The following is a 232,092-nucleotide window of genomic DNA, read 5'->3' on the forward strand; positions in this document are numbered from 1 at the left end:
TACTGTTGGGAAAAGGCATAAAATGAAACAAACAATCAAATCAAGAAAGATATGATGCTGACATGTTTTATTTTTCACACAGTCATAAAGAAAACAGAGTTTCATTAGCTTCAAAAACCTATACTTTAGAGATACTCCTATCTAAAAGAAACTGCCTCTATACAATACCAATAGAGAGAAATAAATATATAGATAACTAAAGATTCGCATTCTAAACTTTCATATTTGTATTTATTCAGGTAGCTTGTTATTATATTAAGATAAATCCACTAGAATCTGAACTAGAACACCTGATGTTACTATTAGCATTTTATTTACATGTATATTGTGGCGTCATTTTTCATCGTGTAAAGTTGTCCAGGTTTATTATCTACATAAATGTTCTTTTAACTTTACCAGTATTAGATTTATTTATATTATATTAGTATTATAAAAGTAGTTTAAATCAACTTTTTATGTTTAATTTTGAGTAATATTTGTAGTAATTTGTTGTTCTTTTTATGTTGTAATACTTGTTGTTTTTATTTCCCATTAATAAGATATAGCTGTTTTGTTCAATATATTTCATCGGAGCTCAAATATGATGAAAACTTGTCAAACAATTTTCACATCATTTTTAAGTCTTATTTTGTTGACTACATGTCGACAACCTGTATGCATTAAAACAATGCCCCAACCCCAGTACATGCTCAAACCCTTAAAATTACAGAGTAAAACGTAATCGCTAAAGAACACCCAAAATTACAAAATTGGAAGTGTTGATTGAGGCTGTTCATTGATGGTACTGGAATTTGCAAGTTACTGCTAATGCCCCCTAGCACCGGCTTAAGCCGAAATCATCATGGTGAACTTTTGGATTTAGAAACATATGCAGATGTGTTCATACAGGGTTAATCAATGTGACACGAAAGTACCATGAAAGTGGTGTATGGTCCACAAATAAAAAATTACTGGGTAAAGGAGTGAGTACTAAAAAACCTTAAAGCCCTTATCCTTGCATTACTTTATCGTACTTAGGTGTTGTTTTTGAACTAGAACTGGTATCGTATATTTCTACACCCAATTAGGGGCAAGCCATTGTAAGTTTTTATTAATCTCTACAAAAAATAAAAATGTTCAATACTTTTTACGAGCTATTTTATGTCTTTAAGGCTAATGTTTTGGACTTTTGTAAAATTATCAATACAATTCAATATGATATATTTTTGAACTAAAAATAACTTTCTTACCATGTAATTTGTGGGGTTTAACAGTCTTGATTGCAGGTTTTTTTCTGAGTGAAGATTAAGTTAATTAAAATCCTGTTCATTTAGCTTTCATTATGGTTCATTTATATGAAAAATCTTATTATATAAGATTAGTTGACATTTATATTTTTAGACCTGTTTAGGTAAATGTTCTGAACATTGACTATTATTATTATTATATTGTGCCGTTTACAGTGATATCCTATAGTTTATTTGTTGTTAATTGCACTATTTGTTGTGAAACATAAATATTTTGTCCAGATATGTTTCAGTGAGAAATAAAAATCTAGACCCAGATTTCTTATGTTATAATGTTTTCCATGAAAATTGTCGGCCCACTTAATAGGGAGAAATGGATGAATAATTCAGGGGCCCGCAAGGCAAGTTGTAATTTCTCCGTGACAGTTGTTCACGGGTATAGAGTCAAATGGAGATGTGAGATTAGTAATCAGTCACTTGTAGAGTTATTGGTAATTACTGGTTATCAAGGAAAGCTATGAGGATATAGACTGCCGAGATAGGGCCGATAATGTGTTCAAATCGGCATGAAACCAAAACAAGACAGTCTATGACAAGTATGAAAATTCATCTTGTCGAACTTGCTCTGATAAATACACCAATTGTCCAGCTGGAGATTATAAATCAAATATATGGTCAATTTTTCTTGTCTGATCAATAACTTTTATTCTTCAACAGATTCAGAAATTAATTTTCAGAAATATGACCTACTATGAAACAATATGTCATTCTTAACAATTTCCATGCAGACACGTTCATATTGAACATTGCTAGTCTAAGACATTATTATCCTGTTCCAGCTTCTGTACAAAGAGATTTTTTAATTAAGTTTTTTAAGCTTTCTACTCGTTGAGTAAAATTTATTTTTATGTATTTTATTATGTGAATGAAAATATTGTTTAAACTAAGTAAAGCTGGAGAGTTTGCATATGACCTTTTAGTGACGACCAGACTAAACAAATATTGTAGTGTATATTTTTAAGTTAAAGAAATAACATCTATTTTGGATAGGGTTTTATTTTCAGTTCAATGTAAAAATTGTCTTAAGTGTACATTTAAAATGCATATTTTCCAGATAACTTGCCTGATAATACCCTATATAACACTATGTTCATGTAAGTACCATGTTGTAAGGTTGGATGTAATATAATTCTAAAAATCCATCTGAGGATCATGTGGCAAAATTCCTTTTTCTCTTTCGAAGTCTTGTTTTCTTGTGTTATGTGAAATTTTGTTACTTAACCCTTTACCTTATATAGACGCGTCCCCCTCGCGCCCTTTTTAAGGCCTCAATTAGTGAAATATGTCCTATTAAGGTCCCAAATGTTTCCATTTTCATTTGAGAAATGTTGTAAAACCAGTGATCATATTTTTCCGCCCCCTGTCAAAAAGATACATCGGGTTGGGGGTTGCCAGAGGTGAATATGCCCTCTTCTGCTTGAGGGTTTGAAAATTGCAGCACTTTGAAATAAAATTTTGATGGAAAAGATCAACACAAAATAGTAACTTTTGCCAATTTTGAGATGTCTCCTCATTGCCATGGCAACAGGAAATTTAAGACTGAGCATGCTGTTACAAAGGCTATGGTCTGGTAAACATTTGTGCCAAGTTTGATCAGTATTAAAGTATTTTTTATAGTTTCATGGCAATTTGAACTTGTAACAGGTCTGGAGGCTTTTCAATGAAAACAGCTATTATTTGCAGTAATGGGTTAAGTAAACTTCCAGTTTTGGGCACATTTAAAAGTAGTTACATGTCAGTTTAAATAAAAAAGATACATAACAGTTACTTTTGCTAGTATGTTTTACTGTTCCGCCAGCAAATCTACTTTAAAAAGAACTATTTTGGAGGCTGGGATGTTTGTTGCGGAGAGAAAAGTGTTGACTTCAAACCACTTGCCCCTCGATCCCACTAGCTTATGGAATGTATGTGGTTCTACTTGTGTGACCATTTGTGCTTAAAATTATGCACAGAGTGCCATCTGAGGACTCTATCTCCACCAGTAGAGCTGGAAAGTTGCCATATATGACCTGTACTGTGTTGGAGTGGCAAAAAACAATAAAAAAAAACTATATGTCGGAAGCCCAGTGATATTGACCTATATTATGTATTAATATTTCGAAATGGCATTCATTGTTCATCAGTCATATACTGGTTTATAAGGTTGAGGGTCCATTTTTAACAATAACAATAGAATGAGGGACCATGGTCATCAGTTCAATAAAAAAAGAAATGGCCAAAAATATATACCAGTTGACTGTATATAAATGAACAGTGCAGACCATAATATTCAAATGGCACAGATGTGTCGGCTGATCTTGGTCTGCACTGGTCACATGGGTAGATTCATTAGCTACCAGCTGGCTATATAAATGATGTTATAATGATATCCAAAGCAATCCTATAAACTGATTTTCCAGATAAAATAAACTATTTTATAAATTATGTATACAATATACTACTGCCTTTATACTTTGTTTATAGCCTACAAATTATTTAGTATAAATATTTTATGATTTTTTTTTTACCACACACATAGTGTTTGCCCGGGAATATTTCTAGTTTCCCACAGGGATTTGTATAACTATTGTTAGTATTGGAAATACAATGTATGCAGATCATAAATTGTTTTTTCTGGATATGAGAATGATGTATTATGATCAAGATCATGTTTATTAATAAGTTCCATCCTTGGTATATCAGTACTTGTTATGTATACACTTCATTCATAATAAATGTTTTTCAGTGAATTCATTACCTGTTGGTTCCAACGGTGAAAACAATATTGGTCATTTAGAGGAAATAATAATTTATGAGGTTATTATACATTATTGAGTGCAATACTGAATTTCATTGGACAAGTGAAACTGTATTGGGCGAGGTGCTAGTTGAGTCCAATATAGATTTTGCAGCTATGTACAAGTTGGATAAGAATATTTTACCCAGAAAATGAAAATGACGCTCATAATTAATGGGGTATGATATGCATTTGATATAGATATTTTAAAATTCTTGAATGGAAACAAAGGTTTATGAGGTACAATATGCATTTAATAATTACATGGTATGGTCTGTTACATGGTATATTTTGTGTCCAGTCCGTAACCTTTTCAGATAACTTATAATGGGCAATTTACCAATGACATTTCATTTTGCTTTAAGGCCTGACTTGGCATCATACCCTGTAACAACCCATATTAGGCTTTGTCCTCCAAATGTGACTTTGACCTTTGAGGTAGGGGTCCAAGTGTTGCAAATGACATGTTGTCTTATTGTTATGAACATTTGTGTCAAGTAATTTCAAAATCCCTTGATTGATGAAAAAGTTATGGACTGGACACAAAAAAAAACATTAACAGACCATGTTAATCTTTGACCTCTAAGTGTGACCTTGACCTTGTAGGTAGGCAACTAAGTGTTGTTCTTGAAACATCATCTCATTATTATGAACATTTGTGCCATGTATTTTCAAAATTTCCTTGATGGACAGGACAATAATGTTGACCTTTAATTACTTTAAAGTATGACCTTGACCTAGGAAGTAGGGGTTTGGGTGTTGCACATGATACATTGTCTTATTATAAAAAAAAACATGTGTGCCAAGTTATTTCGAACTCCTTTGATGAATGGCTTTAAGTTGTGAACTAGACATGAAGGTGTGACAGACAGAGCCCATTTCTATATCCCCCTTTTTTCTTCAAAATGGTAGGGGACAAAAAGAGAGCAAAACCAACAGTATAGCAAGTAGTGTTGTCTTGCTTAATTCTGGTAGCAAAGGCTGATTACTATTTCATTTCCAGCAGGTCAAGTGGTTACGATAAATCTGTTATCAGCAGACTGCACTTTAACTGTAGCAGTGAATTAATACTTAAAGTGACATAAAATGAAAACATTTTGACATTATCATTCCATTTTTTTTATTTCAAATTTATCTCCAAAATCTTCAATATGACAAAAGCAAAGAATTGAACAAATAAGAATGCAGAAACTATTTACAAGACCTGTTTTATTCCCTATCATGTTCTATACATTATTTGTACAAATGTTCTAAGAATCACATAAAAACAAACATTTTTGAATTTTAACAAAAACCCCAAAAACATGGCAACAATTTTACAGGTATGAAATAAACGTAATGTCTCTCACATTACAGTGTGTGAAAGTTAATGCTGAATGCTAGTTCTGAAATTTTGCACATAAGTCATCTGGACCTACATCAAATTGAACATTTGAATAAATCGATACGATCTAGAAAAACATAATATTCCATGCAATCATGTCATGTCACAAAAACCTCAGTGGAGTCCCTTTAAAGGCCGTTTGCATAACATAAAATATTTAATTTCATTGGTATTTTCTAAGATACAATATAAATAGACAGTTTAAGTAGAAAAATACATGAAATCATTTTGTAACTGGTAGATACACTTAATAAACCATAACATGTTGGATTGTCTTTGACAATTAAATTTAACAAACATAAGACAAGTCAACCTGTATGTAAGACCTCCTCCAGATACAGACCACCCTATAAATAAAGAAAAACAAACTTCCATTGATTAAATAGAACAGTTACCTCCTAATGATGGCCACTTGCCTATAAAAGCCATGTTCAGCCCCTCCTTTGGATGGCCAGTATTCACAGGTTTGAATGAGTGAACTATATATCAAAATACATTGATTGATTCAAGTTGATCAGGAAGTTGTATTTGAGTAGATTTTGATAGGAGAGTGATCCTTTCTAGTAAAAAGATGTGTGGAAATAGGTAAAAACTTTCGTATGTTATTTCATCATAAAGGACATGTCTATTTTTTGAAGTAAAAGGTAAATGGAATGGTTGACTCCTGAAATTATTAAACCATGTCATATAAATACTTCATAATTACAGAATGTTGCTGTAATAGCCTCACAATTTAAATCACTTACTGTAACAAAATATTTAAATGCACCAAGACACAATTTTTTTCGAGGGTGCATTTCTTCCCAAAAAATTCTATGAATATGATCGAATGCTTATTTAATTTATTTTTTCAATGCTTTTTGTTTGATTTTTTTTTAACTTTTTGAACTTTTTGGAGTTTTTTTAAATTTTTAATCATTTTTTTTTCATGAAGTGTTTTCATTTGTTCATATACAAATTAAACTATTTTTTCTCTGCCGAATCTTTTTGGGTTTTTTCATATTGTCTCCAAATACTATCTGTATATCACTAATTGAAATACTTTGGTTAATCACTAGTAGTTTACCTATGTTAATCTTTTCATGGACTGTGCTTCTATTTTAACACATGACGAAAGTTCTGTTTATCGTGCTCGGACTATAGTAAAAAGATAATGTGTGGAAAAAGGGTAAAACATGGTATCAAAGTGACACATCAGCAATGTACATGCATCTCAATTTTTACTTTGCAGAGAAAAAAAATGTGAATGTTGATTTTTGTTCCACCTAGACTGTTATAGCCTTGAAATTATCAAGTAAATGCCATGTCATATAAATATACTTCAATAATTAAGAGGGATGTTTCTTGATAAATGAGCCTGATATTACAACATAATTTAGTCATCTTTATCCCTGTAACATATAATATCTGTGAAACATGCAACCAATCTGACAAATTACAAATAGAAAACTCTTAATCTGACTGGGCATGCAATATGTTCCCCTAACAAAGTAAAATCTGATAAATACTATGATCAATGCTTATTTGGATTTTTTTTAGATGGCTTAATTGCCTGTTCAGATTTTTTTTAACTGTTTTGAATGCTTTTTTTGGATTTCTTTCCAAATTGGTTTGAATGCTTGTTTGGACTTTTTGTTAATTGCATTGAATGCTTGTTTTCATTTGTTCTTTTCCAATTAACCTGTATGCTTGTTTGGATTTTTTCCTCAATTGACCTGAATGCTTGTTTGGATTTTTTCTCTCTCTCAATTGGCTTAAATGCTTGTTTGGATTTTCCCCCAATTGGCTTGAATGCTTGTTTGGATTTTTTACCAATGGCTAATAGAGCTAAAGTTTTTGCAGCCTCGTTTTTATGATATCAAGTACATCATACATGTTTTCCAAAGAACAATGTAATTGACAACACAATAAAATGACATTCCCTGTTAGTAAAGTCAAATTAATACTGTTTGAAGATGACAAAAATAGATAGGTAATTATGTGACTAATGGTATTCATGAGACCGACATTTTCATCACTTTCAATAGTTTCTAGACACATAGAGAGATCTATAAATAGAATCACCAGATAATTGCATTCCAGTCCAGTAAAACAGCAATAAAATGTCATGGGATTCCTTAGGTAATTATCTCGCTATAAAACCTTACAATTACCTTTCCAATTTAGAAAAAAAATATATATACATAGTATATATAGTTTATCATTAATCTAGATCTAAGTACATGAAGAAAGCATCATATTCCAGAATAAATACTGGATTTGATCTTTGAAAACTAAAACATTTTTTACTCAGATGTTACTTAAAAAATCATATCATACATGTATTTGAAGACAATACGTACATACAATGGGTTTTTAAAAAATGCTGAAAGATTTTTCCATTTTTTTCACCAGCAGGCTAGTGAAATTAGACTTAAAACATTATCTGATACTGTTATTATCTAACAAAATTTAATAAGAATCAAATAAGAATGGCGACCAACCAATTATGACCAATAGAGCACTGGCTAATCTATATTGTTCACCCCAGGTGATATAATAATGAGGAAATACACATAAACCACATGCCGAAGAAGTTTATTAATTCTGAGAGCTCTATACTGAGTTAATCATACAATCACAACTTTTTGTCTCTTTAGATCAATCTCCAGACCTCAAACACAATTGTTGAAATATACAGAATGGATATTGTATATGATGGAACAATAGCAAGTAATTATGCTGGAAGTTATTGACTAAGTTTACTTCATTATAATTTGTGTGAAAATTCTAAAAAAAAAGATCAATTTATAGTTAAAAGAAGAAAGTATGTAATAATTTTTGTAATTTTTATTAATATCTTTGTATAAACAGAAAGTACAAATGTTTATCTGTTGAAGATACTTCAAATTTGGTTGTAAAGGACATTCTTTGACTAAAACTTTACTTTGATTGACTCACACATATTTTTCTAATCATAATTTTACCAAAATTGACTGCTTTCAGTTGAATGTCTAATAAATACATTTGTTATTCATTTTCCAAAGATAACAATATCCTCTGTTATTGTCAACATCTAAAATCACAAAGAAGAACTGTATACATTCAATATGTATAAACACCAAACTCATCAAGATATAACGATTGTTAAGACAAACACCATTGTCAAAATCACATCATGATAAAATATTCATCAAGTTACAGAATGATACTGTCAACCATGTTTAAATCTTTATCCAATTAGGTGTCTCATCACATAATTATTTTCCAATCAATAGTGTCATCACATATGGTGATAATTTTGACCAGTTAAGAGGAGTGTTTTCACATAATAATACACTGGTATTTCTATCCAATTAGGGGTATCACATAGTATTATGCTGACATTTCTATCCAATCAGGAATGTTATTGTATATGCTTAAATTTCTATTCAATCACCACCATGGTCAATTATTATAAATCCAATCATGACTGTTGTTAGCCTGTAACTTATGTGAATATTTATGAAGTCATCAGAATGGTAACTTCTTTTGGCATAATTTTGTTGATAACATAACATATCACAACATACATGTATTTTGGACAATTAGATCTAGATTGAATATTGGAAATATTATCCAAACAGGCAGGCAGAAAATTTCAACAAACACAGTTTGTTGTATTTTTTTACCAAACATTTATTCCTCAAAAAATAAAAGTTCATGGGGGTAAAAATCAACAAAATTTCTGAATTGTCCTCTGTTGAATGCAGCAGATATCACTATGTTTTACAAGAGCCTGGTTGCCCAGTGTGGGCCACATATGACTTTTTCTTCTATCTAAAGGCAAACACATTGGAGAGAGGTACATTATATAGAAGGGTTCTCTAATAAAATAAGAAAACATCATTTGCTTGTACAAATTTCATTTAAATTTCATACTTGACCTTGGCAGTCAAGGTCATTTACAGATAATTATCGTACTTAATTCTTCAACATAACAGCATTGTGATAAGTGTTGTTTTGTCTAAGCAGTAAAAATTATATATAATTATGTCTATTGATAACAAAGTTACCAAAATTGACACACTTGACCATGTCTATCATGGTCCATTTGAGGTCAAAGTCATACTTAATTCAACATGTAAGTTTTGCAATAAGCATTGTTTTGTCCAAGTATGAATCTGCACATTTGCGTAGAATAACTAATCTGAAAAAAATATCATGAACAAATTTTTTTCATATAACAAACTGCATAACTATATTATCGTTTGCTCTACTAATGACATTGTACTTCTGTTCCATTAGGAAAAATGATGTAAAAATAAAGTAATTTAATCAATGCACTGAAGAGATTCAAGCACTATAAGTACAAGAATCAGACAAAAACTGACATCTTGTCAAACATACCATAAGCTAAAACACAAAGATACACCACAGATCAAATCCATATTTGTACACATGTCACAAATAAATAAAATATAGCAACCAATCAAAAATTGTCTTGCATCACACAAAAATTCAAATTGACTAATCAGCATCAGTGTTATTATCACATGTTATGTAACAACCAATCAGCAATTTCAATAGTCAGTAATACAACTACAGCTGACTAGCCAATCATCTATTGCCATAGAATGTCACATGACTATCACATGATGTATGAGGAATATTTTAGCTACTGCTAGGAGCCCTGACTGGATGAGGGATTCTGGGTATTCTGGGAAGGATCTCCACCTTTGCTTCCATCTGTAAAAAATCAGAAAGAGAGAAATATCAGTCATGATAAACTTCACTACGATTTTTTTCAACATGGACAAATTTGACCAATGTTTAGCTCCATTTAAGTCTGTTGAAGGAGCTAAGTTCCACTGAAGTCAAAAAACCTAAAAACATAAAATTTTAAATACTAACATAGACCAAAATTAATGAAGAACTAAAAAAGGAAAAATCTGGAGAGGATAATTAAGAAAATTATACTCATAATTAAATTGAGTATCATATTTTGTGCAACTCTTGTTGTTGTTGTTTTTTGGTCATTTTGCACAATTTAAAGGTATATTTGGCCCATATTTCATATTTCAAAAAATACACAAATGCAGCATAATCGTAAAGTAAATGTCAGATAAACATGTTTTGAGTACATACTGAGTTGATGTAATGTGTTTAAACCTCTACACACGATAGGTATACACAGTATAAATACATAGTGTCATTAAAAAAACTGGCAGTTTTTTTAAAAATTTGCTAATATGAAATGGCCTGTAATTTTGAATGCTGCTTTCAATATAGACCGGATTTGTTTCATTAGTTAAGTTAGACATATTCCAGGAGAATTTTCTATATTTCATTAAATTTCTGAGACAAAAATATTTTATCAAAAAATGGGCATAGTACATCTTTAAATAATTATTAAAAATAGGGTGACCTGAAAATTCACACTCAAATTATTGGAAAAGACCTACATCAAATGATGTAAATCTATGAAAATTACCACAAAATAGGTCAGAATCTGTAAAAATAGCCCTTACTGCATGACAAAAATATGATGATAATAGTGCAAAAATTTGTCCTTAATTGCATAATACATAAATAATTATTTCTTGAATTGTGAATATTTTTTACTTTTCTTGAAATCTTAATACAATGATCTACAGGTTGATTTTCTTGAAATATTTTGGCTCATCTGGAGGCATGCAGCTTTAAATTTGGCTCCTAGCTCCCTTGTTTTCTTTTCAAGTGCCATAAACAATCACTTTTGTGATTCAAATACTGTAATTTACATTACCTGAGCAATTAAGTTTCTCCATTCCTTCAGCTAGACCCCCTGTGCCAACTCCTGCCCTATCTGAGTCGAGAATATCAGGCATGGCATTTCGTCGGCCAGTCCTACCACTGGCAATAAATTCTTCGAGACTTAGTCCCCCTAGATCCATGTCTTCTGGACTGTTATTTGAAGAATTAGAAGCAGTCTGAAAATAGTCAACATATATAAACTTAAAAAACTGTCACACAAATAGCAAAATTACATTTATATGAAACAATCAGACAATGATATAAAAAAAATTAAGATGAATAGTCCTTATCAAGAATAAGAAGTATTCAATATTGACTTAGTAACAACATTCTAAAATTGTCTGGCATATGTGATGCTAGGACTAGCAATATACTGGTAGTAAATAAGACAGTTTAATGCCTGTGGTATATAAAACTGGCAACAAACTGGTTGCATAAAGGACTGCACTGCATGGTAATATGCTGGTGGCATACAGGACTGGCAATATACTGGTGGCATACAGGACTAGCAATAAACTGGTGGCAAACAAGACTGCAATAAACTGGTAGCAAACAAGACTGGCCATGAACTGGTGGCATACAGGACTGGCAAGAAACTGGTGGCATACAAGACTGCAATATACTGGTGGCATAAAGGTGTGGAAATGTACTGGTGGCATAAAGAACTGGAAAACAGGTGACATACAAGACTGGAAATATTCTGGTGGCATGAAGGACTGGAAATATTCTGGTGGCATGAAGGACTGGAAATATACTGGTGGCATGAAGGACTGGAGGAAATATACTGGCGGCATGAAGGAGAGGAGGAAAGATACTGGTGGCATGAAGGACTGGAGGAAATATTCTGGTGGCATGAAGGACTGGAAATATACTGGTGTCATGAAGGGCTGGAAATATACTGGTGGCATGAAGGACTGGAGGAAATATACTGGTGGCATGAAGGACAGGAGGAAAGATACTGGTGGCATGAAGGACTGGAGGAAATATTCTGGTGGCATGAAGGACTGGAAATATACTGGTGTCATGAAGGGCTGGAAATATACTGGTGGCATAAAGAACTGGAAAACAGGTGACATACAAGACTGGAAATATTCTGGTGGCATGAAGGACTTGAAATATTCTGGTGGCATGAAGGACTGGAAATATACTGGTGGCATGAAGGACTGGAGGAAATATACTGGTGGCATGAAGGACAGGAGGAAGATACTGGTGGCATGAAGGACTGGAGGAAATATACTGGTGGCATAAAGGACTGGGGGAAATATACTGGTGGCATAAAGGACTGGAGGAAATATACTGGTGGCATAAAGGACTGAAATATACTGGTGACATAAAGGACTGGAGGAAATATACTGGTGGCATAAAGGACTAGAAATATTCTGGTGGCATGAAGGACTGGAGGAAATATACTGGTGGCATAAAGGACTGAAATATACTGGTGGCATGAAGGACTGGAGGAAATATACTGGTGGCATAAAGGACTGGAAATATACTGGTGACATGAAGGACTGGAGGAAATATACTGGTGGCATAAAGGACTGGAAATGTACTGGTGGCATAAAGGACTGAAATATACTGGTGACAAAAAGGACTGGAAATGTACTGGTGGCATAAAGGACTGGAGGAAATAAACTGGTTGCATAAAGGACTGGAAATATACTGGTGCCCTAAAGGATTTAAAAGGATTAGAGGAAATAAACTGGTGGCATAAAGGACTGGAGGAAATGAACTGGTGGCATAAAGAACTGGAAATATACTGGTGGCATGAAGGACTGGAAATATTCTGGTGGCATGAAGGACTGGAGGAAATATACTGGTGGCATAAAGGACTGAAATATACTGGTGACAAAAAGGACTTGAAATGTACTGGTGGCATAAAGGACTAGCGGAAATAAACTGGTTGCATAAAGGACTGGAAATATACTGGTGCCCTAAAGGATTTAAAAGGATTAGAGGAAATAAACTGGTGGCATAAAGGACTGGAGGAAATGAACTGGTGGCATAAAGAACTGGAAATATACTGGTGGCATGAAGGACTGGAAATATATTGGTGGCATGAAGTACTGGAGGAAATATACTGGTGGCACAAAGGACGGGAAATATACAGGTGGCATGAAGGACTGAAGGAAATATACTGGTGGCATAAAGGACTGGAAATATACTGGTGGCATGAAGGACAGAAAATATATTTGTGACATGAAGGACTGGAGGAAATATACTGTTGGCATAAAGGACTGGAAATATACTGGTGGCATGAAGGACAGGAGGAAATATACTGGTGGCATGAAGGACTGGAGGAAATATACTGGTGGCATGAAGGACAGGAGGAAATATACTGGTGGCATAAAGGACTGAAATATACTGGTGGCATAAAGGACTGGAAATATACTGGTGGCATGAAGGACTGGAAATATACTGGTGGCATAAAGGACTAGAAATATACTGGTGGCATAAAGGACTGGAAATATACTGGTGGCATAAAGGACTGGAGGAAATATACTGGTGGCACAAAGGACTGAAATATACTGGTAGCATAAAGGACTGGAAATATACTGGTGGCATGAAGGACTGGAGGAAATATACTGAAGGCATAAAGGACTGGAAATATATTGGTGGCATGAAGGACTAGAGGAAATATGCTGGTGGCATAAAGGACTGAAATATACTGGTGGCATAAAGGACTGGTAATATACTGGTGGCATAAAGGACTGGAAATATACTGGTGGCATGAAGGACTGGAAATATGTTGGTGGCATGAGGGACTGGAGGAAATATACTGGTGGCATATTGAAGGACTGAAATATACTGGAGGCATAAAGGACTGGAGGAAATATACTGGTGGCATAAAGGACTGAAGTACACTGGTGACATAAAGGACTGGAAATATACTGGTGGCATAAAGGACTGGAAATATACTGGTGGCATAAAGGACTGGAGGAAATATACTGGTGGAATAAAGGACTGGAAATATACTGGTGGTATAAAGGACTGGAAATATACTGAAGGCATAAAAGACAGGAAATATACTGGTGGCATAAAGGACTGGAAATATACTGAAGGCATAAAAGACTGAAAATAAAGGACTGGAAATATACAGGTGGCATGAAGGACTGGAGGAAATATACTGGTGGCATAAAGGACTGAAATATACTGGTGGCATAAAGGACTTGAAATATACTGGTGTCATGAAGGACTGGAGGAAATATACTGGTGGCATAAAGGAATCGAAATATATACTGGTGGCATGAAGGACTGGAGGAAATATACTGGTGGCATAAAGGACTGGAAATATACTGGTGGCATAAAGGACTGGAAATATACTGGTGGCATAAAAGACTTGAAATATACTGGTGGCATAAAGGAATCGAAATATATACTGGTGGCATAAAGGACTGGAGGAAATATACTGGTGGCATAAAGGACTGGAAATATACTGGTGGCATAAAGGACTGGAGGAAATATACTGGTGGCATAAAGGACTAGAAAATATACTGGTGGCATGAAGGACTGGAGGAAATATACTGGTGGCATAAAGGACTGGAAATATACTGGTGGCATAAAGGACTGGAAATATACTGGTGGCATGAAGGACTGGAGGAAATATACTGGTGGCATGAAGGACAGGAGGAAAGATACTGGTGGCATGAAGGACTGGAGGAAATATACTGGTGGCATAAAGGACTGGAAATAATGTATACTGGTGGCATGAAGGACTGGAGGAAATATACTGGTAGCATAAAAGGACTAGAAATATACTGGTGGCATGAAGGACTGGAGAAAATTATCTGGTGGCATAAAGGACTGGAAATATACTGGTGGCATAAAGGACTGGAAATATACTTGTGACAAGAAGGACTGGAGGAAATGAACTGGTGGAATAAAGGACTGAAAATTTTCCTGGTGATGTATATCAAGTGAAAATATTTAGTTTAATGATTTCCCTAGAGTCAAATTATGAACTCAGAACAAATTTTGATGCAATGGTAATACACAGATTTGTTACAATAATGCAATAATCCATCAAAAGAATGCTTTACTTTTGAAAAAAAAAGGTTATTACTTTCAAAACTGCCTTTAAAATTTTGACTACACATCAGCAGGGTTGCAATTATATTTTTTCTGGGATGTTTTGTTTTAATTTTGAGGCGGTCATTTTAGGTTCTATCACAAGGTAGCCAAAAATATATTTAAGACAGTCATTTTGTTCTACAGCTGCCTCCTAATGACAACTCTGATATCATAATTATATGTTGTAGTTTTTTTAACAAAATATTTTTATATATAACAACTTTGAAATTCCGATTTAGTAAAGGAACCTATTTTGTAGTACAAGATCAATAAAGATACTGCAAATTTTATAATAATTGACATGTTGATATGTAATAGGAATCTTAATTTATGATTTATTAATTTCTTGAGCAATGCTAAAATTTCTCTCAGTATTTATTCAAGTTACAGAAAAGTAAAAAAAAAAAAAACTAGTACAGTCTATGAATTTAGCAGTTGCCTTTGGCAGTTGAGTGTAGGTAAAAAATTTCAAGTCACAAGTCAGAAAAATTAACAACTGATCACCTTATTTAAGTAACAGATAATCTCATTTTCTGATAACAGCTAGCAGTAGAACATGCAAGACTATTCTCACTGGAGATATTAACAACTTGCACAAAAAAAGTTAACCAAAGTGTGACACTGATGCAAGAGTGAGTACAATCAAGCACTCCCTGTTCTTTGAATAGTTGAGCTAAAAATAAAATGACTGAATTACAAATGGTACAATAAACTTATTCATTCTCAATCAATGAAATAAAACAACTATATTGACTTTACTAATCCCACTGTGAAAGTTTATAACATTTTGATCAATAAAATATACTAGCTGGCTTGATTGTGAGATAATGACATTTACCACTTGTCCAAATGGCTTCTGGATTTTCTGTTTAGATTTATATGAGACAGCAGCTAGAAGTCTTCCTGTTTTACTTGACTAATTCATGAGATATATGTCTTCATTTATCACAGAATTATCAAACATTTTATCATGTTAACAAATTGTATCAACTGTTAGTAGATGATATATTCCTCTACATAAAATCTCACACCCTTATCTCAGAAGTTTCTAAAGGAATTACACATTTCTTCTGCCATTTTCTATCAAACCATGGTAAAAAACATTCATGTCATTCCCTCTAGAATAGATGACAGATAAATGCAGAATAAAGCAAAATAAAAGTTAGCAGATTTATTAACTCAAGACTAAACTAATGATTAGTACAAATTTACTTGTTTAATTTTGTAAACTCTTTATTAACTTCAACAGATCTGAATGTTATATAAATGTATTTATAATGTTGTTTGCACTTTGTGGTGGGAGTATAAAATCTGACCCTGTACAATCAATCAATCAATCAATCAACCAATCAATCAATTCAACAATCAATCAATCAATCCAATCAATTCAATTCAGTTTAACAATCTTTTGATCAATCAATCAATCCAAACAATTGAATTCAATAATCAATCAATCAATTCAATTCAGTTCAACAATCAATTGATCAATCAATCAATCCAAACAATTCAATTCAATAATCAATCAATCGATTTAATTCAATTAAAAAGTTGCATAGTATTACAATGTATACATATATATTTGAAGATTGTTTAGCAAAACGTTAATGGTAAAAATTTAAGTCCTTTTTCTAATGTTGCAGAGTCTGATTTTCCTACATGAATATAGTAAGAATATATATTTACAATGATGCCTACGCCTAATTGTTCAAGCACGAGTCTATCAAACATAAGTAGTGTGGTCAAGTTTTATTCAATTTATTAATTCTCTGCAATGTACATTAATATAAATATATTATTTTTATTTACATCACAGTCAAGTATCTGTTTCCCAGAATGCTATCTAAAATATATGATGATAATTAACAATTCAATGGAGTCTATACAATGAATAACAATTAGTAGCAGAAAAGCCTTGAGAGTGGCTACATCAAATGTCATAGTAGCAATTTTTTCCCCTGATTTGTGATAACAAAATCAATATAGACTCTAAGTTATATGGCACTTGAGCCTCTTGGCAATAGAAAATGATTAATACCAGACAAAGTATTATAACAATATTGAGACAACTCTAAAATAATACTTCCAAGTTCTATTATAATGTGTTTTGATATCTGAAGTAAAATAGAAACTTCATGAATGTGACACTTACTTAGATTAATGTATTCATTTCACTATTATACTTGTTCCATTTTAACCAGTAGTCCCATTTAAGGTAACAGTGAGTTTGAATCCTGAGTTCAGACCATGATCAGCCAGCACAGAAAGTGCTGTCATTTCATTGTCTGCACTTTCTGCTACTAAGTCAGTTCTAAATCTGAAATTTTCCCTGAAAATGATGATGAAGTTTTGTTTACATTGTAAGTTGGACAAGTAGAATTATTTAAATTATTTAGCATGACAGAAATTAAGACAAAATTTTCAGAGAAAAAACTATTGACACAACAATGGGGGGATCATAAAAAAAGCTCTTATATATTTGCCAACCCTTGTTATAAAATTATGTGTGCCGCAAGTCTGATTCAATGCTGTATCAATTAAAATTCTTCCTCGAAGATCCATTAGTGACAAATATAAAGCTATATCCCACAATAAAGATCCATATCAAATGATACAGCCTTCTGAGAGTCCTGACTTCTGTAACAAATCAATATGGTCACAAGTTAAATGACACTTTGTCTCCTCCAGCAATAGAAAAGATTAATAATAGGAAACAATCCATCAGTATTAAGATCCACTCAAACAAAATTACTGCCACTTGAGGGACAATCACTGCATGAAATTGTCTAGTGCACCAGCATTGAGTTTGACCTTGGTGTTTGTGCACCCGCACAATTTGCACATGTTTAAGTGCACTGGCACAATATAACCTTGTCTAAGTACAACAGCACAGACATTCCAATTAAATGGACTAAGGGATCATTTCTTTTGCTATCTTCTTTTGTTTAATCGAAGACCAATGGCCCCTTATTCTATTGTTACGGAATGATTTTGTTTGGATTTTTACAACATGTCAACACATAACTGGCCATATCGTTATGTGTTGAAGTGCCGTAAAAATCCAAACAAACAAACAAAATCATTACGTAACAATAGAATAAGGGAATGAACTCTATTGTTCTCTTCTGTTCTGTTTACAGTTACTTGGCCCCCTACTTCTATTAAATGGCACAATATAATCATGTCTAAGTGCACCAGACCAATATGACCTAGCTTCTCTAGGTGCAACAGCACAATATGACCTTTTCTAGGTGCACCAGAACAATATGACCTTTAGGTACAACAGAATAATATGACCTTCTCTAGGTGCAACAGAGCAATATGACCTTTAGGTACAACAGAATAATATGACCTTCTCTAGGTTCACCAGAACAATATGACCTTCTCTAGGTGCACCAGAGCAATATGACCTTTAGGTACAACAGAACAATATGACCTTCTCTAGGTGCACCAGAACAATATGACCTTCTCTAGGTGCACCAGAGCAATATGACCTTTAGGTACAACAGAACAATATGACCTTCTCTAGGTGCAACAACACAATATGACCTTCTCTAGGTGCACCAAAACAATATGACCTTTAGGTACAAAAGAACAATATGACCTTCTCTAGGTGCACCAGAACAATATGACCTTCTCTAGGTGCACCAGAACAATATGACCTTCTCTAGGTGCACCAGAGCAATATGACCTTCTCTAGGTGCACCAGAGCAATATGACCTTCTCTAGGTGCACCAGAGCAATATGACCTTCTCTAGGTACAACAGAACAATATGACCTTCTCTAGGTGCACCAGAACAATATGACCTTCTCTAGGTGCACCAGAGCAATATGACCTTTAGGTACAACAGAACAATATGACCTTCTCTAGGTGCAACAACACAATATGACCTCCTCTAGGTGCACCAAAACAATATGACCTTCTCTAGGTGCACCAGAACAATATGACCTTCTCTAGGTGCAATAGCACAATATGACCTTTAGGTACAAAAGAACAATATGACCTTCTCTAGGTGCACCAGAGCAATATGACCTTTAGGTACAACAGAACAATATGACCTTCTCTAGGTGCACCAGAACAATATGACCTTCTCTAGGTGCACCAGAACAATATGACCTTCTCTAGGTGCAATAGCACAATATGACCTTTAGGTACAAAAGAACAATATGACCTTCTCTAGGTGCACCAGAACAATATGACCTTCTCTAGGTGCACCAGAACAATATGACCTTCTCTAGGTGCACCAGAGCAATATGACCTTTAGGTACAACAGAACAATATGACCTTCTCTAGGTTCAACAACACAATATGAACTTCTCTAGGTGCACCAAAACAATATGACCTTCTCTAGGTGCACCAGAACAATATGACCTTCTCTAGGTGCAATAGCACAATATGACCTTTAGGTACAACAGAACAATATGACCTTCTCTAGGTGCACAAAAACAATATGACCTCTAGGTGCAACAGTACAATATGACATTCTCTAAGTGCACCAGAACAATATGACCTTCTCTTAGTGCACCAAAACAATATGACATTTTCTAGGTGCAACAGCACAATATGACCTTCTCTAGGTGCACCAAAACAATATGACCTCTAGGTGCATCAGAACAATATGACCTTCTCTAGGTGCATCAGAATAATATGACCTTCTCTAAGTACACCAAAACAATATGACATTTTCTAGGTGCAACAGCACAATATGACCTTCTCTAGGTGCACCAAAACAATATGACCTCTAGGTGCATCAGAACAATATGACCTTCTCTAGGTGCATCAGAATAATATGACCTTCTCTAAGTACACCAAAACAATATGACCTTCTCTAGGTGCACCAGAACAATATGACCTCTAAGTGCACCAGAACAATATGACCTTCTCTAGGTGCATCAGAATAATATGACCTTCTCTAAGTACACCAAAACAATATGACCTTCTCTATGTGCACCAGAACAATATGACCTCTAAGTGCACCAGAACAATATGACCTTCTCTAGGTGCATCAGAATAATATGACCTTCTCTAAGTACACCAAAACAATATGACCTTTTCTAGGTACACCAGAACAATATGACCTTCTCTAGGTGCATCAGAATAATATGACCTTCTCTAAGTACACCAGAACAATATGACCTTTTTTCTAGGTGTAACAGCACAATATGACCTTCTCTAAGTACACCAGAACAATATGACATTTTCTAGGTGCAACAGCACAATATGACCTTCTCTAGGTGCACCAAAACAATATGACCTCTAGGTGCATCAGCAGAATATGACCTTGTCTAAGCGGTAATTACTGCTAAGATATACAGGAATGCTGGGTTTGTTGATCAAAAGTTAACATGTGATAAAAAATATGTGCACAATATGACCATTTTCAATGCACCAGCACAACAAGGCCTTGACTAATTTTTTTTCTAGTTTAATATTTTATAACTGTTTACAGTAGTTTTATAGCTGCAATTAGTATCTATAACTGTAAGTTTAGCCTTTTATAACTGTATTAGTTAAGTGTTTTATTTTAAACTGTAAGTAACATTGTATTATTATTTGTATAGTTTAGCATTTTATATCTGTAAAGTTAAGTGTTTTATAAAAATTAACCATTGATAACATTTTATAACTGTATAGTTTAGCATTTTATAACTCGATAGATAAAATTTTATAACTGTTTAGTTTAGCATTTAATAACATAAGATAACAATTCATAACAGTATAGTTTAGTGTTTTGTATTTACTGTAGATAACTTTTTATAACTATATATATAGTTTAGCACTTTACATCTTTATAGTTTAGTGTTTTGTAACTGTAGATAACATTTTATAACTGTATATATAGTTTAACACTTTACATCTTTATAGTATAGTGTTTTGTAACTGTAGATAACTTTTTATAACTATATATATAGTTTAGCACTTTACATCTTTATAGTTTAGTGTTTTGTAACTGTAGATAACATTTTATAACTGTATATATAGTTTAGCACTTTACATCTTTATAGTATAGTGTTTTGTTACTGTAGATAACATTTTATAACTGTATATATAGTTTAGCACTTTACATCTTTATAGTTTAGTGTTTTGTAACTGTAGATAACATTTTATAACTGTATATATAGTTTAGCACTTTACATCTTTATAGTTTAGTGTTTTGTAACTGTAGATAACATTTTATAACTGTATATATAGTTTAGCACTTTACATCTTTATAGTTTAGTGTTTTGTAACTGTAGATAACATTTTATAACTGTATATATAGTTTAGCACTTTACATCTTTATAGTATAGTGTTTTGTTACTGTAGATAACATTTTATAACTGTATATATAGTTTAGCACTTTACATCTTTATAGTTTAGTGTTTTGTAATTGTAGATAACATTTGATAACTGTATATATAGTTTAGCACTTTACATCTTTATCATAAGTTTAGTGTTTTGTAACTGTAGATAACATTTTATAACTGTATATATAGTTTAGCACTTTACATTTTTATAGTTTAGTGTTTTGTAACTGTAGATAACATTTTATAACTGTATATATAGTTTAGCACTTTACATCTTTATAGTTTAGTGTTTTGTAACTGTAGATAACATTTTATAACTGTATATATAGTTTAGCACTTTACATCTTTATAGTATAGTGTTTTGTAACTGTAGATAACATTTTATAACTGTATATATACATGTAGTTTAGCACTTTACATCTTTATAGTTTAGTGTTTTGTAACTGTAGATAACATTTTATAACTGTATATATAGTTTAGCACTTTACATCTTTATAGTATAGTGTTTTGTAACTGTAGATAACATTTTATAACTGTATATATAGTTTAGCACTTTACATCTTTATAGTTTAGTGTTTTGTAACTGTAGATAACATTTGATAACTGTATATATAGTTTAGCACTTTACATCTTTATAGTTTAGTGTTTTGTAACTGTAGATAACATTTTATAACTGTATATATAGTTTAGCACTTTACATCTTTATAGTATAGTGTTTTGTAACTGTAGATAACATTTTATAACTGTATTATAAGTTTAGCATTTTACATTGATATAGTCAAGTGTTTTTTAAAAATTAATCGTAGATAACATTTAACAACTGAATAGTTTAGCATTTTATAACCATAGATAACATTTATTACTGTATAGTTAAGCATTTTATATCTGTATCATTGACTTATAGAATAAATACAAGACAACAATTATATTAAACAATCATTTATAATATGTATGCTAAATAATTGAAGTTTCTCTTCTTATGTCAAAACACCATACAAAAAAAAAACATTTGTTCAAGTACAATAATTATTTCCCTTTGAATTTCTATGATCCAACTGAAGATGTATGAATTGTAAAAAAAAAAAAAATTGTAAAAAACAGTTAATTACAACAGACATCAGAACAGGCAAACAGCCATGCTAACATATGCTACAACAGAGGAAACTATGTACTAAACTGTCTGTTAGAGAAAGAATGAAAGCACTTCACATTGTGTATAATTTCATACAGCAATTTACTTTACTTATTTATCTCTAAGATAAATTTATAATGAAGCATCTTTTTGTGTGAAAGTAGACAGACAGACAGGTTAATATATTCTTATATAATGTATGGGAAATGATGCTCATACATGTATATATTAACCAGTATAATATAAAGTATAAAAGTCACCAAAAATGTAATGCATTGATGTCATAACTATATGAATACATCTTAAACCCTATGTAACATGATAGCTTACAAAGTTTATTATATTAAACAGGAAGAAGTGTCCCTATATAACATATATGAAATATTTCAATGACTAAAAACTGATGTATTTTATATGTAAAATTCAATCTTTTATGTCTATCAATTTATGAGTTTCAAAGAAAACAGCCTTTTCTAAATCCCTGTAATTGCAAAAAACTCATTATAAGAATCTTTAAAGTTCAGTATGTTGTCTTTTGAGAATTTCACTTTTATGAAAAACAAATAAAACATAAACTTATACAATTCCGTCAATTAACAGCTTGAGAAATTTAGTACCTTTGGATATTTAATTTAGCCCAAATAACATTTTATATAATTTTCGATTGACATAATCCCAGCATCTTTAAGGTGCCACTGATCACTGTTGCATTATATTTGATCTTGATCACTCTTTCAGTATTTTTGATCTTGATAACTGTTTCAGTATAACTTATTCAGTATAATTAACCGTTATAACTGTTTTGGTATATTTATCTTGATCACTGTTTCAGTATATCTGATTGTCATCACTGTTACAGTATATCTGATCTTGATCACTGTTACACTGTATATCTGATCTTGATCACTGTTACAGTATATCTGATCTTGATCACTGTTACAGTATATCTGATCTTGATCACTGTTACAGTATATCTGATCTTGATCACTGTTACAGTATTTCTGATCTTGATCACTGTTACAGTATATCTGATCTTGATCACTGTTACACTGTATATCTGATCTTGATCACTATTACAGTATATCTGATCTTGCTCACTGTTACAGTATATCTGATCTTGATCACTGCTTCAGTATATTTGATCTTGATCACTGTTTCAGTGTATCTGATCATGATTTAACTGTTACAGTATATCTGATCTTGATCACTGTTTCAGTATATCTGATCTTGATCACTGTTACACTGTTTATCTGATCATGATCACTGTTACAGTATATCTGATCTTGATCACTGTTACAGTATATCTGATCTTGATCACTGTTACAGTATATCTGATCTTGATCACTGTTACAGTATATCTGATCTTGATCACTGTTTCAGTATATCTGATCTTGATCACTGTTTCAGTATATCTGATCTTGATCACTGTTACAGTATATCTGATCTTGATCACTGTTACAGTATATCTGATCTTGATCACTGTTACAGTATATCTGATCTTGATCACTGTTATTTCAGTATATCTGATCTTCTTGATCACTGTTTCAGTATATCTGATCTTGATCACTAATACAGTATATCTGATCATGATCACTGTTTCAGTATATCTGATTTTGATCACTGTTTCAGTATATCTGATCTTGATCACTGTTACACTGTATATCTGATCATGATCACTGTTACAGTATATCTGATCTTGATCACTGTTATACTGTATATCTGATCTTGATCACTATTACAGTATATCTGATCTTGCTCACTGTTACAGTATATCTGATCTTGATCACTGTTTCAGTATATCTGATCTTGATCACTGTTTCAGTATATCTGATCTTGATCACTAATACAGTATATCTGATCATGATCACTGTTTGAGTATATCTGATCTTGATCACTGTTTCAGTATATCTGATCTTGATCACTAATACAGTATATCTGATCATGATCACTGTTTCAGTATATCTGATCTTGATCACTGTTTCAGTATATTTGATCTTGATCACTGTTTCAGTATATTTGATCTTGATTACTGTTACAGTATATCTGATCTTGATCACTGTTTCAGTATATCTGATCTTGATTTAACTGTTACTGTATATCTGATCTTGATTACTGTTTCAGTATATTGGATAATGATTACTAAGTTAAGTAATATTTATCTTGATTATGTTCCTCTGACAGATTTTGGGTACAAAATACAACAATCACTTTTTGAGAATTACTTTTATTCAATTTTCAGATGTAAAATGAGTTAGTTCAACTGACAGTACCTTCCCAAATATTTATGCAACTTATATATATAGATTACTAATATTTACAATAAATCTTTAAGTAATTTAGTATCTCTATGGTGCTTTAGATTCATTTTTGCTAAACCTTGACAATTTCATCTTTTATCAAGGGATAAACGGTGGCTGGAATTCTGACTCCTCGATCAACTCTTAAAGGCAACGCCTCTGGCACAAGGGGGATCATTTAGGATGTTTTATTTTATATAAATGCTCATGACTGTAAAGCTGTTTACTGTACTAACACTAGCTACATATATTAATTAGGCTATCAAGTGCTCAATAGCTGTAATAAAAATCTGCAAAATGTTAATAATATTTCTCGGACTTAATTATCATTTTTGTTATGTTTGTCTGTAAATCAAAATATATTGTCATTTATGAGTTAAGGTCAGTATCCGCAGGGTTATTGTGTCCAAGTATAAAGTCAATCCATTACTAAATTGATAAAAATGATGGCCGATGTTAAAAGTTTCTGGACAGCATGACAACCAGAATGCAGCAAACGCTCACATTTTTTTCCACAAAAAGTCGAGTTATTAAATATCACAAAATGACATCCAAGCTGATATCAAAAAATCTTCATGATTGATTTATTTATCTATCTATTTATTATTCTTCATGATTTATTTATCTATCTATTTATACAGCTTCCCACTCATTTCATTCCTTTCATAGGTTAAATATAATAATTTTATATCAAATATTGAACATTCTGAAATACCATTTCTGACATTTGTAGAGTAATCATAGATCTAATATATTCTATAAACAATGTGTGATAAAACGAATCAATAACTTGAAAGCCTGTTGTCTTACAGGATAGTCAATAACAAAATCATAAAACAGGCCAGCTCAATAAAATCTACCTTTATCAATAGTCAGCCTGCTGTACTGTCATGTAAATCATACATGGGTACATTTCTTGGAAAAATACTCTCTCAGTCCATTTTTAAACAAACAGTCAGTAGCTGGTTAACTGTTTATGTAATAAGTGCACTTCTAGAAAAACTTTTTTGCAAATTATAGTCACAGACAAAAGTATGTCGCAACAAGCAAATCTCTTAATTTGATATCCTCAATGGAACAGAATATAATGCCACCTGATGCAAACTTCTTTTTATAAACCTCTGAATAGAGGTGAAATTTAATTTGAATAGTTTATGTATTATGATACAAAGCCCAACCAGTTTAGCAATGGACAAGCAAATCTAAATGTCCTTTTGAGACAAAATGACATTAAAATATTACTGACATTAAGAAATATCATTTGGTCATCCATTTAAAATATTGTTATTTCGGTGCAGTAATGGGTTAACTCCTTGTATACCTTAATAGGAGTTAACCTGTTACTGCACAAAGGTTAAAATATGTTATTGTAATAAGTACAATTTTAAGAGCCAAGTTTAGTGAAAACTCAAATGTTATTGTAATGTATAAACACAGGTCAAGAAATTATTCTATTAGCTAGAACTTTTTGAATGTTAAGTTTGAACAGAATCCAGCATTTCCTACCCATTGGTTGCTATAGTAACCCTATTTCTTCGAAAATAGAATAATGTGCATAACCTCAATATTGCCATCTACGGTATCTATGTTCAAGTTTAATGAAAATATTCTTTTGTTTCTACAGCATCGACATTTCTTGACACAGGAAGATATTGCCATCTATCAATGTTTCATGTTTCATAAATATATTCTTTAGTTGCTATTGCAACCAGTACATTTCTCAATAAAGGCAAAATCTTCATATTGCCATCTATATGTGTTTCAAATGTCGTAAAAAAATACTTTGTTGCTACAGCTACCACTTTTCTCCACAATGTGCTCAATCTCCATATTGCCATCTATCCATGTTTAAGTTTCATAAAATATTCTTTTGTTCCTATAGCAACCAAATGAAGAAAATAAAATAATGTGCATAATCTACATAATTATACTTGTACAGAAAATTCAATTAGGATAACCACCTGCTACACCACCTGGTTTGATAAAGAGGAAATTCCATCTTAGACACTAAATATTTAACACAAATTAAAATCTGAATAACTGATTCAAAGACTGTGATATGAATTGAATAATACAATAATCACATTACTATCCTCAGAGCTTGGAATTAAGAAAAGGGGCAAAACTCAGTAAAAAGTCAACTTCGAGTTCATGGGACCAGGCCAGGACTTTGTGCAATAACTCAGGTACTTCAACAAGAAACAGGGTAGAACCACTGACATTCTGTAAGATAGCTGGAGCTTCTTCTCACATGAAAGAATCCAAAGTCCCTGGCAGGATTCGAACCTCATTAGTGTGGTGCAAACTGCTTGAAGTCAACAACCTTAACCACTCGGTCCATGGATGCCCCTAGAGTGTTCTTGAAAAACAGCTAAGCTCTTGGCCATAATTATAGTTACAGGCAATTGCACATAGTTACTCAAAAGCTTTTTCTAAAGAATAAAAAGTTTCATCCTTTTATTTATTTTCTTAATAAACAGATACATAAATAGTTTTAAGTTAGTGCATGTTACAAAAGTGATCTTTAAACTAGACTATTTTTAACCCTTAGTATAATAGGGGAAATGAGAGTTATATAACTTTTGAACAGATCCAGTCCAGTCAAAGCTACATGGCAAATATTTTAGCTCTATTATAAGTCCATGTTTCACACAAGAAGATTAAGATAACTCTTAAATTTTTATAAGATTAAGTTAACTAAGTGATAATGGAAGTATTGATATGATACTGATCCATTGGTTTAACAGATGATGTTTAAAGTAAAGTGTGAAGGGAAGAAAGACATAATTGAGTGACCACAATAATCGAGACCTTAAGAGAACATAATTATGTGCTCTGGATATAAAATCTAACACATCAAATTATAAGTTCCAAGAAAGATCATTCATGATTTTTTTATAACCCAGAATAAACAAGCAATTATCATAGTATTGCAAGCAATCCATAAGTCCCCTACCGGTAAGAGCCCAAGCAACATTCTGAAGGGCCATTCACTTAGGTTCCTATTTTAAGTAAATTTGTTGAAAAAGTTCTTTAAAAATGATCACAGGAAACAGTTTTTATGTACAGACAGACAGACTGAAGGACACTCTAAAGTTATTTTTTAAACATCCCTGTTATCAAAATATAACATTTTTAAAATCCTATCATGATTGAAGAAGTTGGAGTAAAAATTACCAATTTCTCAAGTCTGAGTTCAAAAGGGGCATAATTCTTGAAATAGTCTTGCTAGAGTATTGAACACTCACAAATGTTGAATGACAATAAGAAACATTTATATGAAGTTTGAAGTAGATACATTCAGAAAAAGAAGTTATTAAAAAAGACAATGTTTTTTTCATGAAAATTTTAAGTTCAAGGGAGGTAATTCTGATAAATTTTGTACTAGAGTTGTAAACCTTGCCACATATGATGTGGTTGATGACAAGCAACTTATATTTAAAGTTTGAAGAAAATACCTTAAGAAATAAAGAACTTATAGTGAAAAAACTTAAAAACTAGAATAAGAAATCTTGAAATTCAGTCTATTTGTTGCCATAGCAACCAGAATTTTCAACATAGGAAGATAAGAAAAGGATGTGCATAATTTCCATACTGCCATCTACCCATATGTCAAGTTTCATAAACATATTTTCAGTACTTTTTGTGTTATCACTGGATCCAGGTTATGAGTAAAATTTGCCATATTTTCAGTCTATTTGTTGCCATAGCAACCAGAATTTTCAACAAAGGAAGAAAAGAAAAAGACGTGCATAATCTCCATACTGCCATCTATCCATATATCAAGTTTCATAAAAATATTTTCAGTACTTTTTGCGTTATCGCGGGATCCACTCTGTAATATAGGCCCACATTTGCCAGAAATTCCCTAGTAGAAGATAACTGTTCATCTAAATTACTGCTCTGCAGGATATCTTATTATAACCCTGGCGTGAACTATAAACTGTCCATGGTGCATTATCGATACAACTCTTATCAGAAACATTATGGCCATTTACCAGTGGTCAGTGTGGATTGATTTCACCTCAACATTAGACAAGAAAAGCATTGATGCAAAGCATCAAAGGGCGTCCAAGCAGGAAATGCAGAAAGTGAAGATGAACTAGTAGACATATGATGACAAGATATTCTAATAAACTTTTCAATGGTTAATTGGTTTTTACCAGAATTAACGGATGAAAGACATTGTTCATTATGAACTTTGATTGGCATGCTAGAGATTAGAATATTACTTGTTATTTCTTTATGATCGTGATTATTAATAGCAACGGATATACATGTATACAATCATTTATAATCCATATGTGTAACGCATGATCAACACCACACTTGTGGAATTGTCTCTTATTATGTTATCGCTATTAGCGACGACCCCTCTTAAGGTATCTGTTCACACTTAGTAAAAATATGACACTGGTTATATGACTATGTTGATCATGTTAAGCATAATTGTTTATTATACAATAATTGTAATATCTATTTTAATATAAAAAAATACAGATTTTATGAATATTGTTTTCCTCTCTTTTTTGTTTGTATTAGTATTTATGTAAACAGAAGTACCATCATTAGTTTCTGGTTTGGGCTTATCAGATGGAAATGGGATATTAATTGCCCCCCATGCTGTGAATCAGCCACACTGACCACTTAATGTCTTCATGGTAATTCTGTAAATAACAGTACTGGCCAGATCAGTAGTGATCAGATTTTTGGGTCTATGGTCTCGTCTGGGATCCAGTTTATGTGTAAAATTTGTCATATTTTCAGTCTATTTGTTGCCATAGCAACCAGAATTTTCAACATAGGAAGAAAAGAAAAAGACGTTCATAATCTCCATACTGCCATCTATCCATATATCAAGTTTCATTAAAATATTTTCAGTACTTTTTGTGTTATCGCGGGATCCAGTTTTGTGGACGGACGGACTGACGGACGGACAGACGGACGGACTGACAGACGGACGGAGGGTAAACCTAAAGTCCCCTCCGGTAAACCGGTAGGGGACTAAAAACCCTTTAGTCATATGTTGACAGGAATCAGAAATTGAAGGCAGATTCTAAGAAAAACACTGTAATTATAGTTGGACCAGGTATATAAAAGAAACTTCATAAACTTTGTAAGGCTGATAGACAGGAACCACTGATGTGAGATAGATCAAACAACATTAATTAACATTAGACATGAGAAATTAAAAGTTGACAAACCTGTTCCATATACACAATCAAGTTTTTTCCTGCAAGCCACACAAAACTGTTTTCTCTATCCTAGGAAACTGACATCTTGAATGAGGAATCATGGGTAACAAGAATTATAATCAAAAGTCAGCAGGTGTAAACTCTGAAAAATATGAAAAGGATATTTTAACATTTTTACCCTGTTGGACCTAAAAAGTGATTAGCATTTGTCACAAGTATAGAGCCAGACCAGTCTGTCTGACCAACTTCAAACTGATGATGCACATTTCCAAATAATTGGAAGTTGGATAAATTAATGTTAATTTTGTGTAAGATGTTTGTACAAGAAGTTTGTGTAAAGATACTGTGTAAATTAGAGATTTGTGTTGCAAGTTTGTGTAAATCAAAGATTGTTTTGGAAGTTTTTGTAAATTAAGGATTTGTGTAAGATCAGTTTGTGTAAAAAAAAGCAGAATTATGTCTGAAGTTTATGTAAATTAAAAATTTGTCTTAGAAGTGTAACAAAAAAAGATTTGTGTCGAAAGTCTGTATAAATTAAGAATTTGTGTCAGACGTTTGTGTAAATTAAAAATTTGTGTAAGAAGTTTGTGTAAAAAAGACTGACTCATCTGTTTTGGAAGTTTGGGTAAAAAGATCTTTTTGTCAAAGGTTGTGTAAATGAAGGATATGTGTAAGAAATATGTGTTAAAAAATTGTGTGAGAAGTTTGTGTAAATTAAAGATATGTGTTGGAAGTTTGTGTAAATTACTTTTTGTGTCCAAAGTTAGTGTAAATTAAAAGTTTGAGTGAAAAGTTTGTAAGAAGTTTGTGAAAGAAATTTGTGTTAATAGAAGTTAAAATGTGAAAGAAGTTTAAATTGACATTTTATTTGGCTGTTAATTCATGGAAGTCTGTAATAAAATTTAAATTACGTCAAAGGTGTTAATAGGTTAACAGAAACCATGGTGATAATAGAATCCTTATAAAAAAGTGACGATATCCCCCAAAGAATGTTTTATATTTAACAAATAACATGAACAAATAGATCACATAAAATATGAACTTCAACTTGGCCAATTCTATTGTGAAAACTACATTTTCCTAGTTTAGAACAAAATCAATTCAGATTCTTATTAGTGTCATAACAACCTTAATAACCATACTACAAGATATGATCATTTTCATGTAAAATACATGCACAGACATATAATAAACAAGACTCACCGGCTGCCAAAAAAGTTAAGTGACAACATATTATATCTGTCATGCAAGCAACATTATCAAGATTTTCATGAAGAAAGAAAACTAATGCACTTATTACACAGATGAAATATTCCTGCACAGATCTCAATAACAAAATTCACAATCTTTTTATAACATTCTATATTTAATATTTTCCAATACTTGATAAATTCTTTCCTATGTAATGACATCAGACATTGGAAAGTCAATGATATTTAGCACACTTGAGGCTTGTTACAATAAACTAGAACACACCGACTAAAGTGTACATTATTATGATGTATTCCACTGGCTGGAAGTATCAAAGGAGAAATTCTCACTTGCCAAATGATTTTCATTACTACTTCTATTCAACTTGCATAAAATTTCTCATACAGGGAAACAGAATTACACAACAACATAGAAATTTGAAGTTAGCTTGAAACTGGAAAATGATACTCCTGAGGAACTATTTGGAAACTTAAATTCAATGGTTAAAACTTCAATAATAAAACATGTTGATTTGAAAAATTAAAACACTTCAAACTGATTTTATATATAATTGAAAATTGACAAAATGAAAGCTTGTCACTTCTTGCACAATATGAAAGTTTGACACTTCTTGCACAATATGGAAACTTGGCACTGGAAGTTTGACACTTCTTGCACAATATGGAAGTTTGTCACTTCTTGCACAATATGGAAACTTGGCACTGGAAGTTTGACACTTCTTGCACAATATGAAAGTTTGACACTTTTTGCACAATATGGAAACTTGGCACTGGAAGGACAAAATGGAAGTTTGACACTAGTTGGAGAATATAGAAACTTGTACTTGAAGTACAATATGGAAGTTTGACACTGGTTGAACGATATAGAAACTTGGAACTGGAAGGAAAAAATGAAAACTTGACAGTTGTTGGACAATATTGAACTTTGACACTTGTTGGACAGTATGGAAACTTGACACTAGAAGAACAATATGAAAACTTAATAAGATTGGTTGACAATATGAAAGCCCATCATCAACAATGATGATACAATTCTATAGCTGCATGTTATCTTAAAATTTGAAGATGAATGGTGATTTAAAATCTTAATTATCAATCCAAAACATGCATACAGGAACTTGAAAAGAAAGATCAACGTTGTATCAAAATTTTTACATCTTAAATATCAGGAAAGAAATAAAAAATATTCTAGATAACAAAACTTTGCCAGGGCAAATTATCAGGAGCATCTCGGTAATGTAAACAAAAACAACATTGTGTAATTAATTTTTCCTGGAGAATTTCAGCAGAAATCATCCTGTCATGTAATGCATAGGCATACAATCTGTAGCTTGCAATTCCTCAGACTTTACCATTATCCTGATTGACATAATGAAATATTGATGAACAAACTTAATACTGCCAAGTATAGAGTGTTTGTGTGCTGTAAAGCTGATATAACAGTTTACTTGACACAGATTACGTTATAAAATGGCTTTTATAGGGTTTTTTTATTGTTTTTTTTTTTTATTTATTTTTTTTTTTTTGTACTAAAACATTTAATATCTTAAATACATTTGAAATGAATTTAATGTGTGTCCTAAGATAAATTTTATCCCGAACTTAAAGGCAAACAAGGTTTTCCCCATTTAATCCCAGGGTACAAACTGTGACCGATATTATCTTCATGGTGCACTAAAAAGTAATCAGTGTGTTGCAGTAATTGCAGTCAATATATTTACCAACCTCATGAATACTATTAAATTTTTGTAACTTGTAGCTGGCACCCCCCTCCCTACCATGCCCAGGATTAGATGGAGAAAACTCATATTTGCCGAGTTCCCGAATATCTTAAATGTTGTCTTGATGCATTGATTATAACATGTCAGTAAGGTTTATAGTCACACGGTAACATGTTAGAATTAATAAGTTCACAATGTTCTGAAAGCAGACAGGTCTTGTGGTAAGCTGCCAATCTGAAAGGCTCAAAAATGTGACTGGTATTTGAGACACTTGCAAACAACTGTCAAATGATGCTGGATAATTGCCATTTGTCATACACAATGTGCAAGAGGTGTAGGACTTTTCCAACTTTGAAGAACTCGTTCAACGTCAAAAAGCCCATCAACATAAAATTTAAAATTCTTAAATAATTTGAAATTCTTAAATAATTATATCAAATGAAAAACTGCAAAAGATTGTAAAGAAATATACTCAGAATCAAATTGAAAATTGATTTGTTTGCACAATTTTTAGCTCAGTTTGAGTAAAAAGACATAACAGGGCTTGTCTTTTTTGGTTGTTTTGCACAATTTAATAAAATTAATTATTTTGGGAAAATGGAGAGAGGGTCTCAATGATCTGAAATTTTTAACACAAGTTATCAGTCCAGAGTCCTGTATCAAATGGCATGCTCACTTTTTAATCACTTCACACTAAAAAACCCTACATTAAGTGGTTTAACAGAGTAAACCACTACTTAACAATAATTTGAAAATTTTATTTATCATAAAGTCATAAACAATTGAGATGAAAACTGTCAGACATTTTTCCATTTTAAAATGCAACATCATTAACTGTAAACAGTTGTAAAAGACTGTAAAAAATCACATCAGCTCAAGTTATCTTTAGACACACACATGGAATCAACATGAGAGGGGCTAAATTATAGATGTTAAATCAGATAATGTCACTTATTTCTGATAGAATGGCATATCACTGACAACTTTGTAAAGCTGTAAACTTCATAAATTTGTATTTTTGCAAATCAGCATTTCAAATACAAGTGTATTTAAGATTCATATATACATTATATATGGTAGGATCAAATGTCTTTAATCATGATCTGTCTTATGACAGATGGCATAAAAAGAAAGTTACCTTAATCAATATGCCCTGTTTACAACACTATAGAACAGGAATGAAAGTTTTAAATGTCCTGTAAGCAACAAAGTTTAAGGTTATCATAATCTACTAAAATGCTTTCCCCACTAAAATATTTCTAACATATCATAATAAATTGGTCATTTCTGGTACATTATTTTTCACAATCTTTGATAATTTTCAATTGTTTATAAACAGAATTGAGTGCATTATTGCCACTAAGGATGAGTGATTGTAAATAATCGTAAGCCCAAAAATTTGAAAAAATAATGTTCCGGAAATAACTGTTTTGCTATGATATTGGCCAATGTTAGATTTTTTTGGGCATGAAAGCATTACAGTTAGACTACCTATAATGTCCTGTTTACATAACTTAAACATCATACACGTGAACATAAAAAGTCTATGGAAATTAAGACAATTTAATGTTCTATAAGTAAGCATATACCTGAGGAAAGAAAGTTTAATGTCCTGTTTACATTACTCCAGCATACACTTACCTAACTATGGAAAGACAGTTTAATGTTCTATAAGTAAGCATATACCTGTCAGGAAAGAAAGTTTAAAAGTCCTGCCTACATAACTCCAGCACACACTTATCTAACTATGGAAAGACAGTTTATGTTCTATAAGCAAGCATATACCTGGCAGGGGCGTACCTCGGCTTATTATGAGTGTACGCGAGTGCCGGTTTTTGGCCGAAGGATCGCCAGAGACTTATATATCAAATTAAGCTATGTGCTATAACTAAGGATTTAGGGGATATTTAAGCTAATTGTACTACTATTGTTTTTATCTATAGTCATGAAAATAACATCAGGTACATATATTGAATGTAAGAGAAATAGCACGAAGTCTAACGTGTACACTGTTTTAAATAATTCAAAAGTTATTTGCTTTTAGAAAAACAAAGCATAGCCAGGTTTCTCTCTTGTAAAAAAGATGGGTTTTATTTCCTTTTGTAACAAGTTTAGTTTTTTTCTTTGTAATTTGTCTTTTGTTTCACCATAACATAGCGTGAGGTATAATCAAGGAAATATGCTTTCAAAATGATCTGTATGACTCTAATAAAAACACAACAGCTTAAATGTTTAGTGTAACGAAAAGTTATCGTATTCATAGCTAAAATGTACTAGTAGTATCGCACGATCATTTAAGCTTCCTTAAAATATCTGATAATGCGTATTATGTCAATGTTGTAGACAATAAATATTGTCTCTAACATTTTTGTTCTCAACTCTAGTCTTTCAATTTCCATTCGAAATATTTAAGTTATTTCATTAATATGAAGTTAAAAGTTGGTATAAACAGACTCGCCAATTTGTTATCTAAAGTCGGCGAAAATATACAGACATACGCCACTGCGGGCGTCGTTCATTGACGTTACGTCACTTCCATTGTTTTGTTTTGATATACTCGTATTTGTATGTAAAATAAATGCTGCTGAAGAAGGCCGCAAGGCCGAAAGCTACGGCAAATTTAAATTTGCGATTTTGCTTATATATAGTGTAGCGATATATTTTGTAAATACTGGTATTCTTTTTTACGGTCAAATAAACAAAAGTTGAATTTAGTTTGTGACGATGGGTGTTGGCAATAGTTCACTGCAAAGATCTGATTCACAGTGTCAAAACTATTCTACATAATTTGAAATGAATACAAGTTGAATGAATATTACTAACTTAAAAATAATATACTGATTCATAGTTACAAGGTAAAATATAACAAGAGCTGTCGGTAGGACAGCACGCTCGACTATTCTAAGTGCTTGATAGTAAAAGAGCCTTGATAATGTTAAATTTTCTAAGTTCACAAAAGGACTAATTTTTTTTTATAAATTCATGTTCTAGGCCTTAGAAGGAGTCTAATTATACAGTATTGGCTTGACTATTTGGAAGGTAATGTCACAAGGGTGTTTTATTGAGTATAATAATACTAATTACCTATGAATACATAAATTTGACAGAAAAGGTACAAAGGCTTGTTATTAAGATGTTTTATCAAGTAAATCACTGCTTTATTATTATGAATGCATAAAATTGTCCCAAAAAAGGCACAAACCTTTCAGTAGTTATGGAGATAACAGCTTACAAGCAAAACTTTACCATGAATTTCTAAGTTGAAAAAGGGAAGAAAAATCAGCCTAAATGCAAGATAGAATTATGGGTCTTTGTCAGTGACCTACAATTCTGACCCTAAATGCATATGTGAAGTTTTAAATAAATATCTTTAATAGTTATTGAGATATGTAAAACTTGCATGTAAACATTAACCAGGAGACAAAGTAGAAAAGGGGATATGAATCAGCCTTAATACAAGATAGAGTTATGGAACTTGGTCAGTGACATACAGTTATGACCCTCAAATTATGACCCTAAGTACATGTGTAAAGTTTCAAGTAAATATCTTTGAAGACCTTTAACCTTTAACCAAAGTTTCTAAGTTTCAAAGGGGCAAATAATTCTGCAAATATTTTAGACAGAGTTATGCCATTTTGCAAAATGATGTACATTGTTACTATAAAAAAGTATCGAAATTTCAATTGAATATCTCAAGCAATAATTGAGATATTTGACTTTACAAAACAACTTTAACCAAAATTTCTAAGTTAAAAAGGGGCATAATTCTGTCAATATTGTAGACAGAGTTATCCAACTTCTCAATCTGATGTACCTTGTTACTATAAATAAGTACTGTAAGTTTCAATTGGATATCTCAAACTATAATTGAGATATTTGACTATACAAAAAACTTTAACCAAAATTTCTAAGTTAAAAAGGGGCATAATTCTGTCAATATTGTAGGCAGAGTTATCCAACTTGTCAATCTGATGAACCTTGTTACTATAAATAAGTATTGTAAGTTTCAATTGAATATCTCGAGCAATAATTGAGATATTTGACTTTACAAAAAACTTTAACCAACGCAGACGCGGACGCGGACGCTGACGCCGACGCCGACGCCGGGGCGACTACAATAGCTCTCATATTCTTCGAATAGTCGAGCTAAAAAGACATACAGCTAACCCACTCCCTTCCACTGTGCTGCAAATGCCAAGTTGCAAACAAGATCTTTATTTTGCATATAGATCTAGATGTAAAAAATGAAATAAATGTTTACTTTTCATTGATTTGATTCATCTGAAAAAAAAAGATTGTAATAAATTGGACAATTTCTTATCCTTTTGGATTTTGACGAGGTTAATTAACATTATAACGCTAAACTCAAGCTGAAAAAAGAGAAAATTCCAAAGAAATTGTTGATATATCATATTTTTTACTCCCTTTCTTCATAATTGAAGTTTTGATAGTGCATAAAAGGTAACGCATATTCGAATAAGGTAACATCCTAAGCATACCTGTAGAATCTATTAGCAGCTATGAATATGTTGATGATCTACGCCCAAATTAATAATTTCATTTTCGAAACCTTTTCCTTTTATACGCCCGTGCGTATTGGCGTATCGGTAGGTACGCCACTGCCTGAGGAAAGAAAGTTACATTACTCCAGCATACACTTACCTAAATATGGAAAGACAGTTTAATGTTCTATAACTAAAGCATGCATACACCTGAGGAAAGTTCTGAAGAAAGAAAGTTTAATGTCCTGTTTATATAACTAAAGAAACTACAGCATACACATCTGAGGGAGGAAAGTTTATGTCCGGTGCACTTAACTTCATTATACACCTGAGAATGTCCTGTTTACCTTACTTAAGTTACTATGCAAAGAAAGTTTAATGTTTTATAACTAAGCATATGAAAGTTTAATGTCCTGTTTACATAACTTAAAACAGCATACACCCGAGTATCACCAAACATCAACATTTAGTAAAACCCAATCTTTCTTTCTTTCCAGCCACAATCAAATTTTCTTACTGTCAGAATGAAAAAAAATTCAAATATTTTTTGTCAAATAGAACTCTTTTTTGTCAAATAGAATTCAACTAAAATCACAGGCACGAGTATCGGACCTGGGAAGAAAAAATATGACCAGATTGATAACAAAAACCTGTGTTCATCTTAAAAGTGTCAAAAAAAACCCCAAAAAATAAATAATGACCCCCTTTAAAAATATACTATAAGTTAACTTATAGTATATTTTTAAAGGGGGTCATTATTTACATTTTTTGGGGGATTTTTTTTTTTACACTTTTAGTGAACACAGGTTTTTGTATCAATCTGGTCATATTTTTTCTTCCCAGGTCCGATACTCGTGCCTGTGACTAAAATCTCATGAATTCTATGTTTATTTCCTGCAATTGCAACATTTTATGGTATCAATAAAAGCCCCATGCCATTGACCTGGAAATTATTGTATGACATAAACAACTGAGCTTATTGAATACATCACTAGAACACAATAGTACATGGACCATAAACATCAAAGTCAATTACATGCTTCTAGAAATCTCTAGGCAACCAGGAACACTGATGCAGCAAAATAAGCAAACTGTCTGTCACAACAAACAATAGGCAAGCCCAGGTGAAATGCCTGTTTGATACAACATTTGTATGGTTATGTAGTCTTTAATAGATTTACTCAGCAATAGAGAAAATTTTGGGTTTTTCCCAGGTTATCCAGAGGTACAAACAAACTTTTACAGTTACACTGTAACAGCCACGAAAAAAGTGCAACAGATTGACTTATCTATTGTGATCGGTATGCACCTTTCCGGTTTTTCGTAGCGGAACATTTAGCCACACCTTTTCCATTCATTGCTAGGTCAACTGCTCACAAACAGTATCACAAACATAAGCACGTGTTCTTTTGTGCAAACCAGGTCAACCAGTGACTATGTATTATCTCACTGTAGCGATTGGATAACAAGTAAGCCAATTTACATAAAACTGTAAACACCGGAAAGGTCCATCGTGTACCTTGAAGCTATAACGGTAAACATTTATTTGTACTGAGGGATAAGCATTAATTTTGCCGAGTTAAGAATTATGAGTCATAACAAAAAACATTGAAAGGCTTGTACCAAGCGGAAGTCAGATTAAGTTGTTTTGGTTTATATTTAACCCTTGTGCTATCCAAGCATCATAATAAAGGCACCAAACTGTTGCAATACTATTGTTGTTATGAATTTGACCTTTATATGCCCTTTGCATGCTGAGAAATTTTGTTGTCTACTAACATTTTGTCTACTTATATTGTAGAAAATAAATAAACAATTAACTGTGACTGTTAAACAGCTTGGCACATGGAAAGATTCTGACATATGTAGCATTTGGTCTGTTATCATGCTGAGAGACTGCCCTCCACAGACTAAAGGTTAGATTGATCATTCAGTAAACTCCATAGGCTAAGGTTTATTATTGGTCATCCATAAACACAGCAGACCAAAGGTTAGATTGATCATGTATAAACTCAGTAAGCTAAGGGTTAGATCAATCATCCATAAAATCAGCTGGCCAAGGGTTAGATCAATCATCCATACGCTGGAGTAGGCTATGGGTTAAATTGATCGACAATAAACTCAGAAGGTCAATGGTTAGATTGATCATGAACTCAGTAGGCTTAAGGTTAGATCAATCATCCATAAACTCAGCAGGCTTAAGGTTTAGAATCATGACTGGATGTTGATTATTCCTCAAAGTGTATAAAACTAAATATTTTCAAATATTCTTTCTAGTTAATCATTTATAATAATAAATCTTAAGAAAGAACCCCATATTTTCCTGGATGCCAAATTAAATAAAAAAATGTAACGTTCAGTTCATGAGAGCATTTTAAAGATTCTTCAAAAGAATTGTATTTTGTGATGGCTGTCAAAAACAAGCTTTAAGATAGATTTCTGAAATCTAATATAATCCATCAAAAGATTTTGAACATTTAACAGTTTCTTTATCTACCATTTTTAACAAGCACAAAATTTTCTTATTAAAAAAAATACATACATATGTTTAATACTTCAAAGTAAAACAGAAATCTTTTTACAATGAGATCTGTAAATTGAAAAAAAAAAAAATCCACAAAACAAAAAAATTTTAACTGAATAAAAAAAAAATATATAAATAAATAACAATTACAACGTAAATACCTGAAGCAAATAATGTAAATATTTTCACTGCATGATTAAATCATAGCTGCATGTGCCATTATAAAATTTGATACTGAGATATTTGGTAACATTCATGGTAATTAAAAAGACATCCTACCAGGTAAATGAAGGTAATCAAAATGATAACAATCTCACCTGGATTTCATGCAGACTTTAAATGCTTTTTTTATAATGATTGTATGATAACAGATTGTTTATATTATTTATAATTAAGCCAATTCAACAATTCAACAAACCCTATGATCTGTACATAAATATTTTTCTTTAATCCCCTGTATTGTCACCTTAGTGCAGGAACAGGTTAATTCCTATTATTTTATATAAGGAGTTAACCCAATACTGCACTAAGATAGCGCTATATATTTCCACTTACATGTTTCTCAAATAATAACCTAATCTTTTAACAGTTCTGCAATTGAACAAAAACTATCCTGAGGCTTATGGCCTATCCCATCACAGGCATGTCCCAGTGGTTTACATGTCTAAGGACATCTTGCTATACATGGGTTTATTTACAACTGTCAGGGACAAGATGATGTTTCCTTGAGCAAGAAATTTTACTCTCATTGCTCAATACTTAGTGGGTTCCAGAGTGTGTCTATAAGTTCAGAGATTCCTACACAATCAAAATAAAAAACAGTCTGCATAACCTAAAGGTTTAATCTGTGCTCTGTTTCCTCCACTATGCCCCTGAAACACTGTTAAATGTTACAGTGCCTGAGTGGTACAGGTGTTCCCTTCCCCCTTGAAAACTAAGGATAGGTTTTTTTATACCATGGGTAATTAGACATGGTTACCTGTACAATCATGCCCTTAAAAGACATTATCTGGAACTCGGCAAAGTGGGTTTTTCCACAGCTAATCTGTAGGTACAATCTAACTAATACTTCATGTGCTCTATAAACCCATCCAACCTGTTTTGCTTATTTTCGAAGCTGTTACAATGAAAGTTTTTTTGTACATAATATTATTAGCTGGGAAAAAACCCAAATATTCTTAATTCCAGAGTAAGGTTGTACAAGTATGATATTATTATGTATCATAAATGACAACACATTTTTATACTCCACTACATGCATTTTTAAGAAAAGATTGTTTATGATTAATTCTGCTTGTCATATAAATTATTTACATGTATTAAGTCTGATTTTCTTGCCCTGCAAATAAAGAATATATTATAGTGTTCATTTGAATATTATCAAAAAAGTCAAAATACTTTACTGATTTTACTGACCCGTGTCAATAATGCGCTCATTTGAATATTGACAATCCAACTTCGGTTTTGTCCATGAAATTAATGACTTCTACAAAATATAAACATTAATGCAACAATTGAAAAAAAATTCACTTGAAGCAATTATGAGGTCTTAAAGTCCAAATATTCAACTATACTATACATGTATGTAACTATATTCATAACATAAAACTTGCCTGGATACTATATTCCTATTGTGATTTCCCTAATGAATTCTCAACAAAACCCGTACTTGTCAGAAACCTGTAAACAAATACCATTTTAATTCAGTTATCACTTTTGAAGGCATAGAGGAAAAATCAACATCTCCCTGAAAATATCGGGCACGAATCAATAGCCAGACATGGAAATAATGTTTAAGAGACAAGTGCTCTGTCAGTGTAAAAAACAATACAACTGTAATCATGTGGTTACTATCGGGGCAAGTGCTACTCCGTGTTTTATGAGATTTTTTTTAAATTGATTTTATCATTGAATGTTTTAAATATAGACTTAAATTTCAATTCAGACAATTGCATTGTGGTTCCTACTGGGACAAAATTCTAACTTGTTCTTATTTAATTGACTGTATCACGATCATTCCAAGTTTTAAATATGGAGCTTTAAATTTTTAATCCAGACCATGTGTTTTGTTTTTTTTTTTTTTGGGGGGGGGTGATTATAAATTTTATAATTATATATAATAAGGCACAGAATGTTGCATATTGTACTTAAAATATGCTTCATGTTTTGGTTTATTTTAGATGGATTGTGAAGGAAGCTTAAAGTTATACAGCCACACTCTCGAACCAACATGTACTAACCAATGTGTGTAAAGTTTCTTGCTCAAGGAAACAACAGCTCACTTCCTTTATTACTAATTTAACAAGTTAATCTCATGGCCATGCAATCAATTGCTACATATTTTAACTTGACAAATGCTACTTTTATTAACACTAACTCTACATCACTATACAATGTATACATGTTCAAGAGACATGAAAACACGTATTGTACAAATTCCACTATTACATAACAGTACAATATGAGTACATGTATGTTTCAGAAAACATATTTTCTAAAAGTAATATTTAAAGGTTGCGTAACATAAACCAAAATTCCATATACAATTACAGATTATGACAAAAAAAGTAGTTAAGCAGTTTTATAGATGGCAGCAGTAAAGTCTTGTACTGATTTGTTTGTTTTTCTGTTTTTTTATTCAATTTTACCGATAAACTTCTTGGTCATATCTTGGCTGACAGCTAGCACACCTTACCAGCCTTCCTGGATAACTAACCAGTTATTACCAATTTCTCTGCAAGTGACCAACTACTTATCCCACAGGATTTCTGAATCAGTGCCTTTAAGAGACGTGTACAACAAATGAATTAATGTCCCTGAGGTCAATTTTCACAGAGAAATTTCTCCTCTTACTCCTCACCTAAAGATTACACCAGTGACTCAAGGATCACACCAGTGACTCAAGGATCACACCAGTGACTCAAGGATCACACCAGTGACTCAAGGATCACACCAGTGACTCAAGGATTACACCAGTGACTCAAGGTTTACACCAGTGACTCAAGGATCACACCAGTGACTCAAGGATCACACCAGTGACTCAAGGATTACACCAGTGACTCAAGGATCACACCAGTGACTCAAGGTTTACACCAGTGACTCAAGGATCACACCAGTGACTCAAGGATCACACCAGTGACTCAAGGATTACACCAGTGACTCAAGGATCACACCAGTGACTCAAGGATCACACCAGTGACTCAAGGATCACACCAGTGACTCAAGGATCACACCAGTGACTCAAGGATTACACCAGTGACTCAAGGATTACACCAGTGACTCAAGGATTACACCAGTGACTCAAGGATCACACCAGTGACTCAAGGATCACACCAGTGACTCAAGGATCACACCAGTGACTCATGGATTACAAATCTGATGCTCTCCCTTTTAAACTAAGCATAAACTGAAAACATGGATTTGTTTAAAAAAAAAACAGAACAGATATTGAACTATTATGTTGAACATTCACTGTGTTGATTTATGTATGAACAGTGAGAAATCGCTTTACAGTATCTAGAAACAGACAAAACATATTTTGATTTAATCAAGCAAATTATCTGCCTTGCATTGTGTTAATTTGTTCACCATACATCTTTAATCAATTTCCTTTCCAGAAGAGTTAATTCACTTGCTCATAGATTACATTAACAAACTGAAGACAGGAAATAACATTTGAGCAAAAAATTTACAAGTAATAATAAATTACAAACTGTTTCCCAATATTTCTATTACATGTACAACATTCCACAGAATGAATGTTCTTAAAAAGACAATTTTAAAAGTAGCCGTGTTACATATATATGTAATAAGAATTACAACTTTGCTTAAAATATTCACTTTATCATTGCTCTTAATAGCTTCCTGTAGATTAGGATTTATTACAATCAGATAATTTACAATGCTGTTATTCTCATTAACTTATGTTTATAATCATTATCAGTTAATGGAGAAACCTGCAACCAACCTACATAATTATTAACCTAGTGATTGAGGTAATAAACCGCTTATTATAACTTCCAAACCTAGATCAACATGAAAATGTCAACCTAACTATATTATGATCAAGGTTACTGACCTGAAATCATCCCCCACCATTAAGCTGGAACCACTCACTAAAGTGAGGACCCTGAAGCAAATCCAATTGCATACCTATAGAATTGGAACTAAATGTAATCATAAATGTCAAATTCCATATAATTCTCGAAGGTTTTCAGGCATATAAAAAGGCTAGTTATATAATTATCTTGTATAAATATACATTCTTGCAAAAAAAAACTGCACTCCTTGGTATAACATTAACAGAGCAGAAAACATGCATTAGGGGATAATAATCAAGTGAGCAATACCACATTTTTTAATAATCGTGATTCAGGGCCATATGAAAATAGTTTGCTGAAATGACGGCACCAGTAGTTTCATTATCAAAACATAACTGTCAGTTGACATCGCACTAGCATATAAACTGATAACAAACTGCATAATACCCAATTAGATGTTTACTTTTTATATATGAATGCACAGCTATTGTATCATATTAATACCGTTCTTCAGACTGAAGACTAATTAAACTAGAAATGTGTCATCATGCCACAGATGCCCCCGCATGCAGCCAAAATTTCAGATGTTATAATATTTAGTTCCAAATTTGTTTGCACAAATTATTTTTTTCATTTTAAGTTCAAAGCCCTTAAAACTTTTCAATGTTAACACAAACCATTTTCATACAATGTTCAAGGCACTGAAATTATTCAGTCTTAACCTTTTGAAAATTGCATATTTCATATTTGTAGCCAAAATAATGGCTACATACATTTCCACAATAGTATGAGTGCTGAAACTGAAAGTTCAAATTTTTTCCAACATTCAAGAAAGATAAGTTTGTCCAAAATCATTGAACCAAGACCAAATTCAAACTTAAACTGCTTATTCCTAAGATGTATCTACATTGTATATTATTTTCAAAGTGAAAGGGACATAACTCTGCCAAAAATCATCTAACAATGACCAAATTCCAACTTGACCTGCCCATTCCTTTGACATATCCCATATGTCAAATTTGAGTTGAATATGTAACACTGTTGGGTAGATAATGAACAGAAACTGTAAATTTCATATTATTTTCAAAGTGAAAGGGGCATTACTCTGCCAAAAATCATCGAACCATGACCAAATTCCAACTTGACCTGCCCATTCCTTTGACATATCCATATGTCAAATTTGAGTTGAATATGTAACACTGTTGGGTAGATAATGAACAGAAACTGTAAATTTCATATTATTTTCAAAGTGAAAGGGGCATTACTCTGCCAAAAATCATTGAACCATGACCAAATTCGAACTTGGCCTAGGCATTCCAAAAACATATCCATATGTCAAATTTGAGTTGAATGTGTTGTACCGTTGGGGAGATAATAAACAGAAACTGAAAATTTCATATTATTTTCAAATTGAAAGGGGCATAACTCTGCCAAAATCATTGAACCCTGACCAAATTTGAACTTGACCTGCACATTCCTTTGATGTATCCATATGTCAAGTTTGAGTTGAATGTGTTGTACCACTGGGGAGATAATACCCAGCCACAAATGAAGCACATGCTTCAGGTAAGTCCCCCAGCTTTAAGTATACCTGAAATGTACTTCAGATATACTTACAGATAATAAGACCTGCTTCATCTGAAGTCCTACAGACTTCAATGATACACAACAACCATACTTCAAATGAAGCCCCTGGGACTTCAAGTATACTCTTCCTAACACATACCTGCTTCAGTAGAAGCCCAGGGAACTTCTGCTGGAAGTGCCAGGGACTTTGTTGATACTTTGTAAACATTAATAAATAGATAAGAACAGTAATGGGGCTTCAATGATGCTTTAAACACTTTAATGAAAATATAAAGCATATTTCTAGGGACTTCATATGTACTTTTGAGACTTGAGTAAAATTTAACTCACAAACACAAGCGATTGTTACATAATATAAACCATGTGTAATTGGTCAGTGAGGGGTCAATGGTTTCTCCTTGCTGTTTTCATAATAGCCTGTGTTAAACTCACCTATCTTATATTAAAGAAAGTGTTAGATAAGTGGGGCTTACAACATGCAATCTAATATCTTGAACAAATCTGGCTCTTAGAAAATTCAAATATTACTCAGGAAGTTTCTTTGGACCTCAGTGCTTATAATTTATAAAGATGTTTAGGACTAAAGTTAAACATGTGCCTAAAGTGTCATTTAGATGAAACAACTTTATAATGTGAACTTTAATGAAATTATAATGGGACATTAAATGAGTTCTTCAATCAGATGGAAATGGAAATTAACTATTGTTCAATGGAATAATGGTATGCTATTTAGACTATTTTGTTACAACAGCCTTTTCAAATTTACCTTTAATTAACACTTATAATTTTAATTTGTTTCTCTTCATAAATTTACATATGTCCTAATTTAAATCTTTTTCACTGAGTGTTATTGAGGGGGAAATTTTAAATCTGCCCTTTTCTTTACATTATGTACCAGTAAATTACATGCCTGTGCAGGTCATGATTTTCATAACATTTACATTCTGACGACAAGGGGACCCTTCTGTTTCAGTAAATTATGGGTTATATTAACAGTACCATCAATCATATAAAAATGGAACCAATATTATTTTACCATTGATAGAGTTTATTAAACTATTTCATAAGATATAGATTTATACCCTTTAACCTTTTAAAACTTTATATATGTAATTTATGATGCTTTAAATGTACTTCTTCAATGATGCTTTAAATGTACTTCTTCAATGATGCTTTAAATGAACTTCAACTTGATGCTTAAATTGTACTTCTTAAGATATATAGTGTTTGATGCTTTAAATATACTTCAATAAATGATCATGCTTTAAATGTACTTCTTTATGTTGTGCTTCAAATGTACTTCATTATTAATTTCAAGCTGATGTTTAAAAGGGCTCCAAGTGATGCTTCTATTGTACTTCTGGTAAAGCTTTAAAGGTACTTCCTAAATTGATACTTAAAATGTACTTCCCTGAGCCTACCATGCTAAGCTTGTAGGTACTACCTGAGTGATGCTTTATATATGCTTTCTTAAAAGAAGTATCTTTGAAGCATAATTTAAATATTTTAGACGGAGCTTTAAGTGTACTTCCCCCTGTTCGAGTGAATGTTAAATTTTGCTCCATAAAATAAAGTACACTAGAAGCAGGTACTTAAGTGATACCATATTGATACTACATTGTGGGGCTTTATAGGTACTTCTATTGTACCTAAAACATACTGTATTTGTGGCTGGGTAAACAGAAACTGAAAATTTCATATTATTTTCAAAGTGAAAGGGGCATAACTCTGCCAAAATCATTGAACCCTGACCAAATTTGAACTTGACCTGCACATTCCTTTGATGTATCCATATGTCAAGTTTGAGTTGAATGTGTTGTACCGCTGGGGAGATAATGAACGGAAACTGAAAATTTCATATTATTTTCAAAGTGAAAGGGGGCATAACTCTGCCAAAAATCATCGAACCATGACCAAATTCGAACTTGACCTGTATTTTCCCATGACATATCCATAAGTCAAATTTGAGTTGAATGTGTGCAACCGTTACTAAGATAATGAACAGAAACTGATGATGACGGAATGACGGAAGGACGGACCAGGGTAACACTATATGCCCCGGCCATTACATGGCGGGGGCATAAAAAGATGCATTAACCTTCTAATGAAATAATATTATTAAATGAAGAACAAAAGATAATTATGTCTATTTAAACATGTATACATACAGTCGGATTTCAACAATAGTAGACTAGAATAAAATGTATAAGATAATATAAAAAATATTCACTAATTTCAATACCATTTGTTTATAGGTAAAATATATCCAAGCTGACATCTTTTTTTTTTTCAAAGAAAACAAATATAATTCACCTGAGTCTTATAAATAAATTGTAGATACATTGTGTATAACAACACAGATTGCTTAAACAAGTACATATCAATAGAAGATAGAATAATATATCAATAGAATAATAATATCTGTCATATTTTGCGGTTCGGATCGGAATATCCGTCCCGAGGTGACCCGCCCATTGGGCGGTAACGAGGCTTGCCGAGTTACCGCCCATGGGCGGGTCACCGAGGGACGGATATTCCGATCCGAACCGCAAACATATGTCAGATATTTTTTCTTGCATATTCTACCATATTCCATTATATTTTAAATTCTTTATCTTCATTTTCAATGAAAATTTATATCATTACAACCGTAACTACTTTCATTCAACAGCGTATGAATTACAAAATCATTCATAACGGTAAAATGACGTCATCTTTATCGTGCCATTGTGCAGCACGCGACTCATCTGGAACCCCCCATGCCAGATGAAATTTCCGGCATGGGTAAAACTAACGGAAACGCCAGTCTGATATGCAAGAAACTATTATATGTTCCTATGTTGAACAGCTCTAATAAGAGAATTTCTTGTCTATAGTATATAACTGCAGAACAATCAGTATCTGTCACACAGCTGAGCTGAAAATATCAATCATGTGGCCGACAGATATATATTAATGCACTTACTTAAAACCCTAAGAAGTGACTTCAAGTCTATATACCATTACTTTATACATCAGTGTACACATTTACTTATATTTCACTTTGACCTTATCAAATGCTATGAATCATGCAGGAACTCGCAAATTTGGCTCATTTATTTATATAATTATCAGTAAGTAAATGAGTAGGATATATAATTTTTGTTTTCCAAAAAGTTCTCTTCCAATGTTTCACAATTGATAAAATTTCTGACTAAACTATATTACTACCAGTGTCAATATAAAACATTTTAAATGGTATAAATTTAAAGTTTGGTACAGGTTACTGAGACTTCCATTTTGATATATTGGAAGACAAATATATATGATTGATTGATAGTGAATAAAATAGTAAGACCAGTGAAAATTACTTGAAGATGATTCATAAACTGTGATTATGAGCACCTTTGGTGCTATGCATGCTTGTTAAAAAATTAGACAGTAGATCATGTAGATCACAGTCAGATGGAGACAACCAGCTTTACTGGTGAAGTAAGACCTCAGATGCCTGTCTGTGCATCATTACCGACTCAAACCTGTGAGTAGAACCATTGATGTTCCATAAGCTAGCCAAAAAAACATCCTAACATGAAAGAATCCTTAAAGTCCAGGGTTTGATTTGCACCCACAGTGGTGTGGGGCAAGTGGTTTGAAGTCAACGACCCTTACCATTTAGCCACTGACGCCTCTCAGGTATTCAGTGTGGCCTAGTTTATACCCAGAAATTCCTATCACTTCTTATGAACAAAATATTTGAAATGCTTAGAATACTTAACTCTCCATGGAACAATTATATCATTGTGTTAGTGCACCAGGTATAAATGCTATATTTAACCAATAAATTAAAATTACAGAGGAGCTGCAATAAAAGTTTCTTGTTCCTGATAAAATTCTGAATTTTATGAGAGAAAGAAGCAAGCTGCAGATGTTTAAGCAGACATTTATCTTTTATACAACTGTAACTCATTAATAAACAATTCTCTATACAAGTCTAAAATACACCTGAGTACTTACAGATAAATTTATTACTTTGTTTTACTTATACCAACAAAATGATATGAGCCGCGTAACGACAAAACCAACATAGTGGATTTGCGACCAGCATGGATCCAGATCAGCCTGCGCATCCGAGCAGTCTGATCAGGATCCATGCTGTTCACTATTAGTTTCTCTACTTGTAAAAGAGTTGGTAAGCGAACAGCATGGATCCTGATCAGACTGCGCGGATGCGCAGGCTGGTCTGGATCCATGCTGGTCGCAAACCCACTATGTTGGTTTTGTCATGACAGGGCTCATATAATCATTTTAACATAGTCTGATAGATTTACAGTAAAGAGTATATAATTCAAACAAATCTTAAAGAATGTTATTAGCTTTATAGATTTTTGTTAAGTGGTTGTTTGCAGTGGTTTGGGTTTTATTATATACCTATAAATTTTCTCTCTAAAATACATGCAAATCTTGAAGCGCAAAAACGTTTCAACTGATAGAAATTTCTGTATTATGTTAGGGACAAATACGGAACCATATATGGAAGTGACAGACTATTTTTGACGTTGGTTCCGATCTTAGCTTTGTAAACGTTGCATTTGGAAACAGGAACAAAAATTATTAAAGGCGTGGCCGGTTTGCAAGAATTATGGTATTCATTTCCGTCAGTCATGAATTTACTTCTTTGACAACTAAATTTTCATTTTCCTGAATAAAACAAAGAGGTATATAATAAAAGGAAAATTATGTTGTAGTATCTTTCTGAGACTATGTATTTTTCTACTTGCAACGTTGGAAAATTGATATCTCGCTCGACCGAACACCTCTGCTCGTAGCAAAATACAAAGCCCCAGAAAGCTACTACAATATAATAATCCGTATATTATTAGTTATAGTTATATTGCATTATTTTCTTCCTTCCATGTGTGATACATAGCATACAAACAAACAAATTTTCTTTTTATTTTATACCTAATAAGTATATATATATATAAGATGACCTCAGACGTTCAATAGGTCCACAAATGCTAAGTGAGAACAAAAGTAATTCAAGTTTTTAGTAATTACTGGCAGTAACTATTAACAATTTTAGTGCAATAATAATATTTCAATTTGAATTGAGAAAATCATGCCTGTTATAGAACAAAATGCAACAGTTAACTATTATGTAAATCTACAAATTTATGGAATCATAATTATAGGCAACAAGACGTACTTGTACACCCAAAATAGACTATATCATCCACAGGGTGATATACTGTGGGTGATATGAATTTTATCACACAGATAGAAAACCTATTATCTCACTGTTTTTTTTTCACTTTTTCTTTTTTTTTTATTCTTTTTTTAATAAGGATAACTTACATAAAATTAAAGTTTTCTAAATCCAACCACAACAGATAATTACTAAATCCCCAGGTAAATCACACTACCAGTACAAAATCTGCCATCCACTTCCATGATAAACTTCTATAGAGAGGCATATGAGTAAACTGTGGTCTATCTGAGAGTTGTAAATCTATTCTATTTCAGGGTCTTGTTTATAAATAATTCCAACTTGATAAATGGCTGATATTGATTTTTTACAAACAATAGTACCTTTACCATTTATATATTATTAATTGTTATATCATTTTACCATACAAACATAGACTTGTGTTACAATTCTTTTGAAGTTGATAAAATCTTTTTATTTTATTTCCTCTTTAAAGTGTAAACTTACATTTTGAATATATTAGAGCCTGTATGACAATTATGAAATTTCAAAATTTTAAAACTATGCATTTCTATAGGTGAAAATACTTCATTTTCATTGAATGGACAATAACACTTTTGACTTAAATCTTTAATTACTGGAATGGACAATAGGCTACTAGGTCAATAGCCCACTAAGACAATTTCCCTGAATAGGACAACAGCCCATTGGGACAAAATTCCCACAGGTCAATTGCTCACTTAGACAATATTCCACTGGACAATATTCCACTGGACAATAGTTCACTGAGACAATATTCCACTGGACAATAGTTCACTAAGACAATATTCCACTGGACATAGTTCAACTAAGACAATATTCCACTGGGACAATAGTTCACTAAGACAATATTCCACTGGACAATAGTTCACTAAGACAATATTCCACTGGACAATAGTTCACTAAGACAATATTCCACTGGACAATAGTTCACTAAGACAATATTCCACTGGACAATAGTTCACTAAGACAATATTCCACTGGACAATAGTTCACTAAGACAATATTCCACTGGACAATAGTTCACTAAGACAATATCCCAATAGTTCACTGAGACAATATTCCACTGGACAATAGTTCACTTAGACAATATCCCATTGGACAACAACCCACTAGGAAAAAGCCCATTGGACAAATGCTCACTGAGACAATAGGCTACCCGGCTGTACAATTTCCTAGGTTTCCTTGGACAAAATCAGGGACTTTTCCATGGAAAAAACCTTGGAGTATTGGGTATACTTTTTCAATACAATAAAGGGCAATAGCCCAGTAGGACAATATTCCACAGGACAATAGCTCAGAGACAATATTCCACTGGGCCATAACACAATGAGATGATAGCTCACTAGAACATTATTCCATTGGATAAAGTTCACTGTGACAATATCCTATTGGGCAATAGCTCATAATATAGAGGATATATGAATGAGTGTAGTTTAATACTAAATTTATTGAACGAGTTGAATAAAATCATATTACATGTAAGGTGAGCAAAATATTGTTTTTATTCAATGAGTTCAATAAATTTAGTATTAAATCTACACGAATATAATATTCTATTTATCACATATATAAAACAAGAGCTGTCACTCAAATGACGGATGCCCCCAAAAAGGTTTCTTAAGCATGCAGGTATTATGAAAAGAAAAGAGAATGAAAGTAACTAATTGCTGAATATTGTTCTTTATAATATTGTTCCTTTAATCTATCATTCTGATAGCATGAACCTTCAAAATATAAGTGTGACCTTGACATTTGAAGAAGGGACATGGTTCCTGGACGCAACAGAATGTTGTTATGAGATGCATCAATCCCTCAATGCATGACAAAGTTACAATCTGGACATGATTGTTGTGTAAGTGGGGACACACGGATGGACAGAAGGACATGAACCTTGGACATGAGCCTAAGCCGCGACACATTGACTTGATGTGGTAGACATTTGTGCAAAATTATTTTAAAATCCTTCCATGCATGATAAAGTTACAGTCCGGACATGAATGTGTATCTTCAAACTCTTCTCAAGAGAATGAGTACCTTCAAACTAATAAGTGTGACCTTGACCTTGAAGGGACATGGGCCTTTGTCGCGACATGTCATCTTGATGTGGTACTGTAGACATTTATGCCTAGTACAGTCCGGACATGAATCTGTATCTTCAAACTCTTCTCAAGAGAATGAGTACCTTCAAACTATAAGTCTTAGTGTGACCTTGACCTTGAAGGTAGGGACATGGGTCTTTGTCGCGACACATCATCTTGATGTGGTAGACATTTATGCCCAGTTATTTTAAAATCCTTCCACGCATGACAAAGTAACAGCCCGAACACAATTGTGTGTATCTATAAACTCTAATTATGATAAAGTGAACTTCAAAATGGTATTTTGACCTTGACCTTTGAGGTAGGGATGTGATTATTGGACGCAACACATCATTTTGATGTTTGACAAAGTTACAGTCCGGACACGATTGTGTGTACCTATTAATTCTAATTGTGATGTGAAACTTCAAAATGGTAGTGTGACCTTGACCTTTGAGGTAGGGACGTAATTTTTGGACGCAAAACATCGTTTTGATGTTGTAGACATTTATGCCAAGTTATTTTAAAATCCTTCCATGCATGACAAAGTTACAGCCAGAACACGATTGTGTGTACCTATTAATTTTAATTGTGATAATGTGAAACTTCAAAATGTAAGTATGACCTTGACCTTTGAGGTAGAGACGTAATTCTTGGATGCGACACATTGCCTTGATGTGATACACATTTATGCCTAGTTATTTTAAAATCATTTGATGCATGACAAAGTTACAGTCCGGACATGAATGTGTGTACCTATTATAATACTTAATTCAATAATGTTAAACTTCCAAATGATAGTGTGACCTTGACCTTTGAGGTAGGGACGTGGTTATTTATTGTTAAAATAGACTGTCAATGGGTGGGCAATCACCTTGATTAGACCCCTATGTATATTTCAGGAGTAAAACTTGTAAAATTTGCTAAAAAAAAATAAAAATAAACCCTTAAATATATACTGCGGGTTTAGCCCCGCGGTCAAACCCGGATGCTACAGTTTGGTTTCCCGCGGGTACAAGCAGTCAAAAAATCAGCGTTCCCGGTTTTTTTATAGTTTTTTTGCTTTGCCAAAAAGCAAAATTTCTAAAAGCGATGTCATATTTTAGGACTAGTACGAGCTAGCTTAAGGTCTTCAGCGTACCCATTTATATACTATGACATGACAAGAACCGCATCAGATGAAAAACAAAAATATTAAAAAGTGGCTTCTAAAGTTTTGGAAGCCTGAACTTAGTACGAGCCAAAGGTGCTAGTCGCATTGATTTGACCTAAAATATGTTTAATCTTGTTATGCATGTAATATAGAATTATAAAGCCTATTGTTTTAGACTACCTATAATATATAACAAATTTAACAAAAATCTTTTTTTTTTTATTTTAATTTTTTTAATATATACATTTATATAGAGAATAATAGGTTGGTGCCGTGGATGGAGAAAGTTTATCTGGCGAGGCGGAGGCATTTATTGGGTGAGCCGAAGGCGAACCCAATAAATTCCGGAGCAGAGCCAGATAAACTTTCTCCATCCACGGGCACCAATCTATTATTCTATTTATCCTGTCACCGTTTTTTTTTAAAGAATTTTATTAGGCAAACTACCTTTAATCACACTATCGGAAATGTTTCTATATAAACAAAGAAGGCCCGAAGCGTGCATTATTCTACAACAATGCACTCGCCGTTCTTATTATCTCCCCTGTGTATTTTCACATTGAGGGCGCCATTTTGTTTGAAAATGTGATAAATAAAAACAATTTTTTGTCGAATTTTGTTGTGAAAACTATCTAGAATGAAAGAAAATGGTCTAACTAAGAAAATGAATTCGAACACCAATATCTTTTATTCAGTCGTTAACGCTGTACAGACGTTTAAAGTATTGTTTACGTGACGTCACAATGTAGCGCCAAACAGCACGTGCAAAACAATCAAATCAAGTACGCTATTTTAATGTCACAAACATTTATTTCACTTTTAATAATTTTTATTTCGCTTGAAAAATTATAGAGTGAAATAAAATAAACAAACAAAGTTTTATCAACATTTCCAAAATTCGTTTTTCTACACACAGAAGAATTATCGACAGTTTTTATATTTTTTCTTGAAAAGTAGTCCGGCAAACATGCATACCACGTGATCAAGTGCCGTAGATCAGTAAAAATATACGGCACCTTGTTATCGGGCCGAAATTGATACAAGTGACAGGATAAATTTATATTATACGTTGGTAGACAGACATTTCACTATTGAGACAGTTCACACCAGGACTGTCTTGAAGACGCTTCACTCCCATTTTATATCAAAATTATTCTGATACTATGATATACTAAAATAGATAATTGGCTGAACATAATCTAAAAAAAATATTTCAATGGTTCAAAAACCAACTGACTAGTAACTGTTGATACTAAAGTGCAACAACTAATTTAATTAATAGTGATGTCAAACTATTAGTTGATGGTCTCAGTGTTTATACAACTAATTAGGTGATGAGATTACTATTGACACCACAATTACCTAAGTTTGTTTAATGGCTACTGTTTAATAAATTGAAAAAGAAATAATTTAAAAGAATGATTAACTTTATACATATTTTTCGCATTTCCTTGTTTTATAATTACAAAAAAAAAAAAATAGATATAATATAATGATATCATTTAATATTTAACAAGATATGTTTGTAAAACATGTATGCCCCCTATCAGCAGCCAATTATTCATGTGATAAGGTAATTATGCATGACTTCTGACCCAGTGATCAAACAATTAATAAGGGTTATCAAGTATCTACTGGTCATGACCTTGACCTTTGACCCCTTGACCCAAAACTCAATAAGGGTCATCTGCTGGTCAAGACAAATCATCATACAAAGTTTGAAGTTCCTAGGCCTAAGCGTTTTTACTTAATTGATCAGAGACCGTTTTTACTTACAAGGTCAATGTGACCTTGACCTTTGACCCCTTGACCCCAAAATCAATAGGGGTCATTTGCTGGTCATGACTAATCACCATGCCAAGTTTGAAGTTCCTAGGCCTAAGGGTTCTTTTATTATTTATCCGAAACCGTTTTAACATACAAGGTCAATGTGACCTTGACCTTTGACCCCAAAATCAATAGGGGTCATCTGCTGATCATGACCAATCACTATGCCAAGTTTGAAGTTCCTAGGCCCAAGTGTTCTTTAGTTATTGATCAGAAACGGTTTTTACTTACAAGGTCAATGGGACCTTGACCTTTGACCCCTTGATCCAATATCGAAAGGGGTAATCTGCTGGTCATGAAAAATCACCATACCAAGTTTGAAGTTCCTAGGCCTAAGCGTTCTTAAGTTATTGATCAGAAACCGTTTTTACTTACAAGGTCGATGTGACCTTGACCTTTGACCCCTTGACCCAAAACTCAATAGGGGTCATCTGCTGGTCACCACCAATCATCATACAAAGTTTGAAGTTCTAGGCCTAAGCGTTTTTAGTTAATTGATCAGAAACCGTTTTTACCTACAAGGTCAATGTTACATGACCTTTGACCCCTTGACCCTAAAAACAATAGGTCATCTGCTGGTCATGACCAATCACCATACCAAGTTTGAAGTTCCTAGGCCTAAGGGTTCTTAAGTTATTGATCGGAAAGCATTTTTACCTACAAGGTCAATGTGACCTTTCCCTTTGACCCCTTAACCCAAAATCAGTAGAAGTCATCTGCTGGTCATGACCAATCACCATACCAAGTTTGAAGTTCCTAGGCCTAAGGGTTCTTTAGTTATTGATCGGAAACTGCTTTTACCTAAGAGGTCAATGTGACCTTGACCTTTGACCCCTTGACCCCAAAATCAATAGGGGTCATCTACTGATCATGACCAATCACCATACAAGTTTGAAGTTCCTAGGCCTAAGGGTTCTTTAGTTATTGATCCGAAACTGTTTTTACCTAAGAGGTCAATGTGACCTTGACCTTTGACCCCTTGACCCCAAAATCAAAGGTGTCATCTACTGATCATGACCAATCACCATATCAAGTTTGTAGTCCTAGGCCTAAGGGTTCTTTCGTTATTGATCGGAAACCGTTTTTACCTACAAGGTCAATGTGACCTTGACCTTTGACCACTTAACCCCAAAATCAATAGGGGTCATCTGCTGGTCATAACCAATCACCATACCAAGTTTGAAGTTTCTAGGCCTAAGGGTTCTTTTGTTATTGATCGGAAACCGTTTTTACCCAAGAGGTCAATGTGACCTTGACCTTTGACCCCTTGACCCCAAAATCGTTAGGGGTCATCTACTGATCATGACCAATCACCATACCAAGTTTGAAGTTTGTAGGCCTTAGGGTTCTTTAGTTATTGATCGGAAACCGTTTTTGCTTACAAGGTCAATGTGACCTTGACCTTTGACCCCTTGACCCCAAAATAAATAGGGGTCATCTACTGATCATGACAAATCACCATACCAAGTTTGAAGTTCTTAGGCCTTAAGGTTCTTTAGTTATTGATCGGAAACCGTTTTTGCTTACAAGGTCAATGTGACCTTGACCTTTGACCCCTTGACCCAAAATCAATAGGGTCATCTACTGATCATGACAAATCACCATACCAAGTTTTGAAGTTCCTAGGCCTTAAGGTTCTTTAGTTATTGATCGGAAACCGTTTTTGCTTACAAGGTCAATGTGACCTTGACCTTTGACCCCTTGACCCCAAAATCAATAGGGGTCATCTACTGATCATGACAAATCACCATACCAAGTTTGAAGTTCCTAGGCCTTAAGGTTCTTTAGTTATTGATCGGAAACGTTTTTGCTTACAAGGTCAATGTGACCTTGACCTTTGACCCCTTGACCCCAAAATCAATAGGGGTCATCTACTGATCATGACCAATAACCATACCAAGTTTGAAGTTCCTAGGCCTTAAGGTTCTTTAGTTATTGATCGGAAACCGTTTTTGCTTACAAGGTCAATGTGACCTTGACCTTTGACCCCTTGACCCCAAAATCAATAGGGGTCATCTACTTGTCATGAGCAATCACCATACCAAGTTTGAAGTTCCTAGGCCTAAGGGTTCTTTAGTTATCACTCGGAAACCATTTGGTCTACGGACCGACGGACCGACGGACCGACAAGTGCAAAGCAATATACCCCGTTTTTTTCAAAAGGGGGCATAAAAATATTAATTACTGTACCAGTTGGTATAGTGGTTTTAATATTCAAATTGGTACTTATAATGTGTCTTTGTTGTTCATGAACATTTTCATTTTGTTATTCATAAGTAAAATTTTCTCATGTTGTTACTTAACTCTTATAATAACAAGAGCTTTCGGTAGGACAGCACGCTCGACTATTCTAAGTGCTTGATAAAGGTACAAAGGCTTCTAATTAAGATGTTTTATCAAGTAAATCACTGCTTTCCCTTAGGAAAAGGAAAGGCATTTAACTTGTAGTTATATTGCAGTTATTTAGCAGTTTTTTCAAATAAATGCCTTTTTTACAATTTTTTGCCCTTCATCTTAATTTGTAGGATTCCATTTAAACAGCAGTTCTTAAAAAACTGGTAAAAACTTGTTGTTAAAAAACTTGTGTCCAGCATTTTTTACCAGTTTTTCACAACATTTAAAAAATAAATGGTGATGTTAAACAATACTTACATTACCATTTTTTACAAGTTATTTTCTTGAACCATTTTTTTAAGCTAAAAGATTGTGACAGAAGCTGCAGTTTTTTACAAGTTTTATTTAAATGCTTTTAGGAAAATATAATTCATGCACACTAATATTCACTTTAATACCTTGTAGTGCATCATAGCAATATTGTATGTGTACATACACTCACCGGTGTGGGGTGTAAATTTACTTTCAAACTGAGTCATGCCGTCCAGAGGCAGCAAAAGAAATCACATGAACAACCCTGTCGTCTTCTCTTTTTTTTTTTTAAAACTCATGAAGCCAGATAGTTTGTCTGTGCAATGTGAAGGTTGTAGTTTACAATGCCTGCGACAGAGTTGAAACTCAGGACACTAGCTGTTGTATTTTTTATAAATTATACTGCTTGCGGTAACGTAATTTCAAACCAAAACAAAATTTGTACAGCATTCTTTTCTTCAATTTTTTTTCAAAAAGGAAGCTTTGCAAAATACTATACAATAGTATATAACTTTGATTTCAAAATTACTGTTAGCTGTTTTAGTACTGCGAAAATAGGAACTTTCACTGTAAATGAAAGGAAAGCATGTTTGACAGACAAGTTAAATGGTATGAAAAGACATTATGAAGTCCTACATATTATTATTATTATTGTAAAACAAATTTTTTTTTGTGTGTGTGTCTTGAGAGTGACTCACTCTTTCCAAAAAAAACAATAGGGAGTAAAGACACTAGCTCTAAAATTTATCTGTTAATTGCTCTATAGTTTAAATCTAGTCAGCATTAGACATCAGCATGTATTTAATATAAAATTTTTCTGATATTTGGAGGATCAGATTGAGAATAGATATCTTATTATGGCAATTGTTCAAAAAATAATTATGTCCCCTCATTTTCTCATTATGTACACTTAAAACGATTCTTTATAGCTGACATATGCATGAATCACTTATGTCCACTTTTAACAGTTCTTGTATATCTTGTTTTTTTTGTTTTGTTTAAGCTAGACTTTAAAGCCCCATGTATTTCTTAAGAATTCTGTATCGAAAGGGTTTTACCTCTTGACACCAAATGTCAAAATATTTAGCCTTTGTATATTGTTTTTTACTAATAAACCCCAGTCGTTTCTGTATCGTTAGTACCTTCAGTACTTTGAAATTAACGCCAGTCCGAGGCCCGAGGCCACTAAATTTAGCATCGGTCTGGTGATTATTGCAAGGTTGGTGGTCCGACGGACCAGTAGATTTTTTGTCATGAAAAAATATTATAAGAAAAATTCATCAAAATAATGAAGCAGTGTTCTCTAAAAGATTGATCTTTTTGCCTTTTTTGCAAATGAAACCCATCAATTCTGTCCTAAATGTTCAAAATACAGCGAGAGATGTCTAATTTGTATTATGTGTGTGTTTGTGTGTGATTTAATCTCTAGATTTCTGTGCATGTATAGGAATTATTGGACCACTAAAAAAGTTGTCTAGGCCACCAAAATTTATCGGTCATTCAGTGGTCCAAGTGTCAGCCTAGCTAAAATGGTTTGTCTTTGACACTGTCTAAGCCTATTACTCTAGAGAATCTGAATACTGGTCCATTAAAATAAATCCCACATTGATGATTTGCAAAGAACAAAAATAGCACAAACATGTGTCATACTTTAAGCACTAACCTGAATACATTGCCTCTCAGTCATTGAATTTAAGATTTTTGAATATAACTCGTCCGAATTCCAGTTTTGAATTTATTCTACTATATATTTAGCTCTTAAAAATTTACACTGGTCATGGGCCACCAGGGCCAGTGCTAAATCGATGACTGTAATCTGTTATTGTATTAGGGGGGCAGGACATTGAAGTGGTTTGAACACGCTTGAACAAGATATTTTTTGGCCCCACTTTAGTGCGCGGCATTTAGATTTACCCTTGTCCGTCCGTTCTCTTTTGTGTCGGATGTAACTCAAAAAGTATTTGACTAGAGTCATGAAACTTTACAGGAATGTTGATTCAGCATGTGTAGTTGTGCACCTTGCGTATTTTTGTCTGGATTTATATAGTATTTTTAGGTTATTGCCCTTGACTTAGTAAAATTTTGCAATTTTCAACTTGCTGTCGCATGTAACTCAAAATGGGTTTGACATAGAGTCATGAAACTTTGCACAGGAATGTTGATCAGCATGTGAAGTTGTGCACTGGATATATTTTCGTGGTGGATTTATTTTATTTTTTTAGATTATTGACCTTAGACTTAGAAATTTTTGCAATTTTCAACTTGTTTGCATTGTAAATCAAAAATGATTGACATAGAGTCCATTTAAACCTTAAGGAATTGCGGTCAGCATATGTAAGTTGTGCCACCTTGGTTCCGCTTGTGGATTTATCCTCGTATTTGTAGAGTTATTTCCCTTTGACTTCGTAAAAACCGTTTCATTATGTTATGTTATTTGTTCCTTCAGTGCTTGAGTTAGAATCAACCAACTTTTACAGAAATAATGATCAACATCACTAAATTACAGGAATAACAATGATAATAAATATATAATAAAAAAAATGCACAGTATATTGTTCTTAGTTTGCTTTTTTTTTTGCGTGAAAAACTTCAAAAACTCTACCTATGTGGAATAAATTGAAGCCCATAAAAACCGCCCTGGATTTTCACTTATCAAATTTCAAAATTATGTACAATGACCCAGGTTATATAACTTTCAATAGCTTTGTTTAACCAAAAGCTACAAATCTGAGGCCCAGAACAGAGGTGTGTCATAAAACACGTCCTTCATGAATGGCCATTTAAAAAGAATTCAAATAACATACCAAAACCCACTTACCTGAAAAAATATGTGAGAGTTTTGTAAATATTTAAGACACCACAGAAACCATTTTGTCAAGTTGCAATGATTTTACTTGCTTGAACCAAGTGTGCATCCACTTCACGTTCCTGCCAAGTGATTTGTATTTATTTCGTTTTTTCAAATATCTTTTGGTATATTTCCCATATGTAGAGAATTGTATTTGGTTTGATTTCAGATCAAGAATTGGGTACCACAGGCCACAAAGGGAGGAGTTCAACTAATTTGTGGATGATGTTCAAAGCTGAGGAGAGTGAGAGCTTAAATCTATAAAACGGTGTCAAAAAACGTTTGATAAGAAACTGTCATAAATTCTTCAGGTAATTGAAAGAGGGCAAGTTGTACCAAAATGCCATGGAGCTAAATAAACATGGAGAAGAAACTGTGATGTCACACAGTTAAATTCAGTATTGGCGGAATTGTGTTCTTATAAGTTATCATATGTGCCTGCGGGATTTTCAGAGATTTGATGCATCCTGGCTGTTAAAATAGCCAAAACACCGTCATATTGGATTCCCGGAGGAAGATGAAACATTTTTTTGCTTAAATAGAAAGCAATAGTTATTTATTGTAAAAGGTACTATACACACTTTCTATACAAATATTTCTCTGATGATGAAAATCTATGTCGGGGTATGTAAACAATAATTCATGGTGATATCGTCCAAGTTTAACGAGAGTGCGAAAATTGCGGACTATCGAGAAACCCAATTATCACCAAAGCCTGCAAAGGATTGTGGGTCTAATCTGACTATTATCTATTTTTAGAGCTTCCTATCTGGTTGTATATACTATATATATATCTGTGAAAATGCAAAGAAGTCGTTTGGATTACCAAAGATCAACATTTCATTTGTATACCAGAGATCATCAATTCAGTGGATTACTGCGATTTCTCAGTATGAAGATTTGATGACAAGAAAATTACTTTAACCGGGCAAAAATTGGATCTTACAGCAGGATTTACTCATTTCAGAAGACAGCAATAGAAAATGTAGGAGTTGCATGTAATTACTGGAGTTTCTTTCGTCATGTTTTGTTACTGTTTAAGTGGACGTTTTCTTAGACTGTTTAAGACAAGTGATGTCCCTCATTCAATCAGTTAAGAAAATGATGAAAGCAAATTAAAATCTAGGAGTGACCCTAGTCAAGTATTTTATAATTTTTTAACTTTTAGTGCTAAATTCAAAGAGGTGTCACATGTTACACTGTTTTTAAAAAAAGGAATCTTAAGTCAATGTGTTATTGCCAAAGCTCATTGCATTCCAGTAACTACAATGATATTATATCTAAAGAAGTGTGTCTTAACAATACAAAAAAACCAATTATAAAACTGTAAGGAAAATACTTTGTTTCATATGCAATCATGCTTTTTATTAAATTTAATAGTTTGCTTAGGGACTTGATGTTGGAACTGCTTGTCATTTTAACTGGATTTAAAAGTGCAACATTTTAGCTTCACATCAGTACAATGTGCGTTTATGTGAAGTAATGTGATTGCCCTGATGTCTCCAATGGCATCTTGTATTGTCAGCAATTTTTGTAATGATATCTTCTACAAAACTGATTATTTGATTTTAATCGGTAATGTCCTTTGGGGGCCCTGAGTAACAGTAATTCAGCTGTGGTCAGTCATACCCAGTTGCTAGAAATTTCAGTACAATGCAATCCTAGGCTATTCCAGCCATTCCTTAGATCATGTAAATACCAGAACGTCTGGGATATCCAAGTTCTTTGAAATGCCAAGGAATTACTAGAAAAAATGTTCCAAAATACCGTGGCAGGTCATTCTCAGTCATTCCTAAGATTGTAAAAATACCAGGAGTTTACTGGTATTATCATAGGTCTTTGAAATGCCTTGAAATGCCTGGGGAGTTGACTAGAAAATGTTTCCAAATACCGTGGGCAGGTCATTCTCAGTAATTAGGATTTTCCAGTACAAGTCGATCTAAGGCATTTTCCTGGTTTTCAAATTTTTTTTCTAGTTATTACCAGTAGTTTTCAGTCGTTCCAATTACCGCCAGCCAGTAACTGGAAAATTCCTCAGATTTCCTTGCATTTCCTAGGAATTATCCCTGTAAATATTCCTTGGAATTTCCCACTAAAATCCGTGGTAAATTACCAGTTAATTTCTGCAAGGTGTTTATCAATCTTTTAATGCTTTTAAAATGTAAGCATATTTGGTTTGTAACGTCTTGTAGGCGTTACAAGAATCTATGATGGTGTGTTTTTCAACATTTTGACCATTTTAGAAGAGAAATACTATGATTTCTTTTTCGTTTTTGTTCATAACAATGTCATTGGGATAAGATTTTGCTTACCTTAAATTATTTTTGCTCATTACAAACGCGATATCATGGCCCTTAATCTCAAAGTTCAAAAGATCCAGAGGCTTTATTGTGTAGATTTTTGACAGTTCATATGTCTGTTGGTCCGTCTTAGCAATTTCTAATGTTACAAATACATATAAAAGTGTCCAAAACTTTAAGTCCACACAGTATCAAACTGGTGTTGCCTAATGAAACTAAAAGGGCAATGCTTTTGGTTCATGAAAAGTTAGGGGATTTTGGTGATTTGTAAAGAAATCTATGTACATACATATGTGTCAATGTATAGAAATTCCATGTACATGTACAATTATTTTCAGATGTGAACAGTTGTTAACGGTATTATATTAGCTCAAAAAATGCAACAGTTTTTGAAAGTTTTTTTTTGCAGTTATTTATGAGGTCATATAAAGGCTTCAGTAGTGTTTTTTGAAAGTTTTTTAATGATGTCATATCAAATGGTTGAAAATGCAAACACAATTTTTTGGCAGTTATTTATGAGGTCATATAATTGGTTGGAAATGCTATCTCCATATTTGGAGGCAGTTTTATGATGTCATCTCATTTACATATTTCGGCTGATTTCAATGCTTTTTCAATGCTAAATAACTGCATTTTAAATGCATTTTAACTGCATTTTAAATGCTTTCTACATAATCACATTTGTCAAGGAAAACTGCTTAATAAATGGTTAAAACTGGTCAGAAAAACAATGCTAAATAACTGCAAGTTAAATGCCTTTCCTTTTCCTAAGGGTTATTATTATGAATGCATAAAATTGTCCCAAAAAAAGGCACAAACCCTTCAGTAGTAATTGAGATAACAGCTTACAAGCAAAACTTTACCATGAATTTCTAAGTTGAAAAAGGGGAGAAAAATCAGCCTAAATGCAAGATAGAATTATGGATCTTTGTCAGTGACCTACAATTATGACCCTAAATGCATATGTGAAGTTTTAGATAAATATCTTTAATAGTTATTGAGATATGTAAAACTTGCATGTAAACATTAACCAAGAGACTAAGTAGAAAAGGGGATATGAATCAGCCTAAATGCAAGATAGAGTTATGGAACTTGGTTAGTGACATACAATTATGACCCTCCAATTATGAATCTAAGTGCATGTGTAAAGTTTCAAGTAAATATCTTTGAAGACCTTTAACCTTTAACCAAAATTTCTAAGTTTCAAAGGGGGCAAATAATTCTTCAAATTTTGCAGCAGAGTAAATGCAATTTTGCAAAGTGATGTACATTGTTACTATAAAAAAGTATTTTAAATTTCAATTGAATATCTCAAGCAATAATTGAGATATTTGACTTTACAAAAAAAACTTTAACCAAAATTTCTAAGTTCCAAAGGGGCATAATTCTGTCAATATTGTAGGCAGAGTTATCCAACTTGTCAATCTGATGTACCTTGTTACTATAAATAAGTATTGTAAGTTTCAATTGAATATCTCAAGCAATAATTGAGATATTTGACTTTACAAAAAACTTTAACCAAAATTTCTAAGTTAAAAAGGGGCATAATTCTGTCAATATTGTAGGCAGAGTTATCCAACTTGTCAATCTTATGTACCTTGTTACTATAAATAAGTATTGTAAGTTAAATTGAATATCTCAAGCAATAATTGAGATATTTGACTTTACAAAAAACTTTAACCAAAATTTCTAAGTTAAAAAGGGGCATAATTCTGTCAATATTGTAGGCAGAGTTATCAAACTTGTCAATCTGATGTACCTTGTTACTATAAATAAGTATTGTAAGTTTCAATTGAATATCTCAAGTAATGATTGAAATATTTGACTTTACAAAAAACTTTAACCAAAATTTCTAAGTTAAAAAGGGGCATAATTCTGTCAATATTGTAGGCAGAGTTATCCAACTTGTCAATCTGATGTACCTTGTTACTATAAATAAGTATTGTAAGTTTCAATTGAATATCTCAAGTAATGATTGAGATATTTGACTTTACAAAAAACTTTAACCAACGCAGACGCGGACGCCGACGCCGGGGCGACTACAATAGCTCTCATATTCTTCGAATAGTCGAGCTAAAAATGATATTTCAAACATTTGTCTTTCGTTTAAATCTCTTATCACTAAATATCATTGATTTAGTCCATACTTAGATGAGTATAATGATAATATTCTAATAATTCATCATAATTATGTCTTCATCAAAACCAATATTTTTACTCCTAATAATTACCAGGAATTATTCAAAGCACTGTTTAAACAGAACAAAATTCTCTTTTCTCAGCTGATACTTTACTGTATAGATTGTTTTTATTTAAACATTCTGTTATATTTCAGAAAAATATACTTTTATAATCATTCTTCAAATTTATACATTCTTCTTAACAATTCTCTCAAACAGAGACATAGGGTGTTATCCATGTCTCTGTCTCAAATTCAACAAAATGAAACATTAATATTGAATTTACGCTTAATAATGAAAATAAATCCCTTAATAACGAAAATAAATTTGTTAACTTTCCTAATAAACTTCTAAAAAGTGGAGTGAAGCGCCCATACAATTGAGAAATTGGGAGTGAAACGTCTAGGTATGAACCATCTTGGGAGTGAAATGTCTCTATAATGAAATGTCTTGGGAATGAAATGTCTCTTTGGTACGAGTCGTATTGAGTACGATTAATGTATGACTAATCTTAAACGCACGTAACATAGGAAAGCGATTTGTCAAGTATACCATCTTTATAAGGTAAAACATATCTAAATAAGAATGTAAATTTACCCCATCCATGTGAAAGAGCAATTATTAAAACAATCAAACAATCGCAACATTTCGGTCTATAACGTAATAATCACCGAGGTGTTCCGTCAATCTTCTACGCAGTGATCTCCCCTTATCAGGGGCCTAATTACCGACAAGAACCGTCAGGAACCGACAAGAACCGACAAGAGCCTATATATTACAAATAAACAAATACAAAATGTGTTTTTATGATTGTTAAACATGCAGGACATATATGTTTTTTAGATTTGATATCAGTGCGGTTTGCCTAAAATACGAAAGTGACTTTTTTGACGAAAGTGAGCGAAAGTGACTTTTAAAATATGAATTTTAGCGTTTTGATAGAATTTTACAGTGAAATTACCGTTTGTAGACGTATATAATTAGCAACTAATAATATTTCTTTTCAAAAATAATCACTATGGTGATTAAATCGCCATTTATTTGCATAATTTCTTTATACAATTTCTTTAATTCGCTCACATTGAAAAATACGAAAGTGACTAATAAAAAAATTAAATATAGAGTTTTAATTGAAATTTATACTAAAATTTCAGTTTGTAGACGTATATTATCGGAAATTAAAAATATTTATTTTCAAAAATAACAATTATGATGATTAAATCGATCTTTGTTTACATAATTCAGAGATCTTACTTTCGCTCACTTTGAAAAATACGAAAGTGACTTGTAAAATATCAAATAAAGCGTATTAATTGAAATTTATAATAATATTGCATTTTGCAGACGTATATTATTAGAAATTAATATTATTTATTTTCAGATGATTTATAATACCCCTTCATTTTTTTTTTACATAATTTCTATGTTGAAGCATGGAGATTTTGTATATATATATCTGTGAAGACATATAGAGGATATTGAATGAGTGTAAGTTCAATACTGAATTTATTGCACGAGTTGAATAAAATTATATTATGCGAGCCTCTGGCGAGCATAAAATATTATTTTATTCAACGAGTGCAATAAATTCAGTAATGATGTTACACGAATTTAATATTCTATTTATCACATACCCAAAATAAAGACCGTTTAAGGTAAAATAAGAATCATTTTTCATTGACGCTTCTATAGTATAACGCTAACATTTAGCGCGTCTTTACTTTATGTTTGAATAACGCTAATGACGTCACGTCAAAATATATGCACGGCTGTGCAATACCATATTTACGGAGTCGCAAAATCGGCACGGGTGTGTGATAAATAAAGTTTATTTCATGTGCGATTTTCCAGCGATCAAGTTACAGCACTGACTGTCACTCCTGAGGTTCCGGGTTCGATCCTGGGTAACACCCATGGGATTTTTCAGAAACACTTTCAGTGTTTCCCACCTAAACAGCTAGAGGTGTACTGGTAAGAAATGCAGGTAATCCTCGCATGTATCAGTGCTATATACACTGGGCATGTAAAAGAACCAAGGAATCTATTCGATAAGAGCTACGAACTAGTTCCCGGATTCCCTTGTATCTCATAGCTGTCTCTAGTGTCTGCTGAGGTAAGGACCCTACTGGAAATAAGTGCTTGCACTTTCGTAGGTTATCCTTGATCGCCCGGTCCAAAGAAAATCAATCAATCAAGCAGGAAAGAACGGAAGTTTGCGTCATTACAATATTATATATATATATATACACAGGCAGTGGATCAGTCGCAATTAACAACATGTGAAACACGTATTGGCCTACTTCTTAAATGAGTAAAGAGCTGCTCCGTTAAAGACAATACACTTGCGACGTCGTTGACTTCAAATTTTAAAGTTATACCGTGCGCCGGGTCGCTTTACATGCACATTGCATTAACGGCATAACATTTTCAGTTGTTAATGTTTCTTGTTGGTATTTTTCGTTTCATATAGGGGATACTATTCCAATTTATGTTCCGTGTATTTTTATGTAATTGCATCTTACATGATATGCCCACACAGGTTTATAACGAGGTTAAATTATTAGGTATATGAAAAACCATTATTATACGATTGCATGTCCTGAAGATTTTAAAATATATTTCCATTTTTACATATACATTTATAAGGAGGATTAAGCATATGCAATATTTACAAGTGACATTCACAGAGACGCTGATCATTTCCACTACACTATAGTCTAGTTTAATCAGGATGATAACGCTTCATCAGAAATTCGTGCTTACTTTATCCTTTATTTAGCAAAAAATACAAGTAATCAATGTTTAGTGTCCAACTTTATTTGTCATCCAATGAAAACGCTATATTTTTGTGCGTTAATTTTCATAGAAGAACAAAAGTCGATACTATATCGAATTCGTCCATAGTCGACTTCTATTTTTTCATAGTACTTCATAAAACCGCATAGTGACGTAATAAAGTGAATGATAATGAGGCCAAATAAAGCTTGACACTAAATATGTTAGCATTCATCCGTGACGTTCTACAGAAATTAGAAACATTCTCCTGTCGCTATCGCTCCCGTCGAAGTTTTTAATTTCCGTAGAACATCACGGATGAACACTAACAAAATAAATTATATTTAGTGATGTACCAATTTCTGATAATAAAGAATGGTTTGACTATGAGTGTATACATGCTAAGCAATTATATACTAATGCATTTAAAAGATATATAATATGAATAAGACACTTTTTAATAGGGACCAATTTTGTCTTTTAAAAAGGGCATATAAAAGGATTGTTGAACGGAAAAGAAAAATGTATGATTTGAAGAATATAAAGTGTATTGGAAATTTACGATATTCTAAGCCGAAAGAGTTTTGGAAGTATTTTAACAGTAAAAGTAAATCAAAACAGAATATTGAGTTAGACGATTTTTAAAAATATTTTTCACAACTTGGTAATGATATATTTCAAGCGAGGAATGAGGAAGCAAAACGCTTTACTTCTGATAATGACTTTAATGACTTAAATGGGTCAGATGAGATTTTGGATAAATGAAATAATTGAGTCTGTTAATTTAAGGCGTTAAAGAGAGATAAATCTCCTGGTATTGATTTATTATTGAATGAATATTTTTTAGAAGCTATTGATATATTGTCATCTCATATATGTGATATTTTTAATTATATCCTTGATAGTGGTCATTTTCCTGATATGTGGACTGAATGCGTTATTGTTCCGTTACATAAAAAAGGCGATAAAAATTACGTCAATAATTACAGGGGACTCACGCTTGTAAGTTGTTAGTCGAAATTATTTACATCAGTTTTGAATAAAAGCATTATGACTTATTGTAATGAAAAAATTATTATTTCTGATGCTCATGAAGTTTGGATTTAGAAAAGGAAAATCGACAGTTGATGCTTTGTTTATCTTGTTAACATTAGTTCAGAAGTATTTAAATGGCAATAAACGTCTTTATTGTGTTTTATTGATTTTAAAAACTGTTTTGACAGTTTATATAGAAATGCCCTATCGTTAAAGCTTTATAAAAGTGGAATTAGATGTAAAATGCTACGTATTGTGAAAAAGTTAAGTCTTGCGTAAGGTTGTGTAATACCTATTCTGACTTTTTTGAATACGCTGTAGGCTTTAGGCAAGGGGAGGTAATTTCGCCAATATTATTTTCCCTGTTTGTAGAAAACTTAGAGTTATATCTACAACAGAATACGAACTCTGGTCTTACTATTGACAATAAACTTATTTTGCCGTTGTTTGCTGATTATATGATTATTTTGGGTGAATCGCCTGATGAGGTTAATCAATCATTAAAGCTTTTATGTATTTATTGTGAAAGTTGGTGTCTAGAAGTAAATACCGATAAAACAAAAGTTGTTGTATTTAGGAGGCGTGGTGGTTTATTATAAGTAATGAAGAATTTTTCTACAATGGTATAAGACTTGAAATTTTGGACAATTTTATCTATTTGGGTACAACTTTTAATTATACAGGTAATTTTGTACTAAATAAAGAACATTTAGTTGATAAAGCATTGAAAGCCTTAATTTTGTTACTTATTAATTGTCATAAATATTGATTAAAGCCTAAAATTATTTGTCATTTACTTGATTCATTTGTTGGTTCTATTTTAAATTATGCACCAGAAATATGGGGATTCAGTAAATCTAAGGAAATTGAAAGAATTCATCTCAAATTTTGTAAAAAAATTATTAAAGATCAAAACGACGACATATGTTCATGCAACGGTATGGTGAACTTGCACGATATCCTCGTGAAACTTGTACGATATCTTCTTTATATTATGAGATATGTAAGAATCATTAAATATTGGTTTAAACTGACTAAAACAGACAATATAATATTACAGCATGCGTATAGAATTGCATATGGTGATTGTTTATTGGGAAAGAAAACTGGTTGTCAAATGTGAAATATTTATTATATGATTATGGTTTTGCATATGTGTGAGATTCGCCTGAAACTGTTTGTGAAAAGACTTTTATATTATGTTTTAAACAACGGATTATCGATAGTTTTGTTCAAGGGTGGCATGTAAATAAGGAAAACAGTCTTGTTTTAGAAGTTTATAATCATGTCAAAAGTAATTTTGAGTACGAAAAATACTTGGATATTTTGCCTTGCGATTTAAGATGTTATTTAACAAAATTAAGGTTATCTTCACATTCTTTGAAAATTCAAACAGGTCGATACAGTACTCAAAGAATTGATAGAAATCAACGTTATTATATATATTGCGATAAGCATGACATTGAGGACGAGTATCATTTTATTTTGGTTTGCTCATGTTATATTGATTTAAGGAAACTATATATAAAAAAGTATTATTATGTTAAACCAAGCATGTTTAAATTTGTAGACCTATTAAAAATGATAAAAGAACAATTTTTAAAAATTTAGCTATTTCTATTAAACGTGCTATGACTTTAAGAGCATCTGCTACACATATTCAAGTCTCTTAGAATAGAAAACGATGAAATTGTATGCTTAAAATATCATGTAATTGTAATTTTATTAAATGTAAATGTGTAAATGTAATGTATGTGCTAATTGCGATACTTATAAACACTGGTTTATCATGTGACTGTATTATATTACATGTAAATGTATCAATTTTGTAAATATGTTACGATGATGTACTTATAGTACAAATCTAATAAAATAAATGTTCTGTTTTGTTCTGTTTATAGGCGGGGCTCAGTATGCTAAGTGTTCTCTCCCATGATTCAAATTATCGAATAAATATTTTTCAATAGATCTATGCAATAAATATTTTAATTATACAATGTATATTTTCAAATATAGAACATACATATAGAAAGTTATCGCACACAAATATTTTTAATGATGAACAAATATTCAGCAGGATTGAATAAATATTATGGTAAAGAAATATAAAACAAGATATGTTTGTAAAACATGTATGCCCCCTATCAGAAGCCAATTAGTCATGTGATAAGGTTATTATGCATGACTTCTGACCCAGTGATCAAACAATTAATAAGGGTTATCAAGTATCTACTGGTCATGACCTTAACCTTTGACCCCTTGACCCAAAACTCAATAGGGGTCATCTGCTGGTCACGACCAATCATCATACAAAGTTTGAAGTTCCTAGGCCTAAGTGTTTTTAGTTAATTGATCAGAAACCGTTTTTACCTACAAAGTCAATGTGACCTTGACCTTTGACCACTTGACCCCAAAATCAATAGGTCATCTGCTGGTCATGACCAATCACTATACCAAGTTTGAAGTTCCTAGGCCTAAGGGTTCTTTAGTTATTGATCGGAAACCGTTTTAACATACATGGTCAATGTGACCTTGACCTTTGACCCTAAAATCAATAGGGGTCATCTGCTACTCATGACCAATCACCATACCAAGTTTGAAGTTCCTAGGCCGAAGCGTTCTTTAATTATTGATCAGAAACCGTTTTTACTTACAATGTCAATGTGACCTTTGACCCCTTGATCCCAAAATCAATAGGGGTAATCTGCTGGTCATGACAAATCACCATGCCAAGTTTGAAGTTCCTAGGCCTAAGTGTTCTTTAGTTAATTGATCAGAAACCGTTTTTACCTACAACGTCAATGTGACCTTGACCTTTGACCCCTTGACCCAAAACTCAATAGGGGTCATCTGCTGGTCACGACCTATCATCATACAAAGTTTGAAGTTCCTAGGCCGAAGCGTTTTTAGTTAATTGATCAGAAACCGTTTTTACCTACAAGGTCAATGTGACCTTGACCTTTGACCCCTTGACCCCAAAATCAATAGGTCATCTGCTGGTCATGACCAATCACCATACCAAGTTTGAAGTTCCTAGGCCTAAGGGTTCTTAAGTTATTGATTGGAAAGCATTTTTACCTACAAGGTCAATGTGACCTTGCCCTTTGACCCCTTAACCCCAATATCAATAGGGGTCATCTGCTGGTCATGACCAATCACCATACCAAGTTTGAAGTTCCTAGGCCTAAGGGTTCTTTAGTTATTGATCGGAAACCGTTTTTACCTAAGAGGTCAATGTGACCTTGACCTTTGACCCCTTAACCCCAAAATCAATAGGGGTCATCTGCTGGTCATAACCAATCACCATACCAACTTTGAAGTTCCTAGGCCTAAAAGTTCTTTAGTTATTGATCGGAAACCGTTTTTGCTTACAAGGTCAATGTGACCTTGACCTTTGACCCCTTGACCCCAAAATCAATAGGGGTCATCTACTGATCATGACCAATCACCATACCAAGTTTGAAGTTCCTAGGCCTTAAAGTTCTTTAGTTATTGATCGGAAACCGTTTTTCCTTACAAGGTCAATGTGACCTTGACCTTTGACCCCTTGACCCCAAAATCAATAGGGGTCATCTACTAATCATGACCAATCACCATACCAAGTTTGAAGTTCCTAGGCCTTAAGGTTCTTTAGTTATTGATCGGAAACCGTTTTTCCTTACAAGGTCAATGTGACCTTGACCTTTGACCCCTTGACCCCAAAATCAATAGGGGTCATCTACTGATCATGACCAATCACCATACCAAGTTTGAAGTTCCTAGGCCTTAAGGTTCTTTAGTTATTGATCGGAAACCGTTTTTGCTTACAAGGTCAATGTGACCTTGACCTTTGACCCATTGACCCCAAAATCAATAGGGGTCATCTACTTGTCATGACCAATCACCATACCAAGTTTGAAGTTCCTAGGCCTAAGGGTTCTTTAGTTATCACTCGGAAACCATTTGGTCTACGGACCGACGGACCGACGGACCGACAAGTGCAAAGCAATATACCCCCTTTTCTTCGAAATGGGGGCATAATTAGAGTTATACAATATAAATATTGGATATAGAACAAAAATGTAATTAATTGAATATTGCAACGTTTAACATGCCATACGTACCCTAATTTTTTTTAATTTTTATTTTACAATCTTTCATAAAAAATAATGATGTTAGCTTGTGGGACATGTCATATACATAACTTTTATAATAAATGACATGTAGTGTACTTAGATTTTAATTGATTGTGTATTTCATTTTATCGCATTGTGACTTTTAACACATAAAGTATATTTATTCTTCTCCTTTATAATAATCAAACTAATTAATGGTTTTCAGACCTGTAACACGTGGAGTCATTTCTCTGCCGTGATGAGTAAAGTTTGGGCAGCTCGTATTAAATTGCCTTACCTATGCTCCACATGTAGAAATAGCTTCGATTACCTGATGTGTTTAGAAAGACTGAAACAGGTATGTCCCTTTAACACTATATTATATTTTTAGCGCAATTTAAAATGAAATAATTGAAAAAATATACTGAATATGTAAAGCTACGTTCCCTATTAAGAGTCCAGAAGTTATAACCTGTTTATTTTGTACATGTAATTACAAAGAGACTATAATGATTCGAAAATTATTGTGTGATAGAAATGCCATAATAAAGAAGGGAGTTAAATCTACAGGTTTACTATTAATATTTTAAAGAACCAAATTATAAATATTGACATAAATAAATTATAAATATATTTAATCGAAAACTGTTAAATTTCGGGCAGCCAAATTTGGAATGAACGGTCTTACCAAAGCCGTAGAAAGGTAACATTGGTTCATGAAACGTGTACCTGTGTACACAAATCTACATAATGATTTTAATAACCACACTCAAGACTACGTTTCCGACACGCTCCTGGCACATTATCATGTGTCTGAGAAAACAGCCTTAAAGAGCACACTCGATGGTGATTGTTATATATATATATAAAGGCATTCTGGATAATGACGAAAAAATATTCTAGCTAGTATTAAATTGTTAATCACGCATTGAGAATCCTTTAGTAATTTGTTAGTAAAATACATCATACTGTCTTTTTATTACGGTCATAACCTATGTATATGTAAAGGAATATTGTTTAATCTGATTACAGATGTTGTATTGAAATGGCGGAAAATAAATAAAAAAAAATCCTACTACATCCGTAGTACAAACGCCTTCATTTATTGGGTTCAGAATTGGATAAAGACTGTATAGATTGTGCTCAACAGGGAACATACTTGTCCATGATAAGATTTATCGCTATGTCAAGGTTATTGAACCTACCTATCCAAGTGGTCTAACCAAGTATGAATGGTACCAAAAATTATCCTTTTTATATTAGAACCACACTCTCATGCCCGATCCCTGATAATAACGGGTACTGTACGTGGAAGAATGGCCGCGAACATTGGTTGAGAGGAAAATACATAAACCACTTAGTCACTAATACTTTTCCTTCCATTGTGATACTGTATTCATTACTTCTACTTGATTTCGTTTATATATCTTGTCTCTATAAAGCGCAGTGTGTTATTTATATGTAGAAAAAAACTTCGTTGCGCAACGACATAGTCTTCTTTGCGTCGATAATACATCCATTTTCGAAAGATTGTAATTTAAAGACAGACTTTCAATATGATGCTAAAATTCTCCATTGCGCTGAAATATATCTCCGTTAATTGCGCCGCGGATAAGTCCATTTTCATATAATCTTTCAAAACAATATTTAATTCCATTTTTTTTTTAAATTCATAAAACAAACTTTTATTACACCACTTCAGTAATTCAGCTATTTAGGACAAACGTTGTTTTCTTTTTAAATTCCGTTGCGCCAAAAAAATCTCCGTTTCCCAGACAAAATGTCCATTTCGCCGGCACACAATCCTTTACAACATTAAAATTGCAGCTATTTGGTATATGATTAAGGTTTTTATATCTTTTTTTTAAATTTATTTATTCAAATAACATTGGTGTTTTCCAAAAGTATCTCCGTTGCGCCATGAAATTTCCATTTCGCCAGTCATATATAACTCTTCAGTGCAATTAAACATATTTTTGGTGAGAAATATCCTGAGAAATATCATCTAATTTTCTTCTTTTTCTTTTTTTTCTTCGTCACTATTTAGACTGAAATTACGCACAGATTTAGCATGTTTAAAATATATTATGCCATATGAACAATTATGTATGATTGTATTTGTTTTCTGTGTTTTTTATTTTCATTCACTGTTTTCGAGAATGACGCTATAAATTAGTATAGACATAATTATTTATTTTATAGAACTTCGATCTTTCGGTCCATGTGGATTTATGATTGATTGGTGCCTCGATTTATATCTATTGTATTATTTACCTCATGTTGTCATGTATATATTGTGCATGTCTTGAGTGAAATAAAGATATTGTATTGTATTGTACAATAAATAAAAGTCAACTGTATAATTATGCGGATGATAACACTCTTTCTTACTCAAACACTTGTAAAACAGACCTAGTTAGCACTTTAGAAAAAGATAGTTTAACTTTGATAGACTGGTTCTCAAAAAATCAAATGAAGGCTAACCCTGAGAAGTTCAAGACAATAGCTCTGGGAAGAAAACCCACCAGCAGAAAATTAATTTTAAATTCAAAAATATAGAAATATCATCTGATGATGAAGTAAAGCTGCTTGGTGTAAACTTAGATTTTATGTTAAATTTTAATTCACATGTGTCAAATATATGTAGGAAAGCCTCTAAACAACTGAATGTACTAAAGAGAATTGGTAAACATCTTAATAGGTTAAGCAGACTCACAATATACTACTCTTTTGTCATGTCAAACTTTAATTATTGTCCTCTTATTTGGCATTTTACCAATGAATCAAACACTAGGAAAATAGAAAAAATTCAGGAAAGAGCTTTGAGATTTATTTATGATGATTTTAACAGTAACTATGATCAACTACTTGAGAAGTCCGGCCTTATTTCTTTGAAAGTTAGGAGATTAAGAGCAATTGCTTTAGAAACATACAAAATTCTAAATGATATGTCTCCTGTTTATTTAAATGATTTACTACATCTTAAACATTCGAAATATAATTTTAGACACACCAATATTGTTGAGGTACCTTTACCAAGAACTGACAGATATGGTAAGAAATCTTTCCGGTATGCCGCTGCCAAACTTTGGAATCAACTTCCAGATAATTTTAGACAAACTTCATCTTTTAACCATTTTAGATCATTGATAAATACTTGGCAAGGGGAGAACTGCTCCTGTACTTCATGTAATATCACATAACGCATGTACATCATCAAAAAAAAAAAAATGTTGGCAGCGACATGCTGGATGTTTCAAGTTTTTAATTACTTTTGCTTTGCATTTGTTTCATCACTGTGCTTGTTTTAATTATCTTATATGAGCTGCTTTTGTGTGCTTTTAATGTGATAGATTTATTTCTGTTTTTTATGTGCTATGCTTTTGTGTGCTTTTATTGTAATAGATTTATTTCTATTTTTTATGTGCTATATGTATCATCTTTTATATACATGTATAACTTGAATGTTTGTGTGTATGTTAATGTCAGGATTGATGTTCATCATGCATATTTTAACCTTGACATTCTATTGCTTAGTCCTAACCATGTTTTATTTATTTATATATAATTTGCTCTTTTTATAAGTTGGTTTGTCTATGCATTTTATTGTGTGTATGTATGCCTGATGTTCCTCTGCTTAAATGTTTGTGTGTTTTATATAAGCTGTGATGTGTGATCTTAACCTTTAGTATGTATATTAATGGATTTTTTTATTAGATCTAATATGTATTACCTCTTACTTTTGTATGCTACTGATGAATGCTAGTACAGTGCTGTTTGTCTACTCTATTTGTTAATGCAATGCTATTTGTCTTATTTTATCATAACCATTTTCGTCATTTATCATATCTTAAACATGTGTTTTATATTATTGTAGTCGGTGTAAAAAGCTCATCAGAGCTTATGTTTATTGTTGATGTATCCGACTTATAAATAAAATTTACTTGACTTGACTTGACTTGATTGTATTGTATTGTGTATTGTATTGTATTGTATTGTATTGTATAAACAATCATTTTAGATGCTCAAATATAGCATATTGACTTAAAAAAAGGACATTGTGTCGATTTTTTCTAAAAATATCTCCGTTGCGCCATGAAATTTCCATTTCGCCAGGCACAACCCTAATAAAGGCGTTGTGCCGGTTTTTCTAAAAAAAAATATCTCCGTTGCGCCCGTTGGGTCCGTTGCACCAAAAAAATCTCCGTTGCATATTTTAGTGGTACCCTGTGTGGTAAACCAGTCAATTGACGTCAGAGAAGACATTTTGTCAACAAAAATAGAAACGCAAAATCTTGTGACAAATTAATCATCGACTTAGCATTTATTGTTTGATCGCATTTTGAAACGAAAAAGCCAAAATGGGCTGTATAATTGGAGGTGTAAGTTTTATTTTCTGAAAATTTCATAATTTGTAGATTTAATACCGTTGCGATAATAGGAAAACCTGAAAATTTTCATGATAATTTGATCCTCAAATTGTAAACAAACCCATTTTTGTTTCCGGGTGCATATCTTTATTTCTTCCAGTGACTTTGCATAGCACTTGAAACAAAGAGAGTGAATTGAAAAAAAATTGTCGGGGATATAGAAAGTAGTTTACTGTTAACAGATTAAGGGGACATTGTCAAAATTATTATTATTGAGCATGTGATTCTGCAATCTAATGGATTAGACCCCAATGTAGTTTTCATGTGTAAAACTTGTATATAATACACTAAAGAAAACGGAATGAACCTTATATAAACTCCTGGTTTAGACCTCGGGGTCTAATCCAGGGTATAGCCTGATTCTGTAGTCCAAATATTTGATTTCGCCAAGACATATCGGCCCCAATTTACCCAAGATTGAAGAGGTTTCGGCCCTTTACCAAATCGGCCCCAGAATAAGTACTGTGTTTTAAACGGGTATATTAAAATTTCAATTATAATAATCATAAATGACAATTTCCTTGATATTGAAAAATCTAACACATTTAATTATCAGGTAAGGAAAGTTAGTTGTTCATGCACGTGAAAATCAAAACATTCGGTCATGTATTTTTACAATTAAAAGAAAACAGAAGCCATAATATCTATAATTCTTTTGTCACTGTCAACATTGTTTGATTAAACTAATTAATAAATATATACCAGGCAGAGCAACAGATAAGGTGCGTATTTGCGTATTTACGCAATTAATTTTATAAAATACGCAATTGATTTTTAAAGAATGCGTATCAAAACCCATTAAAAAAAAATAAAATACACTATTGTCTTAAAAACCCGTGCGTATTGTCATTTTCATCACCACAAAATTAATCTGTCGTACGCTCGTAGTTTTGGACAAATTATATCGATATGCATGCTATCCGAATATTCCCGAATCAATGCTAACTAATCAACGGTCTCCGGTCTTCAACGGTCCCCAGTCTCAAAAGACCGACTAAGCCATATCAATAAAGCATGAGCCCGCCGATTTGTCTAATCAGGTCAACGGTCTTTACAGACCGGCAGAGACCGTTGATTTTGCGGAGACCGTCAATAAGTAGGTCCCAGCTGTATCAATAGATGCTTTAAAAGCAAAATGGCGTCGTACAAAAAGGAAAATGATTTGCAACAAAACAGTCGTAAATCAAAAATCAGTCAGAAAACGAACTTGTTAAAAATATTATGGAATATAACATGAGCATTTTATATAAAAAATAAAACAATTGTGAAAAGTTCTAGTAAATTGTTAATCCTATTTTATTTTTAAAAAAGTTTAAATGTTATTGATATTGAAACCATAAAATTCATATCTTCATAATTGAATACCCAATTAATCTTGAAATCATAGGGTATAGAGCTTTGGAATACCCAATTAAATGGAGCCAATACCCAATTCCAAAGGAAATGATGGAGTAATACCCAATTCAATTTTAAAGCTTATCTGTTGCTCTGTAAATATATAGCAGGTACATAGCATTTATTATTTGGTTTCAGTCTTTCAATCACTTTTATAACATCTAGCATCTAATAACAGTAATAATTAAAAATATTATCAGGAGATTATAGCAAACCGTTTTTAAAAAAAATCTTTTGAAGTTTTCTCTGATATTACCAGGGCCAAAACACCATTTTTGGGGAAGGGGCCTCAGCCTTTTTCTTGGGGAAAATATGCGTGATTTTGGCATACTTTGGGAAAAGGGGTCTCAAATTTAAAATAAACTTTTAACAAGTTCTTTAAAATAGAAAAGCAAAAAGCACTGGGAAATACTAATAAGACCTTAATTCAACACCATTCTAAATCCTATGGGAAATTTCAAAAGACTGCTTACTGGGGAATTTTGAGGACGAAACTGGGGAAAAAAGAGGCTAGTTTGGTTGGGGAAGCAGCCTATATTCGGCCTCTACAAAGAATGGTTTTTTGGCCCTGATTACTTACATAAAGCTATAAATAGTTAAATAATTACACCTTGAAAAAAATACGTATAGTTTAATTAAGATAAAAAAATAATGTTTTCTAAGGAACAATAATTGTAATTAATTAAACGTCTAAATATATCTATTTAAAAGTCCATAGCAAAATGAAAAACAATAAACAAGAACAATCATTCAAAATTCCCATGTAAAATGTTACAAATAATGCTCAGTAGCAGTCAATGGTATTCATAATCTTACCACAAATTAGTTCTGGCTTCCAAAACTTTATAAAGTTTTGGGTTAGACCAGTTACGAAACCTAACCAGAATAACATAAATGGATTTGACCTTATTTTCACTTGCAAATACCCTTGTCCCAATCAATTCTTGTGCATTTTGCGATAAAGCAATTATTTTAGTATTGGTCTATACCATTTAAAGTATAAAAATATTAATACCGTCATTGAAATTGCCTATTTTAACTGTAAAACATCAATTTATACGCCAAGTACAGTAGGCCATGACATTTAGGTGCCACGCGAGACCTTGTATGACATCATTCTCGGGAACCGATTAGAGTAAAGTTGTGTACTATATTTAGAACAGCTTTGTTGACATGATCTCAATATTTAGATAATGTTTTTATTTATTTTCTTTAATTTTTTAGTACTTAAATATGATTATATTAAATCAAAAGTCAGTAAATCACCTTTTTCAATATCTTTAAAAAAATTAATTTATAAAAAAAGTTGGAAGCACATGGGTTCGTAAAGGTCAATCTCGTAATCACGTGGTCAAACATTTTGACAATATGGCGGCCAAGTGCTGAATTTTTTACCTGTCAGAAACTATTAGGTAGTTTATGTTCGTAATAAGAGTTTTATTTGTCCATCCTTGGCTTATCAACAGATTATATAATAGTTTTATCAAGATATGCTTCACTTTACTTTATGGCATGTTCGATGAATGAATACGAGCGGGTCAGATTCCTGGCACGATTATCGGTGGAGTTTCCCTATGGGTCTGTCTTCAGCATTCACGTCATGCCGTAGTATATAAACGGGTACGCTTAAGACCTTAAGCTAACCACAAATGTGTATTTTCCTTCTAAAAAAACAACTTAATGAATTCAACTTTTAAACAATTTTACCCAATCCTGTTTAAAAACGTGTAAACAGCCTCCATATTGGTGTGTACTACGCATAGCGGTGAGGAACCAAATTGTTTAGATGAAATTTTTAATGCCTGTATCTGTCAGCGCTTTAAACCAGAACAGAAAAAATTCATTCCGACTCATTTCGTATTATTGTTTTTGAGTGACATCACAGTGTGACCGGGATTTTCCAATATTGGGGGGTCAACACAAAATGTCTTTCATGTGTCTTATTAAATATATGGATAAATAAATTACTTATCATGAGTAATTTTTGCATATTTATACCGTTTTTGAGAAAATATGCTTCCGTTTTTTATGGAATCAGTTGCTTTTGTGATAAATAACATTTAAGTTGTGATTTACCGGTAAATTCAAATGGACTCGAAAAGTGTGTCTATTTGTGCTATAGGAAATTAGCCGATTAGGGAAAGACTTCGCATTAAAACTGTAAAAAAAAGAAAATGAGATGTCTTTCATTGAAGGACTAGTGATTCTGTAACATGCTCTTTTAATGCAGAGACTTTCGATATGAATTAAGCAAAGTCTTAAAATGAGGTCTTGAATATAATCACAATTCACACAGTCACATACTATTATACGGTGTGTTTTTATTTATCTCATGCGCACAATATTCTATGTTGTGGCTACAAGTTTCTAAGTTGTGTGCACAAGATAATTAGTTTGTGGGCTGTAGAGCTGACAATAACATGTGGCTACAACATTGTATCCTTTGCTCACGATTTGATTCTATTTCCACATTGTAAAAGATGGCTCTTTATCGAAAGGGTTGTCAGCCCCAGCCCCTTTTTAGGCAAAACTTGTTTGAATACCTCTGAGGTTAAAAAATTGCTATAAATTATTATTTATCATTTTGTGGTTTGCTTTTTTGAAGAATAAATGTACATTTTAACAATATTTTCAGTTGGCATGTTGTGTTGGCAGTGCAGCTTGCAGTCTGTGTTGTGCTGCATGTCCATCATGTAAGAATTCTACATCTACAAGAATTGCCTACTCTATGATGCTTCTTTTTGGAACCATTGTAGCAGCTGTGATGCTGGCTCCAGGTCTGAGGGAAAAGCTAGACGATGTATGTGAAATAATTTCTTACTAGTTTATAAGATAAATTTTTATTTAAAAACTGGAAACCATAGAAATTGTTCATGTTTCTTTGGAAATGTAAATTGTCAATTAAAAGTATACAGAGACTATAAATACAGTCTCAGCAGCTCATTTTTTTTTTAGTTTTATCCAGAAGTCATAATCGTTGGTTTGAAATTTTTTTTAACTAAAATTGCAATAGAAACTTCCATAGTTTGAGTTTAGATATGTTCTGTGTAATTTGACTTTCTATAAGTTTCTTGAAAGCTCTGTTGCCTCTTCTTTCTATTTTATTTGGTAACGATTATAGTCTTGCAAATTAAAATATTTGATATGTATAACATGGTTTAAGAGACCTCTACCAAGTTTCCTAATTATGCTAATGGGTTGAAGTATAGCCTTTCGGATCTTTTGTTGTTCAAAAATGTTTTATACTTTGTCATAAAGGCAATTTTAGTTTACTTATTTAATTGCTAATTATACTTCTCACATAGTCTCTTGGATATGTGGCCATTTGGCTCAAAGTGAAATAATTTTCAGTATAGTTTTTCATAGAAATTTCTGTTAAGGAATATTTTGTGTTTTATGAAACATTTGTGATGACATGAGAAAATGCGATGAGACAGTCTTATAAATTAATCTGTGTTTAATCCATAATTTACATGGTCAACAATTAAAATCCACTGAGGCTGCAAAATATTTAGGCGTAACAATTAGTAAAGATCTATCCTGGACATGACAGCAAAAGCAAATAATTCACTCAGATTTATAAAAAAAAAAAATGTCAAAATTTCAAATAAAAGGTCAAAGAAACTGCCTACAAAACTTATGTAAGGCCCCAGTTAGAATACTGTTCCAAGGTTTGGCATCCTTGGCAAAAATATCTGGTTTACTAAATAGAACAAGTTCAAAGGTCAGCTGCCAGATATGTATACAATGACAACAATTACAACAGTAGTGTATCTAAAATGATGAGTGAACTTAATTGGCAAACCCTAGAACAGAGGCATAACATCAGCTCTGTTACCCTTCTCTAAAAAATCCAACACAATCTTTTGAGTGTCGACCATCACCATGTGACACCTACTAGAAACCTGAACTTCCTAATACAATATTGAAGGACACAATACCACTCCTATTTATTTTTCCCCAGAAGTATTTGTCTGTGGAATGGCCTACCCTTGTCCTTACAAGCTAGTCCCAGTTTAGACCTCTTTACTGGGCAGCTGCATCCTTTTTACCAGTTCTAAGTCAGCTTTGTTTTTAACTTTTATCTCAGTCTTGTAGTTCTTTTTAACTTGCACTTACCTTATGTCTATAAATTTGCATAAATGTAGATGTTGAATTATGATTTTTCTCTGCAGATTCCAGGATTGTGTAAAAGTTTTGTTGGAGAGCATGTGTGGAACACTCAGTTATTAAAGGAGCAGCAATGTGATGAAGTGGTTGGATACCTTGCCGTGTATCGTGTCTGTTTCTCTATGGCGGCGTTTTTCTTCCTGTTCTGTGTTATCATGATCAAGGTGAGCTCGTCAAAGGATCCTCGGTCAAAGATCCAGAACGGGTAAGTGATATCATCCATGATATTAATATAAGATAGTTATAATTGTTGCATCTTTTACCATTATTTCAATCAATGAAAAATTCGAAATCCTGTTAAAAGATTTAAAGCTATATATATAATGACATGTTTTTATAAAATCCATAAAGGTAAAAGTATGTACACATGTAGCTTCAATAATTTTATGAAAAAGTTGTAAAATAGAATATTTCTGATACTTAACACTTATATTGTATGTAAACAGTTTTAGAACAAAATATTACACTGCCACTTTAAGTAGGGTTGTAACTGTTTAGCAAGGGTTATGTGCGTGCACCATTTGTTCGTAAGGGAATGTATTACATTGTATACAAACATATTTCTTTCATATTTTTTTTTTTTTTGAAAATTTTAAACTATGATTTTTGTGAAATTATAAGCAAGTGATGTATAGCTTTATAATACTAAAAATTCTGACTTTTAATTGATTTTTTTTAAAGGAATAAATTGTTTGGAAGTTTTGGAAGCAGTTTTTAAAATGACGCTATCTGGTATGAGATAGTTATGGTTTAAAAAAGACTTCCCCTGATACTTTAACACAATAATCAGATCATAGCTGTTAAGATGTGAATTGTTCAATTTGTTGCAAAGATATTATTTTGATTTTGTAGGTTTTGGCTCTTCAAGGTCCTTATAATGATCGGAATATGTGTTGGTGCATTCTTCATTCCTAGAGGAGACTTTGGCAAAGGTTTGTTATACCAAAATTAATATGTTAGCTTGGTTGCGAAACAAGTTTCGTAAATGACATTAAATGGACTTAACTTTTCTAAAAAAATTTGACAGGACTTGAAATTATATTTTCAAGTATACATTTTATTATGCTAGGAAATTGAGTTGTTTGAGCTCATTTTGTAATGCAATATATATATATAATTTCAATATGAACCCATTGTCACTATGTTGGTTAAAAAATCTTAATAACTCAAACATTAGTATTCTACCATTCAATGTTATGATTTAAGTGTAGGTTAAAGTTTGTTAGTACATATTTACAACATTAAATTGGTCAGGCTAATTTAATTCTGTAAATACATACTAATAAAGTTTAACTTGCTTAGTGTTTTAAATTACTTTTATTAACAATCAATTTACTAGACTGATTCATAGTTTTCTGATTTACCAAAGTTAATGTTTTACGATTCATTTGAAATACTGCAATCCTATTGGACAAAAAATAATTTTAAACTCTAATTATTGTTAAAGTGACATTATGCATATAAAATTGCTGTTGAATTGAGCTTAATTAGGACTCTACATCAAAAGGCTGGCTACTATAATGGTGATTAAGCAATTAATGATAATGACAGATGTTTGGGATAAATGTCAATACTCCTTTAAATCTAAGACAACTGCCGCACTTTTTTTATCAACAGAACATAATGATAGTTTCTAGAAGATACTTGTAGAAACCTACGTTTGTCCCATGGACTATTGGACATTCATGCAAAGTGGATTATAAAATTGAAAACAATAGTAGCAAAATGTAAAGTTACTTTGACTTTTACCCATACATTCACCATTTCCACTTGAATGGGCATATAAATGTCACAAACAGTAATTTCATCTAAGCAACTCAATAATAATTTGTATTTTACATTATTTACAAAGGTACTGTAAGATTGTGATGTTGATTTATGAATATTTACAGCGTGGATGTGGATAGGGTTGATTGGAGCGTTCCTGTTTATACTGATACAGTTGATCTTGTTGATTGATTTTGCACATGGCTGGAGTGAAAGCTGGGTTGAACAATACGAGGAAACTGAAGCTAAATGCTATTATTATGGTAAATTAGTAAATCAAGTCTTTAACAAGGAAATTATGTATTTCAAGGTTTTGAATTTGGGTATGCAAATAAAAAAATTATGTTCTCTTCAATATTTTGATTACACAGTGAATCACTTCTTCATAATTATGCCCCCATTTCGAAGTCCGTCGGTCCGTAGACCAAATGGTTTCCGAGTGATAACTAAAGAACCCTTAGGCCTAGGAACTTCAAACTTGGTATGGTGATTGGTCATGACCAGTAGATGACCCCTATTGATTTTGGGGTCAAGGGGTCAAAGGTCAAGGTCACATTGACCTTGTAAGCAAAAACGGTTTCCAATCAATAACTAAAGAACCATAAGGCCTAGGAACTTCAAACTTGGTATGGTGATTGGTCATGATCAGTAGATGACCCCTATTGATTTTGGGGTCAAGGGGTCAAAGGTCAAGGTCACATTGACCTTGTAAGCAAAAACGGTTTCCGATCAATAACTAAAGAACCTTAAGGCCTAGGAACTTCAAACTTGGTATGGTGATTGGTCATGATCAGTAGATGACCCCTATTGATTTTGGGGTCAAGGGGTCAAAGGTCAAGGTCACATTGACCTCTTGGGTAAAAACGGTTTCTGACAAATAACAAAAGAACCCTTAGGCCTAGGAACTTCAAACTTGGTATGGTGATTGGTTATGACCAGCAAATGACCCCTATTGATTTTGGGGTTAAGGGGTCAAAGGTCAAGGTCACATTGACCTTGTAGGTAAAACGGTTTCTGATCAATAACGATGAACCCTTAGGCCTAAGAACTTCAAACTTGATATGGTGATTGGTCATGATCAGAAGATGACCCCTATTGATTTTGGGGTCAAGGGGTCAAAGGTCAAGGTCACATTGACCTCTTAGGTTAAAACGGTTTGCGATCAATAACTTAAGAACCCTTAGGCCTAGGAACTTCAAACTTGGTATGGTGATTGGTCATGACCAGCAGATGACCCCTATTGATATTGGGGTTAAGGGGTCAAAGGGCAAGGTTATATTGACCTTGTAGGTAAAAATGCTTTACAATCAATAACTTAAGAACCCTTCGGCTAAGGAACTTCAAACTTGGTAAGGTGATTGGTCATGACCAGCAGATGACCTATTGATTTTGGGGTCAAGGGGTCAAAGGTCAAGGTCACATTGACCTTGTAGGTAAAAATGGTTTCCGATCAATTAACTAAAAACGCTTAGGCCTAGGAACTTCAAACTTTGTATGATGATTGGTCGTGACCAGCAGATGACCCCTATTGAGTTTTGGGTCAAGGGGTCAAAGGTCAAGGTCAAATTGACCTTGTAAGTAAAAATGGTTTCTGATCAAAAACTTAAGAATGCTTAGGCCTAGGAACTTCAAACTTGGTATGGTGATTTGTCATGACCAGCAGATTACTCCTATTGATTTTGGGATCAAGGGGTCAAAGGTCAAGGTCACATTGACATTGTAAGTAAAAACGGTTTCTGATCAATAACTTAAGAACGCTTCGGCCTAGGAACTTCAAACTTGGCATGGTGATTGGTCATGACCAGCAGATGACCCCTATTGATTTTGGGGTCAAAGGTCAAGGTCACATTGACCTTGTATGTAAAAACTGTTTCCGATCAATAACTAAAGGACCCTTAGGCCTAGGAACTTCAAACTTGGTATGGTGATTGGTCATGACCAGCAGATGACCTATTGATTTTGGGTAAAGGGGTCAAAGGTCAAGGTCACATTGATCTTGTAGGTAAAAATGGTTTCCGATCAATTAACTAAAAACGCTTAGGCCTAGGAACTACAAACTTTGTATGATGATTGGTCATGACCAGCAGATGACCCCTATTGAATTTTGGGTCAAGGGGTCAAAGGTTAAGGTCATGACCAGTAGATACTTGATAACCCTTATTAATTGTTTGATCACTGGGTCAGAAGTCATGCATAATAACCTTATCACATGACTAACTGGCTGCAGATAGGGGGCATACATGTTTTACAAACATATCTTGTTATATGGATGTATTGTAAATTCTAATAATTCAGTGTTACAATTATTCACATATTGAAAGTATTTTTATCTGTTACTTATGTGAGTTTTTCACTTGCTTCATCAGCAATTTTTTTCCTTATATAAGTGGTACCAAATAACGGACCCATTCACAATCACGAACGATCTTTCACAATTTTCAGACTGGGTCAGATGGACCCATTCACAATTCTGCAAAAATTCACAATGTACATAAATTAAACTTACAATTCCGTCTTTTTCATAATATTTAAAATTTAAACGTTATCTTACTGCTGATATTCAAACCGAAAGTTGAATTGCTTCCAGTTTGATTCACAGATATTTTTTATCACAGTTTAATCGAGTAAATGTCCGAAATGGCAAAACTATATGTTAAACCACGGTCTTTTATTTAAATAAAACCCAAATTTATTTGAATTTGCAGCAGTATTTTTGATAATCTAAACTTTCTGAATAAATTTAGATTAATCTTTCAGTCGTACATTACTGAATAATGAAAGACATTTTTCTGCAAACTGGTTAAAAATTTAGAACATATTCTGATCAAGATGTACATTGCAAACATATCTGATATAAATATGAGGTAAACATCAGGTTATAGTGTAATAGACGAAAAATGTCCTCAAAGAGTGGTAGATTCTTTGTAAAATATCTGAAAAAGGGTCACTTGGGTAAATTTTCATTGCCACGAAGTCACGAAACAAATTCACAATTTGGATTTTTTCCCACAATTGTTACATCTTACAGTACCGGACCCATTCACAATTTATGGAAAGAAATCACTGTTCATAATAATAATAATATATATGTATTTTAACATCGCTTTTCATTGGATAATCATGAGGTTTATACAACCTATATAATTATATATATACACAACTGCTGTCAATTTATGAAGTAGATTCATTTTTATCTCAAAGGAAGTTTGCTGTAGTACATGTTTGTTGTAAAGATGTATGACCTGTTATATGGCCATTTATAATATTGCATGTTTGTAACATTGATTTTCATAGGATACTCGTGACATTTATATAGTTAAATATACATAGCTGCTGTTAATTAATGAACTAATTTTTTTATGCCCCCACAGAGTGAGAGCATATAGGGTTGCACTTGTCCGTCCGAGTGTCCGTACGTCTGTCCGGACGTCCGTCTGTCCGTACGTCCCGAAATCTTGTGAACGCAACTCCTCTTAAACCGGATGGCAGATTTTGCTTAAACTTCCAGGGATGAACAACCTTAATGTGTAGATGGTAGTAAAGGAAGGAATTTTTGCTGCAAAGAAATTTAACAGAATTATGGCCCTTTGTTGATTTTTTCACTATATACTATGTAGAAATTTTGTGAACGCAACTCCTCTTAAACCGGGTGGCAGATTTTGCTTAAACTTCCAGGGATGAACAACCTTAATGTGTAGATGGTAGTAAAGGAAGGAATTTTTGCTGTGACCAAATTTAACAGAATTATGGCCCTTTGCTGATTTTTAGTTTTCAACTTGTGGTACATGTAGTCCAAAAAATATTTGACCTACAGTCATAAGATTGACAGAACAGTGGCGTGTGGGGGCATCCGTGTCCTATGGACACATTTCTAGTTTCTCTAAAAATGGAAGTTTGCAATATTATAAATGCGTTAAAAAATATTTGACAGGTTATATGGCCATATATTAATGGTTATTTGCATGAAAGACAACAAACTGTTTAAATTAAAGGCAATATAACCAGTCGGACGTCATTCGAATTAACATTATATATTATCTGAAAACGATGCTTTGATGACAAGGTAATATATCATACAGTTATAATTGTTTCTGTTTTTCAGGTCTGCTGTTTTTCACAGTCATATTTTACCTCTTGTCGTTAACTGGAATAATACTGTTCTACATATTCTATGCGAATGTAAGCTAATATATATTGACTTCTTATGTGACTTCTTCAGTTCTGTACACAGTTTAGATTTAGTAAAGATTGATTAGTATATCTTGACATGCAATGCTTTCCTTTTGAAAAAAATGTCTACTTAATTTTGTTATGAGAAAAGGGTCTTCTAAATTTTGTTTTGAGAAATGTTTCTACAACATGAAAATATGATTCACTTTCAACTGAAATAAATATTTATGCATATTTTACTATGCAAAATACAGTTTATCATAAATATCTGACGTCATATTACTTGCAGGCATTCCTTTTTAATGTGGTCCAGGTGCATATATCATATGAGCCATGTCATGACAAAACCAACATAATGGGTTTGCGACCAGCATGGATCCTGACCAGCCTGCGCATCTGCGCAGTCTGATCAGGGTCCATGCTGTTCGCTTACAAACTCTATAACAAGTAGAGAAACCGATAGCGAACAGCATGGATCCTGATCAGACTGGGCGGATGTGCAGGCTGGTCTGGATCCATGCTGGTCGCAAACGCATTATGTTGGTTTTGTCATGACAAGGCTCATATAATAATGCACTTGATTGTCCTACCTGTTTGATGTGGGAGCAGTATGAAGCATGTTTGAATAAAGTTTTGTTTGTATATATATATTTCAGGATGGTGAATGTAGTCTACACAAGTTTTTTGTGAGTTTCAACTTGATCCTGTGTATTGCCGTGTCAGTCATATCTATCCTACCTAAAATACAAGAATGTAATGTATATGTTTGTTATGTTAAGAAGCAATGTTAAAATTTTAGAAGCAATGTCTTAGTTAAAATGTATCTTTTTTTTTATTTCAGCACATACATGTACTATAAATATATACAAATTATAAGTATATATAAAAAAAGGCAATGCGTTATGCAACAAGTTCTTACAAGCAAAGCATTGCTTTTACATTGTACTTTGTTCAATTTATCTATCATACACTTTATGTCCCTACTACTTTGAGAGAAGGGGGCATACAGATTTGCCCTTTTCAGTCTCATTGTCTTCAAACTGTTAAAACATGGAGTGATGTGTGTCCTGTGAACACATTGAAGGTTGTACACCTGATCTACAGGGAAACACATTTGAAATATTCTTATCTAAAATTGAATTACTTAATGATTTTCTTGGCTGATGCTTAACAATTAACCTGCTTGCCATCAGTATAGAGCCAGACAGCCTGTACCTCCATGTAGTTTGAACAGGCTCTATACTATTGGTAGCTAAATTTTTTGTATTTTGAAATCCCTTAACTTTCTAGTCTATATTTAAAGCAGGAGAGGTCCTATAAAGAAATTCAACAAGCTCAGGGTTAAAGTTGTACATTATGTGAGAATGTTACTTATTTCCATAAGTTAAGTATTAATTTCAGGTAATGCTAAAGACTGTATGTTACAATGTTATATATTTTTCAGGTCAGCCAAGGTCAGGACTCCTTCAGGCATCTGTGATCACAGCTTATGTCACCTACCTGACATGGTCAGCAATGTCAAATAACCCCAGTAAGTTACAGGATCTTTTAAGCGGGTTTATGAAGTAGATAGAAAATTCTGTCATGTAAATTGTCCAGGAAAGACAATGAACCATTCATGAGAGCTTGAGTTAACTTGGAAATAAGTTTACAGTAAACTTCACTTATAGCGAACATGGTTATAGCAAACTTCCAGTTATAAAGAACAATTTATTTTGGCCCGAATTTTGCCCTTCTTTATTTAATATAAAAATATACGGTTATAAGGAATTTTCGCTTATAAGGAACTCATTTCATAGTCCCAATTTAGTTAAAAGTACAGAAAATCAACTTTTATAACGAACTCCAAAATATCGGCTATTCGTAAATAGATCCCGCATTTTCAACTTTCATTTTCATTGGCACTCGTCCGAATGTACTGTTTATTGTTGTATGTACTTCAAGACATCTATTAAAAAAGAATTTGTATAGCAGTACATAATAGCTTAATCCATTGAAAACAACAAAGTACGCTTGATTTAAATGAAAAGAAATCTATATCTTTCACTAGTAAAAGTCACCCTTTAAATATAATAGAAGATATTCAATATAAAAGGAAAGAAAAATCGAAAATCATGGTTATTCTTAATCATGGAAAGAAAACGAAAAGTACTGAGTTTTGAAACAAAATTTGATATTTCATGAGAAATTGAGAAAGGGATTAATATTAAAAATGAAATAGCAAATGATTTTCAAAATCCAGAAAGTACGCTCTCGGGTATTGTGTCTAAAATAGAAATAAACGACTAATTTTTTAGCTCACCTGTCACAAAGTGACAGGGTGAGCTTTTGTGATCGCTTTTCGTCCGTCGTCCGTCCGTCATCCGTAAACTTTTACTTTAAATGACATCTCCTCATAAACCGCTGAGCCAATTTCATCCAAACTTCACAGGAATGTTCCTTTGGTGGTCACCTTTAAAAATTGTTCAAAGAATTAAATTCCATGCAGAACTCTGGTTGCCATGGCAACCGATAGAAAAAACTTAAAATATCTTCTTTTAAAAAACCCAAAGAGGTAGAGCGTAGATATTTGGCATGAAACATCTTCTAGTGAGTGTCTATCAAGTTTGTTCAAATAAAAGCCCTGGGGTCAAAATTGGCCCCGCCCCGGGGGTCATTGTTTTTCCCTATATGCATATAGTAAAAACTTAAAATATCTTCTTTTAAAGAACCCAAAGAGCTAGAGGTAAGATATTCAGCATGAAACATCTTCTAATGAGTGTCTACCAAGTTTGTTCAAATAAAAGCTCTGGGGTCAAAATTAGCCCCGCCCCAGGGGGTCATTGATTTTCCCTATATGCATATAGTAAAAACTTATAAAATCTTCTTTTAAAGAACCCAAAGAACTAGAGCTAAGATATTTAGCATGAAACATCTTCTAATGAGTGTCTATCAAGTTTGTTGAAATAAAAGCCCTGGGGGTCAAAATTGGCCCCGCCCCAGGGGGTCATTGATCTTCTCTATATGCATATAGTAAAAACTTATAAAATCTTCTTTTAAAGAACCCAAAGAGCTAGAGCTAAGATATATTAGCATGAAACATGTTCTAATGGGTGTCTACCAAATTTGTTCAAATAAAAGCCCTGGGGTCAAAATTGGCCATGCCCCGGGGGTCATTGATTTTATTTATGTGTATAGCAAAACATTAAAAAATCTTCTTTGAAAAAACCCAAATAGCTAGAGTTAAGATATTAAGCATGAAACATCTTCCAGTTAGTGTCTTCAAAGTTTGTTCAAATAAAAGCCCTAGGGTCAAAATTGGCCCTGCCCCGGGGGACATTGATTTTCCTTATATGTGTATAGCAAAAACTTAAAAATCTTCTTTGAAAAAAACCAAATAGCTAGAGTTTAGATATTAAGCATGAAACATCTTCTAGTGAGTGTCTTCAAAGTTTGTTAAAAAAAAAGCCCTGGGGGCAAAACTGGCCTTGCCCTAGGGGTGTCATTGCTTTGAACTATATGTGTATAGTTAAAACTTAAAAAATCATTTTTAAAAAAACTCAACGAGCTAGACCTTAGATGTTTAGCATGAAACATCTTGTAATGGGTGTCTACCAAGTTTGTTCAAATAAAAGCCCTGGGGTTTAAACTGGCCCCACTCTGGGTGATACAGGTGAGCGACTTCAGGGCCATCATGGCCCTCTTGTCTTAATCAAATGCTCTTCAAAATGGGGGACGTTGGTAAACAAACAGTTCGTTATATGTAAATCTGTTCGCTATAAAAACTCGTGATACAAGGAACTAATTCGCTATATGCTTACAAGGAACTCCGGATATAAGGAACAGATTTTGTATGTCCTGATGTGTTCGTTATAAGCGTAGTTTACTGTAATTAACAATAAACAATAAAACCCTAATTTATAAATCTGTCATAAGCACATTTAAGTTTGGTAATATAATTTTATGTTCTTTATACTGAAAAAGGAGATTTCAAGAAGATATATGTCAAGGCCTGTCTAAAAGACTTCTGGAACGGTATGAAAATGAAGTCAAGTGTACTTTAATGGCTCAGATTTATTTTAACTGATTTTGTTTGACTACTCACAAGACTGGAAGAGTTACAAAATATTTTCTTAAAATCATACAAGTTAGATGTATAATCTTTAATTTGATTATCATAAGTATAATTTATACTTTTGTTAATTGGTACTTACCTATTTAATTTGAAATATTGTAACTGCAGCTGAAATAAGCTGTGTGTTCCCTCTATGGACATGGGTGTGGGATATTGATTTGCCCTTATCATGCTGTTGCACTAACTCTCAGTAGTCTGAATGATAAGTTTTGTTGTGCTTCCACTACTGAGGGGTGCAGGTGAGGTGTGTTTCAGGAAAAATGATTTTGCCTCGTCTGTCTGTCATTTGACTAAAAACATAATGGAATGTGGGGGTATCTAGGTCCTATGGACACATTTCTAGTTGTTATTTTGTTTAATGAACATTTTGAGGAATGTGTTATATATTTACATTGCAGACAGTAAATGTAACCCCAGCTTGTCTCAGATTGTGGACCCATCATTAAATGTTACAACCCCCGCACCAGGTGATGGTGCTCAAGTGTGGGGTAAAGGAAATACATTTGATTGGAGCTCTATTGTGGCTCTTGGTATCTGGCTGTTTGCTGTTCTCTACTCCAGGTAAGTCAGGGATGCTTTTTGGCTTATTTTATAGCCGATATTCGGTCATTTTCCCAAATGGAAATAGTATATTATTTTCCCAATCCACTGGAAAAAATTCCCAAATGGAAAGTAACAAAAAAATATTGAATTACAAATTCTTAAATCTTTGAAAATAAGGGCTTCTTCACTATTTTAGAGCTGAAATGTTTAAAAATGCCATCCTAGACGGTGATTCAAACTTTCTTTGGACCACTTATTTTTCAAAAAGTCAAAAGTTGCTGGTGGGGGTATTAACCACCTTCAGTGATAGTTCTAGTTATTACTTGTTTTTGGCATTATACATGACAAGTGTTGTATTTCCCTTCACTGTATTACAGGATTTAACTGCCCTAGTAATTTTAGATTTTTCATGCTAAGATGTTAATTTTGACATAATCTTAGTTCATTGCAACTCCCCAAGAAATTTTAGATTTTTCATGTTTAATAGTTATTTTTGACATCGTTTTCTTTCATTGCAATTTGGAAAACTCTGTTAATGTTTTCTTTTTTTCCTTATTATTATTATACATTTGTTGCACATGTTATGTTGTGTAGGAATATTTTATGGACATTTACATTGTTATCCTGATGAATATATTTTATATAACAAAAAATGTAATTATTTTGTAGTATTCGTACATCAACTAACAGTCAGGTTGGTAAAATCACAATGTCTGAGAAGACCATTTTACAGAGTGACACTGGTATGTAATGGTATAAATTTACTGGTGAAAAATAATATGCAAAAGAAAAGATATATTACGAGTATTTTTTTTTTTAATTAAATTAAAATTTAATATAAAGTTAATTTATTATTATTTATGTTAATACACAAACTAAAAATTGGTTTTGTTTGAGCTTTTTGTGAACTTAGAGTGGATTGGTCTACGATAGGCATGTTATCTTAAAGTATTTCAAGTATTGATAAAAACAATAGAAATGTATTACTTTGTTATTCTTATAAAACATTTCTTCTAATAAAATCTTCATAGTGTTCTTAGTGATTTACTGTCAACTTTTATATGATGAATTATAATATTTTGTTCAAGAACAGTTTATTGTCTGCTATAGATAGATCTTTGTCATATTGGATCATGTATCTTACACTTGCCAACAAATCCATATGATATATAATTCTTTCGTGGTTTGTTGTCAAGTGTGATTTTAAATGCTATCACCATAATTATTGATGGAATAACAGACCCCCGAATATAGACCAATTCACTTTAAGTATAATGAATTATATAGGAAAGTTGTTATTGGCAAAGTAAAGGAATTGGAATGAGGAATGCTTGTAAAATCTCTGTGAGATACTGAAATTTGTTTTATAGAGATGTCTTTTTAGCATGATAACGAATGATAACAATTATTTTCTATCCTAAGTAAGGAACTCCAATATTTTCAGGCTCTGATAAGATACCTTTGACTGAAGATGGTAGGCAATTCATGTGAAACTTTGGCTTTCTTAGAATGCTATATATACTGTCTTGGAATGCTTTCGGTTTTCAAGTGTCAGACAAGCTAGTCACCTTTATATTCACTCATACCTTATCTTGGCTGCAAGTCCCCCATGCCTTGTATTTCATCACGCTTTCAATCTTAAACCTGTCTTACTTAATGGGAAATGATCTGTTTTAACTAAGAGTTGTTAGCAGAGACTGATTATCATTAGAATGACTAAAGTGTTTTACATAGATGTATATTTGAATGGTTATTTTTCTTATAGAGCTATTATGTATATGGTCTTTTTTTTGTACAGAATATGAGGAGCATTAAACTTTGATCAGTCATTTTTTTCTTGAAGCAAAATTATTTCTTTAGATTATTAGTAAAATTCCTTGAGCAGTTTTCTTAAAAAAAAACTCTAAAAAAAACTCTAAAAAAAAAACAAAAACAAAAAACAAACAAACAAACTGTATATAGCCTGGTCAGCGTGCATGAATGTAATGACTGTAAGGATTTAATACCGGCTGCCGGAACAGACTGAAATGAGGCTCTGCCGATTTTTGTCATATCTAAGTGATCAGTCCTCCTACTTACCTGGGTAGCTAACTAGTTGTTATCAATTTCTCCCTGCTGTCTACCAATTGTGCATGATTTCTAAATCCAATTTGCCTAGATCTATATTGGTGGCAAAGCCTAGTAGTGTAGGTAATAAGATTCCTAAAAAGTAATTTGTCCAGTTATGAAATAACGAAAATATCGGATGTAAGTGGAACAATATAAAAACTTTTTTTCATTTATAAGCAAGGTTGAAAATTACTTTGATAAAATAATCAAACCAATTCTTTTAAGATTGCAGCCAAGAAATGTTCACTTTGTATATTCGATGTAGCATTTCATAATTAAATGTCACTAAATCACCTGTTTAGTTATTTGCATCATGAAATTTGCATTTTGTTTACCATTTTCAGTCAAAACAGTGCTTATTTTAAGTTTATTTTTTTATTGATGTGTATCATGGAAGTAAAGAACCTGAAAATATTTATGTAGTCTTGTCATAATATAGTTACATTGTTTGTCCTATATCATATTGCAAAAGTTATAATGTTCTGCATCAAGACCTGGCTCAGGCAATTTGTGGCTAGTTTTGTGATGTTATCTTCTCTGATATTTTATTTGGTATTGTTTGGTATTAAATCATGAATTATATCTAGTCTAAATTCTTTAACAGGGGTAATGTTGAATGTGGGGGGGGGGACAGTTCTTTCATGAGTGACTTTACATGGTCACAATAAACTGAATCAGGGGATGTTTTTACCAAGTAAAAAAATCCTTTTCCTGGCTTGTCTAACCGGGTATGTAATATATTAAATATACGAAACTGATTCTTGAAGATTTCATCATGTAAATATACATGGTTACAAGATGTCTAAGCTTAGAATCACACAAGAGGAATTATCAGATGTCCTTGAATTCAATAAAGTGGAATGTCTCTGTGATGTATTAAACTAAACTAAAGTAAAACATGGGAAAACTTTTGGTATTTAACCTTTTATCTAGGTGTTAAAAAAAATCATGAGCAAAACAAGATATACAAGATTCAAAGTTACTTTTTTTCTATTCCATTTAAATGTTGTTCAGCAATAATTAACTGCATCATTTTATCGTTTTTTTAGCTGTGATTAATGATTGTATATATATTATACATCGTAACATGTCTATACAGGCTGTAAAGTTGTTGCGGTATCTTTATTGATTGATTTTTGAAACTTAAAGTAAGCTTTTCATGTTGCTGCTCATTTTTAGGCGCATACAATCCAGGTATAAAACATAAAGATAATATGTTATAAGAATTCAGACTTTATCCTAGAAATTACACCTACCTTCACTGCTAGTTTTGCTTTGAGTGTCACAGAAATACATGTAATACTATAATGTAACATTAGATAAAGTGGTAGGAAAATTTATGTAACGGTTTGGTTTTACGGTAATTCAGAATCATTCCATGTTTTGTGCATGTATGCTACAAATGCAAGTGCATCAAAACCAAAAGATTTAACACAAACATTTCTAAAATTTCAAAAACTAATCATATAATTTAGTTCTTTCACTGATTGTAAGAAACTTTTGAGTAAAAAAATTCAAATTTGATTTAACCTTTTTTTGCAAAATTATACTCTATTTGCAAAATAGCAGATTTTGGGTATTTGATTTTGGGCTCACTGAAGTTTTTATGCCACCGCAGCATCTGCGATGCGGTGGCATATAGCGATTCACCTGTGTGTGTGTTTGTTTGTGTGTGTGTGTGTTATATAGATTATATAGTGAACTTAAAAAATCTTCTTGTAAAAAACCACTTGTCCAATTTCAACCAAACTTGGCAGGATTGATCCTTGGGTGAAGGGCTTCCAAAGTTGTTCAAAGAATTTCATTCCATGCAGAAATCTGGTTGCCATGGCAACCAAAAGGAATTATAAGAATAAATTAAAAAATCTTCTTGTAAAGACCCAAAAGGCCTAGAGCTTAGATATTTTGCATAAGGCATTGTCTGGTAGACCTCTACCAAGATTGTTCAAATTATAACCCTGTGGTCAAAATCAGCCCCGCCCCGGGGGTCATTGATTTTTACTATATGTACATATAGTAAAAACTTAAAATAACTTCTTGTAAAGACCCAAAAGGCCTAAAGCTTAGATATTTTGCATAAGGCATTGTCTGATAGACCATTACCAAGATTGTTCAAATTATAGCCCTGGGGTCAAAATCGGCCCCGCCCCGGGGGTCATTGTTTTTCACTATATGTACATATAGTAAAATCTTTTTATCTTCTTGTAAAGACCCAAAAGGCCTAGAGCTTAGATATTTTGCATAAGGCATTGTCTGGTAGACCTCTATTCAGATTGTTCAAATTATAGCCCTGGGGTCAAAATCGGCCCTGCCCCGGGGGTCATTGGTTTTCCTTATATGTATATAGTAAAAACTTAATAGTAAAAAAATTTCTTCTAGCAATTGACAAATGCTAGAGGTTAGATATTTTGCATGAAACATTGTGAAGTGAACTTCAATCAAGATTGTTCAAATTATAGCCCTGGGATCAAAATTGCCCCTGCCCTGGGGTCATTGATTTTCAATATATACATACATGTATAGTAGAAAATCAAAAAATCTTATGTCTGAAGGTACAAGGCTTAGAGCTTGAATATTTGTTAAATGATATCATCTATAGGTACTCTACCAGAGTTGTTCAAATTTTGCCTCTTGTGTCAAAATTAGCCCCGCCCTGTGGGCCATAGGTTTTCCTTATATGTATATAGTAAAAACTTAAAAAATCATCTTCTCTAAATTTACAAAGGCTAGAGTTAAGATATTTTGCATGAAACATTATGTAGTGAACCTCTAGCAAGATTGTACACATTATAGCCCTGGGGCAAAATTGGCCCCACCTCCAGGAGTCATTGATTTTCACTATGTACATATATTAAAAAAAATAAAAAATATTTTTGTCTGAAGGTACAAGGCATAGAGCTTTGATGTTTGCTATATAATATCATCTATGGGTTCTCTACTAAAGTTGTTTTAATTATGCCCCTAGTGTTAAAATTGGCCCTGCCCAGGGGCAGTGATTCTCATTATGTTCACATAGTAAAAACAGAAAATAAAACAAATCTTTTCTGAATGGGAGAAAGCTACAGCTTAGATATTTGACTTGAAATGTTGTTTGGTGGACCTGTATCAAGATTGTTTTGAATTAAACCCTTGGGTCCAAAATTTTGCCTTGCCCAAGGGGACAGTGACCTACTTTCTTGTCCTTTGATGTACAGCAATGAAATTTTGACCATGTGCACAGTTTTAGTTGTAAAATTGAACTTTGATATCAGGTGACCTAGATTTTGATGATGTGACCTACTTTCTTGTCCTTTTATGTACAGCTATAAAATTTGAACCATGTGTACAGATTAAGATGTTAAGTGAACTTTGATTTCAGCTGACCTAGATTTTGACAAAGTGTCTTACTGTGTTGTCCTTTGATGTAGTCATGCAATTTAGGCTGTGTGAAATATGACCATCAAATACACTAGACTCAAGTGCATTGATATATTCCTACTCTGATCTTTTATTGAGTTAACAACAGATTTAACCACTAATCTGATAATAAGAATTAGATAGGTCAGGGATCTATGCATTATGACAATCTTCAAAATTGTATATAGAAACAAAAAAAATCTGTTCCTACACTACTATTTAGTGTTGTATTAATGCGGTGGCATAGCATTTTTCTCAAATGCAATCTTGTTAAAATAGCTATGGTTATTGCAGTATGTATGATTGCCCATTTTTTCACAAGATCTCTAAATATTCAAACAACAAAAAGAAAAGATAAGAAAGCAATGCCATGGCAAAGTGGTTAACATGTCTGACCAGCATTATAATAACTGTTGGTCACATGGGTTCAAACCCCATTAAGGGAAAACCATTGTTTCCTTTACTCACTCTACTTAGTACTGGTTGTTTCCAGCAACAGATTTTAGACTGTGTTTTACTTTATGAGCTTATAACTACATACACAATAGAACTGAAATTTATTTCTGTATAAGATAATGTCTTATATTATTAGACCATTTTACAAATTTAACATCCACATGATTAGCTTGAAACTTTTGGCTGCACGTTTTTTTTGTTTATCCTTATTTTACAGGCAATTATTATGCAGGTATTTAGTGCATTTTCAGTTGTAGTGTGATGTTGCTTACATGTTCAGTTAGCTCACCCAGAAAATTATTGATTCACTTGTATAATTACGGTGGTAAACATTTTAAGAATTGAGCTTTATAAAAAATATGTCTTTGACATAGACCTGAAATAGTCTGTTATAAGTATGTTATAAATTGATAAAAAAAAATCCTGTTTTGCAAATGTTTGCTCATTCAAAGTACAAATATTTATTTTCATCTTGACTAAAGATATAAAATTTTGACTTTAAAACTATATATCAAATGTAAATCATGTTACAATATATGATATAGAAGTGAACAATATATGAAATAGAAGTGAATCAATCATTTAATTCTATTAACCAGTCAAAATTCATTAATATGTAATATATTAACTACATATTTTAGACTTGTATTGGGCCAGGTCACCTCATTATGCTAGACTGGTATGGAGCCAGGTCTGCCTATTATGCTAGACTGGTATAGAGCCAGGTCTACTCATGCTAGAATGGTATAAAAATCTGTCTGCTCATTGAACCAATTGGTTTAATGCAGGTCTGCTCATTATGCTAGACAGGTATGGAGCCAGATATGCCCATTATGCTAGACTAGTATAAAGCCAGGTCTGCTCATTATGCTAGACTGGTATAAGAGTCAGGTCTACCATTATACTTGAATGATATGCAGTATGGTCTGCTCCTTACAGACCTGACTGTATACCAGTCAAGCAGACCTGGCTTATTAGACTGGCATACCAACTACACCTCTGATTAAAAAGAAAATGGGCGAACATAATTATATTATAACTGCTGTTTTGTTCAGATTTATATATCACGTCTATTTAGTATTATATACTTCTATCATAGACAATCTGTTATGCGGTGTTTATTATATTAACTGTCATATTTACCTTCTAACACTGTTTTGAGTTTGACTTTATTTTTGAGCACAACTGATGGTCTAATAGTTTTAATTCTGTAGAACTTAGAAATCTGTTTCAATTTTTTTTTCACAATTCTTATCTCATCTGAAGAAATCAATATAGTGAATATACTGATTAAAGTTTCTATTAAATTTATATTTTCCTTAATTAAAGTAAAAACTTCACTCGTAATAAAAAGAAATGAAAAACTTATGTTTCTCTAGAAATACAAATGACAATTTGGAAGACATTTTTGTTTTAAAATTAAAGAATCAAAGTGTTTTTGGCACATTTCACTATTGCTACACATTGTGAGAATAATTTAGTGTGCTCTAATTATTTCACTGTGAGATATTAACTTACTCAGATATTGACTCCTTAATGCAGTAACAGGTTAACTCCTTATATAACTTAATGGGAGTTAATCTGTTATTGCACTAAGGTGACGATATAGGGATTTTCATTTTAATCATTGAAAATACTCCTTTTTGAATATAGGTGAGTTAATTATATTTATTTGTGTTGCAGGGTCTAGTGACACCAATGATGAGGAGAAAGGCGGTCAGAGGGTGTGGGATAATGAGGAAGAGGGTGTGGCTTACAGTTACTCTTTCTTCCACTTCATGTTGATGCTTGGATCACTGTATGTGATGATGACACTTACAAATTGGTTCAGGTATGGTATACTAGTAGCATCATGTCAGGGAGTGGGCCCATTGGGGGCCATTTTTTGCTAATTTTAAATTTCTTTTAAGAACGATGTTTAGAAACTTTAAAAAACTCTATCCTGTTTTAGTGTAAAAGAAAAGTTTCTATTTTTCCCTGTTTTTTTAGAAAATGTTTTAAAACAAAAAATTTTTATTTTAAATACTGTCTGAAGAGAGACACTCAATCATCTAAAGGTTGTTTTTGATGGAATTTTGTTTCTGTATACATTCATTAAAATCTGACAAGTCAGGTCTAAGATGTTAATCAGGATTGACATTCCTTCTAACTGGTACTTTTGTTTTTCTCATTGTTCTTTTGAGGCACCTAAGAGCAACAGAATAATATTGTTCCAATAGCCACCCAAGTTCCCATTTGTGAATACTGATGGATGTACTGACAGAAAAATAAGATGGTGTAACCTCTGCAGAGCAATAACCTCTTTAAAATAGAATAAGATATTTATTGCTGAAAGTAACCTTTCTGAGCAACACCCAAAAATTTTTTCCCAAACCCAAAAGAATTTTTTTAACTGTTTTTTCAAAAATCTCATTTCGATTTTATTTTTCTAAACAAAAAAGTAAAATTGGCATTTAAAACAAAAAAATATACCCTCAAACATTCAGGTGTATTTCCATGCCAGATATATCAGTTTTATGTTGGTTTTATAAGTTTATTATCAAGATGGAATAATGAGTTTTTATTTGTCATTTTCAGCCCCAGTTCCGATTTCTCCACATTGAACTCGAACATGGCGGCAGTATGGGTGAAGATCGTGTCAAGTTGGATCTGTATTGTACTGTATGTGTGGACCCTGGTCGCACCAGTCATCCTTAAGGACAGAGATTTTAACTAGGTGCATAGCCCCTGGACAGAAAAAAAGGACGAGTAGAATCCAAAGTGGATTGGAAATGTATATATAAACTTACAAAGGAACGAATTTTCTAAAAAGGAACGAAAATACATAGAAGAACAATAAGTTATGAAAAATTATGTTACATTAGTAATTGTGATATCCTATTTAAGCTTCAGTGTGTATCTTTGATTGAAAGTGTTTAATGTTACTAACTGTCATTACTCTTCACCAAATTGTTTTTTTAAGTACCTGTATGTTGATACATTTGAATCAAAATCAGTCTTATTGTCACACATTGGGATGCCATCTAAGGTTTCTAGTGTGATTTATAAATACTTTAACAATTAGATATAAATGACATGAACATTTTTGTAAGTTTATTATTTTTTATGATAAAATGCCATTTAGTTATGTTAAAATGTATTATTATTAACAATGTCAATATTGTGCCTCATTTGAAAAGTAAAAAGAAAACATTTCTGATAAGTTCATTTGCTATAGCTTTTTGTAACCGACATGTGATAATGAGAAAAAAAGTGCTTTTTAGTTTGACACTATCTCTTTTTTTACATTTATAGTGTTTGTTATGATTTAGTCATAATGATTCACATTAAAAATCAACATGTCCTGTAAATTTAACTTCATGAACATACAAATATTACGGATTGCAAGTAAAATTTAGTATCTAAGAATCGATAATATTCCAACTGGAAGCTTATAATCTAATATTGATGTACAAATTGCAAGTAAATATTGTCTGTTTGTAAACATTGTCTACAGTTGGCTCTCATCAATATATTTCCGATGTGTTAAAATAAAGGTATAGGTATAATGTTGTTATATAGTCATAAGATATATTTCATTAATGTAAGCAGTATAGAAGTAAGATACAACCTTGGTGAGGTCAGGGTTGGCATAGAGACGACTGGGTTGGTAATGGTATGGCCAGGATTGGCATAGAATAGTAAGATGCTGGAATTCATCTTTTCATGCTTTTATTTTGTATGTTGTACTTTGTTAGTATTGTGAGTGCTTCTAGTTTGTACTGTCACTCTATAATAAACTAATTTTCACATTTTATGGTGGAAGTTTATTTTTCCCCCAACTATCTAACCCTTAGCCTGCTGGTGGCAACAGACTTTACCCAAACAGACCAAGAGCAAAAAAACACCTGTCTGATCATGGTTTGCACTATTCTCTATTCTTTTGTTTGTTTGATTTTATGGCACACCAACACAATTTAGGTCATATGGCGTCGGAAAACAGGAAAGAATTATTCTGGCTTATCTCAGGTGTACTAAACTTGAAGCTACACCAGGGGTCAAATTCCTCAAAACCACTGCACTTGCTTGAGCTAAGAGATGCATGGACTACAGTTATTTCACCCATTTTGTCACCTCTTACAATCGTGCAGGGATAAACTATGGCCTTAACCCTTAAAGGCAACCAACCCTTCAACCACAGTTGGGCAATTAATTCATATATTGAAATTTTTCTTAGAAATAATGGTTTTGCGCAGACTGACAGATTGGCACGCTAACCATTAAATATGGATCATGATTCTGGTAGAACATGCAAAGTTTTAAGTCAATTAAGCAGTAGTAAGCACTTATGCTCCATACAACAACAAGTTTGATATAGTGTTAGTGGTTGGATTACAAGTAATTTAAGTAGAAAACCCCTTCAAGTGAATAATATGTACAGTCTAGGTAATAACCTTCGATTTGAAAGTGAAATTGGTTAATTAGATACACATTGTAATTGGTCCAGAAATGTTCTGGTTTTTATTCCATTTAATAAAATAATGCTACAAAACCTGGCCGGACCTTTGTTACATCTATCAGTATTGACATTTGAAGTGGAATTTAAACACAAGTGACCTGATATCAATTCATATGGAAATACATGTTCATCAAGACTGTACACAACAAAAAAAAACAATCAAATGATTGAGAAGCAGTCAGTAAGATTATAAAACTTCCTTCTAAGCTTTGTCTTGAATATCCGGATTATCATTGATCAGTGTATACATGTATTCTGTGATGGTATCTGACCAATCAAATTACCAAGTCAGGACATTTCTTTATAACCTTGGGCTTTGTACACAACAAATATAATTATATGGTTATTTTGGAACTCTACAAAACAAAGTACTTTAACAAAAATGTTCGAGTGAGTGAAGGTCTGAGGGGAACAGAACTTGTAGACTCATAAAAGCTAACCCTTTAACTTACTGCATATCATATATGACATACTACATTGGAGTCAGTTTTCAACAAGTTTTAATCTATAAACCTTGCAAAATCTAGTGAAAACTGTGAAACATAACAAAACAGTTGTTTCAATTCATTATTTTTAAATAAAATTTAAAAACTGCATTGACAAATATACATGTATATTATACATTTGTATAATATTTATTCATAATCAGTCCTCACATACTGTATCACAGAGGGTATAAAATCAATTTAAATTCTCAGAATCTAATTTTAATTGACTATATAAAGATCAAAACAGTTTTGCATTTACTTCATTATTGATTAAAAATTAAACATTTTTTTTATAATTCAGAATAGCAACCAACTAGAAATTGGTATGTCAACAAATTTGAACAAGTCTGTAAACATTGAATATTTGAAAATCCTCTTCAGAGAAGAGTATAGATATACATGCATGAAATAATTAAACTTGATAACATGAGGCTGATTAACAAATTTCCTTCCAACATCATATCAGAATTAGTATGAAATTTGTCAATGTGTGCATTAAATGTATAGATTTCATTTTAAATCACATTAATTAACAATATACATATTTATGATGTAAATTATATTTCCTCTAAGGCATGCAAATAAAAAATCTGTGAAAGCATCACTTTCATAGTTTACATGAATTGTATGTTTCTAAAAATAAGTCAACAATAAAAGAAAAGATATGTTTCTAAAAGAATGTCAACAATAAAATATGAAAAAGTTCCATAACTAAAGGTACCAATCTAAGCCAATGCCATTGACAATACAACATATTCTACTTATGTCTATGTGTTACAATCACTCTTCAATGGCTTATTAAAACACAAATAAAAACTCCATCCACATTTTTTAAAACAAGTTTTTGCTGCATGTTTGCTAAATTACATGTATCAAAAATAAGCAAAGCACTAATATTATTAAGATATCATAGAGGGAAAAAAATAACAGAACTAATTATGATACAGAGCTGTCTCATACTGTGACCATTTAAAAACTTGGAGCATACAGTGATGTGGTCTATCTGTATGTAAACCTCCTTTGTCTGATCAATGGGAAATATTGCACAATAAATCAGAAAAGGGACAAAAACTGAATCAAAATAAACAAGAGCTGTCACAGGAGACAGCCAAGCTCGACAAAAATAAAATACTGGACGCAGTAAGGAGGACAAAACTATGAAAGAAAAATCAATTATGTATAATTATGTATTAAGTTATAGTAAAAAAATAACATTTGTTAAAATAAATTCCAAGATCAAGGGAAATAATTCTAGAAATAGTCACGCTAGAGTTATGAACCTTGTCACTCAACATGTATGTAATGATAAGAAGTATATATTTGAAGTTTGAAGTAGATACCTTAAAAAGTAACAAAGTTATAATATTTCTTAAAGAAAATCCTAAGTTCAAAGAGAAATAAATCTGTAAAAATTACTTCAAGAGTTATGAACATTGTCACATAAAATATATTTGATTATAAGGAATAAGTATTTGAAGTTTGAGGTAGATACCTTTAAAACTAAAAATGTTATAGTAAAAAATAACATTTTTCTAGTAAAAAAATCTAAGTTGATGGGGAAATAATTCTTGCAATATTGGTGCTAGAGTTATGAACCTTGTCACATAAGATGTGGATGATGATAAGGTACATTTATTTGAATTATGAAGTTGATCCCTTTAGAAATAAATAAGTTACAGTAAAAAATAATATTTTCTAAAGAAAATTCTAAGTTCAAGGGGAGATAAATCTGAAAATATTGGTGCTAAAGTTATGAACCTTGTCACATAAGATGGGGATGATGATAAGGTACATATATTTGAAGTATGAGGTTGATCCCTTAAGAAAAAAAGAAGTAACAGTAAAAAATAATATTTTTTAAGGAAAATTCTAAGTTCAAGGGGAGATAAATCTGAAAATATTGGTGCTAGAGTTATGAACCTTGTCACATAAGATGTGGTTGATGATAAGGAACATACATTTGAAGTTTGAAGTTGATATCTTAAGATGACAAAGTTATAGTGAACAAGCAATTATCATAGTATTGCAAGCAATCCATAAGTCCCCTACCGGTAAGAGCCCAAGCAACATTCTGAAGGGCCATTGGCCATTCACTTAGGTTCCTATTTTAAGTAAATTTGTTGAAAAAGTTCTTTAAAAGTGATCACAGGAAACAGTTTTTATGTACAGACAGACGGACTGAAGGACACTCTAAAGTTATTTTTTAAACATCCCTGTTATCAAAATATAACATTTTTAAAATCCTATCATGATTGAAGAAGTTGGAGTAAAAATTACCAATTTCTCAAAAAAAAGTCTAAGATCAAAAGGGGCATAATTCTGGAAATAGTCTTGCTAGAGCATTGAACACTCACAAATGTTGTGTGACAATAAGAAACATTTATATGAAGTTTGAAGTAGATACATTCAGAAAAAGAAGTTATTAAAAAAAACAATGTTTTTTTCATGAAAATTTTAAGTTCAAGGGAGGTAATTCTGATAAATTTTGTGCTAGAGTTGTAAACCTTGTCACATATGATGTGGTTGATGACAAGCAACTTATATTTAAAGTTTGAAGAAAATACCTTAAGAAATAAAGAACTTATAGTGAGAAAACTTAAAAACTAGAATCAGAAATCTTGAAATTCAGTCTATTTGTTGCCATAGAAACCAGAATTTTCAACATAGGAAGATAAAAAAGAATGTGCATAATTTCCATACTGCCATCTACCCATATGTCAAGTTTCATAATCATATTTTCAGTACTTTTTGTGTTATCACTGGATCCAGGTTATGTGTAAAAATTGCCATATTTTCAGTCTATTTGTTGCCATAGCAACCAGAATTTTCAACATAGGAAGAAAAGAAAAAGACGTGCATAATCTCCATACTGCCATCTATCCATATATCAAGTTTCATTAAAATATTTTCAGTACTTTTTGCGTTATCGCGGGATCCAGGTTATGTGTAAAATTTGCCATATTTTCAGTCTATTTGTTGCCATAGCAACCAGAATTTTCAACATAGGAAGAAAAGAAAAAGACGTGCATAATCTCCATACTGCCATCTATCCATATATCAAGTTTCATTAAAATATTTTCAGTACTTTTTGCGTTATCGCGGGATCCAGTTTTGTGGACGGACGGACTGACGGACGGACAGACGGACGGACAGACAGACGGACGGAGGGTAAACCTCAAGTCCCCTCCGGTAAACCGGTAGGGGACTAAAAATATTTTACTGCACCAAAACTTTAATCTGAAATCTGGAAGCGGACGCCGGGGCGAGTAGGACAGCTCTCCATATACTTCGTATAGTCGAGCTAAAAAACTGAAAATGGATTTTATCAACACATTTAATAAAATTTTCAATTCAACATGCATTGTACATAGCTGAGGCTATTTATATGGACAGCTTTCAGTCAATTAAAGTTAAATGACAGCTGCTGTTAAGTCATGGTTTTGGTGAAGAATGTGCACAGGGCATTTCCGGGGAAAATATAGCATTTTAGGGGAAAATATACCTAATTTTGGCTGGGATTAAAACAGCTTTTATTTGGCTGTAAAATGTAGGTGAAAAAAAAACACCATTAAGCGATTGTCCCTTTTGATCTTCAGGTCAGTAGGCCGAAATGACAAAGGTTGTGATCACTGTGGTCTTAGAGAATGCTTTTGCCTGCACCACTAAAATCTTCTCCAAACATAAACAGACAACACTTTGGTCTACAGTCCTAGGATTTTGTCATTACTAGAACAAGACCATGTTATTCTTAAGTCATTAGGTCAGGATCACAGTGGCACTATGTGTAATATCCATGTCTGTTGTCCGATAAGTTTTTTGAGAATGAATTTGGCCAAGTTCCTTAAATAATAATTTTGTAGTGACATTGTCCATGAGCAGAAGATACCCACTTTTGATTTTAAGGTCAAATGTCAAAGTCAGAGTGACACAGTGTAAATTCCATGTCTGATCAAACACTTGAGAAGTGATAACCCCAAGTTTATCAATCTGTATAGTGTATGGACATTGTCCATGGCCTATAGAATACCCTTATTTGAGGTCATTAGGTCAAGATCACAGAAACGGGTGAAATACTTGTCTAAGCAAGAACAAGAGTTTCCTCAGATATAGATTTGTGTACTTATTTTCCAATACTTGAAGACTTGAATTTTGTTTTTGACATTAAATTTAAATAATTGTAGATAATGATACTTCCATAAAATCATCTAATTACTTATTTCAGAAAACAATACAGCCTGAATTACTTATTTAAATGATTCATAAGAACGTGTTTGTGTTTTCATTCCATCAACATGTGACTGATTCCCTGAAGCTTTTTTTTTAAAGTAGCCAGTTTGTACTTGTATTTCCTGGCAGTAAATTATAAATTACTTTGCAATTTTTGTTTGAGATTTCCGGAAAAACAACATATTCTTTTTCTCTTTACTTCTTTCGGGTAGTTGTATACTTTTTGGTTCATTCTTTACTCTTGAAGATTTTCTTTCTTTTATTACTTTAACAGGTGTCTTTGGCTCAAACTTAAACAACAGAGGTAGATGGATCCTGTACCCAAATACCATAACCAGACTTAAAATACCAAAAATGACAAGTGCAATGAACATAAAGGGCTGCCAGTGTGCTGGTATCTCGGCAAAAAACAGTCTTAATGCTCGTCCAAAACCTCCTAGTAACACTTCAAATGGATATACTACACAGTGGCTGAATGCTGATGAAATTACCTGCAAACATAGAAATATTTTTGAGAACATACTTTGTGTTGACTTAAAGTCCAATACCCTTAAAACTGTATTTCAAGATGAAAAACAATCAGTATCATACTGAAGGACAAAGATGTTAATTAATCTCAGTGATAAACCTAATTACAGGTGTTTTATTTATACACCTATGTTTTATTTATACACCTAAAAGAGTAATTATTAACCCTAACTAGCTGATACTAGAAATGATTATCCTTTGTCACCAGTGTAGAACCAAACCAGCCTGCAGTCTGATAATGTAACAAGAGCTGTCAGTAGGACAGAATGATCAACTATTCTTAGTGCTTGGTAGTAAAAGAGCCTTGAAAATGTAAAATTTTCTATGCTAGAAAAGGGCCATTTTTTTTCTTTCAAATCCAAGTTACAGTAACAGGCCTTGAAGAGAGTCCTATTATGCTCTCAAAGAAGTGAATAAAATTTCAACTCATTTTAAAGCCTGGCCTCATGTTCACTAAGAAAATATCAGGATCAACATGTTTTATTTTACTGAAATTACCTAATTGTGTTTGGCTTGAATTAATTCAAAATGTAAAAAATTGCTGATTAGCAAAGAAGCTAAACTATTTTGGGATAAAATCAAGAAAACACAAAATAAATACAAAAATACAATGTATTCTGATCAAAATAAGGATCAGGATTAGGACCAATATTTGGATCAACTGTAAAATGTCTGTATCTTGCAAAAATAACAATTACTTTATTCTAAAATTTCATAAACTTGCTATTGCAAATCCAGTTTTATCAAGTTAATATCAGATATTTAATCTATGAGGATAAACAATGATGAATATTTGAGTTTTTAAATTTGATCCTTATCTTGATCCTGATCCTTAAATCTTTTTGAACACGGGGCCAGATGTCAATGGAATATGAAAATATTTGAGGTGGTATGCAAATTTAACGTAATTTCGAAGTTTAATAAGGGCACAATTCTGTAAAAATGCTTGATAGAGTTACCTCCTCCTGTTTACAGGTTGGTGGCATGACGTTGAACAAGTGTTTAAAGTTCCAAAGCCATATGTCAATGGACTTAAAGTCTTTGAAAATATTTGAGGTGGTATGCAAACTTTAACCTAAGTGGTTACGCCGACACCAACGCTCCGTTGACTAGGATAGCTCTACTTATTCTTATCGAATGTTTGAGCTAAAAATGGTACATGTAGCTGAATTTCTGTATTTTGACATATGAAATCCCTTACATTTTTAATACAGAATGGACCGTTCCATATTCAAAGCTGAACAATTCCATTACACAAATTTAGTAACTGTAGGTTTATATGGAATAAATCAAGGTAAGATATCTCACCTTTAACGGAGTAACTTCCCATAACGGATCAACTAGTAAAGCTTTATGGTATTGGTAACATGGGTCTGAAGCCATCCATGAAAATTGTGTTCGCCACCAGGATTTCAAACTATGCCAAGGTGTCATTTGATGAGGTATACATTCTACTGGAGTTCCCTTAAACATGGGGAAATATACAAATTTCTAAAGTTTGTAAACATAACATCATATATTTTTTAAAACAGTGATATTAAATTTTTAAAATGAATGGATATCATTAAACCATTACTTTAAGCAGTTTTTAACATTATCAAAACAAAAAGTTGCTTTTTTTTAATATTGTTTTCCATAATTAATCAATGTATTGCAATAACAGTTGACTGAATCAAAGTTTCACAATGAACTGCTGTATTGGTTTGACATTATTGTTGAATCTCTAGTAAAATTGTGAAGGTAACAACTGACAGCAGTATGAAATCTGACAGCAGTACAAAAACTGACAGCAGTAAGACAACTGACAGCAGTAAGACAACTGAGAGCAGTACAAAAACTGAGAGCAGTACAAAACTGAGGGCAGTATGAAACTGAGAGCAGTAAGACAACTGACAGCAGTAATGAGTATGACAACTAACAACAGTAACATGAGAATGAAAAGGAGTTCTACTTACAGCAGTCATTAATGCCACTTTTTCTGCAACAGCTGACTGGTATAATCTGATAAACTCCCAAGGTATAGTTAACAGTACAGCTACAAACAGCAAACGTCTCAATAATTTCAAGTACTTTCTGTTACCACGGTAATATTTTACAGAACTATCTAACTCACTATCACAGCTACTGTTTGCTCCAAACGATCCATCTGAAAGTGTGCTTACTACACTAGAGTTGCTTCTTTCATACTTGGTTTTTGAACTTTGGATCAGTAAATAATATGCAGTTAACACCAAAATAAATAGAACAATGACAAATATGATATAATTTGAAAGATGGGATAATAACTCTAATAAAATAGCAAGGACAAGATTTAAGACTGTTAGACAGTAGCCTAGGATCATGTGACCTATATTGTATAAATCCTCAACCATGGCATGAAAAAGAAGTATGTATAACTGTGAGCTAAGCACAGAAATTTCTGAGCTTTCAGATTTGTCATTTTGTGAAAACACATCAAACATCCACCAGCTGTCTGAATCTTTTTGCCTCGACTTCTCATTTACAAGTATCGTATCTGGAATAAATGAATTTCTTGTAATTGTTCTGAAAAATGTGATATATAAGCAAGAAAATTGTTACAGTAAATTAACAATACTGTTGCTGTGATTGATATACGTGTGACATTTTATCACTAAAAACAAATGAAAAATCTGTTTTAAAACGATGAAAATACATTAAAAAAAAAGAAAGCCAGTTACATGTAAATCTATAATAGCAAATTTCACACCCCTGTTTGAAATTTTATGGATAAAAAAAATTGCTAAGTTATGGGTATTGGGTAGTGACCTCCAAAAAATGATCATAAAGACAAGAGTTTAGTTTAGAATGATTATGTCCTTTAGTTTTGAGTGGAAACAGCAATGAACTGATAAATTAATTTCAAGATTTTTTCTTACAGAGAACTAGAATTCTGTCAAAACCGATGTTTGAGTTATGCTTCAGCGAATAATGAGTTATAATGTACAAGAAGTTACATGTAAAACTTGAAACCTTCTATTCTAGCTACATATGTAGCTACCATCGGTGGTGGGAGACAGACGTTTCACTATTAAGACAGTTCACACCAAGAAGGTTCACACCAAGACATTTCACTCCCAAATGTAGTACAACTAATTAGACTTATCAAAGAGACACTGAGAAAATTTTGGGCGGGCGCTGTCTTTTTCCAAAAGACGGTTAACTTTGACAGTAAGAAAAAAAAAAGTCTGTAAAATGGGTTGAACCGTTCACACCGAATTAATTAGGCTATCCCGAATGGGAGTGAAACGTCTTCAAGATGTTTCATTCCTTTATTATACCAAAGTTATTCTGATATTTATGATATACTTAAATATCTAATAAAATATTCTGTAACGTATTATAGAAATTTTTTTTCTTCAAATTCATATTAACAATACCCGCAAAATCAACAGAATGATTAAATTGAATTTCCCTTAATCTCTTAATAATGAAAATAAATTTGTTAAGTTTCCTAATAAACTTCCAGGGCCTGCAAAATCAATTGTCCGTATTGCCCAGGTTGTCCCACAGCCTGTACGGACAAGTGAAAATTTTCAAGAATAAACTATGTAAATATCATACGGACAAGTTAAATGATGAAACGTCAACATCGCCTGTACTTTCACCAAAGAAACGACCTACAAAGCTCTAGTTCGCCCCACAGTGGAGTATGCGAGCACTGTCTGGGACCCCCACGAGAAGGGAGACATACACCGTCTAGACATGGTCCAACGACGTGCTGCACAGTATGTTAAAAACAAGAACCACAACAGGTCTAGCGTCACGGACATGCTTGCAGACCTTGAATGGAAATCATTACAAGAACGTCGAAAGGAGGCCAGACTGATCATGCTCTACAAAGTCATCAACAACAAGGTCGCTCTAGACAATTCATAACTCATACCCTCCAACTCCACATCTACAAGAAATTCACACAACCTATCCTACAAGATACCCTACTGCCGTACACAATACCGTCAACAATCCTACTTCCCACGTACCATCAAAGACTGGAACAGCCTACCTCCAGACGCTACGTCAGCCGGTACAGTTGAGTCATTCCGTACTCATCTGTCCCAACTCTATATCTAAACCACACTCTTGTCCGTTTTTAACCTGCACTGTATATATTCCTCACTATTTTTACTCTTTCTTTCCGTCTTGCGCATTAACCTGGCAGTAAACTTCAGTTAGTTGAAGGTGGCCAGTATATTGGAAGAAGAAGAAGATGCTTCACATAAAAGCGGACAAGTAAGTTTTGCCGGCCCTGAACTTCTAAAAAAAATGGTGAGTGAAACGTCCATACAATTGACAAAGTGGAAGTGAAACGTCTACTTATGAACCGTCTTGGGAGTGAAACGTCTAGGTGTGAACCGTCTTGGGAGTGAAACGTCTCAATAGTGAAAATTATGTCTTGGAAGTGAAATCGGTGGTTATCCGACTATTGGTACACTTATGCTAAGTACGGAAACATAAAGGAGAATCATCAAAAAAAAGAAACTTACAAAGTTTCGCCAATATGTAAATAAGAAGTATACTTAATGTTGATAAAAATATAAGCACGACATTGCAATTATTGTTATTATTTTCCTTCGATTTTGGTGCCATTATGTCATTCGGAAGACCTCGCCGATTTCCATATATTGAACCAAAGAGAGACCACTGCGGAGAAGTTTTATTCTAAATCCTACGGAGTGGCCCCCCTTTGATTTCGCTTTTTTATTACGATTCAGAACTATATTCACATTCAGATTCTCACCTATAGAGAAAGATAGACATTTACATATTGAAAGAAATCAAAGAATATGTCATTTATGTCCTAAACCATCTCTTGGGGATGAATTTCATTACTTATTTGAATGTCACTTTTTTATTTCTCTTCGTAAAAAGTTTAATGATTCAAAATTCTCAAATCATCCTAATGCATGTATTTATAAATTATATACTGTATAGAATCTTACACGGATAGCTCTGACCATTCAACTTTATTAAAACTTGCATTATTCTGCAAAATTATTATTTCAAAATTTAAATAACTCATTCTCCTGTAAGGCATGATTTTCTCAACCTGTATGAGTGCATTAACATATAAACAATTTAGATAACATATATAGGTATGTACAAGATACAAGATACAAGAAACTTTATTTTAAGTCGGTTTACATATTACAAGAAACATTAGCTAATAAGCTATTTAAGAACAATAACAAAAGCATAAAACATATTTACTAACATATAACAGTTCTGAAAATAAAAACATAAAAACTATTAGCAGCTTAAGCATGAAATAAGAGTATCAAGGTTAAGAAGAACTTTACAATAAAATGGTAAATTAAAGCATAGCTTGATGACATGCACAGTACATATTGTATTAAAGGTAATAACAGTTTCTAAAAGTAATAAATGACTGTAGTCTAGAAATTTAAGTATGATACATATAGCAATGTGAAATAAATAAAAATAATAATAAAAAATAAAAAAATTAATAAAATAGTAATAGTTATAAGTTAAAATCTACAATTTATAAATACGTAATTGAAGGTTTCCTAAAAAATATATATAAATAAATAAATAGATAAAATTAAACTTACTTATAAAAGTGCATAAAAATTTATGATAGAACTTATACAGCATAAAAAAGAAACAAGATAAAGCACATACAGTGTAACAAACAAAGTAAACTAAAATTAAGTTGCATGCACAGCCTAATGGAATCGGGAATAAGGAATTTTAATATGAACAAAGCATATAAAAACAACAAAGATTCAACTAGCATAAAATACAAGGGTTTAAGAAAAATTAACACACAACATATAATCAAAGCATCATAGCAAACTAAAAGGGATGCACAAAAGCAAGGCAAACAAACAAAACATGTAGTCTAAGCTTTTACATAAATTAAAACTAAGCAGAATATCAAACACATAGCAAATTTACAAGCACATAGCACATTTACAACTTGGGCCACTCCAGACCTGGATCAGTCTCCCAAACTCTTTGTAATTTTCAACCTTGCGGATGTCATTAGGGAGACTGTTCCATATCTGGGCACCTTCAAACTTAAAAGAATTCTGACCGTATGTTACTGTTTTGACCCTTGGGACATTTACACTTTTTTGATACCTAAAAGAATAATTGGAATTTTTAAATTGAATTAAATCATTTATATATGGTGGTGATTTTCCGTACAGGCATTTAAACACTTCTTTGGCTATTATTTTTATGTGTAACCAAAGAGTAAAGTTTAGTCAAATACCGATATGTGTTAGTCAAATTGATCTCATTATTATATAATTTTATGTATATATGTTTTGTTAATCAGTTTTGAATAACTGTTCATTATATTGTTGATCTATCATAACCTAGCTTATGCATATTATATATATTATTGGTTTTGAATAAAATCTTGAAAAAAAATCTTGATTTTTAAAAAGCGGAGATAGGTTCTTACCCTGAAGATCACAATCTATGTTGTCAAGAAGATTATAGAATTGTATACGTTGTACGAGTCCAGGAGAATCAATATTGTTTCAGCAATGTATAATATGTTTTCTTTATTTCACACCACTAATTTCAACTCGTTTAACAGTCCATTTAGAAGTTGCAGCACTTTGAAATCAATTTCGATGGAAAAAAATCAACGCAAAATATATTTATTTTTGGCAAGATAGTATCTCGTGGCCACGACTTAGCTATCTCGTCGCCATGACTTAGTAACTCGTGGCACGACATAGTCGTGCGCAAGAGATAAATAAAAACACATACACACATGTCACCTTTGTGGCACCGTAGAAAGCCTTCATGTACAAACCTTTTGCGTGTATTTCATAGAAAGATATTTTTGAAGCACGCTTAAATGATATCATTTATAAATACATTTTTAAAAACGTTTAACTTCAGATTAAATTTTATACTACCGAATCTAATGCATAAACAGCTTTTCAGAAATTTTCAAAATATTTATTTATTTCTTCTTAAGGACTTGTGAAAGGCTAAAAATGACCCCAGGTCGATCATAAAGTAACAGTCCATTGAGAAGTTGCAGCACTTTGAAATCAATTTCGATGGAAAAAAATCAACGCAAAATATATTGATTTTTGGCAATTTTGAGATGTCCCCTCGTTGCCATGGTAACAGAAAATTGAAGACTGAGCATGTTGTTACAAAGGCAATGGTCCAGTTAACATTTGTGCCAAGTTCGATTAGTATTGAAGCAGTTTTTGTATACATGTAGTTTATAGCGATTCGAACTTATAACGGGAGACTTTTCAATGAAAACCGCCATTTTTCACAAAATGCTCATGCTTTAATGGGTTAAGAGCCAGTTTCTAGTGATATTTTGCAATGTTTAGAGAGTTGCTAAAGCAGAGACAGTGCTGACTATAACCCTTTATTTCAGGTATTCTTTTGCAAGATTGACAAAATATGTTGTTTCAGGTCTCGGACAAAAGTAAACTGAGATTTTACAGAATAAATCGCAGTTTTGTAACTCCATGTACCTAACTAATGTTATTGGGATAATTTCATTATACTTTAAAAATGATATGACATATATGTTCTCAATAAAATGTGTCATTTTCTAGTTTGTGTTGTTTGGAATACTAAATATTAGACCATAACTTGTAGGACATTGACGACAGGAACTTTGGTGTGGAATTTTTCCAGAGTAATTTGTTAGTGACAACAGTCTTTCTGAATTTTCTGGTGGCGTGTAACAGACCATAGCCCAATTATATGTCAATATTGTTTAAAATAAGAAATCTATTCCTAATTTATTTGTACAAAGTTATAAAAAGTCCCTGTGACAGTGCTGCCAGGTTAATATCAATGTGATATACTATTAACGCTGTATTAAAATAAATATCACAGATTCCACCATTTTGCAACATTGACTTTTAACACGCCATCACATTAATTGGACATGTATGTTAAATTTGAGTTTGTTATGATATGATATAAAAGTAGTAACATTTCATATCTCTCAACTGTATTTATTGAACATTCAGCACGATAGGGCCAGTATTGACTTACATTTTAGATTTATAAGATTTGTAAAGTGTATTGAGTCATTACCAGAATTCTGGCACATGTAAAGACTCGACCAGTCTCAACGTGTATGGCAAGAAGAAGAAAAACGAGATGGAATCCGCCACTGAGGGAAGGAACATTTGCATAGTAAAAGTGGCCCAGTTACGCTGAAATTACAACCTGATATTTCTTGGCCTAGCAGTATTGGACATGTGTTAATAAAAATATGCGGTGTATTTGGTTTTGCATGCCAAATAAATAAGTAAATAAATGAATAATTAGCAAATCTTTTCCACATTAGATAAATTACGTAAAACAACAACGAAACGATAAAATGCATTTCTCTCGTAACTGTTCCATTCAAAAGATATATACAATACTGATGAATGTCTAAATAACGTTTATTTTGTCAATTGTTATAATTACAAGTACTACTTTCTGCTGAAAACAAAAACTTTTGTTTCATCACATACATCTTCCGGCTTTATTCATTATGATTGGAAACTGCAATTCAGTGATTTTTATTTGTTTGGGTCGTCAGACCAAACAAATAATGGTAGCGAAATTTCAGAATCTAATGTTGTTAATTGCAAATGCCGAAAGTAGTCCACTTTTTTGAAGCGGTTACTTCCCTTTTGTATGTACACTAAAGCCGAAAAATTCAGGGGAGATCACTGCGTAAAGATGGTCAAAGACAGGCGCATCAATTTTCAAGCAAAGTAATTCCCGAATGGTTCGAAGATTTCTAATATTGTTTTATTGTATTTTCTGATCGAAATAACTAAATACAAAGCGGACATTCAATCTCTTGACACAGAAGTTTACGACAAACCTAAACAACAAGTAGTTCTCAAAACAGCTTAAAACTTAGCGATTTAAAAGAAAGGAAATATTCTATTTTGTTACAAGTATCCAACAAATTACAACGCATTTAAAGTTAAACAATAGCGTTGGCTTATAGAATTGTCAATAAATGCACAATCACAAATTACGCGGATGAATATGATTTTATCAATGAAAATACTATTTTCAGCCATGTCGATTACCGAATACTACACAAACCGAGTAGTGGAATATATAGATTCTACATGCCGGACTGTTTGGGCGAGAGGATTTTCGCTAAAATATTTACTTCAATTTTTAACAACAGGTTTACCCTGAACAAAATACCTCGAAATTAATAAGGATTACAAACCCGAACTGCAATGGAAGTTCTAAATTTAGAATGACTTGATATTATTCAGACGTTCTGGGTATAACTTCTCAGTGGTACAGTGGTAACGCGCTCGCTTCGTGAGTGAGAGGTCTTGAGTCTAATCCCAGTCGAGGAAACTTTTTTTTTTTTTTTGTTAAATTCTTTTTTTTAAGTGTTTTTGTTAAGGAAGTAGCCATGACATACAAGGATAAAGTGTGGCTGTCGTAAAAAAAGGAACATAAATGATTTTTTGATGCAACTCTAGTTATGCAGAATTCCGTATGTATCAAACTCTGGTGCCTTACAAAAGGAATTATAATACATAAAAATAAACTTATACAGGAAAATGCATACAGATATACAGTACGATTTAGATTGCAAAGATCAGAAAATACCACAGAACTTGCAGCCCTTTGATTCTTTTTAAATATACATGCTTATAGTAAGCTCCAGGATTATTTACATCTGTGTTAAACAACAGTTAAAGTCGTTACAAGCCCTAATTTAGAATAATATGGTTTTCTTCAGGCCGTTCACATATAAATTCACCGTGGCTGAAGGGTTTTCGGGCTCGCTTAGGAAGCGAGAGGTCTGGAGTTCAAATCCCAGTAAAGATAACTAATTTTTTAAATTGTTAAAGTCAAATAAACATTGGATTGAATATCAGTGTTGCAATTAGTCTTATAGCCAATTTACTACAATTAAAACGCTGGAAAGCATTGGTGGCACTAAACATATAATCTCACAACCTGCACCTTTCTTACATTCTGAGACCCAAACAAATTCAGCGCCTTCTGTGCTTTGATTTAATATCTGAATTAATCACACCACCTCCCTAAATGTTGAACAGTTTCCGGGACAAGTTGCACAAATGCGACATACAATAGTATCTAATATATTCGTTGCGTGGAAAAAAAATACCACTTGATTACCACACAGGGCTTTCGATTCATTGCGTGATGATTGTACGTGTTTATGACGGCCAATCCTTATTTTTTTATATTGTTTATGAATTCAACGATTTCTTTACCTATGACATATTTCAATACAATCCATATAAATCTTTCCAGGAATTTCCTTTGTGTGATTTTATCCTTAAGTGAATCAAATATTGTTGTTACCTTTATTTTCATGAATTCAGTCTTCATTACTCCTCGGATAATATTTTTCAATATCTCCTTTGCAGCTTCGTCGGCGTTTTCCCTTTTCGTATGCCTTTTTTTGTCTTGAAACTCATTACCTCTTGAGATCTGCTCATTTAACCTTTCTTTTATTATCATTCGCATCATTTCTTGTTCATCAACTGAAAATAGATTGTCTAAAATATCTTTATACGCAGCATCTGTCTTCTGCCGAAGTATTTTACGTGTCTTCCAATACGACTCATCAAAGAAACGCCTTATTCTCATCAGTGACCCACCAAATGGAAAGCGAATATTAAAACGTTTACGAGAACGAACTTGTTGACGATAGCGACTTTCCTTTATTAATCCCGAAATTAAAACAACTGAAGTATCAATATCTTCATTAGTTGCCTCTAAAGATTTATTGATAGTTTCTTCATAAACTATCGTAAGTTCATTGAGCTGTTCTTGCTGTAATGTAGGGCAATTGCTAAACGGGGAATGCAATGTATGTTCATGAACAGGATTGGAACTGCATACAATCTCTTTATCATTCTCTTGTTCCTTTGATTGTTCAGAAAATGCAATTAAAAGTGCATTAAACGCGTCTTCATATTTTGATCCATTTCGTTCAACTTCGTCTTGTGGCTTTAGATCAAATGATGACTTTTCTGTATCTAAAGATCTTTTGACCATCATAAATGCAGATTGCGGAAATAAGTTCCTTCCATTTAATATTTTGCTCCATGTTTTACTTAATACAGACATACGACCAGATACCTTTGAGAAAAATGACGATTTATCTATTTGACTTTGGACATTCTTTTGCTCGCTTTCTGTACCACAATCTTTCATCACTTTCCGGATATTTGTGAGTATCCAGTTTTGCTCCTTCCAGCGGCGCCTGCTCGGTCGTCTACCACATAAAACTCCATACGTTCTATATGCTCTATTTGCTATTGAAAGGAAAGAGCAGTGGTTAATATTTGAAGGCCTTGTATAGCAAACCGCCTTTAACATTTTGATATTTTCATAGACTCATCTGTGCAGAGTTTATTCTTCCCATGGACTTTTTCCTGACAACAGTTTCGTTTACAAATATAGTTGAAAGCACACTTTTCCTCCGCAGAAGGTATGACTGTTCCACCTGTATAAATAAACATAACAAGAACTGTCGGAGGACAGTAACGCTCGACTATTCGAAAATTTGTCACAAGGGTGTTTCATTGAGTATAATAATGCTTACCTATATGAATACATAAAATTGTCCGAAAAGGTACAAACTCTTCAAGTTTCAATACATTCCCTTCAGTAGTTATGGAGAGACAAGCTTACATGCAAAAACTTAACCAAGAATTCATGAGTCGAAAAAGGGGCATAATTATGTTAAAAAGCAAATCAGAGTTATGGGACTTGTGCCAATCATCTTAGATAATCACAGAGAACAAGTGTGTGAAGTTTCAATCCATTCCCTTCAGTAGTTATAGAGATACCAGCTTACATGCAAAAACTTAACCAAGAATTTCTAAGTCGAAAAAGTGGCATAATTATGTTAAAAAGCAAATCAGAGTTATGGGACTTGTGCCAATCATCTTAGATAATCACAGAGAACAAGTGTGTGAAGTTTCAATCCATTCCCATCAGTAGTTATGGAGATACCAGCTTACATGCAAAAACTTAACCAAGAATTTCTAAGTCGAAAAAGGGGCATAATTATGTAAAAAAGCAAATCAGAGTTATGGGACTTGTGGCAATTATCTTAGATAATCACAGAGAACAAGTGTGTGAAGTTTCAATCCATTCCCTTCAGTAGTTATGGAGATACCAGCTTACACGCAAAAACTTAACCAAGAATTTCTAAGTCGAAAAAGGGGCATAATTATGTAAAAAAGCAAATCAGAGTTATGGGACTTGTGCCAATCATCTTAGATAATCACAAGGAACAAGTGTGTGAAGTTTCAATCAATTCCCTTCAGTAGTTATGGAGATAACAGCTTACATACAAAAACTTAACCAAGAATTTCTAAGTCGAAAAAGGGGCATAATTATGAAAAAAAGCAAATCAGAGTTATGGGACTTGTGGCAATTATCTTAGATAATCACAGAGAACAAGTGTGTGAAGTTTCAATCCATTCCCTTCAGTAGTTATGGAGATACCAGCTTACACGCAAAAACTTAACCAAGAATTTCTAAGTCGAAAAAGGGGCATAATTATGTAAAAAAGCAAATCAGAGTTATGGGACTTGTGCCAATCATCTTAGATAATCACAAGGAACAAGTGTGTGAAGTTTCAATCAATTCCCTTCAGTAGTTATGGAGATAACAGCTTACATACAAAAACTTAACCAAGAATTTCTAAGTCGAAAAAGGGGCATAATTATGAAAAAAAGCAAATCAGAGTTATGGGACTTGTGCCAATCATCTTAGATAATCACAGAGAACAAGTGTGTGAAGTTTCAATCCATTCCCTTCAGTAGTTATGGAGATACCAGCTTACATACAAAAACTTAACCAAGAATTTCTAAGTCGAAAAAGGGGCATAATTATAAAAAAAAGCAAATCAGAGTTATGGGACTTGTGCCAATCATCTTAGATAATCACAGAGAACAAGTGTGTGAAGTTTCAATCCATTCCCTTCAGTAGTTATGGAGATACCAGCTTACATACAAAAACTTAACCAAGAATTTCTAAGTCGAAAAAGGGGCATAATTATGAAAAAAAGCAAATCAGAGTTATGGGACTTGTGCCAATCATCTTAGATAATCACAGAGAACAAGTGTGTGAAGTTTCAATCCATTCCCTTCAGTAGTTATGGAGATACCAGCTTACATACAAAAACTTAACCACAGGGACGCCGACGCCGACGCCGACGCCGACGCCGACAAATGGGTGACTGCATTAGCTCGATTATTCTGCGAATAGTCGAGCTAAAAATGAATAATAAAATCCCAATTTTAACTGATCGAAAGCATGCATGTATGTACATTCGACTTTTTCTTATTTCCAAAGGTCATCAAAATAAGAGGTAGAAAATTGTAGTCTAGAATTTTCAAACGCAAGTCTTTTTCTTTTACTGAATTGAATTAAATTTCATATCTGACAGTTAAGTTCATTTATAGATCAAGGTCATACCTTAATTATTCAACATGTCGAGTTGTCAGTAATATTTTCAAAGTATGAATCAAAAGTGTAAGTAAACAACTAAAATATCACAATTTCTGCAGAATTCCAAAATAATCAACTGACGATCAATCTCATCTTAATGTCAATGTCCTATTTGATTATTCAAATGTCCATGGTGTCAATCGCTTTCCTTTTTTTAGAATGAATCAGGTCAGTTCATAAATAAAAAAAAACTTATAACAACTTAAAGCAAAATTCAATAATCTGACTTTGAAAGTAAAACTTTTATTACTAATTCAACATGTCGATTTTGTTATTAGTATTGATTTGTCTAATTTTAAGTCAAACAAATATGTGCATGAATAGGAAAGTTGTCACATTTGCACCGAAACTCCTTGACAAGGTCATTTATTGTCAAGTTCATATTTGAATTATTCAAAACATCGATTTTGTCAGTCATTAAGGTCATTTTGTCCAAGAAATAGACAAATCTGTAGATGAATTACGAAGTTATCTCAATTTAAAGACATATGCTTGGTTTAACATAGAGTACATACCATAACAGAATAAACTACATATGATAGAGTCTACATGTATTTAAACTTTGTGTGATATTAAAATATGATAACAGAAACATTTCAAGACAAAATATACGGAGCCCCTGAGGTGCCATTTTCCACACTTTTTTTTCGGAACTTAATTCATTTTTGCGAAATAATAATTCGTAATTACGAAATATTAATTCGTAATTACGAAGTATTAATTCATTTTTACGAAATATTAATTCGTAATTACGAACTATTTTTTCATAATTACGAAATCTTAATTCGTAATTACGAAATACTAATTCGTTTATAGGAAGTTTTAATATTAATTCGTTTTGACGAAATATTAATTCGTAATTAAAACGAATAATTAATATTTTGTAATTACGAATTAATATTTTGTAATTACGAATTAATATTGTGTAAAAACGAATTATTATTTCGTAAAAACGAATTAATATTTCGTAATTACGAATTATTATTTCGTAAAAACGAATTAATATTTTGTAATTACGAATTAATATTTCGTGAAAACGAATTAATATTTCGTAAAAACGAATTAATATTTCGTAATTACGAATTAATATTTCGTAAAAACGAATTAATAATTCGTAAAAACGAATTATTTCCTTAAAAACGAATTAATATTTCGTAAAAACGAATTAAATGCCGGGGAAAAAGTGTCGAAAACGTCACCTTAGGGGCTCCGTAAAAATATTTGGGGATCGATTTCATTTTTTTTTGTATTTCATACATGGGCTCAATAATCCTTTGTACAAGGCTTTCAAGAAGATCAGACTGAACTTGACCTTGACTCATAAATGACCTTGAAAAGGTTTTTGAATATTTTACTTCATCTTTGCTATAATCTTTAAATGGCCTAAACTTTATTATTCGTGTATAGACTGTATTTATACAAATAAAAAAGAAGATCAATGAGGCAACGACATCTGCATCGGCTACGTCAACATCAACGACCACGGGGGAGGAACTGTTACACGAAATATGGAGTTCTTATGATAACTTGTGATAACTGTCACGGAGTTTGTCGGAAAACATCTGTATATACTACAAAAACACTCGTCAAAAATGATTATTTTTAACTTTCAAAAATGAATTTTTGAACAAGATGTGTGACAAGCTTAATCCTTAAAGTATAATTTAGCTCCTAAAACTTATTTTTGAATTTTGAAATTTTTTACGAGTGTTTTTGTAGTATATACAAATGTTTTCCAACGAACTCTGTGACAGTTATCACAAGAAATCCTGAACAAGTTATCACATTTTAGAATTATGAACGAACGAACGAACAAATTTGCTTTTCTTTCTGTTGATGACTTTTTTTAAATACGCATTCTAATCCACCGTTTGCTCACACTACACTTATATTATATATTTTCTTTGTTATAAATTATATATTTCTGAAAAATGCATTTTCACCTTTAAAAAGTGAGTTTTAGGTGCTAAAATAAACTTTAATGATTAACCTTGCGTTGCATATTGTATTTTGTGTCAAAAACTAATTCATAGTCCATTTTCCATCGCCTCTTGCTTAAAATCTGGTAGTTTTGAGTAAAATTTCCAAATTATTTGCCAATTCGCAAATATTGACCTGTTTATTTAGAGTCTTCATCCTTGCCATACATAATTACCTAATTATAATGCAAAATTGCAAACATAAAGCCCCGACTAACAAATTTATACCCGATTTTTCAAATGTCCCGGAGTTCTTGTGATAACTCAAAATATGTCCTGGAGTTCTTATGATAACTTTTGTTACTGCCAATGTGTTTCTTGCGCTAAATCACGGCACGTTTTAGCTTTTTTATTATTCAATAAGGTTGTAAATACTTATAAAATATAATACGCTCATCCTTTGCACAAAAATGTGTATAAAATGTTGGTCTTGATCGAGTGTATGCAAAGGATAAACAGGTGATTGGCTATCATCTACGTAAGATTGAATCAGCGGCAGTATCATGGCCTAAACCACAAAACAAAAATGTCTCAAAACTAACACGTTGTTCTCAACTACCAGATAATATATAGTTGTGCATCGCTTATCTAAGGGCTAAGTAATTTGTATCATTTTATACCATAATAAAGAAGTACATGTATAAAACCAGGATAATTTTTCAAACCTATGTTTCCAAAAAGTACGACAATATGATACAAACACAACTGCGGTTGGCTCTAGAACAAATTTGCAAGGCCCTCCGGGCTCGGGCGAAATAAGTTTGACTAAATATATTTTTGTTATCAATTACAGCAAAATTAACAGAGTTTCCTCTACTAAGATTACATAGGGGAAATACCCATCAGGCATTGGCAGAAAATATACATGAAGACACCATACTTGAGCGCATTTTATCATAAAAGTCAATGCTCTACATCAATCCTTTTTTCAATTCTACGAAATTTGCGTCAGCAAAAATACCATAAAAAAGAAACGGGGATAAGATATCTCAGTAATATCTCTTTAACTAAAATACACTTAAAACCAACGTTATATATCCTTATTTTTGTGCAAAAAATGAGCGTACTACATTTCATAATGATTTTCAACCTTACTGAGTTAAAACGTGCCGTGATTTAGCGCAAGAAACACATTGGCAGTAACAAAAGTTATCATAAGAACTCCAGGACATATTTTGAGTTATCACAAGAACTCCGGGACATTTGAAAAATCGGGTATAAATTTGTTAGCGGGGGCTTTATGTTTGCAATTTTGCAAAAAGATTAATTTAGCACCTAAAACTCACTTTTTAAAGATGAAAAATACCATTTTTGACGAGTGTTTTTAAAGTATATACAATAGTTTTCCGACGAACTCCATGACAGTTATCACAAGAACTCCTTGACAAGTTATCATAAGAACTCCATCCCTCGTGTAACACTTCCTCCCCCGTGGTCGATATAAAATATTACATTTACTATTCTTTAAATGTTGAGCAGACCAAAATTAATCACGAAGTTATTTACAATTGCATTCACATTTACCTAAACATTCAGTACTAATTAACGTTTGCTAAATACATATTTCATGTGAACACGCAACCGTAATAACAGCGCCTTTGTGTAGCTTTATAACGGCGATAATTTGCAAGTTGAAACTTGTTTTTGAAGACAAACGTTCGTGTGTTTTACATAATAAAGTGTTCAAGACACAGTTTTATTGACATTTAAAGCAGCACTTAAAATGGCACTTACAATCCGCGTAATTTTAAGCTGAAATATTTTCGGTTTTTAATGAAAAACCAGTATGCTCTTTTATGAAATCAAACATACAAAAAGAAATACATGTAACAGTAGCACAACTAAGTTTAAACTTTACGTAATCAAGATTTGAAAAAAAACATTGCATAGTACATACATATATTCTAATCCTTCTGAGCAAGATAAGACAAAAGACTTACGATTGTTTCCTTGTTGATCTTTGTTCTATTTTTTAAGGTACATGTCAGCCATATACATGTTCATAAAACCATAACAAAGTAGAGAATTACCAACCGGTTTTCTTGCTGCAGTATGCATACATGAATATTGATCAGCGCCGTGCAGCGGTAACATGATACATGTTAACAAAAATTCGTCTGCTCTGCTGTGTACATGGCTCTACTTATTTAAAAAAATAGCAGGCTCAATTATTTGAGCTGTTGTAAAAAGAAAGAGAAAACCAACGTAAAACTACATCTTGTTTTTCTACATACAACAGAATAGTAGCTGATTGTTTATTAACAGTTCAAAATCAAGTGTAACACCATAATTAAATATCATTTCGTGAAATGTACGAAACAGATTGCTTACATTTTTTTCTGTTTTTATTCTCTAATTTTGTTACCTTTACTCTAGTCACTATATTTTAAACGGCACAGTTGCTATTGGGGGTCATTTTGCTATGTAAATCGTCAGGTACCTGTTTATTTATTTTTGAATTATCCAAGTCCTAAATACTAGCTGAATGTATGTATATTTTAATTTGAGCGAAAAACTCCAATAAAATGATCATATGAATATTTACATATTATGAAAGAAACATAAAACAATATCCGGTAAGTATTTATGTTCAAGAATTTAAAGTTAGTTAAAAAGAAAAATACAAAAATCGAAGTCAAAGAACACAATAAACAATCAGACAAAGGTAAAGTATATATATTATTCGCTAAATGGTCATATATAAACAAAATTAATATATCTTATAAATTACAAAGCAGAAATGTATTTATTCAAAAGAAATACATGTATTTACAAAATCTGCACGCAAAAATTTAGTCATGAATTTTCTGTTTTGTCGTTTCAAGATGATGGTCTAATGCACTTCTCTATGGTGAATTAAACTTAAAGCATGTCTTTGTCATATAGCATGTGGCCTCAATCGTATAGTATATAAGTAAGACAGAAGCCAGATGGATGGGGGCAGTTAGATTTATCCTAGATTATAGACGAGGAATTCGTTTTTGTCTCTCTGACATACTATCAGCTTTGATCTTTTCTTATCGCACCACAGTGCAGTTGGCCGCTTTGCACCATTCAATTTATTGAGGACAGTTCCGAAAATCTTCTCACCATCTGCATCCAAATGCAACACGGTGCTGGACTCATATTCACATACAAGCAGGGTTTTGTCCATTGACAAACTTATTCCTCTTGACATCTTTAGCTCCTGTTCTCTTAAGGTAAATAGATGATTACCTTTTCTATCAATGGTTTCGAGACCCCCATAACCATCGACGATAAACAGTTTCTCGCCGTCCGCACTTAAGGTCAACTTTGAAAAGCAAACCAATTCTGCATTTGATTTATATAGAAGATGTTTTCCCGATCCATCACTGTTATACGTGTACACGAATCCTTCATCAGTAACAAAGAATTTTTTCTTATTGTAAATCAGACCAAGAATGGAATGCTCAAGCTCGAAGCTATTTTCTACTACCAAGTTGTCCTTGACATTCATTATCTGTATTGTTTTTCCCCATAACCCAACGGCTGCCTGGTTGTTTTCCATATAACACACGTCATATGGTGCATTAGGAAGCTCAATCTGGGTGACGAAATTAAATGTGCTGTCGAACTTCTTTAGACGTTTGTTGTTTTCATCAATGAATAGAAGGTCTCCATTTGGGAGGGCGCAAATTCCATTGATCCAGCATATTGCATCATCAAGTTCCACTCTGGCATTATATTCTTTGACATCTGTCTTAGCATAGTTGATTTTCTCAGCCTGTGTTGTCTGTCTAAGTCCAGGACATGCTCTATAAAGATATATTATTGTGTAATTTTATCAGAGGGCAATTTCAATAAAAATGAACATTTTTGTATCTAAGATGTAGAAGTTTATGTCAATAAAGCAAATATGCAATGGGCATAGATTTACATGGGCATCTGCATTCAGTTTGTGGCACGCAACATTGAAATAATTTGACCGACTTTAGTTACAACGTTACGTTGCCATGCAGCAACATTCTGAAGTATATATATTCGAATCGTAATTTGGAACAGTGTGTTCCAATTATGGTGTCTATATGATTTTATAAATGTAATGTAAGTTATCATCTATCATCGTTTCAATACAATTTGTGAAATTATAGAATCATAATTACTGTTATCGAAATAAATTTAAATATCTGCATAAAATAAGAAACAAATTAGAATATATTAAAAAAGGACCAAAAATTATTAAAGCGCTGTTCTTTATATTTTGTACATTATATTATCATGTTTCAGCAGATTTGACAATAAATGAATTTTGTTTCAAACCTGTGATGCCGCAATGCGCAGATATGACAACAAAACTGCTCATCGTCGTTACAAAACATCACGATAGGGTGTGCATGGCCAGATCTACAGCTCAAATCATCATACGTGCCTATAACCAAACCTTGTTCACCTTTTATAAAAGGTAATTACAACTTTATTTGACAAGAAAAAAAAACAAAAACATTCAGTGCAAAAGAGAGATTTATCTCTTACTTTTTTCTCAGGGTAATTAAATCTTCGACAGCGAAGAAGTGCATATACCTTTAATTATATATATTTTGAAAATGATTACGCAAAGAATAAGAGTGTTTTAAATCATTAAAAAACTGTTACTTTCTGTGTTATCTAAGCTACACGGCAAAGAGCAGAAAGGAATGAAAATATTGTTGACTACATTACATGTATTTGTATTAGATTAATTTTGGTATATCTTTAATTGTTCTATGATTAATTTATTTTTACCTCAAATATGTTTATAGTTTACTTACTCAAATGATTTTCTGTTTCTGTTATACTTGATTCCATTACATGACATTTGACGTGAATGTTTCCTCCAAATTCTTTCTTTAAAGTTTCCGAAATGTCGGTAAGTACAGCTTTGAAATCTGACGCAAACAATTTTTTCAGCACCTTCTTCATGGACCGGGCACTGGCACATTTAATATTTAAAAGGACATGGTTGTATAAGACTTCATGAATAGAGGCTCCGTCAATACTTTGTATGATTTTCGTGAGATTTCGTGCAGCGTCCACCATCGCATCGCTCGTTATCCTGATTACATTTGGTCTTTGATTCTGGGCAACTTTTCCAAGGACCACGTGGAAGGCATTTAATAATAGAAGTGTTCCTTTGGTGACATTCTCGGCCTTCTGAGAACGAATTTCTATACGTGCCTCAATAACTGGAGAGAGAAAAAGGCATCATAATCATCAAAAATCGTGGACCTTGTTTTTGAAGACTTTGTTTTCGTCCAAGTTTATATCAAGTTTATATTTGTTACTTAGTATATTTATATTTTGAATTTTGATTGTCCAATTTGATGTCACATCGCCTTTTTGATAGCTGTGGACTTTTATTTAATCCAACTTTATGTCATACTTTCTTTTATTACTTTGTAAATTAATACTTTTGATAACTTAAAGTTGTTGTCTTTGTTTTAAGCGGACTTTGTTTTGTTGAACTTTATGTCACCCGTTCTTTACATACTTTTGAAAGTATATCAGTACTTTAATTTTAAAAACCAATGATAAACGTCTGACGCCGGTTAAGCTTTAGACATGGAAAATTCTAACAATGTGTTGTGCTCACTGTGACATAATAAGCTGCATCCCAAGTAAAGAGCAAATGTGAATATTGCTATTCATCATATAAATGTTCAGACAAACTCGCTTAGAATTCTATCAACATTTGTTTATCTTCAAGAAATATTTTATAAGAGTATCAAAATGATATATTCTTACCAATATTCAAAATACTTATGAAAAGATGCCCATTGTAGACTCACCCGCATTAATAGACGGACAAACGAAAATAACGAGTTTTTCTTTTTATCAACGAAATATAAACAAAAACTAACAAGAACAACATACCATGCTCATATGCAAAGTCGATACCTTCTTTCAGCCTAGGTTTTGTCAGTGATTCCTCGAACCTTCGCAACATAAATTCGTACTCTGAAACGAAACATTAGATAGATCTAAACAGTTATCTAATGTTTTAGGTGATATTGAATCTGAATTCCTTAATAAATTGATTTCTGGATCTGATTAATAACGTCTTTATTATTAATATGAAAATATGTTTAAATTGTCCAAGAACGTATAAACACATGTTTGAAGAATGAGAATCAAATTTGCCAAATAAACACACACAAAAATCTCCAAAACATATTTGACATTAGAAAACCAACATATTGAATACGTTTCGACCCCCTACCTTTCATTTCCTCAATTGGATTCGATGTGTTTTTCTCATGTTTTAGTCGTTTGGCCTTGACACTGCCATCAATTTCTGCGACCATTTTGTTATCGTATTCATGACAAGCTCTGAGGCGTACCATTAGTTCTGCAATTTCTGCATGAGCTGAATCTTTTATCAGATCCTGGCATCTGTCATATGTTTCTTGGCCAATTTTCGCAGACAAACTGAGTAGAACCACGACGAGGTCTGACATGTCACGGGTAAATTCATGCTCCTCGTAGACTGCCAAATATCTATGAATCAGATCATTGCGGGAGTAACCAAAGGACTTTATTTGGATGCGCTCATGAAGGGTCAAATCTTGCCCGAAAAGATCTAGAAGAATTTCCGACAGTAAACCAATGTCCCATGATTCTAAATCCGTATTGACGTGACCTTTTGATGGATAGAGCTTCTTAAATTGACTATCATGTTTGAACAATTCACGCATATCGTTTTCCTTTGCTGTTAAGATATCAGACAATGATTTCTTACAGGTGTTTAATTCTCTGTTAATCAGACTTCTCAGCACAAATGGGACCCCTTCTCCCAACAACAGCATATACCGCAGGTGATGTTCACCCCCGGAAGATGACATACTTGTCTTTAAATGTTCTGAAAATAATAAAATGATTGGTATATGGGACCCAATCACGTAATGATCGGTTCAGTAAAATCTTTCTACTTCTTTTTTTTTAAATTTTTTACACGATTTATTAACAATATAGTCAAGCTCGGTATGTTGTGATAAAGAATTTTCATCATTTTCTGTAGTTGGTTTAAACATATTTTATTTAGAATATTTGTACATGTGTAGATAACAACATAACAATAATTATAGATTTTGGCCGAAAGCAGAAGCTTATAGAAGCCATTATCTAACAATAACAATCTTCAATGTCTGTGGTGGTTGTAATAAACAAGTTACCAAAAAAAACGCATTTGATAATTAATTAATTCGCATTAATGCAAGATTGAAAAGGAAAAATGAAATGTTAATGGTAAGGACAAACTTTTAGTAAGTTTTGACAAAAATTAAGTAAAAAACTACAGAAAACAACTTAAGAAAAAAAAAACACAAAAAGGAAATTAAAAAAATAAAGATAAGGACAAGAAAAGAATATAAGCAGCATAGCAGTAGCAGTCAGACATTATATAAATCGTTTCGTAGAATCAATATAAAGGTATACAGACTTGAAAAGCTCTACGTTTTGGTTGTTTGAAAGGGAATTAGAACCATGCAAAAGCAGAGTGTGAGTTATGATCAAGGATCTATCCAGCTGTATGATGTTCCTATAGAGGATATCTCGCATATGTTGATACAAAGGACAGTTTAGAAGAAAATGACACACTGTTTCTGTTTGACCACAGGCGCATGTGTTTGATTCGGAAATATTTTTTCGGAAAAGATCATCATTTAAGGAACTACAGGCAAGTCTTAAGCGAGTATGCAGGATTTGAAGTTTGCGAGGCCCTGTGGTTAAAATAATTAGGGGTTTGTGTGGGTTTGAAAGGAGTCGCTTGAATTGTTGTAAAGATTCTGATGATTTGTATTCTGAGGGAGCGTGTTCCAAGAACGGATGCTAGACGGGATGAGAGAGTTTTGATTAAAAGGATGTTCGACATAGATAGGAGGAATATCAGAGGATTTCTTGAAGGTGTATCTTCGTTTTGACGTGTTGGATAAGAGTGTGTAAGTAAGTAGGACCATAAACTATTTCGAATTTTGTAAATAAAAGACCAGTTTGTGATTACTACGTCGAGTTGATAATGATTCCCATCCTAGTCGTCATAAAATTTTCAAGAGAACAAAGTTTAGTAGCACCTGTGACTATTCTGGCAGCCTCGTTTTGAATCATATCTAATTCATGCTTTTCGCTAGCTGAACAATTATCAAAAAGTATATCTCCATTACTCTAATAATGGACGGACTAAATGTCAAATATAATGTTTCTAATGTATTTCTGTCGAGTGTAAATTTTAGACTACGGAGAATATTGATCCTTGTCCAAGCTTTGTTTTTAATATATTCTAGATGATTTGACCATGAACAATCGTTTGATAGAACAACTCCTAAATGTTTGTGAGAAGAAGCTTCAAAAATTTTATGTAGTTAAAAATTAGCTGTGAAATAAATGAAATAAAATCGATATCTTAGATGCAGAAAAAATTGTAAATAAAAAAAAAATATTCTATTCAAAACAACTTTATTGATCCGGGTTCTGCTTGACAACGTATTTTGCTAGTACATAAATGAAGAATGTCATATCAGTCGTTCACATATTAGTACATGTACATGTAGTTATTTTCAACAACTTCTTAAAAAGAATTTATCTTGTAACCGTATCACGAACTTAAACTTTTGGCAGAAACTCACGATAAACAAGTTGTGACGGGTCAATCTCCTGATCAATATAATAGTAAAAAGGTTATGTTTGGTTTAAACCTCTTGAGATTGGAAAATCAAATAAACAATGGACAACAATCAATAAAGTAAGATTTTCACCAACTGAACCATTACACACATTACCTATGAGGTCACGTTTTATCATCAAAACATTTCAGTCCATTTGAACTTGAGATAAAACACAGCTTTTTATTACATCTCCTATATAATTTATCCACTTTTATGAAAACTCATACTAAAATACAGTGATTTAGAATTAAGATCAACATATTTGGTATAATTTATGAATATTTTTCATCAGTTAAATTAATTAAGAAATTTTTAAGTGTTGTCAAAATAATCGTGCATTTAATGTTTGGCTGCTTAACTAAGGAAAATCGCCAGTCTTTATTTAGATAGTGTTATTAATCTTAAATATAAGACAGCACCAATAGAAATATTTGTTTAATAGCGATCCATATTTGAAAATGACGTTGATCTATTATAAATGACGATAGTTCATTCTAATTCTGAATGACCTAAGTCCTCATCAGTATCTGTCAGTTGTGATTCTATGAGCGACCACATACATCCTCATAAGCACCGGACTGTAGCTTCTATTTATTCTACCACTTTATCTGAAGACTACAACCACAAGTTGAAACAAAAGTTGTCAACATTTACTTGTGTTTAATTGAAAATTAATTTACTAATTTGGCACCAATTAAGAACAGTAGTTACTGTAATATTCCTATAGTAAATCGTAATATAATACGATTCATAACTCGGATAAATTTTTTTTGTTATAACTGCTATGAACATAAACAATATTAATGTCCTTTTTGATGTATATATTGTACAAGTACAACAATAACAAAAGAAGTCATAATTAAGAAATCTGAGACAAAAGTTATAGTATCCAAATCGTATCAATTTACTACATGGTTGTTTTCAATAAAAATTAGTCGAGCGGTATGTTAAACAAGGTTGTAATTTTTAATTGGTGATCGATCAATGACATATATCCGATATGGTGACAAAAATAAAATATTTAAAATAGATTTTAAGTCTGTAATGTTTACTCTTGTAATGTATTAAAATTTCAAATTACATATATTTGATATGGTATTATTGTTTTGTTTTACAAATCAGTTATATATACTTACATTGTATAATTTATTAGAGAACATTATTATATAGAATCATTAAAAAAGACATTAATTTTTGTTATTGAAAATCAATGTTAATGTAATTATAGACCTGTACCGTACATTTATAGAACTAAATGTATTACAATAAACACTTTAAAATAGAACCTGTAACAATTCTTATTCGGTAACAAAATGTCATGGTATTGCTTTAATCGCGGACAGATTATTATTTAAGAAATAAATGAAGAAAACAATAAACGCTCGTCTATCTTCATTATTGTAAATGCAACTTGCTAACATTTATGCTTTTTTAAATAGCAAAACTAAACCATATCAATTCTGAATAATATACAATATATGTAAAAAGTAAAACTCTTAATGATCATTTTCGATCAAGAGTCAGTTTGTCAGTTACGGCATTTAGTAGAAAGACTCTAGCAATCATCTCTAAATAGTAATTAATGACTGATATAAATCATTCTCAACTTTTCAAATCTGTTGTTTTTAATTGCAAAAAGTATTTATGTATTTCATATAAATTATAAGTATTGATGATATCATTTTTTAAAGACACCTTGTAATATCAACTTATATATCATCACTTTAAGACAAATGGAATAAATATTTCTTACCTGATCTGGTCTTACAAAGACCTCTCAATCCAATTAAGGCTATGCACTTCACTAAATATTGTTATAAACACGAGATGGGAATAAAGTGTGAATGATCTACGAAGAGATTGTCCATAAACAGTTCAGTTTTAAAAATAGTTTAGTTTAAAAGTTTATATTGATCAAATCAATACCTGTTGAACGATTAAAAACGTTAGCATTTCACGATATTATACAAATAGATCGATCGTTCGAGTACAGAAGTGACGTGATAAACGCGACTTGTTTACAGCATTCTCCCGTTTTAAAAGCAGTGACTATCTATCTATTTTGAAAGTTATTATAAACACGTAAATACGCTAGAGTGTGCTTTCAATTGAGCTTTATTTAAAATGGTTAAAAGGGTAGCTAACTTAAAGGGACTTCACTGAGGTTTTTTGACAGAAGTGACGTGATAAACACGACTTGTTTACAGCATACTCCCGTTTTAAAAGTAGTGACTATCTATTTATTTTGAGAGTTTCGATAGAGTGTGCGTTCAATTGAGCTTTGTTTGAAACGGTTAAAAGGATAGCTACCTAAATATAAATAATTATAAGAACATGAAACAAGACCAAGAGAAGCAATTAATGAATCTGTTTATTCTAGAGTTAATCAGTCGTGCATAAAGCGGTAAACAAATTTTATCCTTCACTGTTGTAACATTTGCTAGAAAACTTATTCACTGAAAGAAGACTTCAAATAATTGTTCAGTTCAAATAATTGTACACGTATCGAATTTATCTAATTTAAACATTATGTATACCATTCTACAATCGAACATATTTGCTATCTTCTTTTGTTTGTTTTGTTTGTTATTCATACGATCGAGTTTATGATTGTTCGATTATGAAGTTATTTTATATAAATTTTGGGTGGCTTTTACGTCTTACCAACACAATATAGGTCATAATATTATGGCGTCTTTCCAGCTTTACTGGTGTAGGAACACCTCAAGTGGATTATTTCAGGCACGAACGTGCGCCTGAGTAAAATAGCGACGTTCATGAAAGAATCCATAGTCTCTGTCAGGATTGCACCCACATTGGTAAGGTGCAAGTGGTTTGAAATGAACGACCTTAACCACTCGGCCGAGAGATTGTGAAGAAAGCTAAAGGTAAGATACTCACTGTCGAATTGGTTCCTAATAATTAACAACAGGCTTAAAGAAGCAACAACTTTCCCATGACAAGGTTGGAAACTAAGCTTTTATTACTAAGTAATTCAACGTTTGAAGGAAATATGGTTTATTTGTTTGCACATAAAATGCAATATTCATAAAGTTTTTCCGGTCAAAGGCCGGTCTGTTTTCAGATTGACCTCCTGTAAAATTTACAGGAAAGAACTGAATATAAGACGAGTATTCATTGGTCATTTTAAAATTTCAAAAATGAAACTGGGGAATCTCATTGGCCATTCTAAAATAAAATGTAAACGATAGTTCTAAACAATAATGTAAAGGTATGAAATAAAATGTAAATGATAGTTCTAAAATAAGATATACAGCACAGGTCTTTAACTTTCTAGTTAAATTGCTCAGATACTTACGTTCTGTTTAACAATACCTCTTGTATTCAGGTCTCATTACATTTTTAGTGAACAGTTTATTTTATGTAAGAACTTAGTGAGTTTATTTTACACAAGAGATCTAAGTTTTAAATTTTGTCCAAAATAATGTAAATAATATCAAAAATTATCAGGAACGATTAGTTTATGATGTTCAATAAGTGTTTAATATTTTATATGATTACTAATGTGTTCAATTAATACACTGGTTATAATTATTATATTTTTTGCATGTTAATCAAGTATTTTTAAAAAAAAATTGATTTACCGACTGCGTAGGTGTTGGTGTTAGAAACTGAGTTCACTTGCCGAAACACGACAGGTTTGTTTAGAAACATATACTTCTTAAAGTGTTCATTTTTCAAGATTAATAAAGTAGACTGAAATAGGAATCCCTATAGAAAGCCCAACGCGACAAAATTGAAAATGTTGCAGGCCCGATTTGATTGAGCCTGTTCATGGACGGAACTGTCAAGTGCAAATACCGTCCACGCCCCCTAGCACCGGCTTAAACAAAATTCAACATTAAACATGAACTGGTAAAATTTAGAATTTTTAATCATCCGCAGATGTGCCCATATGGCGCTTATCATGGAACCTTCACTGTAACACGTTAGTGCCATTCCATGAAAAGCGGCATATGGTCCCCAGGTAAAAAAAATGCGTGTGCCCTAAACGAAAAAACAATGGGCGGAACTAAATAAAATGGAATTTTGAAAGGGGATCTGAGGTTATGAAGCCTGCATATCACAGATATAACGTCAAAAGACAAATTTAAAAAACAGGCCTCATATCCTAAGGGTGATTCAACAGTATTCAAGTGAGGAATACTGGAACCACTCAACAAGAAAGATGCCGAATAGAAAGAACTAAAATACCACAAGCACAACAATAAAGTCGTGCTGAACGATCTTTAAGGATCGGAAATATAACATCCCTGATTGAATATACAGAGTGACTTTTTACAGCCTCCACACGGCACAAACAACGCTGATGTGGCGATAAAATAGAGTGAAATAAGAATCCCTAAAGAAAGCCCAACGCGGCAAAATTGAAAATGTTGCAGGCTCGGTTTGATTGAGCCTGTTCAACCCTACAAGAAATTATTATGTAATTATTATGTAAGCTATGCTAATATTTCTATATGACTTTGCATGGAAAACATAGAAATAACATATACAAGTGAACCAGTTTTACTTCGGCAGACAAAACAGCTAGAAATACAATATTTTTAAAGTTATTTTTATTAGTAATCAGCATTTTCTTTTTACTTTTTGTTATCAATTTTGACCTATGCATTTTTTTCAATCTAATTAAGTTCTTCAAAATAGTTATATATATAATAGTAATACAATAACAAACAAGATGGGAGAAGAAGTTTTGATTTCATTTTCACGAGGTGTTTAAATAGTTCAATAAAAATCAAATTGGAATTTATGTTCTAAACTTTTATCATTTCAAGGTTAACGTTATATATACCGATATTACTATATATTTTTTTTAATTTGACATCTGTTTTTTAATTCTGCAACTTTATTTGGCGTCTATTTCGTGTAACCATCGAATGACAGGAGACGTAAATCAGTTTTCCTGAAGCCATTTTTTTCTACTGTGTATAAAGGGGTAATCCCTTGGAAGGCAATGAAAACAACCATAATATGTGAAAATTGCAGAGTCAGTTCGAGTTTGTTCATGAGAAATAATGCAATGTGCAATGTTCATCTGTCACAAACCCTAACACCAGCATAAGGGATTATTCAGTCTTCCACACTAACGTCCTGGAAACAATGATTCCGAAGGACAAGAAAAACATGAACAAAGGAATTGAAGTACGGGGCTACGTTTAACAGCTGCCACAATTCACTTGATACCTTCTGTTGTGAATAATAAAAATCTGGAAATGGAGTAAGGAAAGGAGAAAGTTAACGCTGTTCTGCTGTAACTTTAAAGTTCCACAATTGGGATAATTAAGTCCATTTCTTTTAACATTAAAAATTGAATCATTACTCCTCGACATTGAAGATTGGATAATGACTGCTAAACAAGCGCATGACAGAGATGATGGGTAAGAGAAATGTGAAAGTAGTATTGCCTTAGAAGAATTAGATACTTTGCAAACGATTATTGACAATATCAATTATAGCAATGTAACACCACTCTTTAACGCAGAAACCCATTGACACCTCATACTTTTCCATTTATATCTCGTATTCAGGACTCATTTATTTATAACAGTATTATTATGGAACTTCTTTCTCGCAAATAGGATAAACACCGTCGGTTTGCAGACCGTGTAGGCACGTTACATCGTCAAATTTGTAACCAAATATATCAGATATCCATATACAATGACTTGACTGAGGCCAGTCGGGCAAGTCAGGATACCAGAAATAACTTGTCATCGGAATTGCCTCATTATCAGCCGTTTTATAAGCATCAGTAGCAAAAGGGTCCGAGGCGTTAGCATTGCTTCCATCTATCCAATAACTGTATCCGTGTATACCTGTCAAATAAAGTGCTACGATTAGAGAGAGGAACTCAGTCATTTTTATTGTTTACATTTCGTATATCAGCTGATTATATTTATTTATCATAAATTGTTATATATTATTCTATTATAATTCCGATATTTGCCCGTTGTATAGTAACAAAAAGAGGTGATTTATGACAGAATGAATCACCCTGTAGTATGTATTATTTTCATGATATAAAACTGCGACAACTCTCATAGATATGCATTGTCACATAAGGACAAGATAGTAGACAAGATGGTACTTTAATGTACTCAAACGTAATATCATATCCAAACCATGATATAATCTGAAATAGGTCTAGCGTTCATTTATTTTCAACAGAAAGTAATATATCAAACTAATATATGTTATTCAATTTGATGCTAAATAATTTATAGGTAAAATTGTCTTACTTTCACATTTTGTCAGATTATTTCTTACAAAATCCATTTTTTCTTCTGTCAGTATCTTTAACAGTCTCCCTCCAATGGAAGTACAGGACAAAAGTGCGTCTGGCTGAGACACCTTTGTTGTTCTCATTAACCTGTAACGAAAACATATAAATATATTAGATGATAAGACTATAGAGTCAGCATAAGTTAGGCGTGAACATATTCCGGAAGACTAAGACATGGTAGTATCCCCAATATTCCCGCATTTGTCGTCCTTAAAGCATGTATCATAGCATCAAATCGAAACACACACATAAACATTCGTGCGGGCACGTATTAGCATGCATCCGTGTTGTCGTGTAATGTGGTTTGTCTACGTGAATGTACTCATATGTATTATATCAACACATTTTAGCCATATTTTTCATTTTTCGGAGAAAACAAATCGTATTTGGTGAAATCAAATAATTATGATTAAACGTTGAAGAGTTAAGGTAAAATATACACTCTTTTAATCTAATTGTCAATTTAATATCAGCACCAGACATAAGGTCACATTTTACATTTGACTTACTTAAACATATATACTGTGCCATCTGTTAATCTTGCCTCAGCCCAGTTTCCATCATTCTGAGGACATTCAATGAAGTACTCTAAAACCAACAATCAATCATGAGTTAGTTAGGTTCAAAACATATTAAAAAAAAAAGATCTCTACAGTGCAATTTGCTGTTACATATGCATAACTTGTACAGGGAACACTAATCTGTCAGTCGGCACACTCTATTTACAGTAATATATGTACTGTTTATATAAGTATTTGCAGTATCAAAAATGCAAACAATCGCCGTTCAGCCAGGTATTCAAAAAACAATTTTAAATGAAATAGATTCCTTTCTGAACAAAAAGCTATTGTTTCTCATTTTAAGAGAAATATTTCGAATAATATTATGTCCCCCACAGGAATCTACACACTGGTCACTACAAACCCCATAAGGTTTGAGGCCACAGAAGTGCAGCCACCGTTTATTCCTGTGTCACTATGATTGTCCCCTTATATCCCATCAACAACTTATGTCACTATGATTCATCCCCTTATACCCAATTAACAACTTATGCCACTATGATTTATCCCTTATATGCCATCAACAACTTTGTCACTACGATTTATCCCCTTATATCCCATCAAGAACTTTGTCACAATTATTTATCCCTTATATTCAATCAGTAACTTTGTCTCTATGATCTTCTTATATCCCATCAACAACTTAAGCACTATGACGTATCCCTTATAACCCATCCACAACTTATGCCACTATGATTTATCCCTTATACCACATCCACAACAACTTTGTCACTATAATGTGTCCCTTATATGTCATCAACAACTTTTTCACAATGATTTATCCCCTTATATCCCATCAAAAACTTTAGCATTATGATTTATACCCTAATATCCCATCAACAACTTGTCACAATGATTTATCCCCTTATAACCCATCAACAACTTTGTCACTATGATTTATCCCCTTATAACCAATCAAAATCTTAAGCACTATCATTTATCCCCTTATATATGTCATCAACAATTTTTTTCACCGTGATTTATCCCCTTATATCCCATCAACAACTTTGTCACAATATTTTATCCCCTTATATCCCATCAACAACTTTAGCACTATGATTCATCCCCTTATAACCCATCAACAACTTTGTCACTATCATTTATCCCCTTATATATGTCATCAACAATTTTTTTCACCATGATTTATCCCCTTATATCCCATCAACAACTTTGTCACAATATTTTATCCCCTTATATCCCATCAACAACTTTAGCACTATGATTCATCCCCTTATAACCCATCAACAACTTTGTCACTATCATTTATCCCCTTATATATGTCATCAACAATTTTTTCACCATGATTCATCCCCTTATATCCCATCAACAACTTTAGCACTATGATTTATCCCCTTATAACCCATCGACAACTTTGTCACTATGATTTATCCCCTTATATCCCATCAACAACTTGTCACCATGATTCATCCCCTTATATCCCACCAACAACTTAAGCACTATGATTTATCCCCTTATAACCCATCAACAACTTTTCCCCTTATATCCCATCAACAACTTTAGCACTATGATTTATCCCCTTATAACCCATCAACAACTTGTCACCATGATTTGTCACCATGATTTATCCCCTTATATCCCATCAACAACTTTAGCACTATGATTTATCCTTTTATATTCCATCAACAGCTTATGTCTAACAAACATTGACATGAATACGGACAATAATTGCATATGTTACTATAATTAGTAATAAAATTGCGTTTTTTTTTTCTCAATATACACGTTACGTTATTGACAACTGCATCGCAAAAAATGACCGTCGAGAATAAGTTGATAGATTTAGATAATCTAATCGGACAACAATAGTAATAAAAATAGGTTTACTATAATTAGTTATAAAAATGCAATAACAGGTCATTACATAGGGCAAGTGCGCCTTAAGTCCATTTTGGCACACTTGGTTCAAAATTGCCCTCGGGCTAAAGCCTTCGGGCAAATAAGTCACCAAGTGTGCCAATATGGACTAAAGGCACACTTGCCCCATGTAATAACTTCTACATATTGACACCACATTTTGTTTTCGTCATCTTACCTTCCGTTTTTACGTAGTACTCAGTATTCACAGATGTTTGTAAGTCATAGTTGTCCTGGAATGTTGAGTTGTGAAGCTGACACATTTTATCATCGTGTTTGTAGAAATAACTAACGCATCTTACGTTTTCATTACACACATAGCCGCAATGTATAACACTAGCAGCTGGCTGCATGTTCATGTACCCTGTTGCTTTAATGGTGTCAGTGAGAGAAGAATTTTTCACAAACTCGTACAGTCTTTTCCCGTCTATGGCAGTAAAGTTCAAAACTACACAAAATAAAATCAAATAATATTTCAAAATAAGTAATGCAAACTAATTTGCCGTATAGATAATTAGCATATACTGTTAAAATAACATTTTTTCTGAAGATTTAACATATTGTAAGATTATTATATAAAAACATATTGTAAAAACCATACTGATACTCAAAAATGTATTTACCAATGAGCAATACGAAAAATGTTCTTTCAGGTGACATGGTCATATTTCGAATGTTTCGTAGATCTTCTCAATTACTGTGACAACTTTGCTCTAAATTTATTTGGACGGTGTCATACGGTTGGAAACGTGCAAACTGAATAATAGATAATTGACTGATGCCGTTCAGATGACAAAGAAGATAAATGTCACGGATGAAGGTATCTCTATAAGGTAAGTCTCATAAAGTTTGTCCTGAAAACAAAAGATACTCGCATATACTGTTATAAATAATTGATTGTATTAATTGAATGATACAAGTTACAATATTTAGCACGCGAAAAGCTTAATAAAACAAATTCACTTGATTTTCAAAATGCCATCTAATTGAACTTTTCGTGCAAAAATTTAATACTTTGACAAGATTGAATAAAATCACAATTCCCCGATGTTATCAATGTGTAAGGTCGGTTGTTAAAGTTGTCCAGCACCCCATATTTGCTTTAAAAAAATACAAATGTATTCATAAAATAGTCACCTGGAGGGTTTACTCCTCTTTTGTTTTGTTCACATATACATCCTTTTTTTAATCAGAAAGTAAGGACCTCGGATATTTGCCAATACAAAAACCATTACATTTAAGAGAAGGTTAGAAATTTAAGTTTGGCTTCCTATAAAATCTACAGGGAAGAACTGAATATAAGTAGAATTTTGATTGGTCATTTCAGAATTAGGAAAAAGGAAAATGACTCAATGAACTTTCAGCACCATAGCTTTATATTACTTTGCACATACAGTGATGAGCAGTACATGCACAACATGTTTATTAGTTTACTTAAAATTGAACAATTAAATAATTGCATTGAAGTCTTTTCATCATTTTGATATAATTCATGTATAGAATTGTATGCTTTGTTTGTTTGTTTCATTTTACGCCTTTTCCCAACATTATTTCAGTCATAAAGGCGGGTAGTTTCCTAACCATCGTTCCTGGAGAGTTACACCAGTATTAGACTACCTTCCTCCGCGCTAAACTACCAAAGCATCCCCCGGGGATCGAACCCACGCCAGAGAGGTAACTGGATTAGAAGTCATCGACTCTAACCCCTCGACCACGGAGGTGGCTTGCAATAGGACATTTAATTACATATATAGGCAACACTTTATGTGATTCGTTTTGAATTCTCATTGTAGATAGTGTGTTAGACATTGTAAGATAAAATGTTACGATTATCTTATCTCTATGACTTTTAAAAAGGACTTCATTTGAAACAATTACATACTGTATGTACATGATAATGATGATTAGTTTGGCGTTGATATTTGTTCTCTTTATTGAAAGTAAGTACTTTCTATTTTAATCTTAACAATAAAAAAATTGTTCACAAACCTTTGTGAAAGTGTGGAGTTTACTGTTTTCATTCATTCATGCTCCGCCCACCCCAAATAAAAAAATAAACTCCAGTGTTATTTTTGTACCTGTTAATAAATTGCAATCAGGTTTTCTTCACTCTTGATCAATAAATGATATTAAACGCGTATTTGTCACCAAAAAGAATTTCTAAGAAATTATAAAATTATAGATTGCCAATAAGAACATTCGTCAAAGTAAATGTATAAAAACCAGGAATTTGAATTTGGAGCTGTGTACTAATCCAATAAAATCTATATTGTATTCAACAATGTATATTGGCTTTTTTATGTCATTGCAAAGTTAACCTATTGTTTACATCACTTCGCTGCTTGTATCATTGCCTTTTAAATATCGTTTGCACTAATTTATACTCATTGATATATACATTTGGTATGACAAACTAGTGTTATATTGTGGCAATTAATTATTTGACATTAAAAAATAAAGTTTTATACACAAGTTATGGGTCTAGACCTACATCAAATGAAACCTTTATCTCGTGAAATTATTTCCAGTCCCGTCATGTCAATAACCGTAGTGAAGTCCTTTTAACATTGATTTCGTTTCTAAAATGATGATGGACTCACATTTACCATATTTGATCAAATTAATATGTTCAAGGTTCAGTTTATGCGGATACAAGTTGTCCAGATGCATGGGTAGCATACAAGGGTTCATGTTATCTGTTTGCTCACGACCAGTCGCAAACCTTTACAGAAGCTGAGGTGAGAACTTTTCTAGTTTATTATATACTACTGCTGTAATAAAAACAGAATTTGGACGTTTGGCGTTGTATAAACACTCAAGTTGCCCAGTGTAGGGTAAATCTTTTATGATGGACTTGATAACCAAATAAAAGTATGTGGTGCATTACAAGATTGTTGTTAACATCGTTGTTGCTGTTTAAACTACCGGGAGACATTGCCATTTGTAAGATTTATAAGCATTGAACATAAATATACTTGCTGGTTAAGGACTTTACAAGCTTGGTTTTCCGTGATTATGCAAGCAGCGATATGGTGTACAAATTTAAATCTGTTGTGAAACCAGTTTTTACAACATCACACCATACAATCGGATACACAACTGTCAGATAAGATGACAACAGTGATATCATATTATACATATAATATGATGGTCGGAGGGAATTATATGTGAGGATCTCTTCAACTTTTACATCCATTTACTTTATCAATTTGTTTTTATCAGTCCAAATCATGGTTTCATATAATCACGTTATTGTTGTTACGATATAAGCTAGAGTTATAATAAAGATAGCAGCATATAAAATTTTTAATGTAGATATTAAATACGGATAGTGCACAATATCAACAAATCGCGTAAATCGTTAAATAAAACAGCAACATTTTAAAATATTTTATTTGTGGTCATTTATTGATACAGCTGCAAACAAAAGACTATTAATATGATTCTTTGCGGATATGACCAGAAAGAATGTTCACAACAGAATGAAGCATTTTCATAATACATAAAATACATTTGTAGTATACATAACCTTTGTTTTACTTTCGAATTGTTTAACCTAGATTTGTTCTTATTGGCTTTTGAACTTTTATTCATATTTTCATGGAAAAGATCTATAAAATGATGCAACTATAGTCTGATGCATACAATAAGATCTATGGACCAACATTAAGTAATACCTGGGATGTATGTAAACAATGGAAATCCCATTAACGATGCAACCCAAGACAAGTGGATTGACAACAAGCGCACATCGACCAGCATAAATTAGCTTGAGTTCGTCATTCCCAGAGGGTTCTCGATGAGCCGAATGACAGACTTTAGAACCCTCTTTATCTAGAATAACCCGTGTATCCTATACCTTGTATGTTCAGATGATTGTACATGTATATGTTCTAAATAAGCAGTGTTCTTAACTTATTTACCCACCGTGTTTATCTTTAACAATATAAAATGTCTCTCATACGTTAAAATGATTATTTATTTTTCATGATTTATAAACACTGGTATGAATATTCAATATTTATTGCAATTGAATTTTGTTGAGTGCATACCAAATTTTAATTTTGTGTAAAGTAAAGTAGTTTGCCATGACGAATTATAAATTAAAGTGTCTTTTATATAATAAATGTGTTTTCTCATATTTGTTTGATGATACCATAATTTATAATTGTAATTTCAGCATTTTTGTAATCAGCATTCGTCTCATCTTGTACATATTAATGATGTTCACGAGAACAACTTCCTTCAACAATTTCTGACCCATTTCACTTGTAAGTTTTCCATTTCCTTGTGGTTGCATGTATAAATTGGGCATTTTCTAGTGGTCGCATTCATAAGTCAGGTGGTTTAACATGTATACATTTCAAAATAAATTTGAATCTTTACATATCCAGAAACACTCCATTTTTCAACTTCTTTCACAGTTATTGATAAATCGATCTTGTGAAAAAGTTACTAAGAACATTACAAGTACATATATTAGTTTGATCATATACATGCATAATCTTATTTCAAAGTTAACATTCTGAAGCTTAAAAGTAGTATAAGTTCGCGCATCGGTTGATAATACTTCGGATTTTATGGTAAACATTCAACATTTTTATAATCTTTGATAAAATTAATCTTACTTGCTTCTTGATAAATCCACATGACAGATTAATTTAACTATGAGCAGCGGCGTAGCCGATTGAGTTACACGTCGAAAAAGTAATCTATGGTGGGCTGGACACGTGGGTTCGAACCCGGTAAGGGGCAATCCGTTATATATATTTGAAACTAATTGCTTAGAACGCGTCCATGAGTGTTCAAATAAGTTTATAACTTCCAACACAATTGAACTATAATAATTCATATTAACTAATTTGACATTGGAATTATGTATAGTTTTGTGTATTCTGTAAAAGCAAATGATTGGTGGATTGGACTCTCTGATACAGTCATAGAAAGCGAATATAAATGGATAGACAGCAACACTATAGCTGATTACGTGGAATGGGGACCTCACGAGCCGAACAATAACCACAACGAGGACTGTTGTATCATCAACAGGCAAGAAGGCTTCAAATGGGCAGATGTGAAGTGCTCTCTACAGTTCCAGCCGATCTGCGAGAAAAAGTAAGTAGGAGATAAAACTTCCCCTTTTGAGCATCTCTGTATTCCATCCATGCATCTTTTAAATAAATCTTACCTTAAAAATCTTTTGGTAACATTGCCTTAAGTTATACATGTATACATCATTTAATGATCCTAAGTTCTAATCTAATGCGGAATATGATACTATTTCTTGAAAAGAAACAAATTAAAGTAACTTTTTTTCATTCTTGAAGTAAATGATAATTCTATGAATATTCATCAGAGCCTCATATACTGACTACTCGCCTGAGTCAGATAATTTGAATATTCATTGGAGCCTGATTCACTGAATATTCATCGACATTCTGATACCCAAATCTAATTCACTAAATATTGAACGGTATTCTGATACACTGACTATTAAACTGAACCTGATACAATTTGTTCGTATGTATGTTTTCTAGGCTTAATGAGGGTCCATTCGCCGTTTCAGGCACTGAGAGTACGGAAACTGGACATGTCCCATTCATGTCCTTAAATGTTATTATCAACCAATATGTGACCTATACATTTTGAATTCAGTAATTAATTGAATGATACTAAATAATGTATGCATGCAAGTCGATTTTTGTGATGATACAATTTTGATGCACGGGAGACTAATGAGACCATTATATGCATCATGGAGAAAAATATGGTGTTGCTGCTAAAATAATTTTTTTAGGATAATATATAAGTCTAGAATATTAAAAGGCTGTCCATTCTTTTTATAAATCGAACTTTACAGAAATTTTTAATTGGTCACACGATTTATTTATCGTTCATGCAAAGTTAATGTTAAAATTGAAACTAATTACATGAATTATGGCAAAATTTAAACTTATTTTGACTCACACCTGTTCACTTTAGTTAAAAATCCTTGTGTGGACATAATATCACTTTAATTCTTTCTTATTTTCTAAATGTTGCAGTGTTGCCAATGAGAACGAGATCATAGGATAGCTTCCGTCCTAATTAGCTTCATTTATATATGAAATAATGATATTTCTGCAACGAGCTTGTAATAAAGTTTCATAGCAATTGTGTTTCAATTATCTTTCTTTTACTATAACCCAAAACTTACAAGAACCTAGAACATATACTTATTTGCTTGCGGCTCGAAATTCTCTATGTTTGTATATTGTTACATTATGAGACGATGTGCAGAGCGCAATTATTGAATTGCTATACCCAAGGTCAAGGTCACACTTACAAGCCAAATGTTAGAAAGTCTACAATTTGTGTCTGCCCATAACATCTAAATACTGTAATATTTTTAAGATAACTTGGCAGAAATGATCACCACTATTATACCATTGGCAGAGCAGAATAATCAAGGCAGAAACCTGAAGGTCAGGCTCACACTCAAAGGTCCAATATAAAAACATCTTTTTTTCATGTCCGCTCTATAACTTATTAACAATTCAAAGGTTTTAAAATTACTTGGCACAAATGATCACCACCATTACAACCTGCAGAGCTCAACATTTAGGTTGCTACCCCTAAGGTCAAGGTTATATGTTCTCCATAACTTTTGACTTTATGGAAGATTTTGAATAACTTGGTACAAAAAATCAGCGTGCTGATGATATGCATGGATCAACATCAAGGTCATGGGTTGTAAAAAGACAAGAAGTACACATTCATTACTGCGGAAAGGGATTTAGCTGTCCTTCAAACTGCCTTGTTATTATACAACTCAACTACTAGTATATCACACCATACAATCAAACGGGCAGACAGCAGTTCAAGCGTCGACAGCTGTACTTGTATATACATGTCGTCGCAGAAAACACAATTGACGATCGGTAAGTAGGCATCTATTTTTAACACATTCTAAACGTGTTCGAGTAATCAATGTCAACATCCAAAGGAGCATGCTAACAAATTTCTGACCCTGTGCAAGCTTTACTTCACGTTGACTGAAAATAACCACACTATCCAATGAGATGGGGAATTTTGTTTAAGTCACAAAAACTTATATTTTCTCATTATAATAAATCCTTTTATCATACGATTCGTAAACGTCAACATTTCGTCATTTATATTCCAAACCATACCTTCAAAAATGTTTTTCTGTTAAAGTTATAGGATATTTTAGTTTGAGTGTCATCAAAATTTTAGTAACGTCAACAGCCGTTCGCCTCTTGTTAATGATATCATCGACAGCCATTCATCAGCAAGAATGAATAACGCTGAAACCCGTTCAAGGAATTAAGTGTCTATTATGGTTCATAACTGTTTCTATCAAGCAGGGGAAGAGCTTAACTTTAGTTTTATTTCAAACACTACTTGAAAAAAGCGTCAGAAGCCATAGGTATAGATATTCATTTTATCGAATACGTAAAGGATTGTTTTGTGGCGGCCAGAAACATGTAGTAAAACATTTACCTACAACATCATATGTACATTGCACAAACACTAGTTCAGCAATTTGCGCTCTGTTATTTTCATCACTGGAATAGTGCTCCTAGCATGTACCTTATTATATAGACAGAATATATTTGAAAATCATACTATTAATCATGACGTTTGCTCCATGCCCATTAAAGCAATATGCTTTAAGGCAGGAACAAGTATCAACACTATGACTTTATGATGAAATCACAAGTACAAGTTTGTACATATAATTATCTAAGCGAACGGTTACTTATCCTATCATCGGATGTTGAGCTTAATCCAGGACCCTCTGCAGAGACTCAATCTATTCTTGGTGCCATTGTGGCTTCTAACATTAAAACCTCAAAATAAATTTATGAAGTAAAACATGAAATTCTGTCAGTTAGGTCCGAAATTGTGAATGTAAAAAAATGAACTGTCATCAATGAGAGAAAGTTTAGATACTGTTGAGGATTGTCAAAAACGACAACAGAGAAAGTGAATGAACTAGACAACAGAATGTACAATTTTGAATACTCACATGACATTTAAAAATAGTTTTTGACAGCATCAAAAAATCAAAGTTGCATTTAGTTTTACATCATCAGGGCATTAAAGGTATCTTTTAAGGGCAATAAAAGATATCTATAATTTTGTCAAAACTTGTGTCAGATTGGATTCTAAACATATTGAAATTTTTGAGTGTACAGGGCTGTAATTAAGCCCGATCCTTTTTCTCTATTTATAAATGAACTATATGTTGCTATAGCAACCATAGGTAATGCTGGCTTACAGCTGACACCAGATGCTGTACAAATTATACTTTTACTATTTGCTGATGATGTTGCTTTGACTGCTGATAATGTAAATGGTTTACAACAGCAATTAAATATTTTGTTAAAATATTGTAATGATTGGAAATTCTCTGTTAATATAGAATGTCTAAAATTTTGGTCTTTAGAAAAATGTTGCTATTCATCTCGTCATGAAAAATGGACATATAATAACAACCAATTACAATGTGTTAATGGATTTTCCTATGTTGGAATTATATTTTAGTAGTAAGCTATCAATGCAAAAGATGGCTGAGTATAATGCTAATAAAGCCAAGAGAGTTTTAGTCTTCTTATTATCATCATTGAATCATTTAATGCCAATGTCAAAAAAAATATTTTTCAAGTTGTTTCATGCTAAAATTGCCCCATTCTTTTGTATGGATCAGAAATCTGCGGCCTTGACTATATATATATCATATTGAAAAAAGAGCAATTGTAAACGATACATGAATGCACCCCACGTTCCCGCAATGCTGTAATTGTTGATGGCTGTGGAAGATACCCTATGCATATTTTGAGAAGTATACGCTGCATTAAATTTTGGCTAAGAGTTCTTTCTATGCAAAACTATAGATATGTCAAATATGTTACTATATGTTGTTGTATTACGACAGTATTGGATATAGAAATTGAATGTTGAATGTCATTCAAATGCTAAACTTACTATTTGTATATTTCTATTAATTATAAATCAGTGTTTTAGTATGAAAATTACCTTGATATTGTTGACATCAAGAAGTTTATAAATGCTTTAGTAAGTATTCGGTCATCATCGCACCTTTTATTGATTGGAAAAGGAAGACAAATAGGTATTGATAGGAATCAAACATTTTGTTTCTGTTGTGAAGACCAGATTGAAAATGAATTTCATTTTATTTTAGTTTGTCCAACTTACAGTCATCTTAGAGAAAACTATATTCATAATAAATATTATAATAATCCAACTTTGGAAAAAAGTTCATGTATTAATGTCATCCAGAAAAGAACAGATTCAAGATACAGGAACAGGAAAATAAAATGTCACTCTTTATAGTCTTGTATTTATAAAACTATTTACATACTTGTTTATAAATGTTAATATGTTGATTACTATAGATTTTCACCGTATTTGTGATTATGTGTTATAATATGTAAAGGTATTTTGTGTTTATCGTGATGTACGGGCTGGTGGCCTGAATGGAATCCATTTTCATTTTTTGTGCATAAAATACAAAATCGCACGGCAAATTTTGTTTAAAGTTTGAATACAGATATCCTTTAAGGAATACAACACAACTGTGTTGTTAATTTTCGAAACCTGATAGTGCTTTTTAAAAGTATACTTCCCAAAATGATTCCTCGTGCTTCAGCAGATATTGATACCTACAAAGAATTATTCATTTTCTGACAGTAATAATCCAGTCTCCCAAGATGTAATACAACAACAACAATAATAACATACATGTACATAAAGATTTATTCATTATTTACTCAAGATTTTATATAATGAAATAAACATTTCAAGTACTTAAAACAGCAAGATATCGTACATTCTTCATCCAATGATACCGTCACTGTTAGCTTCACAAAAATTAAACACAACAAAAAATTTAATATTTTTGTAATAGATATCATATACCTAAATCAATAGTTAGACATAAATGCAAAAAGCAAGATACCGACCGAACTGCATAAATACGTAATATTCCATCAAGAGGCAATTTTCTCCTGTTATTTAGCTTAAAGTTAGCGTCACGGTAACTTGCACTTTCCAGTGCTGTCCATGAAAAAGCTTGAAGATATAGTACTATGCTCATCATTGTGTAAAGTATTTTAATCATAGAAATTTATTGAAATCTATGAAATCCTTATTTATTATGTTTATTTGAATTAAAGAATTAATAAATTATATATGGGAAGTTGCGTTTCCTATTACAGTTTTAGTAAGGTTGGTCTTTTCTTTAAAAAAAAAATCTGCAGTTTTTTTTAATGACAATATATATTTTATTGTAACCACCTATATTGTGTAGAAAATTAAACATTAAATAGAAATCTTTTTTATGTCAAGTCAAAACATATTTATTTTATGTTTACAAAGAGACTGTGAAGCAATAATCAATATTCTCTAATATAAAATCTGAGTATTGTACATCTTTAATCAAACCGAGTTTGCAACAGTTTCAAATTACATCTATATATATATTTCACTCAGTATAATTAACATAAGTATTAGTAATCTGAAAGATTGCCATTATACAATCTATATTTTTGTCTCGATGGGGGAGGGGGAATAACTGTAATTATTTTACTTGATCAGATGTCTTTAAGGAACATAGAGCATTGTCAGCGGAAGCCGTCCCTTCTCGTAGACTTTGTGTTATTTAGTCAGATATATGGAAGGAACACTATAAAATTTTAGATTTGTTTGATATATGCAATCGCGGAAAAGCACACAAAACCTGATAATTTCCCCCAACTGTTTGGAAATACTTGTATATCATACCTGACCAAACATTCGGAAATGCATTTATGGACCGTAGAGTTCATGTCTTTATATACATGCAAATGTTTTGTAATTACAATAGGAATAAATATATATTTTCTAGTTTTTCTTCGAATTGAGAATTTTAGATGTGACAAAAAAAACTTAAAATGACGTCAAATATTACAAGGTATTACCGCGGTGCTCTATGTAACTTATATCACCCTTAATTAATGTTTGATATCAACTTGCAAGAGAACAAATGATGACAAAACATTATTATAACTTTGATGTATAACATGAAGGGAAACCGAACGTGGTAGCCTTGCTGCTTTAGGCGACGCGCTGTTGGTCAGATTGCAAAAAATGGCGGACAAAAACCATTTAAGCAAACAATGTTCCTTGCAACATTGTTTACTTTAGTTGTTATTTAATTATGAACAGTCCGTAGGTCCGAATTGTGGCTTTAGTTAACTTTTTTCAGTTTTGAAATAACTTTTGAACTATCGAGTGTGCCGATGTAATATTTTAAACAATAAACACTTTTGTATTGAATTGGAGTTGTTTTATTACGACAAGTGATGGTACGTTGATAATAAAACAAATCAAACTATAACTAATGTTGATAATATTTATAACAAAATGCAATTAATAACTCTAAAATATATACTTAGCCTAAGATCACACACTTTTCGTCGTAAGGAATTACGTTTGTTCCTCATTAAACATACTTTCTTACGTGTCATCAAATCTGCCATCGACATAGTCAAATGTGAAATAAAACAAAAGAACAGGAAATATTTTTTTAAATAATTGCTGAAATTGATTAGTTTACCTCTCACAGATAGGTGCATGTGTCTGCAAGCAGCTAACGTCTACCCACTGGAAGTTAACGTGCAGTCTATCTAGGTACATAGATGCGCAATCTTCATCCAGCTTTCCCCCGTTACTGTTTGGCTCCCCAGGCACCCAGTCTTCATATTCAGGTCTCCGTTTTGTAGGGTACCATATCCATTCCCCTTCCACAAGTTCATCGGTGAGGCCAATCCACCAGCCCATCGCTTAATGTAAAATAAACAAATATTTCTGAATCAATTTGCAACCTTAATGCATTAATCAGTGTGACAAACCAAGGGAAAACAATGTTTATTAACCAACATAAGTATTTCATTGCCACTTTTAAAATGTCTTAAGTGTCCTTCTAGGCTCCTTGCAGGTGGTTCTGTGTTCATCCTTTTTGTTGGGGGATGCGTTCATTGAATGCCGCCCATATTTGTTGATCTTTTTAACTTTGACAAATTTAGCTGAGCAGGAAGAATTTTACACATCGATACAAAAATCAACACGTCAAACATGAAAAGTACATTTTATAAGTGTAGACCTTTATTTGATAAAATTTATCATTGTGAAACCCTGTTCATACTGGTAACTGGTAACAAATACCGACGTGTTCACATAAAAATAAGTATAAATTGAACAGGTTTATATTAACTTATCGAAGGCATACATACTTTAAAAATATCAAAATATTCTTTTACCTAAACAATTTAACACACAAATTAACTATGAAGGAACACACGCTGCTTTTATAAATCATTGAATTATTTAAACTGTTAAGAATTAGTTTACATAATTATATAATTATTCTTACGTTTCAATCTCCTGAGAAAATCCTTGAGGAAATTGTTTTCATGCACGTCATCAATCACGACTAAATGCCCATTGTGTTGACTGCAAAATTGCTGTGTGAAATAAGAAGACATTTTAATAAAATGACATTTTATTATCTCTCGAACTGTCATCACATTTTTACAGGCTTCAGTTTTAGAAGTGAACAGTTTGATGTGGTAACGTAAGTTGGCTGGATAAAATAGAAACAAACAAACAGAATCCATAAAAATAACGCACAAAAACTGCAAAATTGTAACAAATTAACTTAACCTACTTGTTCGCTAAAGAGTGTTTTTTTAATTCTCTTGTAAGATATGTCAGTACCACTATAGAAGTGCAAGATCATGATTACTATCTTATAACAAGTCGGACTTCCGTTCATACTCTCATAATCTCAAGACGCTGTTATTGTCAGAAGGAGTAAAGAGATACTATTAAGAGAAAAACTTAACCTTGACATTGTTCTTCAATATATTATTTTTTTTACCTTTTGGGATTTAGAAATGCTATAGTTTTTATCTGATTTTGTTTCAAGAGATTTTCATGTCACTGCGGTCAATCAATTTAACTGAACTTTAACAAACCAAACAAGTAGATGAAATTACAAATTTCTCCGCAAGTAACCGACTACTAATTTCATATGCTTTCATAGTAAGCGATGAGAGACAAAAATGACCATTAGACTCAATGTTAATATTGTCATTAAAAGTATTCTTGGCCCGTGAATCGACCCAGCGACCCCTCAATTATTAATCCAATACTCTCAATTTTGAGCTAAGCGAGCGAACTTTGGAAAATATAGAAAATCTAAATAGAAACCCCTTCTGGTGACAGAATCAAATAATTAAAAAAAACCGATAAATTCTAATTCTATTGTATGATAAAAATGATTATGGTGTCTTACCCGTGCATCTGCGTAGTTAGATGCTCTATCTGGATTAAAAAGATAACATGATCCTCTGTCAGCCACCCATGTGTCCGGACATGAAGTATTACAAACAACGTCTCCTAAAAAGTTAGATTGACACTTTAAAGATCTTATGAAAACTAACCACCTACTGGTGAAAAACATCGTAGGTGTCCCAGCATCAGCGAGAACCCGAGTAAAACCATGAGCGGGAACCTAAATAGAAATAAGCAAATAAGCAAATTCGAGAGCTTCTTCATACACACACCCGCACGTATGCACTACACCCCATTCACACGCACGCACGCGCCACAAGTATTGTGACTTCTGAATTTCTTTAATGGGCTTGTTCACCTTCTGTTTATATAACTGTTCATTACAAATATTTAGATATCAATATGGAAATTTGAAGTTGATCAGCCAACAATATAGAGCCTGGCCAGACTGGATGAAATTGCATGCTGACCAGGCAAAGGCAGAGTGATCTATTACAGTTTTTTATTAAACATTCTAACACGACCCGCATTTTTCCCTATTGAACACAGAAGAAATGAAAGTGTGTGTTATTATGCAACAAAATCACTGTTTGACGTTCTATATTTAGACATGTGACGTTATAATTATACATATGACGTAACCACTAAAAATGTTACGCGCTGAAAATAAGTACGGAAACAAACCAGGCGCAATTTAGCTTAATATCAGGTACGGCAGCATTCATTTGATGATGTGTTAGGATCGAAATAATATAGCCAAATCGGTGATTTTATCGCTTAATAAAATCACTGTTTTGTTGTTCGGATGCAAGGAATTATACCTCGTGGTATTATTCCTCGCATCCGAACTCCAAACAGTGGTTTTATTGAGCGTTAAAATCACTGTTTGGGATACAATATTTCTCAAGTAAAATTACTATAGCATTGTTACTTAATGAACATGTGTTTGTATAAACTTACATGCACGTACACCTAGTCTTACAAAATAAGAATCCTGCCGGTATCGGAGAGCGGTTGAGTCTCTGTTAAGCTGTGACCGGAGAGCTATAACGACAACCGGTGTTAATTCTTTTTCTTGCATAATACACATAAGTCATATGTTGGAAGAAATGACCGAACATTTATATTTTCATTTAGCAATTTTTAGCAGTGTATGAATTGCTAACTTCATTCATAACGGCGATTAGCAAGTAATTCGTTCGCAAAAGTTGCGTAGGAATGTCGTCATTTAAAGCACGCGACATGTCTTACACGGTGTGCTTTTTTAGCACCGATGTTAAAAGAAATAATAATGATACGTTTGTTTTTAATTATCTACGCCCCATATGAACCTATTGGCAGTCGTTAATAAAGTATATAGTTAAAGCACAATCACTTTAAAGAAAGCCAAAGCCGAATACTTACGAGTACAAAACACGAACAACACCAAACTCAAGTTCAGTATAAGTAAAGTCATGACTGCAAAACCAAAGAAGAACTAGTGTATAATAATTTGTAATAGCTAAATAACAGTAAAAGATAAATAACAACTGTTTATTCTACAAATTTCGCGTACACTGTTAGTACGCATTTTTAAACCAGCTGAAATGTTATATGCTCTAATTAATAACATTTCATTTAAAAAACAAATCTTTACAAAATCTGTATAAAACAGGTATTTTGAGTGTGTCCACAAGACGAATTTAGCCATTAACCGGAACAGTTGAGAATTCATCTGTGACAACTTCTATGGTATTGACTGTATATAAAGAACTACGAGATAAGATTTTTTATCATAAGTGGCACTGGCCTAAATTAAATTCAATATGAAAGTAATGTAGTTGAACTTAAGAAATAAAGTAATTGTTTACAGATCCTGTAACACATTTTTTTTATGATTTTATATCATAAATATGATGCTCAATTTAAGATTAAACAATTTTGTAAGTTCCAAAAAGCATCATTTATCAAATTTTTCAATAAGAAATGAATGCATATATTTCAATAATTGCATATAATATGTACAAATATTTGCAGTACATATTTAACTTATTCTTCGATGTTTGAAAATTGTTTATATGCATTATTATATACATATATATAATTTCACTCAAGTGTGGTATACAACCTCAATTACAACATACAGAATCTTTAAGAGAACGAGATCTGTCAATGATCTTATTGTGAATTGGTTTACAATAAGTACTTTTTTCGATACGTATTTTTAATGTCGAAAAAAGTACAACAATAGAAATGTATCATTTGGCTAGTCTTAAAATTATACTTGAAGAAAAAAAATGATTAAGTTCTAAGTGATTTAGTATGAACATTTATATAATGTATTATACAATTTGTTCTAGAACAATTTATTATCTGCTATAATACTCATAATATATGTAGTATTGAATCATGTATCTCACACTTGCCAACACCATCCAGCTATAATTTTTTTATGGTTGGTTGTTATATGTAATACTAAAAACTGTCAACGTAGGCGATACCGGGGCATAACGTTACATTTTACTTATTTTTTATATTTAATGATTAAATATAATTGTGTGTATCATATAAACTATGTTTTAAAAATAAACAACATCCCTTTAATCAATCAGTGAATTTTATTTGAACAATGCTATAAGTATTTGTAAATGAGGTTAAATGAAACATTATGAGTAACCGTAACACTTTGCCCCGATATTTGGGGCAAAGTAATACATAACACGGGATAATATGATACGCTTACATATCAGTTCATTACTATGTTCGACTAGGCTCAACTAAATAACAATGTGTGTAAATATAATTGCAACAAGACGAAACCATATAAATAAATGTCAGTCACAGCCTCTATGGTCAAAACACTAAGTACTGTGACAATCACTGTAATCTGAGTCACAGTTAAGACATATGAAAACATGGCCCCTCAAGACAGCAGCACATTCTTCTTGCGTCCATTCTTTACATTTAACACATCGGATCCATTTCTCTCCGGGTCGACTGTTGGAATATGGTTCTACGCAAATCAGACAAAACCACTCGTCGTTCTCGGAAGAATCAGACTCTATCACTTTCTTTTTCTTATTAACTGATTTTCTTTTTTGATTTGTTATCTGTTTTGGTTTATCATTTTCTGTTCTTTGATTTAAAAGTTTTTTATTCTTTTTCTGTTCGCGTATTCTGAAAATTTCTTCAATGGCATTTTTTTGAGTGTCTGTTAATATTGCTGTATTACGTTTCCTACGTCCAGCAGTGCCTTTTCTTGGAGCTCCTTTTGGGTGAGGTCTTATATGTTCTGGAGAGAACTGATGAGATTCATATCCTTGGCTTGATTGTATCCTTGGTGCACTACTTGGTGTATTGTTGTTATTTTCTTGACATATCCCAACGCAGTTATAATGGGCACTTCCATTTTGGCTAGTCTTGGCTATATGAATGCCACCATTAAATATAACCCCTTCTCTGCCAGGTGTATGTGCAAAAAAATCTGTACCTCGGTTTGCACACAAAAGTTTATAATAGTAGAAACACCAAAGCTATTGCATAGGGCTGCAAGAACTAAATCGATGGAGTCATTGTTAAACTCTTTTTTCGTGATGTAATTTTCAATATCAGAAACGATATCGCGGCCACCAGCAAATTCTGTGTAATAACCTCTGTTGACAATAATTTCATTTTAAAGTTTGAAACAAATTTCATCATGGCTTATATTTGCAATATTTTCCTCAGATAACGCTCTTCACACTGAATGCAAAAGACAGTGCCCATCTGCAGGTACATGTTGTAACTCTCTACCCATAACCTGTCTTGAAAACTTGCCAAGTATCTTTTAAAGGGACCAAATACCGACCTATCCAAGGGTTGTAACTTATGAGAGCAATGAGGCGGACATGATAACATTACAATACCATTTTCGCGTGCATAATTAGGAATATCGATATGAAGATGTGAGTCGTGGTTGTCAAGAAGAAGGAGAACTTTCTTCTCCTTTGTTACTTTGTGTGATGAGCGAAATGTTTCAGAAATTTCAAGAAATTGTCATGAGTCATCCAACCTGAAGAATGCGCTGCACCTATGCAACCGGCTGGTCCATCACGGATAAAATGGTCCTGGAATTTAACACGAGGGAAATGAGCGTTAGAGGAATTGCATTGCCGCTAGCACTGACAGCTGCACACATCGTTACAAGCTCCCCACGTTCAGTAGACGTAATAGAACCAATTTGCTAAACACCTTTAGTCGCTACCATACTTCGTGGCTTTTGTACTGTGGTAACCCCTGTTTCATCAAAATTCCATACATCACTAGCTTGAAACTTTTCTCTATCCATAGCAGCTGCAAGCTTATCAAAAAAAGAGATTTACATTAGCTCTGTTAAAACTTGTCGCCCGCGATAAACTTGTGGCTTCATGGGTTCTTATTGATAGATCTTTGTTCCGCTTCATAAAACCAGAGAACCAGTCGGGTCCAGCACTTTTATCCCTTTTCCAAGACTCAGGCATACCAATACCAAACGCATCAGCACATTCGAACGCTAAAATTCGTACCTCCTTTGGACTTAACCCAAAATATACATTGGCTGCCGTCTTCAGATAGTTTTTCAGTATGTTTTCTTGGATGTCAGAGAAGACTGGCTTAAAAGATCGTTCTGAGAAGCTCTCAACATTATCTGTTCCAAGTTCTTTAGCTTTTTTAATGTATCTACACAGTGTCATAGGGTTCATCTTTATCTCATTGGCAACAGACCGGATACTTCGACCGCAAATGACTACATCACTAATTCCTCTTTTAATAACATCTGCGGAAACCTTACATAGCGGTGTTGATCTCTTGTAGTTTCGTACCATTCTGAATGAAAAAAACAACATAAATTTGATATTGAATAAATAAATAAATATAGATACGTTTATATCCTATTTTATTATTTACATGTTTGTTCTGAGTTTTTTATGTTTATTGTTGTTGTTTTTTTCCCCTGAGGATTAGCAATATATCTTGTAAGAAATCTATAGGTTTTTTATATAAATCTATATTAAAGTAGAGATTGTAAAAAAAAACAACACTCATTTAGATTCCCTTGCTACTGTGAAAGAAATATTTATAATATTTTTCTTGTTTGATAAAAGCATAGGGGCTTAGTGTTACACTGTAGCAGATTGCCCCTACATACAGTAACACATTGCCCCAACGATATCACCGAGACTAGGCAGGTTTTTGGATAAAATACGAGGTAATCAGAATATCAGTTTATTGTACAACTTATTGACAAATGTATAATGTATAATTTTATACATGGGCTATATCATCACAAACGGTATAATTGAAAAAAAAATACATGTATATTCAAAAAATATTCAAAAGTTGCCTACGAAGAAGAAGTGTTGATTTGCGGCTTAATCTTTATTTTAAGTCCCGCTTCAGCTTAGGTAGTATGAAAAAATATGAATTTGATTGGCGTCCAAACTACAATTGTTACGACGTCATATGTGACGTTATAAGTTTTGTATCGCTTTACTCCATGCAATATTACGTCCCGGTCTCCCCTACTTATTTGTTGTATAACAGACTTTAAATTTACAGGGAAGAACTGAATACATGTAAAAAGCATTGGTCATTTGAAAATTTAAATCTGAAATCTCGGAATCTGATTGATTGGCCATTAAAAAGTTAGCAAAAAAGCACAAAAAAAAACACAAAAAACCAGATTATTCTGACATAGTATACGCGTCTAATTTTTAATTGATCTAAAGGAATTCTGGAACGAACTATTTACATTCATAAGTTCTTTATACTATCAACCATGCCTTCTCCTACACCTTTTAAACTTGCATCCTGCTACATATTATTTTACGCTGCTTTAATGAGTTATAAATTTTGTCAAACATTAACCAAACCACTACTTATAACCCATAAACCTGTTTATGCAACTTTTCGGTCCTTTTCGTTATTTCCAAAGGTTTACAAATCTATTGATTAGGATTTTTCGTATCAACAAAACGTTATATTTATAAAATTATTTCTATTGAAATGCCGATTTGACTAAACAACAATTACTTAAACATTTTCGTTGAGCTAAACCCACATTCATAATAATAGAAATAAAGAATAACGTGACTGTAAAAACTGAGACAAGAAAAGTGAGTACAAAATAAATTGTTTTGTTTGCAGTTGATATTTACTTCTTCTTTACTTTTAAAGATTTACTACAGACTTTCCTTTTTGTTTTTATATTTAAAAAAACTTCGTATGTGCCAACATATACATATGATTTTTATATTTCAAAAATTAATATTTCAAAAATTTAATCTTATATTAAAATAATAAGGTCAATATCATAATCCTTATGATTCTATTTCCATGTTTCCTAAGATACGATATGCAAATAAACCAGTTTTAGTTCGGCCGAGTATCTTTTTAAAATATACTTCTTGTTTTATTTTAGACAGATCTATATTTTATCTATAAAATTTTCCAAGTCAATCATCATAATAATAAAAATATATAGTCAGTTCAGCTCAACTTGACCATGAAAAATAAATAAGCATAATGTCAATTTAACTTTGAATATTCAGATCAGGACACACCAATTACACAAATTCAACAGTGTCAGTTAACAAGAATACGGGAAAGACGTCACAGTACTTAACGTTTATCAGAAAATATTTAAATATAAAGATCAAACATGAATGAGATTTTTATTCTATTTATTAAGTGAACTTTTCCCAAAACTGTTTGTCAAAGAATTATTTCAAATGATTAAATTAAAATGTCATAAAACTATTTCCAGTGTCTGCCAATTGGGGTGATTTCACAGCGGTATCACTGTAATCCCAAATAAAATGCAAGTTTGGAAGTATATATGTGTCAAAATCTTCAAATTAAGTTATGAATATCTTCCAAAAGCTAACTTTCTATAAAATTCAAGCTATATGAACAGTGAATATACCAGAATATTGGTTTATACCATACTTCTATTGACTCTGTGAAAACAATTAAAGGGAAATACTAGTCAAATATGACAATTTTATAATATAGTTTTCTTACAATGAGTATACTCATTATTCACAAATTTTTTATTGGCAGATGCTTTTCGATTTAGTGTCACAGTTTTAAGAAAAGTATCATCAACATGCTTGATATCTTGCTTTCGCATGCAGTCACGGAAAATGAAAATACCGTGATATCATAGAACCCGTGATATCATAGGAACTGAGTATAACTGTTAATTAACACAAAAATTATTTTTTTTTTGTAAAAATCAAACAGAGAGCACCAAACATGGGGAACAATTCCCTTACGTAATATGTGAGCAACAACTAAATGTTCATAGATCATTGAACAATTTAAAGATTGTCACTGATTTTTATGGGGCTTTAAATCATAACTATGATGCTAAAATGAAGATTTATCAGTATTGTAAGTTTCAAAAAGCATTATTTGTAAAGATATAACCGAATTTACATTTCATTTAATTAAAAGGAGGTTATTAGAAATTTATTTTCTAAAAAAGGGCCAAAAATTTTCAATTACAAATGAATGCATATATTTTAATGATTACTAATAATGCGTCTAAACATTTGCAGTATATATTTAACACATTCTTGGATGTTTGGAAATTGTTTACGAAGAATGAATATATACGTATATAAAATTTCACTTAAGTGTTGTTACACGGTATCTTAAATATATTCACGCAAGTTAAAGTCATATATGCAAAAAGTATCTCAGGACACAGCAGTAAATTCTGATGAAACTGTTATTGTTGTATGAGTTATGTTTGATTTACATTTTCTATAAATCGTACGTGTAATTATGTTACTGTGTATGTCTGGATATTGGTCATTTGAAGACAGCTTTGTAAACACGATATTGAATAAATAAGTTGTTATCATTATTACCATTTTATCATCATTATTATCATCATCTTCATAATTATCATTATTATTATTTTCAAATGTTTTCAAAAGAAAAAAAAATCTCTATTTGTAATCCTTTTCTCGCTTATATTGCTTATAAAAGACAAAATATTTCACAGCAATGATTTAAAGTAGTCTATTCTTATTAGATAATGGAAGAAGCAATATCTTTGAGGCCCCTAAGCACCGGTTTCAGAGAAGAATTCGATCTTAAACACTGTCATAAGTATTGAGATTATTCATGTATGATATTGATTTATATTTATCAGTCACACTGCAACACTTTTCAATACACGAATACAAGTAAAATGGTTTCCTGCGGGGAACATTTTTAATGATATAAAGATATTTCATTTAACTATTTTCAACATTGTTTTTGGGAGAGGGGAATAAAAAAAAAGTTTGTATCAGGAATATAGTTGACAATAATCGATCAATATAGAAGAAGGTCTTTGGAAACTCGTGACCGTTGATGACCGGAGAAGGTCGAACATCAAACAATTATTTCTTTTTAAGAAAATGATTAAATAGGCCTACCATTTTATGAACAATTCCAAGCAAAAAAAAATAAAGTAAACACACAAGTTTACGCAGAAAACATCTCTATTTATTATGGCAGATGCCACTACGAATATTTTAATTTTGTAGATTTTCAGTATAAACAATTTATTGTTTGTAAAATTTGAGATACATATATTAAAGAAACAATGATAATTTTCAAGTACATCATTCAAGTTTTTCCACCTTAAACGGTAAAATAATAATAGGAAATTAGAAATATCACGGAATTAATTAGGTGTAATTCTGACTAATTTCCTAGAGGTAATTCCGTAACGTACCGACAAACGGTATTTAGCCAGGTTTTCGAAGGTCAATTAACCAATCGTGTACGGTTTACAGATCACATGCTCCTCCATGTACCGAAAACAGGTCACGTGCTCCTCCATGCCTCAAAAGTTAAACGCGTACCAATACCCTGCGGTCTCCAGACCGCAGGGAATAATATATTGCGCAGTTATAATGCAAGAATAATTGGGTTGGGATTGATGGTATTGAAACGGTATATGAATCATGTATCTTATACATACAATGAAAATAAATTATTAAAATATACAGTAAAGTATATGGCTGAAACCATTGCTTTAAAAACAAATCTAAACAAATAGGTTTCTTAATGTTAGTTTGTTTGTTTGTTTAAAAATAGTAAAAAGACAAATAATCTACTTTGCGGGTCAACTTTTATCTTGGTTAATTCATCAAAGTTCTACATAACTTCATATAATCCTCAAATGTAATTTACAATAAAACCAGACTTGAAATGTTTCTTATGATCCTGTAAAAAATTCAAAACAAACAATCTGGCGGTACTAAAATAGACTTTAAATTGACACAAAACAGACATGTTTATTTATTTTTCAATGTTAACCCGTCTTCATCATCTTAAATTTATTTCACATCTGTTTTAAAAATGCTTTAAGGACATACAGTACAGTTAGCTCAAGTCAGAACTTAAATTTGCATACAGCTTTTCGCTAAGTCGATTTTATTGTTTTTCTACAACTTTTCAGGGTGAAATGAAATTAAAAAGATGGGTGGTAATGAAACGGTGTATTTCGTCAAGGCTAAATGATCGTGTCAGATTAATGAGGTCAATTGCCATAAATCATTAGGAATCTGGATATCAGAAAGCGGTGTAGTTGACAGAAATATGTGTATGAAATAAAACTTGTTAAAATCAAATCAATTTGATATTAAACGTGCAAACAACAACACGTGGACACGAGAAACTATTCGTAAATACATACAGTTTTCGTCTCCGTAAATGCGCAGTTATAATGCAAGAACAATTGGGATGGGATGGATGGTATTGAAACGGTATATGAATAAAGTATCTTATACATACAATGAAAATAAATTATTAAAATATACAGTAAAGTAAGGCAAAAAGTTTTTTTTTTCAAAACTACCTCGGTCAAACCTGAAATTCAAACTTGAGGAAAAAGTGTTCTAACTTTTGAAGTAAGTTAAAGTCATGACTAACATGTTATCTACTGCTTTTTTAAACTTCCGTGAAAATAAGCATGTATCTATAGACATGCCGCTTTAACATTGATATTCATACTATGTTGATAACAAGGGACAAAGACTCCTGAACAACACGACATTTCACTTAATATAAATAGGCTCTATTCCACGTAAATCAATGGATTAAATTGTATCTGTTATGTTGCTTTCCGAAGTGTTGAGTATTTTGCAACGAGCAGCGTGGTGTAATTGATATCTTGCGAGACCGGAGGTCATTGTAATAATATCTGTTCACTAAATGATTTATTTATTTAATGTATCTGGTCTAATTTTCTAATTTATGTTGTTTATTCTATATTGTAATATATGTACCACATGGGTTTATGACCTTCTGGTTTTGATTGAATAAAATCTTGAAAATCTTGAAATCTTATATTAAATTGATCATTGCAGCAGGCATTCTGGATGTCTAGTATGTTTGTTTATAATGATTTCTCTCATTAAGACAGCGCCAGGTTGTGTTAGTTGTGTTATGTTTAACCAAGCTAAATGTTCAAGATCTCTGTAGACATATTAACTAGAACGTACGGATGGTATAATCTAATAATGTATATTAAAATGCCTATAAGTTTACGTCTGTGTATGTATAAAAAGGGAAGAAGAGAATCTGAAGATGATTAGTGTAGTTGTAATCATGCAGCCTAGAGTACCAGCTTTTGTGCTTCTCCTTTGTTCATTTGTGAACGTTTGCTTCTCCGAAGAGAAGTCGTGCTCGCGTTATGACTTCCAGGAGAAAATACTCGAGAAAGTGTTGAGAATGGAATTCGAATTTAAAGAAATGCAAAAGAACGTAAACGTCGCGCAAATTGCTGTGGACACGTCCGTAAAATCAGCCGAAAATCAAATAGAAGAGCTAGAAGGGAAGACAGACAAGTTCATGGAAAATCTTGCAGCGAAAATGAAGGCCTTTGATGACCTGTACAACACAAGCCGACCTGCACACGGTATGTTGTTTTTATTTATTTATGCAAAATTCTAACAAAATTGAATTATTCAATAATGAAATGTTCGAGTTGACTAAGTAATAAAACAATCAACGAATTTCTTTGTTACATAAATATATATATACGTTGAAAATCTATTCTTTTTATATAAATTAGAAGATTTAAAAAAAATAAAAAGAAACACAAATCATTTTAAAATGAGAATTCGCATTGATTAATGACGTAAAAGCCGCACTTTTATGTAACAATATCATTAAATTGCCCGCTTGAAAAAATTTAACGTATAGAGACGTTGATTCATTAGGATTTTTTTCTACTGAATGTTGGAGAAATAGCTTTTTTTTCAATTCACTTTCCTGAAAAATACACACTGCCGGATGCAATGGAATAAAATGTATTGATTGTGAATTATTGTGAGGCTATTAAAAATAAGGATAAAAAGCAATGATTCTTAATATTGACATAATGTTCATATTTTAAGGTTAAAAGTGCGGATTTTGTAACGAATGCTGTTTCAACCGGTGCTAGGGGGCTTGGACGGTAACCTGCAATTAACAATTCCAAACAAATGAACAATCTCAATTAAACCGAGCCTGCAATATTTTCAATTTTGCTGCGTAGGGCTTTCTATAGGAGTTATGTTTTTTCTACATTTTATTGTTACTTTAAGTTTTTTAAACTATCGTGTCTGTTATCTTTTGGGGTTTCTTTGCCTTTTAGCGTTAAGATTCTTTATAATGTAATATTGTCCTTGATTACATCTCACGTATAGTTATGATAAATCAAAGCAACTAAATGCATCTTGAATACAATATATGAGTAGGCAAGTGGTTAAATATCTGTAGTTTGTATCTTTTTGAAATATTTAAAGCAGTGTACGCATTTTTTCTTGTACATTCAGTACTTGATAAAGTTTTTCTTATGAAAATAATAAACTATTCCATTTAAATGATATTTTATCGCTATTAAACACTGTTAGACATATCATAAATACCTGGTGATAGCGACCGACTCTTTGATCAAATTAAGAAAAGGGATACTTTAAGATTTATTATAAATAATGTCTAACAAGACATTAATACAAATGTGATTTTCCGTAATTTGTTATAAATCCATGCTATATCTTAAACTTATTCAGGACCTGAAACATGTCCAGATGGATGGATCTACTTTCAGAATTCATGCTACACATTTGGAAAAGATGCTGTACAGTTCTACGAGGCTCAGGTATGTTCCGCTTGCTTTATGATCTTAAAACTAAATTGTTGCAAAGTTTTGATACAGTAAATGTTTTATAAATTGTATAAACCTGTAAACCTATAAGTTACCTGGATTAATTTATATTTCTCTTCAAGGGACTGATGTATTTTGACATAATAGGATTAGAAACATACTTCTGAGATTTGTGTACCATTTGATGCAGGTCATGACAAATGACTTGTGTGCAAAGTTTAGGACCATTCCCTTGACCAGAATGTCCAAAATAATCATTTTTAGTGTTCAAAATGACCCGAAAATGAAGAGTTGCAGCGCTTTTTGCTCAAATCAGGCTAAGAATCACACATGTTCAGTGAAATTCTGAAAGTATTTCTTTATTATCATTTGCAGATTTTTCCTATTTTGATCTATGTATGAATTTCAGATTTTATTTTCTTTATGCTTTTTTACCACAGTGGAGCTCATTTAATCATATTACAATTACAGATTAAATACAATTTAACAAATCTAAGATATTTAAGTATCATAATATGCAGTATTATATATTTTTGGTATAATGCAATATTATATCGAGTATGACACGGATTTGATATTATTCATTTGGACTCGAAAAATGAAATCTAGGCTTGATTGAGTACAATATGGATTTGATATGGATGTTTAAGACACAGGAGATGAAATAAGGCTAAATGGATATGATACGGTTCAACAATGATTTTTATTGGACCATCACATGGTGCAAACGCTGGAAATTAATATGTTGCATTTTATAAGGTGTAAACTTGAGTCTCCTATATTTCAATCTGATACAATGAAACCTGATATAATTCAACCTGATATAAAAATAAAGTCTGATATATATCAAAATCTGGTTACCTTAAGTATAATTCATTTAATTCTTTTTTTAGAGGTATTGCAAACAGTTTGACGCCGGTCTTGTGAATATAGAGAGTTCTGTTGAGAATTTCTTTCTCCGAAATTTTCTGAAAGAATTGAAAGGTAAAACATCAATTTCTTATGCACTGTCAACATAAATACATTATTTTATAGAAGTGTTTATTTTAGCTAATGTCTATTAAACTTGTGAAGGTTTATTCATTTTTTTTATAAATAGACACTTAATCATAACGCATTTTAAACCCGTAACAGTCATAAAATATAAAGGCATCCCGACACTGGGAAATAAAACTATGACTTTAGTTTCATAGAGAAAGTTATTTATGTAAAATATCCGGTGAGCAGTAGAATCTTATTTATGTAAAATGTCCGGTAAGCAATTGTTTACTGATTATATTAATTATAATTACCTACTTGAAAACTAAGATTTGCATGAGTTAATAATGTTGCATTCTTTTTTAAGCACCAAATCACTGGATCGGTTTGACTGACGTAGAACAGGAAGGTGACTGGAGGCACTATCCGTCTTTGAAAGAGGTCACTTTCTTTGATTGGGGGAAGCACCAACCCAACAATGGAAGAGTGTCCAACTGTGCCGCGTTCTGGGAGAGTTTTCAACATCTTTGGGTCGACGAACCATGCACCAACAAATTTCGACCTCTCTGTGAAATGAAGTAAGATAATTTATATAATTAATTTATTTTGATTATTATTATTTTACTAATATCCAAAGTCGCAAGAGCGCATTATTGTAAAGCAGATAATCTTTGTCTATCAGTATACAATACTATATATATGTACATTGTTGAGTTTCATACTGAAATCTATTGTAGGAGTACATAAGAGTCAATTCTTTATTAGACAAGCGGCTAGCCGAGTGTGATATAGGTTTTGTTGATGTGTACGAGTTCAATTGAATAAGTATTGTTCTCAACATTGTATAATGACCTCGTTTTTACATTTTTAAACATTTTAACAGTACTTTGTTTCTTAAAGTATTGTAAGGAATTGATATAATTTTTGACCCTGAAAATGAGGCAAGATGGAGTACAATATGCATATGATGTAGATGCAGCAAACTCTTGAAATTAAAACGAGGCTTTATTGGATGTGATATGTGCATTTGATAAGGATGCATTGTACTCTGGAAATAGAAACGAGGCTTTATTGAAAATTTTAGATCCGATTATGATTTCTATTGGAACATCACGTGATTCAGACAATGAAAGTTCATTGGTTATACTTTATAAAGTGTGAAATAAATACATGTATTTCATTTGGTTATACTAAGATGTAACAGGTTTTAATGCTTTAATTGTCCTTTTCTATATGGGCCAACAAATAAACACAAAATTTATATATTTTGTAAAAGAATGCAGGTAAAATCACTTTGTTTTTAGTGGGTGATTATTTTAGTAAAAAGACATTTGTATTTTTATATATTATACTTGTATTTTTATATATTTTACAGACTCAACTCAAGTGAATAATATCTTTGCTTCTATCAAGCCGACACTTATGTAACCAGACATTAATCTATTTCTATCAAATGATAAAGTCTGTTTTCGATAATAAAAATGTGATTCAGAATGACTATTTTGTTTTTGCTATAATGTTAAAGCGAGATAACTGTTCCTTCTGCAGTGTTTAAATAAAAACCACCAAAAAAACTTTCATTTTGTTTTTGTTAGCGCTTTCATGTAAATCATGTAGTATATTGAAACGTTCCCGGAGTCTGCTAGCCCGGACACACTTCAATATCGACACGTGGGTTCTTCTCAAACACACGTAAATGGATAAGGGAAAATAGGGACACAAGTACTAAATGATATGGACACCTGAAATAAGATTAACACAACAATTTATTAAATATACATTTCACAAACAATAAAATTCGTATATAGTATATTCTGTGGATGGCTCTGGCTTGGGCTCCTCGTCTTAGGTCAGGAATATTCTTCTGTTACGTCTAGAATAATGTATAATATAAGATGAAATGAAAGGCTTGACAAATACGGTGTCACGTCTTGACTGTGGTCTGGTACAAATTCTATGGTAGGAATTACCATGAAATGCTATAAGGTTGATGGGTATCTAAAATGGTGACTACAAAATACAGTGGTGTTCTACCCTGGTATATGGGTATCACTATTAAATATAGGATTATGACTATGGAAACTTGGTCTTCAGTCAGGATTTATTATAAACGGAAAATAATGCCAAACTAGATGATTTAACATAAAGCTTCTATATGAACTATTACTGGCATAAAGTATTATATACCTTTCTGGTGGCTGGAGATACATCCATATTCAATATAGTATAGATTGTAGCTGTAAAGTATAGGTGTGGTCTGGTGGCTATCTACCAAGGTACTGACAATTCTGGCATATTCGGGCTGCTATTTATAGTCTCGGACGCTGAATGGCTAGCTTGGCTATGGTGCCTAGCTTGGCAGTATCGTCATCGTCTCCGTCTCGCGCGGGCAAAAATTTAGCCAGTGCCAGCTGCCATGTTTAAATTGGCAGCGTGTGGCTAATTGATAATTAAAACGGCAAAAACGTAGAAAATAAGTTATTTTAAGTAATATAACCATCGTAGATATTAAAAGGATGAAGTTATCTGTGCATACAGTGTATGTTTTGATGATTAAAATCGATGTCATAGAGTAGAGTGAATTACTTTGGTACTTGAGTAGTTTCCGGATACGGGTTCATTTTCGGATGTAAAATGATGGGCCTGATCGTTACAATATTGTTAATTTAATTGTTTAATATTTCTTTTCGAATTGACGGGTTTAATACTATTGAATGACCACCAAAACTTATTTATACAGAGTATTGTTAAGATCATATAATGCCTCAGCTATATGTAAAACTTTCGTTCTGTTTGAAAGGGCGAGTATGTGTTTCATGATGTTGTAATAATATATTTAGAATACGAACATGTGAAATACTTATTACCCCCGTACAAATGAAAGTCAGAAAGGTAATAAATTGTACACAAAATGGTAAATGTATTTTGCATTCCATGCAAAATGCTGAATCACTCTAAAAGTACGTATTGCCTTAAGGCTTAACGTAAAAGAAGCAAAAAGATGGCCACCAAGCTAAAAAAGATGGCCGCCAGGCCGACAATAACCATTTGAAAACTGTAATATGAAATTAAAAATAAAGGAGAGGTCACAGCATTCTTCTTCATCTCGTTTAAAAACAATTACCTTAATTACAAGGTAATAATAAGCTGATGGGTAGCACTTCATCATATACATATAGTTGTTTTACTTCTTTCATTCGTTAGCTATCAAGGGTGGGGGTGGAGAAGGTTGGTTGTTGCTAAAGGTTCAAGACATACTTTTCTTTGTCTGTGATATACACACTAAAATCCGAAGTTAAAGATAATAAGTGTTGTAATAACATATAAATAATTCAGCAAAAGAGAAACCCAACCCTCCTTATAGAAAATAAGCAAAAAGTTGATAACCGCAGACACGGGTGTATTGACTTTATTCATGAGAATTATGGGTGCAAATGGTCAATGGGTCCAAATAATAAATTTAGGTGTATCGGCAACTAAGTATATGGTAGTGTTTAATAATACGTATTAACAAAAATGATTGGTCAAGCCTGCCGCAGACAGGCGACCAATTATTTTTGTTAATGCGTATTATTAAACATTAACCTATTTAATGATCAACTTTTTTTTCAAACAAAAACAAGGCATTTCTATAAATCACCGATAGCTCCGCCCTTTCGCTCTACAAGATGTCTACACCTTGTCAAGTTTCTAACATGTCACATTTAGATAAGCTAAATGATTGGCCCTTTCAATATATAATCAGGCACTTTTTTACTGAAATGTCACAGAATTTATACCTTTATCTACAGTAAGACTATCGTGTTTCTATAAAATATGTGGAAAAAAACAGCGAGGAAAATGATGCAATTAGGTAAAAACAATGGAGTTAATGAAATGTGTATATCCTTTTAAAATAAAAGGAAAATGTCAAGAAAATATATTAGAGATTATTAACTGATACAAATTCGTTGTTAGCTAACATTTAAAATCCCTATTGATTTGCTCATTTGAAAAAACAGTTCATTTTTTCTTCTGTGTGTCAATTTAGGTTTAGAGGTGGAGAGGGTCCATTTACAATGAGTTTTCCAGTCCAAAAATGTAATCATTGTATTCTTAATATCAAGGATTGTTAATGCAATTCATTCCTATCAGCTGAAAGAAAATAATGTTTTGTTTACTTTTTCTAGAAAATATAATGTTTAAAACAGTCAGCAATTAATAACAGAAATTGTTTCTTAGAGTTAAAAGGGTATAAAAAGTTACTATGTAATCATTTGTCTCTGCGTGCCCCTCATGTTTTATGTATGTAATAAATTTGATTGTATCCTCACATTTAGAAACACATGACCTTTTGACCTGAGTTGAGATAGATATTTTACAATTCAGAGTGCAAACCACACCTCTTACTCCTCCCTAATATATTGCATTATTGGAATTAGTTAGACTGGTTAGACCACGGATTAAGTAAATTTTATTTAGTAAGTACACATTTACCAAAGTTAGACTAAGCAGAAATTTGAAAAAAAATACTGCAATGTGATTGGACAAAAATAATGTTGATCATTAAGGAGTGTAGTAGTGGAATACACCAACTTTGCATAAATTAAAGAGCAAGTTATGAGTTTGTTTGTTAAAATTTTTGTTGCACGCACATTTTCGTGTGAGAAAAATCATTCAAAAGCAATTTCAGTACATTTAACTTTATCTTGATATTATCATGTTGTTTTTTATCTTCGTCACGCTGATGAATTTTGCTAAACGTACGTAGTTGGAAACTGACATCCTTATAAATATGTTTATATGAAATTGAGTGTTATCGTGAAATTAATAAATATTATGCATCACCTTGGTCATGGTTAAACTATCAAGATAACTATATTTTTGTCATGACAGTGTGACGGGTCCTACTTCAAATGTGTATTTTGTATGTCTTAGTTTATCTGACAAACGTTCAGAAAAAAGACCTAAGTACATTTTATACAACGAACCAGACCTTGAGTTTTGTAAGCATAAAAATCACACACACTCACGCGCGTACACATCCGCAGAATGATTTTCCAGAGAAAAAAATATCTTTTTTTTCTATAATTCGGATGAAAACACTGAAATCACTGGATGTGACGGACTAAAAGTAAAATAGAGAGAAGTAAAAATCAGGTTATAGGAAAGGAAATTCAGGCATACAATTTATTAGTAAATAATTTTATGCGTGTCTAGTGCAATTAATTTATCATTAACATTTTATACACATATATTTGCATATTTATCTGCATTCAATGGCTGTTGATGTATATTTAACACTAAGCAAATTACTACATTTTTGATCTAGACATTCAAAACTATAGGCCATTAATATTCGTTTTATGCAAAAAGCACATGATATACATGTACATTTTCACGAAGGTCTCAAATGAGTACTAATCTGACTTTAATATTATTTTTGTATTAATTGTTCAAATTATGCGAGTCATGAATGCTCTAGCAGATATATTTGACAAATTTCTGTATTATTGGATGAGTCAATTGTTCCCTGTTTAATATTATCGAAATATTGTAACGTAACTCGCTGGTGGAAAAGAGATTGAGAGCTTGATAAGAAATAAATAAGAGTATAAAATCAAAGCACTGAATGTACTGATGGGGAGGCTATGACAGAATGTTTCAGACTTATAGTTTCTTTTCTTTTTGCTTAAAATGTGCTGTTAAATAAGAAGATATGCACATTGCGACATTTATCGTTCAGCCATTCATATAAATGGTTAATATGGTTGACTATTCATTTTGTTAATATTCCAGAACATTTCATTGAGGTCTACATTCGGATTGTTAAAGAAAAACCTAAAAACCATTTATAAATGACATACCAGCAGGTATGACTACTGTTCATTATACGATCATATAATACCATTTTACAACTGACGGTTCATTATCAAAATATTCTAGGACTGTTCATCATAAATACTTCATGTCATTTTAATATCATTGAATGATAATAACAACTGCAAAATAAGAAACATTTTAATTGAACATAAAAATTATACATATTTACATGTACCATAATTGAGATCAATAAGACACTGTCTTGTGATGAGTATTAATATTCATGCTCTACGGACAGAAAGTTGTCTTCTCCCGAAGCAAATCTCGAATAAAATCACGTTTCAGAAAATTATTCCCATTTCATTACTCGTCGCTGACTTTGACGGCTTCGGATAATATTAAAGCGAAATATTTCTTGAAAAAATACATATATGCAAAGCTTATTCAAAATTGAATCAACCTAAGTGAAAATTGATCAGGAAGTTATATCTTCTTTTTTTATCTTCTTTTTTTACCGCCAACACTCAACCAACTTATGGATTTGAAACCTCACCAGCTTGAAATATATACTGTGGAAAATCTCCTGTATAACAGAGTGTGCGGTTATTACGTTGGGTTTTCCTTGTCGACCATTTCCCGCAAATAGATGAGAACATCGAAGCGTCAGTGCTATGAATGGTGTTATAAATAGCGTGTTTTGGAGGTTTTTGTTGAAACTTCTCCAATCCCTCCAGAGGTATGCACGTCGCGGAGAAGGCACACGGCAGGTCAAGGTCAAGTCATCTCAAGTACCAGAGGTGATTGGTTGACCTGTCGTAACTTACTCTGGAGGTTTGACGCTAATGAATGACGTTTTTGTTGTCGTCAGTCAGGAAGTTGATGCCTTGACAATACTGTCGTCTCCTTTACCACTAACGAACGAAGAATGGGCTACAAGGAAGATTCTGCTTGAAAAAGACGTCCCCGATGCTATAATCTCGGACATATGGTTATTCCGGTGCCGAGAATGAATGAACTTAAAACACACACTCTTGTTGAAAACAAAACAATAAAACAACAACATATTTTCTGTAGTAATTTTTCAAGTGTTGTAAAATGAAAACGAAATTCGTCTTGTGGCGCCAATTCTTTTTAGAACACAAACATATACGTTCTTTTTATTTGATTTATTCAAATAAAAATTAATCACTTCAGCGCGCGCAAATATCATTTTCAAATTAAAATTTCGTAAGGTATGTTGATGAATTTCCCATGCTCGACTGTAAGTCATTCGTATATATATGCGTTTTTTATGTTTTGTTTTTTAAAGTTTCTTATTCTTTAATATTTTTATGTATCTCATAATCTGTATTGAAAATTTTATCACACACTAACTATCAAATTATGATTCGTTGCCCTAGAATTGAATAAACTTTCTAATTACACAATACGGGGTCATTCATTTGATTGAAGACTGATCTTTGCGTCTTTCTCTGAAATAATTATTTGACCACATATTTCTGTCATTTAACTGTTCACTTTACTTCCGATTTTTGTTGTACCGAAACACATGTTTCTATTTGTGTTTTCTATTCGAATCTATGATCAGTTTAATGGGATCACCACCGGGTAAACGACTACTAGTTACTTTGGTCATGTTTTTTACCCCAAATATTTGAATGTTTCTATTGGGATTAAAATGAGCGTAGATAGCTAAACTGCTGGTTGTATAAATCCCTGACCTGTCTAATTCTAATTATGAGATTAGTGGATATATTAAGACTTTCACTACAAACTATTCCTAAACAAAAGAGCACATGTTTAAATTTATTCCTTTACAAATAGAAGATCAGAGTAGGGATCTGTCAATTGCCAGACATATTTTTAAAAGATACTTTTATGTTAAAAGTTTGATTAATGAATTATGTAAGATGAAAATATAAGTATTGCTTGTTTTTTTGGCTAATATTAAATGTAATCTTGTGGTGAAATTTTGTTGGAGGGTCCTTACGGATTTTGTAGTTAAATAGTTTTTTTTCGGCGATACACGGTTTAAGAATATAATGTTTTCAAACTATATGTTCATCACCATTAGTGAATTTTTAGTTAAATGTATGCAAAATATTTACTAACAGCTATATGATATAACGGTTTATGAGCGTTTTCCACGTACAGCCTCCTAAGGTGTACTAATAAGTTAGTTTTCCTTAGTTATAACGCAAGCATGATCCATGTCTCTGATGTAAGCGACAGTTTACCATTATTTGTCTTTAAAAAATATTAAGGACTATTAATGGTTTATAACAACAAAAGAACATGCATGATATTGAGACAACGGTGTTGCAACGTTCTAGTTAATGACCCGTCATAAACAGTTGGTCGCTGCGTAGTAATTGGAAAATTGTTATCAAAAATAATAAAGAATTTTTGCCACCTAATTAAAGCATTTACCTATAAATTTTTATTTATGCTTTTGTTTAAAAAATATTGATAAAGTTATTATATAGAAGGGTTTTCATACCAGAACTATTTATTACCAACGTACGTATGCCTAAACCTGATTACCGCGGCAGTATGACGTCACGGAGTAGTGATTTTGAAAAAATAACAAACAAAAATCAAGAATTTTTCAGAGAATTATTATCTTTACAAATCGCAGATATGAAATAAAAGTTCATATTGTAAATGTCTGTGATGAGTGATGAGTCAGCTTAGAAAAAATCAAGGTACTATTTTTCGACCTGATTACCGCGGCAGTAAGATTTGACGGACGGTTATTAACATTGGGTCAGCATAGCCTCCCCAAAAAATGAGAATACAAGGCAACGTTCAGAGGACACAGCACCGACATACTCCAGCTACCACAGCAGGAGCCCTGAATGCGCCAAACAAAAGTCGGGACAGGACATAAGTAAATAAAAAAACAAAAAAAACTTTGATTTAAATACCTGAGTCATAGTCTCGTGGCTAGTGAATAAATACATAATTGACTGTATTGTTGTTTTTCTTTAAACTCAATCCTTCTTTCAAATTAAACAACGAACAAACAAAATAATGATACTTGCAAGACAAAAGTGATCGCTCGGAAGCATTTAAAGCAACAAAATTACATGAAAGTATTATTGAGTCTGTACATGAGACTTTTCTACTCTTAAAAGAAACTTTAAGAATTTAGTAAGCCATTAAAGTCAGCTAATACAACAAACGCCTATACATGTTTTAAAAAACTTCCAACACTTAGACTGTATACAAACTTGGGAAAGTGATGATCTTAACCAGGGTGTTTACTCATTATAGCCTGTTTTATCATGACATACTCATTGTTAATAGTTTTGTAGATATCGTTAAAAAGCTTTCCAAGTTCAGGTTCATGTCCCGACTGTTTTAATGTGGATGTGTTATGACACTTGAGACTGGTTTCAAAGAATGCAAAGGATAAATATTGATCTAAGTGCATTTGTTTGCATGAATAATTTGAGAAGATAGCACTATCTTTCCTTCGTCTTTTTTAATTTTAAATCTTACTTTTATCACTTCTTTATACTTCTTGGCCACTTGAAAGCCTAAAAAAGAAATAAACACATGCAACTTTGCAGTGCTCTTGTGTTGTTGGGTCGTGTGGTGGGGGTTGCGTTCGTTGTTGATCTTGTTTTTTTTATATTTGATGTATGAATACAAGATAGGGTGCGTGGTTTCTCGTTTTTCAAAAATTTATCAGATTAAAATTGAATAGAAAGAATTTGATATAGTACATTTAAGTAATTTCGGGGGTCACTATGTCACTTATTAAGTTATTTGATCCTAAAAGAGAGTTATAAGTATTTCACATGTTCATGTTCTAAAAATCTCCGTTTCTTATTTTAGTCATATGAATTGTTGGTAACTTCTGTAGAACATGTAAAACCAGCCTATATATTTTCATCAAACGCTCAGGTAGAAATTGCATTTTCTAGCGTAATTGTTGTTTCTAGCGTATGTGTTTGTTTGTTTGTTTGGATTTTTACGGTACATCAGCACATTACCTGGCCATTCGTGCCGAATGCTATAAAAGGGCTTAAAATGTTAATGTAAAACTTTGTAAATGACAATAAAAATGAGGCCAATTAGATGTGTCACAAAACGCCATATTTATGTGCTGTCAAGAAATATGTTTTTAACAAATCGGCTTTGTATTTCTTATTCGGCTAATCAATATCTCCTATTCTATGTCAAATGGAATTTTCCTTATCTGTAGCTTATCAAATCCTAATAATACCATGATACAGTTATGATGAATGTCTTTTGTATATAGATTACTCGTATAGTTTAGTAAAATAATTACGGTTTTCTGATTCATTTTATCATATTTAAAGGGACTCCACTGAGGTTTAAAAGCCCAAACACATAAAATTTGAATTTCTTACATAAAATAAGCTTGGGCACTTTAAACAGAAATATTTGCAACGATAGTTAAGAAAAATACTTGAAATAAATTGAAAATCGTATTTTTGTGCTTTTCTTAGCCCGATTTGAGTGAAAAGTGTTTTTCATTTTGGGGCATTTTTTTACAATTTGAATAATTATTCTGAAAAAACGAAGTGCGCGAATAATCTGAAATTTTGCACAAAGATGATGTTGATTTGATAAAATGTCAGTACTCATCATCCGTTTAAGTCAAACATGCTATTTTTTGTTTGCATTTAAAAATACATCATTTATTACCCAACGGTTTGTCAAATTTATTCATTATTTCCTGTAAAGCAGAAGCGCCGCGATTTATGTTCACCTACAGTATCTTAAAATCGTGAAAATTACCTTGATAATTTTGGTTTACAAACGATTAAAACTACAAATTGATTAATTTTAAAGAATGTTAACTACAAAAGATAATAATCAAGTGCTTTACAAATTGGCATTTCTCATTAGTTAAAAAAATATTCATAAATAACAATAACGGTGTTTAAACACAATCGTTATGATAATGTTGATAAAAGCGATGTTTGCCATGGTTGCCAGAATAAGTATCATCTTTAAGAGATAATTAATGATTTAGCATTTCTCAGTCCTTAACTTGTTAAATAATATATTCATAAATAACGGTGAATTAAGTATAAATGATAATATATATTTTATTCAGTCAAATTAAAACAATTGTAAGATAGCAATTTTACTTGTGTAGCTGGGATGTCTGTAATTTATGATGAATATATTCAACATATTGAAGTAAAATATATCAAATAAAAAGTAATGAAATTAATATTTTAGAAGAAAAAAATCAATGATTTAGGTAATATGTTCTTTGCCAAAGTTAATATTGAACAATTATATTGTCAGTTTTTAAGTTGCAGAACCAGTAAACATGGATTGTTCAGTTTTCTTCCTTGTCGTTCGACAGTTGCAAATCCTTGTTTAAACGTCCAGCTAAAAAGAAATGATAAACATGAAATCACTTATTTGATATTAAAGAAGACATTACAGATACAAATTAAACGTGAATAAAAAAATCAATTTCGTAAACATTTACTGAATCATTTTAGTGAAAAGAATATGAAAGTACGTATAAAAATATGCATGGCTGCACGTAAAATATTTTTTATGATCCATTTATGGGTCATACCGAAAAGATAGTGTTACGTAATTTGCATTTTAGTTTTTACCTTCACGTTTGATGATTTCTTTGATGTGATTTGTATGTTTTAATCCATCAGATGATAAACCAGAGTCTGAAAATTTGAAAAGAAATTTAATAGCTCGTATTCAAAATTCCCATGAATCTACCCTTCAAGTATTGTATAAACGACTTTTTTCACACGAATATATTACAATATAAAATAGACTTATATTCGCATATCAGACTGGATTTACATATTAAATGACACAAGCTTATAATGTCGTCGTTCTAGTACCTTTTTGAAAATGTCGTTTGCCTCGGATGAATACGTTATAATAGATCAGAGACAGATCTTATCTTTAATAAATGAATCACTTGAATATTCACATTCTTGAGCATACTGCTCCATGTTGAAGTTCTTATTTTTGAGACTAGTTTATTTTAATACAGTCAAATGTGCGCTGTTAAAAATTCTTTTTATTATTTAAAATGAGCATAGACTATGACTAAGCTTATCTAATAAAAATAAGCAAGCTTCTACAAATGTGGGTAACAAAATCACATCAAGAAACATTTATTACATTGACTGATTAAATGACCAATTTAACTACAAACTCAATATGCCCATCTAAACACACATTAACACATTATATGCAAAGAAATTGAATTTGTTACAATATACAAACATTTTTATACTGAAAACACTGTTGATATATAAAAGCAAATGCCTTAATGAAACAATTAACATTACATCTAACGATAGATCAAACACGTACCACCAACAAGTCCACCACAATGTGGAGGACATCTACAATATGGCGGACGGCAGCTACAAGTTGACATCGCGACCAAAAGTCCAAGAGAGAAGAACGCTATTAATACTCTTTTGTTCATCTTTAAATTCCTATAGAATAGAATGTAAAAAACAGTTATGCTATATATTATATGTAACGCACCTGCTATACATGTTTTCATCTTCATACATTTGTTAGCTGATGTATCATCGAATATCAAAATATATTGCACAGCGATTATGTTTTTTCTCAATTATGCAACTAATCTTTGACAATGGATCTTTGAAAGGGTAAAAAATGTTGAAATGGGTCAGATACTCTAACAAACGAACTGTTTCGTTGTGATGAAAGCAAGGGATATTATATTGCGTTCGCTTATTGGCATGCCGAGACCAATCTAACTTTGATTTACCAAATTTAAGTAATAACTTGATAAAATCTAAAAACATCATTATATTTGTAGAGTGGAACAATGACTGACTTTTTTTTGTTTGCAGGGGCATCAAGCTGAAAGGTGTCCGTTTTAAACATTTTGTTTATGAAATTGAACGTCCTTTTGCTGTCCTCCTCCTTAAGTCCTTTGCATAACGTAGAAATTAAGTTAAATGTGCTTGCAGAGAAACTACAGTTACAGTAATGTAACGTATATTCTTTCAGGGTAGTTCTATAAAGTTTGATAATTTATATGCAATTGTAAACTCTTGAGCATTTCTTCAATAATCTATCAAGATATGACATTATCATAATATTAGTTAAACACCTAAAAAACATTCAATTCAAATTAGTTATGTATTCATGAATATTTGCATATAAATTGTATGATTATTTGCCGTAACTTTCAGTGTTCTTCAGCGGTTTTATTAAAACATACAAATAGGTATAATTAGGTATGTGTTAGCAAAACTAGAAAAATGTTCCGTATACAACTCTCCTCTATGGTATAATTTGTTGTCATGTGAGTTAACAATGTAGATTTTTTAATTTCAATTAATATCAGACATTAATAAATATCTAAAATGTATCAAATAGCGTTACCTTCAGTGTTATCTAGTTATTCCTGTGTTTGTATTGCACTTTCAAAATAGAAAAAATCTATCTTAAAAAACGCTTTAAACTTTATACACTTCGTTGTTGTGCATACATCGTGCATATGTAACAAATTCCTCAAATTTATATGGGATAAAAGTTTTGGTTGTATGTAGTAGATGAAAGTCGAAAACTGCCCAATATGTAAAATATTGATTTCATGAGTCTCGTAGCGCCTTATGAAATTCAATATTTTACTTATCGGTCAGTTTGAGGCTTATATCTTACTTAAATAACTACTTTTGCTATCAAATATCATGTTATCTATCAAAGCATTAGAAATAATGCATTTTTGTGCTAGAAATTATCTTTTTACTTGCAAATACCCTATAGGTAGCCTCTTGAATAATGAGATGTCCGTATCATGAAATTTTCGTGTTTTGAAATATGACCAATAATATACATGAACATAAAGATTTACACAAATTATACCAGTTACAAAAAATGGTGGACTTACACGCATCCAGTATACATCAATTTAAAATGGGGATTTTTACCAAAAAAAGTAAAATAAAAAGTTTTCAAATTTGTGGTAAATCTCTGATAGTTTGAATGGTTGACTGAGACAATTAATGGCCTTTAATGAGGATTTATACTGATTATTCAGTGTAAAATGATATTTTGTGAGACTTTATTTTACTTGACATGCTTCCCACAACTATCACCAGATCACGCATGTAAATTGTGTTTTTGTGATTTTTTTTTATATTTACGCAACAAAATCATACTTTCTAATTTTTGATTTAATATTTGTCATACCACAAGAGTTCGAAATGTTTCTATGTAAAAGTCAAAATATATGTAGACAAATATAAACGCTTTTGTTTATTTATTTTCTCTGTTACGTTTATTTGAAAAGTTGAACAAACTGAAACATCACGTACATACAATCAGGTATGATTGTAAACTAAATGTATGTACATGTATTAAAATCTGGAAACAAAATGATCCCTCGGAAGCATTAATCACAACAAAATTACAAGAGAATTGCAGATTCGGTTTGATTGAGTCTGTACATGAGGGATAATGAATACGTGCAGCATCCCTCACGCCCCTTAGCACCGGCTATTAAAACGAGAAAAAAAGGGATAGTTAGGCAAGAAATTAAACCATTTAAACAATGCCATCACAATCATATCCTTACAGACGCCCCGCTTTCTTTAACTGGTATGATTATTAAGAGCTTGGAATTGAAAGCCAGTAGTCTGTGAAATAAGCAAATAATTCATCGGTTATAGCATTTCTGTGCCACAGATAACAATCATTGTTCTTTTTTGTAACATTCTGTAAAATGCGTAATTGGCGGGGGAAAGGCGTTGCGTTCATCGTATTTACTTTTGATAGAAGAGCTGACATTTTACTTATGTTAAATATTTCAAAATTCCAAAGTCCTTTGGTCATACAAGTTCTTTCGCTACACAACACGGTTTCTAATATTACTTTGTTACACGACTAATATTGGACATACACAATAATATTGGACACCTACCTGTACTGTATTAAAATCAGTACGGACAGAACAAAGGAATGACGTCATAGTAGTAATTTAATTATTGGTATGTTGATAACATAAACTTATATCACCACCCATAAGGTAAGCCACTATTTTCATAGTTAAGGTGGGTCAGGTGCTGATCCAGTTCTGGCTACCAAAACATTAATTGCCGCTTTCTAATATTTTTTGTGATCATCTGTTGCAGGCAGGTCCGGTATGAAGGCTTAAGATTGAATATTCAAATGTCACTTTGTGCAATGGAACCGAACCCTTTTTATAACTTTCTCCTATCCGGCGGGGCATTTTGCAGTTTATAGCTGTTTCTAATAAATACTTATTTTCCTCTTTAGAATTTTAAATTTTAGAGGTTTCAAGTATCATTAAAATTCTGGAAACAAAGTGATCCCTCGGACGCATTAATCACAACTAAATTACATAAGAATTGCAGACTCGGTTTGATTGAGTCTGTACATGAGGAATAATGATTAAGTGCAACATCCCTCACGCCCCCTAGCACCGGCTTGAGCGGTACTTAATTCTCATCACTTAATACTGCTGGCATCAATGACCCCGAAGGACCAGAAAATATAACAACACTGAAGTTTATCCTTTCAACTTGATGTATAAACAACATTATTTTCCTTGTCGACCTTTGTCTTCTTCTTATTCATTTGCAAACAAATTAAATTAATATCATTATATTCATCAATCAATTAATTGTATCTACATGGTTATGAAAATTCTTACAAGTATCAATAAACAAACTGACAATTATTGAAACATGGTAAAATGGCACCATCCATTTACCACCTTGTGGCATAAGTAACTGAGATATGTTTATTTTATACAATGGAAGAAATAATACCAGTGGAATTCAAAGTAGTAAATTTCCAGTCTAAAACAGGCATTGACAAAATTTGCAGAAGTTGTAGGAGAACATTACTGTCTCGGGAACGAACACTGCCTTATAACCCGGGTGAAATGCACTGGTGTATGTTTGTACTTTTTCTCTTATCAGAAGTATACGGAAGAGCAGATCATCTTATGACTGCTAAGGCTGTAACGCTCCCCAAGTTACTTAGGTGGGCGTGGACGGAAGTTTGCTACTTGACAGTACGCGTCATGATGAATACGGCTCTCTCCAATGGTAATACGACGCCTGCAACACTTAATGCTGTTGATATGCAGGCTTCATAACGTCTGTATCCCGTTTCAAAATTCCGGTTTTGTTTAGGGTTCCGCCCATTGTTTGCTCGATTTTAGGACACACGCTAATTGTGATTTCTTGTGGGGACCATACTGCCGCGCTTCTTCATGTGGAATGGCACGACTGTGTCCACATGGAGGTGTCCATTGGATAACCGGCTCGCTCTATGTCTGATACACATCTAGACGGATGTTTTCTAGATTATTCCGAAATGATTTAATCATGTTATGTTTTATACATAGTTGAAAATTCTGCGGCATATATCCGGTGCATTCGGGGGTGCGTGTACGGTAGTTTCACTCTGCACCAGTACCGACCTCCAACAGATTAACAGGGCTCAATCATACCCGAGCAGGCTGCATCTATTTTAATCAATATTATGCTCCGTTTTGTGGACGTTTCTTAAGGGGTTCTTATTTTATCTATTAATTTTAGCTTAGTAATGTTAACTACACAAAAGTCATCATATTGTATCTGAATCTCAGTCCGTCCTACAGCTGGCTCTACTTTCAAACATATTCCAGGCCAAAATTGTCAGATGTTCCTACGTCTTGGGTCCTGAAACATATTCTAAATGTATATTACTACCTGGCCAATAGGCGTAAGTGATCAGTAGTACCTCACTCATACAAGTTTACTTGAATTATTTTAGTTAAAGCTTGGGGAGAATTGTGACATGGCATTAACATCCGACCACATCTAACTATCCAATTTTTCATGAGACTTATTGTCCTTGATTGGATTCAAATAGACGTAATGTATTGTACCTAGCCCTTAAGATAATTTTTATGTAGGAAATTAATTGCCATATCTTAAAAAGACTTGACTCATGTGAGTCATCTAATTATTATTGGTTACTGTATGCAACCATCCGTAATTACAAATGACTAAATCTAGCTTCTGAGGAATTCTTGTCCTAACATAGTCGTCATAATACAATTGTGCTGTGACTTTTTTTCTATGCATTTTGTTTCAATGTTGATTTTACTCCGTATCACCTATTTTGAAAATAAAATAACGGAAGCAACTTGATAGGCTCTTATTATTAATTAAGGCATACTCAAATCATGCAACTGTTCATTTAGGCATGCGTAAAGATGTTCTCTATTTGATTTTCTTCGAATAAAAATACAAACCGAAATGATTGAGCAAAGCACGATGCTATGTCGTAGGGCTCACTACATAAAACGGGTTCAATGAAATGATTATGGCAGTATCTTTCATATATGTAATTTGAAACGGGCAGATACCTGCCGATATATAAATAGGTAAGCTCAGAATTACTTCTACTCTTCAATTAACAGAGTCAAACAAAGCTATTTCAACTAAACCAACGAAAATGGCCCAACCTCATTGAAGAATAGATTGAGACAAGAATACTATTTAATTAGTAGTCCAATATATCTATGTTGATAAAGAAACATATTTTAACAAAAATTTTCGTTAAAAGACTTGACCGTCAAAATTTTTTCTTAATGCAAATAACGAACTCTCTGTGTATCCCTATGTTGAAATTATTAGAATCACGTTATATTGTCTCGCAAATATGTAAAATATATTACACTACTTTAGTATCTATATTTACATTTATGTATTATTTTCCTTTAAGAGGATATTTTAATCCTTACCCCACATAGGTTGAGCTTTGCATAGAATATCTAAACTGGTTCTCTATTTATTTAATGTTGTATCCCAAGAATTAAGCATTTTTAAGCAGAAACCAAATTTTCGGAATATACATCCAATCCCGGGGTACCAAATTTGGCACGTTTGTGATTATTATATTTTTTGTCAGATAAGGGGTGAAAAACCAAAACGATATACACCACTAGTTCTGAAAAAAACCAATAAGTTTTGCGCTTTTAAAATTTGAATATGAATTGAGGTTACACCTATAATAAGATACTCTAACACATGTTACCTAAGAGGTAAATAGATACAAAATTACAAGAAACTAGTTGCAGGAATAGTCAATAAGTATTATACTCTATATTCATATAACATTGCTTTTAAATAAAGGTAAGTGAGGAGTTTTCAAATAAAATCTGATTATCTAAATAATTTAAGTATGGAAACGATTAATAAGGGACACTTAAACTTGAACTTCCCTGAACAGAGGTACTATGATTAATTCTATTCAATAGACTGTAAACAATTAGTGCCTACAATAAATATTATATGTTAAATATATAACAACTTTTTAAGAAAATGTGTGTGATCTCGCTTGCAAACTTAATCACAATCAATTGAATTGAGTTATTGAACAAACTATGAGAAGGAATTCAACAGTTGATTATTCAGGCATTCAGTGAAGCGAAAAGCTCAGAATTATATAAATTTCTGAAGGGGTATTTCATTTCTTTTACACCAATGTTTCTAACATCTTGTAAAATGAAAATAATATTGTAATGATGTTGACTATTGAACAGTTTCATAAGAGACTATATAAAATATAGAAAAAGTATATATACATATATATATAATGCTCATGATATTTTCTGCATCAGACTTCTTGGTATGGGCGTTAATTGTTACGAGTAAAAATCATTCTGTCGGCAATAGATTAAAATGATATAATCCAGTTCATCGTATACACATCAACATGACTGATCTATATCGTCAATCATGCCAACAATACGATTTCTTAAATTCATGCATTGCGTCACATAGAACAGGTGTACAGCCCGTCTATCGGCGAAACATCCAAAACTCTCTCTCCTGCTATGAGCGATCACTTGATTGGAACAAAAGATACACCATCTTAAAATGCCAATAATGCAGCAATTATAGGGCACACATTCTAAATCGACATACTCATGAGCGTCACCACCTCTTTGCACGTGCAATCACCATCGCTCAACTATCTCAGTGTGTATTTCCTACTTGAATTATTCATAAGCAATTAGTGCGAATCTATTATTATCATTATATATGAAGAGAGAAAGTGTTTCATTGCTTTGTAATTCTACTAACACAAGATGTGACGTTGGATCATCTGTGAGTTGACCTGCTAAGATAAGTGGAAAATGTCTATAATTATCAATTGTTCATGTTTAGTAATGACATTTACTAGACACTTTTGAAATACTAGCATCGATTCTGCAACTCGTCGCTTTTCACTGACTAAGTCGTGACGTATTTTATTTAGTTTTTTTATAATACCTCGCAACCATTTTTAAACAGTCACTTATTCATTGATAATTCGTTCGGACGTTTATTATAGTTTTATATACATGTACACGGCTGCTGTCGAACTCATGAAAAATTACTTACTTTATTTCTTTAAAAAATAATGCTTGCTGATATATTATAACTTAGTTATTAAATTTTGTACAGGTTATATGGCCGTTATGAAAACGGCTGTTTTGCAAAAAACCGCTGCGGTCTTTAGCGACTTGACAAATATGGTACAATTATGTCCTGTATTTTCACTGTTTAATATAGTATTTTAATTTTTGTTTCTGGAGTGAATTATGATAGAGCCTATATAACCTAGTTCAGAATATTATATATATCAAACCCGAGGCCGATGTTATTCAGTGCGAGATTTTGTGACTATTTTTATCTTGGCATAGGTAGACTGTGATATCCACATCAGTATCACTCTCAAAACAAAGTAATAATTATATACAAGATTACCATTCCTACGCCGAGTTAGACAATAGGTTCTAACAGAAATCAATTGCTGTTTTAAATGAAATGTCGAAAAAGAGTCCCTCTAGAGGTACTACCTTCGCACGACACGAGAGAGGAAACAATTAGACGTCACAATTACAAAACTCACTTGATAGTTATTCTTCGCGGCGTACCTAACGAATGGTAAACAAGAGTTAACAGTGCAGTCAGAGTCTACTATAAGAAACGCCAACCTTTTTCTCAATAAATATCAAGCTTTCACAAGGTCATATTTGTTTCGATACTCGATTGTAATATATGTTATCTAATTTTAACTCTACTTGGTGTTAAATATTTTGTCATTTGACAGTCTCAAAGGCTTGGAGTAAATCGAGTAAATTTTACAACCGTGAGCGTCAAAATCGACCTCGTGATGCGCATCACACTCTCTAGCACAGTTTTAACAAACGAAAGAGCGTACCCCAACGGGGAAATTTAATGTGTGTATATACCCGTCTGGCTCGGTATATATCAATTTCTTCAGGTTTATTGATCCATTATCCAATTCAACAAAGGCGCGTAAAAAAAAACATGGTCAATTGGGATATTATAGTTGGTTCATTACTAATTCGTCAACAGATCTTATTATAACTAAAATATTAATTATCCCTTTCCCAGAATTTTTCCGCCTTTTTGATTACTGATATTGATCACTCCGTAAAAGAGAATGATATATGTTATTATAATCCTGAGCCAAGACGCGTGTTATATATACACTAATTTACCCGATTGGTACCGCGACGTTGCTAAACAAACTTAGTGACGCCGAGGTAGATAATGCGTATGTACTGGCTATTCGACTTTTACAACACGAGGAGATCTGAGCGTAATAAACTCCCCGAGCTTAAAAGCCAACCCTTAATTCAACGTGTCAAAAAATTGATCATTATTTATCGCAAGTAGAGTCATGATACATTATCATTACCATTACAGTTATTTCAAAAAACAATATATGTTACACTTTTGCTGGAGAAAGCTTGATCTATTGAAATTACAAAAAAAGTGCGATTATATTAAAATTAAACTTTTTTAAAAAACGTTCAATAAGAAACTACTTCCTTCTCTTGTTTTTTTTACTTTCGTAATTGTTCGAGCGGAAACATACCGGTCATGTATTACTGTGACGTGCGAGTGTTTGACGAAGAGTATACCGTGAAAGGGGTAATACTTATCACCGTTTCATCTGAAAACTAATGCCAGGATGAATTATATTTATGTAACAAGTTTTTTAAAAAATCGAGTCGTAAACTCGACAAAGGAAGAGAAGGAAATATATAGATTAACTATTTATAGAGTATTTGCATGTGATATAATGGGATTATTTAATTATCTGCCAAAGATAAAAATTAATTTCCTCGCTCGATAAACACATTGACCGGCTCGAGGTTATGATCAAAATCATTTAATCACATAGGTAATATTATCCACATTCATAGCATCACTCCCAAAACAACAATTTAACAATGATAATCACTTTACACGGGTACACCATGGCTTCGCTTAAAGATTTATAAAGAAAAATCCTATGCTATATTATTCCTCTGAAAAATCTTGACTGTCTTGCTGTTATTATATCAGAGAGCTTAACGGATTATTCATACACCGGATGTGTTAAACACCGCGTTATGCTATTTTATGCCTAACCAAGATTACAATAAAGACATGAAAAACATCTGAGAGGGAACACTAGATGTGATTTGAAACCTGAGCCTTGAAGGATCAGTTGGTAGTTAAGAGCCACTGGAAAAGAGTTAATTAAACCAGTTGTAGGCGCCCCGCCAAAACTTCCAATATTTCTCGTGAATGACATGAAGTGCTTATAATAAAAAAATAACACCGGCGCCAAGAAGAAATTCTACAATGGTCATGGCATTACAATAGTACGAAATAAGGATAAAACACATACAAAATTACGGAAATATGTAGAATAAAGTACCAGCATATATGATCCATTACCAATACGTTATCTCTATGCCTTAAGGTAAGACTAGAGTAACACTTTAAAATTTAATCAATTTAGTAACTATAGCTAACAAGAAAAAATCACCCCATAACAAAGAGCCCTGACGAAAGACAAGACAGAAGACGAACATTACGACAATACCAGAAATATAATATAACTCCAAAAAGGCTCTTAGAGAACTGTCCATCATTCAGATGTCTACACATCTAGAGTACCAGTCCAGTTGGGATGTAATAAAAAGGAATAAGAGCGTAGCGGTCCAACTGGAAAAGGTGGAAACACCAAGCAATCGGTTGCCTTAAAATAATTGGGTCATAAACCTCTTTTGATAAACCGTTTGATAATTTTAGGGAAGACGGCAGAAACATTACTATGACCCATGATCCTTCGAAGTTTGTAAACCACGCTCCATGAAATCAGGTGCTAAACTAGTCGTAAAAGTGTTTAAATTACAATTAAACTTTTAAAAGTAAGTCTGAATTACGATGGTATGAAACTATATGAATAATACATATTATTACGACAATTTATGAATATGCGATAACTCGCTTTAAGAAGTTTGTTTAGTTAATAAATGAAATTGCCCTCATTAAAATCGGCATCAGACCTTATCGGAACTCTCCAAGCGCTTACAGAAATAATTGAAAAATCCTACATATGGCTAATTGATTATATGTAACATGAGATAAACTCTCGGGCATCTAAATGTGTGATAGTTAACAAGTATTAAAATCAAAATCATCTCTTTTTATCGTAGATTTTAGTTACGGTATAGTAATTGTCAATGAATTAGAAAATTTGTTGTAAATACTTTAGAAAGATAATTAAATGTGTCAAATAAACTTCTGAAGCTCAGTAAATATTTTATAAAATCTATAAATTTCCACCTTGATATATTTAGAAACCAATTGATCGAAATAAGGATTATTCATGTTAAGAATGTCATCTAGGTAGCGGGAGGTGTTGTTAAATGCATGAATAATTTCCTGATATGAAATAGGGGAAAGATTTAACATAAAATCCCACCTTATCTGAAAATAGACAAAAAACATGAAAATGTCATATACCTTTATAAATTTAAATTAGATTAATTAATACTTTGCATTTTAACACGAAGAAACCATTGTAAATTATTCTAAATATTGATAGATTAATTCAATGTTTAATTAATTCACTGTTAATATTAAATGACAGTTATTTTATGAATATCCATAAAGGAAAAAAAAGAAACATATCACATTTTAAAACTATTCAGTGTTATTTCATGAATAAATGGCATTAATATTTACTAGTTTTGAAAACAATATTCAAACTCACATTTCATTTTCATCCATATAAACCCTTTCATTTAAGCGATAACAGTCAGGGAAGAGTTACTTCCCTTACCGGATGTGACGTAAATGGGGGATAAAACTATGCAAGCCGCATAGAATGTTAGCTTATTGAAAAGTTCAATGCGTATATACTGATCGTTCAATTATGATTATAACATGTAAAAAATTACGAATACATACATAAATTCAATATCAAGACAATAGAAAAAATACAAAAACAAAGATTGAGATTAATTCTCGCTACGGAGTGAAACAGTGAAATTTCAAAGTGAATACAGTATACTGTATTTATTAGAACTAGATGTTCTCTAATGCCAGGATAAAAAGATCGTTACTAAATCAAATTTTAATACATTGTATTTTATAAACATCCATACACACTGAAATTGCCTATTGTAAACTCAAGTGGCCATTTTCTAGTTTTCTGTGTTATTTTCATCCATTTAGAAAATTCCGGCGTATTTGTGACAAACAGGAACATAATTAAGATTGTTAATGTCTTTTAATGAATTACTATCAAGTCTTTCTAGTAATAGATACAATAAACAGAATGTGCATTTTGCATATACTTACGCTGCATCCTTTTCTCCATGTATGCCGTATAATAAAAAATATTTCAAATGAACCAAGTGAAGGGATTCATATTCCTAGAAAATGTTCCGGATAGAACGAAAAACCATGTCGGCATGACTTTCATAATTTTAGATTCGACAAACGGACTGAGAAATAAGAGAATTAGATATTATAACTCTATAATTCTTAATAGGTGTTTATAAAAAAAAAATTTTAAAAAGGAATAGAGCCCCTTCCTTTCCAAAGATAAAGAGAAAAAAAACCCCTTAAATTTCTTCACATAATTAAGTCAAACACAAAAATTAGAATTCGGCGTGTGTATATATAAGCGGCACTGGGCCGTAACATATACGATTAAATAGCTATGTAATTGCATATGATTGTTGCTCGTAATAATGATACACAACAGCAAAAAGAGCACTGGCTATTGATACCTCAATCAAGCAGGAGTGCATTTTACTAGTTATCTCAAACATATACATATAGATTTTACGTCACTTTGTTATTTAATCAAATACAAGTATATTATTGCGTCCATTAATTTTCGTTTATGTGATAACATCCTTCAGGGATCTTTGTCGGTCATCGCCTTACTGAATTGATACTCGGGATCCGAGATCCTTAGTCAAAAATATCGGTAAACATAATATAATTCAATATAATATATCGATATTTCTGTGGAACGTGTTTCGCAAGCTTTGTTTTTTTATATATATGTTGATGTTTCTAAAAATATTTGATAAGCAGAGTATTTGGAATTAAAGGTATCAAGTTGAAAATGTATACTTTACCAGCTGAATATATTTGGTGTGTTGTACGATTTTTTGAGAGTGGCAATTTTTTTTGCAGACACAAATAGTTACCTCCATGTACATTAATGAAAAACAAGAATTTTTACATTTTAATGCCTTTACATATTTTTTTTTTTTGAAATTTCATAGTAGTTTATATTGTTGTTATATATATGTCTGTAATGATATCCCATTTATCAATTTGTAACTTAATCGTTTCTGGAGCATTGTTTCACGCGATCTCCCGAGATGACGTCACTCCTAAGGTGTCAGAGAAACCAACCTTGAATACGGGTCTTATATAAAGGGTCGTATACAGTTAACTTGTGTATAGAAATTAACGTCTCAAATTAAATACCACCCTAGAAATTAAAGGCTTTACAAATCTCTACCGGTTAAAAAGCTGACTGGGAGTTACCTTCCTACATTAACGATTCAACTCGTATATAAAGACCATGTTCTACTCATACTATGGATAGTTATTTTTGTATTCCATGTATGACCGTATACATTTAACAAACATTTCGAAATATATACATATTTCAGTGAACTATAGAATAAACCGTATATTAAGATATATGTGTACATAATTCACTTGTATTTAAAGTGTCTTAATAGAGTCAACTAACTATACTATTTAGTGACTAAACACACTTTCGAGTTTGCGGTAACTACTCTTTCAGAATTGAAGCTGCTTATGCTCCCATTTTGTCATTTAATGCAGAGGCATGCTTTGACCAATGTTCATTATGCCTTAGTCCTTATCAACAGTGTAGCTCTAGTAGAATCTCTGAATCCTACTTACCTAGCAACAATTATCTTCGGCCTTCAAGGAAAAAACTTTCATAATAATCTTGTTTTGACTTGAGGATGTGGTATTAGGAGATGGCTGCATCTATGGTTACATTTCCATAAGCAAGCGGTTTAAGGGACACCAAGATTATTATTCACGACATGTCAGATGGATATCCATGTAACATAGGAACCCAATTTGTTATTTACGAGAGATAGTCGGACCGTATTTGTGAAACGAAGAATGTTCTTGTATAACTGTTAAATTGTTTGATTTATTAGATTGTTAGAACATGCGATGTAATATAGACATCAAATATAACCCAACTCAATATTTATTAGAACGGAAGAACCAAATTGTGATTTAGCTAAACGTCTTGTATGGTTGCATAGTATTGATTCCCTTGTTCACCCACTTCCCAAATCCAAGGTAGAAGCGGCACGAAACTTCTCACAGGGCCTCTCATACAGTGGCAATCGCGCGTCAAGACACTTAGAACTTTGAAAAAGGCTATAGATAGTTAGGAAAAGTCTGTTTTAGACAATAGCCTGATTCTCAATAGTTGAAAAAGCAGATTCCAACAAGTTGATTCTAACAGGTGATCGTTGACAGTGTATTGACTTATATCTATCATTGAATGTGTGAGAATGAGGATCATTTAATGTTGTTTTTTGAAAGTCCTGTAAGTGAAGGGTAGTCTGATTCTTGAAGAGTGTCAAAGTTCAGGGAAGAATTCTGTCATTAACCACTGTAGTAAAAATGGTTGTTACAAGCGTCACAAAAAAGTTGAAAAACGGGCTTACATCAAAGCTCACTCAAAACTGGGTTGCTCTTTGAATCAGTTGATGACTGAACTATCTACTGCTTATGGGCCTTCTTGTGTGTCTTATGACACAGTTAGGCGATAGAAAGGGAAATTTGAGTCTGGTGTAGAGTTCATCAAACATGTACTAATATCAGGTAGGCCAAAATCTGCATCTCGTAACAAAATCGTCTCCAAAATAAAGGATATCATTGAAGGAGCTGCCAGACATTTACGTTTTCGTGATAATGTACGAATAGGTGATGCATATTCACTAACAACCAAAGAGTCTTCACTTTATTATTGGAGAGACGCACTTGACTCAAGAAACAATTTTTATCTGCTTAGAGGACAGACCACATGGACAAATGTTGATGCCGAATAATTGAGCCAATAAATATGAGCTACGGAGCCGTTAAGGCATGGCCTAATAAAGTCTGCTTCAAATGTTCCAATAATAAAAAAAACAGTTTGCCAATGTCGTCACAGATGCATGAATACTTGCAGGCGGTCCCATTATTTTGAACCCGTCAGAAAAGTCTGAGCAAACAAAATATTGGCCATTAATCACAACAAAACCGCCCAATAATTTTCCAAACGGTCTTTGAGTGCAAAGAAGGTTTTGTATGCAGTTTTTCTCTGGTGAAGGGAGTCGCAATAAAAGTGCCGTGAAAAAGCGCAAAAGGAGTCCTCTTCACTGGGAAGTACTACCAAAGAAGTTAACGTAGTATTGTAAGCATAACTGAAAAAAAAGTATTAAAAAAAGCGACGCCCCTGTCACTGGTTTTAACATAAAACCATGTTCTAACATGATAATTGCCCCGCCTTCATACCTCCGCAATAGTTTCGTTCGGTTTATCCCTCGAAAAGAATAGGAAAAGACGAACCATGTTTATCCCCCAACCCCCCCCGTAATTCCTACCAGACCTTGGACCCATAGTAGAATTTCCATTTATGTCTCCGAAATTTACAAAATTCCTTCACAGTGCCGTGGGCGGAATAGTGCACAAGTTCCCGACAGGCGACTTAGATCTAACCAATTATCACAAGTACACTTATTACGTGCCCAAATCAGTGCACCTGATTGACGCCTTTCAAGTAAGTGTGATTTACATCAGGTATGAAAAATCTCTGACATTTCTAGCACACGAAGAGTACTTCAACACTTTTGAGCTAACTTGAAATTTGAAGTCTACAGATAGAAATAAACAATACATTTCAAACATCCAGCGTAATGACGTCATCCTTAGCATACAACTGCTTCATAAACGCTGACTTCATTTCAAACATACAAGAGAGTATAAATGTTTAGAGGCATCTACTTATAACACACAATACATTCCATTCTAAGACCGTAAGCTTTTTTGGTTTTCTGTGGTTTCTTTTTACTGAAAACTTAATAAAAAAAACCTTTTTCTTTTGTTTAATAATTTCTATATCTTATAGCAGGAGAGTAGGGTGTCTATGTTTAACTCAAAAGCCATTATAACGAAAATACCCCACGCACCGGAAAAGATTATTTATTCCGCATTGCAATAAAAACTACATTCAGTAGATCCTTAGTTTATTGTTAGAATCGAAATCAGCTGGTAACGCACCTGGTTTATCGTACGGCCTTCGTGTCATATATGTACGAACACATCAAACTCCAAACCGATGCTAAAAAGCCGATTAATGGACACAACCGGCTATATCAGACCGATATTATTTACTTAAAGTAACGTATACATTTTTAAATTTATTTATGTATACCTTTCATTATTTTTCCAGATATCAATTCCATTGCACAGGTTATTTGATGACCACAATTATTGAACAACAATCTGAAATTTATGGATCTCTAAGTACCTGGGAAATCTGGACTAATAATGTAGGACTGTTTTGTTTTCTGTAAAGAATAAAACTTTTTTACACTCATTTGCTTACTTGAATGGGCATCCTAAGTATCTGTCATAAACCGTGCTGTGTAGTGTTTCCACTTGGTGCTAGAAGTCGTTGTAATTGTCTATCAAACTGCTAGTATCGAAGTAACCTAAATATAGTAGGTAAATAAATTGTTGTTTTATATTGGGTTTAGCTGAAGCTATCAACCGAAACTACAAATCCGATCTTTCCATCCAAACCCAACAAAATACTCGGTACGGTTACTTAAAAGAAATTAGAATTGTTTGTTACATTAGTCAATGAAAACTATACAGAAACAATCGCTACGCTGAAAAAACACTAACGGTATTAAAACAAGTTAATTTCCCGTTACATCTTACAATAGATACCACCAACAGGTCCTTGACAATATGGCGGGCAATGACAACTTGCCATTGTAAACACAATTCAAAGGATGAAGAACGCTGACAATACCTTTTTGTCTATTATTATCTTCATATAAATTAAATGTAAAACATAGTTATTCTTTATGTTGAATGTAGTGCATCTGCTATATCTGTGTTATCTTTATACATTTGATAGCAGCTGTTTCTTGCGTTATCAAAACATATGGCAAATATGTTCTCAGAGTTATGTAAATATTGGGAAATTTATTTCATGTTTAAATGTTAAATTCTGCTAATGCCGGTGCTAGGGTGCGTGGACAGTGGCTTGCACTTTCCAGTGCCGTCCATGAACAGGCTCAATCAAACCGAGCCTGCAACATTTTCAATTTTGCCGTGTTGGGCTTTTTTTAGGAATTCTGTATATATCTATTTTCTTATGTGGTGAAGTTTCAGACTTATGCACTTTTTCTGCCAGAATGAGACACGAGTAAAACATCTAACAAAACATTCAATCAAAGGTTGTAAGGATTCATATCATTAGTCCTCATCATCGATATTATTATATACAAATATCTGTAGTTTTGTTTTTCACAATTAAATTAACATTTCTTTATTTTCCTGTACATCCTCTACATTAAAGGACACAACCTACGCAACAATTTTCTAATTCTTTTTCATCTACATTGTTTGATATTTGAGAAATCTGTCTCAAGTTTAACCAGAACTCGAATTGCCACTTTCTGCAAATCACTTAAATCATAAATATATGACAATGATCTGTTCCATACAGGCGGTTATTTAAAAAAAAAACCGCTAATGATTAAATAAGAAAACGCCGAATACTAACACAAACGACTTTAAAACCTTACCACCAGAATCAGACACGACAATTTGCAGTTTTTTTCCATTGCTTGAAATTGACTGTTGATATATGTTTAAACTTATGGTATAAATTAGATTCCATTGAGATGCTTACAATTTGTCTATATGCAACACTAATTTGCATTTAAAAAATATGTGTGAATGAATAAAAAAGGCCCGTGCAATAGATTAGTAAGTCGTGCATTCGAGGACCCTTTAAGAAATGATAGGGTCTAAAAAGGAATGTATGAACAATTTACGTTAATATGTGATGTTTTATGAAGAATCAAATCGCTGCACTAACGAATTTAAACCGTGATTATTGCTGTCATAAAATTATTTTACAATTCCGATATCACCAGGAATCAATCATTCTTGTGAAATTAAGTCAATATCCTCCATTTGAATTAGAAGGAGGGGTTAATTAAAGAAATTTTGGGTATCAACGAAGAATGGATACAATGTCTTTAAACAACCCTTTTTCTTTTTGTTTTTTTTTTTAAGTTTTTTTTTTTTTGTTTTTAAGTGAAAAAGGGGAAATGTTAAAATAGATAATAATTTAACCTCTAAAAATTGATCAAATAACGTTACCTTTAGTGAAGTTGTTCCTATAGGTGTATCACATATAAACACTTTAAACTTCAGCGACACCTGACTACATTTACCTCTTTGTGGAGCATACACCTTGTTTTTCCATATGCAGACGACGACTTTATGTAACAGCTGCATGTGTACTAATTCAATAAAATCTATATTGTATTCAACATTGTTTATTGTTTTTATGTCATTGCAACGTTTACCTATTGTTTACATCATTTCGTAGGCTTGTATCATTGCTTTTTTCAATATCGTTTGCACTAATTTGATATATACATTGGGTAAAACTGACTAGTGTTATATTGTGGCGATTAATCATTTGACAATAAAATAATGAAGTTTTATACACAAGTTATTGGTCTAGACCTACATCAAATGAAACTTTTATCTCGAGAAATTATTTTCAGTCCCGTCATGTCAAAAAGCCTTAGTGAAGTCCCTTTAACATTAATTTCGTTTCTAAAACAATGGTCTAAATTTTGTTTTTACTCAGATGTTGTTTGTCTGGATGGATTCATAATTACCATATTTGATCAAATTAATGCGTTGAAGGTTCAGTTTATGTGGATACAAGTTGTCCAGATGCATGGGTAGCATATGTCGTATAACGGAGAGAGAAATCACAGATGTTTCATACTTTTAATATACAAATACACAAGTGTACAACTCAAGAACCAAATTCGAACTCATCGCTGGGCATTTGAGAATAGTATATATAATGACAGCTTGCAATAATGACAACTTATAATTATATACATGCACGCGTTTTTAGAGTTACATACAGAACTCTCGTTAATCAATTTGACATATTATTACTACACAGCCCAGCCTGCATGTATTTTGCAGTATAATATAATTATATAAATCAATGTCATGTTTTACAGTTCACATTATGAAATAAATATATGCACTTGTAAGATTTTTTTTGTTGTCATTCTATATGAATATAACATGTATGACTAATTAACCTGTGCAATCAACTATACGACACATACAAGGGTTCATGTTATCTGTTTGCACACGACCAGTTGCAAACCTTTACCGAAGCTGAGGTGAGTTCTTTCGTAGTTCACAGTATTCTACTGCTTTAATAAAAGCAAAATTTATACTTTTGGCTTTGTATAAACGGTCAAGTTGCCCAGCGGTTCGGGTTACCTTGTATGCTGGACTTGTTTAAATAGTCAAACTAGTTTACTAGTCTGTGTAAAATCACAAGATTGTTGTTAACATCGTTGTTACTGTTAAAACTACAGGGAGACATTGCCATTTGTAAGATTTATATACAATGAACATAAATATACTTACTGGCTAAGGACAAGATAAGTTTTCCTAGATTATTCACGCAGTGATATGGTGTACGAATTTAACTCTGTTATGAAACCAGTTTTTACAACATCACACCATACAATCGGATAGACTTGAACATACCATATTATACATATAATATGCAAACGACATGTTAACTTTGTCAAAATGTCTACAACAATCATTATGTACGGAAGCTTGTATGTACCCCCGCTATGAAGTACGGAATGAAGTCGTGAAGACATGAAGTTCGTCTCCTCGACTTATAGAACACAACAAGTCGTCAAAATTACGACGACAAGTTTATATATACCATGTCATTTTGACAAAATATATGTCATCATGTCGCAATACGGTATCCCGACTTTCATACGTTAATATATTTGTCGACTAGAAATAACATGGATGTCGACATGACGCTTTACCATGACGCTTTCACAAGTCACCATAATACTAGGACAAGTTAGCATGTTGTTTGCACATGTTATCACGATGATTTGACAAGTTAACATACTGTTTGCACATGTCATTATGAAATTTTGACAAGTTAGCATGGCATTTGCACAAGTCATCATTATACTTGGACAAGTTAACATGTCGATTGCACAAGTCATCATGATACTTGGACAAGTTAACATGTTATATGCACATGTCATAACGATAATTCGACAAGTTAACATGCTGTTTACACATGACATCAGGGAATTTTGACATGATAGCATGGCATTTGCACAAGTTATCATAATACTTTGACAAGTTAACAGTACGTTTTGACATGTCAGCATGATACAAGATAACATGTCATTTGCACAAGTCATCACGATTCTTTGACAAGTTCACAAGTTGTCTTCACAAGTCATCATGGTAATTTGACATGTTAACTTGCTGTCTTCACAAGTCATCATGATACTTTGACAAGTTAGCATGTTGTCTGCACATGTCATCATAATAATTTGACAAGTTAATATGCTGTTTGTACAAGTCAGCATGTTCCTTTGACAAGACATGATGTTAATTGCACATGTTAACATGCTCAAACGACAAAATAATATGATCGTATCACAAGATAACAAAAATATTGATTACATAAGACAGTCACGGCGTTCCATAGAATTACCTGTGATGATCTCTCCAACTTTTACATCCATTTACTTTATCTATTTGTCTTTTATCAGTCTAAACCATGGTTTCATATGTTGTCACGATATTAGCTAGAGTTATAATAAAGTTAGTAACATATAAATGTGGATATTAAGTATGGGTAGTGCACAATATCAACAAATCGCCAGAATTATCAAGTAAAACAGCAACATTTTAAATCTTTTATTTGTGGTTATTTACTGATACAGCTGCAAACAAAAGACAAAAGTGATTCTTTGCGGATATGACCAGAAAGAATGAATGTTCACAACAGAATGAAGCATTTATCATATTACATAAAACACATTTGTAGTATACATAACCTTTGCTTTTATTTTTGAATTGTTTAACCTAGATTTGTTCTAATTGGCTTTTGAACTTTTATTCATATTTTCATGGAAAAGATCTATAAAATGATGCAATTATTGTCTGATGCATACAATAAGATCTATGGACCAACATTAAGTAATATCTGGGTTGTATGTAAACAATGGAAATCCCATTTAGATGCAACCCGAGACAAATCGATCAGCATAAAACCTGCTTGAGTTCGTCATTGCCAGGGGGTTCTCGATGAGCCGTATGACAAACTTAAGAACCCCGTGGGGTATCCTTTACCTTGTATGTTCAGCTGATTGTATATGTTCCAAATTTTAATTTTGTGTAAAGTAAAGTAGATTGTCATGACGAATTACAAATTAAAGTGTCTTTTATATAATAAATGTATTTTATCATATTATCATATTTGTTTAATGATACAATTATTTATAATTGTAATTTTAGCATTTTTGTAAACAACATTCCTCTCATCTTGTACATATCAATGATGTTCACGAGAACAACTTCCTTCAACAATTCCTGACCCATTTCACTTCTAAGTTTTCCACTTCCTTGTGGGTGCATGTATAAGTCGGGCATTTCCTATAGTGGTCGCATTCATCAGTCGGGTGGTTCCTTTAAACCTGATGGTGTAAATTAAACATGTATACTTTTCAAAATAAATTTCAATCTTTACATTCCATTTTCAACTTTCACCGTTATTGATAAATCCATCTTTTGTAAAAGTTACCAAGAACATTACAAGTACATATATTAGGTTGGTCATACACATGCATATCATTATTTCAATAATATTATTTCAAAGTTAACATTCACATTCTGAAAGTTGAAAGTTGTAAAAGTTCGCGCATCGGTTGATAATACTTCGATTTTTATGATAAACATTCAGCATTTTTTATAATCTTTGATAAAATTAATCTTTTTTTTATTTATTGTTAGTTATAACGTCAACATCTTACATTCTTCTTGTTAAATCCATATGACAGATTAATTTGACTATGAGTTGCGCGTCGAAATAGTAATCTGAGGTGAGCTGGTAACGTGGGTTCAAACCCGGTCAGGGGCAATCCGTTACATATTTAAAACTAATTGCTTAGAACGCCTTCAAGAGTGTTCAAATAAGCTTATAGCTTCCAAGACAATTGAAAGTTAATAATTCGTATTAACTAATATGACTTTGGAATTATGTACAGTTTTGTGTATTTTGTAAAAACAAATGATTGGTGGATTGGACTCACTGATACAGTCATAGAAGACGAAGATAAATGGATAGACAGCAACACTATAGCTGATTACCTGGATAGTGCCCGTAAGTCTCGTTTACTTTCACTTTCGATTTTCCACTTCCGGGTACATCGGCAGACATATTTACCATTACGCATATAGGTAACCCCGAAGAACTCGGGAGATATAGAAGTTAAATTTGTTTCGAACCTCTTCAGATTGTCAGGAATGGAAAGCACGGGTAAAATATGCAGGAAGGTCAATTATCTGACGGACGAAAAACCGAGGGATTTATTGAGTTTTATAAAACTAGTTTATTTTCGGATAGTGACAATTTTTTCGGATGTTTTGTCAAGGTAGTGAATTCTAGTTGTTTAGCTTTTGGTATTGTTTTAAAACTACATATGTGAGAAATTTACTCAAACCACTTTTACTTATTGAAATAAACAATGAAGAAACGCTTTAATTTTAGTGTATATTACAGTTATACAAAATTCGGACATTGCACAGTAATTCGGATATATCTTCCCTTCCATTTTTATCAAAATTTCAATACTTATATTGGTATAATAAATCCCAGGTCCCAAGTATGAGTTTTGATAATTAAATCAGAAAGGATAGATCATAGATGTATGCAAAGTTTAATAGTATAGATCAATTTCTAACTATGGAGAATAGTATCATGGCACTAAAACTTTTTCAATTATATATACATGTGAATATGGTACCTAGCAAATTATGATTGAATTAAAAAATATAATATTTGAATAAACCATTTGAGATGTGTAGACAGCTAGGGAGGTATATGACAAGTATGTTCACTATGGACCATTAATGTTTGCACTGCCTATGATCCTGAAATATCTATACATCAAAGGTAAATACATGTAAAATAATTGATTACTTTTTAGTTGAGATTGGAAAGATAAAAAAATATTTTAATAATTTTTGGATTTCACTGCATGATAATTGATAAGTAAATAAAACATGAAAAACAGTCATGTTTCAAATTGAAGAAGATAAATATTTTTGACTTTTATATATTATGTGTTGTTGTTTATCTTTTATGTTTATTTACTTCAAATATGAAATTTTCTGTCAATCATGACCAGCTTATTAAAGGTAATGTAAATATCATTTCTAGTGTTTTATTCAGTGAAATATATTCAGGTCTGACACTTATAACAGCCACTAAGAATAGTCAAAAGTACTTTTCTGAAGAATGTGAATGACATCCAGCACAGAAATCTTAATGTAAAAGAGTATGATTTTATAGTGTTTGACACTATGATTCCATAATCTAGTTAACTTGTTAATGTCACAATGATAGAAACAGAGTGAAATATCCACATTTCATTGCAGTTTTAAGTATACCAAAGTAGAAAACACGCCAGAGATGAAGATTTTCATGGAATCACATTAAATGACTATGGTGTAAAGATGAAAATAGCAAAAATATTATATATCATCTACTTATAATATTGTTAGTGTAATCATTGAGAAGCTTACAAATTTGCATTCAAAGCTTTGATACCAAGCTGACCATTTTTCAATTAGAATAAGATTTATAACTCCATGATAATTTGTTCATGTAAATTTTCAAAGTCTTTACATTTGTAAAAGGAAATATGCATATTATTGTATCAGTAGACATTCACAGTGTAAAGTCACATTGTCCAAATAACTAATAATAATTTCAAGTGCTTTCCTGAAGTTTTTTTTTCCACTGGAAAATCAGTGTGATATATTTACAAAGCAGAGGACTATAATTTGTGTAAAAATAACAGTTTATCAAACTTATAAACTGTTTTTTTGTTTCTTCTATTTGCTGTTCTTGATCATAAGGGTCCATCTGCAAAATAAGTGTGTACTTAAATTCTCTAACAGCAATGGCTAGATTGCAGTTAATGCTATGCATGTCATTTGAATTTGTCTGGCCTGAAATCGAAACAGACATTATCTAAATAATATTGATGAATAGTTCTTTATAGCTCTTCAATGACTACATTTACTTTTATGTACATGGACAGAAGTTAAAAGCTTTGATTTTTTTTGAAACATTGACAATTTTGAAACATTCCCAAAGCAGCTACATCATGTCATGCATGTGTATTTACATCGGATACTGACGTTTTTCATCTCACCACTGTCCTCTGTCTTAATATCTACAGTAGTAAAATTTTTCATCAAATTTTATGACAATTTAAATTGGTTATATAGCTTGACTGTTTGTGCTTTATAAAGATAATAATAATAATAAATAAAATTTTCAGTGATAAGAAAATATATACAACTAAAACACGCTGATAATCATATTGAAACGTTCTATCCGAAATATGTGCTGTCCGAAATTTCTAAACATTATATTTCTGAGAGATAATCAGGTTGCGCTATAGAAAATTGATAAAATCAAATTCACCAGTCTGAAGTCAGATGCAATAATTTGTATCAAATAACAAATTTATTAGATTTACATAGAAAAATGAAAATATTAATTTGAAGCATTTATTGCGATAAACTGAATTCGTAATGACACACCTACCTGAAGATTATACGAAGTGTTTTTCATTGATACTTGTTCACAAGATGAAACCATTTGCATTTCGTTACAAAATAAAAAAAAAATCCACATATCCATTGCTTTTCCGTGTAAGTTTAAAATTATTACTTTCTTACCGGCATACAAGTATTACCCAATATAGATTAGCATGACGAGACTTAAATACTTTATTGGGGACCTAACGAGCCGAACAGTAGCCACAACGAGGGCTGTTGTATCATCAACAGGTATGAAGGCTTCAAATGGGCAGATTTGCAGTGCTCTCGACAATTCCAGCCGATATGCAAAGGAGATAAAAATGCCTCTTTTGAGCACCTCTGTATACCATCCATGCATCTTTGAAATAAATATTAACTTTAAATACTTTTTGGTAACATTGCCTTCTACACATCTTTTAATGATTAATTCTAATTTATTGCTGAATATGATACTGTTTCTTGAAAAGAAACAAATTAAAGTAATCTTTTTCATTCTCAAAGTAAATGATAACTCTATGAATATTCACTAGAGACACATACACTGACTATTCACCGGAGTCTGATCCTTTGAATATTTTTTGGAACCTGATTCACTGAATATTCATAGACATTCTGATACCTGAGACTGATACAGTGCATATTCAACGATATTCTGATACCTGAGACTGATACAGTGCATATTCAACGATATTCTGATACCTGAGACTGATACAGTGCATATTCAACGATATTCTGATACCTGAGACTGATACAGTGCATATTCAACGATATTCTGATACCTTAGTCTGATACACTGCATATTCAACGATATTCTGATACCTGACTCTGATACACTGTATATTCAACGATAGTCTGATACCTGAGTCTGATACACTGTATATTTAACGATATTCTGATACCCTAGTTTGAAACACTGTATATTCAACAATATTCTGATACACTGACTATTAAACTGAACCTGATACAATTTGTTCGTATGTATGTTTTCTAGGCTTAATGACGGTCCATCCGCTGTTTCAGGCGCTTAGAGTTCTGACCTTGGACATGCCCCATTCATGTCTTTAAATGTTACTAACCTATAAATTTTGAATTCAGTAATTCACTGAATGATACTAAATGATGTATGCATGCAAGTCGATTTTGTGAAGATACTATTTTAATGCACGGGGGGCCAATGAGACCATTATATGCATCATGTAGAAAAATATGGCAATGCACTAAAATAAAATTTTTAGGATAATATATAATTCTGCCTAAAATATTAAAAAACTGACCATTCTTTTTATAAATCGAACGTTACAGAACTTTTTATTTATTGTTCATGCGAAGTTAATAACATGAATTATGACAAAATTTACACGTATTTCGACTCTCACCTGTTCACTATAGTAATAAATCCTTGTGTGGGCATAATGTCACTTTAATTATTTCATATTTTCTGAATGTTACATTGTTGGCAATGAGAACGAGATCATAAGATAGCTTCCATTCTAATATGCTTCATTTATATATAAAATAATTATATTTCTGAAACGAGCTTGTAATAAAGTTTCATAGCAATTCTGTTTCAATTATCTTTCTTTACTATAACCCAAAAATTACAAGAACCCAAAATATGTACTTATTTGCTTGCAGCTGGAACGTCTTTATGTTTGTATATTGTTACGTATCTAAGCTGGATTTACTTTTCTCGATTATCAATTTCCTTGATTTCGAATTTTTTAACAAATTAAAGAGGTTTCTTTTTTGTAATGGCTGAGGTTGCAGAGAAAAATATACGCCAGAATGAGTTGCAATAATAATAATAGAGCAGCGGGTACATTTACCGAGATCGCACCGCCGATTAAGGCACTATATGCAAAAAAAACTTGCCAAACATGTGTTTAAAATGTAACATTTTATATTTCTTTTAAACATGTTAACTAGGAACAATTCGTTCAAATGAAATTGAAATTGTTACATAGAACATCGAAACACTCGGCAATCCGATTTAAACTTGAAGGCCACATCCGCTTGTACGAATCCGATAGCCTCGTGTTCCGATGCACGTTCTATTACTTAATTGGAAAACATTTTTCTTAATGTTCATAAGAATGATAATACAAGTTATTTAGAGTTTCTTGTGTAAAGGTGTGAGAAGGTGTGTTTAGTAAGCTCAGAAAAAAACTCTAATTATAAAAGAGATATGGACTTTGTTCAGTGTACAGTTATTGAAACCTGGACTTTATCACTAACACAGGAAATGCATATTCATACCTTCAGCCACAATTTAGATTGTTGACCATTATTAATACCCTTCTGTGTAGCGGATAGGGGATAATAAGAATAACCTCCTCTATCAGTCCGTCGGTCTGTCTGTAGCAATAATTGGGTTGCTACCAAAAAGGTCAAGGTCACACTTAAAGGTCAAATGTTAAAAAGTCTACATTTTGTGTCCGCTCCATAACTTTTTAACTGCTGAAATTTTAAAAACATTACTTGGGACAATTGATCACCATAATAAGAACATGTGCAGAGCGTAATTATTTGGTTGCTATCCAAAGGTCAAGGTCATTCTTAAAGGTCAAAAGTATAAAAGTCTAACTTTCTGTCCCCCTCTACAACTTTTAAACCTCTGATTAAAAAAAGCTTGGAACAAGTGATCACCATTATGAAACAATGTGAAGAGCGCAATAATTGGATTGTTACCCCCAAGGTCAAGGAGGTCCCACTTTATGGTCAAGTATTTAAACGTCTACATTTCGTGTCCGCTACATATCTTTAAACCGCTGATAATCTATTTTTTTTAAATACTTGGCATGTGTGATCTCCATTATGAGACGATGTGCAGAGCGCAATTATTAAATTGCTACACCCAAGGTCAAGGTCACACTAACATGACAAATCTTGGAAAGTCTCCATTTTGTGCCTGTCCGTAAAATTTAAACCACTGCAATATTTGTAAGAAAGCTTGGCAGAAATGGTCACCACTATGACACCACTGGCAGAGCACAATAATCAAGCCAAAAACAAGGTCAGGGTCACACTCAAAGGTCAAATGAAAAAAAATCTATTTTTCACGTCCACTCTATAACTTATTGAAAATTCAAAGGTTTTAAAATTACTTGGCACAAATGCTTACCACCATTTCATAATCTGCAGTGCTCAACATTCAGGTTTCATGGATCAACAACAAGGGTTGTAAAAGGACAAGAAGTACACATTCATGTTCATCGCGGGAGGGGATTAAGCTGTCATAAAAACTTCAAGTCAACTACTAGTATATTATGGTTTATAACTGTTTCTATCAAGCAGGGGAAGAGCTTAACTATAGTTTTATTTCTAACACTACTTGAAAAAAACGTCAGAAGCCATTGGTATAGATATTTCATTTTATCGAATACGTAAAGGATTGTTTGTGGCGGCCACAAACATGTAGTGAAACATTTACCTACAACATCATATGTACATTGCACTTATACAAGTTCAGCAAATATGTTGTATTTTGCGCATCACTGGAATAGTGTTCCTAGCATGTACCTTATTGTATAGACAAAATATATATGAAAATCATACTATTAATCATGACGTTTGCTCCATGCCCATTTAAGCAATATGCTTTAAGACAGGAACAAGTACCAACACTATGGCTTTATGATGAACCACAAGTACAAGTTTGTACATATATCTAAGCGTACAGTTACTATCTTATCATCGGATGTTGAGCCTAACCCAGGACCCTCTGCAGAGACTCAATTTATTCTTGGTGCCATTGTGGCTTCTAACATTAAAACCTCAAAATAAATTTATGAAGTAAAACACGAAATTCTGTCAGTTTGTGAATTGTGAATGTAAAAAATGAAATGTCAATAAGAGAAAGATTAGATACTGTTGAGGATTGTCAAAAATGACAACAAAAAAGTGAACGAACTAGACAACAAAATGTACAATTTTGAATACTCACATGATATTGTTGTAGATGATATAGACGCAATTGACATGAAAATAAATACATTGTTAAATGTGTGATCAATTAACAGATCAGGCCGATAAGTAAGAAGCAGACCAACGTCAGAATTCAATTAGAATATTTGGTCTTATTGAACAGTACGATGACACCTTTAAATCTTTGATTAAGAAATAAAAACAATAAGAAACTTTAAAGAAAGTCCAGAACAACACAACTGAAAATATTGCAGGCTTAGTTTGATTAAGCCTGTTCATGGACGGTACTGACTAGTGCAAACTACCACCCACGCCCCTTAGCACCGGCTTAGCAGAACATGAAATGGTGAACGTTTGAAATTTCGAAACATCCGCGGATGTGTTCACAGGAAGTCTGTTCTCGCTGATGCCTGTCCTGACATAAATATTGATGATAAAAATATCATTTTTTTGTAAAAAGAATGGGCAGATAAGATAATAAAATGTCACGAATGGTGCTTGTTAATCAAAAGCAATTCTGGAAGAAAATTTAACATTAAAAACAAACAATATAAACAAAGCCTCAAATATCTTTAAATCAATGGTATGTTCATTTCCAATTAGTTTTTTCATTCTGATACAAATACTGTTTATGAAAGTAACGCTAAAATTGACGAATCAATTAGCTATAATGAAAATGGTGTTTCATACCATAATTGTTGCAATGGGGCAGAAAATGAAATAGAAAACATATTGTTTAATAGTGAAATTACAGATGACGAGATTAAAAGTACTATAAATGAGATTAAACGAAATAACGCAACAGCAGGAGATTTAATACATGCCTATTTTTTTTTCTTCAAACAAATGATTAATTACTACCATATCGGCCGTAAACTATTTGGTAGGATATTTTAAAGTGGTTTGTTTCCTGAAAAATGGTCTCTTTCAGTACTTGTTCATATCCATAAAAAGGCCAGCTAACAACCCTGATAATTATCGGTGAATAGCTTTGTTAGAAATTTGTAGTAAAATATATATTAGTGTTTTAAACAATTTGAAGTATTTTTTCCAAGTGCATATGACAGAAGCATGATTTTGTTCTGGGTTTTGTACTATAGATAATGGTTTTATACTCTATTCTATTGCAAATAGGTTTTTATGCCAACGTTGAAAGTTGTATGTGGCTTTTATTAAATTTAAAAAAAGCTTTTGACAGCATCAAAAAATTTAAGTTGCATTTAGTGTTACATCATCAGGACATTAAAGGTACCTTTTAAGGGCAATTAAATATATCTATAATTTTGTCAAAACTTGTGTCAGATTTGATTATTAACATACTAAATTTTTCAATGTCCTAATGGGCATAATTTAAGCCCGATGCTTTTTCTCTGTTTATAACTGAACTATATGATGTTATAGCAACCATAGGTAATGCTGGATTACAGCTGACACCAGATGCGGTACAAATTTTTACTTTTACTATTTGCTGATGATGTTGCTTTTACTGGGATTACAACAGCAATTAAATATTTTGTTAAAATATTGTAATAATTGAAAATTATCTGTTAATATAGAGTGTCTAAAAATGTGGTCTTTAGAAAATGTTGCTAGTCATCTCGTCATGAAAAATGAACATATAATAACAACCAATTACAATGTGTTAATGGATTTTCTTATGTTGGATAATATTCTAGTAGTAAGTTCTCAATGCAAAAGATGGCCGAGTACAATGCTAATAAAGCGCCAAGAGAGTTTTTGTCTCCTTATTATTATCATTTAATCATTGAATGCCTATGTCAAAAAAAATATTTTTCAAGTTGTTTTATGCTTAAATTTTCCCCATTCTTTTGTATGGATCTGAAATCTGCGGCCTTGATTATATGTATAATATTGAAAAAATACAGTTGTATGCATGTAAGCGATACATGAATGCACCCCTGCGTTCCCGCAATGCTGTTATTGTTGATGACTATGGAAGATACCCTATGCATGTTTTAAGAATTATACGATGCATTAAAATTTGGCTAAGAGTTCTTTCTATGCAAGACTATAGATATGTCAAATATGTTACTATATGTTGTTGTATTACGACAGTATTGGATATAGAAATTGAATGCTGAATGTCATTCAAATGCTAAACTAACTTCTTGTACTACTTATAAATCAGTGTTTTAGTATGAAAATTACCTTTATATTGTTGACATCAAGAAGTTTATAAATGCTTTAGTAAGTATTCGGTCATCATGCCTTTTAATAATTGGAAAAGGAAGACAAATAGGTATTGATAGGAATCAATGATTTTGTTTCATTTGTGAAGACCAGGTTGAAAATGAATTTCATTTTATTTTACTTTGTCCAACTTACAGTCATCTAAGGGAAAACTATATTAATTACAAATATGATAATAATCCAACTTTGGAAAAAAGTTCATGTATTAATGTCATCCAGAAAAGAACAGATAATACAATGTTTAATTATGTTAATTCATCATGCTCTAAAGCTGAGGTTATCATTATTACAGTGTTAACATAATTATATCGATTAATTTCAATTAATTATAGCAACAATCTATATTATCTAGATTTAATACTTGAAGGTAATCTCCCTCATTGAAGGCATGTTAAAAATAAAGAAACCTTGTTCCTGTTGTTTCTTGTTTTTCGTGTCGTCAAGATACAGGAATAGGAAAATAAAATGTCACTCTTTATAATCGTGTATTTATAAAACTACTTACATACATATATATGTTTATATGTTGATAACTGTAGATTTTCACTGAATTTGTGATTATGTGTTATAATAGGTAAATACATGTATATTTTGTATTTATTACGAGGTATGGGCTGGTGGCCTGAATCATCTTAATAAAGAATTGAAAGAATTGAAATTAAAAGAATTATTAATGAAAAGGAGTCCATTTTATGTTAATTTTTGTGCATGAAATACAAATGTGAAGTCAAAACAGCTATTTTATGGATACAAAGAGACTGTGTAGCAATTATTAATACTTTGAGTATTGTATATATTGAATCAAACCGAGTATGCATCGTTTCATATTACATGTATATATATTCAGATTTCACTTAGTATAATTAACATAAGTATTAGTAATCTGAAAGATTGCCATTATACAATGTATATTTTTGTATCGATGGGGGAATTACTTTAAATATTTACTTAATCAGATGATTTAAGGAACAAAGCGCGGAAATCTCCCTTCTCGTCGACTTTGTGTTATTTAGTCAGATATATAGAAGGAACACTATAAAATTCTCAAATTTGTTTGATATATGCAATCGCGGAAAAATCTGATAATTTCCCCCAACTGTTAGGAAAAACATGTATATCATACCTGACCAAACATTCGGAAATACATTTAAGGACCGGAGAGTTCATGTCTTTATATACATGCAACTATTTTGTAATTAGATATAGGAATAACTAGGTATTTTCTAGTTTTTCTTCGAATTGAAAATTTTACATGTAACAAAAAAAACAAAAAATGACGTCAAATATCACGTGGTATTAACGCGCTGCACTATGTCATTTATATCACCCTTAGTTAATGTTTGATATCAACTTTCAAGAGCACAAATGATGACAAAACATAATTATAACTTTGATGTATATCATGAAGGGGAACCGAACGTGGTAGCCATGCTGCTTTAGGTGACGAGCCGTTGGTCAGATTGGCGGACAAAAACCTTTTAAGTAAAAATGTTCCTTGCATAATTGTTTATTTGAAGATATTATTTAATTATGAACAGTCGGTAGGTCCAAATTTTGACTTTAATAAGCATTTTTTATTTTTGAAATATCTTTTGAAATAAAATAAAGTCATTGAGCTCAACATGGTTTGTACCGATGCAATATTTTAAACCATCAATACTTTTGTATTCAATTGAAGTTGTATTATTATGACAAGTGCCTCTATGGTACGTTGATAATAAAACAAATCAAACTAATTATTTATGTTGATAATATTTATAACAAAAAGCAAAAAACAACAACAACTCTAAATATACTAAGCTTAAGGTCACACACTTTTCTTCGTAAGGAATTACGTTTGTTCCTCATTAAACATACTTTCTTTAGTGTCATAAAATCTGCCATCGACAAAATCAAATGTGAAATGAAACAAAAGAACAGGAACAATCAATATTAAGGTTGCTGAAATTGGTTTGTTTACCTCTCACAGATGGTTGCATGTATCTGCAAGCAGCTAACGTCTACCCACCGGAAGTTAACTTGCAGTCTATCTAGGTACATAGATGCGCAATCTTCATCCAGCGTTCCTCCGTTACTGTTTGGCTCCCCAGGCACCCAGTCTTCATATTCAGGTCTCCGTTTTGTAGGGTACAATATCCATTCCCCTTCCACAAGTTCATCGGTGAGGCCAATCCACCAGCCCATCGCTAAATGTAAAATATACAAATACTTCTGAATCAATTTGCAACCTTAATGCATTAATCAGTGTGACAAATCAAGGGAAAGTTATGTTTATTAACCAACACAAGTATTTCATTGCCACTTTTAAAATGTCTTAAGTGTCTTTCTAGGCTCCATGCCGGTGGTTCTGTATTCATGTTTTTTGTTGGGGGATGCGTTCAAAATGTGCCGCCCATAAGTGTTGATCTTTTTTTAATATTGTTAACAATTTAGCCGAACAGGAAGATTTTTACACATCGATGCAAAAAATCAACACGTCAAAGATTAAAAGTACTTTTTATAAATGTAGACCATTATTTGATAAAATTTATCATTGTGAAACCTTATTCATACTTGTAACTGGTATTAAATATCGACTAACTGGTAACAAACACCGACATGTTCACACAAAAATACATATAAAATGAATAACACAGGTAAAATGAATGATCGTTTATTTATAAATATGTATCAACTTATCGAAGACATACATACTATAAAAATACTAAAATGATCGTTAACACACAAATTAACTATGAAGGAACACACGCTGCTTTTATAAATCATTGAATACAAAAAAAAAACTGTTAAGATTTCGTTTACATAATCATATAATTATTCATACGTTTCAGTCTCCTGAGAAAATCCTTGAGGACATTGTTTTCATGTGCGTCATCAATTACGACAAGATGCCCATTGTGTTGGCTCAAAATTGCTTTGTGAAATAATATGACATTTTAGTAAGAGGACATTTTATAATCGCTAGGACTGTTATCACAGTTCTACAGGTTTCAATTTCAGAAGTAAACAGTTTGATGTGGTTACGTGAGTGGCTGGATAAAATAGAGAAAAAAAAACAACAACAAAAACAACAAAATCCCTTAACACAACGCACAAATACTGCAAAATTGTAAAAAAAATAATTAAACCTACTTGTTCGCTAAAGAGTGGTTTCTCAATTCTCTTGTTAGATATGTTAGTACCACTATAGAAGTACACGATCAACCCAGTATTTTCACATTTCTCCACAAATAACCCACTACTAATTTTATATGATTTCTAAATAAGCGATGAGAGACAAAAAAGACCATTAGACTCAATGTTAATATTGTCATAGAAAATTTTGCTTCGCCCGTGGTTCAACCCAGCGACCCCTGAATTATTAATCCAATACACTTAATTCTGAGGTAAGCGAGCGAACTTTGGAAAATATAGAAAATCTAAATAAAAACCCTTATGTGCCAGAATCAAATAATATTAAAAAACCGATAAATTCTAATTCTAATGTATGTTAAAAATGATTATGGTTTCTTACCCGTGCATCTGCGTAGTTAGAAGCTCTATCTGGATTAAAAAGATAACAAGATCCTCTGTCAGCCACCCATGTGTCCGCACATGAAGTATTACAAGCTACGTCTCCTAAAAAGTTACATTGACATTATTAAGCATCCGAATTCCAAACAGTGATTTTATTGAGCGATAAAAGCACTGTTTTAGATGCATTATTTCTCAAGTAAAATTACTATTAACGTTGTTACTTAATGAACATGTGTTTGCATAAACTTACTAGTCTTACAAAATAAGAATCCTACAACGGCTGCCGGTATCGAACGGAATATCAAGCAGGGCGGGGCGGTTGAGTCTTTGTTAAGCTGTGACCGAAGAGCTATAGTACAGTCTATAACGACAGCCAGTGTTAATTATTTTTCTTGTTTAATACACATAAACCATATGTTTCAAGAAATGACCAAACATTTATATTTTCATTTAGCAACTTTTAGCAGTGTATGAATTTATAACTTCATTCATAACGGTGATAAGCAAGTAATTCATTCGCAAAAGGCACGTAGGAATGTCGTCATTTAAAGCACGCGACATGTTTTACACGGTGTGCTTTTTAGCACCGGTGTTAAAAGAAAGTGGAAAGTCCTGTCCGGTATGCAAGACTAATGATGCGTCTGTTTTTATTATCTACGACCCATATGAACCTATTGGCAGTCGTTAATAAAATATATCACAATTATAGTCATGGCTATTATAGTTAAAGCACAATTACTTCAAAGAAAGTCAAAGCCGATTACAAAACACAAACAACACCAAACTCAAGTTCAGTATAATTAAATTCATGACTGCAAAACCAAAGAACTAGTTTATAATAATTTGTAATAAGTAAATAACAGTAAAAGATAATTCTATCACTCCACGTGATTAAGTCACTATAGACAAAGAAGGTAAAAAACCGGTGTTAAACTGTCAGTAAACACTGGTTAGGGACTACTTGTACATGCAGCTTTTATGTTTTCACCCTCGATTATATAGTTTACAAAGCCTTTTAAAGCAACAATAAAAAGCATTTTTATTTATATTTTCAGTTCAATAATGTTTTCTTTTCATACAATACCGAAATAATATCTCACATACACTAACGACACATATTTGATCCATATCAGTTAATAAATATTTTGACAAAACGGCGCCAATTCGTAAGAAGCGTAATGGCGTCATCGTAAGTAAACAACCCATTCATAAACTAGCTGACGTTATTTCATACATACAAGAATGATAAATGAGGTACTGATGTAAACACAATAAGACGTAAGTTTTTATTGTTGAAAACTTGATAGAATAACGTTGTTTCTTTTTTCTTATTATTTATTTTGTTTAATAATTTATATATCTTTGCAACAGTAGGGTGCGAAAATCGAACAGCGTTATACGAAAATCGGCACCGGAAGTTATTTCTGCTTGAAAAAATAACATTAGTGATCTTCCTTATTTTATCGTGATAGAATCGAAATAACATCGGTCTGAGAGGTGTATATCGGCTATTTAACACCGGTTTTGTCGTTTTGATGCGAAAAATAAACCACTCAGGGCTACGGCCTTCGTTGTCAATTCCTTCGCATCAAAACTCCAAACCGGTGTTAAATAGCCGATATACACCTCTCAGGCCGATGTTATTTCTTAAATAACAACTGTCAATTTAACAAATTTCGCGTACATTGTTACAAACATGAATGAGATTTTTCTTCTATTTATTAAGTGACATTTTTCCAAAACTGTTTGTCAAAGACTTTTTATTAAAATGTCATTTTTAAACTATTTAAAGTGTCTTACAAATTGATTGATTTCAGAGGAGGATACTGCGGTATCCCCCAAAAAATGCAAGTTTGGAAGAATAGATGTGTCAAAATCTTAAAATTAAGTTATGAATATCTTCCAAGGTCTATAAAATTCAAGCTATATGAACAGTGAATATGCCAGAACATACGTCTATTGACTCTGTGTCAACAATTAAGGGAAATACTAGTCAAATATGGAAATTTTATAAAATTTGTTTTCCTACAAGGAGTATATTAATTATTCATAAAATTATATTTATTGGCAGATGTCATGCGACTTAGTGTCAATGTTTTAAGAAAAGTATCATCAACATCTGTTGCTTTCGATTGCAGTCACGGAAAATGTAAATACCGCGATATCATGGAACCCATGATACAATAGGGACTGAGTATAACTGTTTATTAACATGATTACAAAAATGTCTTTTTGTAAAACAAACAACAAAAAGAGAACACAAAACAAGGGGGAACAATTCCTTTTCGTAATATGTGAACAACAACTAAATGTTCATAAGGTCATAGAACAATTTAAAGATCCCGTCACTGAGTTTTTATGGCTCTAAATCATATATATGATGCTAAAATGAAGATTTATCAGTAGTGTCAGTTCCAATAAGCATTATTTGTAAAGATGTTACCGAATTTACATTCCATGTAAATAAAGGGAGGTTATTAGAAATTTATTTTCTTTAAAAGAATTGGCCAAAAATTTTCAATTAGAAATGAATGCATAAATTTGTATATTTTAATGATTACTTATAATGCGTCTAAACATCTGCAGTACATATTTAACAAATTCTTGGATGTTTGGAAATTTTTTTAGAAGAATGATTATAAACGTACATAAAATTTCACTTAAGTGTTGTTACATTCTTAATTAGAACACACGGGATCTTTAATATAGTGGCGCAAGTTAAAGTCAAATACATGTATGCAAAAACTATCTCATGGCTCAGCAGAAAATTCACACGAAACTGTTAATCCTATATTAAATTCATCATTGTAAAAGGCATCCTGGGTATGTTTTATAATGATTTCTCTAATTAAGACAGCGTCAGGTTGTGTTAGTTGTGTAATGTTAACCAAGCTAAATATTTAAGATCTCTGTAAACATTTAACATGAAAGTACAGATGGTATAATCTAATAATGTATATCAAAATGCCTATAAGTTTACGTCTGTGTATGTATAAAAAGGGAAGAAGAGAATGTAAAGATGATTAGTGTAGTTGTAATCATGCAGCTTAGAGTACAAGCTTTTGTGCTTCTCCTCTGTATATTTGTGAACGTTTGCTTCTCCGAAGAGAAGTCATGCTCGCCTTATGACTTCCAGGAGAAAATACTCGAGAAAGTGTTGAGAATGGAATTTGAATTTAAAGAAATGCAAAAGAACGTAAAGGTCGCGCAAATTGCTGTGGATACGTCCGTAAAATCAGTCGAAAATCAAATAGAAGAGCTAGAAGGGAAAACCGACAAGTTCATGGAAAATCTTGCAGCAAAAATGAAGGCCTTTGATGACCTGTACAACACAAGCCGACTTGCACACGGTATGTTGGTTTTATTTATTTAGTTAGTTTTTATGTATTTATTTATTTTTATTTATTTTTCATTTATGTATTAATTTATTTATTTATTTTTATTTATTTATTAATCACTTATGCATAGTTTTAACCAAATTGAATTATTCAATAATGAAATGTTCGAGTTGACTTAGTAATAAAAAAATCAACGAATTTCTTTGTAACATAAATATATATACGTTGAAAATCTATTTTTTATGTAAATTAGAAGATTAAAAAAAAAGAAAAAAAGAAACACAAATCATTTTAAAATGAGAATTCGCATTGATTAATGACGTAAAAGCCGCACTTTTATGTAAAAATATGTTAAATTGCCCGCTTCAAAAAATTTAACATATAGAGACGTTGATTCATTAGGATTTTCCTTCTGAATGTTGAAGAAATAGCTTTTTTTCAATTCACTTTCCTGAAAAATACATACTGCCGGATGCAATTAAATAAAATGTATTGATTGTGAATTATTGTGAGGCTATTTAAAATAAGGATAAAAGCAATGATTTTTAACATTGACATTATGTGCATATATAGAATATCATTTTTTAATGTTTAAAGTGGGGATTTTGTATTGTAACGAATGGTGTTTCAACCGGTGCTAGGGGGGCTTAGACGGTAACCTGCAATTAACAGTTCCAAACAAATGAACAATCTCAATCAAACCGAGCTTGCAATATTTTAAATTTTTCTGTGTTGGGCTTTCTATAGGAGTTATGTTTTTTCTTCATTTTATTGTTACTCTAAGTTTTTTAAACTATCGTATTTGTTATCTTTTGGGTTTTCATTGCGTTTAAGCGTTAAGATTCTTTATAAAGTCAGGGGCGTACCTTAGCTTATTTTGAGTATACGCCGATTACATCTCCTTGGGCCAAAGTGTCCTATTTGCATGAAGTCTGACGTGAAGACGTGCTTTTATTAAATAATTTCAAAAAAAGTTATTTACCATTAGGAAAACAAAATATAGCCAGATACCTCTATTGTAATCAAGATGGTTAACTTTTTTTCTTTTTCTTTTCTTTTCAATATTCTAGACATAGATCATCGTCGAAAACCACGGTACACATTCCGAATATACTACATTTAATACATGTATACTGTAAAACGCCTGGGTTACCGAGGATGACATGAGATATAATCAAGGGAAATATTGCTTTAAAACGTATTTACCATTAGAAAAACAAAACATAGCCAGATATCTCTATTCTAATCAAGATGTTTAAAACAACATGTTTTGTTTCAATTTTTTCTTTATTTCAACATACCTAAACATGAGATATAATCAAGGAACAAGGAAAATATCGCTTTTAAAACGATCTGTATGACCATAAAACGAACACAACAGATTAACTGTATAAGTGTAACAATAATCTATAGCATCAAAACCACACCTTAAAATTTATTGATACGCGATCACTTAGGTTAAAATTGATAATTTTAGAAGTGCATTATTTTTATATTAGAGCATAATTGTTTTTGACAATTTTTCCTCAATTTTACTCTTTGAAATTAATCCGATATATTTTAGTTATATTATTACGCAGTTAAAATTAATGCTTTACTAGTCTGGCAGAAATTCGAGTCAAAACCTAAAAAAAAGAAAAAGAAAATATAGGATTTTGTATCGCATACAAATATTTACAAATGAACACGAAAATTACGGTTTATTTAAAGCAAGAGTGGAAACATATTTAAATTTTGTACCAATTCAATCCACTTAAAAATTGATTATTTGTATTACAAATAAAAAAGCAAAATAGAAAATTTCTCGCTAAAATTTCTTCCCGATTAAGTAATATTGTCCTTGATTACATCTCGCGTATAGTTCTGATAAATCAAAGCAACTAAACCCATCTTGAATACAAAATATGAGTAGGCAAGTTGTTAAATATCTGTAGCTTGTATCTTTTTGAAATATTTAAAGCAGTGTACGCATTTTTCTTGTACATTAATAGCGGCCGACTCTTTGATCAAATTAAGAAAAGGGATACTATAAGATTTATTATAAATAATGTCTAACAAGACATTAATACAAATTTGATTTTCCGTAATTTGATATAATACCTGTGCTATTATCTCAATCTTATTCAGGACCTAAAACATGTCTAGATGGCTGGATCTTCTTTCAGAATTCATGCTACACATATGGAAAAGATGATGTACAGTTCTACGAGGCTCAGGTTTGTTCCGCTTGCTTTATGATCTTAAACTAAATTGTTGCAAAGTTTTAATACAGTAAATGTTTTATAAATTGTATAAACGGTTACCTTGAGCAATTTATTTTTCTTTTCAAGGGACTTCACTGATGTATTTTGACATAACAGGACTGGAAATATACATGTACTTGTGTGATTTGTGTACCATTTGATACAGGTTATGACAAATGACTTGTGTGCAAAGTTTGAGACCATTCCTTTGACCAGAATTTTCAAAATAAGCATTTTAGGTGCTCGAAATGACCCAAAATGAAGAGTTGCAACGCTTTTTGCTCACATTGGACTTATAATCGCACTTGCTCAGTGAAGTTCTGAAAGTATTTCTTTATAATCCTTTACAGATTTTTCCCATCTTGATCTATGTATGAATTTCAAATTTTATGTTATTTATGCTTTTTCACCCCAGTGGAGCTCCTTTAATATTATACAGTAAGTCATATTACAAGTACAGATTATATAACAAATCTAAGATATTTAAGTATTATATGATGCAGTATTATATATTTTTTTTGTATAATGCAATATTACATCGAGTATAACGCGGATTTGATATTATGCATTTGGACTCGAAAAATAAAATCTAGGCTTGATTGAGTACAATATGGCTTTGATATGGATGTTTTGGACACTGGAGGTGAAATAAGGCTAAATGGATATGATATGGATCAACAATGACTTTTATTGGCCCATCACATGGAGCAAACGCTGGAAATTAGTTATATTTTATAAGGTGTAAACTTGAGTCTCATATATTTCAATCTGATACAATGAAACCTGATAAAATAAAGTCTGATATATATCAAAATCTGGTTACCTTAAGTATAATTTATTTAATTCTATTAGAGGTATTGCAAACAGTTTGACGCCGGTCTTGTGAATATAGAGAGTTATGTTGAGAATATCTTTCTCCGAAATTTTCTGAAAGAATTGAAAGGTAAAAACATCAATTTCTTATGCACTTAAAACATAAATACATTATGTTATAGAAGTGTTTTTAGCTAATGTCTATTAAACTTGTGCAGGTTATTTTTTTTATTAATAGACACTTATACATAAAGCATTTTAAACCCGTAACAGACACAAAATATAAAGGCATCCCGGCACTGGGAAATAAAACTATGAGAGAAAGTTATTTATGGAAAATGTCCGGTGAGCAATAGAATCTTATTTATTTTAATGTCCGGTTAGTAATAGAAATTCATTTATGCAAAATTTTATGTCCGGTGAGCAGTAGAAACTTATTTAGGTGAATTTCCGATGAGCAATAGAAAATTATTATGTAAAGTGTCCGGTTAGCAATTGTTTACTTATTATATTGATTATAATTACCTTCTTGAAAACTAACACTTGCATGAGTTAATAATGTTGCATTCTTTTTAAGCACCGAATCACTGGATCGGTTTGACTGACGTAGAACAAGAAGGTGACTGGAGGCACTATCCGTCTTTGAAAGAGGTCACTTTCTTTGATTGGGGGAGGCACCAACCCAACAATGGAAGAGTGTCCAACTGTGCCGCGTTCTGGGAGAGTTTTCAACATCATTGGGTCGACGAACCATGCACCAACACATTTCGACCCCTCTGTGAAATGAAGTAAGATAATTTATATTATTAGTTTTTATTATTATTATTTTACTAATATCCAAAGTCGCAAGAGCGCATTATTGTAAAGCATCTTATCTGTATCAGTCTACAATACTATGAGGTTAGCCTATTTGTACATTGTTAAGTTTAAACCAGAAATCTACTGGAGGAGTACATAAGAGTCAATTCTTTATTAGACGAGAGGCCAGCCGAGTCTGATATAGGTTTTGCTGATGTGTATGAGTTCAATAGAATAACAATTGTTGTCAATATTGTATAATGACCTCGTTTTTACATTTTTTAACATTTTAACAGAAATTTGTTTCTTAAAGTACTGTAAGGAACAGATATAATTTTTGACCCTGAAAATGAGGCTAGATGGAGTACGATATGCATATGATGTAGATGCAACGGACTCTTGAAATTAAAACGAGGCTATATTTGATGTGATATGCATTTGATAAGGATGCATTGGACTCTAGAAATAGAAATGAGGCTTTATTGAAAATTTTAGATTCGATTATGATTTATATTGGAACATCACGTGATTCAGACAATGCAAGTTCATTGGTTATTCTTCATAAAGTGTGAAATAAATACATGTATTTCATTTGGTTATACTAAGATGTAACATGTTTTAATTCTTTAATTGTCCTTTTCTATATGGGCCTACAAATAAACACAAAATTGATATATTTTGAAAAAGAGTATAGGTAAAATCAGTTTTTTTAAGTGTGTGATTATTTTAGTAAAAACATTTGTTTTTTATATACATGTATTATACTTGTATTTTTATATATTTTACAGACTCAACTCAAGTGAATAATATCTTTGCTTCTACCAAGCCGGCACTTATTTAACCAGACATTAATTTATTTCTATCAAATGATTAAGTCTGTTTTCGATAATAAAAATGTGATTCAGAATGACTAGTTTGTTTTTGCTATAATGTTAAAGCGAGATAACTGTCTTCTACAGTGTTTAAATACAAACCATCACAAAGACCTTCATTTTGTTTTTGTGAGCGCTTTCATGCAAATCATGTAGTATATTGTTAATTTAATTGGTTAATATTTCTTTTCGAATTGACGGGTTTATTACTATTGAATGACTACCAAAACTTATTTATACAGAGTACTGTTAAGGTCATAAAATGCCTCAGCTATATATAAAACTTTCGTTCTGTTTGAAAGGGCGAGTATGTGCTTCATGATGTTGTAATAATATATTTAGAATATGAACATGTGAAATACTTATCACCCATACAAATGAAAGTCAGAAAGGTAATAAATTGTACACAAAGTGGTAAATGTATTTTGCATTCCATACAAAATGCTGAATCACTCTAACAGTACTGATTGCCTTAACGTAAAAGAAGCAAAAAGATGGCCGCCAAGCTAAAAAAGATGACCGCCAAGCTATATGACAGTAACCATTTGAAATCTGTTTTATGAAATCAAAAATAAAGGCTTTTTACAAGGAAAGGTCACAGCATTCTTCCTCATCTCAGTTAAAAACAATTACCTTAATCATAAGGTAATAATAAGCTGATGGGTAGCACTTTATCATATAGTTGTTTTACTTCTTTCGTTCGTTAACTATCAAGGAGGGGGCGGGACAAGGTGGAGAAGGTTGGTTGTTGCTAAAGATTTGAGAATACTTTTCTTAAAAGTGAAAGTTAAAGTAACACATAAATAATTCAGCAAAAGAGAGACCCAACCCTCCTTATAGAAAACAAGAACCGGTTGAACCGTGTTATGCTCCCCGAGAAGGTTTTTGACACAGGAAAGTATAAAAAAATGAACAAAGGGCAAAAACTCCAAAATTACGCAAAGCGGAGTAATGTTATTTTGCACTGCACTTCTATTCAATGAGATCTATCTGTCTTTAAAGTTTCCTGATGATATCGTTTATAGTTTCAGAGTTATGTCCCAGGTACAATTCAAAGTGTAAAACTGAACAAAGGGCAATAACTCCAAAATTAGACAAGGCTTTGTTTAGGTTCTTTAAGCATTGCAGTTATATCCAATGATATATATCTACCTACAAGGTTTCATGTTGGTATCTCTTATAGTTTTAGAGTTATGCCCCGGATAAAAGTCAAAAAGTAAAAATAAACAAGGGACAATAACTTCAAAATAAGGCAAAGCAGAGTTATGATTCTTTAGCACTGTACTTTTACCCAGTTAGACCTATCTATCTACAAAGTTTTATGTTGATATCTCTTATAATTTTAGAATAATGTCCAGGACAAAGTTCAAAGTGTCAAAATGAACAAAGGGCAATAACTCCAAAATTAGGCAAGACAGAGTTACTGTTCTTGTGCACTGCAAACCTACTTAATGAGATCTATCTACCTACAAAGTTTCATGTTGATAACTCTTATATTTAATAGTTATGATACGGATAAAGTTCAAAGTGTAAAAATAAACAAAGGGTAATAATTCAAAAATGAGACCAGGCAGAGTTACGGTTCTTGTGCACTGCAAACCTACTTAATGAGATCTATCTACCTACAAAGTTTCATGTTGATAACTCTTATAGTTTAAGAGTTATGATCCGGATAAAGTTCAAAGTGAAAAAATAAACAAAGAGCAATAATTCAAAAATGAGACCAGGCAGAGTTACGTTTCTTGTGCACTGCACATCTACTTAATAAGATCTTTCTACCTACAAAGTTTCATGCTGATACCTCTTTTACTTTTAGAGTTATGTCCCGGACGAAGTTCAAAGTGTAAAAATAAACAAAAAAGAATTATTCAAAAATTAGGCAAGATAAAAAAATTACGGTTCTTGTGCACTGCGCACCTACTCAATGAGATTTATCTACCTACAAAGTTTCATGTTGATACCTGTTATACTTTTAGAGTTATGTCCCGGACAAAGTAATAAACAAAGGGAAATAATTAAAAAAGGCAAGGCAAAGTTACGGTTCTTGTTCACTGCACACCTACTCAATGAGATCTTTCTACCTACAAAGTTTCATGTTGATACCTCTTACACTTTTAGAGTTATGTCCCGGACAAAGTTCAAAGTGTAAAAATAAACAAAGGGGAATAATTAAAAAGAATAGGCAAGGCAGAGTTACGTTTCTTGTGTACTGCACACCTACTTAATGAGATCTATCTACCTACAAAGTTTCATGTTGATACCTTTTGTTGTTTCAAAGTTATGTCCGGACAAGAAAAGCGGACGGACGGACAAGGCGGCGACTATAAATTAACAAAAAGGTGATAACCGCAGGCACAGGTTTGTTGACTTTTTTATGAGAATTATGGGTGTAAATGGTCAATGGGTCCAAATAATAAATTTAGGTGTATCGGCCACTAAAGAGTGTAGTAGTGGAATATACCAACTTTGCATAAATTAAGGAGCAAATTATGATTTTGTTTGTTAAAATTCTTGTTGCATACACTTTTTCGTGTGAGAAAAATAATTCAAAAGCAATTTCAGTACATTTAACTTTATCTTGATATTATCATGTTGCTTTTATCTTCGTCATGCTGATGAATTTTACTAAACGTACGTAATTGGAAACTGACATCTTTATAAATATGTTTATATGAAATTGAGTGTTTTCGTGAAATTAATAAATATTATGCATTACCTTTTACTTTTATGAAGACAGTGTGATGGGGCCTTCTTCAAAGGTGTATTTTATATTATGTCTTAGTTTATCTGACACACGTTCAGAAAAAAAGACCTAAGTACATTTTATACAAATAACCAGACCTTGAGTTTTGTAAGCATAAAAATCACACACACTCAAGCGCGTACACATCCGCAAAATGATTTTCGAGAGAAAAAAAAAAATCTTTTTTTTCTATAATTCGGATGAAAACGCTGAAATCACTGGATATGACGGACTAAAAGTAAAATAGAGAGAAGTAAAAATCAGGCTACAGGAAAGGAAATTCAGCAATAAAATTTATAAGTAAATAATTTTATGCGTGTCTAGTGCAATATATATTTATTATTGACATTTTATACACATACATATTTATATGCATTCAATGGCTGTTGATGTATATTTAAAACTAAGCAAATTACTACATTTTTGATTTAGACATTCAAAACTATAGGCCATTAATATTCGTATTATGCAAAAAGCACATGGTATACATTTACACGAAGGTCTCAAATGAGTACCAATGTGACTTTAATATTATTTTTGTATTAATTGTTCAAATTCTGCGAGTCATGAATGCTGTAGCAGATATATTTGACAAATTTCTGTATTATTGGATGGGTCAATTTTCCCTGTTAAATATTATCGAAATATTGTAATCGCTGGTGGAAAAGAGATAGAGAGCTTGATAAGAAATAAATAAGAGTACAAAAGGAATGAGAGTTCAGAGGACACAGCACCAATACACTCCAGCTACCCACAGCAGGAGCCCTGAATACGCCAAACAAAAGTCGGGAAAGGATATAAGTAAATAAAAAAACAACTTTGATTTGATCACCTGAGTCATAGTCTCGTTGCTAGTGAATAAATATTTAATTGACTGTATAGTTGTTTTTCTTTAAACTCAAGCCTTCTTTCAAATTAAACAACGAACAAACAAAAGTATGATACTTGCAAGACAAAAGTGATCGCTCGGAAGCACTTAAAGCAACAAAATTAAATAAAAGTATTATTGAGTCTGTACATTAGACTTTTTTACTCTTAAAAGAAACTTTATGAATAAAGTAAGCCATTGACGTCAGCTAATACAACAAACGCCTATACATGTTTTAAAAAAACTTCCAACTGTATACAAACTTGGAAACGTGATGATCTTAACCAGGGTACGGTATTTACTTTTATTCACTATAGCCTGACACACTTATTGTTAATAGTTTTGTAGATATCGTTAAAAAGCTTTCCAGGTTCAGGTTCATGTTCCGACTATTTTATTATGGATAATGTGTTAAGACAAATGAGACTGGTTTCAAATAATGCAAAGGATAAATTTTGATCTAAGTGCATTTGTTTGCACGAATAATTTGATAAGATAGCATTATCTTTCATTCGTCTTTTTTAATTTTAAATCTTACTTTTATACTTCTTTATACTTCTTTGCTACTTGAAAGCCTGAAAATGAATTAAATACATGTCACTTTGCAGTGCTGTTGTGTTGCTGGGTCGTTTGGTGGGGGGTTGCGTTCGCTGTTGATCTTGTTTCTTTATATTTGATGTATGAATACAAGATAGGGTTCGTGGTTTCTCTTTTTTTCAAAAATTTATCAGATTAAAATTGAATAAAAAGAATTTGATATAGCACATTTAAGTACTTTCGGGGGTCACTATGTCACTTATTAAGTTATTTGATCCTAAAAGAGAGTTATAAGTATTTCACATGTTCATGTTCTAAAAATCTCCGTAACTTATTTTAGTCATATTGTGGGTAACTTCTGTAGAACATGTAAAACCAGCCTATATATTTTCATCAAACGCTCAGGTAGAAATTGCATTTTATAGCGTAATTGTTGTTTCTAGCGTATGTGTTTGTTTGTTTGTTTGGATTTTTACGGCACATCAGCACATTACTGGCCATTCGTGCCGAATGCTATAAAAGGCTTAAAATGTTATGTAAAACTTTGTAAATGACAATAAAAATGAGCCAATTAGATGTGTCACAACGCCATATTTATGTGCTGTCAAGAAATATGTTGTAACAAATCGGCTTTGTATTTCTTATTAGGCTAATCAATATCTCCTATTCTATGTCAAATGGAATTTCCTTATCTGTAGCTTATCAAATCCTAATAATACCATGATACAGTTATGATGAATGTCTTTGTATATAGATTACTCGTATAGTTTAGTAAAATACTTACGGTTTTCTGATTCATTTATCATATTTAAAGGGACTCCACTGAGGTTTAAAAGCCTAAACACATAACATTTGAATTTCTTACATAAATAAGCTTGGGCACTTTAAACAGAAATATTTGCAACGATAGTTAAGAAAAATACTTGAAATAAATTGAAAATCGTATTTTTGTGCTTTTCTTAGCCCGATTTGAGTGAAAAGTGTTTTTCATTTTGGGGCATTTTTTTACAATTTGAATAATTATTCTGAAAAAACGAAGTGCGCGAATAATCTGAAATTTTGCACAAAGATGATGTTGATTTGATAAAATGTCAGTACTCATCATCCGTTTAAGTCAAACATGCTATTTTTTGTTTGCATTTAAAATACATCATTTATTACCCAACGGTTTGTCAAATTTATTCATTATTTCCTGTAAAGCAGAAGCGCCGCGATTTATGTTCACCTACAGTATCTTAAAATCGTGAAAATTACCTTGATAATTTTGGTTTACAAACGATTAAAACTACAAACTGATTAATTTTAAAGAATGTTAACTACAAAAGATAATAATCAATGCTTTACAAATTGGCATTTCTCATTAGTTAAAAAAATATTCATAAATAACAATAACGGTGTTTAAACACAATCGTTATGATAATGTTGATAAAAGCGATGTTTGCCATGGTTACAAAGGCCTTAAGCCAGAATAAGTATCATCTTTAAGAGATAATTATTAATGATTTTAGCATTTCTCAGTCCTTAACTTGTTAAATAATATATTCATAAATAACGGTGAATTAAGTATAAATGATATTATATATTTATTCAGTCAAATTAAAACAATTGTAAGATAGCAATTTTACTTGTGTAGCTGGGATGTCTGTAATTGTTTATGATGAATTATATCTCAACATTATTGAAGTAAAATATATCAATAAAAAGTAATGAAATTAATATTTTAGAAGAAAAAATCAATGATTTAGGTAATATGTTCTTTGCCAAAGTTAATATTGAACAATTATATTGTCAGTTTTTAAGTTGCAGAACCAGTAAACATGGATTGTTCAGTTTTCTTCCTTGTCGTTCGACAGTTGCAAATCCTTGTTTAAACGTCCAGCTAAAAAGAAATGATAAACATGAAATCACTTATTTGATATTAAAGAAGACATTACAGATACAAATTAAACGTGAATAAAAAAATCAATTTCGTAAACATTTACTGAATCATTTTAGTGAAAGAATTTGAAAGTACGTATAAAAATATGCATGGCTGCACGTAAAATATTTTTTTTTTTATGATCCATTTATGGGTCATACCGAAAAAGATAGTGTTACGTAATTTGCATTTTAGTTTTTACCTTCACGTTTGATGATTTCTTTGATGTGATTTGTATGTTTTAATCCATCAGATGATAAACCAGAGTCTGAAAATTTGAAAAGAAATTTAATAGCTCGTATTCAAAATTCCCATGAATCTACCCTTCAAGTATTGTATAAACGACTTTTCACACGAATATATTACAATATAAAATAGACTTATATTCGCATATCAGACTGGATTTACATATTAAATGACACAAGCTTATAATGTCGTCGTTCTAGTACCTTTTTGAAAATGTCGTTTGCCTCGGATGAATACGTTATAATAGATCAGAGACAGATCTTATCTTTAATAAATGAATCACTTGAATATTCACATTCTTGAGCATACTGCTCCATGTTGAAGTTCTTATTTTTGAGACTAGTTTATTTTAATACAGTCAAATGTGCGCTGTTAAAATTCTTTTTATTATTTAAAATGAGCATAGACTATGACTAAGCTTATCTAATTAAAATAAGCAAGCTTCTACAAATGTGGGTAACAAAAATCACATCAAGAAACATTTATTACATTGACTGATTAAATGACCAATTTAACTACAAACTCAATATGCCCATCTAAACACACATTAACACATTATATGCAAAGAAATTGAATTTGTTACAATATACAAACATGTTTATACTGAAAACACTGTTGATATATAAAAGCAAATGCCTTAATGAAACAATTAACATTACATCTAACGATAGATCAAACACGTACCACCAACAAGTCCACCACAATGTGGAGGACATCTACAATATGGCGGACGGCAGCTACAAGTTGACATCGCGACCAAAAGTCCAAGAGAGAAGAACGCTATTAATACTCTTTTGTTCATCTTTAAATTCCTATAGAATAGAATGTAAAAAACAGTCATGCTATATATTATATGTAACGCACCTGCTATACATGTTTTCATCTTCATACATTTGTTAGCTGATGTTTCTATCAAAACATATTGCACAGCGATTATGTTTTCTCAATTATGCAACTAATCTTTGACAATGGATCTTTGAAAGGGTAAAAAATGTTGAAATGGGTCAGATACTCTAACAAACGAACTGTTTCGTTGTGATGAAAGCAAGGGATATTATATTGCGTTCGCTTATTGGCATGCCGAGACCAATCTAACTTTGATTTACCAAATTTAAGTAATAACTTGATAAAATCTAAAAACATCATTATATTTGTAGAGTGGAACAATGACTGACTTTTTTTTGTTTGCAGGGGGATCAAGCTGAAAGGTGTCCGTTTTAAACATTTTGTTTATGAAATTGAACGTCCTTTTGCTGTCCTCCTCCTTAAGTCCTTTGCATAACGTAGAAATTAAGTTAAATGTGCTTGCAGAGAAACTACAGTTACAGTAATGTAACGTATATTCTTTCAGGGTAGTTCTATAAAGTTTGATAATTTATATGCAATTGTAAACTCTTGAGCATTTCTTCAATAATCTATCAAGATATGACATTATCATAATATTAGTTAAACTCATAAAAACATTCAATTCAAATTAGTTATGTATCCATCAATATTTGAATATATATTTTATGATTTATTTACCGTAACTTTCAGTGTTCTTCAGCGGTTTTATAAATACATACAAATATGTATAATCATGTATGTGTAAGCAAAACTAGACAAATGTTCCGTATACAACTCTCCTCTATGGTATATTTTGTTGTCATGTGAGTTAACAATGTAGTTTTTTAATTTCAATCAGATATTAATAAATCTCTAAATGTATCAAATAGCGTTACCTTCAGTGTTATCTAGTTATTCCTGTGTTTGTATTACACTTTTAAAATAGAAAAAAATCTATCTTAAAAAACGCTTTAAACTTTATACACTTCGTTGTTGTGCATATAGCGTGCATATGTAACAAAATCCTCAAATTTATATAGGACAATAGTTTTGGTTGTATTTATTGGTTTGTTGATAATAATTATATCACCACCCATAAGGTAAGCCACTATTTTTAAGTTAAGGTGGGTAAGCAGCTGATCCAGTTCTGGCTACCAAAACATTACATGCCACTTTCTAATATTTTTGTTATCATCTGTTGCAGGCAGGTCCGGTATGAAGGCTTAAGATTGAATATTCAAATGTTAGTTTGTGCAATGGAACCGAACCATTTTTATAACTTTCTCCTATTCGGCGGGGCATTTTGCAGTTTATAGCTGTTTCTAGTAAATACTTATTTTCCTCTTTAGAATTTTAAATTTTAGAGGTTATCAAGTATCATTAAATCACAGCGTTTATCCTTTCAACGTGATGTATAAACAACAGTTATTTTCCTTTCGACCAACGTCTTCTTCTTATTCATTTGCAAACAAATTAAATTAT

At 32.2% G+C, this 232,092-nt stretch overlaps 9 protein-coding genes across 20 annotated transcripts; 4 read left to right on the top strand and 5 right to left on the bottom strand.

Annotated features, from left to right (window-relative positions):
* Positions 1 to 9,770: 9,770 nt before the first annotated feature.
* Positions 9,771 to 66,737, bottom strand: LOC132745441 (cAMP-dependent protein kinase inhibitor alpha-like). Of its 3 annotated transcripts, none has more exons than XM_060734357.1 (4): positions 66,619 to 66,737; positions 30,187 to 30,319; positions 11,193 to 11,376; positions 9,771 to 10,153 (listed from the first exon to the last, which is right to left on the bottom strand). In XM_060734357.1, the coding sequence occupies exons 2-4, from the start codon at positions 30,193 to 30,195 to the stop codon at positions 10,089 to 10,091; spliced, it is 258 nt and encodes an 85-aa protein (XP_060590340.1). In that variant the 5' UTR covers positions 30,196 to 30,319; positions 66,619 to 66,737; the 3' UTR covers positions 9,771 to 10,088. The 3 variants fall into 3 exon arrangements, with proteins under 3 accessions (XP_060590340.1, XP_060590341.1, XP_060590342.1); XM_060734358.1 differs by lacking the exon at positions 66,619 to 66,737 and adding an exon at positions 31,381 to 31,527; XM_060734359.1 differs by lacking the exon at positions 30,187 to 30,319 and having other exon boundaries at positions 66,619 to 66,643.
* Positions 66,738 to 78,158: 11,421 nt separating this feature from the next.
* LOC132745445 (serine incorporator 1-like) lies at positions 78,159 to 197,152 on the top strand. 5 transcript variants are annotated; one of them, XM_060734370.1, is made up of 15 exons: positions 78,159 to 78,307; positions 82,386 to 82,550; positions 83,926 to 84,125; positions 84,773 to 84,852; positions 85,813 to 85,950; positions 89,790 to 89,866; positions 90,514 to 90,610; positions 91,302 to 91,388; positions 94,370 to 94,532; positions 95,184 to 95,257; positions 97,803 to 97,817; positions 100,693 to 100,707; positions 102,159 to 102,306; positions 103,053 to 103,264; positions 197,141 to 197,152. In XM_060734370.1, the coding sequence occupies exons 1-14, from the start codon at positions 78,287 to 78,289 to the stop codon at positions 103,189 to 103,191; spliced, it is 1,419 nt and encodes a 472-aa protein (XP_060590353.1). In that variant the 5' UTR covers positions 78,159 to 78,286; the 3' UTR covers positions 103,192 to 103,264; positions 197,141 to 197,152. The 5 variants fall into 5 exon arrangements, with proteins under 5 accessions (XP_060590353.1, XP_060590351.1, XP_060590355.1 ...); XM_060734368.1 differs by lacking the exons at positions 97,803 to 97,817; positions 100,693 to 100,707 and adding an exon at positions 95,959 to 95,988; XM_060734372.1 differs by lacking the exon at positions 100,693 to 100,707.
* On the bottom strand, positions 106,410 to 128,234 carry LOC132745443 (uncharacterized). Of its 5 annotated transcripts, XM_060734365.1 has the most exons (5): positions 127,648 to 128,234; positions 120,561 to 121,710; positions 112,172 to 112,731; positions 111,525 to 111,680; positions 106,410 to 110,179 (listed from the first exon to the last, which is right to left on the bottom strand). In XM_060734365.1, the coding sequence occupies exons 3-5, from the start codon at positions 112,676 to 112,678 to the stop codon at positions 109,829 to 109,831; spliced, it is 1,014 nt and encodes a 337-aa protein (XP_060590348.1). In that variant the 5' UTR covers positions 112,679 to 112,731; positions 120,561 to 121,710; positions 127,648 to 128,234; the 3' UTR covers positions 106,410 to 109,828. The 5 variants fall into 5 exon arrangements, with proteins under 5 accessions (XP_060590348.1, XP_060590345.1, XP_060590349.1 ...); XM_060734362.1 differs by lacking the exons at positions 120,561 to 121,710; positions 127,648 to 128,234 and adding an exon at positions 114,722 to 114,874; XM_060734366.1 differs by lacking the exons at positions 120,561 to 121,710; positions 127,648 to 128,234 and adding an exon at positions 114,218 to 114,488.
* Positions 128,368 to 136,346, bottom strand: LOC132745442 (uncharacterized). Its single transcript, XM_060734361.1, has 6 exons — positions 136,118 to 136,346; positions 131,925 to 132,563; positions 131,579 to 131,662; positions 130,477 to 130,890; positions 129,989 to 130,118; positions 128,368 to 129,483 (listed from the first exon to the last, which is right to left on the bottom strand). Exons 2-6 carry the CDS (start codon positions 132,544 to 132,546, stop codon positions 128,658 to 128,660), a joined length of 2,076 nt encoding a protein of 691 aa, XP_060590344.1. The 5' UTR covers positions 132,547 to 132,563; positions 136,118 to 136,346; the 3' UTR covers positions 128,368 to 128,657.
* LOC132745437 (uncharacterized) lies at positions 139,091 to 144,020 on the bottom strand. Its single transcript, XM_060734352.1, has 5 exons — positions 143,730 to 144,020; positions 143,285 to 143,554; positions 141,181 to 141,259; positions 140,628 to 140,758; positions 139,091 to 140,204 (listed from the first exon to the last, which is right to left on the bottom strand). The coding sequence occupies exons 1-5, from the start codon at positions 143,770 to 143,772 to the stop codon at positions 139,942 to 139,944; spliced, it is 786 nt and encodes a 261-aa protein (XP_060590335.1). The 5' UTR covers positions 143,773 to 144,020; the 3' UTR covers positions 139,091 to 139,941.
* On the top strand, positions 144,909 to 149,270 carry LOC132745446 (C-type lectin domain family 17, member A-like). 2 transcript variants are annotated; one of them, XM_060734374.1, is made up of 5 exons: positions 144,909 to 145,046; positions 145,741 to 145,844; positions 147,287 to 147,377; positions 148,011 to 148,221; positions 149,151 to 149,270. In XM_060734374.1, exons 1-5 carry the CDS (start codon positions 144,992 to 144,994, stop codon positions 149,179 to 149,181), a joined length of 492 nt encoding a protein of 163 aa, XP_060590357.1. In that variant the 5' UTR covers positions 144,909 to 144,991; the 3' UTR covers positions 149,182 to 149,270. The 2 variants fall into 2 exon arrangements, with proteins under 2 accessions (XP_060590357.1, XP_060590358.1); XM_060734375.1 differs by having other exon boundaries at positions 144,918 to 145,046; positions 145,747 to 145,844.
* On the bottom strand, positions 152,872 to 157,978 carry LOC132745438 (perlucin-like protein). Its single transcript, XM_060734353.1, has 5 exons — positions 157,873 to 157,978; positions 156,470 to 156,573; positions 155,546 to 155,636; positions 154,730 to 154,955; positions 152,872 to 152,998 (listed from the first exon to the last, which is right to left on the bottom strand). Exons 1-5 carry the CDS (start codon positions 157,922 to 157,924, stop codon positions 152,968 to 152,970), a joined length of 504 nt encoding a protein of 167 aa, XP_060590336.1. The 5' UTR covers positions 157,925 to 157,978; the 3' UTR covers positions 152,872 to 152,967.
* On the top strand, positions 167,041 to 171,151 carry LOC132745444 (perlucin-like protein). Its single transcript, XM_060734367.1, has 5 exons — positions 167,041 to 167,389; positions 168,528 to 168,616; positions 169,516 to 169,606; positions 169,968 to 170,178; positions 170,976 to 171,151. Exons 1-5 carry the CDS (start codon positions 167,059 to 167,061, stop codon positions 170,992 to 170,994), a joined length of 741 nt encoding a protein of 246 aa, XP_060590350.1. The 5' UTR covers positions 167,041 to 167,058; the 3' UTR covers positions 170,995 to 171,151.
* Positions 197,153 to 218,411: 21,259 nt separating the features above from the next.
* On the top strand, positions 218,412 to 223,508 carry LOC132745439 (C-type lectin domain family 3 member A-like). The gene is made up of 5 exons (XM_060734354.1): positions 218,412 to 218,759; positions 220,875 to 220,963; positions 221,843 to 221,933; positions 222,381 to 222,591; positions 223,390 to 223,508. Exons 1-5 carry the CDS (start codon positions 218,429 to 218,431, stop codon positions 223,406 to 223,408), a joined length of 741 nt encoding a protein of 246 aa, XP_060590337.1. The 5' UTR covers positions 218,412 to 218,428; the 3' UTR covers positions 223,409 to 223,508.
* Positions 223,509 to 232,092: the final 8,584 nt, after the last annotated feature.

This window comes from Ruditapes philippinarum, unplaced genomic scaffold (assembly GCF_026571515.1).
Source record: "Ruditapes philippinarum isolate M1 unplaced genomic scaffold, ASM2657151v2 ctg2043_1_1_1_1, whole genome shotgun sequence".
Taxonomy (NCBI): domain Eukaryota; kingdom Metazoa; phylum Mollusca; class Bivalvia; order Venerida; family Veneridae; genus Ruditapes; species Ruditapes philippinarum.

Excerpts from the sequence above, each read along its gene's own strand:
- LOC132745441 (XM_060734357.1), bottom strand. Across the intron at positions 10,154-11,192 it reads GGAGAAACTTAATTGCTCAG|ATGGAAGCAAAGGTGGAGAT; the intron begins GTAATGTAAATT and ends GATTTTTTACAG.
- LOC132745445 (XM_060734368.1), top strand. The coding sequence starts at position 78,287 with ATGGGCTGTATAATTGGAGGT. Across the intron at positions 82,551-83,925 it reads TGAGGGAAAAGCTAGACGAT|ATTCCAGGATTGTGTAAAAG; the intron begins GTATGTGAAATA and ends TTTTCTCTGCAG. Across the intron at positions 95,258-95,958 it reads CATTTTACAGAGTGACACTG|GCTCTGATAAGATACCTTTG; the intron begins GTATGTAATGGT and ends CAATATTTTCAG.
- LOC132745443 (XM_060734362.1), bottom strand. The coding sequence starts at position 114,824 with ATGGCACCAAAATCGAAGGAAAATAATAACAATAATTGCAATGTCGTG. Across the intron at positions 112,732-114,721 it reads TTACATATTGGCGAAACTTT|ATACGATACTTGTAAATGAG; the intron begins GTAAGTTTCTTT and ends CATTTATTCCAG. Across the intron at positions 111,681-112,171 it reads AAGTGGCATTAATGACTGCT|GGAACTCCAGTAGAATGTAT; the intron begins GTAAGTAGAACT and ends CCCATGTTTAAG.
- LOC132745442 (XM_060734361.1), bottom strand. The coding sequence starts at position 132,546 with ATGTCATCTTCCGGGGGTGAACATCACCTGCGGTATATGCTGTTGTTG. Across the intron at positions 131,663-131,924 it reads TCCAATTGAGGAAATGAAAG|AGTACGAATTTATGTTGCGA; the intron begins GTAGGGGGTCGA and ends GTTTCGTTTCAG. Across the intron at positions 129,484-129,988 it reads TGCGCATTGCGGCATCACAG|AGCATGTCCTGGACTTAGAC; the intron begins GTTTGAAACAAA and ends ATATCTTTATAG.
- LOC132745437 (XM_060734352.1), bottom strand. The coding sequence starts at position 143,772 with ATGACCATGTCACCTGAAAGAACATTTTTCGTATTGCTCATTG. Across the intron at positions 143,555-143,729 it reads ATTTTTCGTATTGCTCATTG|TTTTGAACTTTACTGCCATA; the intron begins GTAAATACATTT and ends TATTTTGTGTAG. Across the intron at positions 140,205-140,627 it reads TAATCTGACAAAATGTGAAA|GTATACACGGATACAGTTAT; the intron begins GTAAGACAATTT and ends TTTATTTGACAG.
- LOC132745446 (XM_060734374.1), top strand. The coding sequence starts at position 144,992 with ATGTACATGATAATGATGATTAGTTTGGCGTTGATATTTGTTCTCTTT. Across the intron at positions 145,845-147,286 it reads AAACCTTTACAGAAGCTGAG|CATTTTTGTAATCAGCATTC; the intron begins GTGAGAACTTTT and ends TTGTAATTTCAG. Across the intron at positions 148,222-149,150 it reads CAGCCGATCTGCGAGAAAAA|TGTTGCCAATGAGAACGAGA; the intron begins GTAAGTAGGAGA and ends TAAATGTTGCAG.
- LOC132745438 (XM_060734353.1), bottom strand. The coding sequence starts at position 157,924 with ATGACTTTACTTATACTGAACTTGAGTTTGGTGTTGTTCGTGTTTTGT. Across the intron at positions 156,574-157,872 it reads GTTGTTCGTGTTTTGTACTC|GAGACGTTGTTTGTAATACT; the intron begins GTAAGTATTCGG and ends CTAACTTTTTAG. Across the intron at positions 155,637-156,469 it reads CTAACTACGCAGATGCACGG|CAATTTTGCAGTCAACACAA; the intron begins GTAAGACACCAT and ends TATTTCACACAG.
- LOC132745444 (XM_060734367.1), top strand. The coding sequence starts at position 167,059 with ATGATTAGTGTAGTTGTAATCATGCAGCCTAGAGTACCAGCTTTTGTG. Across the intron at positions 167,390-168,527 it reads CACAAGCCGACCTGCACACG|GACCTGAAACATGTCCAGAT; the intron begins GTATGTTGTTTT and ends AAACTTATTCAG. Across the intron at positions 168,617-169,515 it reads TACAGTTCTACGAGGCTCAG|AGGTATTGCAAACAGTTTGA; the intron begins GTATGTTCCGCT and ends TTCTTTTTTTAG.
- LOC132745439 (XM_060734354.1), top strand. The coding sequence starts at position 218,429 with ATGATTAGTGTAGTTGTAATCATGCAGCTTAGAGTACAAGCTTTTGTG. Across the intron at positions 218,760-220,874 it reads CACAAGCCGACTTGCACACG|GACCTAAAACATGTCTAGAT; the intron begins GTATGTTGGTTT and ends AATCTTATTCAG. Across the intron at positions 220,964-221,842 it reads TACAGTTCTACGAGGCTCAG|AGGTATTGCAAACAGTTTGA; the intron begins GTTTGTTCCGCT and ends TAATTCTATTAG.